This window comes from Cydia pomonella, chromosome 9 (genome assembly GCF_033807575.1).
Source record: "Cydia pomonella isolate Wapato2018A chromosome 9, ilCydPomo1, whole genome shotgun sequence".
In the NCBI taxonomy this organism is placed as follows: domain Eukaryota; kingdom Metazoa; phylum Arthropoda; class Insecta; order Lepidoptera; family Tortricidae; genus Cydia; species Cydia pomonella.
The window spans coordinates 21,124,608-21,412,965 of NC_084711.1; the positions used below are offsets into that span (position 1 = coordinate 21,124,608).

General features: G+C 38.0%; 6 protein-coding genes and 3 long non-coding RNA genes across 11 annotated transcripts; 3 read left to right on the forward strand and 6 right to left on the reverse strand.

Moving 5' to 3' along the window:
* Positions 1-1,217: 1,217 nt before the first annotated feature.
* On the reverse strand, positions 1,218-67,091 carry LOC133520944 (beta-1,3-glucosyltransferase). 3 transcript variants are annotated; one of them, XM_061855661.1, is made up of 11 exons: positions 66,922-67,091; positions 48,396-48,443; positions 15,459-15,568; positions 15,154-15,345; positions 14,327-14,475; positions 13,437-13,626; positions 11,101-11,236; positions 5,498-5,651; positions 3,339-3,448; positions 3,101-3,267; positions 1,218-2,131 (listed from the first exon to the last, which is right to left on the reverse strand). In XM_061855661.1, exons 1-11 carry the CDS (start codon positions 66,929-66,931, stop codon positions 1,976-1,978), a joined length of 1,422 nt encoding a protein of 473 aa, XP_061711645.1. In that variant the 5' UTR covers positions 66,932-67,091; the 3' UTR covers positions 1,218-1,975. The 3 variants fall into 3 exon arrangements, with proteins under 3 accessions (XP_061711645.1, XP_061711644.1, XP_061711646.1); XM_061855660.1 differs by lacking the exon at positions 66,922-67,091 and adding an exon at positions 48,563-50,158; XM_061855662.1 differs by lacking the exons at positions 1,218-2,131; positions 3,101-3,267; positions 3,339-3,448; ... (5 more) ...; positions 15,459-15,568; positions 48,396-48,443 and adding an exon at positions 62,538-63,912.
* A 564-nt stretch (positions 67,092-67,655) lies between these two features.
* Positions 67,656-71,644, forward strand: LOC133520950 (uncharacterized). The gene is made up of 2 exons (XR_009799842.1): positions 67,656-68,241; positions 68,907-71,644. It is a non-coding gene; the product is annotated as an uncharacterized LOC133520950 (long non-coding RNA).
* A 1,458-nt stretch (positions 71,645-73,102) lies between these two features.
* Positions 73,103-75,711, reverse strand: LOC133521657 (uncharacterized). Its single transcript, XM_061856744.1, has 3 exons — positions 75,466-75,711; positions 74,950-75,199; positions 73,103-74,269 (listed from the first exon to the last, which is right to left on the reverse strand). The coding sequence occupies exons 1-3, from the start codon at positions 75,506-75,508 to the stop codon at positions 73,237-73,239; spliced, it is 1,326 nt and encodes a 441-aa protein (XP_061712728.1). The 5' UTR covers positions 75,509-75,711; the 3' UTR covers positions 73,103-73,236.
* Positions 75,712-76,174: 463 nt separating this feature from the next.
* On the forward strand, positions 76,175-78,647 carry LOC133521658 (ubiquitin-conjugating enzyme E2 S). Its single transcript, XM_061856745.1, has 4 exons — positions 76,175-76,614; positions 77,233-77,381; positions 77,824-78,018; positions 78,367-78,647. The coding sequence occupies exons 1-4, from the start codon at positions 76,467-76,469 to the stop codon at positions 78,562-78,564; spliced, it is 690 nt and encodes a 229-aa protein (XP_061712729.1). The 5' UTR covers positions 76,175-76,466; the 3' UTR covers positions 78,565-78,647.
* Positions 78,648-80,369: 1,722 nt separating this feature from the next.
* Positions 80,370-122,212, reverse strand: LOC133520947 (aquaporin AQPAn.G-like). Its single transcript, XM_061855665.1, has 6 exons — positions 122,074-122,212; positions 88,854-89,050; positions 85,749-85,920; positions 85,380-85,561; positions 84,497-84,577; positions 80,370-81,875 (listed from the first exon to the last, which is right to left on the reverse strand). Exons 1-6 carry the CDS (start codon positions 122,084-122,086, stop codon positions 81,741-81,743), a joined length of 780 nt encoding a protein of 259 aa, XP_061711649.1. The 5' UTR covers positions 122,087-122,212; the 3' UTR covers positions 80,370-81,740.
* Positions 122,213-150,257: 28,045 nt separating this feature from the next.
* Positions 150,258-155,856, reverse strand: LOC133521659 (aquaporin-like). The gene is made up of 6 exons (XM_061856746.1): positions 155,161-155,856; positions 152,742-152,911; positions 152,199-152,414; positions 151,335-151,472; positions 150,892-150,972; positions 150,258-150,504 (listed from the first exon to the last, which is right to left on the reverse strand). Exons 1-6 carry the CDS (start codon positions 155,198-155,200, stop codon positions 150,313-150,315), a joined length of 837 nt encoding a protein of 278 aa, XP_061712730.1. The 5' UTR covers positions 155,201-155,856; the 3' UTR covers positions 150,258-150,312.
* A 6,919-nt stretch (positions 155,857-162,775) lies between these two features.
* LOC133520943 (brahma-associated protein of 60 kDa) lies at positions 162,776-195,944 on the reverse strand. Its single transcript, XM_061855659.1, has 11 exons — positions 195,521-195,944; positions 193,316-193,569; positions 192,490-192,722; positions 184,847-184,938; positions 180,738-180,866; positions 178,869-179,042; positions 172,193-172,273; positions 169,547-169,666; positions 167,082-167,177; positions 166,063-166,173; positions 162,776-163,004 (listed from the first exon to the last, which is right to left on the reverse strand). Exons 1-11 carry the CDS (start codon positions 195,716-195,718, stop codon positions 162,843-162,845), a joined length of 1,650 nt encoding a protein of 549 aa, XP_061711643.1. The 5' UTR covers positions 195,719-195,944; the 3' UTR covers positions 162,776-162,842.
* Positions 195,945-251,406: 55,462 nt separating this feature from the next.
* LOC133520949 (uncharacterized) lies at positions 251,407-252,808 on the reverse strand. The gene is made up of 2 exons (XR_009799841.1): positions 251,872-252,808; positions 251,407-251,800 (listed from the first exon to the last, which is right to left on the reverse strand). It is a non-coding gene; the product is annotated as an uncharacterized LOC133520949 (long non-coding RNA).
* On the forward strand, positions 252,623-253,201 carry LOC133520953 (uncharacterized). The gene is made up of 2 exons (XR_009799844.1): positions 252,623-252,736; positions 252,808-253,201. It is a non-coding gene; the product is annotated as an uncharacterized LOC133520953 (long non-coding RNA).
* Positions 253,202-288,358: the final 35,157 nt, after the last annotated feature.

Genomic DNA, 288,358 nt, shown 5'->3' on the forward strand with positions numbered 1-288,358 from the left:
TACGGTCTTACACATTTTGATCGTAAGTACTTAGAAACGTTAACTATTAACTTTAACATAAACTTACTACTTAATAAAATTTAAAATAATTCTGACTCAACTGGTGTATAAATGCAATAAAAAGCGAATACTTATCATTAATAATTATTGTATTACTTATACATAATAGCACATAATACACTTTGACATAGCAATTTGTGTTTGTTCTATACTTGGCCTTTTCTTTACAAACTGGGCATACGCAACCTTTCATGATGGGTCCAAAGGAGATTTTGCCTTGTAGTGTGATTCGGTCGAATTATGTTTTTTGAAAAACAAATTATATATAGAAAAATAAATTATGCATTATGATATAGTGTTGTTAAAAGACTAGTCTTGAAGACTTTGAAACCTTAAAGACTCGCAAGCCTTGAAGGTTCAAGCTTTGAAGACTTAAGCGTTGAAGGTTTGAGCTCAAAAACGGTTCAGAACCTTAACGACTCAAGCTTTTTACGAGCTCTTAAGAGTAAGTTTTTAAGACTCGGGCCTCATAGAGATCTCAAGCTTTAAAAACTCGGGCCTATTGAAAGCTCAAGCCCCCCGAACCTCGAAGGCCTGAGTCGAGCCTTAAGAGCTCAAACAATGAGCGTTCTAGCCAGTAAGTATTATTGTGTTTTTTTTTTTTAATTTATGAACCTAACTACGTTGCCACTTTGTAGTCATGTCTGGGTGTAGTGATTAACAGATCGCAAAAAATTGAAGTCACTCATAAAATTGATCTGCAGTCGAAATAAATCTTTAACTTTACGTTTAGAGGTATTGTTTATCCACTCTAATTGATATTTTACAAACAAATGCGATAAATATATTTTTTCTTTTTTTCCCTATTTCACAAAAATATAATTTTAATGCCCTCAGGATTACGCTCTTAAAATCGCTCGGGTTCCTCACGGGCTCCCTGTATAACTATCAAATATGGCATAGATTGATCTAATTTGTTAGAAGCTTTTAAGACTTAAATGCTCCAAACCTTATAGACTTAAACCTTGAAAGCTTAGGAGGCTTTAAAGCTTGAGGCCTAAACCTAAGCGGCACAGATATTGATGATTAATCTTATTTGAAAAAATCATTGCTTTACTAAAAATCCAGTAGTACAGTCATTATATCCAAAAAACCGACCCTACCCGTGAATAATCAGTTCTTGAATTTTTTTTATCGTAGGTCCCTCGGGGGGGGGGGGGGGGGGGGGTCACTGGGAGTGTAAATTCAAAAAGTAGACTGAATCAGGCTCCTGTGTATATTCAAAAAACGGTTTTTCTTGAATAACTCGGCCATTTTTGATTTTACAGTAAAACCGTGAGGACAAAAATTGTAACAAATTTGATTCTCTACAAGTTTGGTCACACAATTTTTCTTCTAGGATCGATATGTTGGAAATTAAACCTGAAAAACGCGACAAATTCAAAATATCAGCATTATCTCCTATGTTCCACGTTTTACGGCATGAACGAATAGAAACAAAGTTGTAGAGAATCAAATTCTGAACAATTTTGGTTCCCACCTTTTTTCCCCCAAAATTTATATTTTGGAAATTAAACCTGAAAAACGCGACAAGTTCAAAATATTATTAAATTGTCGCGTTTTTCAGGTTTAATTCCCAAAATATCGATCCTAGAAGAAAAATTGTGAAGACCAAACTTGTAGAGAATCAAATTTCCTAAAATTTTTGTCCTCACGGTTTTACTGTAAAATCAAAAATGGCCGAGTTATTCAAGAAAAACCGTTATTCGAATATACACAGGAGCCTGATTCGGTCTACTTTTTGAATTTACACTCCCAGGGACCCCCCCGAGGGACCTACGAAAAAAAATCCAAGAACTGATTATTCACGGGTAGGGTCCGTTGTTTGGATATAATGACTGTACTACAGGGAGGAAACAGTCGAGAGCGTTTGTATGGAAAAATCGCAACTAGGAATTCCTTTTAAGAGTTCACCTTATAGCTCATCTTTGGAGTACCGATGCTTCAGGGCTAGATCGTCGTGCTGGAACCAGGTCGCGTACACCTTGTAGGGTTCTGGCGAGGAGTGTCGGTGAAAGGACAATGGGCGATCTCGGCTTAACACTTCGCGGGGGTAGTCTTGTGGGCGTGCCTGTGAAAAGACGAGTCAGTCCAAGCTAACTTTTTAAAGTCACACACACAAGTACACATGAAATTACTATGAAAATATGACATTTCACAGGAGATTTCACACTTTGCCGTGGCAGAATAAAGCTTATGGACCCGAGTATGTCCTGAAAACTACGTCCAAAAGAGAGGTATGGGCATTGTGAATGTCATCTCGCCTTGTGTGGTAGGGCACAGCCAGTGGATGTCATTCCAGATCTAGAGCAGAGCCCAACTGGGGAAGTACCTCCACCTTACAGAAAACCGCAGCCAAATAACAATAGACCCTACTCATAGTGTTGTGTTCCTGCCGGAGAGTAAGGTTGCCAGAGCTCAACGGGGGGGGGGGGGGGGGGGGGATTTAGGGTCGGCAACGCGCATGTAACTCCTCTGGAGTTGCAGGCGTACATAGGCTACGGAGACTGCTTACCATCAGGCAGGCCGTATGCTTGTTTACCACCGACTTAGTATTAAAAAAAAAGCTTTAGTATTTTTCTAATACAGTGAGGGCTACCGCGTTTAATTTCGCGCGTAGTGTCGGAGGTCTTTCAAAATGTCAAATACATAGTATTTTTGGGGGTCACAAGCTTTTTTTATCATAAATTTTCACTCCTTATTCAAAATTGTGGTAATAGGTTATTTACAGTACATACAGTGCTACTTTATAGCACTAGTGCGAAAATTAGCATATTACGTTACTGTGTCGAACATTTAAAGGGCCATATGTACTGTAAAACGTTGTACGATACATGTGCGAATAGGCAATTCGCAACTCATGCCACGCAAAATTGCCTAAAAAGTCCATATCAGATCACTTTTCATAATATCCATCTAGGTACTTACATATTCTACGTCGACACACCGTTAGCGCGATTTAGGAATTTGCGCGCTCGATACAGCGCCATCTAACGGACAATTCGGCAAACTTTTCTCGTGCGAATGAGACTGCACTCACCTGATGAAACAGCGGATAGTGAGTGAGCGGGACGGCGCGCTCCTTCGCACAGGCACCGAGCGTCATGTCATCGGGTGACGTTAATGCTGTACACACACAGCGAGAGAGGAGCGAAGCGGCTGCGATGCTGAACGCCGTACCGCCGCCGCCGGTTATGTAGTCGTAGCCTAAATTAAGAAAACAGTTTTTGAATATTTTTTCAACAGAAATAGGGGATATCGGCAATATTACGACATACCTTTGGCAGCAGTTTCCTTGTTGACATAGCCGTAACCGTACCGCTCACCTATGACTGTGATATCTGTACCGCCCCGATAACAGCTCAATATCTCACACAGTCTCTGCACACTAAAAATAAATAGATCACATAAACATAATACAAGCAAAATTCAGTCTAATGTTAATGTCATAGAGTTGTAATACAAATACCAAGCACACCGTTTAAAAGTTTTTCCTACTCCTCTACTGTTATCTGTCATTTATGCATTCATTAACACGAATATAAGAACATACATAAAAGATTTCAAGAAAAGTCTATATTGTCTATTCCTCATAAAAGCTCTTGTGCTTTTATAAGCTATAACGTTACTGCGATTAATGGCTACCAACCTAACAAAACCAAAACGAATACAGTTTTAAACTAAGTGCATTGCTGCCAACTTACAAAATATTCATTTGGTTGCATAGTAAAAATAATTACTTCATAAGTCGGAAACACGCATGTGACACCCGTAATATAGCAACACCCATAGACTACGAAGACCGCTTAGCGTTGCTTGTTAGTCTCCGTAGGCTACGGTGGCCAAAATTGAGAAAAACCTGTCCAAAAAATTAATTTAGCAAGTAGCAAGTACCAGGGCCTCATGAGTTACGAGGTGTCGCCGACCGGCCGGCCGCGGCCCGGGGCGGGCCGGGCGCGGAACAAGGTATGCTCGCGCGTCTTGGCTATATACTTTTGCTTTGTTTACCTAAATTAAGATTTATTTTTGTTGACTCGTAGGAAAAATATTGTATGCAACGTTGTATAAGTAGGTAAAAAAATGCTCGTGGCGTATTCCTTTACAATGTAACTCACGCCACTCGCCTTTTTTGACCCTTCTTATACAACTGTTGCATAAAATACTATTAACACAAGGCATGCGAAATCCAGTTTTATCCAAATATCACAGCGTGCATAATGGACTTATATTATCCCAGAATAGTGTCATCGTCAGCGAGGTATTTCAATTTGACGTGCGGCATACTTACCCAACCTCGTATCTATATATTAGATACGTATATCAGATACGAGGTTGAGTAAGTATAGCGACGATATTGCATACGCGACTAACTGCTTGTTTCAAGATGGCGACGGTTTGTGCTCAAGACAAGCCAAATTCAAACGTATACGAATGGTGTAAAGTACGTAATGACACTAATGACATTTGCTCCAAAATATTCATTCATCCATTTAACGTGCGATATTTTTAACCGACTTCAAAAAAGGAGGAGGTTCTCAATTCGACAGTGTTTTTTTGTATGTATGTCACTCGATATCTCCGAGAATCGAGAACCGATTTTCAAATTTTTTTTTAATCGAACACCCGTTCGATATAATATATAATATATATAAACCCCGAGATGGTTCCGTTGGGACCAAGTCGGGGTGTGATGATGGGATCTTGGAGAAATCGAGGGAACTCTTCAAATGTTATAGGTACATGTATGGCGTTTTTGGTAATTTCTGAAGTCGGTTATATTTTTTGTTAAAAAGTTTTATATTTTTGCGTACTCAACTCACTGCCCCCTTCAAGACAAGCGAAATTCAACCTTATGATAATGACATAAAGTAGTTAATAATACGAACCCAAAAGTGCTATCACCGACAGTGAGGAATATCAATTTGACGTGCGGCATATTGCGCACTCAACTCATTGCCTACTTTGAGACAAGCGAAATTCAACCTTATGAAAATGACATAAAGTAGTAATAATACGAACCCAAAAATGCTATCACCGACAGCGAGGAATATCAATTTGACGTGAGGCATATTGCGCACTCGACTCACTGCCCCCTTCAAGACAAGCGAAATTCAACCGTATGAAAATGACATAAAGTAGTTAATAATGCGGACCCCAAAATGCTATCACCGATAGCGAGGAATATCAATTTGACGTGCGGCATATTGCGCACTCGACTCATTGCCTACTACAAGACACGCTAAATTCAACCTTATGTAAATGTTATAAGTTATAAAGTAACTAATAAATACGAACCCCAAAATAGTGTCATCGTCAGCCAGGAATATCCATTTGACGTGCGGCATATTGCGCACTCGACTCATTGCCTACTACAAGACACGCTAAATTCAACCTTATGTAAATGTTATAAGTTATAAAGTAACTAATAAATACGAACCCCAAAATAGTGTCATCGTCAGCCAGGAATATCCATTTGACGTGCGGCATATTGCGCACGCGGCTAACTGCTTCTTTCAAAATAGCGACCGTTTTTGCGCAGTGACCCGTTTTCGTGTTTGGAACGCCTGTGTCCACTGCTGGCAGTGATGGGTCTGGTAAAAAAGTAAATTTATAAAGGTATAGGTTTAGAAATGGAACTTCTCATAGTAAGCGCGTTTTTAAGTTGCCTGTTCCCAGGACAAACACTGCTTTTGCAATAAGATTTCAAAATTTCCTTTTGCCTCATATATATAATAAAGTAAATAAATACTGCGATATTAAGAACTATAATGCAGGTGAAGCTAAAACAACAGTTATGTCTTGGTTAAAACATCTTAGTTATAATGAAACAGAACAGCTAATGAAGGTTAATGATTGGTAAAATCAATTGGTTTTAATTCTCGGTAGGCTTTGTTAGCGGTAAAGTTTGCCTTCAATTTCGCTTAGTAATATCTTATCTTAATCCTAATTATTATATATAATTTTTTAATTTTTATTGTTTTAGACAAGTTTAATTTAGCAAAAAAAATTTGTCAAGATTATCACCTATACACCACCATATTACAATAAATAGTTTTAACCGAGCAAAGCTCGGTCGCCCAGGTACTTACACACTTAAACACACACACACCACACACACAATTGCTGTCTACAACGGTTAATAATATAAATTCGTGTAATAATTTTACTCTACCTAAATTGTCATCGTTCCTATTTAGTTTAAGCCTATTATTATTATCAAAAATGTTTTACTATTAGTAACCTATTATAAAACCAAAACTTCAGCGTAGGATGTAATTCAAATTAGTATTGTTTCCAATCTGACTCCACAACACAGGCGTAGCCTAGTGTGGCAGTCATAGGTCAAGGAAATCTTGTAAAATTTTTGGTAAATAAACAAATTTTTTTTTAATTATTTAAATAATATTTGGGATTTCATTTGTCCGCGAGGAAAAATCCTGTGAAACCGCACAATGGGCGACCATTCAGAATTTAAGTTATTTGGATGGACATCGTGCGGTCGAGGGATGTGATGGTGAATAAGGTTTTGGCAAAAAAAAAAAAACATTTTTGGTATAAGCTTTTACCGCTGACTGTACTATTCTTTTCACAGGCAACTAATCTCTAATCTGTTCAACAAACGCACGAGGCAATTGTTACACCACAGGATGCGTGTACCTCAAAATCGAAGCTTTACCTCGTGAGTAGTAATAATAGTAATCATGTGTTAAAACTGGCGGAATCCGTGTTCGAAACACATGAAATATGCCACTTTATTACCCCGCACGGCGGAGTTGAACAACTACTGCAAGGAATTGAAACAAAATTGCTACACTTCACTCACAACGATTACTGTTTTATCTTCATTGGGAGCGTGGACTTCAATACCACAAATGATTACAATAAAATAGTCGCCCTTATAAGAAACAAACTTCAAAATACACAGCATACCAATGTAATATTATGTACCCCAAACTTTAGATACTCAATTTATAATGACTTATATAATAGACGCATTGAATTATTCAACCATTTATTATATGAAGATATTTGTATGTATGAGTATGCCTACTTATTTGATACAAATAAGAACTTACAATATTCTTACAACATGTTCTGTAGTTTTACGGGTAAATTAAATGACAAGGGGTTTCTCAAAATCTTAAGGGATCTGTATGCTTCGGTAACTCATCTAAAACATGCCTTGACTTGTGATTCTAACCTTGAAATTGTGAAACATGAATTGCCGAAGACACACACGAGCACTCCATACTTGAACAATGAAATTTCTGACTCGTCAGATATAGAACTGGATTGTGTAATTTGTGATGAATTACCGCAGGCTCACACGAGCACTTCATGTTCGCAAATTGGAACCTCTAACGTCTTAGATTCAAACCATGAAATTGTATGTGATGTAGAATCGCCGAAGGAAGACACTGAAACCATATCTTCGGAAAATGTAATCCCTGACGTCGCTTTTTTAGACCAAACTCTCCAAGGTCATCCACCACCTCTCTAAACTCTAAGTTAAATATATTCTATCAAAATGTTTGTGGGATATCCAATAAAAAATATGAGTTGGAACTTTACCTACAAAATCTCTCTAATGTGCAACACTATATTTGTATAACTGAGCATTTTTTGAACGCTACATCTGCACCTCTTTTTAGCTTGGCGGAACATAAGATTGCCACATTTAACGTTAGGTCTAAAAAAATTAGGGGTGGCTCTCTGATTTTGAGCCTTGGGAATAGAAAATTTGAGGAACTTTCCGTTTGTAAAAAGTGGTACAAAGATGAATGCTTTGAAGTTTGCGGCATCACGGATAAGGAAACAAATGTAAACTTAATGTGTTTGTATCGTACTCCAAATACTGCAAATTTGGACATATTTTTCAAAAAACTCGAACTACTTTTTCAGCACTTCTTTAACAAGAAATGTGTAATATGTGGTGACTTTAATATTAACTTGTTAAAGGAGGATAATAGGACTGAGGAATTCTTGTCATTGCTCACATGTTACAATTTCAAATGTCTCGTAAAATCAGTAACCTTCAAAAGAAATAATTCAGAGTCCTGTTTGGATAATATTCTTACTAATGTCTCGGAAAATGACATAATTGTTCCTTTGGTTGATCATAACGGCCTAGCTGATGGCCATGCCGCCCTTCTTGTTTCTTTTGCTGTAAACGGAGACAAAAAAAATAAGGTGGCAAAGAAATATATTTGGAAGGAGGTAAGAAAATTCAGTCGCTCAGAGAATATGAAATTTAGACAAAAAATATTGACTGAAAATTGGGCACACTTTGGTGTGAATACATTTATTGCAAAGTTCAACTTAATATTTAGAGAATGTTTTAAAAAGAAAAAGATAAGAATAGACATATCAAAGGGGAACCATATTAAGTGGATCACCAATGGGATTAAGGTTTCAAGTTGCATGAAGCGCGTTTTGACGGCCGGTAAAAATTCTGGATCTGAATCAATAGCACGTTACGCAAAGAATTACCTAAATATTTACAGGCGTGTTATCAGGCATGCCAGGAAATTGGCGGTGCAGACTCAAATAAAAAAAGCAGAGAACTCATCAAAACAGATTTGGAAAGTAGTTAATAGACACCGCAATAAAAGTACCGGTAAATCGCCCGAAAATATGCTATTAAAAAATGAAGATCCAAATGGGCAATCCTCAATTGTAAACTGTCCCAGCGCTATTTGTACAATGTTCCTGGAGCAATTCTGTGAAGAAAGTGTTTCAGATACCACTGGTAATCTTGCTCTGTCAATACTTCGTACACACGTTGAAAGAGTAGAAAATGACATGGTGTTTGAGCAGGTGAACCCACAGGAAATTATCGTGATGGTCAAGAAACTAAAATCCAAGACATCGAGCGGGTATGATGGTATCCCAATCACGATTATCAAAGATAATATTGATATCCTAGCGGGTCCACTAGCAAATCTTTTTAATCAGTGCGTTGAAAATTCTGTCTTTCCAGACCAATTCAAGATAGCTAAAATTTTACCAGTGCACAAAAAGGGTTCGAAAACTGATCAGAAAAACTATAGGCCCATATCACTTTTACCTATACTATCTAAGCTGCTTGAAAGGGTCATGAAGGACAGGCTCACTAGGCATCTATATATGAATAAAATCATAAATGAGAGACAGTTCGGGTATCAGAAGAGTAGAGGCACAAATGACGCGATTAGCACTCTCATTGCTGATGTAGTTGGCCAACTTAACCACAAGAAAAAAGTGGCGGGAGTTCTGCTGGATCTTAGCTCCGCTTTTGATATGGTCAACCACAACATACTGCTATTGAAGCTGGAGCACTATGGAGTCAGAGGCAACTCGCTGGCCCTATTTCAGGCGTATTTAACAAACAGAAAGCTCTTTGTAGAAATACAGTGGAACCATGATCAACATGAAAAAGTCCACAGATCACGCATTGCTAACGCACACAGAGGGGTTCCACAGGGCTCCATATTAGGCCCTACTTTCTTCATTGTTTTTACAAATGATCTTATTAATTACATTGAAGATAATGTCCCCGACACCACCTTAGTTGTTTTTGCGGATGATACGAATGCCGTTATATCTGGAAGTAGCATACCAGAATTAAACATTAAGGTTAATTATGCTCTGGGAACATTCACGAGGTGGTTTCAGGCTAATAATTTGAAACTAAATGCCAAAAAGACCAATGTAATGTTATTTAGAACCACAGCCAAAAATAAAGATGCATTGCAGATTTCCCTTGAGGGCGATAAGATAGAGCAGGTGGAGGCTGCCAAATTTTTAGGGGTGTATATTGATTCCTATTTAAATTGGAAGCCTGAATTATCTGCTGTGATAAACGCAGTAAATTGCGCATGCTATGCACTCAGAAGTCTTAGGGATGAGTTGCAACAGACTCAACTGAGAATGGTTTACCATGCACTGGTCGAATCCAAATTGCGTTATAGTATCCAACTCTGGGGCAATAGTTACAAATATAATGTACATGCTGCTTTCATTGCGCAGAAAAGAGCTATTAGAGTAATGGCAAGGGTACCACAGGAGACTCCATGTAAACCTTACTTTTTAGACTTCAGAATCTTAACTGTTCCCAGCCTATATATACTGATTATACTCACGGACTTGGTTAAAAAATTGCACTTGATTGAAACTATAGAACAGAGGGATAGACGTTTAGCTTCAAGGCGAAGAGACTTACCTCAGATCGTGAGTACCAGACTCAAAGTAGTCAAGCACGCTGCAGGGTACCAGGCTACTGTACTATTTAATAGGTTACCTGTTGAGTTAAAGTCAGTCACAAATAGCCAAATTTTCAAAAATAAGTTGAAGTCTTTCTTGGTAGAGAAGTGCTACTATTCGGTAGAGGAATTTGTGAATTAACTAAATTTTTAACATATAAAATTATAATAGTGTTTTCATTTTCTAAATTTACAATTTGACATTCTACATTTATATTGTAATTAATTCCTAATTCCCATTTTGTTACTTTTCGTGTTTTTGTTTTAATTTTAATATTAGTTGCATGTTTGTTGTTTTCGTTCATGTAGTTTTAAGTAGTTTTATAATAATTATAATTCAAAATTCAAACACAATGTAAATATTGTTTATGAATAAATAAATAATAATAATAATAATAATCGAGACAATTCTAAAAACCCCAAACACAGGTTGCGTTGTAGCATCACACAGTTCCTATGGCCACTTCCTGTCTCCATCATCAGATCAGCTCGATGGTACCATAATATTGCATTGTCACCCGACTTACATATGTATGCAAATTTTCAGCTTCGTCGGAAACCGGCAAGTGGATCAAATTTAACTTGCAAGATTTGACCCGTAAATACATAGCTACGGTCATAAAACGAAACTGATTCGACTGACTAGGTACTCTATTCTAAACACAACCCATAATACATGTGTCGTAGAAAGAAAAAGGAGACAAAGACCCCATGAAAGACTTCCTTAAAAGAACTCTCGGCACTAAGTAAATCATAGGAACTGGACCTAAGTTCATAAGTTGACGTATTGATACATTACCAGCTTGGTCACTGAAGAACATCAGATTGGTGACGTGCCTCCCCCAGGTCCGCTTGACGACCTTCGCTCGTGACGAGTGAAAGCCGCTCCAGGTCTTGACTGCGAAGAAGATCGATTCCTCGGGTATGGGGCTGCCCTGCCAAGATGAAGAGCCTTAGTGGGTACATAGTTATAACATTGATAAAATAAAACCTAGTAAAAAAAACCGGCCAAGAGCATGTCGGGCCATGCTCAGAGTAGGGTTCCGTAGTTACTCTTCCGTCACAATAAGCTAAACTGGAGCTTAAAGTATGGTAGACTGTTAACCAAGGGATGAACTGTGGGTGTACGTCTTTTTACTATGAAGGGGAAACTTTTTGCGATAACTCAAAAACAGCTAAACTCATTACATTACATTCAGTATAATAACTTGACTGGAAGATATCCCTAATTCGCTGTGCACTACTGTCACGCCACCTAGCATCCGCAAATCTCGCGGAAAACGTCAAATCACTACATCCTATAAAACGTCCCCCAAACTCAAAAAGTACTTAACAGATGTTTACACGGTTTTTACCTATCGATAGAACGATTCTTGCGGAAGGTTTAAGTGTATAATTTATTAGGGTTTTTTGTCGCTTGATAAGGAAGCCTTAAAAGTTTATTCGTATAAAGATACAAGCAAATCTCGTCCATATGGCAAGCGACAAAGTGGGACGTTTTGCCGGTTTCGGTCACATTTTTGGATGTTTCATATTCTCTTGATATGTCGTTGTTTTCTAAATGACAGACAATTTTTGGTTGGTTTGATTGGTCTCATATTGAAAGTAATTCAGTAGTATCTCCATTAACCCTGTCTATTTTATGCCTATCGTATGCGGCTCTCATCGTGAACATTAACGAATGCACGAGGTTTGATATTCAAACTTCAACTTCAAAAATAATTTATTCAAGTAGTCTTAATAATAAGCACTTTTGACAAGTCATGCAAATATAATCATTAATTAAACAAAAAATAATAATAATAAATAAATAAAACAATGAAATTGGTAACAATTAACAATAATGTAAAAGACAATGTCAAACACAAAAATAGGAATAAGAATAACAGCAGAAATTATACAATAATATTAATATTTTGAGTGCATATGTCAACTCAGTCCCAGGCATTTTTGTCGCTAATATACCTAATCCTTGGTATTAAAATAAGCTTTACAAATTAATCTACTCCTAATATGTTTCTTGAATCTATTCAGTGGAAGTTCAATGACGCTACTTGGCAGTTTATTGTAGAACCGTACACAGTTGCCCTTAAAAGAGTTTTTGATCTTTTGCAGCCGTGTGGTCGGCACTGCTAGTTTGTCCTTGTTTCTGGTATTGATGTTATGTATGTCACAATATTCGGGGCTGTATTAGCCGCGCGCGTCAGTTGACGTCTTTGGCGGACCAAGGGATATGGGTTCTTCTGCCTCTTCTTCTTCCTTGCTCCATCCCAATTTATGTGGGCTCGGCTCTCCTAAATTATTTGTCGCCACGAGATTCTGTCGAGGGTTGTCAGGTCGGGTAGATCGTTTTTCTTAAGAAGTTGGGTTATGCTGGTCCACCATGTGGACGAATATGGGTTATGATTGAAAAAACATACACAGACAAGGGATTTTAAAACCCTAATTTAACATTCCACGTGTAAACTTCCGCCCGTCTCAAACTGCTTTCGTTAAGTGGCGCAGTTGTCTCCGGACGCTATACAGAAGCTAAGATCGGCTGTTAATAAGGTCCCAGGATTGTGTCTGTTCCCGTAGACTAGTTGGGCTAGCTCGAACCCGGAGCCGACAATATTAGAGTTACTTACCTGTTAAAACTAGAGTTTAGAGGTTGGTTAGAAGTTTTAGAACTAAACATGTCTCATCTCTACTTACACACGTCTCAAACTGCTTCGAGCAAGTAGCGCAGTTGTCTCCAGACACTATGCAAAAGCTGAGATCGGCCGTCAATAAACGGCCAGGGTTATGTTTATCCCCGTAGACAAGTTGTGCTAGCTCGAAGCCGGAGCCGAATATATCAGAGATACTTACCTGTTAAAACTAAAGTTTAGAGGTTGGTTGGAAGTTTTATAACTAAATAAGTCTCATCTATATACTTACACACGTCTCAAACTGCCTCGGGTAAGTGGCGCAGTTGTCTCCATACACTATGTAAAAGCTGAGGTCGGCTATTAATAAGGGCCCAGGATTGTGTCTGTCCGCGTAAACTAGTTGGGCTAGCTCGAACCGAGAATATTAGAGATATTTGCCTGTTAAAACTAGAGTTTAGAGGTTGGTTAGAAGTTTTAGAACTAAACATGTCTCATCTGTACTTACACACGTCTCAAACTGCCTCGGATAAGTAGCGCAGTTGTCTCCAGACACTATGCAGAAGCTGAGGTCGGCGGTCAATAAGGGCCCAGGAGTGTGTCTGTCGCCGTACACTAGTTGGGCTAGCTCGAAGCCAGGGTCGATGGAAAAGTCGGCTTCTAGCTTGTGCTGACCGCTTTCTATTTGGTTTAGGAGACTGGGGATAAAAAAAAAACTGTAAATAATCTCCGATCTACTAGGCGGAATTCAAGAAATTGGATATTCAAGTGGCATTTGCTCAATATGTATATCAGCAGATAAGATGTAGACTAAGTTTGCAATAGTATATAGTGGTGGTATTTCACATTGCCTTGTATAAAAATAAGAGTAAAAAAAGAACTCCTCTTGAACTTGCAGATATTTCATTAATTGGTGAGGTTAATAAAAGGCTTAATCTTAGACACCTACATGTCCTATATGAAGGTGATATACAAATAGAACCGGACCCGGATTGGACCCGGGGGTATGTCCTTAAACTACGTCCGGTATGGGCACTGTGAATGTCATCTCGCTTTGTGTGATGGTAGGGCACAGCACAGCGGATGTCATTCCAGATCTAGAGCAGAGCCCAACTGGGGAAGTACCTCCAACTTACAAAAACCGCAGCCAAATAACACCCTAGACCCTACTCATAATGTTGTGTTCCTGCCGGTGAGTAAGGTTGCCAGAGCTCAACGAGGGTCGGCAATGCGCATGTAACTCCTCTGGAGTTGCTGGCATACATAGGTTACGGAGACTACTTACCCTCAGGCTGGTCGTATGCTTGTTTGCCGCCGACATAGTAAAAAAAGAGTTCAAACAGCGCTGTTGAAATCTTTTTGAAGTCTGACAAATAGGAGAATGTCTGTTTTACTCACGTCTCAATCAATTCCATTCTCATAGCGAACCCACTCGCGAAGTTTGGATACACGAAACCCCCCTCCTCTTCCAACTCCTCGTACATGGCGAAGTGGTGGATAATGGTAGGCTCATCGTCACTGAGAGGATAGCCGATCCACTTAGTGTCCTGTGTGAGGGAATAGTGTTTGAATAAATAGAAATAATGAAAGCGGGAAACAACGTTCTCCAAAAACAAATTCCAGGTGAGGTTTTTGTAGAATCACTCTCATCTGATCACCAGTGATTATGCATCAGTTCAGTTCTATATGAGTTAAGTAGCCTATATAACTCGTCTCGTTTTCTATTAAACATTAAGCAGTGACAACATGTACCAGACTTTAGGGTGAAGACTTAACTCACATCAGACATCAGAGGCTGCCTGTTATGGTTAAACTTCGAGACATATTTTATACTCCATGGTACGGTTCATATTGGTCATAGTTCTGAACACTCTCCAGAAGACACGTTTGAGAGCATTGCTTTTAAAATTTAGAGCTACGATATTACTAAATTTTGTAACATTTAATGTTCCGATGGAGACGATTTTGGCTCATCTGTCTATGAATGAGCGGCTGCTGCAAAAGCATGGAGTATTTATAAGCTGCCTAAGCTTATAAATACTCCATGGCACAGTCAACCTTAACAAGTAAGAGAGGCTTAAATCAAAACAGTACTTATATTGAGAGCATTTGTTTAATAAAAGTATTGAGGGCTACAACTCTGATGAGTCTTTCTTCAAATATATCCAAGCCTAAGACTAAAGTCTTGAGCGTTTAAATTTTCCGTGGAGATACTTTAGACTCACCTTCTGTCTATCAGCAGCCGCCAAAGCTTCTAAAAGTTTCTCACATCGCACGGCGGTATGCTCCTCTAGAAACATGACCCATCTCACATCACCTCCTCGGTACTTGGTGACCAAGGGCTTGAGCAGAGGGATGATGCTCCAGGCTCCGGGGACGGGGAAATCCTCGTGGGTTAGGTGGACTATGGGGTTCCGCTGTGGAATTAAATGGGTGATAAAGTAAACGGTAAGCGTAGTTAGTATGTGCCAAGTGTATGATGGAGAAATATTCTCCAAGTCATTAAGTAGATATATGTTGACACACTTACCCTTTCGATTCGAAAGACTTGACCCTCTATCTCCTGCTTCAAGCGAAAGGCTACGCTCGCCAGGTAAGGCTCCTTTTGGCTTATAATGATGAACACCACATTTCTCGAATCTGTAACAATAGAAACACATAGTTTAATAACCAATAACGGCAATGCGTGCTTAATTAAAAAAGATGCCCAGGACCCGACTTCCAAAAAGGCAACTCCGCTTTGGACAAAAAAGGAATTCCGTAAGTACAAAGGTTGTTCTAATTTCTAATCGTTTTACGTACGTACAGGAACAAGAATATGGAATATCATAGTTATAGAAGAACATTCACCAACATCTAAAAAAGTTGATAATCCTGTATGGATAAATCAAACTTTATTGATTCTACGTCTCTCTTTAAACGATTCCTAAACTACCTAGTTAGTTACTACAGCTTTTCTCATACCTCCGAATGTCGTGCGACACCGCGTGGCCGACAAAGGAAAGTCCGCATTGTGTCGAGTTAATCTCGCGCCGTATTGTGGCCGCGAACTAGTTGCTAAAGCGGATAATAAATTGCAGTTACTACAATATACTTATATACTTAAGATTTTTGTAGAAATGTCCAAAGGAAGCAGATTATTTGGATGATTCACGGTTAGTTTCACTAGACTTAAATCGATCGGGATATAAACCGTGGTTACCTTTTATATTGTTATATTTAAATAAATAAATATTTATTTAAACTTTATTGCACAAAATATATACAGCAATGTACAAATGGCATTCTCTACCAGTCAACCATTAGGGCCAAACAGAGACACTTACAATTGGTGCAGAGAGAGAAAAAAAACAATGAATTAAAAAGAATATTGATGAATATTATTTGAACTCTTGTATTAGCAAATGCTTACGTAACATCCGATTGAAATAAAACTTACTTGGAGCTTGTCTGATGTTTATGTCTTTAGCTTACTTCTAAATAATGCTAAGTATCAAATTCCATTTAATGCTAATAACATTGACACCGCTGATAAAGTATCTGCAGGACGGGCCGTATGCCAATTTGTGTGACGTTAGATATTAGATACCTCAAATGGACTATCCGTGTCAGATTGTCAGATTACGCCGCGTCGGCTCTAACCGATTTATCATAATCTGACGCTAACCTAGGGTTCCAGTAAGCATAGACTTAGGGTTGTCACTAGTAGAGACCTCCATATCACAAACGAAATTACGTGCTTAATTTATTAGAGTTTACACAAACCAGTATAAAGTAAGAACTAGTAGAAAGTAAGTAACTATTTATGAAGAGCTTTGATGCACAAAATAAGGACCTCATTTGGTCATGAGCCTTAGTCATGAGGAAACTAGTTTCCTCAGAAGAAGATACAAACTAGAGCAGTACATTGCTTACACAATAAAATAACAATTACATACAGAAGTACCTTAACAACTTTGTTGATACATTACGGTAAAAACTGTTTACACACTACAAACTTCTGATGCAGTTAAGATATCCCATATGTAACTATTGAATCAACAGTGCGACTGGCCAATTTCCTATCCAATCAACAAGCTTTACTACCAATTTGTACAAATCATTCAAGCTGTTATTTTAGTACCTGAGATACAAGAACAAACTTTAGCAATAGCTATTTAGCACAGTGGTGAAGAGTCTTCACCAGGTATCTTCTACAGCTGAAGACCATGTCTGAAGCGCCCTGAGATTTTTGAAGTCGGTTGACCGTTATTTTCGCGAATTAAGACGGTGAGAATCCTAAAGGACCACTGTTAGGGTCCTACTGGACGTAGAAATAATAATGCGGACTGTATAAAAATAGGCTGGTTTATTCCGCCTTAATTATAAATAAATCCCGGCCAAACAATTATAAAGAACTAATACGGTATTCGTCCGTTGCCGGTGGAGTATGTGAAGCCGAGTGTGTGCCGCGCGGCGCTTGCGGCTTGCCGCGATGACGTCGCGCTCTGTCCGCCGCCCGCGCGTATGTCCAGTACTTAACAGGCACAGTTCTAAGCTTACTTTTCACTTATTTGAATAAAGCAGCAACCATACGCGTGAGATATATGCTGAACACCGCGCTAGCTCGATATTGACAAGTGATGTGACTTTGCGAGATTGCAATGACTCGTCGATAATCATTGTTGCAATACTAGTGACTTATCAGGGGGCCTAGCCAAGAATAAAATCGTTGATTTCAAAGAGTCTTGAAAATTTACTAGCTAGCTACTAAAGCATGATAAGCACAGAATAGACCTCAATATTTGACCCTTGACTTTTTATTTTTAGAATTTATAGCCTGGAGTACGCAAACATACCTACAACTATGTTACCGTCCCTGCCCTTTTACTTAAGACAACTTTATTATTTATAAAAAATATAATATTTTTTACCTTGTTTACAAGGTATCGTTAGTGAGGCATTAAAATGTGCTTTATATTGATATAAAATTTAAAAAAAGACATAATTTACAAATATAAAAATCAAATACTTGCTTATGGGGACAGAAAAACCTGCAGTAAAAAGTAGAATGATCCAGAAAACGCCGATCAAAACTTAAATAATGTATGGAAATAGTCACGTGGTTTTTCATAGCATCTGTCATCCCTATACATATTTACTTTTCGTTTGGCTTTCGTCGATGGACCTATTATCGTGATCTTGGCTACGCCTCCAGATGGAATGCCGGTGTCAAGAAATAAATATTATAGGACATTATTACACAAATTGACTAAGTCCCACGATAAGCTAAATAAGGCTTGTGTTGAGGGTACTTAGACAACGATATATATAATATATAAATATTTATAAATACTTAAATACATAGAAAACACCCATGACTCAGGAACAAATATCCATGCTCATCACACGAATACATGCCCTTACCAGGATTTGAACCCGGGACCATCAGCTTCGCAGGCAGGGTCACTATCCACTAGGCCAAACCGGTCGTCGAAGAAATAGCGTATCATCTCTGTTAGTTGGCAACCCTGGCTTGGCAGCTAACTCGATATTGACAAGTGATGTGGGTGACTATGCGAGGTTGCGATGACTCGACAATAATCATTGTTGTGCGCCCTTTGTTTGTACATGATTAGATACAAGTAAAGTGCACACAATACTTAATAAATGAATTAGATGAGGTACAGTCATGCTCCGGGACTGTTAAGCTATTTAAGCTGGCCATACACACTAGGGTTAGCCTGCGCAGTTTTGCCTGTACAGTTCAACTGCACAGGTAAAGCTGTATAGAAAACTGCACAGTCGAATGCCACACACGCTTCGTTTAACCTGTGCAGTTGATAAAACTACGCAGGCATACCCTAGTGTGTATGGCCAGCTTTAGGGTTCTAGGTAAATTGGAAATTACATAGCATAAGTATTGAACTACCAATTTAGCTAGGACCCTAAATGGCAACCGAGGAATGATGAGGAGGGGTGATGGTACAGTCAAGGTATTAAATATCGATACGGACAAAGTGCCAAAAATACGTATACACGACCTTGGACTGTACAAGTATAGTCTGTGTGGAAAGAGAAGAGTCGTGGAATGTTTTGGGCCCAATACATTCCACGACTCGTCTCTTTTCGAACAAACTCTAGTAGCTATTCTTTTTCCACTCTGTTACTCGTATCTGTCGTTTATACATTCATGAACTACTAATAATATAATATAATAAACTAATATATATAATAGGCCTTTTCATCTGCGTGAGATGTTTTAAGCAGCATCCTGGTAACGACACTTGCGTTCGTGGCTGTATAGCCCTATGCGAGAGAGGATCCCACGTCCACACACGCGGCAGGTGTATGCTTGCCCAGGTGGGCGAGGGTTGGAGGCCTGCTCGTGGCGCCTCATACGTTTCTCTCTTAAAGAGGTAAACCAAGCATCGTCGTGTGTGGCTTGACCATCGTGAATAGCACGACGCCATACGGGTCGGTCTTCGGCCAGTTTTTGCCATTGGTTACATGTGATATTAAAAGTAACCATATCACGCTTGACGCAATCTTTGAAGCGCAGCATTGGCCGCCCGACCAGTCTTTTTGCGTCTGCAACCTCCCCTAGCAGGATTTGACGTCGCAAACGAGTCCGTTCCATTCGATACACATGCCCAAGCCACCTCAGTCGTCTCTTCTTTAGTATGGCTGTGATACTATGGAGCTGTGCCTCGCTTAGAACAGACTCATTTGTCACGCGATCCTTCCATGTGAAGCCAAGTATGCTCCGCAGACAGCGCATATGAAAGGAGTTCAGCCGGCGTTCTTGTTTTGCGTAAGTTGTCCAGGATTCCGCTCCATACAGAAGAGTGCTTAGGACACACGCTTGGTAAATAAGCATTTTCGTTTTTACCGTAAGATGTTTGTTGTCCCAAGCCCTTGCACGGAGTCTTCCGAACGTAGTGGCCGCTTTGCCGATGCGGGAGTCGATCTCCACGTCGAGCGAGAGATTGCTCGACACAAGCGAACCAAGGTAGCAAAACTTGCTGACCACCTCGAGAGGTGCGCCGTTAAGTATAATCGTTGGCTGTTCTGAACATCCTTGCGCTAGTATCACGGTTTTTCTGGCGTTAATGGACATGGAAAAGAGGTCACATGCTCTTGCAAATTTGTCCAAGATGGTCTGCAGCTGAGTCTGACTGTGAGCGACGAGAGCAGCGTCGTCAGCAAAGAGAAGGCTGTCTACAAATAAGTCCTCCCTATGACGTTTGGACTTGAGTCTCGTAAGATTATACATCTGACCATCGGATCTTGTGTACAGGTGAACGCCCTGTAGATCGTCTCCAAAAGCAACCTTCAAGAGTACAGAAAAGAAAATTCCAAAGAGAGTAGGTGCCAATACACAACCTTGTCGAACGCCTCGGCGACTAAACTAATATACGAACATACATAATAGGTTAAGAAAAAAGTATATTGTCTATTCCTCAACACATTAATTGTGCTATAAAATCGCTAAACGATACGCGATTCTTCTTTTTCTTTTTCCTCGCGTTGTCCCGGCATTTTGCCACGGCTCATGGGAGCCTGGGGTCCGCTTGACAACTAATCCCAAGATTTGGCGTAGACATTAGTTTTTACGAAAGCGACTGCCATCTGACCTTCCAACCCAGAGGGTAAACTAGGCCTTGTTGGGATTAGTCCGGTTTCCTCACGATGTTTTCCTTCACCGAAAAGCGACTGGTAAATATCAAATGATATTTCGTACATAAGTTCCGAAAAACTCATTGGTACGAGCCGGGGTTTGAACCCGCGACCTCCGGATTGCAAGTCGCACGCTCTTACCGCTAGGCCACAAGCGCTTCCAAACGAAAACGATACGCGATTAATGGCTACTAACCTAACAAAATCAAAATCAATACAGTTTTCAAACTAAGTGCATAGCTGCCAACTTACCAAAACGATTTTTTTTAAATGTCATCACCGTCTAATAAAAAACAAAGTTCACCATAGACAATGTTTTTAATTTTGACGTATCCGGCGTATAACATTAATTTTGCATTTCATTTATTTATTTATTGCGCGGCAGCGCCAACATTCTCCTAGCCACAGTCAAGGACAGGGTAGATGGCGCTTTCTTGGCGGTACTGAGGGAACCACGTTCGACGAGCTGCCTCCCTGTCACACTTACGTACGAATTTACAAGTGCGACAGAGAAGCAACACGTCGAACGTGGTTCGCGGTATGCCCTCTGGAGTAGCCTACATGCATGCATGAATAGTCAATAAACTACATTATAAAATAGTTATTAACATAGGGTTAGTATATTAGGTAATAAGTTACTAATATAATATGGAAATTTAATTCTGCAAAAAATGTTTATTCAATTTAATTTTTAATTATTTTAATTTATAAAGTATGTAGTCGTAGAAAAAATATTGTATGCAACGTTGTAGGCCAAAAAATGCTCGTGGCGTATTCCACCCACTTAACCCACGCCACTCGCCTTTTTTACCCTTCTTATACAACGGTTGCATAAAGCACTATTTCAAGGCTGAGGTGATAAATAAACATTAAACGTGTACTACCTCGATAAAAAGATTTAACCCGTCCAACATATTATTTAACCTGCTAATCAAAAATAAACCTTCTTGTCTGACAGTAAAATCGCTTTTTAATATAAATTTGGAGTAAGTTCTCGGGATACGCTACTACTCCTTCAACTCAAGCATACAATAAGTAAATAGCCTCTTAGACAGATGCATCGAGTTTCTACAAACGTTTAACGACCCCATTAGGTTTAGAAATGTCTTTCACATAAGTAGTACCTATTGTATATTATTAATAATAGCATACCTATAAAATCAACTTAAGATCTTTGTTGCTACGGCGTTGGTAAACTAGACTCGATGCTTGTCATTTTCTATAACAAGGAAAGTTTTTTTCATCCCCAGTCACACAAATTGACTAAGTCCCACAGTAAGCTCAATAAGGCTTGTGTTGAGGGTACTTAGACAACGATATATATAATATATAAATATTTATAAATACTTAAATACATAGAAAACACCCATGACTCAGGAACAAATATCCATGCTCATCACACGAATAAATGCCCTTACCAGGATTTGAACCCGGGACCATCAGCTTCGTAGGCAGGGGCACTACCCACTAGGCCAAACCGGTCATCGGTAGTCATGAAAAGATTGAAACTAGCGACATCGGCAATATTTGTAAGCATCGCAAAAATAATGTCCTTGTCTGGATTCGAACCCAGAATTGTTAGATAAGTGCAGAATCACTGTCACTCACTCTTAGTGACTCTGTGTGTTAACTATACCATTATGACTATGACAATCGAGGGATAAAAAAGCGGCCAAGTGCGAGTCGGACTCGCCCATGAAGGGTTCCGTACCATTTATGACGTATTAAAAAAACTACTTACTAGATCTCGTTCATACCAATTTTCGGTGGAAGTTTGCATGGTAATGTATAATCATATATTTTTTTAGTTTTATCATTCTGTTATTTTAGAAGTAACAGGGGGGGGGGGACACATTTTACCACTTTGGAAGTGTCTCTCGCGCAAATTATTCAGTTGAGAAAAAAATGATATTAGAAACCTCAATATCATTTTTGAAGACCTATCCATAGATACCCCACACGTATGGGTTTGATAAAAAAAAATTGAGTTTCAGTTCTAAGTATGGGTAACCCCCAAAATGTATTGTTTTTTTTCTATTTTTGAGTGAAAATCTTAATGCGGTTCATATAATACATCTACTTACCAAATTTGAACAGTATAGTTCTTATAGTTTCGGAAAAAAGTGGCTGTGACATAATCGGACTGACAGACGGACATGACGAATCCATAAGGGTTCCGTTTTTTGCCATTTGGCTACGGAACCCTAAAAATAGTTACATAATACGCTTATAGCTAAGCCTATACAAAACGATAAAACGTGTTTAAACAAATACGCAAGTAACTGAACTATATTTACAATTGTTGCATAGCAAATTGAACCGCCGCCGAAACGATTTGCCGGCTGCCGTGACGTTTATTCGCAAAATAAATGTCTTGCCCAAAATATACGATCACGTGATGCCATATCGCAAAACACGGCCTAACGATTACTTAAAATGCACCGAATTATCAAGAAACATTCATCTTTCGGGCCATATATTCCGCCTCGAGACACCGTAAAGCAGCCGAAATGCGATTTTAATGTGTCGCACCTCGGGACCAACATTCACAATGTTTATCGCTACAGGTCTAGAGTAAATGTGACCACCGATTACGTACAAGTGTAACGAGTTCAGAGGTCACGTTATACTTGAGAAAAGTTAGATATTTAGCAGAAAATGTTTTGTGAATTGGTAGACAGGTGATCGCCAAACCTACATTATTCATGCATTTTCCTCGGGGCATTGGTTTGATTCGAGGAACCGTAGATAGCATATACTCGTACTATGTGTTACCGAATACAGAATCGAACGCTCAGGGGAACCACTATGAATAGAACAAATGGACCGATCTACATATACTGTAATCAAGAATTAATTTTGCATTAAGCAGAGACTTGCAGCCGCAATGGATGTTAAAACATTTTTACTAAAGAAAAAAAAAGGAAAACAAAATATATAGAAAGAAAATATTTGTTTTCCTCTGCCGAAAAAAAAATGTAACACAAAGGGAGAAATAGGACCTACATAAGTCCTGGCTCAGTGAGAGAAATTGTGTACTGAGGCATTGCGCTTATTTGACTGCTCTTATAGCTTTTCATTAAAATACAGTTTTTGTTGAACCTTCTGAAGCAAATCTTTGGTTTCATACGGATCCGCAGGCCGCTCCGATATGCGAGCGGGACATGTAGAACTGTCTCGCTCACACACTGCAGCGGCGAGCGGACCAGTATCAATGCGACAACCGCGTCATGGCTCCTGGCCTGGCCTCGCCGCTGACCAGCGAGATGGCCATGCGATGGTTGAGAGCACGCACTATGGAATGAGCCACGTACGCACCATCGCTGGCCCACTACGTTTGATATGCGGACGAAATACCGACACCGTGGCCATCTCATCGCCATCCCACCGCACCATAAGCCATCCGACAGCACTACTTTCTCTACACGCTGGCGTCGCTGGCCCATCGTGTAGAGGAGCCATTAGGCTGTCTTTCCTCTAAGGTGAAGATGAGAGGAGACATCATATGGCCATCGTGTAGAGGAGTCATGACATTTGTGTGGGATGAATTGATGGTATTTGTTGATTCCCCACACGTCTCCTCTTATCTACTTTCATCTTTGCCTCAACGGAAAGCCAGCCTAACGTTCATTGGTTCGTCTGAACGATCGACTCTGAGATCTTGGAATGAAAACCCATCTTGATAGCTCAGCTTTTATGAGTCGTTTTAATGGAATATCGCGATTTATGCGAGTTCGAGTGTGAGCTTTAGTGGGTGATCTGCATTTTTATAAGACGGTAAACGGATTCGAACGATCTGTTAATATTAAATTGAAATGGGTTTCTGAAAAATTTGGAATATAAAATGGATAGCAGCTTTATTTATTTCTTTGGGTTTTATTGGACAATTAAATGGAGGATTTATGCTATAAACTTTAAAAAGAATTATATATGGTAACCCGACAGTCTCCGTGGTAGTTTGATGTACGGAAGGTGGAGATAAGGAATGGAATCTCCATATACCAAAAAGTGTCATCAAAAAACCTTAAATAGGTAGCGCTACAATACCTAGAATACTTAAAAAGAAAATCAAATCATAGACAGCGCACTTCACTCCGTCAATAACGCCTAGGTTCTTAGCTACTCTAGCGCTACTCTGGAGAGATTTGGAACTATTATTTATAGCTGACCACTGGACACTTTTGCATAAGTTCTGCCTATGGAGATTGCGTTCCTTAACTCTACCTTCCATAGTATGATGGCGTGTCCGACCATGTCAGACGACGCTTAAAGATAATTGAAGTGTACAAAAGAGAAGCCATGATGTATATGAACATTTCATGAGTGCAAAAGAGGCAGACTATATACAAGTGAAAAAAAAAGTCTGCTCCAAAACGTTAGCGTTGGCAAATACTGCAAAAGCTGTATTCAGGAAATATGATGATTATATCTTAGGATAAAGGCAAATAATTTACGCAATCACAGATTAATTCTGGATTATAAGTATTGAACTTCCAATAAGACTTGACATCATTCCGATTTCGGTCGCGTTTTTGATTTCTAGATCTTTTGTCCGACCATATCAGATACATACATCAGACAATAAGTTAGGCCATACCTACAGCAAAATTATAGATCAAGATTATAGCCACAATATTTATTTATATACGCTTTTTCCATTTTACATATGTGTACATATGAATATGTAGCCCATATAACCCAATTAAAATACGTAAATATGACAAAAAAATGCAATCTACTTTTATAGAACATTAACATAATATCGACACTCTATAGTGTGTTAGGTTTTTAAGTGAATAAAGATTTAAGTGAATAAAAATACTACAAACAGAATAGGTGAAGTGGGATTAACAGCTAATTTAAACCTATCAAGGAGATCTATTGACTACCAACATAAAAAGCAAAGTAAAAGCCCCATAAACCGTAAATACGTATTTAAAAGGCAATATAAAACGGTTTATTAATGGACAACAATCCGCACTTCGCCTGGGTCGTGAATAATTTGTACGGAGTGGCGGTAAAAGAGTGCCATTTTATTTGCAAATTCGCGTCGGTGTTTTAGCAAAATGCACGGATAATATTCTAATTGATTGTCAAGTGGGTTGATAGTTCGTTTGGACTAGTATAAAAGCGCTCTCTGATAACTGCTGTTTTCTATGCGGTTGACTTTTTCTTCGAACGTGTGCTTCATCTTTGACACCCAGTTCCATATCCATGTTTAGATAACTAGACAATGGGTAAAATAATTCCGACGAATGAGTAAATTCACATTTTATCACGTCATTCGGTTATAGTCAGGGGGCCTACTGCGAAAACCGAAATTCGCAAATTACGGGGACAAATGCCCGCAATTGACGAACTTCGATTTTCGCGGTAACATACTCGTACCAGAGTCGTTAATTAATAGAATCAGGCGTTACTTTGCGGAAATCCATGCTAATTAAAGCAAGAAATATTACTTTGCTAATCCGCGAGAAAATAACGTGTTAGTCAATCAGTGCTAACCCGTTATACTTTCTTGCGTATTTTTACATGCAATTAATAATTAGTTGTCGGGTGTCAGACCGTCAACATCTCCAGAATCTCCTGAGGATGCCTCGTAGAGAGGCGAAACACGTGTCGAGTTTTGTACTTTTGGTGGTGGGTTGTTATATTTATTTGCGTATTTATTTTTGCGGTGGGAGGGTGGGAACATTAATTGCATGTAAAAATACGCAAGTAAGTATAACGGGTTAGCACTGATTGACTGACACGTTATTTTCTCGCGGATTAGCAAAGTTTGGCGTTTGGCAAGAGCTTTGGCGGTCCGTTGTAATATGCTGAGTCGTAGGTTCGCACGATGTAGTGACAGTGTAAAAGTTACCTTGTTTAAGGCATTCTGCCAATCCTTCTACTCGTGTGCACTGTGGATTAGCTATTCTCAGAGGGCCGTCAATGTATTGAAAGTTCAATACAACAATGCGTTCAGGATGCTGATGGGGCACCCTCGCTATTGCAGTGCGTCCGGCATGTTCGCGGCGGCGGGCGTGCCGGGGTTCCACGCAATTTTACGCACCAGAATATCATCTTTGATGCGAAGAGTTCTGGGTAGCACCAACAGCATTTTGAGCTCACTTGCTGAACGGGTAGATTGCCCGATAATGCGTTATTGGGATAAGATGCATGCCCCAGTGCGCGCCTCCCCCGGAGATATTAGGTTTAGGTTTAAGTAATGTATGTCACTAACACTAGTTGTAAAGTAAATTGTACAGTGTTGTAGTCGTAAGTGTATTGTGTGTATTATACTAACAAATTATGGAACCAGAGTCCGAAATAAATATTTTTAATTTAATTTAATAATTTAAAGTAATATTTCTTGCTTTAATCCCACAGTCGTTGCCTACTGCAGCACGAACTCTTAATTTCCAAGAGACAAATAGTGCTTTAATAATGACAATGAATAATAAAAAAAAATAAGCTTTCTATATTTTGATTTGAGTCTAAAATTTTACGCCAAGTAATTTCCCAGTATAACGACAGACAATAACCCCGACGTTCATATTAGGTACAGAGCTGTTCCGCAAGATACATAAAAGTGAAATAAAACAAAGGAAAGAAATAACTTTGCTAACAGCAAATCAAGAATAACTGTCGGTATTACCGTCGCTTGCATAGATATAATATTCCTAAAGATGGTGTCTATGCCAACTGGCACCGTAGGCGCACACACACATCCACAATTTATGTAGATGTAGAATTAAAAATGAGTAACCAAAAGTTGTGGCTATATCGATAAAGTTATATCGATAAACTATCGGCATTTTTTACAATTTTAATGTTACTTGAAAGGATTTTAACGACCTAAGGCCTAAAATGAACAGATAACCATTATAACACAACTTTATATAAATTATTATCTACCAGTATTATTTTGTGAGATCGATATTACAATAATCAACAGCGAATATCCATGGGACACCGGCCAACACCAACTGAAATATGTTTTCCGCAATAATTGAGTTATTCTATTATATCATAAAATATTCATTATCCATTAGCATTTCGATGATGTTCATTTTAAGGATATCGAAATTATCGAAGCTTCAATTAATCGCTATTCCGTTCCGCTGTGTAGAGATTATCGATATACAACATGATTAAAACTCGACAAGTCCACATCTCTAAAACGCACATATACACAGCTTGCCCACCACCTAAATGGTATCCGTACACCGTAGGGCTTGAGTATCAAATTTTGTCCTGAGAACAGACAACGAGGGGCCTCCTTGCGAACCTAATGGAACCACGGGGCCTAGATGACAATCGTTGGCAGAGAAACGAAACGAAACGCTATCTGTCTCTATCGCACTAATATTATGTCTGAAATAAATGATTGAATTGAATTGAATATGGAAGTGATACAAAGACAATTGCGTTTCGTCTCGTTTTCTGCAAACGATGTTCTGCATGTTCGAAGTTAATATTTGAGTTGACATTACTCGTAGTGCATCTCGCTCGTGCTATGCCGGGTGCGGGAGGAAACATTGGTGGTCCTGCTCCTGGATATTGGCCCTAGATGAATATTATTTTCATACGAGTTCAATATTACCATTACCTATACCTGTGTCTGTACGGTTTGCTTTTTTTGGTATTTTGGTTTTTATAAGAACTAGGTCACTAAAAACAGCGCAAATAACGGGCAAAAAAATGCATAACAATAAAGATAGAAATCAAAACTTCACACACAGATAATTTCTTTTTTTAATACTACGTCGGTGGCAAACAAGCATACGGCCTGCCTGATGGTAAGCAGTCCTCGTAGCCTATGTACGCCTGCAACTCCAGAGGAGTTACATGCGCGTTGCGAACCTTACACTCAGCACCCCCGTTGAGCTCTGGCAACCTTACTCATCGGCAGGAACACAACACTATGAGTAGGGTCTAGTGTTATTTGGCTGCGGTTTTCTGTAAGGTGGAGGTACTTCCCCAGTTGGGATCTGCTCTAGATCTGGATCTTTCTCATTCCACTCCCAAAATTTTGTTACGATTGGTTAAGTTTTGGAGGAGGAAAATATCGAGAACGGAACCTAGATTTCGGCTTTTTCGCTTAAGCTGCAGTTGTCCTTATCACACTAATTTTATGAAATAAATTGAATTTCCTTCCTTCAAGTACCGACTATAAAAAGTCAATCAATCAAGTTAATGTTTATAAAACATGAATCGGCCTCTAATATAATGAGTTTAGTAGGTGTGAATTAGAATTTCATGCGGTTAGGTTAGGCACATCATTAGTTCATTACCTACCCTACCAAGTGCCCTGCGCTGGACGTTCCATTCGTAAGTTGTCCCTTACGTTTTTAGCAGGATTTGTAAAACGCCCCATTCGTTCTTATAAGTACGTAACCGGAGAGTAAACTGAAAACTTATGCGAACTGCCAAGGAGTGGAATGCCCTGCCCGAATCTGTGTTTCCGTATGAGTACAATCTGGATCTAAAGCTAGAGTAAATAGGTATCTCATTCATAGGTAAGCGTGCGCCACCGTAGACAACATCATCACTTACCATCAGGTGAGATCGTGGTCAAACGCCTGCATATCCTCCGTAAATAAAAAAATAAGTTCAGTTGGAGCAAACGTGTCCTTGCGGGCAAATTTTATGGTCTTACCCGGCGAATGCAAAAAAAATTATGTCACGAGTCACGAAGGAACGGTACCTCAACACTTGACAGACCTTACGTTTGCTCTCCTAAACGTTAGACTCGCCTACGCTCGGCAAGCATTTTGAATAAAATTCTAGAACACTCTGTTATCTTCAAGTTGGGGACTAAACCAGTATTAAAACGACTTATGTTCATACAATCCAATACAAATTTAAGTTATCATTATTAGACCTTAACCCTTTGGAATAAGGTACATTACATGTTAGGTTGCGACAGTAAGAAATGCTGGCGCTTACGCTCTTTTGTTTATGGTAGATGAACTGCGCTCTGATAAAAGTCGAAAGTCGATGCATTTGAATCTTTATTTGAAACTAAAGAATTCGTACTTTAGAGGTTTGAGACCGTATTTTATTGAGAGCTTTGTTTTGTTACTAGACAACAACAGTTCTTGTGGCAGCCAGTCGATGTCAGAAGATTTTGAATCCTTACTATACCTACTAATATTATAAATGCGAATTTAACTCTGTCTGTCGAAGACGCAGGCAGAAGTTAATCTAACAATTAAAAACCCCGGTGGCCATTGAAACGATGTAAACTCAGCAAATTAATATCCCGAACCACCATGGACATTAGCATTAAATTCAAAATCAAAAAAGGAAGAGATTTCTTATTATAAGATTTGACATGGTTAATTTACACCCCCTTTTTTTGACATGGCTAAACTTTAACACTACACAGCCCTTATTTATTCGTATGGCATAATTGTTCAATCCTTATAAAGATATTTCAAGGTTATGTATCCATTGGATTACGTCACTGTCGAGGGTAAACAATCTGCAGGGTTTCCGTCGTATTTGCTAAGTGGATAGTACTGAATGATGTCCTCGATGTCTTGCACAGGAGCCCCGCAATCGCACTTTGGAGACTCTATCCATCCACATTTGTGCAGGAATGCTCGTAAGCGACCGCAGTCAGTTCTCAACCTCAGTTGGCACCATTATTTTCTAGGTAACGAGAAGCCAGATGGTTTTACTGTAGGGCTAATAGTAATCCTAATCCTTTGGGGGTTATCGTTCCATTCCTCTTTCCATTTGTCCGAGATATTCAAATTAATTTTCATGTGGTTTCTTGTAGTTCCATTTTAACCGGTGTGTTGGGGAGTTCTCAAATCCAGGGTGGGCAGCTAGTTCGGGGTGCACCAAGATCTTCAGTGCCTCACGTACTAGCACTTGCTGTCTCCTTAAGTGTTGTTCTTAAGGTTGGCAGCCACTGGATCGGAGTATTTTTTGATGGTTCCGGAAATGAACCTAATGGTTTGGTTTAGGTGAACGTCTACTCGCTTTACGTGTGCACCGTTTAGCCAGATAGGTGCGCAGTATTCCGCTGTTGAGTTGACTAAGCTAATAGCAGTGGTACGAAGTTGGTCGGCTTTTGCCCCCCATTTGGTACCAGCCAGTTTGTGCAGGAGGTTGTTGCGAGTTTGGAGCTTCTTCCCCAATTTATCTAAGTTACACAGCCCTAAACATGAGGTAAACCAGGATCTATAGAACTGTGCTGTATGGATAATTAAGAGACCGCGGTTTGATTTCTGATGCTTGTAGTGGTGTTCATAGGCTTCAAGACTCACGATGTTACCAAGTTGAAAAGTGGTGCATTTACCCCAAGGATCAAAAGTCAACAGGACTGAGTTGGAGGGATGCGGAGCGCGAGGCATAGGACAGGAGCGGATGGCTACGTCTCACGAAGACCCTCTGTACCGATGGGGTACCATAGGACTACAAACTACAGCATAGTTCTAGAGATCTTGGCCTATGGTGGATTGTAATCCACGGTGGATTACAACGTCTCGATACTGATAAGTATCAGCGAGTGATTATATTGAGCTTGACAGTGTGTCTGGTGAACTTTCACCAGACACACTGTCAAGCTCAATAGTGTAGCACACGTTCTAACCATGCGCGATACTAAAAGCATACAGGCTGGGAGATCCCGAGGGCTCAGAATTATTGATGTCGTTCGGCGACCTCCGAAATCCTTTTCGGGCTTAAAAGTTTTGACATAACCAGGCTCTCAGCACGACATACCTGTACGATCACTGGCAATTCCCTCAATTTTGACAAATCCGAAAACTATACCGGGAGTGATTTTGGATGATGTAAGTCAAAAGTGTCAAAACCCAAAATGAGACTCCCTTAGTTTCGGGTACACAAGAGATTTTCTGTTTTCTTTTTTGTCTATAGTCTATACCTACCTGACCCGTCTGTTAAATTATTTGATTTGTGATTATTCATATACATACTCGTACACACTTGCGTCTAGGACCAGCTAAAAATTGGCAAAGATCCCAACGAAGGCTAACTAAACATCCACCATTTGTCTTGTACACACAATTTAACGCCTATAAATTCTTAAACCCGAAAAGCCGCATTTAAGCGATGTCGCCGAGTGGCATCAATAATTCTGCGCCCTAGGGACGGGACCGGGCCCGCGCTTTTAGCACCGTCTGCTGCATACGTTATATGTCAAACTAAAGATTTTACTCTAACACACTAGTGAATTCTCGTAGTTTCTTAACATTCCATCGTCAGGTACTACTCACTGGGTCCCACATAATAAACTATTTATATTGAACAGGTGTATTTTATTATAAATTATTGTACTTATATTTGTAAGAGTGGTTCCAGTTTTTGCATATTTCTTTATCTGAACTATTTAGCCCTACGTTTTAGAGTGATATAATTATTTTCGAAACAAAACCCAGTATTGGATTTTTTCCGTGTCTGATTTGCTGGTGGACACGTTTTTATAAAGATTTGTGCAATACATATCAAACAAACACCTAATCGCTTTAAAAATATATTTAAATTTAGTTAAAAATCTTACATAAAAGCATTTAAGCGTTGTCGCCGAGTGGCATCAATAATTCCAGACCCTCGAGGAGACCGGCGCCCAGGCGGTTTTAACATCGTCTAATTCTGATAGGCTTGTACTTGTATATACATGTAAAATTTGTCAAACTAATGTTTTTGCACTGAAATTAAATTCTCAGCTCCGTTTTCGCTCAGCTGGCAACGACCCTTTTTTACGAAGCTTAGGGCATAGTGGGAGGAGGAGTACGAAGTACGAATAACATCTTTGTGCCCCGGCTTATCTCGCCTGCACGTGGTCCTCCTGCTGATTAACGGAAGAGAAAGCAACAGAGAAGGAAAACTTGAATCAAACCCGGCGTGGTGCCAGCCGTTATGCACCTGCAGCCGATCAAACTCCGCGCGTATTGACTTGTCTTTCCCGCGGATCTAGTTGGTGAGGTCGAGAGAGAGTCTCACCGCAACTCTGTGTCTCTTCGTTTGTGTCCCAGGCGATGCAGTGTCTGTGGAGAGCTCACTTCACCCACGATGTCTTTGCCGCGTGGAAAACAATACGGCGAGTGGCAGTGTGTCGTGTTTGCCGCTCCCGTATTGGCTTACACAGCCATGAAAAACGTCGTCGCCTTACCTGACACTGCTTGTGTAGTCTGTAAGAGGCTCGAAGGCAAATGATTGAGGGCATAGTATAATAACTAAATAAGATGAGAATAACACCATGTTATACGACATTGTTGTGTGTCTTCAATAATCAATAAGTTATTACTTATTACGCACAAATTGAGGTAAACGCAAAATTTACCGATATCAAATCGCATCGAACTTTGCGCATACCAAATAAGAGCCGCTGATGGCTTATCCTGATTTATCTTTGCGCCAACATTTTTTGCTACTTCGGTAAACATTCAAACGCACATGTGCCAGATTTTTGTAGGCACAACCGACTGCCGTAAATAACTTACTTTGATCAATTTATCGGACGAGTTTCGTGATCGAAGGCTAAAGCAAAAGTATTATATATATATTTTATTATAAAAACAAGTATTATACGCAAAAAAAAAATAGTCTGGACAATAAAAACGAACCTATTCAGGTTATTTATCAGAATCAGCTAATTACATTGAATGCTACAGTGTAAAACACGAAGGATACAATCATACATAAAGCTGCTAGCAGATCTCAATATCGTACATTATATAATGCTGCTGTAGATATACGACCGACATATCATGCGTGTACATGTATCAACCGAAATCGGAAGGACGGACAGTTTAATATTGTCTACGAAAGACCTGCTTCCAAATTAATCATTCAGGGATTTCTGGTCGAGTATGCTCATTGCTTACCGAGTGTAAGTCAGTCCATTATCAGGCGAACCAGTGAAGCAATTTGAGATATAGAGGAAAAAAATAGTATTTTATATAATCGTGATATAATAGAATTTTTCAGTCGAGTAGCGTGTTTAGGCAACGAAGCTTGCTGAGTTGCCTAAGTGAGGTACGAGATTGAAAAGCTTGATTATATCACTATTGTATACAATTGTTTTTCTACGAGTAATCAAAAATAATATTTTGTTACTATAAAACCTAAATAAGTAATGAAAGTTAGTACCTAAGTATCTAACTCGACAAAAATATAGTTCTTAAGCAAAAGACAACCACGCGAGCCCCCGCCCGCCCGTCCCCCGTTCTATGGGAGCGCGGCGGCACGTAATTGGCCAATTTTTTTTATAGTTGACTACAGCGTATCGATAGAAATTTTATAGTTGAGTTGGGAGCCCATACATGAAAAGTACGCAATTATAGTTTGGTATAGGAAATCTTAATTCAAACCATTGCAGTCGAGTAGAAAAATAAAATAACGAATCTAACATGGCTATTATATTAAATTTTCAAACGACAGATTCTTTTTATTTATTTACTGGTGCCGTACTTCTCCTGTTCACTTTATTTAATGTTACTTTGTCTCTCTTAGAACGTTGTCACTAAAACCCCCACTTTCATACGTATTTTTATTAGCCTTTTTTTGCTTTTAAGCCTGAGAGGCCCGCAGGCGATCCATTATTTTTTCAAAATTTCTGTAAGTATGGCATGATAATTCATTTTACTAGATCTTTAATAACAAAGTTTACAATATTTCATTTACATTTTAAAAAATCTCTTTCGTTCTTTTCCTATTTATTCTAAAAGATTGTCGTTACAAAAAAAGTGTTGTGCAACTTTTTCAGTAATACGAGTGATATTTTATTTTCAGCATTTGAGGCTGAAAAGCCCGCGGGCGGTCCATTAGCACTAAACACTTTGATTATGGCCATCGCATTTGTTATTTACTGTCTTCGTTCGATTTGTCTTCTAGTTATTTTATGTTCTTATATATTTTAGCTCAACCTTTTTTTCGTCATAAAATAAAATACAACAGTTAATGCAATATACGATCGTGATTACGATACCGTGGAATGGGGTTACTTTGATCAATTAATATGTATTTATCTCCCCGAATATGGACATTTAAAACATTTGAAAAGGAAAAAATTTAATAATGGTACCATTTGTTTCCTTACATTTTATTTAAGAAAATATTGTACAGCAACTATATACCTACATAATATTTCACCAACAAAATTCTATATTCTTGTTTTCCATAAATCAACGGTTTCTAAGCAATAGTGACGTCACGATTGCCTGCCATTTTGTTAGGAGCGTTTCGTCAGAAAAGTGCAATTGTCAGACGTTGACGTCGTTGACTATCATTTGTGACTTTTGTATTGCTTTAATGCAATGGGTCCCATATAGACAATTGAACCTCAAAACAAACCTGATCGACTAATACCATTAATAAAACAACCTAGCCAGCCTATTGTGGTTGGTGCAACTTGCCCTAAGTCCGCCATTTGTACTGTGCAATATTGCTATACTATCAATACAATATTTATTTATTTAGTCTTTATTGCACTATACTATAATGTAAGTAAGTAAATATTCTTTATTGCACCACAAAAAAAACTAATTAAAAAAGATTTACAATGTAAAGAAAGGTAGCAACAGTCTTATCGCTGTAAGCAATATCTTCCAGACAACCTTAGGATAAGTCTAAGGAGACTTTGCCTCCTTGTGTGTGTCCTACCGCTTGTACAATGGGCTGTACTCTGAAGAATTGTTTGACATGATGCCAACGGTCGCTTTCTATCACCTCACCGCTCGCCGTCAGCAGGGTGTTCATCCTCACACCCTAGAACCTAAATGGTCGCTTACTTTAAGCGGAATTTCCTCCCGCGGACGCTTCGGCTGTGGAATAAGCATCCTGACGAGGTTTTCCCGAGGGGCTACAGTATGGGGTTCTTCAAAAAAGGAGTGTACAGGTTTTCAGGTCGGCAAAGCGCATGTAATATCTCTGGTATTGCCGGCGTACATAGGCTACGGTGACTGCTTACCATGAGGCGGGCCGTATGCTTGATTGCCATCGACGTGGTATAAAAAAAAGGATATAAAAACAGTAAGTGCAAAGTGCAATAAAGACTAAATAAATAAATAAAGGGTATTCTAAATTATCACACTGGCGCAGTCGGTAGGATAGCACGGTTCCATAGAGAACAATTCATAAATATAATCAATACCAGCTCTTAATTCATATCACATACGCCTGAAAGTTAAAAATACACCTGCTATTATGCATTTACAGTTCTGCATTAAACAGATTTAAAATTAAAAACACTGCAGAACGGAATTTATTCCTTCATTACATTCGCTACTACTAAACCACGTAAGTCAGACCTCTAGAGATATATCTACCAAGTGTAAACGGAGTCCATATTTATAGTGGTTAAATTAGCGAACGGTCGATAAGTGATAAAAATATCGTGTGAGGAAATATGGCCGAAAGTTTAATCGCGTTGACATACTGGCTACGGGTAGATTATACAGTCCGGAATTGAGACATTAAGTTTTGTTTTTCGCAATTGCGAGTGTGTATTGTTTGTTTTATTGGAAGTTATAGTGGCCTTCTGTTTGCCAGTTCAAGTACTATTTCGGGTTAAAAGTCGGTAGTTTAATAAATTAACATTTAATTAATATGGATATACTCCTACTTTCCCAACGCAATCCATATTGGGCTACCAAGGAGAAAATTGAACAAACCCTCTGAATATTGTCAATTTTTTTTATCCTAACACAAATTGACTAAACCCCACAGTAAGCTCAAGAAGACTTGTGTTGTGGATACTCAGACAACGATATGTATAATATACAAATACTTAAATACATAGAAAACGCCCATGACTTAAGACCAAATATCAGTGCTCATCACACAAAATTCCTTTCTGTGATTTTATCCCAGGACCATTGGCTTCATAGGCAGAGTCAGTACCGACTACCGGCTAGGCCAAACCGGTCGTCTCATATACCCAATGTCTGAACTACAATCGTACATAACTTAGTCATTATACTAAAATATACTTAACTTAAAAAAATCAATTTGTACTTATAATATAATAATTGGTCGATACTTGAATATTAAACCCCAACATTACCGATACCAATCCAATAGTAATAGTAAACACAGAAAAGCAGGAAACTGTGATTATATGTTCAGAATGCTTGTTTGAACGTTCGGTAACGATCCCGTAATTATGGAGAACAGGCAACTATTACCCGAATAACCCTTCGTTCAATACGCGATTTGATATCAAATATTAACAGGCAGGGATGCCACAATTGCTAAGTCCATCTTCTTTTTAAGTACTCTGAAATAGAAAAAAACTATTCAAGTGGTCGTATTCCGAGTGTAATAAAAGGTTAAGAATTTGACCAGGATTTCTCATGGATATATATGTCAGTGGCAAAAGATATTTAATCAGACCTACAACCAGTAACGTCTGTTTTCCATAACCTGTTATTAGAATCAGAATACACCTCAAGGCTCTTTTTATCATTCAGGTTATCGAGAGACTCGAACATGGTGCTGATGCGAATCAGAGTACTAGCTGGACTGGAAGCAAAATGTAGTTTCATCATCATAATATGTAAGTATTTAAGAGTAAGACTGTTGTCGGTGGAATAATTTCCATGTTAGGCGGTCCTCTACCTTCTCTTTGACAGCCTGATAGGACACGACGTTGAGTTTTTCCTATATTTGCTTCATATACGCTCTCATTGGTATTCTCTTCCTCTTTGCTTCAACTCACCCTTCTATGATGTTTTTGAAATTCGTCGTGTCGTAACAGGTGCCCAAGCAACTTTTCTCTTCTATTATCTATGATTCTTAACAAACTCTTCCTCTCTCCTACTATACGTAAAACTCTTCGTTGATTTTCTTTTCAGTCCAACTGAGTTTTGCCATTCGGCGCCAGCAGTGGTGCTGGATAAAAATTAAATATAAAAGACATTTAATCGTGACAGTTACAAACATGTATTTCGAATGAGAATATGATTACTTCAACTCTCCCTTCTATGATGTTTTTGAAATTCGTCGTGTCGTAAAAGGTGCCCAAGCAACTTTCCTCTTCTATTATCTATGGCTCTTAACAAACTCTTCCTCTCTCCTACTATACGTAAAACTCTTCGTTGATTTTCTTTTCAGTCCAACTGAGTTTTGCCATTCGGCGCCAAAAGTGGTGCTGGATAAAAATTAAAGATAAAAGACATTTAATCGTGACAGTTACAAACATGTATTTCGAATGAGAATATGATTACTTCAACTCTCCCTTCTATGATGTTTTTGAAATTCGTCGTGTCGTAAAAGGTGCCCAAGCAACTTTCCTCTTCTATTATCTATGGTTCTTAACAAACTCTTCCTCTCTCCTACTATACGTAAAACTCTTCGTTGATTTTCTTTTCAGTCCAACTGAGTTTTGCTATTCGGCGCCAAAAGTGGTGCTGGATAAAAATTAAAGATAAAAGACATTTAATCGTGACAGTTACAAACATGTATTTCGAATGAGAATATGATTACTTCAACTCTCCCTTCTATGATGTTTTTGAAATTCGTCGTGTCGTAAAAGGTGCCCAAGCAACTTTCCTCTTCTATTATCTATGGTTCTTAACAAACTCTTCCTCTCTCCTACTATACGTAAAACTCTTCGTTGATTTTCTTTTCAGTCCAACTGATCTTTGCCATTCGGCGCCAGCAGTGGTGCTGGATAAAAATTATAGATAAAAGACATTTAATCGTGACAGTTACAAACATGTATTTCGAATGAGAATATGATAAACAGAAAACGTGATAAAACCCAGTAAACATTTTGTGGATACTAAGGCAACGTGATAGGAATAGGCTGGAGGGTTCTGAGATGTGGATCTCAATGTGAAATATTTATTCAACTTTTGTGTTCAAAATCTTAATACTAAACAGCATTTAAGCATTATAATTGGATAATGGGGTATTGGCAACTATTACCCGAATAACCCTTCATTCAATACGCGATTTGCTATCAAATATTCATACACAGGGTTGTCACTATTCTAAGGATTATAATCAATGAGTGTCCTAATTGGTCGCGCGATTGTTAATTAGGACACCTATTCGAGTTCAATATGTTTGATCGCGCGTTCGCGCGAATTTGCGATAAACGCGTAGTCTCGTTGTATTAAGACGACGCCTGAGACGTCTTTGTTATGCGTTTTACCAAATCAACCAAGTTCTTTTCTATTTATTTATTTACTTTTGTTAAGATTTACCCGTATATAGTTCGTGTCATCCACGATGACGCGCAGATTCGTCAAATTGAATCTTTAATAATATGGCAATACGAGTCAAGTCACGCGTCGTCGTGAATGACACGATCTATACGTAATTTTGGTATTTTTCAACATAAAATACCGAAATAAGTACATCAACCAGCGCAGAACAGTTTAACACAGTAGACATTTCAAATCTGAACCTGGTAGCAGTGTTAATGACAAAACTGAAAAAGCCGCGAGCTCCTGACGACACTCCTCGGTATATAGCGTTTTTCCACTTAAGATACGTGAGTGACCCGTTTTTAGTTATTTGTGTCCCAAGGGAGGAAAAGTAGGAAATTACGTGCCGCGTGTAAAACTGTTACCCGAGCCAAAGGCGAGGGTGGCAAACACGCGGGATGGAATGTCCTACGTTTCCTCCCGTGGTGCGCATACTATTTTTCTGCTCGACGGAGGCGGAAAGCGGCAACTTCGTTTAGCGCAGCGGGAGCAAAGTTGACGCTTTCCGCCCGGAGGGCAGAAAAATATATTTAAGTAGCAGTAGATAACAGAATCTGAAAATCAACGATTTCATTCCTATTACATCAGAATTCACGGGTAAGTAGTTTTCTTCTAAACGAATTCCTACCATGGTTGTATTTCACGCATATAACGCATATGGAAGCACTCAAAGCGACATTTTTTATTATACTACGTCGGTGGCAAACAATCATACGGCCCGACTGATGGTAAGCAGTCTCCGTAGCCTAACAACTCCAGAGGTGTTACATGCGCGTTGCCGATTCTAGTGTTATTTGGCTGTGGTTTTCTGTGAGGTGGAGGTCTCCAACTGGGGAAGTCCTCAGTTGGGCTCTGCTCTAGATCTGGAATGACATCCACTGTGCTGTGCCCTACCTCACAAAGCGAGATGACATTCACAGTGCCCATATCTCTCCATATATTGGCCGGTTTAAGAGAATTTATGTTTCAGCGATCTATTACGACTACGGTTGGTTAGTGTGGGTCAAAATAGTTTTATTTTAATTTTAATGTCACCACTACTATAGGTACTATGGAAACTAGGGGGCCTACCGCGAAAGTCGAAGTTCGTCAATTGCGGGCATTCGTCTCTGTCACTCTCATTACGTCTTACTGAGAGTAAAAGAAAAAGATCCACGCAATTAGCAAATTTCGGTTTTCGCGGTAGGCCCCTAGATCGCAGCAGCCCTACTGATCGCTAGTCCATATTGTATGAGCCGTGTAATAAACTTATTGTCTTAGACGTAGGTCGAACCCGACATGGATTAAACTTAGACCTCATATTAAGGATTCTGAAAACTTGGAAACACTGGGTCACGTAGGGCGCTTAATTCTATGCTATTAAAGGGGCTATTACCAAAGATACATTGATTAAGTAAGATGTCTAAAATCGGAGACAATTTTGTGCTTCGAATTTGACAGGTAAAGAGATGGCGCAGCTTCATACATTTTGCGGTAAGCCTGATTGTCAAAAGTTGATGTTTGACAATTAAGTGACTGCAAAACATATGGCGCACAGCGTCACCTGTTTTGATTTAAACTAAGAGCTCAACGAGGGGGGGCGGGTTTAGGGTCGGCAATGCTCATGTAACTCCTCTGGAGTTGCTGGCGTACATAGGCTACGGAGACTGCTTACCATCAGGCGGGCCGTATGCTTGATTGCCACTGTCGTAGTATAAAAAAAAAAAAAAATTCTTTGACTTTACCTCTCTATTACAATTCTCTTTGGTATTACTAAGTTTTCGGGGATTAATAAGTAATGATAACAGTTTTCGAATTTGGGAAACTACGAGGCTTTTATTATGAATATTTGAGGGTCATGATTAGAATCAATTTTATCCACTAAGCGCTTGTTTAAAAAATAATTAATATTTGTAATGATTATTGGGTTGCTTAGCAATGATAGTAATGAAAATGAAATATTTTAAAGAAAATATTTAAAATTTAAAAGATCTGACTACTTGTCTATACGGCTAGCATAACTTGCATAATAGCAGTACTGGGGACGTCTGAAGGCCTACCCTACCTATTACACTCAAGTTCCCAAATTGCGGGCATCGGGTAAGGGCATGTATTCGTGTGATGAGCATGGATATTTGTTCCTGAGTCATGGGTGTTTTCTATGTATTTAAGTATTTATAAATATTTATATATTATATATGTCGTTGTCTAAGTACTCTCAACACAAGCCTTATTGAGCTTACTGTGGGACTTAGTCAATTTGTGTAATAATGTCCTATAATATTTATTTATTTATTTATTTATCTTTCTCTGCCAACATAATTCCGTATTAATTGGAGTTACAGACAAAAGATGCCCGCAATTTACGAACTACGGAATTTGCGGTAGGCTCTCTGATGGTTTGAGAATATCGTCTTTCTTGTATTCGGTAAGTAACCAAGTCAAACAAATACCCTGGTTGATTAGTAATTACATAATTATTACAACATTTGTTACTCCCTAAGCCTTGGCTTAAAACACCAAATATCCATCAACCATTAGTACCTGTAATACTTCAACTGCCTTATCGTAGTTTTGTCATAAATGTTATCATATCATCATATCAGCCTTTTATCGCCCACTGCTGAGCATAGGTCTCTCTTCGAGTATGCCACTTGTCCCGGCCCTGTGAGCCAATCTCATCTAGAACCAGAAGTGACCCGCAATCTTCCGAATGCCGTCCACCCAACGAGCCAAACGCCATTCACACAATTCCGTTAACATTTTGGCCCACGTGCCTGCCTGCCTGGCAAAATGTAAGACATAATTACTCGTACAATTACTCCTGAACTTAGCCGAAGTATTTTTTTTAATCTTCAGCAAGTAAATTTTACGAAGCGATTTTTTTTTGTAATTTTCCTATCTTCCAGATACGATAACGAGAACTTTTCTTTATCAGTCTGGGTACGACACTTTTTCAATCCTGTCCTCTTAATAAACTATACTGTAACAAAACTTCTAAGTTCCCCGATCCTCACCATCCACCCAATTGTCTTTCCTTCGCCTTCAACTTAAATAACCAACTTCACTGTGTTCGCAATGTCCGTAATAGCTCAATATAATCGGAGTTCTTTTTACACTGGTTTTTGAAAACATGCTAACTTTGCACACACGCTAAATTATGCAAAGACTTAAAAGTTTTAGGGTTCGCTAGTCGAGAATTCTAATATCTGGCCGATATATTATGTCATGTTCTGCGGCAAAGTTGGGGATCGTGACTTTAAGTTATATAGTCCCGATAGATAATGATGTCGCTAAGAGAAATGACGGGACGATTTTGAAGATATCGATTTGGATATTATGTCATGTTTTATAGTAAGCAAAGTTGGAAGTTGTGACTTTAATTATAGGCGGCTGTGAATGTTGTCGCTGAGAATTGACGGAACAATTCGGAGTCATTGATTTGGATATTATATTATGTTCTTTAGTGAGCAAAGCTGGGGATCGTGACTTTAAATTGTATAGCCCCGGCTGTGAATGGTGCCGCTGAGAGAATTGACGGAATGATGTTGGAGTCATTAAACTAAACTTGGCAGTAAGCATATATATCCCTATAAGCTTCATACTTGACGTAGCACGTGGCATGAAAACTTAGCGTGATCCGACTCAAGCCCAAATACGTTCAAAATCACGATAAAGAAATATTGATACAGACACTAAGGGGACAAAAGAAGGATGAAGGATTGATCGTAAAAAGCGATGAAGCATGTGGAATGAAAGCAGTCAAATGAAAGATAAACACGTAATGAACATATAAAACAAAACATGAAAATACTGCAGAACCCTCTTCTCAACACAGGTTGCTTACTTGTATCGTACCATCTTGCACGTTAACTGACAATACTTAAACCTTAATACGAAGATAACAAGGCTCACTTACGATCAGTAAAGACTGCTGCTAGTTACCTTCAGAAATATCGCAACGGCCAAGGTGTTCACAAATATCCAACCAAAGCCTCTATTGTCAAGACGTTAAAGAGCATCTTCAGATATTTTTGAGCACCTTGGCTGCTCCGATATATTTGATGGCGATTATACCAACGTCTACACTTTAAGTGACAATTCATGACTCTTATTTCGTAGGGCATAAGACTCATCTAATATCAGTGTCTTTTTAAGTAGCTGTTTCAGATGAGAGGATCTTTTACAAACTCCTTAAGTTTACTTAAAGTTTGCGTGGGACGTGGGAGAAACTGCACGTGCGTTCACAATTACTTGTCTTTGTTGTATTTATATGATTAAATACAGTCAGTGGCAATAAAAACGGCTCTCTGTATGGTAATTTCTATGCGGTGTATGTTTTCTCGTTTCGACATTACTGAATAGTCTGGTTCCGTCAAAGGATTTTACTATGGAACATCTTTTCGCTACATAATAATTAAATAGAACGAACCCGCGCCTATAACTAATATTACTGTATACCTAACTCTATTGTGGCATCGACTGACTAGAATACATTTGCAAGTTTTGCAACTCCAAAATATAATTACTCGCAAACTGACAGACAGAAACATAAAATTTATAACCCAATTTAATACACATTACAATTCAGCCCACGAAATTGAGACGTCACTGACGTATAATTAAGTACATAAATAATGAACTGACACCTCGTCCAGCATTACTAATAAGCCCATTATTGTAGTGTTGAATTAATATGTCTGGCCATAAAAAATAATCATGGTCTGGTTAACAATTATTAGAAATATTAGTGTGACCTATTTAGTTGATTTAGGGCGGTTTAAGGATATTTTGTTAATTAGAGGGTTTAAACTTTTAAAGCTAGCGTGGTATTTTTTTTTGTTAAAAGTTGATGTTTATTGAATTCTCATTCTACTCTAGATTGTGAAATTTTTGAACGTTTTCTAATCATATGTTAGGACAAGTAGTGAAAATGTTATAGTATGTTATATATTTGTAATCTACTCATAAAGACCTTTCATTTGGTACTCCACATGGTATATTTAAAAGAAAAAAGTAAAAAAAACTTTGTTCTGCCGAATTTATGTCACAGTAACGACCCCCACCCTTTTTGCGCATGTCATCTCATATATTTGTGTTCAAGAGATCAAACTGAATGCATTCATACCATATTCACCCATATCCGAGATGAAATTCGATTTCTAGAAGACTTCTAGACAAAATACCGACTGACTAAAGTTGCGGGCAAGGGCCAACTATAATTTATATAGTATATAATGCATGCATGTATGTTACTATATTGCAAATACACAAACTTACATAAGACAGACATAGTAGTGTAAATACTAAAACCACGAAACAAACATATTTAATAAAATAGTTCAATTGTTCCCTAGTTGCACAAATATTCTAAAGATAAGTATAAGATATAAGGTTGCCTGGAAGATATCGAACTTTATCGATAAAACCGCCTGTTTTCTATCTTTAATCAATTGTATTTTATTTGCCTGTAACCTTTTACTAAGGTGCGCTAATAAAGAGTATCTATCTAGTGTTGGTTAAGACTGTTAAGAGGCTGTCAAAACCCAATGTCCTCGAAATTGATGTTACTTAAACAGTTTTTTTAAGAAAGACTATTTGTTTTAGTCAAGTAAGAAAAATATATGTTCGTATTAATTATATTTCAAAGACCGTGGTTGTACTCGATACATGATTGAACGAAATCGGCTCATAGAAAATAATTGCAAAGATCGGTCTTAAAATCACAATTAAACGGTTTTATGTCTTTATTGTTTTGACTAATGGGTCTGCAATTAAAATCACAATTTCAAAACATTTATATCTAAACCGCTATTGAGTAAAATATTACACTAATAATCCACTTTTTTTTATTTAAATATTTTTCTTATTATTCCCTTGCCCAGGCCCAGTAACATGCGACAGTGCTATCTCATTTACTCCGATACAAATAGACAGTGTGCGCGCTTTAGGTATTGACAGACTCAGTTTTTCAGACTCTAGTCATTAAGTCGAAACTTGAGTCTTCATCGAGACTTTTGTAAAGACTTGAGCCCTTTAAAGAGAACGCTCACAATATGTACAAAAGTTTATTAAAGGCATTTTCTACTTATTAAATTCATGGGTTATGCACAAATCATTAAAAAATGTCAATTCTCCTTAGTGTTATCCTTAGATAAAACCTATACAAAAATTAAAGTCTTTATTCGAAGACTCGAGTCCTTTTAAGTTGCACTTAAAAAGCTCAAAGGACTCGACTCGCGACTTGAAAGGCTCGGAATATTTTTCGCGTCGCGTAATAACGACTGGAGCTTTTCAAAGGTTCTAGCAGGCTAAGCGAACTAGAGGTGTCCCCAATGACGGATTTGGTCATTCTTTCAGGTGTTGTACTGGCAAGTCCTAAGAACACTCTATGCTTAATATCAGTCCTCGATCTTCTTTTGTTTTCGAGATTTTCGCTACATGCACATATAAAAATATTTGAGTAAATCTTCGTGCGTCATGTCAAAAAAAAAATCGAATAAGTAGTTAGGATCATATGTAAACAAAGTACTAGTGCAGGGTGTAGATAAGTTAGTATGATAATAGATAGATAATAGAAGTCTAATTATTATAATAACATAATCTCTGCACATAAGAACAAATCGAAGGCTCTGTGGAATATAGTAAACAAAGAGCGGGGTAAGCATAATAGCTTGACACTCGACGTTACCGACGCGATACTGAATAAGGACGGAACTAAATTTTTGTCAAAAAAAGACGCGGTGAACGCCATGAATGCAAGGTTTCTAGGTGCGGCAGCGGCGTGCGGCGCACCTTGCGCAGACGTCGTGTGCGCCGTGGGCAAGCTTTGCGCTGCGCGCCCCGCCGCGGACCGCTCTCTGCGACTTGGTACATTCAGCACAGACGAGGTCTACCAAATAATAACGTCACGAATCCCGCCTAAGCCATCCAAGGATGTGTATGGCGTCAACATGTTACTGTTGAGGATGGTCCCAGGGTCATTTGCAACGTGCTTGGCGAAACTGTTCAACATGTGTATTAAAGAGGGTCGATACCCCTCTCCACTTAAAATCAGCAAGGTTGCGCCACTTTTTAAAGGTAAAGGGAAAAGGGTAGACATGGATGCCTATAGACCTGTCTCTATAATCCCAGCAATAGCGAAAGTTCTAGAGAAGGGTCTCAGCAGTCGCCTCTCGACCTTTTTAGCTGCTACGGGTGCCCTGTCTGAGAAGCAGTTTGCATATAGAGAGGGCCAGTCAACGACATCTTTGACGCGTGAGTTGTTAAAATGTATCATGGTCGCAAAGGAGAGAAAGCAGCAGGTTGCAGTCTTGTGCTGCGACCTGTCAAAGGCCTTTGACGTAGCAGATCATGGCGTGATTACAGAAAAGCTGCGCCATTATGGGATAAACGGCGCGCCGCTGTCACTGTTTGAGAGTATGCTACGCAACAGGTTTCAGATAGTAGTAGGTGATGGAGGAAGGGTGAAGTCAGACCCTCTGGGGGCCTCAATGGGCGTAGCACAGGGGTCATCGGTCTCCAACCTGCTTTTTTCACTGCTCTTAAATGACCTGCCTGAGTCTATAGATACTGCCGAGGTTCTGATGTATGCTGACGACGTCGCCGCAATTGTCTCTGCACCGAGCATCGAAAGTATTGAGGAGAAACTGAACCAAACTACTGCACAGCTGGCCGAGTGGTTCGATGTGAACGGGCTATCCTTGAACCTGAAGAAAACTCATTACCTTGTTTTCAATCTCGCTGGCCGTCCGACAAGACCGCTCACTGTCAGGGTAGGCGATGAGGTGCTTGAACAAGCCAGCAACACAACCTTCTTAGGGTTTGAGATAGACACGTGCCTGGCATGGAATCAGCACGTAGACAGATTTTGTGGGAAATTGGGTAGCGCGTGCTTCGCACTGAGCCGGGTTGCGAGGTCGGTGTCTGCGGAGGCGGCGCGCACCTGCTACTTCGCCACGGTGCACTCACTGCTGCAGTATGGCGCTGAGCTCTGGGGTCGCTGTGCAGAGTGGGTGCGGGTGTTCCGCCTCCAAAAACGCGCAGTGAGGATTATCGCTCGAGTTCCCCACGATACCCATGCTAAGCCTCTTTTTATTAAGCTAGGCATATTAACACTGCCGGCAATAGTCATTCTGCAAGTGGCCGTATATGTGAGAGTGCATCTGGCGTCATTTAAAACATTTAGAATGTTAAGCTTGTACGAAACGCGGAACGCAGATAAAATTGTGGGTATAAGCCGGAAGTTGACCAAGTCATCTAAACTCACTCACGTCATGGGTCCCACTGTCTACAATAAGTTGCCAAAAAACATACTTGATGCTCCAAGCTTGGGCAGCTTTAAATTTCGCTTAAAACAGTGGCTTATCGAGCAATCCTTTTATAGCTACGACGAATTCATTGCGTATAAAGCGCAATAATTATACTGATTATTATGTTATTGTAATAACTATCATAAGTACCATGTATTTACTACTAGTAAATTATTACTAAAGGTACTGTTACTAAATTATTTATTAATGACGTATAAATTGGTTTTATGAATAAATTATTATGATTATTATGATTATGATTATGTAGGTGTGTAACCTTTTCTTATAACCCTATTTATAATGCATGTCATGACATGTCAACGTTGATAACATTTGACACATATTCTAGCTGCATATGTTTTATTTGAATTTTGTGTTAGAAAATGGATAACACTAAGTATAAGTCTTATGAAAAAACATTAAAAAATATTGATGGGATTGACTCTTATAGTCATGTTATTAAAGGTTATATTTGACAAATCTGCACGTCATCGTGGATGGCACGAACTATAGGTATCTATCTATTCGTACGTCACGGTTGACGACTCCGAGTTTCCACTCGATTACTTCGAGTCTTTGCTCCGCTGATCTCTTTGATGCTACATTTATTGCTACAAGCCAATTCTAATGGAAATCATGGATTTAAGTTAAATGTGAAGTTACTTTGAAGTGTAAGCATTGATTTGCTATAGACGTATATTCAGAGATGTAAAGTAAAATGAATACGTGAATAATAAAAGTAACGTAACATTCTTATTTCATATTGCAATAAAATAAGTATCGACAAACGGAAGTAGAATTGATGTACAATAATGTATTTGATTTTTATAGTGTATAGCATTTTTGGTTCTCTGCCTTTTCGCCGAAAATTATATTGCCGAATTTCACTTGCCAACCAACTTTTCGCCGAAATTTCATTTGGGCGAATTTCATAATCCAACCTAGTACGCAATTTTCATTTCCCAACTATGGGGTTGGGAAATGAAATGGTTGCGAAATAATCATTTGGGAAAAGTTATTATGCCAACTAAAACGTCTGCGAACAATTTGGTTGGCAAGTGAAATTCGGCATTACAATTTTCGGCGAAAAGGCAGGATACCAGCATTTTTTTCTAATCCGTAGCGAACTGTTATTTTATATGTAAATTATACTTTATACTTACCTGTGTACGCATGTAATTTTGAAAACTATTTTTTATAATAGATTCGTCTGTAATATAATATTTTACCATTGAAGATAGAAAAACAGATATAAAATAAAATTGAACTCTATTTTTAAAGTAACTTAATTCAATTTTCTAGTTTTTATTAAAACATATTTAAAAGTAAAAAAACACTTACCAAAACTCTGAACGCAGCTAACAAACACAAATACTAGCACCAATAACACTGAAACAAAAGAAAATCCGTTGAAAAACACAATCGTTTTATTTTCATTCATAAACAACAAAAAACTCGCGAAAAAAAACATAATCAAAAGAAATTTTTCAAATTTAGAACGCGGCTACCTCGCGCGAACATTTCGGCGGGAAAACTTCTGTGTAGCGAACGTGCGCCTCCCTCGCGAGTCTATCGGGTACTGACGGACGAATGACGAGCTGACGAGTTTCACGAGTCTCCCAACTTCCCAAGTAGCTTGACGAACGTGATTGGCTGAAAAGTTTTCATATGCGGAGAGCCGACGGCAAATCATATCTAAGCGTTTATTCTCGTATTGTACGGCGATATGCTTACGATTAGATTACGTTCATTTAACTTAGATAGTAAATCTATAAGAGACGGTTTCAGGCAAAAATAACTGTTTTGTTAGTTGTAGATAAGGACGATTTTTAACTGCAATATACTTAATGGTCAATAAATTACGATTGGACAAAAAAACTACTACGGAATTGCATGAGTAGGTTTAGGTATAATTTGGAAATAGTAGGTAGATCTAGTAAGGGTACGTATATTTTACCACAGATTCACACGAATAAGTATATTCGATACACTAAATAATGCAACTTGTTACAACATTTACCTTGTTAGAATGCCTCGTGGCATTAAGTCCGCCTTTTGTACTAAGTATAAGATTGTTTTTCTTTTATGCAATAAAGATTAAATAAATAAATAAACATTATCCAAAGATAATTAAATAATCATCTCCCATAAGTCTTCTAAAAATAATACCTAAAATTTGCCCGCACTCTTATGTTAGCATTTACATTTTCTGTACTCATTTCATTCTGTATTATTCCAGGTTTGACAATGTAGCCTTAATATCATTTCCAGTATTTGTTAATAAAATTGTATGATCAATACAGTGTACCAACATTAGGTTATATTAATATGACAGTTCGCGTAAGGCCGCCCAAAAGATCACTTTTGGCGCGTAAAACGGATATATGTCATCTGTGGCATTTTCTATTTTTGTCTGTCATTCATTTTATTCCGGTAAGAGAGAAGCTTTGTAAAAGTAACTGATTAAAAACCTATGAAGAAGATTTCCTTTGTTCATATTTAAACTATTTAAAGCATCACTGGAATCCCCTGGAAGAGGCTCACAAGGTGGGCTTTCATTTAGACAACTCCCAATCATCGGTTATGATATGACATTGCTCAAAGGGTAAACTAAAAAAAAAAAAAGCTACAGAATTCACAATTCAGCCAGAACCCCGAATAGATTTTACTCAAGCTTATTTGCATAAAAAAGTTGAATAACCCCACGTAGCTTTGAACGTCGAAATATGACAAAGCGAACGAATTGTCGAAGTAGGCTTTGATCGGGATTGTTCGTATTCGGGAACAGTGGCTTTAAAAATTCTTTGCGAGATAGCTAGGTAGGTATAGTGCACGTGTTTATTTTCTTTGCAACGGCATTGATTTTAGATGAGATAATTTTGATCACCTCACCCGCTTATATACTTAACTATTTTTTCTGCGTATATGTTAATTTCAGCGAGCATAGACAGATCTCTGGTTTTATATATTCAATTCTTACTATTTATTTCTACAAATGTTGAATAAAAAAAAATATAAGTATCATGGACAAAATAATCTGTCCAATATAAAGCAAAAAAGGCAGCATCACGCCATTTGATGAAATACACTAATTTAAAAACCTGTAGAAGCCATTAAAGTTAAGTTGGGTTTTTTAGAAATCACAAATCCAATTTGTGATTTCTAAAAAAAAAAACGCGTTCATTCACATATTTTTTTTTCAAAAATTGCAAATGAAACATTGTAAAAAAGTTTTTCGAGTTTGGAAACAATCGAGACGACTTATATCTATCTGTATGATTAATTCTATTGACCGGGGTACATTCCACTGGGTCCAAACTCCAAAGTAACAGTGATAATTAGTATACATTGTTCCCTCGCGCTAAAAGCACCGACCTTCACAAAGGCCTAATTTACTGCAACGAAAATCAATCACCAAGATTGGCGCTATTCAAGACTCTTGTTCTATTCAAAACGCCCCCTCGCCTTGCACTGTATTCTGGTTGCTTATCGAGTCGCACGATCCACTGTAGAAAAACCTGACCCGACCCCTTCAACACCAACACTCAAGAAACAAAAGAAGACATCACACTACATTCTCATCGGATGGTGCCCAAATGGGCACGCTGGACACGCCAGCCTCCACTACCGGTCGCCTTCACTGCGGCCCCGAAATCCGGCCCCGCTCAATCGGTATCACCGGGCTAGAGGTCGCGAACTGTCGGTCGCGAGAAAGCTGGCACTCGCCTGAGACACACACAGCCGTCCCGTCCTCAAAATGACGGCGAACGACCGCCCCGCACGGTGGGGCGAGATCAAACACCGCGGAAACGCAGACGCGACCACTCACACCGTCCTATACGGGGGGTGTCGAAAGAAACTCGCGAAAGAAATTTTCTGTTTTCCGATGACAACTTTTTATGGTGTTGAAATAGAATTGTTAAATTTAGGAGGGATATTCCTGGGCAGACTCCCGAGACGCGCTTGTGTCTTGACTTGTCTTGTCTCTGTCTCACATATTCGTGATGAGCTGATGAGTCACATATGTTACGCGCTTGTGTCTTGACTTGTCTTGTCTCTGTCTCACATATTCGTGATGAGCTGATGAGTCACATATGTTACGCGCTTGTGTCTTGACTTGTCTTGTCTCTGTCTCACATATTCGTGATGAGCTGATGAGTCACATATGTTACGCGCTTGTGTCTTGACTTGTCTTGTCTCTGTCTCACATATTCGTGATGATTCACATATGTTACGCGCTTGTGTCTCGACTTGTCTTGTCTCTGTCTCACATATTCGTGATGAGTCACATATGTTACGCGCTGGTGTCTCGACTTGTCTTGTCTCTGTCTCACATATTCGTGATGAGCTGATGAGTCACATATGTTACGCGCTTGTGTCTTGACTTGTCTTGTCTCTGTCTCACATATTCGTGATGAGCTGATGAGTCACATATGTTACGCGCTTGTGTCTTGACTTGTCTTGTCTCTGTCTCACATATTCGTGATGAGCTGATGAGTCACATATGTTACGCGCTTGTGTCTTGACTTGTCTTGTCTCTGTCTCACATATTCGTGATGATTCACATATGTTACGCGCTTGTGTCTCGACTTGTCTTGTCTCTGTCTCACATATTCGTGATGAGTCACATATGTTACGCGCTTGTGTCTCGACTTGTCTTGTCTCTGTCTCACATATTCGTGATGAGTCACATATGTTACGCGCTTGTGTCTCGACTTGTCTTGTCTCTGTCTCACATATTCGTGATGAGCTGATGAGTCACATATGTTACGCGCTTTTTTTTACGCCTTCGTTGAGTCGATCATTGGTCCTCTTTGCCGTTCGACTACGATTACGTAGGCGCTTGCAATAAGACCTCTGAAAGCATTTCGTGGGGTGCGTTCAAAAATATGGTTTCAGGGCTTTGATGAGATTAATTCCGAATATTTCTATGGTCGTCGGGTATTTGTTTCATGAAAGCCCTTTTCAGATTTATGAAATTACGAGGAATCGGATAAAAAATTGTATAGGAAAATTGGTAAATCGAGCTTCACTTTTTTATTCAATACTCAATGTATAGAGAAACAATATTAAAATATGAAACTGAAACTTTAAAAATGTAGTTTGAAAAATATAGAGGTGAACAGTACCCCTAGTGTAAATAAATTCGATTTCGAAACGTGACGTACGCGTTTGCGTTTAGTCTCATTTTGTATTGGATTTAGAAAGAGCGCGCCAAGCGGGACGTTTTGGAACCTCAAAATCCTATACAAAATGAGACTTAACGCAAACGCGTTCGTTACGTTATGATGTCGATCAAAGTTACACTAGGGGTACTGTACCCCTAGTGTAAATAAATTCGATTTCGAAACGTGACGTACGCGTTTGCGTTTAGTCTCATTTTGTATTGGATTTAGAAAGAGCGCGCCAAGCGGGACGTTTTGGAAACTCAAAATCCTATACAAAATGAGACTTAACGCAAACGCGTTCGTCACGTTATGATGTCGATCAAATTTACACTAGGGGTACAGATGTAATTGTATGCGAGCCTGGCACACTAAAAATAAAATAGATCAACAAAATACATAGGAGAAAGATTTTGAAAATATTTTTTAAAATTTTGAACTTGTACTTATAGAGCTAAATTCAATACGGCCGACTCATATATTTATAGGTACCATTCGTGGTAAGACTGGGGCCCATTTCTCGAACGGTATCGGTATTAGACTAATATTATTAGTCCACGAACTGTCAAATCGTATGGGTTACCATGGAAACACACTAATAATATATATTTTTATACCACGTCGGTGGCAAACAAGCATACGGTCCGCCTTATGGTAAGCAGTCACCGTAGCCTATGGACGCTTGCAACACCAGAGGTATTACATGCGCGTTGCCGACCCTTTAAAAACCTGTACACTCCTTTTTTGAAGAACCCCATACCGTAGCCCCTCGGGAAAACCTCGGCAGGAAGCTCATTCCACAGCCGAAGAGTTCCCGGAGGAAATACCTCTTAAATCGCACAGTACGCGACCATTTAGATTCTAGGGTGTGAGGATGAACACCCTGCCGACGACGAGCGGTGCGGTGATAGAAAGCGGCCGTTGGCATCATTTCAAACAATTCTTCAGAACACAGCCCATTGTACAATGTGCAATGTGTATATTAGTCTAATATCGACTTTTTACGATAGCTATATACGACTATATACGACTTTTCAAATTCAACGGTAGGCCCTAAACCCTCCTCATTTTTAGGGTTTCGTAGTCACCTAGAAACCCTTATAGTTTCACCATGTCCGTCTGTCCGTCCGTCCGTGGCTTTGCTCCGTGATCGTTAGTGCTCGAAAGCTGCAATTTGGCATAGATACATAAGTCATACATGGCGAATGAACGATAAAATAAAAATTAAAAAATATATATTTTTTAGGATGCCTCCCATACAAAATGTTTTTTTTCCTTTGAGCATAGTGTGGGCTATCGTTGGATAAACCATTTTTTGATAAAGTTAATATTTTCGGATATAATCGCTCCGAAAGAAAAAAAATATGTGTCAACCTCTAACCTCTGAACCACTGGTCCATAAAATATGAAAAAAAATCGTGAAATATAAGCTTAGTAAACACTTTTAGTGAAAACTATAGCGAACATGATCGGTTCAGCCGTTTTTGAGTTATTGCAAAAAATCTTCTCTTGCGCTGATCATTTTTTAGGGTTCCGTAGCCAAATGGCAAAAAACGGAACCCTTATAGATTCGTCATGTCCGTCTGTCTGTCCGATTCTGTCACAGCCACTTTTTTCCGAAACTATAAGAGCTGTACTGTTCAAACTTAGTAAGTGGATGTATTCTACGAACCGCATTAAGATTTTCACACAAAAATAGAAAAAAAAACAATAAATTTTGGGGGTTCCCCATACTTAGAATTGAAACTCAAAAAATCTTTTTTCATCAAACCCATACGTGTGGGGTATCTATGGATAGGTCTTCAAAAATGATATTGAGGTTTCTAATATCATTTTTTTCTAAAATGAATAGTTTACGCGAGAGACACTTCCAAAGTGGTAAAATGTGTGTCCCCCCCCCCCCCCCGTAACTTCTAAAATAACAGAATGAAAAATCTAAAAAAAATATATGATATACATTGCCATGTAAACTTCCACCGAAAATTGGTTTGAACGAGATCTAGTAAGTAGTTTTTTTTTAATACGTCATGAAATTAAAAAAAAAAATTTTTTTTCATCATACCCATACGTGTGGGGTATCTATGGATAGGTCTTCAAAAATGATATTAAGGTTTCTAATATCATTTTTTTCTAAACTAAATAGTTTGCGCGAGAGAACCTTCCAAAGTGAAAAAAAGTGTGTCCCCCCCCTGTAACTTCTAAAATAACAGAATGAAAAATCTAAAAAAAAATATATGATATACATTGCCATGCAAACTTCCACCGAAAATTGGTTTGAACGAGATCTAGTAAGTAGTTTTTTTTTAATACGTCATGAAATTAAAAAAAAAAAATTATTTCATCATACCCATACGTGTGGGGTATCTATGGATAGGTCTTCAAAAATGATATTAAGGTTTCTAATATCATTTTTTTTCTAAACTGAATAGTTTGCGCGAGAGAACCTTCCAAAGTGAAAAAAAGTGTGTCCCCCCCCCCTGTAACTTCTAAAATAACAGAATGAAAAATCTAAAAAAAATATATAATATACATTACCATGCAAACTTCCACCGAAAATTGGTTTGAACGAGATCTAGTAAGTAGTTTTTTTTTAATACGTCATAAAATTTAAAAAAAATTTTTTTCATTAAACATATACGTGTGGGGTATCTATGAATAGGTCTTCAAAAATGATATTTAGGTTCCTAATATCATTTTTTTCTAAACTGAATAGTTTGCGCGAGAGACACTTCCAAAGTGGTAAAATGTGTGTCCAAAGTGGGAAAATGTTGAACAAGATCTAATAAGAAGATTTTTTTTTAATACGTCTTAAATTGTACGGAACCCTTCATGCGCGAGTCCGACTCGCACTTGGCCGCTTTTTTTAATTTTTTGTAATGTACATGATACTTTGACGACCGGTTTGGCCTAGTGGGTAGTGACCCTGCCTACGAAGCTGATGGTCCCGGGTTCAAATCCTGGTAAGGGCATTTACTCGTGTGATGAGCATGGATATTTGTTCCTGAGTCATGGGTGTTTTCTATGTATTTAAGTATTTATAAATATTTATATATTATATATATCGTTGTCTAAGGGTCTCCCCAAACTAGTCGACGCCGTTTCGGCAAATCGCGTACGGAAAAAGCTTTATGTCAACGCAATAAGAGCGAATAAGTCGTAAATCGGCTCGGCCCACGCGAAACGACGTCTTTCGACGGGAAAACGGCGTTTTGCCGTAAAGCTGTTCGCATTCGTACGACGCTGTTTGCAGCCTACCGCACACGTTCGCATTCATAAATCTCCTTATACCGCCGTACGGTGCCGGAAAGAGTTGAACGGCTCCGATCACGGCCGAGTACCTACGATAAGGACCGGTCAGAGCTGGCGGAAGCCGATCAGCGTCTTCGACGGCCGAACATAGCTGACGACGGCCGAACAGAGCCGATGACGGCCATAATAATCGTACGAGGATATCGTAAATTAAATTCACCTTCACTTAATCTATATTGCCACAAAGAATCAACCCACGGTCGCCTCCGCTTTTGCTGCTGTTCTAGCTCTTCCAACAAGTAGGCTACGATAAAAATGCTGGTAAGCCTTTTTTTCCATGCCCGTCTACGTAAAATATCCATAATCACAGGTTATTATATAATATGTAACAATTACCAAGGAAAATAATCTTACAGGTCTGTTCAATTTCAAACTCAGGTTGTTACTAACAACCAGTCTCCAAAAATGAGATTTACGATTGCCGATCACCCGCTGTCCTACATCTGTTCGTCGGACTCAACTGCTGTTCGTGTGCTGTCTGACGTCTCGACGGCAGGACGGAGCACGGGAGAGCCGACCGTCGCTTTACAACTGTTGCGATAGCAAGTCGCAGGCGATCGGGCGTCTCTACGGCCGCAAGGAGGATGAGACTGCTAAACGCAGGTGTCCAACCGCGGAGACGGTCGATCGGCTAAATGCGAATAGTGTGGTGTAAAACACTCGGCGAAAGCCGACTCCACGTCGACTGGTTTGGGGAGACCCTAAGTACCCTCAACACAAGCCTTATTGAGCTTACTGTGGGACTTAGTCAATTTGTGTAATAATGTCCTATAATATTTACTTACTAATTAATAGCCCTCGTTTGGCCTGTTCTGACAGAATGGTAACTACGAAACCCAACACTGAGCATGGCCCATGCTCTTGGCCGATTTTTATTTCTAGGTGAGAGCATTTCGTCGTATTTGACAAAAGTAATATTCAGGAAAGTACGTAAAGTCAGCTCGAAAATGAAATACTTTTACGATCGCAGGCGAAGAATATATTTTTAAAGAGTTTTTTATACCGCTGCCTCATACACGCGGTTTTATAGTAAGAGTTTTCTTTACTGTTTCCTTGGATTTTAGCATTATGAAAACTAAATGCGAAATAAAAGCAAGGTGGGAAAAGTTTTGTGGTCCTCTAGACTAAGCTATATACATTTTAAAAATATGATCTTAACTTGATCTTTTTGACTTGATTACTCGTGATGAATCTAATTGGTGGTGTACACAGCGTCGAATAAGTAGAGAGTGAGGGTTAAACTTCAACTTTAACATTTATTCAGCAAATAGGCCACAAGGGCACTTTTACGTACATGTCAACGTGGAATTTACATCAAGCAAAAAAAACATATCAACAATTACAATACAATGAACTGAAAATATCAACCAATCAGATCAAAACATTTATTTGTAAACACAGGTATATAACAGGCAGGCCGGTAATGTAACGTGTAACTAGTTTTAAGCAATTATTCTAATTATTATCACATTCTATTGTTTCCCCTCTGAGTTGGAAGGACAGATGGCACGATGACAGTCGGTTTCGTGGAAACTAGTACCTACGCCAAATCTTGAGATTAGTTGCCAAGCAAGCTCCAGGCTCCCATGACAGGGATCGGAACCGGTTTTTTGGAAATATTTATTTATTTATTTATTTAATCTTTATTGCACAAAAGAAAACCTTATAGTACAAAAGGCGGACTTAATGCCATGAGGCATTCTCTACCAGTCAACCTTTAGGCAAAGCAGAGAGATTGTGGGCGGTGCTACTTTAACAACAACAACCAAATATAATACAATAACATACCATACATACATAATACATACATACATAAATATACATACTTATATTTCTTATAATATATACATAAATAACGACAAAACATATAGAGCTTACCCATACATTATTATTTTTTCATTCTGCTAGCAAAGAAAGCACGTAAGGATTTTTTAAATGCAAACTTATTTTGAGCATTTTTGATGCCGTAGGGAAGTCCGTTCCAAAGACGGGCCGCCTGCACGGAAAACGAATTCGACATGAACCCAGTGCGGTGAAGAGGGATAGATAGAGACATATTGCCGGAAGAGCGAAGTTGACGGTCCCGGGTAACGCCGTAGTATTGAAATAGAGACTTAAGGTATTCAGGAGAATGAGGATCATTTAACACAGAAAAAAGAGTACACAACATGCGAACATTGCGTCGTTGACGAATGGGGAGCCAGCCGAGCTGGGAACGAAAAGATGAGACATGATCATATTTACGAAGCCTAAAAATGAAGCGAATGCAGTTATTGAGTAGCCGATCCAATTTGTCGAGAAGTTCTTCATTTAAGTCCGGATAACACACATCACCATAATCAATAATGGGCAGGATAAGGGAATTAATTAATAAAACTTTGGTTTTGATAGGCAGGAAGTGCTTAAATTTAATAAGAGCGTGAAGGGAACCCATGACCTTTCGACTGATCTCGGTAACCTGCACTCTCCAACTCAGAGTACTATCTAAGAGAAATACTCTGAAATAAACATATATTTCGGTTTATTTTATACTCTAAATATAGGACTCGGTTGTGTTTTTAGATAACGACTTCGTATTATTAGATTGCCCAATTAGAAATGAAATAATTAAAAAAAAGAACGAAAAAATACCGTTTTCGTTCCCATACAAAAAATACCGGTTTCCGATCCCTGTCCCATGAGCCGTGGCAATAAGCCTGGGCAAACGCTAGGAAGAAGTGTCACAATCTAATTCAAACTGCAAAAACAGAGCTCCGTTTTTTCTATGGCCGCCGGTTTTGATTGCGTCTCATCAGCAGAGCCATAACGCGATTGAAGAACTGTCTTTTTTTTTCTCTCTTCCTAGCGTTGTCCCGGCATATTGCCACGGCTCTAGGGAGCCTGGGGCCCGCTTTGACAACTAATCCCAAGATTTGGCGTAGGCACTAGTTTTTACGAAAGCGACTGCCATCTGACCTTCCAACCCAGAGGGTAAAACTAAGCCTTGTTGGGATTAGTCCGGTTTCCTCACGATGTTTTCCTTCACCGAAAAGCGACTGGTAAATATCAAATGATACATAAGTTCCGAAAAACTCATAGGTACGAGCCGGGGTTTGAACCCGCGACCTCCGGATTGCAAGTCGCATGCTCTTACCGCTAGGCCACCAGCGCTTGAAGAACTGTATTGAAACTAAAACAGCATTGTATAGAAAAAAACAGCCTACATACGTGCAAATTACATGAACTTGTTCAGTCGCCAAATTCTTGAAACATATTTTTTACCTACGAATAAATTGAGATTTATTAGGGGGCCGACTGATTACCAGTACCCCTAGTGTAAATAAATTCGATTTTGAAACGTGACGTACGCGTTTGCGTTTAGTCTCATTTTGTATGTGATTTAGAAAGAGCGCGCCAAGCGGGACGTTTTGGAAACTCAAAATCCTATACAAAATGAGACTTAACGCAAACGCGTTCGTCACGTTATGATGTCGATTGAATTTACACTAGGGGTACTGTTCGCCGGACGAAATCGGCCTGTCAGTTATTCGCGATTGACAGCTTTTTCGAATAATAAAATATCATTAGATATTCACCAGTTTTTGTAAAGGAAAACATTGTGAGCAGAACTACTAACAGCTGCGGAGAAAGCGTGGGGTCAGCAGCCCAAATAAACTGTTCTTAAGAGATTATACGTATTTAGCCTCAAATTATTTCAAAGACTATTTGGAAGTAAATACAATACATATCACAGCATTAGGGACTCTGAGATGCCATCTTAAACAAGGCAAGGCCAAATAAACTGTTTCTTCCCATTCATCATCCTGCCCTTTTCCCATCTTCATTTGGGATCAGGCCTTGTGCGTCTGCGCCAGGACAATCCCGTATTGCCAATGGTGGGATGTTTTGCATTTTCAGGTCACTTTTGACAGTGGACCACCAAGAAGCCGGAGGTCTGCCCCCTGCTTTTTGGTTGGTGGTGATATTGAGCACGGTTTTCACGGAATAGTTGTCGTCTCGTCTCATCAAATGACCGTACCATCGGAGTCTGCCCTCTCTAAGTTACAGGTGCTACCTTGAAGGATCCTCGTACGTTCGTCCGCACTCTATCTAAGCGCGTTACGCCACCTGCCCAGCGAAGCATTTTCATCTCCGTTGTATGAAGTTGCTCATGTTTCTTCAAGGCGGCCCAGCGTTCAGAGCCATACAGCGTAGCTGGTCTAACGGCAGTCTTAAATACTTCTGTTTAATTCTTTCCATTACGTATTTTTAAATATATCTGCCACTACCTCTGGTATGTTTGTGAAAACAGAAACTCTATTCCAGCCAATTCCATAAAAAACCGAGACAAGTTAATTTCGCAGTGCCAATAAAGTGGAGTAAGGCTGCTGCCCCACTAGCGGCGAAACCGAAAAGCGAAGCGAGTAGCGATAAGCGAGATTTATACTCTCGCCGCCTAGACACCTATTAAAAAGTCCATTCCAATAGTCAAAATTGCATTTTTAAGTAAGTAAATATTCTTTATTGCACCACATACAAAACAAATTCAAACAAGATTTACAATATAAATAAAGGTAGCAACAGGCGGTCTTATCGCTGTAAGCGATCTCTTCCAGACAACCTTAGGGTAACAAAATGCTAAAAACACTTCGGCATGTTTAGACACCTTGGTATGCCTGAGAACGCTTACGGGGTGCCTCTGCATTCCCAAGCACACCTCAGTATGCCTGAGAACGCCTCGGCATGGTTAAGGACGCCTTGGCATGCCTGAGGATGCCTCGGTAATGATCCGAACGATCCCTTGCCTTGAAAGTAAGTACTTTCTACTATAACAACAGTAAGCATGATACAAATACAGTAGCACGCGATGCAATGGCGTTAGTGTTGCTTAAGTATGAAGTACTTCTGGTTTTATGGATATTTGTCATTTTTAAAATTATCCCGCAGTTTCCTCAATGCACCTTAGATCGCTACGCGCCTTCTCCGCTTACAGTCGGACAACTGCCTTAGCAATCGGACGCCATCGGCCGCTACGTGCATATTGCACTGATTGGCTAGTAAACTTTCCATTAACGTATTTACTTTTTTCAAGGGACTTTAACCTCGTCCTGACCGATGTCCTTAACAAAGAACACTTTGTTCCCTGCCTAAAGCTTCCGATACCAATGCTTTGAAACGTATATTCTTCAAATCTTGTGAAGTTCTACTAAGAAAGAATAATTTTACTATATTCTAATTCTTAAATTCAACCCCGAGATGGATGAAAAAGTACATTGTGCAATTAATTGCGGGGGGAAGTAAAATATGGTGGTTAGGCATCGAAGGCACAGATGGGTATCCGGCATTCAGCCGCGATTGAAAATGCTGTAAAAAAATATTATAAAAGGCTACTGCGTGCCGGGGCAACGCACGAAGTTGAATAGTATTGATTTTTCAAAAAGTATTTATATAATTGAAAAGTCGGCAGATGCAATTGAAGTGTACATCATTATTCACTATTTGTTACAGTTTTGTGTCTAAGCGTTGCATAATAAGGGAGTTTATACGAATTTTATCTCAAGAAAAGGGTTCACGGAGAAATTATTAACTAGTGAAACGATATTTTTTTTTGAAATGTCAGTAGACAAAATTAAAGATCATTACCACGCCAAAATATTGTGTACATAACTTTATTGTTTATAATACGTTCAAGCGTGCTATAACGGCATAAAAACAGCAAATTTCGCCTGGTAGCCACGCCTGGTAAACACGGCAAAGAACGGGCCAGTTTAATGGTGTACGTGCAAGTGACTTGAACGGTTCAATTCCTTGATTGGATCGTTAGATTTTAGGCCCTCAGCACACGGAGCGTAAGCGTATCGTAAAACATTACGAGTACGAGACGCGTAGAGTTCTGGGCACCAAGCGTCGCGCAAGCGTGGCGTAAGCGTAATCGTTTAATAAGTGAAATCTCATTAGTTGAAATCATGTAGGCGCTGGTGTCAGATGTCTTCGGCGGATGTATCTACGATCTTACTTTGTCGTCAGATGAAGTTTTTTTATGGTTTAATTATGTCAGAAGTTTTGTTTTTTACGCCTGTATTACGCTAAGCCTGTCGTAATGACGACAGAAATCTCATACGTTACGCTACGACGACGCTTTGTGTGCGGACTTGTTTGAAGTTGTTCGTGCTCGTAGAGCTCTCGTTCTACGCGCGTATTACGATACGCTTACGCGTCTTTTACGCTTACGCGCCGTGTGTTGAGGGACTTAGGGAGTTATCACACTAGCAACACTCCGGGAAAACGGATCAGTGCGATTTGATTACCGCCTCTAATGGCCACCATCTTGGGCTTATTGGGCTGATTATAAAAAAAATTGATGTACGATGTATAAGGAGCTACGCACTAACATAAATCCGTGATCGAAATCTATATAAAACTTCAGAATGTCATTTTTTTTACTAAATCTCGTCAAAAATTAAATAATGTCCATGAATCAATTCTATATCGTTTTTGACGAACCACGAGTTCTCAGTTCGCGGCGAACTACTAGTATTACATAGTTTTTTTTTTTATATAGCCTATATTGTGTCCCACTGCTGGGCAAAGGCCTCCCCTGTTTTCCGCCACTCGTCACGGCTTTGTGCATGCTCCCGCCAGCATCGCAGATGTGGGTGTGAAGGCCGCCAAGCTCAAATGGGATTGGGCGGGGCACATCTGTAGGATGCACCCGGACAGATGGGCCAAAATAGCGACCGAATGGGCACCACAGATCACCCGAGGCAGAGGCAGGCCAAAAACGAGATGGCGAGACGACCTGGACTCATTTCGTAGCGATTACATAGTTAATAGAAATATATTGATAATAAAAAACCTGAATGAAATAGAGCGTAATAACAGCCCGAAATTAGTTTAAAAGTGATTTTGTTAAAATGGATATTTACTTTGACTATTAAATAGACACATAAGTACTAGAGGTAGGTGTTGGAACTGTAATTGTTAAACTTGCAAAAATCGTTTAACATCGGTAAAGATCAAACAAAGTTACTGTAACACATTTTTTTTTTATTTGTCCACTTACATATTACAGACAGGGTAAAACAATATGAAGACTAATGTCGAATATCTCTTCTCTCAATCAGATTTATAAAGACATCGTATAATATTATCTTCAATTCATGCCGTGGATCTTGGGCGTCAACCGCATTGCAGCTCGACTTCAATACTAATGTAATATCGCCTAAAATGGCCCTTAGACATGCGGCCTTAAGGTGCTCCGTCGTCAGCGTCACGCAGCACAGCCTTTCCAGTTCCTGACACAAGGGCTTGTTTATGGTAAATTCATCAACCTGAATTCTATCAGGTGCGTTCCAGTAGCAGAACTGAAGCGTGGTGGCGGCCGAGGACGACCTACGGCACAACGCCGACAAGCCGCGCGGAGTCAATCCGCCTCTGTCCACGCAATCCAGTCTGAAACCTTCGATACCCAGGTACTCTAGCTTCCTGCATCCCTGAGCCAGCGCCTCCAAGAATGCGTCGTTCACGCCTCCATTTCGAATAGAAAGCCGTTTCAATTCGCTAAGTCGGCTAATAGATTCAATAAATTCGTTTGGTACAAAGTCTTCTTGATCGTAACATTCAAGTGTCAATTTCTCCAGTTTAGGCATACCCATGAACAACAAATGTAGTATGTCCTTAAGAAATTGTATTGGGTAATAATTGAGTTTTAAGCTGGTTATATTCCCGAGACTGTTTAAGTTACGCATGGCAGAAAGAAAAACATGACCATCCCATGAATCATCTAAATAAATTTCTAATGATGTTAAATTGTTTGATTGCATTAAATTTAAAAAATATTGAAAACCTTTCAAATTTAACGAAATTTCAACATGCCACATAGATACACATTTCGTAGCGATGGTCTTTAGTACCTGTTGAGGGTACTTGAAATAACAAAGCGATACTTTTTTAACACAGGATTGCAGTTTCTCGATTATTTTGATGGTATTAGGGTCATGTCTTGGTCTATAGACAAACCTGTATCCAGGAAATAATATGCAGCGGTGTTCGTAAATATTTATATCATCGGAAACACCACAGACTAATTCAATGGAGCAGTAGTTTTCGAGGTAGTAGTGCACGGCACGCTGCCATTCCTTGGAGACAGATTCCGAGCGCACCAGGTCCCTGATGGGCACATACTTCAGGATAGCTCGCGCACAGATATCGACTCTAAGCACTCCAAATATTGGGAGACGTGCATTTTTAACATCGTCGACATCAGGTGTCAACAATGAACTCCCAGAGTCTTGAATCATCTTCATTATGGATTGATGCCGATGATCTTATTTACACGATGATGAATGCAGCAGATCTGTATCTCGGGTTCTCAGCAAATAATCTTGTTGCGACGCTATTGCGATCTGCAGCAATAATAATAGGTATTTGTGTACAATTGATAGATTAAATAGGTAGTTTGCTACTATAGAGATATATCTCTAGGTAATCTATTAGGTCATATTATTAGGTATGTCGACACGAAGGTGATAGAATTGAACCTCTATGACGCAAACAGTCACGATGTGAAGTTCATTAAAAATATATAATGCTCTGTGCGACAGCGTGCACTTCTACGCCATTACTCAGCTAACAGAGTATACTCGAATATCAGCGTTATTACAGGTCACAGTTGTACCAAGTCTGACCTTTTATGAAGTTACACAGCAGCACACTGCTGTAAATCTATACACTCGTGCCCGTCAATTCAGCCCTGGGCTGTATAATCTGGGGGCACGGCAAAACCCCCGCCAAGTCGAGCAAAAAAGCGGCACGGCCGTACCATCCTTTTCTCGAAGCAGCTCAGGCCATTTTCGACCCCCTTTAAATTCGTTCTTTAAATTTCAGTAACCAAGCAGTCATTGTATAAAAAACAGTATATTTCAAATTTCATTCAATTTGAACTGGTAGTTTAAGTATTATAACTTTCTTTCCTTTTGTCACTCACTCACTGACTGACCGATCATCAAAACTCTAAGGCACTTCTAGCAGACGTAGAAGCTTCAAATTTAGAATACAATTAGTGTTTAGTGTATGAATGAAGGAAAAACTCAAATATTTTACAATTTTAGTCCAGTTTTCTAGATAAACCGACTGCATAAATAACCATGCAATCCCATATAAATGTATAGGATTACAAAGTTACATTAACAGTTAATGAATGAGCGCATGAAAACACAATGTATCTCACAAGTAATAAATATTAAATTAAATTAGATTGTTTAGTGCGATTGCCAAGTCAATTCATTTATTTAAAACATAAAAGATTTTTAATAATGATATGTGTGGGTTAGATTATTACGTAATCGAAGAATACCGGTTTTTTTCGGTTTTCTTCCAAACTTTTATAAGAACGCGAATGTTTTAAAAACTTTATTGTAACCTAAAAAAAACCCGGTTTATTTGGCAAGCGACAACAGGCTGGCCAGCTGGTGTGCCACGTAAACATAGACACTGACATAGGAAGAAACTGGTTTTCATTGCTCTAAACTGGTGAATTTGAAAAGAACTGTTCTCATAAAAACCAGTTTAAAAATAACATTTTCGAGGGAAACAGAAATTAAAAGGTTTTGTGCCATGTATATGATAATGGTTTGGAAATTAAACCGGTTTCCGAGCCCTAACAATAATTAATATAATTTGAATTTGGATCACATCTGCCAAGATTTAATTAATTTTTGTTTGTTAGTTAGTTTACTAACCCATCACTGTACGGTGCAAGCCTTTTTCAGTAGTTTGACTACAGGTACAGTCAACGTCAAATGTTTTCATTTTTCACCCCGCAAAAAAGCCAGGTGCAAAAGTGTAAACATGTCTTTAACATCAACTGTACAATTCAAGACTGAAATAATTACTAAACCTTGTATTTGCCATTCTCATGACTGTGAGAGTTACTCAAAGTCAAAGTCAAAATATTCTTTATTCAAATAGGCCTAGCAACAAGCACTTTTAAATCGTCAAATTTTACAAATATCATCTTAATCTAAATATCAGAGCAATTTATTGATGCAGTTATTATTGTTCTAAAAAAAAAAACATTGAACTATTATAGATATGGTAAACTTAATAATAAGAATTTCACAAAAGGATTGTCAATCATCAAAATTGTATAAAAATACTAGTCTAGAACCTTTCTAGAATAAAATCTAAATGTCAAAAAATATGGTATATATATATACATTGAATTATCAATTTCATCATTAATAACATAACAATAAATAATTAATTCTTTACAATCACACTTAATCCCACGATCTGTCATATACTATAAGATCTGTCAGTGTGATATAATATAGGTTTAGGTTTGGTTGTCTCAGAATGTGGTAGAAAATTCAAACAAAGATGTGATGGAAAAAAAAACAATGATGTTTGTTCAATATGTTTGCTGGGATATTGGGTTAAATTGGTACTATGAAAATACTCATGCTTAATTACTGCAGAAAAACTGTTAACTCGCTGACTATTACAAGTTCTGTCATGGACATATTAATAACAATTTTACATACATTATTCATTTTCCCATTAAGGTATCGGCTTCCCACACATTTAACATATTAGTATTATGATACAACAAGGAAATGCCGCCAGCATCCTTGGTACAATGCCTCAAGAGCCTATTTTAGATTTAAGCTAGTTATAGTTTTGACGACCTGTCTGGCCTAGTGGGTATAGTGACCTTGCCTATGAAGCCGATGGTCCCGGGTTCAAATCCTGGTAAGGGCATTTATTTGTGTGAGATTTCCTGAGTCATAGATGTTTTCTATGTATTTCAGTATTTATAAATATTTATATATTATATATATCATTGTCTAAGTACCCTCTACACAAGCCTTATTGAGCTTACTGTGGGACTTAATAATGTCCTATATTATATTATTTATTTATTGTTTATAGTAATCGTCTGTATATATCCATTATGTATATTGTTATTGTAATTAAGTTATTGGTACAGTTTTTCAAAACTCTCCTCTTCGTACAATTGTACATATTTAGGAAAAACCTTAACTAATATTTTATTTTATTCCAACATTCCTCAAACCACATATTAGATAAAAGTACTACATCCAGAGGGTCTAACGCGAAAATCGAAAATACTCGGAGCAGTCACGAGTCGCGAACCGAGCGTGTTATAACCCTGCTTAAACCAAATGCTCCTTTTGTAAATGAATTATTTATAAGAAATGCAGGTAAAATATAGCAATCTAAAAGTTTGTAGAACTGTAAGTACTATAAGCTAGCGGCAACCATTTTAAACATTTTTTTTTTTCCATGAGTCCATTGCTACAAATAACCTTTGCTATAAACTTAACATTAAAAAAGACTTGACACAATAAACATAAATACAATACAGAATAAGTAGAACTAGGAATTCTTACCAGTCTTCATTGTGTTTGTAATCAGCCTTTGAAGAACTATAAAGTAACTTTATCAACTTGCACACTAAAAGCAAGCAAACGCAAACTTTGTTTTGAAATAAAATTTTTGTAACAAATTAACAATCACACTGTTGACAGTGACAGTGATGTTTTGTGGAAGCTTGTATCAATAACATTTTTTTTTTGTAATATGGCTTACTGTTGATTGCCAGTGTCACCATCAATGACATCAATGTATCAATTAGACTAAATTTGAGAAAACGTCTTTGAGAAGTTGTCTACTGGGGGCCTACCGCAAAAACCGAAATTCGCAAATTGCGGGGATCTTTCTCTTTTACTCTCACTAAGACGTAATTAGAGTGACAGAGAAAAATGCCCGCAATTGACGAAGTTTGATTTTCGCGGTAGGCCCCCTGTTGTGTTGACTTAAAGGACTCGCAACCAGGCCATAATTGAAAAAAAAAAAGTTGTCTACGGTACGGTATGTTTCATGCCATGAAATTCATGGTGCTTTTACATTTGCGTGCGTGGCGAGGCGAGCCACGAGCGCGTACGTAAACGGTGGGCTCGAGGCTCGTCTTGTGGCTCGGTTCGCCGCTCGCCGGGCTCACGGCCGGAGCGGTTTTTTGGGCACGAGTGAAAGGGGCTTGCAGGGGACGTGAGCTTGCTGTTTACATTCGCGTTCGGCTTTTCATTCGGTTACAAATTACAAACCTTATACCGTGCCGCTCAGGGCCGGATTTAGGGGAGGGCAACCGGGGCTTCTGCCCCGGGCCTCTACAAAAGAGGGGCCCCCCACAATAGAGAATTCGGTAAATTTACCATTTTATTTGGAAAAAATTTGGGGCCAGGGGGCCTCCACTCCTTTATTGCCCGAGGCCTCCAGACCTCTAAATCCGGCATTGGTGCCGCTTGTGTTTAAAATCAATCACCTCGACGAGCTTAGGGGCTGTGGCGGAGACACGAGACGAGCCGCAAGCTGAACCATGAGGCGCGTGTGGAGCTCACGAGCTGTGGCCGAGCGAGACACGAGACGAGCCGCGAGCCGAGCCACGAATGTAAACGTGGTGAAAAATATCTGAGTGAAACAAAAGACTACCAACGTCCGTCACGTCCGTCAACGTCATTTTGACATCCAGGCAATACCGCAAAACACCAAGAAAAACCACTGAAACGAAGCCAACACGAATTCTACTTAAATACATTGTAATCGGGATCGGGTAATCGCTGCCTGCGATCAGCTGTACAAATTGGTTAACCGTTGGAACTACATTGGAAAATATATCTGGAAACTCATTTAATATTAATAAAATTTATAAGGTACGTTTACGTTTGATTACGTTATATTTTTACCTAAGCGTCAATGTTTTATTTTGTTGATATCACCTGTTCTTAACACCTAGCATCATTAATTTATCACACATAACTACCAAAATAGGTGCAGTTGGGATCTTAAAAATGATTAGTTGCATGGTTTTATATAACAACGCGTTTACTTTGACCCATTTTCATTGATTTTCTAAATTTGATGTACCTCTAAAGTTTAATCACCATAAACCCTATCAGGCTTTTTTGCTTATATTAAATAGAACTTATATTTGCGCCCTGAAAAATTCAGTATACATCAATAAACTTCACATAACAGACTTACACACAAATATAGCAAACCATAATACAAGTACAAATTTAATTCAGTTTTGAACTCTTAGAGCCACTCCACAATAGCGTCTCTCGCCACTCTCGCCAGCGTCGGTGTCTAGTCAACTCTATGGCTGCTGCTCAACGCGACGTCGGCGCAACTGCGCAGCAACGTCATTTTCCTTAGCGCCGACAAGTTGCAAATGCTCAAAAAGACACTAGTGTGCGGTGTATAAATGTAAAAAAAAGTTCCAAATACAAATACACATTGTTGCCCTGAGTCTTACATGGATATAAATTAGTTGCGATAATGATAACACTGATAAAACAAATATATTTTATTCCAGACTTCAGTTAATAAGTGACAACAAACTGCTAACAATATCAATGGAGCATTCTGATTGTGAATTGGAAGCTACGGAGGATCCCGACCTAGAAGGCACTACCACAATCTTTGATGTGCTCAGAATCGACATTTGCTGCCGAGCAATCCTAGAGAAAATACCGTTTCCAGACCTGGTACGCTCTGAAAGAGTAAGCAGAGAATGGCAGGCCATTGTGCATGACTATCTACGTAACAACAAGCGCAATATGAGATTCTTTGATCTTTACAGAGATATCCATCGTTATAACCAAAGAGACAAAATCTGCAAGAATAATCCGTTGATCATGGATCATACGGTTGTTATCCGTAGACACAATTCTTCAGAAATAATCAAGAAACCGATACATTTAATTATTAAAGAGGTTACGGATCGCTGGTTGACATAAACAACCTGAGCTTACATATGACCATTTATGCCAGTAGTAGCATAACTTAATATACAGCGTAAACTACATATGTCACTCGACATAACAATTCACTCTATATCATCGACATTTGTTGCCTATAGTTGGTTTACTTTAGTATTAATTTTTCTCTATATGACAAAAACTCAATGGTGTTATAAAATGTCCGGTCCCTTGAGTGTGGCTATATTATAGTTTACAACTTTACACTATGGAATATTTAAATTTTAGGCCTGATAAAATAGACTTTTTGTGCTTGCCATTACTAACAAATGCACTTTGTTTAAGAGCATTTAATTGACACATACAAAAGAAACGATTATTGTTGATCTATTCACATTAGGATCCAAATACACGTATTCTTATACAGGTGTTTATTTAGTCACCTGCAATAATTTACGGGGTGAATATATAGGTCATACTGAGCAACTTTTACGATGGGACCCGAAGTCGCGAAAAAAAAAATTAGCTGTTTCAAATTTTCTAAGGGAGAGTAAATTTTTTATACGATTTCGGGGTTGGTCCCATAGTAAAAGTTGCTCAGTATGACCTACATATTCAGCCCGTAAATTATTGCAGGTAAATAAATAAACAACGTGTATGTAGCATAAAAAAAAAAAGATAATTTATATTCATTCTCATTATTAGCAATACAAAGTGTGTAGCCTGATTTACATGCGTGCCGACACTTCGCATGCGTCAGGGACGCAGCTATGCGGTGGAATGAGATAGCAATATCGCTTGCTCTCTCTAACGCATAACTGCGTTCCTGACGCTTGGCAATTCTCGGCACGCATGTAAATCAGGCTTATCAGTAGACCATCTGTTATTTAACCACTGTTTATTAAAAAACTCACATAAAACTAAATTATTCTAGGCATCGTAATTTATTTATCCTTTCAGGTATAGCCTGAAAAATCTTCTCGGGACTGAATTTTAATTGAAAAAAGCTTTTTATCTTTACATTAGATCTCTTCGGTTATTTTTAGTCAATTAGAACATTATTTTAAAATTAGGTATTTGGTTGTTTTTTCTTAATGGAATGGATTTGTATATGATGAAATATAAACTTGGTAATATAATGAAAAGCATAATCCTTGTACCTGGTAGGTATTTGTTTATTTATATTTGTTCCTTTACATACCTACTTAAATTATACACATTTTAGTAATAGTTTGCTATCTCTTTTATTCATAAGTTTTTGTTGACGGTATTTTATTTAAAGCAACACAATTTAATCATTGGTAAAGTAAGGACACTGCACGAAGAATCTTGTACATTGACCCTCCATTAACTATCTGTGTCACACGCGCATTACGCGCATACTGCTGTCTCGCTCGCACAGTGGCACGACCGCCGGCACTATCGGCGTGAATGTGGGCTTACCGCGAACCACGTTCGACGTGTTGCCTCCCTATCACACTTACGTACGAATTTACAAGTGCGACAGAGAGGCAACACGTCGAACTTGGTTCGCGGTAGGCCCTAAGCAATATAATTATGCGCGGGCACGCGCGGGCAATAGACCTATCTCTATGCCATTTTCTAAAATAGCGGGTCAATGTAAGAAATTCTTCTAGCTTAGCGTTCTTACTTTAGACCGTATTTCGTTGGTCCGTGTGATGTGTCTGACACTGACAATCAATATGTATGTTGCTAGGGACTTCATACTATTGTAACTTTGACAATACCTTGTACCGAGATGGTACTGAAATTGAATTCCTTGACCTACCAGAGAACATGATAGGAAGGAAAATTTGAATTAGAGGTGAACTGTCAAATAAAATTTTGTAGCCATAGTAAATTGACTGCCATCTATCTCCACATGATTAAAACTTTTTAGGAAGACCATTTGACTTTGATCCTTATTCTTTCTCCGATATGTGTTAAATTTGTTGAAATCAAAAAGTGGCGCCATCTTACCCGGCATCGGCTAAAGGTTGTGGCGCCATCGCTCGAAACGATACCGCCATACCTTTGGCCTTTGTTCTATTAGATGGCGCCACTTTTTGATATTTAACAAATTTAACACATATCAGCGAAAGAATAAGGATCAGAGTCAAATGGCCTTCTAAAAGTTTTAATCATATGTCGAAAGATGACAATACATTTACTGTGGCTACATAGTTTTCTTTGTCTATCACCCTCTATTTCAAATTCTCTATGATGATGGTTTAAATTTTGTGCAATAAAAGTACCGTCAGCAAAGAAGGTTGTGTTTTTTACAATTACACTTATTTTTATTGTAACTCTACTGTGTGTAGTTCACCCATAATAAAATTAATGAATTAATAAATTATTTGTTTTACTTTAAAGGTACGGTCACGTCTGAAAATATCGATACGGACAAAGTGCCAAAAATGTGTATACACGGCTTTATTGCCTATATATTAAGGTAGTGTATACATATTTTTGGCACTTTTTTCGCATAGATATTTTCAGACGTGACCTTAGTCGCGGACTTTAATTGTTGAGCCTGGTCGTTGAGATGGTTTACTTTACATTGGACATTTCAAATCGTTAGTTATGACAACCAAATTCCATCTGACTCCTCCTTTCCGAAATGTATCCCTTCCGATAACCGACCATCTTGAGCTTCTCGGAATCTCGCTGACTTCGAAACTCAACTTCGGCCCGCACATCGAGTCGAAAGCACAGTTAGCAGCAAAAAAGCTGGGCATCCTCAACAAGGTGAGGCAGTATTTTACACCTAGGCAGCTGCTCGACCTTTACCAAGCACAAGTCCGATCGTGTGTGGAATACTGTTCACATCTGTGGGATGGTTCAGCCAAATACCAGCTTGAGGCGCTCGAGTCAGTCGAGAGGAGGGCCAAGAGAATTATTAATGACGACGATCTGACGAATGCTCGACTTCAAAGTCTGGAGCATCGACGCAAGGTTGCCAGCCTAACGATCTTTTATAGGATACATTTCGGAGAGTGTGCTGAGGAATTGCACAACCTTATTCCTCCGTCCCCATTTCACCATCGGACTACCAGACAATCGGCACTTCGGCATCGCTTCATGGTAGGTATTCCACAAATACGCACGAAGCGTTTCGCTTCAACATTCCTTATGCGAACTGCCAAGGAGTGGAATGCCCTGCCCGAGTCTGTGTTTCCGTATGAGTACAATCTGAATCTCTTCAAGGCTAGAGTAAATAGGTATCTCATAGGCAAGCGTGCTCCACCGTAGACCGCATCATCACTTACCATCAGGTGTGATCGTGGTCAAACGCCTGCCTATCCTCCATAAAAAAAAAAAAAAAAAATTAACTTGAACTCTAAATGAATCAACAATAGCAACAATCAACGTATGTGACCGTACATAGTTTGTTGTTGTTCAGGTTCGACAAACTACGAAATTTTCAAGAGTGCATGTGCAGTTTTTGAGCTCTGTTCAAGTTATATGCATTAAATTTAAATGATAAATTCTGTCTAGTATTTAAGGATCCCAACAAGGTAGGCCTTTGAGGGCTTTGCTAGAACGGCCGTTGCGGAAGTTCTTGCGAAGGTCTTTGACCAGACGTGGACGTCTTTTGTTTGATGTCATGAACATTTCAACTTTCACCTAGATGGTGTTGACAACTTGACCTTTGAACTAATGCTTGTAAAAGATTATACAATTGTATCGAAAAAAATAGGTTTGAAACTATCTCTGTTGATGAATGTTACACACAGAAGTCAATTTCGTTACAAAAAAATACACTTCAGAATTTGGGATTGGGAATCTTACAAAAAAATTAAAACAAACATTATGAAACTTATGAATTATTACTTTACTAAGCATAGACATATCTAATTAACAATTAAGGTCATTATCATTACTTAAAAATAACAAATCATATTTTAACACTTATTTGCCTTATGGCTACATCAATATTCAAATTCACGTTTCGGTGCCAAGGGCGCGTACTACCCGCGGCGGCCGTGGAGTGGCATCCCTGACCAGCACAGGAATTTGAGTCTCTGGTGGCATGTCTATAAAATTAACCGTCCATGTCGGAGAAGACTGGGCAGCGAACATAGTCGGAGTTGCCGAAGTCTTGGATGATTGAACAGAAGAAACTGACTGAGCTGTTAAGGCTGGTTTTTCAGGTCCGTTTATGCCAGAATCGTCAGATTCGCTATCCTGATTAGCCCTTGTTGTATCCTGATTATTGTCAGGGCTTATGGTAATGGATTTAATCAGAATAGCTTTTGCTTCTAAATCATCTTGTTGTTCTGTCAGATCCACATGATGATTTAGGTTAGATTGCTTGGAACCATTTTGTACATCCTGTTGTTTTGTCAGATTGAGATGATTAATGAAGTTAAGTTGTGATGCATTTTGTGTTCCTGATTCAGAGTCAAGTTCTTGAATAAAATCTTCCGGATTAGAAAGCTTAGCTGGTCGACGTCGACGCACCCGGCGTCGTTTCTTCTTAGGGGCGTCAACTACATCTGTATCTTTTTCGTCTGTCACTTGTTCTAGCAATGCTAGTGCTCTTCGCTTGACTCGGTTCAATTCATCATAGTCAACAGGCACAGACTCTTGGTCCATTGCTATGAACTTCTGTACAGCATATTCCAATTTTGAAGAATTTTCAATGAGCTTAGATAACCGTGAATGTGGAGTTTGTTCTGGTTCTGTGTCTGGTATTTCTTGTGTTCTGCTTTCTTCTGCTCTTTTTAACAAGAGCAATGTATCACCTACTGTAAACTTCCGTTTATGTGCAACTGGAGACTGTTGGTTACTGGTCGGTTCCCACATTTGTTTTGTAGATTTCTTGGGGCTGTTTTGCTTGGTGGCGATTTGGATTGTGGGGATGTTTTCTTCAACTGACAGGGGTTGGGTTGGAGAAGGGGTTGGCATTGGTGCATCTTCATCAGGGTCTTCGATGCTGAACGCGTGCTGCCATTCGTGTTCCACGCGTGCGACCCTGCAATGAAAATAAAATAGGTTATGTTATGATTAATTTTTGGATGAGAAATATTGACATCAGAGAAAAATCTAAATTAACAGATATTTTACAAAGAATAGACTAACTAAATTGGAAATGCATGGGACATTTCAATCAATCAATTGTTTATTTAAGACCATCAAGGATCATTGTGTTAGTTAAATAAATAATCTTATTTAAGTGTTAGCTATACATAACTATACTATATAACATATGATGCGCTCCAAAAAAGGAAAGTGGAGCTAAGGAATTACAAACTGGTACCCTAGAGGATATAGCCGAAATGAGTACCATACTATTTCCTATGGGCAGTACTTATTATTTAAAAAAATATACAATAGTTTCTTAAGGGCATAGGCAAAATGCTAATTAATCTCATGAAACAGGCTGAGTGTTTCTGAGGATAGGAAGGCGTGGCACAAGCTTATATGAAGGCCTCCTGCACCTCTGCGCCAATAACAAGAAACCAGAAAGTTGTTCTGAATGAATATTGAATTCTGGACAAAATGTGTTTCCGAAAAAATAATCAAGCTGCCTGGGATGTCTATGTGGCTCAAATTTAATTAGTTCAAGGGTAATAAGTTTACTCTGCATATAAATTTATTTGTAAGCACTAAGCATTGTTAGAAACATTACATCCAGAGTAATAACATACTAACCGCACTGTATCATCACGATGCAGCACCTTCATTGGCTCACTTGGTGGCAGCAAATGATCCCCCGCCAGCAATAACAATGGCCCTCTTAGCTTCGCTACACGCCGCACGCGGCTGGCAAGCCACCGCACTTTGCGGGCACGACGGCGCACCCACACGCGGCATCGCGCTTGGGCGCCCATATAGGTGCTTAGGTCCACGCTTAGTGCGAACCCGCCTGGTTCAGAGTCTGACTCATGTTCAGCATCATATTCTGTTAACAGTACAAGAGATAAAGGAGCTAGTAATGAAAATTCAGACGTATTTTATTTGTTTGCTTCGTTTTTTTTATTAAAGAAAGATAATAAGTAGGTTAGGTAAGCTAACATCGTTTGATACTTAACCAAGACTTTAATAAGTACTTGATATAAATTCAGCAGCTGCGTTTTCAGGAATTACGGACTCTAGTCCTGCCAGCTTGCTGGTAGTTGAATACCAGCAGCAGGCTTTTGTTTTTTATTATACAAATGTTTTACTAACCTGTATTAGCGCCGCCGGCTCGAATTAATCTTGTCTCCGACATTCTACTAGTCTTAAGACAGTTTTTACTCAAAGTTTTCAAAGAGCAATTAATGAACTAAAGCTTGAGATATCCGGTCTTACTTATTTCTCATTAAATTCCGTTCCGACAAAGTTTACCAAATCGGCAATATATTGGAGATTTGGTTTGGTCAGACATCATCAGACATGTCAGTGTCAATGTCGTACGTTTACGTTCCAAAACAGTCACAAATTAGTATTCTTGCGTTCGTACCAAGTCCGTCATAGGCATAGTCCGTAGAGTCTGTGCGGAACATGCGGAAAGAGTCGTGGAATGTATAGGACCAATATAGGACCCAATACATTCCACGGCTCATCTCTTTCCGAACAGACTCCTCCATTTCATTTATCGCTAATATCGGCCATAATCGGCGATCTAAATATGCACGACCTGATTTGATCAGACTTTAATCAGATTGGCGTAAAATTATTCGTCTGGATTGGCCTTTGTATGATATAAAAAAATAATCGATTAACGTAATTGAAAATGAAAATGAAAAATGAAAAATGAAATGAAAATGAAAATAATAATATAATAAATCCACAATTTTATTACAACCATAGATAACATGGCTGTAAAGTCTTGAATGTGTGAATAGATGAATCTGGAATTTTTCGACCGTTGGAAGAAAAATTTGTATTTCTGAAAAAACAACAACGTTGTTTATGGTCGATTTCGTCGTTCGATGTCGTTGTCAAACAGAGAAGTATAATTTAATCGTGTATTTATTGAAGAAACGACGAAATAAAGCAATTAAACCAGTATTTTAATTTACTATTGTGTTTCAACACGGCAACTAAAATTATCGATTAAGTGGTTCATTAGAGGGACAGTGTGCAACAGACAAAATTATCAATTGTGTTTGTATCGTTTCGATCGTGATGGCGGGCGGATTGTGAGATTTTTGAGAGTTTGATCGGTGTTGAAACTAGGCGACGGCATGTGGAACAGCGAAAACGTCTCGCCACAGCGATCGCGCACGGCGCTGCGTGAACTACGGAGGCTGGCAGCGCGACCCCCGCCAGGAATCAAGCTGCTATTGCGAGACGACGACCTATCCGACATCACAGCGCTTATTGATGGACCAGGTACCTTATGCTCAATACATATACAAGCCCCATGGCTTCCTACCTATTTCAACATGCTAGCTTGGTGTCTGATAATTGACACACATAAGCTTGCATAACAATTAGATGCTAATTAATTCAGTACTTGTAATTTTTATAAAAACAATGATGATCTCGATGCAACTGCTTTACTGTTCTTAGTGGCGGTTATACTGATGAAGTGATGAATAATAACGAATAATACTGGGTTGAGTAATAATGATTATTGTTCATATTAAATAGGTAACAATTTTCTTATTCTAAGTTTATTATTCAGGATTTATTCATGCTTACATATGTCGATGTAGTGCAACCATAAGCCTTATAGAGACGTAGATCTATTTTAATCATTGAAATGATAACTTTATCATTTACTTAATCCAGTCTCCAAACTTTTTGACTCAAGGGTGAGAATTTGACCATATTAGCAGGCTTGTGGTTACTCACACAATGCTGCCTGGGCGAGATAACTATCAAACCCTTCTTCTTCTTCCTCGTTTCGTCATGACTGAGGGTCTCCAAACATAATACACTTGTTTAAATGGTCTGATTCCCTATGGCCTCTGATTTGATTGTAAATTTACATATTGTATATTACAGCGGAGACACCATACTTCGGCGGCGTGTTCCGCGTACAAATAAAACTGGGCAAGGAGTTCCCGACGGCTCCACCCCGAGCCTACTTTCTGACGCGCATCTTCCACCCTAATGTGAGCCGAGAGGGGGAGGTCTGCGTAAACACACTCAAGGTAATAATTTACTTTATCATTTAAGCAACCAGTGTGAAAGCAAGCAAGTAGTAATAGATAGATAATGTGTCACTCAAAAGTAAGGAGGCTTTCACCCAGCAGATGGGATCTGCAGTCAGCCTCAAAATAAAGTTAAAGAAATAAAAATAAATAACAATAATCTGACTGTAGAACAAATAAAGCTTTAATAATAATGTGTCACTCAAGAAACGTACATGTTAAAGTATTAGGTAGTATTATAGATTATTGGGTAATGACAGTTCCGGTGATGCAAATAAAACTTAACATTTATATGAAGTAAAAAATCTTTTTGGTGTTTAAACTGGGTAAATTTATGTATAATGTTTTGTAATTATGAAAATATGGCCGTGATGCCATGCTTCAAACCCGAAAGTTTTGAAAATTGGTACTTTAATATTAATAATGCCTTTGAATGTTTCAGCGTGACTGGCGCCCGGAGCTAGGCCTCGAACACGCACTCTTAGCGCTCCGCTGTTTAATGATCGCTCCCAATGCGGATTCTGCCCTCAATGCAGATGCAGCAGAACTGCTCCGGGGACGCTATGAAGAATACTTCGCTCGCGCCAAGCTGCTTACTGAAATACACGCCAAACCTGCCAAGGGACATGAAACCCAGGTAAGTACTAACATTACATTTGTACATTGTGCTATTAATTCATGCGCTCTTACAACACCTAAGATTTGGCCGCCAACCTCAATTTCCTACAAATATGTAGGTGGTGTGGTGACATGCCCAAAAAGTGCTTAAGTGTCTATCAGAAAACTAGGGTATCGGAGCATCTAAGGGTGCAGCAGAGTGGATCAGCTACATAATAATGTGAACTAAAAATTGCCTACTCCAGAGCACAGTCGCTTTGGCCAAAATCGGTCAGGAGAGCATCATCATCAGCATTCTTGTATGTTCGGCAACAGGAGCAAACAAGAAAGCAGTTCGCAATATTTAACGCATATTGTTCCATTGCAGGATGAAAACATTAATCTCATCGGCGGCTTGGACGAGCCCGCGCCGGCCGGCAGCGGAGAAGCGGAGGCGGGGGCGGGAGCGGGAGCGGGAGCGGAGGCGGGCGCGGGCGCGGAGGGCCCGGCGGCCAAGCGCGAGCGGCGGCCGCGGGGCAAGCCGGCGCCGGCGCGTGACAAGCGCAAAGTGCTTAAGCGGTTATGAACGGCCCCCGGGAGACTAAATTACCAAATATTATGACATTGAATTCACATTATATTTAATAAACTAATTGATTGCGATTATTATATTGGAGTTTTTCTTACGATACATTTTTGTTCAAAAATGTTTGGAGCGCCGCGTATGCTCCAATGACCGGTGCTGCTGGCGCCCTCATGCTAAATCGTAGTAGCTTTGCTAGTCAGATTCCCGTCGTTAGGAGCGCATGCTACAGTAGTGGCCTCCGCTGACGCCCTTATGCTAAAAGTCGTGCGGAGTCCGACGTTCCAAGCTGGTTGTGCTGTGCGTGCTATGGTGAAGTCTACAAATAACTTCCGACGACGCGCACACGATACATGCGTCATGATGAGTATAACACCACCATGCTATTTAAATTATCTCATTCCGAGGTTGATACTCTTTGACCTTAATTAGGCACAAAAAAACCACAAACAATATAAAGTGACATCAAAAATTGAAACGCCCAAAATATTCTCTTTTCATACTTGTTTTACTCTTTGTTTTTCAGTCAGTCAGACATGTCAGTGTCAACTTCAGAGCCAATATGTAAACGTGAATCCGTAAAATTTAATATTATAAAATTTTCTTCCCGATTTTCATCTAGTGGAGTTCTAGTTTAATTATAATTTTGTCAAGAAAAATATCGCCAAGAAAGTTGTATAATGCTAGCGAAGAATACAGATTGTGTTGTGCAAACATGGACTATATTACGACTTCTCGAAGTTAAACAAGCTAGTATGAGCTCGGAGCGAGTTCTACCAGAGTAATATTAGAGTATAATTTGTATTTACCCGTACCGCTGCCATTTCATGTGGTTCACTTGAAGCTGAAAAACTGCCTATCAACAGGGCTTGCTGGCGATTAGATATTACTCCATACATCGGTTTTTTTACCAAAATCGAGTTATTTCGTAGTCGACATCTGACGTCAAGTAGTGGATTTATCAGTACCGCTACTCGACACCAGATGTCACAAGTGTGGCGACTGACGAAAATTGTATAGCCAAAACAATTTACAACTAATATTACTAGCAGATGGAGTTGAAAATTGTTGAGCATTATAGTTTTCGTTCGTCGCGACATCTATTTTCAACTAGCAGTACTGATAAATTCCGCTACTTGACGTTAGATGTCGACTACGAAATAACTCTCGTTTTGGTAAGGAAACTGATGTATAAAGCTACTGCTCTTTCTTTACTTATATTTCTCTATGATATGAATGAAGGAAAGTAAGTTGAATTCTGTCCTTCACCGTTGTCCGTGAGAGACTACAAGGGCGGGTGTGTGTGGGAGCGTGCATGAACTGTAAGGGGCGGCAGCACATGAGCCCCTTGTTTATTGACGCAAACAGTCAATGTCAAGTTTTCCGGTTTAGACCACAAGATTATTACCTACAACGTACAAGGAAGCGTGCGTGCACTACGGGGGCAGCACCTGCTTTGGCGTGAAGTAAGTTTAAGTTTCTGATTTAGGCCACGAGATGGCAGACCCTACAACGTACACGGTCCCTTAGGTGCCTTTTGGCACTCTTTCTACTTGACGTTAGATGTCGCTAGCCAATTCGTGTACAAGTTGTACAACAGACAAAAGTGGTGTATTCTCTTAATTTTTTTTTACTTAAAAACACGATTGTGCCATTTCGTGCCAGTGCTTTTTAATTACCCCACCATTAAAGCACTTATTGTCAACACTATTGCGACGCCTATTCGACACTAGATGTCGCCAAAAGACACATTTAAAATTTTATTTAAGTATTAGGTATTAGGTAGAGTGCCAAATTAAAATACGGAATATGTCAACAGTATTTTATTGTAAAACTTATAAAAATATAAACCACAACAATATTTACATCTTTTTGAGACAGCATCGAAAAAATCCGATTATAATTAATCATTCACGAAGGGTGAATTAAAAAAAACTTAGTTATTGATATACTTTATTCATATTTTTTATAATTCATTTGAATTAAGAATACTTAAGGTACTAAATTCTGTAGAAATTCACCCGAATGTAAATTTTTCGTTGGCATACCTACTTAAAAATATAAAAATCATCTTAGAATAGTCCGTATTCGAAATTCAATCTTAAATATAGAAGTATAACCGTTGAAAATAAAAATGGATGTATTTGATACAATAAGATGAATATTGCAACAGGTGCATTTTGTGATCTACGCGTTCGTGACAGATAGTTCAATGTGTCCAATTAATATGTACCTATATGTAGAGAACTAGAGAACGATTTCAAAACATTATTATTTATTAATTATTAAATGTATGTACCTACTCCTGACCCGTTATAGTATGCAGGTACAGTCAAGGTATTAAATATCGACACGAACAAATGGCCAAAAAGATGTACACACTACTTTAATGTATAGGCAATAAGGTCGTGTATACATATTTCTGGCACTTTGCCCGTGTCGATATTTAATAGCTTGACTGTAGGTTAGCATTCATAATGTACTTACAGGGGGTTATAAGAGACGTTACTCATGGAAAAGACTTGCGGTACAGTGTGACGTGACTTATAAGAATACATACAACGCACACACGCACTACAAGCCACAAGACAGCTAGCACGCAAGTTTTGTTTCTCTGCGAATAATTTTATTGTCATCTTAGCTAGGTCCTCTAGTGCCGAATTCAAGATGACAATCGTTTATCGACAAACAAGTCGTAAAGTAAACAGTCGGGATGCATCGAACAAATATTTAGGTACCTACGTGTTCATTCGTGGTCGTTATTACGTGGCAATCGAAATTTAAAAAACGCATGGGTAGGTATTTAAATTTCAATTGTCATTTTTTGTTCCTGTAATGCCGGGGCGATACTAACGGGAAACGCTGTTGATTATCGCGATAATGGACACTTCATAGTCTGACCAGCGATAAAATTACAATGAAATTAAATGACAGCTTGAAACTGACAGCTTATTTGATGGGGGAAAAAGTTCTCAAATGAAGAATTTTTATTACCGATTAAGCATAACCGATTGTCAACGGCTAGGATGTAACCTTAAACAGCGCGAATATCGATCTCCTATTTGAATTTCGCGGCTTTCTCTACTGACTTTATTCGCCACACTTTGAAAACACAGCTTATTCGAAAAACTTGAATGTTTCTTAGTTTGGTAACGATACAGTTCTCTTTTTAAACCGCGTTAGCAGTTATTCTTGTCGTTCAACGGTAGTTCTTCGCGCGTCGGCGGTGGCGGCTTGTACGCCTGTGGTACCAGCACGTATTTGTGCAGCAGCGCGAAGAGCGCCGCGCCGGCTAGCGGGCCTACCCAGTATACCTGCAAACGTCAAATATATAAATAACCTATTCACCGCCAAGTGTGTCAGGTCGAAATGTAATAAGGCCGGCGCCCCACTGCTACGCACGCTACATCCACGGCCCACGTTTTAATACAAACCGTGGGCAAGCCCACGAAATTTTGTATAGGAACGTGGGTCGTACATAGCGTGCGCTGCAGTGGGGCGCCGGCCTAAGACCTTAACTGTAACACCTGTGTTCCACAAATAAAATTTACTTTACTTTATACGACCAACTTGCTAAAACAAATGCAATTTTAATTCGACAACATTAAGATTCATATTAGATTGGAATGGGAGACCTTTTTCTATGTGTCTGAATGCATGAAACTGTAGATGGAAGCACAGTAACGTTTCATATTATGTTGACGCTTTAGTGTTAATGTCAAGTATAAGTTTCTGATTTTAGCTACAAGTTATCAGACCTTCCAACGCTCACAGCCATCCTTTGGTATGCTTAGGAGCAGATCTGCTCCATATAGGTATATTCAACCAAATTCAACTTAAATATGAAGATGACAGATGTCATGGTTGCTAAATAAATTGGTACGGAAGGTGGAGATAAGGAATGGAATCTCCATATACCAAAAAGTGTCATCAAAAAACCTTAAATAGGTGGCGCTACAATACCTAGATTACTTGAAAAAAAAAAATCAAATCATAGACAGCGCACTTCACTCCGTCAATTACGCCTAGGTTCTTAGCTCAGGGGCGGCGGCTCCATACAACTCGATTCCCACCGGCTTGCCTAAAATTTATTGCTACATAAACCAAGCTTATAAATCATCATTAAAATTAAAAATATTATATCCATAATGAAAACACTACGTAATAAAATAAATTACCTTGGAATTGTTAACACGATTTACTAAAGCTTCACTATTGATTAAATTTCAACTAATCATAGCGAGCGCGCGAAGAGAAGCTCAGCTTGACTATTCATTCATGCGCCACTACACAGATACGAAAACTCACGCACACGCTCATAAATTTTGCTATATGCGAATGAGCTTCAAAGCAACTCGGTCTTATATAGAGTTATTCATTTGAATAAAAACCTTAAACGTAAGGGTATAAGGTTTATATTGAAAAAATGCACGCATATATTCATAAAGTCTGCGAGTACTGGGGGGCCTACCGCGAACACCGCAGTACGCAAATTGCGGGCAACTTTCTCTTTTACTCCAATAGCGTAATTAGGGTGACAGAGAAAGATGCTCGCTATTTGCGAACTTCGTGGTACGTGGTAGGCCCTCTGTACACGGCCGCGATAACTTCAGTTATATTACCATGCTGCTTCATTTGAATTTAAACCTTAAATACAAACAGGTAAGATTTATATTGGAGTGTAATGTTTCACAATTTTGAATCGGGTGCGTTTGCCGCGCGTATGTTTAATATTGCCATACAAAAACATTGAATTGAATAAATGGGTAAAATTTTATTGTGTTTTACTATCATTAATAGCAATTTTTGTAAAAACCTTTTAAAAAAAGATAAATTTTAATACAAAATCCAAGTATCTTATGTAGTCTCATCTCAAGTTTAATTATTTGATAACGAACGTTTCTTCAAAGAAAGTACTGTTTGTAGGTTTGTACTAATAGGTTTTAGAATTCGTGGGTGAAAATGGAATTATGTTATGATAACACTCCCGTCGCGGTTGATACCAAGGCTTGTTGTTATTATTAGAGTTTTAAATGTTTTTATGTGATTTTATTTAGTTTTGTGCACAAATTTATATATAAAGTTACTAAGCCCGTGAAATTTTGTATTTTTTGTGTATAATAGTATGGCAAAGGTGGTTATTCACTAACTGCAAAAGGTTGCGCCCAAGGATACACCTAGCGCACGCTTCACTTTTATCATGAAAAAAAGTACATAATGATAAATTAGGTTTTTTTTTGTTCCGAGTTGCCTAGCCAGAATTTTTACGCGCCGCTTGTGTTAGCTACTCTAGCGCTACTCTGGAGAGATTTGGAACTATTATTTATAACTGACCACTGGACACTTTTGCATAAGTTCTGCCTATGGAGATTGCGTTCCTTAACTCTACCTTCCATATAAATTGGCAAATTTTTGACAGGCGCATACAAAAGGTTAAGCCCAACCGCGAAAAACTAATCGAAATATTATCTACTTCTCTATCGCTCGAATGGGCAAGAGTCATATAACCAAATAACGAAAATTGGCCCCCTGAACCGGAATTACGAAAATAGATTTGACAGATTCTCGAGTAAACAATTTGGCTTTGAACTCAAATCTTAATTGTTCGGAATAAATGATCGATCCAAACGAGCCGATATCGTGTCGGATCCAGATGTACCTACTTGTGTGTTAGAAAATAATATCAGGTAAATAATGAAAGAGTCAGACCAATTTTGCGATTTTGATAACCCAGCCTGTGCAAGTGTTAAGTAAACGTTATAATTACATTGCAGTTCGACGTTTAAAATAACACTTGCATTGTCTGTGGGCTGTCAAAATCGCTGCCCTTGGTCTGACTACGGCCCTGCATTATGGGACGTATTGATAAAAAACTACGTTCCAACGAGTCTTTCTTATTTCTGGTAGGTATACCACAGATTAAACCTATATTTACCCATAGGTATTCCCAATGCTGCGTGACCAGCGCAGGCCCGAAGCTACGAGCTGGGTTGATACTGGCTCCGGTCATTTCACCCTGGAACGAAAAAACCAATGTTAGGACATGTGGACATTCTAACTGGAACGTATTGCTCTGAAGCAGTGCCGTAGTGGGAACTCATCATCTCTCCTAGCCGTTTTCGACCACAGCGACTGCGTTCTACCGCTGAGAGCGTCGCTGGTGCGCTCTCAGGTGACTGATATAGCCAATTTTTGCAGCAAATGTACGACCACACTCGTTGCAAGTCAGCACCCCTCCGACATAATTGTAAAGTATGGCCGCAGGTGGTCTGGCCTTCAGCTCGTCGCGCTTAGCGTCGAGTTCTGTGAGCCGCCTGGCTTCAAACTGACGCACCTGAGTCTGCACAATATGCCTCCAACGTGGACGGTCACTGGCTAGACTCTCCCACTTCGTTGGCTCTATATAAGCTCTCTTCATATGCCGTTTCAACACATCTTTGAACCGCAAGAATTGGCCATTGGAATCTAATAGTGAACAAAGTCCACATTGCGCAGGCTTAATTGTGAGAAGACAAGAGTGCGCATATTAAGTCGTAAAAACACAATAAAATACTCTATTATTATTAGGAGCCCATACTGTCCCACTTCTGAGCAAAGGCCTCCCTCCCAGTACTCCACATATCCCTATTGAATCCCTGAAGTCGTACGCGAATAACTGACACAGCTGAAACTGCCGCCAAGCTTAAATAGGATTGGGCAGGACACGTCTGCCGTATGCTCTGTGTGCCAAAACAGCCACCCTGTGGGTCCCACAAATTGTAAGGCGTCACGGCAGATCTCGTCGGAGACGGCGGGAGGAGCTTGAATAAAATACTCACTGCAACATATACAAGTCCAGCGATGACAAGTCCAAACTTGATCGGCGCGGCGGGATCAGGCTCGCCCGTCCACAGTGAGCAGGCTAGAAGAGTCAGGAAACCAGTGATCAGGGCCTCAATTACCGTCGCGGCTAGGGGGCTGAATCCATTCGCCGGGAGCGTCACGCCTAACGCAGGTATTTCTACAACAAGGATTAAACACATTACAGAAAATGTTCTCTTGTGTGAAAAAATGAATGTGATATTTTTAATAATGGTCTATTTTGATACAAATGCCGATTTAATTTTAATACATATGGCGTCATTAGTTTCTGAGTGGAAATGGAACTGTTGAAGTCAGTTCTTTTTTGTCAGTTATTTCATACGAACCGTTAAGTATCCTCTGTGGCGTTATAGAGTATAACGCCGCATAACCAAGTGTAGCGCCTATCATTTGCGCGATCGTGTACGCCACTGCTAGCAAGATTGGCGTACGGCCGAGGAGCGTGGACGCTAGAGTGATGGCTGGGTTCAGGTGCGCGCCGGATACTCCGCTGAATGCCTGGGAATAAAAAAAATATTAACATAAATTAATTTTTAACAAGCAGAAACATCTGTGAACGATGCTATTAAGCTTAGAATAAATTTAAAAGTGCAAAAAATACTGTCTTGGGAGTTGGGAGTCTCACCCAAGACAGTAATTTTTCCACTTTTAAATTTATTCTAAATTATAAACATGTTTATTGAATTAGCATGAAAAAACAATTATGACTAGACTGGTGTATATTTTTAAACGTACATCAGGGATCGGAAACCGGTATTTTTTGTATGGGAACGAAAACGGTATTTTTTCGTTCTTTGTTAATTATTTCATTCCTAATCGGGCAATCTAATAATACGAAGTCGTTATCTAAAAACACAACTGAGTCCTACATTTTGAGTATAAAATAAACCGAAATATTTGGTTATTTCGATGTTTTTGCAAAAAACCGGTTCCGATCCCTGCCGTACATACTACATGACATGACACTTGTGTCAAGAGACCGCTTATCATTTGGTGTTAACAGACATTTTATTAAACAAATATTTTTTTCAAAAATAACTGAATATATGTAAATATAAGTTATTGGCATAATTTTTGGTACAAGCTTTATTTTTGACTGTACTTTTCTACCCATAGGAAACTATCATCGAGACAATTCTAACAACCCTAAACACAATTATTTTGCGTTGTTTTATCACTGCACATGATCAGCTTCATGTGATCATAATATTGCATTTTCATCCGATTTACATACATAGGCATGCAAATTTTCGGCTCAATCCGAAACTGGGAAATGGGTCAAATTTAGCTTCCAAGAAGTAGTTTGTTAGTGGGTCAAAACCAACACCATAACAGTCCTAACACTAACAAACTAAGATACTAACGGGGCAAGTTAAATAAAAGCTTGCAAAATCGACAGAAATTAAGTATATAAAACAAATTTTAACAAATACCGGTTGTATATTCTGTACTCTGGTCTCGAAGGGGAAAGCTCAAAATCAAACACCTCGTTTAATTATAAACGGAAGTATGTTTCTATGTTTATTTCGGCTGAACTATCAACCACACAAATCGTCTTAAAATACAAAAATAAGTTTTATATCTTATGTATACTACGATGACCTACCGTTCGCGTGATGTAGGATTTTTGATAGACGTAATAGTGACATCTACCGGGGAATTGAGTAAACATATCTACTTAGGCGTTTTATACACCGGTTGTATAATGGAGGAAGGGCAAATAAATAATTTATGGATTATTAACAAGCTGGTGGCATAAAAGTGTAACCGCGTTTAGTAATAGTCTGATTGCACTAACTAGAAATATTTTTTTAGGATCCTAGTTAGAATGCCAGTTAGGACGATTGATTAAGTAAGGTGTGTGAAGCGTTTGAGACGGACTTCTTGTCACGTTTTGTAGATGTAAAACATACCAGTCAAAATCATAACTGTATTTTTGCTAATCCGTAGTCTAAGTTTCGATCACATTACTTAGATAAATATTTTTTTTTTATACTACGTCGCTGGCAAACAATCATACGGCCCGCTTGATGGTAAGCAGTCTCCGTAGCCTATGTACGCCTGAAACTCCAGAGGAGATACTTGCGCATTGTCGACCCTAAAACCACTACTCGTTGAGCTCTGGCAAACGTACTCACCGGCAGGAACACAACACTATGAGTAGGGTCTAGTGTTATTTGGCTAAGGTGGGTGGACAAATACTTGAGAACTATAACTAAGTACCTACATATATGGAACACATCCAAGACACAGGAACAAATATTTGAACTAAACACGGTAGCAGTTAGTCCTGTCTAGATAAAATATTCAAACAGTTAATATTTGTTCTGTAAACATGAATAACTGTTTCACAAGTCTTGAAAAGTATATTATTTATCTTTTGTTCTGTATTTGTTTTCAGCTTGTTGACCGAACTTTATCAAGGTTTCGTCTTCAGCTTCATCAATTCAATTTCAGCTAGTGCAAAATGCTTTCGTAGTCGCAATTCTCAACCGATTCTCGTGAAATTTTGTGAGCAGGTTCGATGACTGAATTTTTTTTTGCCGATTCACTTTTCGGAACATTTTCTAAATGGCGGAGCCATTTTCAGTTTTTTAATTCTGCTCGTAAGGTCTACAGGTCACAGAGCTACTAGTTCTAAATGGACATAGCGGGGGTACGATCAAAGTAGTAATTTTTGTTTCTAATGGCGTTATTCCTAAACAACTAATAAGTCTTACAATCCCTTGATAATTTTGACATGTGTTACAAAGGGATACAATTTAACAAAGGTTTGCTAAGCTTTATTAATACGGGGGTTAATCATTTAAAGCGAGATAAGAAGGCGCCATTGGTTATGACGAAAGCCACTTCCATCATTTTTGAAAAAATTATGACTCTTTTTTTTATAAATAGCCTATGTTTGTCCGGTTGGGCAAAGGCTTCCCCTGTCTTCCGTCACTGATCACGATTATGTGCATCTTCGGCCAGTCGCTGCAATATGCGTCGAGGTCATCCCGCCATCTCATTTTTTACTGCCTCTGTTCCGGCTAGTCTGCGGTGTCCATTCGGTAGCCAATTCGACCCACCGATCCGGGTGCATTCGGCAGACGTGTCCCACCCAATCCTACTTGAGCTTGGCAGCCTTAACACCCACATCTACGATACCAGGTCTGGAGCGCAGTTCGGTGTTCCTAATCCGATCGATTCTCCGGACTCCTAGTATCCTGCGCTCCATTTCTCGCTAGCAATCATGAGTTGAGACTTCTGGGCTTTCGTTAATGACCAAGTTTGGGCGCCGTAGGTTAGGATAGACAGGATACATGTTATATGTCGACAAAAAATTTTAGATCTCAAAAAACTAATAGGTAAAGGCTCATCATAGTTTAATAGAGATCTGTAGAAATTTTGATGGTATACTAGTCCTAGGGTTAAATAGAATAAATGATTACCTGTGCTAGACAAAGCACTATGAAGCCAAAAGCCAGCGCTGGATGCGCCAATGGCGGGGCTATTAGTGTGTCTGTTTGTGAGATCTTAGGCACCAATGACGCGATACCCAGCAGCACCAGTAATGCTGTAGCTATCAGCTCTGTCAGTACTGCTCGCCAGTACACGCGGATGGCTCCGCTTACGCCCCGGGCTTCGTCTGAAATGTAATAAATAAAATATTAATTGTAGGCCCTTGAATCAGCGCAACTCGCGCGTTTTATCAGCTATACCCTGCCACATGCCGGTCGAAAGGCATGGAAAGTAGTGAGGAAAGTAGGCAGGCACGTAGTATGAAAACGTTATTTGTTATATTACGTTATATTACACATTATGGCACTGTCAAAAAGATTGAGCTCAGTATATATGTAGTAAAGAAAATTAAGGAGCTAACCGATGAAGATACTGCAAAGATGGTCTACTTTTGTTATTTTCATAGCATCATGTGTTACGGGCTATTACTTTGGGGCAGAGCTGCTGATGTTGAGACTAATTTTCTTCTTACAAAAACGAGCAATTTATGGCTTAAAAAGTCGTCAGTCTCTAAGAGAATTATTTAAAACAATAAATATTATGACATTGCTGAGTCAGATCAGTCAAGATCCTGATACACTATACAAGGAACTGTCGAATGTGATACATGACGTCCACAAGAATATTTTTAAAACAAAGACTCTAAAGCAAGGATCACTGAAAACAAGGTTTAGTGAATGGGCCACAGTGGGCATCCATAAGAGTAGGAATAGATTGTATGACCTGTATGAAATGAGGAGCATTAACCATGACGAGAATTTTGCAGAATATGTAAGAAAATATTCAAAAGTGTTTAAGAAAGTCTGCGCCGCGGCTAAGTCTGCCTTTATAGGTCAGAAAGTCAGGTCAGCTGACAATAAAGTAAAAGCTACTTGGACTGTAATAAACACTGAAACTGGAAAAAACGAAACCCCGTGATGGCCACTACAGACTGAAAGTTCAACACCGAATATTGTCTGCAGACCTGGATGTTGCTGGCGCCTTTCAACACTTTTTCACCAACATAGCCACAGATGCTTCACGGAACTTGAACTCCTCTGTAGCAAAGGCTGGTGTTTACTTGGATACAAACAATGTCAAGAAATGCAGCATGGAATTATACTTCCAATATACTGACCCCCATGAAATCATTAAAACGTTCAAGTCCTTGAAATTAAAGAATACTGAGGACCTTTGGGGGATCTCTGTGAAAGTCATGCAATCTGTAATCGACGTAGTGGCACCGTATTTGGCCGATATATTTAATGCTTGTGTTAGAGAATGTGTATTTCCCGATCTGATGAAGTACAGTAAGGTCATTCCTCTATTTAAAGCGGGCAGCAAAGATGACCTTGGAAATTTTAGACCTATTTCAATACTTCCTGTTCTCAGTAAAGTGTTTGAAAAAATTGTATTAAACCAATTGCTTCGACATTTCAACTCGAATGAACTACTTCAAGATCAGCAATTTGGTTTTACAAGAGGTCGTTCGACGACTGATGCCGCCTCTGTACTAATCAAGCACATATACGACGCCTGGGAACACTCGCTAGATGCTATAGGTGTCTTCTGCGATCTGTCCAAAGCATTTGATTGCGTGGAGCATGACACACTTCTACACAAGCTGAAGCACTACGGTCTGTCAACGGAAGCTCTAAGCCTTGTTAAGTCTTACTTAAACCAAAGAACCCAGAAAGTGGTTGTAAATGGAACGGAGTCTACTGGAATGACTGTAAAGCTCGGAGTTCCACAGGGTTCAATTTTGGGTCCTTGTATATATAAATGATCTGCCGAACCTTGTAAAACATAAATGTGAGATAGTCTTATTTGCTGATGACACCTCACTAATATTCAAAGTTGACAGGAAACTGAGCGATTATAGCCAAGTCAATGAAACTTTGGAAAAGGTACTAGAATGGTTCACAGCAAATAACTTACTTCTTAATGCGAAAAAGACGAAATGTGTCAAATTTTCGCTGCCGAATGTAAGAAAATCTGAAACTATCATCACATTAAATGGCGAAACGCTGGACCTTGTCGAGAATACGGTTTTTCTGGGCCTTACTTTAGATAGTAAACTGCAATGGGCCCCTCACATATCTGCCCTGGCGAAAAGGTTGAGCTCTGCCGCGTATGCAGTAAGAAGAATCAGGCAGTTTACTGACGTGGAGACAGCTCGCCTAGTTTACTTCAGTTACTTTCACAGTATTATGTCTTATGGCATACTGGCGTGGGGTAAAGCAGCTGACATAGAAACCATCTTCGTTCTTCAGAAGAGGGCAATCAGATCTATTTATAACATGGCTTCTCGTGACTCACTGAGAGAACGATTCAAGGAAATAGATATTCTCACAGCAGCTTCACAATACATACTAGATGTGATAATGTATACGCATAAGAATATAAAGTCCTTTAAGAAACTGTCCGATATCCATAGTTATAATACGCGAAATAAACATAAGTTAGTAGTCTCCAAGTTTCGTCTACAGAAAGTTAAAAAATCGTTCATGGGAAACTGTGTAACATTTTATAACAAAGTACCCTTAGAGGCATGGAACCTGCCCTATACTTCATTCAAGCAATACGTCAAAAATGCACTTCTCAAAAAGGGATACTATAAAATAGATGACTACTTGGGAGACACGGAATCATGGCCAAGTATCCAGTCTCAAAAACTGTAATAGTTTTGCGTGCAGTGTCCCGGAGAGGCATATGGCGCTGTTGTTTCTAGCTGTTCAACCTTATGTATTAATGTTTGTTATGTTTTAGTTATTTTGATGATGACATTGACATATTAAATACATAGTAGTTATGTATTCTGTAGAACTAGTTTTAAGATTGTTAGCTTAACAGTCTCTTGACGTGAAATATGTATTACATACAATTTTTTATTTTTTTTATTCTTTGACATTTGGAGAACCTTTACACCTCCAAATCTTATTATTGTGTATTATTATTTTTCTCAGACCGTGGGGACCTTATACATCTCCAAACTTAATGTATTAACCGTGGAGACTATACGTCTCTGTCATATTGTATAATATACTTGACTTGGTACATACTAGTTATGTACAGAATGTAGCATTAGTTTATGAGACTGCTAGTTTAACAGTCCAGACGCGGTTTATTTATTTAGTATAAATTTTATTTTGACACTTGGAGAGACTTTACACCTCCAAATTTTATTAGTAGGAGTACTCTGACATTGGGGACCTTTTACATCTCCAGATTTAATGTGTTTTTAACCATAGAGACTATACATCTCTATTGTATTGTATTAATTATTTATTTTAAGATTATTATAATGTAATGCTTACCCAGGTATTGGCTGTTGTATTTATAAATGTTGTTATGTATTTTTCATGTCACTATATGATGTTACTATAAATGTTGTATTGACTTGTAAAAGAGCCCTTGAGGCCTACTTGCAGAATAAATTTTTGAATTTTGAATTTTGAATTTTCAATTTATATATGATAATATAATGTATGTGAGGAAAAATCTTATATTGTTTCGGAAAAAAAGTGATGTACACAATTTCAATACTAGGAATAGGAATAATTTCGTACCCTTGGTGCAATAAAGCCACATGTGACTTTATACCAAAATCGATTTTATCTCGCGAAAGTTACACAAATGTTGTATACTATCAAAAACAAAAATCCTTTTTTCTGTATCTTTATTAGATTCTTAAATAAAGCAAGCGAACACCGACGCATGTGATCAGTTGAAAATGAAACAACGCCGCTACCACACGTGCGACGTTGTTTCCCGATGTTACCGCAAGCGCTTTAGCTGCGCACGCGACGATGTAAGTTCAGTTGCGTCTGTTTTTTACGGGTCTATGTGGTACTAACATATTTTTTGAAAGAAACGTGTTAATAATGTTTTATTGGTGTTATTTTCTGCTTGTATCATACTGTTATATAACTTAAAAATGGTAGTCACAAAGTCACATATGCCTTTGTTGCACAAAATATTCCCAGCCGCAAATAAACATGTAGCTTTATTAGCCACAAAATATTGATTCGATATATACACTTGCGCCCTTTTTACATGAAATGGATAAACATACATCTTTATTGAATAGTTTAAGCACAGAAAAATGGTATAATTATAGATCCAATCTGCTTAATTTTAATTTATATATCATTATAGATTACCCATAAATACTATAAAGTGATTAGCAGCGCAATTTTGTTTATTTTTATTTTCACTTCGCATGTAGTAATGATAGTGGGTGAAAGAAATTGTAGCTTTTTTAGGGATATTTATGTACGTATTTCCGAATTGAAAAAAAACGCACTATAGGATCTCTTGTGGGTATGTCTGTCTATCTGTCTGTCACAGCGAATTTACCCTTATTTTCTACGGCACGCACGTGACATATATGTATATTTCTAAGTTAAACATGGACGAGTACCAAACGCAAATAAAATAAAATAAAAGTATAGGCATCAATTAGGAAATAATATTGCGTGTAATTTTAATTATAGTAAAGTTTTAAATTATACTGAAATGTAGGTAATACCTATTATGATTTAGTGTGCAACCGGGTGTCTTTATATATCTTATATGTATTTATTTAAATAACAGCACTACTGGCATGTTACCATTATGCATAAGGTATTATGAATATTAAATATTCATTATCTCTATTTACGCCGCTAATAAATATAATGTCAATATATCGCATTCCTTTCTTGAGAAAGGACATACACAAAATGAAGGCGATAGTGTTCATTCAACTATTGAGAAAGCGTCGTCACTGAAGATAATTTATACGCCTGAAGAGTGGAGACTTCTAGTCCGATGGGTCAGATCACCTGATCATGAGCCTTATTTGGTCAAAAATATGACACAAAACAGTTTTTATGATTTTAAGAGCGAGTTAAATTACCGTGTTTGGAAAAACAACAGCCAAGATGAAAACATAAGTTGGAAGAGTGTAAGAGAGGTATCAATTAGTAAAGATGACCCGTTCAAGGTGAAGTATGTGATTGATAAGAGCAGAACAATACGACAAACAGCCCATGTGGATGTAAGAAGTAGGAGTAATATAAATGTTGAAGACACATAGGTACTTAGAATCATTTAATTGTATACTTTTGTGATATTGATTGCAACACTGATCTCAATTTATGTAAAAAAAAACTGAAGAATACCTCTTGGATGTACTTTCAGTAGAGTTCAAATTATATGTCAGCATTATGCCAGTCAACTTATAGGTAAGTCTGAGTTAATAAAACTTCATACCTAAGTAAATAATTAGTACTAGTTTGTGTACATGTTAAAATAATTTACTAACTTATTTCAAATAATAAAATATTTCTCCATCCAAATATATTACAGGCATTATAGCTGCAAGTAAGAGGAGTATTTCTTAAGTTTTATTACCATAATATAGTGGAATAAGATTTAATCAGATTTATAAAGAGTTAATTTAATCATGTGTGACAGAACCTTAGTTCTGTTTTAGAAGTTTGTACTTTATTTATGTACTGTTTGGTTAGTAATTTAAATCTCTTTTTTGTTCTTAAATTTATTTTATGTACAAAATCTAGTATGTAGTTAATTCAAATTATATATCAGTCAAATTATAAGTAAGACAATATTAATAACATTTCTTATCTAAGTACATTATTCAGACCAGTTTCGAAATTAAACGCTAACAGACTATTATTTTATTACTTATATTCGTATTTTAAATAGTTTAATATTTTTTACTGCTGGAGACAATTCTAATTTTTTTACCAATACTTGAAATTCGATTACATAATTATAAGGAAAGAGATAATTTTAATCATGAAAGCAGAGCTTGAACTATGTTTTACTAGTTTATTATTTTTATTTTGTGGTTTGGTTACCTAAATATCTGACTCTTTTTAAAATTACGTTTATGTATTTAACAATTTTATGACTTGATATAAAAATATAAAAATTAAACAGTTCCTATTATTGCACTTGCGTCCCTCCACTAAAATAACATTTCGGCAAATAAAGATGCATGTACACATACTTCATGCGGATATCCATGCAATAAAGACGCATGTCTACTTACGTTTGCTACAGTTTGGGACAATAAAGCCGTAAGTACACATGCAACCCACGATTTCCGAAAATAATTAAATAATTAGAATAACCTACATCGTATTAAATAGAGTATATTTATATAACAGTTATTGTAAAATTTTATAAACCTAACACTAAGCATAAAAGGGATATTTTCAAATTTTGATTGACAGTATCTTTAAACCTCTCTCCTGAAAAGTCATCATTATGCAGATGTGGCTTTATTGCACCAAGGGTGCGATTTATTAGATATAAGAACTAGGCTAAGCAAAGTACGGAAATCCGCGTAGACGAGAGCGCCAGTGTCGCAAAAAAGACCTTTTCTCTATTCCTCGCAGTCGGACTCGTTATGCTAGTAATGCATTTATTAAGCGTGTTTGTAAACTGTTTAATAATAATGAAAAACTCACAGATGTGGATATATTTAACTGTACAACTACTTTACTGAAAAAAGCATTCAAATGATATGTATTAAGAATACCTAAATAAGCATATTTTTTCTAATAATTGAGATATATGCATCTTTGGTTGTTATTTAGCTTAAATTTCACATGACTTTGATGTTCACTTTTATTTTTAGGTGTTAATCAACTTGTACTGTATATAGGCAAGCTGTAGATATTTGTTTAAAGTATTGTAAAAATTGTTTGCATTTATATACGATATTTTTGTATTCAAAAAGTGCATTAGCTTCGTATTTTGATATGTAAATTAAGGAAACTATAGGTCAATTTACTGCTGCTTAATCTACTGTTCAATGTTATTGAATGACTGTTTGTTTCTGAATAAAAGAAAAAAAAAAAAAAAAAACATTTTTGGGGCTCTGAACACGTTACTACAATAAGATACCAGTACCCCTAGTGTAAATTTTATCGACATCATAACGTGACGAACGCGTTTGCGTTAAGTCTCATTTTGTATAGGATTTTGAGTTTCCAAAACGTCCCGCTTGGCGCGCTCTTTCTAAATCCAATACAAAATGAGACTAAACGCAAACGCGTACGTCACGTTTCAAAATCAAATTTATTTACACTAGGGGTACTGACCGTATTGTGAATATGACACACAATAAGTTCAAAACTACAATAAAATATATTTTAATAAAGAAAGGCTATTATAGAGTAGACGATTATTTAACAGACAAACACGTAGGTGGTCGGATATCTTATCTTCACCTAAGCGTGGCATATAAGTTAAGGATTTAATGTACCTGTATATATTCAATGTAAAATATTTTTAATTATTCCCTACAATTCTTGTCTTTCAAAAAGTGTTCTGTAAGAATCTATTTTGATTAAAAAAAATATTATGATGATTCGTCATGCCCACCGCTCACCGCTCCCTATTAGCATGAGTCGATGGACGCGCGAGTTGAGCAGCGTGTGACCAGAGAGCGCAACGTCGCGACAGCGCGAAGAGCATAGCGAGAAGCAGGTGTGAGGACTATGAGGGGCATAGTGTGGTGGGGGCATAGCTGTGCCGTTCCCTAGAACGTTCTCCGTTTACTGTAGGGAATATTCTCGCACGCTACTTTTGACGACCTGTACCCCTAGTGTAAATTTGATCGACATCATAACGTGACGAACGCGTTTGCGTTGTCTCATTTTGTATAGGATTTTGAGTTTCCAAAACGTCCCGCTTGGCGCGCTCTTTCTAAATCCAATACAAAATGAGACTAAACGCAAACGTGTACGTCACGTTTCGAAATCGAATTTATTTACACTAGGGGTACTGTTTGGCCTAGTGGTTAGCGACCCTGCCTATGAAGCAGATGGTCCCAGGTTAAAATCTGAATAATCCGGGGTAATTAATGATGATGCACGGATATTTGTTTCTGAGTCACGGGTGTTTTCTATGTATGTTTCTATATTTTGTCTTAGTACTCGTAACGACAACGCAAGCCTTATTGAGCTTACTGTGGGACTTAGTCAATATGTGTAATTAGGGTTCAGAACCGGGAAATCCCGGTCTCGAAAGTACCGGGAATTCCCGGTTCTTTTGTCAGTAAAATGGAACCGGGAAACCAAATTTGATTCCCGGTTCTTTCGGTACTTTCGGGAATTTTATTTTTATTAAGCGATTCACACTACTATTTACTTATTTACTCTTACTTACGAGGAGATCGTGGGCGTTACTTGTCTCAGGCATATGACCATCTATTAACGATTCCGCCAACCAGTGTTGAGCCAGAAAGAGTTTTCTCTTCGGCAGGTTTGTTATGCAACAAAATAAGATCTCGTTTGAGTGACAAAAGTCTAGATGCACTGTTGTTTTTAAGGTCCTATTATAGAGAAGAGAGAGCTAAAAGCTCTTAAAAAGCTAAACTTTGGTTACGCCATATTTTATGAATAGGTAGGTACTCGGAAAGAGATATTATTTTTAAATATTTTTTGGTAAAAAAGTTTAATTTTGTTTTCTTTGAAAAATGTTTAAGATATTTATAAATATTTAAGGAATCTCAGGTGACTGGCTAATTTTTACCATTTTATTGACAGTTAACACTTACTTAAGAACCTAACAAAAACACTGTGATTGATTATAGTCTGATTTATATATAATAACTTACTACTAGGTATGAGAATAGAAAATAGTTTAATTTTGTTGCTTTTGAAAAATGTTTAAGATAATTCTAAATGTTTAAGGAATTTAAAATGACTACCTAATTTTGACCATTTTATTGACAGTAAATACTTAAGATCCTAAGAATAACACTGTGATTGACAATAGTCTGATTTATATATAATTACTTACTACTAGGTATGAGAATAGAAAATAGTTTAATTTTGTTTTCTTTAAAAATGTTTAAGATAATTCTAAATGTTAAGGAATCTAAGATGACTGCCTTATTTTTACCCTTTAATTGACAGTAAATACTTACTTTAGTACCTAACAATAACATAACACTATGATTAATTATAGTCTGATTTATATATAATTACCTACTACTAGTAAGTAAGTAAGTAAGTAAATATTCTTTATTGTGCACCATACATTTAAAAATAGACAGGAAATGAAAAAACACGTAAAAGTTAGGTAACAACAGGCGGTCTTATCGCTAAGAAGCGATCTCTTCCAGACAACCTTTGGGTAGCAGGAAACTATGAACTTACAACATTGAACGGGTACTAGGTATGAGAACAGAAAATAGAAGAAAAAATTTCGAATTAAAGTTACTTGAATACAGAATTTTAGTTTACTTTTGAAGCATAACCCTTGTTTTCTATGACAAAAACTAGCAAGAACCGAAAATACCGAAAAAACCGGGAAATCCCGGTTCCGTAATACAAAAGTACCGAAATTCCCGGTTCTCAAAAAGAATACCGGTTCCGAAAACACTATGTGTAATATGTCCTATTTATTTATTTATAGTCTCCTTTTGATGCTGGACATAGAGATCGATCAGTATACAAAATAAATAAAAATTGTTTAAACTCGACTTGCCTCATCGACGCTGGTTTGAATTTGAACGTCTGTGTGTTTATTTTGACTAGATAAATAAACCATACAGCGTGACCCAGTCACGCTGTCAATGTCATGTGGTTTATCCGTCATTTTAGACCGTGAGCCAGGGACAATTTCTATGACCAATCGCCTCCCGGCTGAAAACTCGTGTAGTGGTTAACGGCTAGGTATGATGAACCCTCGTGGACGTCAGCTGCCGCTCCGTTGGTGGGTTGAGGAATGGCAGCCAGTAAAATGAAAACATGCTAACTTAATTTAATAATTTTAAAAATAATCATAAAACGCCATGTCGTGCCACAGAAAAGGCGCACTCAACATGGTCATATTATATCATTTATATAGGTCGTGTATCCATATTTTTGGCACTTTGTCGTTACACAAAAATGTGCAACGGTTTTTAAAGACCTAAGTTGGTAGAGAAATAAAGAAAAACTACTGTGCAATTTGTGTGTTCCGTGTACATTATAAGTATTATATGAGTGTATACATGTGCGTGTGTGCGTGCTTTTTCTTTCTTATGGACTTTTGGTAAATATTAATTAAATGAAAATTAAATTCCGTTAACTTCGGGGTATGTGTAAGTACCTACGTTTAACCAAAACGATTTTATTTTTATAAAAAATAATTAAGTTGGAATGGAATTATTGTATGAGCAAAGTTTCATAACAGTCCAACTCGCAGTTTTAAAATGAGAATGAAACTCCGTTTGTATGGGAAGTTGAAATTCGGCCGAGCTCGCCGGGGACACTTAAAAGTTAGCACAATTTGCGAACGAGTTAAATATACAAATATTTAAGCAATAATTTTATATTTACATTCTAATATATGTACAATGTATTCTATTCAAATGTCTAGATCAGCTTGGCTGGTTGAAGGTTAACAGCGCTACCGGTTCGACATATTTACAATCCCTAATAGACAAAGGGGCAATTCAAAAAAGTTTCGTTTTTTATTAGGTTTTTATAACTTAAGAGGGAAGACAAAAGGTTTTACTAATAGTCGTAGTCTCCACTTTAATCTCTGGATATTGACATTATGAAAAATATTTTTATAAAATAATTGTTTAATTCGATAATCAATGCCGGATTTAGAGGTCTGGAGGCCTCGGGGCAACAAATGAGTGGAGGCCCTCTGGCCCCAAATTATTTTCCAAATATAATGGACAATTTTCCGAAGTCTCTATTGTGGGGGCCCCTTTTTTGTGGAGGCCCCGGGGCTGTAGCCCCGGTTGCCCTCCCCTAAATCCGGCCCTGTCGATAATACAGTTATTGTGAGAATTGGAGCAAAAAACAATTCCATACGAATTTTACTGACGGTGACATAACTAAAAGAAACTCGTAGGTAGTAACAATGCAAAAGGCGTTATCGTTCTCATCAAAACTGACATATTTTATCTTAAGACATGAGAGAATTAGATGTTAAGTCACAGATTATATAACTATTAGGCATACTATTATGTTTAGTACATTACATAAACAATTACTTTAGTAAGTTATTCAACTTACTAGTCAACTTAGAGTCAAAGTCAAGAAATTATTTATTTGCAATAAAAAAATTAAAGCGTTTGTTTTTCGGCAGATACAAATATTATCTTATGCTAATTATTAGCGCAAATTATATATACAATAATTATACTGAAAAAAAAATGCTATAGAGATGTCAAAATTAATAATAAATGAATATGTTGTTGTATCTGGTTACTTCTAATAAAGAAGATCTTATTACAATCGATTTCATTACGATGATTTTAATAAATTTTAAATATCAACCTTGCTTCTAAATAAACAAATTAATATGTTATAATCTTACTATTCTTGAATTCAAGAAAAAATATATATTTAAAAATAGAAGCTTTCATAGTCAAGAATTGTATTTAGCTTAATAATTATGTTACGATAAATGTTGTGTACAAATTATAATAGAAATGTAAGTAACGTAATGTTGCTTATTAGATATATAAAGAATATTTTACAATATTATTTGCCTACACTATGTTTGTGTGCCTATTAAAATAAAATAAAATAAATTACATTCCCGGAAAAAACTCAGAACCGCCCACCTAAACTGCGATGTTTACTGTTTGTCTTGGATATTTTTAGGACAAGATTCTGAAATCAGTATACAAAAAGAATTGTGATGCGAGACAACGTGTTTATTCTTGCACCTTACTCCTTTGAGATAAAGTTGGTAATTGTTAATATTTTGCCTTCAGTAATCAGGAGCAGCGCCCGCGGATAGAATTGAGAATTATTTTAATTTGGAGTCATTCCAGAATGTATAACGATGCGGGTCGCCACACCCCCGCTGTTATTATAGTGTGATGCTACGCCGTTGACAATTATATTTCTGAGCTATTTTAATTCAATTCAATTTTTTATTCGTTCATCACAGGTACATAAATAGGTGGTAACTCAGTATTCTAAGGAACAGCTATGATGTGCCTTTTGGCGTACGAAATAACTTCTTATTATCTAACTATATACATATTCAATAATTTCTTTACACGGGCAATGAGCTAATGAGATTGGCATATGCAAAGATATATTTCAATAAGTCAATTCATATAGATATATTAAAAAATAATAATAAGAATAAAAAAAAATACAATTAATTACATTTGGCATATGTCAATATCATTACAATAATCAGTTACACTATAATAACATTTAAATAGTAAAAATTTTAATAATAAGGACTTCAATTTTTGTATTCGACTTACTCAAAAATATATCCCATTCATAGATGGTAGGATCGTATAGATGTGCACGCGTGCGCCCGTAAGGGACAGAACATATGCGACAAAATTAAAAACACGTTTGAACATTCCTCACAACATATCAAAAAAAACCTACGTAATTTGGTCGGGTTCATTGTTACCCACCATAAAAAACGGTGGGCAACAAAAAACGTCTTACGTCACTTTTAGGACTTTTTAGAAGTAGGCAGAAAGGACAAGTGAGACTGACAAGGACAAACAATAGTGCTTTCTCGCTACTCCTACTGAAAGTTCCATAAGAGCATCTCGTTCGGTCATCTCCCCCCTCCCCCATTTATTCTCTGTATTATTTTACCTTGTGTACACCCATATTTTTAAACTTGACTGTACATTACATTTTTCTTGTCATTTTGAGACATTTTATGTTATTACTACTCTTATACCGCGCCATATCCGTCCTATTTTTTGACCCTTTCATTCTGTTACTGTCATACAAAGTCTATGAAAAATGGTAACAAAATGGAAATAAATATTTAGGGACTTTTTTTTCTCTTATCAGGATCGAAAAAGCTCGTGATTCTCAATAGAAATAACATAAAAAAAAAACAAAAAAAATTGTAGTGTACATAAATTTCAATAAAATTGCCCATCTTCATGATGGAAATAATTTTTTTTTCTCATATTAGGATCGAAAGAGCTCGTGATTCTCAGTAGAAATAACATTAAAAAAAAAAAGCAAAAAAAAATTGTAGTGTACATAAATTTCAATAAAATTGCCCCTCTTCAAGAATAATAAATATCTAAGTACGTACATTCACAATATATGTACATAAGTACTTATATACAGAGGTGTGGGTTACGGTAACAGTGTCGCAAGTTCAATGATTTATTCCCATCTCAAAAAATGCCCAACGAGCCTAAAGAAGTTTTCACTTCTAAATTAGTTTTTCTTTCCTTCGTTTGGTCTCAGAAATGCATGGTTATTCAAATTATTTAGCTTCATTTTATTATTTTTATTTCGTTCCTCATGAGCACGTTGTATAGTAACACACACGCACACAACACAGTGTGGCAAAGTAAAGGCCCAGATGGTACATAATTTGGCTCGTAATTCGTATAATTTCGGTTCGTATTTCGGCTGCTGATTTTATCTTACACTTAAACTCGCGCCACGAGTTTTTTTTCCATGTTTTTGCTACACATAACCTTGGGTACACGATATGTATGTTAGATATAGATCGTGTCATCCACGATGACGCGCAGATGTGTCAAATCTAACCTTTAATAAAATTACAATACGAGCCAAGGCACACGTCTTCATGAATGACACGATGTATAATCGTTTCAAAGGTGACTAAAGGGTATCATTATCATTGCGGACTCTTATCTAATTGGAAACAATTACATTTTATTTTTGATTCAACGTGTTTGTCTTTATTGTTTGACTTGGCGTGAAACTGCGTAAATACTGAAAGGAATAATCGTAAAATTGATAACATGTTCACTATTTTAGTGTATTTGATCTAAATTTATTAGCAATGACACAAATACGAGGGTAAAGTAGTAATATAAAATGGAAATATTTATTTACTGTCACATTAATTATCTTGCATAACTGTAACGCAATGCACAATGCAAGCACATGTGACAGCTGACATATAATTTCATACATTGCAACTTACAACTATGTTTTAGTTGTGATGTATGAAATTATAAAATATTATCTTATCTTATTAATATGTACGCGAATGGACGATTTACGCGGGGAGTTGGACAAGCATATGTGCCCGCTATTGACCTTTTGACCTGTGACTTGATTTGACCTGACCTGCGGTGACATCATGGTTCCATTTTTATCACTTGTCACTATGCCCGTCACTTTCACAGTTACATACTTGTTAGAACGTGACAGGCATGGTGACAAATGAAAAAGAGCTGACCATCTTAGCCCTACTGCAGGGCTAAGATGGCCGTTGTTTGATCATCTGTCACCATGACCGTCACGTTCTAACAAGTAGGTATGTAAGTGTGAAAGTGACGCATGACATGACAAGTGATAAAAATGCGGCAATGATACCGCCGTTGGCACTTAAACGAGCTTTTATCTCGTTTTACTTGCCGATGTAGGCAACATTAAATAAAAGAAAATGTTTCTTCAAACTTACTGAATGTCAAAATGAGATCTAACTGACTCCAGTTTGAATGTTCTTATTTCTTATTTCGTTTATTGCAGAACCATGGTTACATTAAGGACATTAAGGTGTTAACATGTATTGAGTGCATGCATGGTTACCCTGTCAGGGCATAGCAACATTATTGATATTCTAATCCTACTTAATTACTAAAATAAATACATATTCAAACACAAAATAGCATTTACGTAATACTAGGAAATTCTTACAATTAAAATAAAGCAATAATACTATAATTATTAAAATATTAGTTCTAGTCACAAATCCAGATTCAAGTAATAATGAGAAATAACAATGTTCAAATCGGTTTCCCTGTAACTTTTAGACTCGCTGTTTAGGGTTACGTGGTCAACTAGGATTGTATTGTGTGTTCGAATTGTACTAATTATATCTTTGTAATACTTAAGGTTTTACACTGTCATACAGTTTGGCGAAAAATATGCAAAATGAATATTGCTATGTATTTTTTATTGAGTAAATAAAATAAAATTACACATTTGTTAGGACACCGTGGACGATGGTAGATATGTGAACAGAAGTACAGTCGGCAATAAAAATGGCACAGAATTTTTATATATTTTACCTTCGCCCCCGACATCCTGTCTCCACCTACTAACAGGCCAATTCCAACAATATAATGTGATACCGATATACATTCATGGATATGACATTCGAATATGAGATGGTTCCGATCTCCTTTAGAGGACCTGCTGAATTGCGCATTATGTCAACCTTCAACCAAAAACGTCACTTTTGACACTGACAGATCAGTATCAGATCAATTGTCAATTGTCTGAAATAAATGAATTTTAATTTTTTATATCATATTGCAATGAGATCTATAATAACTAAAACTCGAATCCAAAAACGTTCCTTTTTAGGGTCTCGTACCCAAAGGATAAAAGACATACAGCCTAGTGACAGACGGACAGACAGACAGACAGACGGACAGCGGGGTCTAGGGCCCCGCTGTTACTAAGAGCATCTCTCCGTCTGTCTGTCTGTCAGTTTGTCACTAGGCTGTAACTCATAAACCGTGATAGCTAGACAGCTGAAATTTTCACAAATGTTTGTGAAAATTTCAGCTGTCTGTTGCCGCTATAACAACAAATACTAAAAAGTATGTACCTCGCTGAGTCCGACTCGCACTTGTCCGGTTTTTAAACAGATCAGTAGGGCTAAGACGGTCGGTTTTCTATCATCTGAGGGCCTACCGCGAACCACGTTCGACGTGTAGCCTCTCTGTCGCACTAGTAAATTCTTACGTAAGTGTGACAGGGAGACAACACGTCGAACGTGGTTCGCGGTAAGCCCTCTGTCATCATGCCTGTCACATTCTAACACGTATGTAAGTGCGAAAGTGACGCATGATATGACAAGTGATAAAAATGCGACCATAATGCCGCCGCAGTATTAAATTAATATCATATTGGAATGAGATTTAATAACTAAAATTCGAATTAGCCTGTAAGCCACAAATCAATATTATAATACGATATTACGTAAACGAAAATTAATATGCATGAGACGTCGGTTTGACGCCGCGTGGGAGACGGCCTCTGTATTTATATTTTACACCCATTTTGAAATAATGTTATTGCTTGACATCTTTACGGCATTTTGACGATAACATTACCCGTCCTATTCTATTAGTAATAGTGTAAACGAGACGGATGGACGGATTTGTTGTGAATTGTGATTAGTCCTTTATGTGAATTGGGGTAGGCCCATTGACATATGATGTATATCTAAAAACGGGCCTTACGGGAAATAAGATGGATGGATGGATGTCATTCGATACCTCCCTCACGGGAGGTATGAGTGGCCGCTTCCGCCTTTCGGCTGTTGGCCGTCGTGTGGGGGCCGGTGTGTGTTGCTGGTGTAGGCCAGCTCTTCGCTACCGATCGTTACCCAATCCCACGACCCCTAGCCTGGTACCGTTTGAGCGGGGCCAGGTTTCGGGGCCGCGGTGAAGGCGACCGGTAGCTTACAGCGGTGTCACGCACACGAATTTGAGCCAATCGTGCAGTCTAACGCCACAACGCGATTGGTTGATCGCATCACGCGCGCGATTGCTCGCAACGAGTTGCGTTTGACTACACGATTTGCTCGAATTCGTGAGTTACACTACTGAACTAGCAGCATTCTTAGTGTCTGTAAGGCCCGTCATTAGATATATGTCAATGGGTGGCCCGAATGCTGATATTATTTCGGTGAAGCTGAAAACACGAGTATTTATAAACGTGAGTGCATTTCACTTCACAAACATCTGGGTCAAAGTCCACAAACCAACTTGTTTTCTTGCTCCCAAAAGCTAAGGATATTTTTATTTTAAAGTCAAATTTTTTTACGTCATGGTTCCATTTTAATCACTTGTCACTATGCCCGTCACTTTCGCGCTCACATATTTGTACGACTGTACTTTACGTCCCCAAAGTATTGGGATCGAGCGAAAGGCGACTCCATTATGAATGCTCTATGATTTATGAATCCATAGTGAGATAAACCGTCATATGTCTTATGAAATTCCAAGTAGAATAGATGCAAAGAGTATTAATTGATTGTAAATAATAGAGAGGTAAAGTCTAAGAAAAAAACGTGCCCCTTAGTTTGACATCCAAAACAAAACAGATGGCGCTGTACTGCGCCATATATTTTGCGGTCACTGATGCAGCGCCATCTTGTTTACCTGTCAAATTCGAAGCACAAAATTGTCTTAGATTTTAATGTTTCTTCGATAGACGTATCCTGATGACATCCATCTATGTCACGCGCCTAGACAAATGAAGCTAATTTATTTAAAACGCCCATTGAATCATAAATAATGTATGGAAATAATCACGCAACTCTTCGTTCCCATTTCTCATTCCGATACATTAATCTCCTCCCACCCACCACCCACCCCATCCCCAAGCTCTTGCTCCACAGAACGGCGCCAGTTAAATTTAGGGCGACCATGTTTCCGTTTGCCCGGCATTTTCCAGGTCAAGGCCACTTTGGATAGGCGGGTTTCCGCAATCCAATGCCATTTCCGCGTCTGGATCGTTTTGTGTATGGGTGCTTGACTGCTTGTCCGGTTATTCTCCATAAGTAAGCGTTTTGTGATCGAGTTAGGCCGAAAGATACGACGGATTAGCTTTAAGCATTTTGTTCACCAACGGAGTTTTAATTGTCATTAGGTCTTTGCAAACAAACCAGGTTTCGCGTACAGTATTTTTTTTTAATACTACGTCGGTGGCAAACAAGCATACGGCCCACCTGATGGTCAGCAGTGTCCGTAGCCTATGTACGCCTGCAACTCCAGAGGAGTTACATGCGCGTTGCCGACCCTAAACCCGCCGACCCCCACTCGTTGAGCTTTACATTGGAATTGAAGTCCTCGCTTTAGTTCTTCTCAGGGTTGAGGAGTTCATATGCAAATGATGAGAATTCATATACATTAAATATGATTGCATACATGACAAAATGGTAATAAAAGCTACAACCAGCCATTGCCTCTGTGTTTTTCATATGGCTCATTTCATTTGCTGCCAACAATTTCGGATTAAATCAAAATTATTTAGGTATTTGTATTCGCATGAATGATAAAGAAAAAGATTATTTTTAAGTAGGCATATTACAGTGCGCTTATGAACGTCTAATAAAGCTATTATCCTAATATTATTTATTATAGATTAGCGAACTGGAAAATATGAAAAGCCGCCTTACCTTACCTTATATATATATAATAATAATAATAATTTTTTTATTGAGTTAACAATACTTATTAAAATACAAAAATTTCACAACATGAATAATAAACTAAATCTAACTACAATTAAAATAACTAAAGCTAAAAATTAAAAATACCTATCAAAATTTTGCGCCCTTGGTAGGGTGCCCATCACGCAGGCAGCGTTCCCGCGCTGGATTGCGATTGCAATTCTCTGCGCGAGAAAGCTGCCCGTGCGGGGGTCGCCCGTTGCCTCCCTCAGCCGCTTGCCCAGCGCCTTGTGGAGTATCTGTGCCCCTCTGCCCCACGAACCAAGTGTCTCTACGCCAAACGCAACGAATTCGTATTGAGCGCCATATACGTCCCACTGCTGGGCACAGGCCTCCTCTCATGTGCGAGAGGGCTCGGGCTATAGTCCCCACGCTAGCCCAATGCGGATTGGGGACTTCACATACACCTTTGAATTTCTTCGCAGATGTATGCAGGTTTCCTCATGATGTTTTCCTTCACCGAAAAGCTAGTGGTAAATATCAAATGATATTTCGTACATAAGTTCCGAAAAACTAATTGTTACGAGCCAGGATTTGAACCCGCGACCTCCGGATTGAAAGTCGGACGTCATATCCACTCGGCCACCACCGCTTCCGCACCGCTAACATATAAAGCTCAAAATTGGTTATGTTTTAGGGCTCCGTAGTAAACTAGGAACCCTTATAGTTTCGCAATATCCATCTGTTTGTCAGTCCCTCTGTCCGCAGCTTTGCTCTGTGATAGTGCTAGAAAGTTGAAATTTGGCGTGGATAGACTACGCCCTTGCTTCTGGTTAATGGTAGTGATAAACATCAGGAAATGTTGTTGTCCCCGCAGGTACCGTCCTTGTCAAAGAGTAGTTATCTAAGTAGTTATCTTAATAACCGTCAACAGTGCGTGAAAATTACAAAATAACTGGAAACCACAAAATAATTTATAGGTCATGTTATTAACTAGAGATGCCACGAATAGTGGTTTCGGCGGCCGAATATTCGGCCACACGCTCGGCGGAAGCGCCAAATATTCGGCCACACGCTCGGTGGAAGCGCCAAATATTTGGTAAAACATGTGTACGGTCACGTGTGAAAATATCGAAACGAAAAAGTGCCAAAAATATGTATAGGTACACGACTTTATTGCCCATATATTAAGGTGGTTTATAACTTTATACATATTTTTGGCACATTTTTCGTGTCGATATTTTCAGATGTGATATTTTGAGTGACATTTACTTATTATGAAAATTAAGTTTTTTGCTCATTAATTTACTACTAATATACGACATACTTGTCAGAGCCAACCAAATCTAGCCTCTGATGTAAATAAAATAAACTTCTCGGAAAAAAATCATCATTCGTAACTATCTAATAGGACATTTTTAATACTTATTAAATATAATGGTTAGTGATACACTTACTGAAGGTTAGCTGGAAGAGTTCCCTTATAGAGATAAGTTCGCCTTTGTACTTCCATTACTGTAATTTATTTTTGTAAACCTGTGTTGCGTGCAATAAAGCGATTACTACTACTACAGCTATTTTTTCTTCATAAGTAGGTGTAATAGGTATTCGGTATTCGGCCGAATAGTCGATGTGGGGGATGGATAAATACATATTGCCAGAAAAAAAAACTTAATTTTTTTGTTAGTGAAATTATTTTTGTTTTTGTCAAATAAATGATTTATCTGTCTATCTATATATCTATCTACTGAAATGTCTGAAATATTTTGGTTATAACTCCTATCACTATCAGAAATGCAATAAGGGGGTCAGTTAAAATCACGTCTCATGCTATGTATCATTACTTTTACTCAATCAGTAAAATATATCTTATCAGAATTGGGCATGTGAAGGGCTAAATTATCAATTATCAATCCGATGAATTCAGATAAAGATAACCGTTATCTTTAAATAAACATTGCGGTCACCGGGTATGAATAATTTCGTACATTGACCTCTAAGGCAGGGATACACTAGCGACGTTCGTTCGATTTTGTTTGATAAAGTCTTCTACAGAGAGCCTACTGCAAATACCGAAGTTGTCAAATTACGGGCATCTCTTTCTGTCACTCTAATTACGTTTTTTTTTTATAATTTATTTAGGTAAACAGTCACTACAAGAAAGGCTTAAAGTTATTTAAGCACTTAAAGTATTTTAAACACTGTTTACAGTATGTGTGACCAACACCGTTCACCACTTATTAATTAGGTACAATTAGTTAGATTATTCGGAGCATTTGTTTTACAAGTTTTACAACACTGGAGCTTAAGGCTCCGGGAGGCATTGACATTGATAAATTCATGAAGAAGATAAAATAATCTTTAACGCTTAACAGTTAACAGTGCATGCAGTGTTACGTTAATATTGAATAGTTACTATTTTTTTCGCTTCATATAAGTAGATGTTACATTTAGTTATGGTCTCTATTGTCTCTAAGTACATCTATTATAAGTTTTTTTATATAGGTACACCAGTACTGCAGCCAAAAATATCCACCTGGTTAAAATGTGTGTTGTAAGTATGAACGAGCCTGCGAACTAATTTTAACCGGAGTAAAAGAGAAAGATGGCCGCCATTTGCGAACTTCGTTGTTCACGGTAGGCCCCCAGACATAGCAACAAATGGCATGCGATCTTATATAATTGCCGGCTAAGTAGCAACGAATTAGTTCGTGTCATCCACGATGGCGCGCAGATTTGTCAAATCTAACCTTTAATAACATGGCAATACTAGTCAAGGCATGCGTCTTCGTGAATGACACGATCTATAGATAGATCGATCTCATTTTAGGCAAAGTCGGAGCTCAAGGTGAATCGAAACTTATTATAATAATTTGACCAAATTTTAAAATTCCTGGCAATTTCACGAACTAATATTGATTATACCCCGTTTTTTAAATTGTTAGAATTTTTCTAACCTCAAAAATTAGTGGCAATTATTTTTTGCTTCCGAAATGCTAGGGTTCCTATGATATCTAATATTGCGGTACAATATGTAAACGACACTATGATTTACAGATTTAATTTTGGAGAAACAAGTTACCACTTTTGAGGTTATACAATTACTACTTTGAAAAAAAACGTATCATACTCGTAAATATATGTACTCATGAACGAGATGCTCTACAGTAAAAACAAGGCAATATCAAATCAAATATATATTTTTAAGCTTTGGATGCGACTCCAATTTGTAAAAAAATATGCTACAAAAGTTTTTACTGCGGCGTATATTGATGATTTGCCGCCGCCGCAACGGTCGGCAACGCGCATGTAACACCTCTGGAGTTGCAGGCGTTCATAGGCTACGGAGACTGCTTAAAATCAGGCAGGCCGTATGCTTCTTTGCCACCAACGTAGTATAAAAAATATATAACAAAAGTTTGTTTTTTATGATAATATGATTGAGGTTTTAATTTTGAAAGACTTTTTGTAAAAGACTTGTAAGTTAAACAAAATATTCATAAAAATATATGTATCTATGTATTTTTGGCCTAGATTGTAGACACGGCACACTGAACTTGAACACTACACCACAAAAAATACATACCTAACCAAACCAGTTTGATATCAATACGCAAATGTGGCATTTAGCATTCCATAGTCGTGTACTGCCTACGCACTACGCAGTACCCATTATTATTATCAAATGAGTTTATAACACGATATTATTTATTATACACATTATTTTCTTAATAATCGTTTGGTGAACGAACGCGAACTGATCATTATTATAATTAATAAAAATGTAATTACCCTTGGAGGACTCATGTTTACATACTAACCACTCTAACCACTAGACTAGACCAGTCTGACCTAGTGGGTAGTGACCCTGCCTACGAAGCCGATGGTTCCGGGTTCAATCCTGGTAAGGGCATTTATTCGTGTGATGAGCATGGATATTTGTTCCTGAGTCGTGGGTGTTTTCTATGTATTTAAGTATTTATAAATATTTATATATTATATATATCATTGTGTAAGTACCCTCAACACAAGCCTTATTGAGCTTACTGTGGGACTTAGTCAATTTGTGTAATAATGTCCTATAATATTTATTTATTTATTATTTTATTTAACCACTTTACAAGGTGCAAAAAATTAATGGGCCCTGGAGAGAAAGTCCCTTAAAACGTTAAGTTAGCTCATTTAAATTAAAATATACATTACATTATTTCTAAAAAGAAGCATAACTATATTCTATTCCAAGAAACATTAGGTCTTACACTCGTCTGTCGTACAAAATATCCATAAAATCGAATATTTAGTACACAAAAATATTTTTAGACAAGCGAATTACAAAACATCTTTGAATGCCTTTTTGTTTCTTTTTTAAAATAATACAAAATTTCCTTTAAGTAAAATGAGCTAACTTAAGGTTTTAAGGCGCTTTTCCTCTAGACCCATTAATTTTTTTCACACTCTTTTATCTTGAAAGTTCAGAATGAAAATAAACACGATTCTGCGAAAAATATTTCTGTTTACTGTTGTACAGTCAGCATCAAAAGTAGCGGATCAAATAACGTTTCATAAGTATCTACCATTCTGTAACAGCTTAACAAAAAGTGCTGTCTTTAATATATAACAACTAAGACTGTAAAAGATATACTTTTGAGCGCGAATTTTAGAAACTTATCTATATTTGGAAAAGTTATCCGGAATATCAGATGCTGACTGTACCGTTTATGTCATTTTACGAGTAATAAAAAGAGACGAGTAATTTAATTTACGGTTATAATATGTGAATGTGTGAAATGTGAATAAATGTGCAATACATTGATTAAGTAAGATGCGTAACATCTAAGACAATTTCGTGCTTCTAATTTGACAGGCAAACGAGATGGCGCTGTACAGCTCCATACATTTAGCAGTAACTCTGTAGGGTTAAGATGGTCGGTTTTTCTATCATCTGTCATCAATGTCATCATGCCTGTCACGTTCTAACAAGTATATAAGTGCGAAAGTGACGCATGATATGACAAGTGATAAAAATGCGACCATGATACCGCCGCTGATTGTCAAAAGTTGACGTTTCACAATTCAGTGATCGCAAAATATATGGCGCAGTACAGCGCCATCTGTTTTGGATGTTAAAATAAAGGGTACGTTTTTTTCTTAGACTACTTCTCTATTACAATCAATTCTCTTTGATAAAATTAAATAGCAGTACTATTGGTGTGTGAAGCGCTTAATTTGTATTGGTCGCGAATTTAGTAAACATTCAGTTGTTTCATTAGAATATCAATTGTTATTTTGGACTTTGAATACCGTATTCGATGGTAATCCGTATGCGATAAGTTTAATACTGAGTACCGTTAGCACGTCGCAGAAACACTTATACAATACTAATTTATAACGTTTTGTGAATAAATACATTTTGAATATCTTTTTTTTCATTATCATTATAGTTATACACCGTGTTTTTGTAACTCCGTTAACTTTAGGGTTTTGGCTAAGTACATTTATGTAAACTAAATGGCGTACTTAAAAAAATTTATTTTTGTGATGTATTTATGTATGTTTGGTATGTAACACGGGTATTACTATAACCCTCTAAGAACAAAATAATTACTTTCTCATGAAAATAATTTTATTTGTGTTATTTCGTTACCGGGTCTTACCAAATAATTGAAAACTTTGAAAAATAATTACTTTCTCATGAAAATGGGTATTATTGACATTGTATTTAATTCAACAAAATAATTGAAAACTTTGACATATAATTTCGAACATCGATCGTCCGAGATAGTATCATAGTACTTTGCGTTTAGTAGCAAATAAATACTGATCAATATCAAAATAGGCCCTAAGTCACGTGTACACGCTGGTAGGGGCCTTATCAGATATAAATAAATTGTTGCTTATAATACCTTCTTCTTTGAGAAAGTTTTTTTTTATACTACGTCGGTGGCACACAAGCATACGGCCCGCCTGATGGTAAGCAGTCTCCGTAGCCGATGTACGCTTGTAACTCCCGCGGAAATACATGCGCGTTGCCGACCCTAAACCTCCCCTCCTCGTTGAGCTCTGGCAAAGTTACTTAATTTAAGCTCAGGAATGACCATTGAAATTAATCTGTCAAGATGTTAAAGGCCATATGATGATGACATATTGATGATCACTGTGACCATTATGTCAATGTAATTTTTTCTTGACATATGTCACACTTGTCATGTTGGTGAAACAGGGGCCACGCAGGCCGTATGCTTGTTTCCCGCAGACGTGGTATCAATAATATAACAAATTTTTGCATTTTTGTATTAGAGCTAATATTTAGTTTTGTTTTAAAGACCGACCAGAAATATATGATCATTGTCAAGAGGGCGCTGTATTTCTCATGTTCAGTTTAGTATGAAAAATGTAGTTCCAATGAAAATCTGCAATATGGCGGGTGAGCATATATTACTGGTCAGGCTTTAGTTAAATGATTGATTGTAGTTTTAATTTTTAACGACTTTTTATAAAAGTGGTGTAACTGTAAAGCCTGACCAGTAATATATATATGATCACGCGCCATATTGCGGAATTTCATTGGAACTAAATCTTTCATACTAAACTGAACTGTCACCCTATACATGAGAATAACAGCGCCCTCTTGACAATGATCATATATTTCTGGTCGTGCTTTACCTAAGTAAGAAAAAAAAAAACAAAAAAAATTGTCTATGTATTTTTGGACTAGCTTGTAGATACGGCACACTGAATATGGAAGGTAAAAGGCAAGGAACAGAAACTCCTTAGGCAGAATTGTTGCAAAAGTGTCCAGCAGTTAGCTATAAATAATAGTTCCAAATCTCTCCAGAGTAGCGCTAGAGTAGCTAAGAACCTAGGCGTTATTGACGGAGTGAAGTGCGCTGTCTATGATTCGATTTTTTTCTCAAGTATTATAGGTATTGTAGCGCCACCTATTTATGGTATTTTTCGGACACTTTTTGGTATATGGAGATTTTTTTCCTTGCCTCTATACCTTCCATAACACTGAACTTGAACACTACACCAGAAAAAACCTAACCAAACCAGTTTAAAATCAATATGCAAATCTATAGATTGTCCGCCAGTTTAAGGGTAAAGAGCCATAAAGATAAGTAAATGAATTATCTATTGTAAAAAGAGCTTAAGTGATTTCTTACATGTAAAAAAATCTAACGTAATAAATAGTGTGTTCAATGTGAAATGGAATCACTAAATTTGCAATGGTATTAAAAAATACTAGAGGGTAGGGTTGCAACAATCGAGAATTTCGCACTAGTTTTCAGTACGAAATGGATTCTTGATTAAGTGTATTAAGGTGTTTTGATAAAAAAAAATTTTTTCACCTCAGCAGCTCGAATAAGCCTACTTTCGTCACTCCAAGGAGTGTCGAAAGTGCGACTTTCCTCACTCCAGGGAGAAACGAAAGTACGACTTTCCTCACTTCAGGGAGTGAGACAAAGTAGCTTTTTAATTTAGTGAAGGCCATGTATACGGGAACAAAAACTTTAATTTTTTTAACCTTTAATATGTTCTTACTACTGAGGTGAAAAGTTGTATGTGTCACACGAGAGCAAAGTTATTTTACGTCTCGTGTTTTTGAGTCCCTCGCTACGCTCAAGATTCTAATTTAGAATCTTTCGCTTTACTCAGGACTCAAAATCAACACTCGCAAGAAAAACTAACTTTCCTCTCTTGTTGCACAAATAGCTATTTCACCACACTAATTGGTAAAGGCCCTCTTGATTGTTCAAAAACTAAGGAGAAAGTTGCATTTTATCCACATGGGAGGCAAAGTAATCAGATGCAAATTTTGAGTCGTTTCCTTATGTTAGCTGGTAGAATTGACTTTTAAATGATGATTTTCAATGTTAAAATTTTTTATTACGCTTTGATTTGATTTGATTTTTTTGGTATTTCATGGTGTGGTGAAAATTTTCATTCGAAGGCAAAATGTGTTTAACCTTCGTGCCTTGAAACTCTCGCAACCCTCAAGATTCCAATTCTCGTACCACTCGCTAAACTCGTGGTTCAATTTTGGAATCTTTCGCTTGCTCGGGTATCAATATTAACACGAGCGGTTAACACATTCACTGCCGGGAACCCACCTGGTGGGCGCTCGTGAACTTTGTTCAGATGCCGGACAACCCGCTGGGCGGATTGTTTTGTACGCAGCTGACCACCGGTTTCTAGGGTAGTGCGCCGTTTTTTGTCTGGCAGTGAATGTGTTAAACATCAACTTTGCCCCCTTGTAAAACAAATAACTATTTAAACTTTCCCACTTATTACACTTTTGATAACCCTATACAGGTGTGAAGATATCTCTTCTTCAACAACGTACAAATAACTTTAAGCTTTAATAAAACTATGTTTAGGTCGAAATTCGCTTCTCCGTGTGACAACTTATAATCTTTCGTAAATAAAAATGGAATTGTAACGATAGTTTTATTGCTGTTCACTATTATAAATATGGCGTAAAAACTATATCTCCAGACAGTGATTAGATTGGTTAGTGATTACTTTTATTGTGTTTATAAATAATCTAATCAAATTCCGAAATCCTTTTTCTAGACTTAATTAATTTTGATATGCATTGAACCAATTTATAAATCAGTATTTTATTTACGAATTGTTAAAATTTCTATTTGATCATAAATCGGAATACTTAAGTATTTATATTCTATGTTTGTTTTTGTTTAATTAAATTGTTTTATCGTGTCCAGAAATTCTCATTATTAACCCTTTTCCAGGCCGCACCAATCTACAAGGGTTTTCCCAAAAAATCCAAATATATTCCAATTAATACAGCATTGATGATTCATTTGAAGACAAGTAACATTTCCTGAAAGTGTAATCTAATTTGAAACTTAAATCGGAAAGCTAAAGTTGAAATTTTAATGGCGCGTATGTGGTCGATAAATCGTACTATGCGTGGAAAGGGGTTAAAAAATTAAGAGTCAAACGATCCCGCTACCAAAAGCCGCTTTCGTACAATAGAAGTTACGCTCTAATTTTAAAAGGATATGCATTACAAGAATCTTGGTAACTTGGTATGAACATTTTGGTACAGTCAGCGTCAAATACTTTGTAGCTACCAAAGTAGCCAAATAGTTCGGTACACCATATATTTAGTATGGTGTACCGAACTATTTGGCCACTTTGACTGCTACAAAGTATTTGACGCTGACTGTACGTAACATATAAATTAATCAGTATTTAGCAGTAATTTTCCTTATTTTACGTTATTCTTATTCACCTCTTACTCAAGTTCAGCAGCAAGCCGGGCTATAATCAAAGTAATTTTCGAAGGTATACATTTTAAATTTCAAGTATTATATTTAGTAATAAAAAAATAAGCATATTAAGAGGCTGTCAACACCCAATGTCCTTGAAATTGATGTTACTTAAACAGTTTTTTAAGAAAGACTATTTGTTTTAGTCAAGTAAGAAAAATATATGTTCATATTAATTATCACAATTAAACGGTTTTATGTCTGTATTGTTTTGACTTATGGGTCTGCAATTAAAATCACAATTTCAAAACATTTATATCTAAACCGTGGTTGAGTAAAATATTACACTAATAATCCACTTTTTTTATTTAAATATTTTTCTTATTATTCCCTTGCCCAGGCCCAGTAACATGCGACAGTGCTATCTCATTTACTCCTATAGAAATAGACAGTGTGCGCGCTTTAGGTATTGACAGCCTCTTAAACGCGGGAAAAAGGTAAGTCCAACTTTACAGCAATTTGTATTACTTTTATATAGGTAACCTAAATGACCAAACAGAACAGAATAACAATAAATTAAATGAAACTTGGCAGATTCGAGAGTATGTATGGCAGACTAGAGATGGGTTAAAAGTAAATGTCAATATCGTCACAAGATGTTGATTTAATTCAAAAATATACGTTAAATGTAACGATAAAAACACATGTGGATGTCCATTAAAGAAATAGCATTAGTGTACAGTATAGGATCTATTTACGATTTATATAATATAACTACTTATCTATTTTTGCAACATTAACTACTAACAGATTTAGGTATATTTCACGAATGTTTTTGACAAAAATCATGTTATTTCTGAATCATCATCTTCCTCGCGTTGTCCAGGCATTTTTGCCTCGGCTTATGCCGCCTGGGGTCCGCTTGGCATCTAATGCCTAGAACTGAACACTCGTTTTTACGAAAGCGACTGCCATCTGACTTTCCAACCCAGAGGGTAAACTACTTAGGCCTTATTGGGATTAGTCCGGTTTCCTCACGATGTTTTCATTCACCGAAATGCGACTGGTAAATATCAAATGATATTTCGTACATAAGTTTCGAAAAACTCATTGGTACGAGCCGGGGTTTGATCCCGCGATCTCCGAATTGCAAGTCGCATGCTCTTACCGCCAGGCCACCAGTGTTTCCTATTATTTCTAAATGTCGTTTTAAAATAATCGATTATCGATTACATGGCGCCGGCTACTAAGTTCGTGTGACTCAATAGATGGTAGGATCGTATACTCGTAGATGTGCTATACGCGTGCGCCCGTGAGGGTCAGAACATACGCAATGCGACAAAATTAAAGACGCCTTTTAGCGTTCCTGACAGCATGCCGGGAGCAACCTATGTGATTCGGTCGGGTTATTTGGTCATAAAAAACAGTGGGCAACAAAAAATGTCTACGTCACTTAGGACTTTTAGTAAGGAAAAGTGAGACTATGACAAGGGCAAACAATAATAGCGCTTTCTCTGCTACTCCTACTGAAAGATACATAAGATTATCCCGTTCTGTCAGTTCCCCACACCCCCACATGCCCAATCCATACTAAATATTATTCATGTGTGACTCAAACAACGGTTGAAGACTATATGGCATGGCTAGGCTTTGCACGATTGATCTGAAATGTATGGGAAGATCCGTGGATCCGGATCCAGATACGGATAATTTCATACATTTCGGATCCGGATTGCAAACCCTAGGCATAGCACACTGCGTATAGTACAACTCTCGCTTTCGGAACGGCATGAGATTCGGACGCAGTGTGCCCCTATATGTATGTAGGTCAGATATTGATTTTTGAAGTGAAAACTTCTTCAGCGGCGCTGTGCACTTTTTGTGATGGGGAAAAAATGTTAAACTCGCGACAGGTCACGTGACCGACAGATTCGGCAAATTGAAAATTCGTAAGACGGACACGTGACCTGATCTAAAAACTCCATGATGGTTCTAGTAATGATGATGGTGTAAGAGTCGTTGAGATTATGGATGGAAGTTGATTTTTCTGAGAGATAAACTTTTTAATGTTAAATAATCTTAATAGTTCTGAAGTGTCACATTTTTAATGTAATATAAATTGTCATGTTTGTGTACGATAGCGCAATAAATGAATATTGTATTTTACCACATATACAATATTTTTATACTGATAATTAAAGTAATTCGTGCCAAATTATTCCCTAACCATTCCAAAATATCAAAAATGCACAACGTTAATATTCAAGTTTTCACTTCTCCCGGCACTCCCGGAGTGCGACTCGTTGTTTTTTTTTTAACGACATTTTGTCTCCTTTTTTATTTAATTTTATTGTCAGTTCTTCAACTTAAAAGAAATCTGCACACCGTACCATACAAAACTATTATTACGAAAGTGTAATAAAATTTGTTTAATCCCCATTAATCACGGATTGATAACATTAATTTAGTGCCTATTGTAGTTTAAATAATTAATTAAATAATAATTATTTAATTTTACACTAAATACTAAAATAATATATTTAAATACACTGATAAAATAATTAAATAAATAAATATAATAGGACATTATTACACAAATTGACTAAGTCCCACAGTAAGCTCAATAAGGCTTGTGTTGAGGGTACTTAGACAACGATATATATAATATAATATAAATATTTATAAATACTTAAATACATAGAAAACACCCATGACTCAGGAACAAATATCCATGCTCATCACACGAATTTGAACCTTACCAGGATTTGAACCCGGGACCATCAGCTTCACCACCCACTAGGCCAAACCGGTCGTCAAAAAATAATTAGTCGACCTCATTGAGTAAGCAATTCAAATTGTAACTGATCTTGGGTAATAAAGAAATAAATTTTGCTCAAAATTCTTAATTTGAACCGATTTTGTAACACATAACACATAGTTCGCTAATTATATTTTAGGGCTCCGTACCAAAAAGGTACAAAAGGAACCCTACTCTGTCTGTCTGTCACATCGCTAAATATCTCGAGAACCACTTAAGTTATCGATTATCTTCGCAGTTTACCGAAGAAAAATTATGGAATCTTAACATTACTATACATTTTATTGGAAAAAATTAATCAGACCTCTATCTTGATATTTTTTTTTAAATTACCTACAAAAAAACATTTCCGAATTCAGTTTGCAATTTAACCAACTTTACGTGTGTTTATTACACTTGAATTTCTGAACTATAAAAAGTAGGTGACTTGACTGTGACGTCACAGTTTTCATATAAATTCCATAGTGGTTTTTCGTTTTGACAGTCCGAAAAAAGAAGCTGATTTGATTATCAGGAAATACTTATATATGTATTTATTTGTACGATTTTATTGTTAAAAATATGCCTGCCTGAAATAGTAGCAATTCATCAATTTGTATTTTATGCATTACTATTTTCAGAATCAATCAATCAAACCAAAATATGTACGATTAGGTTGCGTTGTTTTCTCACAGAGTTCCTACGGCTACCTCCTGTGTCCATCATCAGATCAGCTCGATGGTACCATAATTTTGCATTATTATTAATGTGAATTAAATATACCTAGGTATTTGAAGTTTCAGCTGAATAGAATAATAGGAAGTGGATGTAATGAAGCTTGCAAGATTTGACCAGAACAAACGTATTACAATTAAAGAAACATCTTGTTTTAAATAGGGGGTCGATTATTAACCTGTACCCCTAGTGTAAATTTATTCGATAGCGTGACGTGACGTATTTATACACTTTTGCGTTAAGTCTCATATTTTGAGTTTCCAAAACGCCCCTCTTGGCGCGTTGTTTCTAAATCCCATACAAAACGAGACTTAACGCAAACGCGTACGTCACGCTATCGAATATAACACCAGGGGTTAAGTACCCCTAGTGTAAATAAATTCGATATCGAAACGTGACGTACGCGTTTGCGTTTAGTCTCATTTTGTATTGGATTTAGAAAGAGCGCGCCAAGCGGGACGTTTTGGAAACTCAAAATCCTATACAAAATGAGACTTAACGCAAACGCGTTCGTCACGTTATGATGTCGATTAAATTTACACGAGGGGTACTGATCTAATCTACAGACTATACGTTACGTATGCACAAATAATTTGGCAGTCGGTTTTAAAGTCATAATTTTTGCAAAACAAATTCAAGATTCGATTCATCATTATACCTCTGACCTCTAACCTATTCAAATTGTCACTAAATCAGAAGCCATGTTATAGGTATAGTATACCTACTCAGTGGCATGGCATCCAAATACGTAAACAATTTTTCATCACAATTGCTTGGAAACAGTGTTTTTATTTATTTCGATCTAGAACTACTGTAACTTTTTTTCATCACACTTGCTAGGCGATGCGGTTTGTAAATACTAAATTTCGACCTAGGGCTGTAATATACAGAAGTTTTATTTATTTCCCTTTTTTCCTCACAAGTGTGACGAAGAACATTTTGTGTTCCACGAGCGGTACAAGAATTACGAACTCGTGTTAATTAAGCCGTCGCCTTCGGCTTCGGGCTTCAATTCACTCTCGTTCCTAAATTCTTGTTTACCGCCATTAATGACACAATGTACAGTCAAGTGCAAAAATATGTATCGAAAGAATCGTCTCATAAATATGGTAATACGCTCTTATTCTTATTACACTGGAATAAGATGTTATGGGACATATTTTTGAGTAAGATGTGTACACCCATATTTTTACACTTGACTGTACTATGCCACTTTTTAAGATAATTTACACGAAATAAAGCCAACGCGCTGTAAAGGTCCTTTCCGTATCACTGACCTCTGATTTTATTTGACTTATCAATTGACTAATTTTAATTAGACCCGTTCTCACAATCATTCAATATATATCAAAAAGAGAAAACGTTGTTCCGCTTCTAAATATTTTCCATTCTCCATGATTTTTTAGTATGTTATTGACACAATGAAAAACTAGGTTTATAGGTTTTTCTTTTTTCAAAATTTGCATTTTTTTTTTAAAAGCGAAACATAAACCTAGAATATATCATGCTGAAGCGATCGACATAAAAATCAAAGTGATTTGTTAACATTTAGTTAGTGGAAAACGTTTTCTCCCGAAATGGAATTTCATAGAAAAAGTGCCGTCATTTTTTAGGATCGCAAAGCTATTTTTCCATCTTAAATACGAAGGTTTCTTTTTTTTAATTTTCTCAAACCTCACCGGCCATATTTTAGTATTTTAGTAGATGTAAGAAACGTAAATTTATTTAGACGTAATTTTAGCCTTTTTTTCAATACACTATTTTCATAATATTTAGACATGAATGGAGGTAACGATCTTTATCTCTGGCTCCTGATTTCGAGTTGGCTGTCTTTTTTTTCATTCACAATTTTCACATAATAAATATATGAATGGCGGTGTTAATTTATTGTAAGGTGTACTCGGGTATTATCGTAAATTGGGTAATCCCAAAAACCATTACAAATCACTCATATAATATATTACGTGCAAATAAAGTTTTCTTAGAATTATCCGCCACGTTTTTATTGTTTTTTTTTCCTTTCGGAATTACCCGAATACACCTTACCCTATGAATAACAGTCATTCATTTACCGGCAATATTTTAGTAAGCCAATTCACAAATTCTGAAATAATTTTAACAGATCGAATTCACAATTATCACAATATATATACATGCATGGTTCTCCTCTACATCTGACCAATCATTTTCACTATCCAGGCCATAATTTTAATGGACCAGTTCACAAAATACGTAAATAATTCGAGCACCGGTACTGACCGTTTCGCGGCATGGCGGCGTGTGTCGCGTCTGTGAGTCGCACGCGGACTGTGATGTTACATGCGCGCTATGCGCGGGCGGCGCCCAGCCTCCCGCCTAATCTTAAGGGCCTACGCTAGCTGACGCGGACGTCCGCCGCGTGCGCTCGCACGCGGGTGCTATTTGTAGGTGAAATCCGCCGAACGCGTCCGCTTCAGTTAGCGTCGCTCATACTATTTTTCGTTAAGAGGCTGTCAATACCTAAAGCGCGCACACTGTCTATTTGTATAGGAGTAAATGAGATAGCACTGTCGCATGTTACTGGGCCTGGGCAAGGGAATAATAAGAAAAATATTTAAATAAAAAAAAGTGGATTATTAGTGTAATATTTTACTCAACAGCGGTTTAGATATAAATGTTTTGAAATTGTGATTTTAATTGCAGACCCATAAGTCAAAACAATAAAGACATAAAACCGTTTAATTGTGATTTTAAGACCAATCTTTGCAATTATTTTCTATCGAGCCGATTTCGTTCAATCATGTATGGAGTACAACCACGGTCTTTGAAATATAATTAATATGAATTATATATTTTTCTTACTTGACTAAAACAAATAGTCTTTCTTAAAAAACTGTTTAAGTAACATCAATTTCAAGGACATTGGGTGTTGACAGCCTCTTAACCCGCTCGTCCGCTCCGTGCACCCGCGCCAGCTAGCGTAGGCCCTTAGAGGACAAAAAGTTGTGAAAGGTGCTTACGCAGATTGTGCACGTGAAATTAGCTTTGTTTCACAATTTTTACTTTACAGACATTATTTGACGACCGGTCTGGCCTAGTTGGTAGTGACCCTGCCTGTGAAGCCGATGTCCTGGGTTCGAATCTCGGTATAATTGTTTGTGTGATGAGCACAGATTTGTTCCTGGGTCATGGGTGTTTTCTATGTATTTAAGTGTTTGTATATTATATGTATCGTTGTCTGGGTACCCACAACACAAGCCTTCTTGAGCTTACTGTGGGGCTTAATCAATTTGCATAAGAATATTTATTTATTTATATTTATTAATAACGAATACGGGACTTAATGGCGTATTCTTACATTTTAAAATTTCGAAAAGATGAAAGTTCCGTGATCGTAATTACATAATGAAATTAGTTGTCACCACACGATGAGGCTTATTCTGATTGAAACAACAGGTTATGAATTTGATCTGGATTTGTTATGGCTATGATCTGTCAGTGTCAGAAGTGACATTTCTTACCAGGTGGCATAGCCAAGTTGCCAATCGTTCGTTATGGCTCTCTATCACTTTTCAGAGAAATTACGACATTAGCGTTTCGTTCGCTACGGCGCAGACGATTGGCGTCTTGGCTATGCCCTCAGCTCGGAAAAACTCTCTTTATTCTTTGAAATCAATGTGCAAAGTTGTATTATATCTGCTGTATTATATATGCTGCTTAATTATGTTTGTTTATATTCACCGTTACACGCGTAAAAGTATTTGCTTACTGCCAAAATAATATAAAAGCAATCGTAAAACGAAACGACTTAATGTTCACAATGTTCACATTTACAGTTCATCGGCAGGCAGTGTAAACAAAGTATAATCGTAGTACACTCACTAGAAATGAAAACTGGTTACTTTATATGGATAATACGATAGAAAGTGAACTGTTTTATTGCTATTAAGTGTAGGAGTTAAAAGTGTGTTCAGGTGCGCAAGCAACTACGCACTTGTCAGCCCACATTACTATTAAGGCGCGTTCACGATGAATTCCACAGTCAACAAAAAGAAAGGTAGGTACACACTGTCAACTATTGTATAAAACAGTGTAAATACACCGGTAGGACATGTATTGTGGTTAAAGAGGCGGCGTTAGGCGTAGGTACTAGTATTATATGATCTGTGGCGTGGGCGACGTGGGCCTCCGCCTACGGCCTCGGCATCCGAGGGGTCTCGCGCCTCAATTAAGTGTGACTTAGACACAACTTAAAAATGTTCGTTATTTCGTGCACCACCAGAGGGCCTCTGTACCTTGCCCACATAAAGTTTTGATCTTGCCCCGCCACTGTGGTTACACGGGTCTTGAAGTCACTTACCATGGGTGGCCCCGAGATATCGGTTGGTTCACTCATTAATGACCAGTGATCGGAACTATGGGAGTAAAACTTATCAAGCGGACGTAAAAAGAGTGCTTATAGCCTTAAACATATTCGAATATCTATGAATGTAAATATTTTTATGGCTGTAAGTACTATACTATTCCTATCCCTATGGACATGGATATTTTTAGGGCTGTATGCACTATTTTATGTCCGCTTAACAAGTTTTGTTAAAGTTTTACTCCCATAGTTCCGATCACTGTTAATGAGATTAGTAATGTGCAAAACATATAAACAAACGGTCCGATTCGAAGAATGAGATACGATAACGATAAGTTCTGGTTTAGATAAGTCCCCATTTAGATATCGTTTGTATGTCGTATAATTGACAGAAGCAGCTCGATTCGGGCAACCAATGTCAGTTTGACGTTAGAAATATCGTAGATAGATCTTATTGGGATCACAGCGAAATCGAAATAAACATCAATTTTGACATATCGCTTAGTTATCGATCTTTTAAAGATCTTTCTAAGATCTTAAACGTGTCATTCTTCGAATCGGGCCGAAACTATTTTAAATATAGATGCCTACTTTATACCCATAATTTTTTTTAAACGACCGGTTTGGCCTAGTGGTTAGTGACCCTGCCTACGAAGCTGATGGTTCCGGGTTCAAATCCTGGTAAGGGCATTTATTCGTGTGATGAGCATGGATATTTGTTCCTGAGTCATGGGTGTTTTCTATGTATTTAAGTATTTATAAATATTTATACATTATATATATCGTTGTCTAAGAACCCTCAACACAAGCCTTATTGAGCTTACTGTGGGACTCAGTCAATTTGTGTAATAATGTCCTATAAAAAAAAGTATTTATACATATATTATATCTGGGGGCACGGCAGTGCCCCCACCAAGTCGAGCAAAAAAGCACGGCCGTACCATCCTTTTCTCGAAGCAATTCAGACCATTTTCGACCCCCTGTAACTTCGTTGTGGATAAAACTAGAAGACTGAATTTTCAGTAACCATGCAGGCATTGTAAAGACACGGTATATTTCAAATTTCATTCAATTTGAACCAATATTTTAAGAATTATAACGGGTCAAATTTCTTAATTTTGTCACTCACTGACTCACCGATCATCATAATTCTAAGGCACTTCTAGCAGACCTAGAAGCTTCAAATTTGGAATATAAGTATTGTTTGGTGTATGAATCAAGGAAAAACTAAAAAATCTAGAAAAGACCGCAAAGAAAATTAAGCCCATACAGCCAAGTCTTCAGTTAAATTTTTCAATATTGGCTTTATTCGTAACGATGTTTTATGTTTTATTTATACATATATACAATAAGTAGATGGTACCGAAAAGGAAAAAAGTAGAACTGTCTACAAAATAAAAAAAGAAATGAGATCCCATCAAAAACAATACTTGTCAAAAAAACCAAGTCTCGCAACTCAGTTGTTCTGCGGTAAAAAGTTGTGAGATCCATGTAATACCAAGTCGGTTATTAATTTATTCAGTCTCTACTTAAGCGACTTTCTGTTTGTTCTGTTTGTGATGTTTTATATAAATATATTGAGACTTGGCCATCGCACTAAATAATTGAATTTACATTTGTTTTCAGGCGATTGAATTTACACGTGTTTTCAGGCGATGGCCAAGTCTCAATATATTTATATAAAACATTAAAGAATTTTAATATTGATATGCGTCACTATAAGATGCTGTTAATTATTACGTAACAACTTAATGCTTCGAGTACGGAGATTCCAGACACAATTGATTTTCAATTGTTAATATGGACCAACGATCGTGGTCTTAGAGACTGGACGTATTAAGACAGAAAGTCGCTTAAGTAGAGACTGAATAAATTAATAACCGACTTGGTATTACATGGATCTCACAACTTTTTACCGCAGAACAACTGAGTTGCGAGACTTGGTTTTTTTGACAAGTATTGTTTTTGATGGGATACATCGTTGTTTGAGTCCCACAACACAAGCCTTCTTGAGCTTACTGTGGGGCTTAGTCAATTTGTGTAAATAATGTCCTATAATATTTATATATTTTTATTTATTTTATTTTTAATACTTACCTACATCAGAAACAAATTTCGATGGTTTTTATAGGCAATAAAAAGCCTAGAGACTCTCCAATAAGGAGGACGTGTTCTTTTAGCCACGATTCCATCTCGTGTAGGTACCTATTACATGTCCAAAGTGTAAACTCTAAGATACAGAACCACACATGCACTGGGAGCTTATCAGAGCCACCGGAACTGGCCGAAGTGGCCAAACTACATATCTACAGTCGCCATCAGATATATCGGAGCCGCCGAGGTGGTCACAAATATCGGAACACATCTCTATTGTGTAGGCGTTAGAGTGCGTAATCCGATATTTGTGACCACCTCGGCCGCTCCGATATATCTGATGGCGACTGTACATTGTGTAACTTTTGTAATCTTATCAAGAAACGGAAGGGTAAAAGCTTATGCAAACGAAAAGAGTTCTTGGAAGATACGGAATATCAATCAATGATACTTAGTGTTGGTAGAGATTTGAGTCTTTGGGTCTAAATTTCGGTTTAAAGAGTATTTATTGTCTGAAGAAATTACAAAATTTCACTTATAAGACAACAATTAACTATACATATAATATATTAGCAGTAAGCAAGCATGCAGACTTATTTGATAGATTAGTTAAATCTTTAATAATTAGTAAGCTTGTACATCAGTACCCCTAGTGTAAATAAATTCGATTTTGAAACGTGACGTACGCGTTTGCGTTTAGTCTCATTTTCTATTGGATTTAGAAAGAGCGCACCAAGCGGGACGTTTTGGAAACTCAAAATCCTATACAAAATGAGACTTAACGCAAACGCGTTCGTCACGTTATGATGTCGATAAAATTTACACTAGGGGTACTGTACCCCTAGTGTAAATTTAGTCGATAGCGAAACGTGACGTACGCGTTTGCGTTAAGTCTAATTTTGTATGGGTTTTTGAACAGCGCGCCAAGCGGGACGTTTTGGAAAGTCAAAAATCTCATACAAAATGACACAACGCGTACGTCACGTTTCGCTGTCGAAAATATTTACACTAGGGGTACTGAAAGGTATTCTGTATCAATTTAGAAGTTAGTTGTTTACATCTTTAGTTTGCACATGAATAATTAGGTTAAAGGAAGTACTATAGAGTGTGCGAGGTGATTTTAAATAAGGTACAGATAACTAAAGTGTTATTATTGAATATTGTCTTTTATGTATGTTTTTAATTTCGATTTGAATTTGTTGAAACTTTTTAGAAAATTTGAAGAACTTAACTGTTTTTTTTTTACGAGACTTCGCTCAAAAAGAGAAATCTCGTTTCTTCATACAAATGTCAAACTCTCATTTTATAACGAATAGCTAGATTGTTCTGAAACTTTGAACTTACAATAGGATAGGGTATAATATAAGTAGCCTAAGATACCATAGTTAAAAAAATACTGCGAATTTAAGATTTTCATACAATACTTGTTTTCCCTCTATTTCGTTTGTTTGATAAGGTGGAGAAATATAAACCAATGTCAGCCCTAGATATATCTCATGTCTCATGTCATTGTGTGTGCAAAGTTTCATTACAATCCAACTCGTAGTTTTAAAATGAGAACGAAACCCCGTTTGCATGGGAAGGTGGGACTAGACGCGGACTTGCGTTTCACCCTTGCGTCGTTACTTTACCACTGATTCGCACTAACGCATCCAGCTTTATCATGCGAACGGCTAAGGTGGGACTGTGCGAAGTGCATGGTGGGGGCAAGTAAAGCGATCCCAGCGCATAAGGTGGTAAAAATTTGAACTAACTGCGGATAGCTGATAGATGAAACTTTGATTTACGATTACTCCTGAAATATTCATTTAAATTGAATGGTGTAAGGGACCATTGTAATCTGTATGAAATGCTTAATATAACTAACGTATTTAATATGATAATTGTTAATAATGTATCCATGTAAATAGCTTTGCAAATGCTACATATTACGTAATCTTTTTCTAGAAATTAAGAATGGATATAGCAACTTATCCTTAAAAGATAGACATTTAACATCGCGGACTTTTTTGTAGACCTATGAATGAAAAACAACCCCACCATACATTGTGTTGTTATAGCTCAAACGGATTAGGCAGCGTTTTCGATGAAAGCTCCTAGCCAGCGTGATTTTTTCCGACAACATCGTTATATTTCAAACAATTTACACAAAACCTTAACAACTTATATACTTAAGGCGCTCTTATAGACAGATTTTAGGTTTTTGAGGGGGTGAAGCAGACGAAGTGGTAAAGCAGGCAGGCGGGCGCCCCGCGCGCCGCGCTCGCAGCAAGCCTACGTCCTTATTCTGACGCCATCCGTATTCTGGTTTGTTAGTTCTGGGATCTTTTCCGGAAATTTATATTGATTATGATTTAAACTTAATGAAATTAAAAATTTGATAATTCTATATAATACTAGAGTATACCGCGGCAAATTGAGAACCTAGTAAAATGATACCAAATCGTTTTGTGTCGAAATAATATTATACTGTGACATGGTGTTGCCACAGTGAATACAGAAAGTATATTATTAAGGCGTAACTGAACACTTACTAATTCAGACAAAAGTTACAACTGTCTGCTTTAAATCATATATAGATACCTATTCAAAACTTAGTTGACCTTAAAAATGCAATAGAAGTCAATTTCGGGCAAGTAGTGAAAAAGGAAGAATACTAGCAAAGCTAAGTAATTTGTGGAAGTGAACGTAAAAAGGTAGCATGTTTTTGCTGGTATTGAGATAACTGAAAACATAAGCATAAGGTATGCACAAGCATATGTGTAGCTCCAAAAAGTAGATAAATTATGCTATCTTCTCAAAAAAGAACCAAGACTCTAACTGTAACGACTATTTCTATATTATTTTTAGAATTGACGACAATGAAGACGATTATAAATTTTAAATGCAAAAGTCGAGAAAACTGCTATTATTATTTATTATTTAAAGTTTATAATGGCAAAAATGCACTTATACTACTACTACTACTTCGAAATTATATAGTAATGAGAGAGAATCAGTCTGTTGTCTGTCTACTCTGTCTGTAATCAAATATTACAAGTATATTTGACCCACTGAGGTTTCAGATGAAGTTGAAAATCTGCATACATATGTAAGTAGGGTGACAATGAAATATTATGGTACCATCGAGCTGATCTGATGCATGAGAGAGGAGGTGGCCATAGGAACTCTGTGTCAAAATATCGCAACCAAATTGCGTTTGAGGTTGTTAGAATTGTCTCAATGAGTATTATTTTCCTTTGGGAAGAAGTACAGTTAAGACCTGTTCCGTAAAGTTAATTAACATACAAAACTTTCCGATGAACAAAATTATTTTATCGTCAACTATGTTATTTATCCCTTTAAGTGGTGGCCCACCACTCACGGGTCGATGCGATAGCCAGAAAGCTGTCGACCAACAGAGGGTGGTTAGTGAGGTGTTGCCATATTTAGTGGCAAAATTAAAGGCTTTGAAGTACTTATATTTACGCTCTTCTAGCGCCCAAAAGTAGCTAGCAAGTTAGACAAGGAAAACATACATACACACGCTTGTTAACGCTTGGTTGCTAAGGACCGTTCATCCGGGATCGAACGCCTAGGTCGAGTTCTGTCTTGATTTTTAAAGAGGTTATTTTGTAAATACACGGTACCCTCGAGGAAACGGAAAGATTTTAACAGTATATTCCGGATCGTATTTAGAGGCAAAAATGTCATATAAACTTTTTTAATTCGCCTAGTTTCAGAGTTAAAAAAAAGTATTTTTCGTTGTGTTTTAGTGCATAACGCCTTTTTGATGGCTATGTCGCCAGTCGCCACTTTGGAACCTAGTCTAGACTACCTTCTTTACAGATATCAAAGTCACAAGGTACCATTTGAATAGACTAATATTTACGAAAAAAAATGTACCAATTTATATTAATCCATAAATTTTCCAAGAACATGAACTTAATATGTTTAAAAACATACAAAAAGTAAAAAAAAACATGTGGGGAAATGCATAAACATTACAATAATTTAACAACAACAAGGACAACTTCAACAGAAGGACATGATGTCACGATCCTCAGCATTGAGGGACCAAGAAGAAGAAGACAATAATTTAATTGTTCTATTCGAATAGCGTATTTAGTGCTTATTCTAACGATATATGCTTCAATATATACTTTTATACATAGATAAGCTTAAATAGTTGAATTTGTAATATTCTCTAAATCCGCGCTGAACACCCGACGGGGCCCCGCCACGTGACTACTTTTTACGTTTTGGCTTCTGCCACTTGAAGGGATATACTATAGGCCTTGACTAGTGATTCATTTCAAAATAAACTATTTTAATATATACATATTACACATAAGCACCCTAATGCAAAAATGAAGAAAATATATTTTGCGAAACTTTCGATCGATTTTTCCACTTATATTTTGTATTGGCAGGAAAAATAGTAAAAGCATATCACAAAGACATAACAAGGTCCAAGGTTTTAAAGAAGAAGGTAAAATTGGCTGAGACCTGAAATTGACGGCAGTGTCATCGAAAAAAAAAGAAATATAATGTCACCAGTTTTCATTTCATACAAAACAGAAATAGCATGGTATAAAAGTATTATACCAAACTTTTACAAAGGACTTTATGTTTAACATTATCAAAAATGGAATTTAGTGACATTCTTGAATTTACAGAATAATTAACCAGTGAAATAAAAATATTGGCGAGAGGTACAAATATATACGAACTTCCGAACCGAGTACTTGCAAAATTTTGAATGGAATTTGAAGGGTAAATATCACTCCTGCTCACCTTACAAAATAAAATAGTTGATAAATGTTGTAAATAAAGTCTTAAGTGTATACCATATGAAAGTTAATAAACCAGAAATACCAAACAAATTCAACACTTATAACATAAACTATTACAGCCATTTGAGCACTTCCACAAAAACGTGAAATGGTACCTTTCACTAAGCACTATTTAAATCCCACATATTTAAATCCAGTATATCTCCTGCATCCTGTATGTGTTAAAAATGAAGCTGTTCCAATATAATGACATATAAATTAAACAAGCGGATTAATTTTATTTGTTTACGTGTAAAAATAGGTATTCAATTTGATTATTACTGTAATAGCCATTTAAAATATTATTTTACCTAAATTGATAATTAAAAGTAGGTACCCCTCACGAAATAAGTACTACTGAATTTTATACTTAGCAGTGTTTTTTAAAATGTACATGTAGTTTACTTTCCTCGTATTAAAAATGAAAAGTAGAGTGTTTAACTCGGTGGAAGGCACCATTTCATCATTTGGTTAATCGTGGCTGTATGCCGGACAGGTGCGTGTGTATAACTTGTCAAAAAAGATAATATGACGGATAGATGTCTGAAATGCCACCGTATTTAAGAATCATCTAGCTTAAAAATTAGTTTTTTCTTCGTAAGAGTGATGAAAACATTGTGTGTATAACATATTTGTGTATTTATAGTGTGATTATCCATTTTATGTAACGTCCGCTAAACTAGCACAGGTCCGACGCTGACAGTGGTCACGGGCATACTGGCGTACTGACGGTATTGCCGCGCAGGGTAACGTTTAGTAGACAAAATGTTGAATTCATAATTATGAATGAAAAATTTAACGCATCGATAAACTGACAAGCAAAATGTTAGAGTTACTTAAAAGCTATTGAATGAAGTAAATTTCATATTGATATTCATCATAGTACTTCTAAAATATCGAAATAAATACAGTTTTAAGCATATTTTCAAAGCAAAAATCTATCGAGAAAAAGATGAGCCATCGTGTTTCTGACAAGCATACGGCTAGTTCAAAGACTGAAGTTATACATACTAGAAAATAATTGATAAAATCCTTGTACAAGCCTGTAAATATCGATTTAAAAATAGCGCATTTTACTATACACCGCGCCTTAAGCCTTCCTCAAGAATCACTCTATTGATAGATGAAAGTCGTATGAAAATCCGTTCAGAAGTTTTTAGTTTTGGAGTAGTTTTATAAGATGAAATGAAATGAAATGAAATATTTATTAATAACAATTGTTACATGTCGTCTTACAAATAAAATTCATGCTGATACAATTACTCTTTTATTATTTTATATTGTATGTAAATTATATCATATTCAAATATTTTATTGTCACAATATTATTTCGCAATATTATTTACCATTTAAATAACAAGCGGTAGACTAAAAAACTCGTCATATGAATAAAATGACTCTTGTGTTAACCACTTCTTGAGTCTAACCTTAAATGCCGCGGTGGAAGCTGCATCTCTTACCGAGTTCGGCAGGCGATTGTAAATAGAGGGGCCTAAATAGTACACAGATCGCTCTGACTTGGCGAGTTTGTGTGGTTCGGCGACCATGTAGTGAATTGACGTTTTCCCCTAGACTTGCGGACACTAGGTTGCGTGACAGTCGTGCACGCTCCCAATTTAAATCGAGAGTGAATAGACGTCTTTTAGGTAAGCATGTTCCATCCTAGACTGCGTCGGCACTTTCCATCTGCTGAGATTGTGGTCAAATGCTTACCTTTTCGTAATAAAAAAAAGGTGAAATTCGGGCCCTTCTGCTGGCCGGGTTTCAAGTGCTTTATTGAATCTTTTTAAGCGCAACTCAAAATGACTCGAGCCTTCGAATAAAGGCTCTGTTAATAGTTTTATAGATTTTATCTAAACAGTAAAGAATAAAAACGTTATTGTACGGCCCATGAAGACCAATATGAAAATCTCGCATTTGAGTATTGGAACTGTTTTTTACTAGACGGACTCTACGTTCTTAACAAACATTGTATATGTATAAAAAAAAAAAAAACTTAAAAAAAAGATACTCGGATCCAGATGTGACATCTGTAGACAAGATTAGTTCAAGGTCAACATGTTTTGATAAATACGTAATACAAGTTGTTACTAGTACTACTATGTCAATCCAGATGTGTGTATTATTTCGTAATAATATATAATGATAACCTCCAAATTGAAGTCGCTTAAAGATTGTGTGATTACAAGCAATCTGAATTATTACTCTTCCTTAGGAAATATGGCTGGTTTATGAATTTATAAAAAGACAAATACAATTCCAATTTACTTAATACTTACGTGGTGTGTGTGATTGTGGTGCGTCCATAGGCTACAGTGATCGCTTACCATCAGGCAGGCCGTATGATTGTTTGCCACCGACGTAGTATTTAAAAAAGTTAAAGTTTCGGTTTCATAAAGTCTCGGAATAAAAAACATCGTGCGCCCCAAACTTTTTGGTTTTTGCTTTAATTTCTGCCGGTTCGGTTTCGACAAATAAACAGGTTTCGGTCGACACCATATTTTGTATTTTTAGGTGCTTAAATAAAAGTAAACAAAATCTATCCTCAAAATGCCCTCAAATGGCTCCTTAAGCCAGTTGAGGGTAGATGAAAACATTATACGATCAAATAATTTAGGTTAAAGTCCGGTTACAGACGTTTAGTGTTATACTTACTACTTACTCCGTTAGCTCAGCGACCCAAAATGAGACTTGGCCTCCGACACAAGACAGCGCCACTTTTCTCGGTCCTGTGCGACCTCTCGCCAATTGTCGACTCGAAGCTCGCGCAGATCCGCCTCCACCATGTCGCTTCAGCGATACCTAGGGCGTCCGATAGGACGTCCTCCTGCTAGGCCACCCAGGTACTTTGGTACTTTGTGTGTCCTGAGTGGCGCAGGCTGGTGCAGGGCAATGTGCGCGATTTCGAGGAGCAACGTTAAGCTGACCTCGACGCTAAACGCGACGAGCTGAAAACGCGCCAGCCTGCGTCCATTAACTACCACTACCTAGCTGGTGTCCTCACGTGCCCTCAATGTGCGCGGGGGTTCACCTTAAAGATCGGCTATATCAGCCATCTTCAGGCGCATGAGCGCCGAGCTAACTAGGAGTCGAAGTGGTCGCCATGGTCGAAATCGGCCGGAAAGATCATCATCATCATCATCACCAGGTGCTCTTTTTACGTTCCGATCTTCGTCCATTCTCACAATTTAGTGTTATAACTACCCGAAAATGTACAAATCATTTGTTTACTTTTGTTTAAATACCTAAAGATACAGAGTATAGCTCTGAGCCTATTTAATCCCTTGACAACGAGATGTTTCACACGCTAGTACCTTATTTGCTGATTCTCATGGCAGGTCACTTAGGAGGCGTGACAAAAGCACCCAAGGTAATGACAAACTAATTTATCGCGTCGACATGCCCAATCGAGTTTACTTGGATTTTAGTTTATTTCTGCTGAATAACTTCCTTTCTGGGAGATTGGGCACGCAGCGAACCGTTACCCATCCTGTGATCTTGGTGTCGTTTCTAGCTAAAATACCGGGTCATGGTAGATGCCAGAAGCTTCCATAGGTACTGTCAAAATTCTACTTGCTCGCGATAAAATGACACCAATAAGCACAAAATAGGTTATGGAAGGTAGAGGCAAGGAACAGTTTCTCCATATACCAAAAAGTGTCCGACGAAAAACCATAAATAGGTGGTGCTACAATACCTAGAATACTTGAGAAAAAATCTAATCATAGACAGCGCACTTCACTCCGTCAATACCGCCTTAGTTCTTAGCTACTCTAGCGCTACTCTGGAGAGATTTGGAACTATTATTTATAGCTGACAGCTGGACACTTTTGCAAAGTTCAGCCTAAGATTCTGTTCCTAGACGCAAGGAATGCCTTGAATAGAATAAGTAAATAGTATACCAAAAGTTAAAAAAATATGACCAACAACCTCAATATACCACCGCGATTCCCGCGTGCCTCATAATTTTTGCATATTTAAAAAAAAATCTAAGAAAACAGATAGAAAATAATCAATCTATCGCAATAAATTAGACAAAAAATTATGGGGACGATAAAAAAATTCAAGATCCCAAATATTAATAATCTAAAATATTTTCAGAACGAAGTTTTTTATCGGACGGTAAGGACTTGGCGGATGGCGGCTAGGCGAAAAAAAAGATAAGATTTTTCCGTCACGAATATTCGTTACAACCCTTTCGTAATTTCGTTCCAACGATTGAGAATGAACATGAAGATGAGGATTAGGGCGAGGTACACGGAAACAGACACAGACACGAACATGAACATGATTTCCTCATAATCATAATTATGTAATGTGAGAAGCAACTTTTCTTAACTTTGTTCCAACCAAGTGTTCCACGACATCAACGCATTTTTTAAACTTCCAAACTGAAAAAAAATCAATAAAATGAAAAACTATATAAACGCAATATGTCACCGTCAAAATAGCAATTTTCGTGTTTTGCATACTTCAAGACAGCTTCGAATTGATCGTGACGTCACGACCAAACACCGTTATAGTAAGGGGCCTTACGCGCGTAAGAGTAGATACGTAAGTACGTCAGACTTTGACTATCATTTCTGACTTTTGTATGTCTTTAATGCAATGAATCGCATATACTTAATCATTTGATTCTCGAAACAAACCGATCGACTGGTATATACCATTAATAAAAACTTGAAGGAGCCGCTGCCCGCGTAGCCAACGTGCATATCGTTGCTCCGTGGCGAACGAAACGCAACTGTCACAGTCGCACTAATATGGAAGAGTGATAGAGAGAGATGACTACGCTACGCTACGGAGCGTTAACGTTTACAACGTTGGCTACGCGGCCTGCGGGCTCATCATGGTCTTAGTTATCACGCGATATGGTGACAATTTTGTTGTTTAAATGACAGTTTTCTTCGATTTTATCGTTCACATTACGGTTGCAGACGATAATCTGGACAGTCATACGAAAGCGGTTTTGCCCAAGCTAAAACAGAGACATTACAAACGAGATGATTATTTCAGCAAAGCGATATTGATGATCATCCAGTTGAAGCCAATAACTCCCTTCCGTTTGCCCTCATTACATCTCCTTAATTAGTCTTTAATAACTTGTTTCCAGAAATACTTCGATATAGTGAGTCCTTGTAAAAATTGAGGAAAAAACTTTGTATTATTATTGTAAATATGTATTAAATTCACACGGTGTTCCAGACATCAAAAGTGTGCTTAGTAATGCTTGTACAAACGCATTGAATTAATACCTACTCTGGTGATTTAGGCTCTTAGTCGTACGGTACTCGATAAGGATGTTTGAGTTAGGTACGTACGTAAAATTGTCAAATGTTTGAAAGTTTTGGGCCTTTCAAATGTAATCATAATGTGTGAAAGATTTTTAGGCAACTAAGGCACATAAACACATACATACCTTACAGACTAACATACATTAAGAAAAGAAAAATAAGTTGCAAAATTTACCAATTTTGATGATAATTTTTTATTGAGCTGTGAATCCAAATTATCCCAGACCAATTTGAAAAAAACAAGCTATCTACAGATGATTGGTACAGTACATTACAATAACAATCTTTTTAACTTCTCTTTCTCGAGAAGTACTTAGCCAAATTTCACCAAAATTGGTATATCCTATAGTAGCGTAGTTGGCAAACAACCGCTTATAGAAACAGATTCGACGATCCGGGTTCGATCCCCGGGCGTATATGCAGATTATTACTTTCTGTATTTTTTTGCACTTGAATTTCATATTTTGATTGACTAACCGAGTGTGAAGCTCGAGCTAAGCGTATCTTTCAGCTTCTACAAAAATATTATCTTATATTTAGCTGTTGTCCCTGTTTATTTAGTCGCATTTCTGAACTTTGTGAAATTTTGTGAACAGTTTATAGAAACTGTTTTACAAAACAACTCTTCTGCCAAACTGCAGGACAGTTTGTTGGCAGAGGTACTCCCTTAAAACATAGATGGGTAGACTTAGCTAAATGGCTAGTTACTTGTTAAGTACATCTTGTTGCCTAAGAATTGCGTATAATTTTTTTCAGACGCCTTTGTCTGATTCTCGTTTTTAGATAATATTTAATAAATATTTGGCTTTCTTAGACAGTGGAGGAAGGACACGTGAATAGTGTCATGTTTGCCGTTTTCAGGCGGATAGTGCTGACATTTTAAATGCAATGCTAACATTGTGTATGGAAATAACTAAACAATATACCAGTTTTGATAGTGAGTGGTTAAATCATGATTTACTGTCTAGATAATGTTTAAAGTAAATGTTGTCAGAGGATTGTGCGTGAGTTTCACACATTCGAAAAACTATATAACAAAAATAAAGACTCTTAAAATGTAGACTATTCAACTCGCGCCTTATAACGAGACTTAACCGATTTGAAAACCGAGGTCTTTTGTCTGATATGATGATTTGATGATATGACTTCTCTTTTTCTCATCTACGCGTTTATCCTAGTTGCTTCAGTGCTCAGGGTCTGCTTCAGAACTTTTTTATAGGAGGGTCATTCTTCGGATTTGTACCTGCGTCTAAACTCCGTCAAACCATACTCAATGTATGAAAAATTTAACGGGGTTGAGTCTGACAGCAGTCATATAATTTGGGAATGACCCAGGAGCTATATATAGAACAACTTTGTTTTCTGCCACCATTTATTGTTTTAATCAAATTATGTCGACTCGGTGACGTAGAAAAAGTACTGTATGCAACTGTACCCTCCCCATGAGTTTTACGTGGCCTTAACGGCGGCGCACATACGTAGATTTCAATTATTTAGGCGGCCAAAAATATTTTTTTCTGGAAAATAGCTATACGTACAATAGGAAATTAAAATAAACTCCTCTTGATCCGAAAAAAATATAATTATTGATTATGCAACATATTTACATCGATAAAATACAAAAAATAAAAATTATTTTTTAAATTACCAACAAAATAAAAACGTCGTATGAATTATCAGTTACAATCATAAATATGGTAAAATATCATATATATCTATATCTTAAATATATACTTATTACAAATAAAACTACTTAAACACATATTTTACTTTGAGAGAATTCAAAGATTATTGGCTATCTCTAGAAGTATTTGGTTTGGCAGCCATCAACATTTCTATAGTTTCAGGTAGGAATGCTTTGTGACAAGGTTTCTTGATTTGTCTGCTTGAGCTGATCAGGGGGTCTGATGTTAATAAAAGCCGAAGTATCTGTGACATTCATGGATTCTTCTGGTGGATAACATTCTTGTCTCGCCTTTAGCAACAAGTCGTAGCAAGGGAAATGTATTGGGTTTGTTGCTCTTATTATGTCATATTGCCGTCTTGAAAGATCAGCTTCCACGAACATCTGAAGTGCTTGCAGAGGCGTCAGTGGAGGTATCATGTCGTCGTCGTTATTCACTTTAGAATAGGCAGATCTATATTTGCTGGCTCGTGTCGGCGAATTAGTAATTTCTTTGAGAACTTTTGAAGCATTCCTTTGCCCAGTGTTTTGTAAAACAGATTGTGCGGCATGGATGATGACGTCATGCTTCAAAGTCGCGCGGACTTCTTCCGTTTTTCTTCTTTTGCTTTGCTCACTTAAATCTTCGAAAGATTTTGCTGGCCTACCTTGACGAGAGGCCGATTCTATCGGAATCTCGAAAGTTCCTTCTAACCAATCTCGGTTGTTTTTTAGGAAAACTTCTTCGTGTTTACTGGCTTTCATCCATCTTTTCATGAATTGGGTCTTGATATAAGAATACCTTTGCTTCAAATACTTTTTAGCATTTTCGGTGTCTCCATAACGTATCAAAAGAAAATCTTCATACGAATCGAGTTTTTCCCTTAAACTTGGTAAATTTTGTCTTTGTACCTGTTGAAACAGGTACTTCCGAGTCACTATTTTAGTACCCGAGGTACCAGACGGACCTAAAACAAAAAATAATTAGATTTAATACAATTTAGCACTAACGTGGTATTTTTCTCAATTTCGACCCCTAAGATTCAAATGCTCTTATTTGGGAAACGCTCGGGTTTCCGCGGCTAATTTTTTACTGGTATGATAGAAAAATAAGTAAAGTATAGAAAAATAAAGAAAACATTGCTCGGACGGACCCTTAAGTTAGTTAAAAGACATATTTAATTGTAAGAAACACAAAAAATCTGACTTATTGATAGAGCTATCTTTGAAAAATTAAAAGTTTATCAAAGGCAGTAGAAACTAAAAAAGTTACTATTAAAAAACATAGGTTCTTACCTGAATTACTGCAATCCATCACTGACACTCGAAAATAAGTAGTTAAAAAACAAATATGAATTTTACAAAAGTTGTAAGTTTAGGAGCGCCGAGAACAGACACGTACACGTTAAGCGACTATCGAATTCCGACTACCTGAGGGAAGCTCTTGCGCATCTACGAAGGGTGGGAGGGGGTGCCCATTGTATTCCCGGAACTGTTGACTACCTGAGTAAATGGTTATCTTATCATTAGTTTTTTTTTCGGATAGCGAGTTTTGGCCGCCTAATTAGTTGAAATCTACGTATGTGCGGCGTCAACTCAAACGCAGTGTTTTTCAGTCTAAAATGAAAATGGTTAATGTCTTAATAGTTACTATTATGTTTGGGAGAGGACACTGACTTCTGTAACACAGGTTTTTACCTAGCTCAGAAGTCAGGGACTTCAACACTAAAATGTACTTAAATAAAATAAAATAAATAAAATAAAATAAGCCTTTATTGCTGTTCTACAGTGATAACAATATTAGGTTTTTCTTTTCCGACGACTGAGTTTTGTAACAACAGCTTGTCTTTCGACAAAGGCCTCCTCTAAAGAGTTCCATTTCTCCCTATCTCTTGCGAGTCTCGTCCATCCTGGGCCGGCCACTTTCCTGAGGTCATCTTCCCAGCGTTTCCATTGGCCACCACAAAATGTACTTACCTTAAAGCCAATAAAAAAATTATTATTATTATATTATTATTATTTTCGCTTGTACCAATGTCAGTACGAGGGATATGCATTGTGAGTTGGTTTACGCAGTCGCTAGCCAATGTGAATGTAAGCAATATTCCATGTATTTGCAGTCAGATATTCTGTCGTTTAAAATTTGGTGTCCAGTCCTTGTTCCACTGACACGTGAGTCCCCTCATTATGTTACAGTACCCCTAGTGTAAATAAATTCGATTTTGAAACGTGACGTACCCGTTTGCGTTTAGTCTCATTTTGTATTGGATTTAGAAAGAGCGCCCCAAGCGGGACGTTTTGGAAACTTAAAATCCTATACATAATGAGACTTAACGCAAACGCGTTCGTCACGTTATGATGTCGATAAAATTTACGCTAGGGGTACTGATATACTACTCTCGGCCCGATTCGATGAATGAAATACGATAACGATAAGTTCTGGTTTAGATAAGTTCTCATTTAGATATCGTTTGTATGTCGTATAATTGACAGAAGCAGCTCGATTCGTGCAACTTTGACGTTAGAAATATCGTATATAGATCTTATTGGGATCGCAGCGGAATCGAAATAAACGTCAATTTTGACATGTCGTTTAGCTATCGATCTCTTAAAGATCTTTCCAAGATCATGAACGTGTCTTAATCATTCTTCGAATCGGGCCATATTTCACAGTTTAAAATTGCGGCATTTGATCGAAAAGACGTTTTCGGATTTTGACATGATCATACCAAAAATAAAGAAATTCAATACGGCGGCCATTCTTTGTAACTTTAACTACGAATTCATATTAATATACGTTTCGCATTTTTTCCGTTCGACGTACAGTTTTCGAGCTACAAACAAAACAGTGGAAAGTAACAAACATTTTTGCACACCTCCTCGGATTGCGCAATCTCGGATTACACGCATTTTGGGACCGTATTGAAGGTATCATAAACGAATTCCAGTGTGCTAGAAATTAATTTTCCGAAAACATCTAATTTGATGGCAATCATCCAAAATCGCATGCCATTTTTTGCAGGAGTCTCTATTGTTTCCCGTAAAGTTTTAAGTCCTATAGTAATGTATTGTTTGTTCGCATTTTCGTTAGTCATAATTTGGTTTTTCTCAGAAACGCGTAACTTTTCAGGATTGCCATAAAACAAACCTAAACTAACCTAACCTATCTATAGGATAACCTAAAAATCCTGAAAAGTTAACGGTTTCAGAGTTATGAGTTATGACTAATGATAATCTGAAAATCATACCATTATGACTTTCAATAATTATGCCAAACAAAGGGTTCCGTTGTTGCAGTCTTAACAATTATTTGTTTTCATAGTTTGGCCAATCCAATACATTATACATTAGATACGATCTACCATTACCAGATAAAATACAACTAAACTTGTTAGCACTAATAGGAACAGATAAAATTAACTAGTATTTGATAGCTTTGTTTGTACACAATTCGATAATTATCATTTGATGAGCAAGGCTAGACCTAGTGAACTGCAATTAGTTTTAGATAAGCCTTTGCGATGCTATTTAAATATACTTATGTAGATATAATAAATTGATTCATCTGCATCGGCATTATTGTGACAGATATAAGTATAAATGTATCCTATCTAGCCTATTGGCTTGTGATATTTCACAGAATAAATAATAGTACAAAACCAAAGTTTGACAGCGATTAACGGACGAATCATGCTATCCCTTTCTAATATCCCTTTCGGCTATTTAGGGTTGTCAAAATTCAAGTAATCTTATCTGTGGTCGTGCACGCATATGGAGATGGATGTCAATGTTGCGCCAACCCTAATAATTGTTAGGAGTAGGAGCTAATAGCGGACGGAGCCGAGAATGACCGAAAGGAGGAGTGTCGCCCCACTGCCGATATAATGATGATGGAAATTTGACATACAAATAGCCATATATTTGACGTGCCCCGCAAAATTCGGCAGACTGCTTTGTACAGAAAATTACAGACAAGGCGTCTCCAGTTGATTAAATGCTCTAAGTAATAAGCACAATGAAAATGAGCGCGACCTATTAGTAAGAGAGGGATAAAATACAATTTTACTCTCCGAGTTAACCGTTTATACAGTACAGTACCCCTAGTGTACATTTTTTCGATGGCGTAACGTGACGTACGCGTTTGCGTTAAATCTCATTTTGTATGGGATTTTAAGTTTCCAATCCCATACAAACTAAATGAGACTTAACGCAAACGCGTACGTCACGTTTCGCTATCGAATAAATTTAAACTAGGGGTACAGTACCCCTAGTGTAACTTTGATCGACATCATAACGTGACGAACGCGTTTGCGTTAAGTCTCATTTTGTATAGGATTTTGAGGTTCCAATCCAAAACGTCCCGCTTGGCGCGCTCTTTCGAAATCCAATACAAAATGAGACTAAACGCAAACGCGTACGTCACGTTTGGAAATCGAATTTATTTACACTAGGGGTACAGTTTAACGTACAAACGTTTGTACGTTAAACTCTGAGTTAGTAGGCAAACCCTTTTTTTTTTGACGAAGTGCGAATGCATTTACGCGCGGTATGTGGGACTCGCCGCTCCTTCCCCTCTGCAGGCGAGAGGGGAATTTGGCCCTACTCACTGAACCCACTCCGGCGTTTCACCCTCTTTCCTTCGTGAGGGCGCACTGGAATCGATGACATTCCACCACGGCGCCCTCCGAAGTTGGCTAACTCTGGAACGCACAAGTGGCCTTATGGTAAGGGTATCTATCTTAGATTTTTACAATACAATACAAATACTCTTTATTGTATACCTTAATACAGAAACAGTATACATAATACGGCACATTAAGAAGAGGTAAACAACAGGCGGTCTTATCGCTTATCTCTCCCAGACAACTTTTAGGTAGCGGAATTAAATAAATTTATGTCATGTCAGTAGGTGTTCCAGATGCAATAAAAGAAGTCTAGCACAGAATAAACACAAAACAAAACAATATATCATACAAATAAAAATAAAATATATATTAAAATACATATATAACATATACATGACCTTAGCCATTGGACAAACCCTGAAATCCCACGTAGGGTTACTTCTCAGGAATGCTCTGACGTTAATATTTTTTAATTAGAACTAAAGATAAAAAAAAAAATTCGAACATAAGTTATTTGCAATAATCGACAACAAAAAGAAACACACTGTTAATCTTTGGCAGTGTTTTTGACGATTTGTTCGAAATATTTGATAATGATGACATTTTTCAAAAGTCAGAAGCTATAAAGCTTATACACTAATAATAGTGTCACATTTATGACACTAATAATAGTGTCATAAATAAAAAAGATAATCAAAAAGGTCGAAGAAGGTTCCATACTATTCTTTTAGGATATTACCTTAGAGGCTACTAACACATACAGGCTGCTCCAAAGTAAAAAATGGTAATATGTTAATTTCTTCGAAACTGCTACACCGATTGTTATGATACTTTGTACACTGGTTCTAAATACCCCAATGCATATGTACATTTCGGCTTTGTCCAATGGCTAGGGACACACTGTATATAAATAAATGCCAGGGAGGGCCATAAAAGGGAGCAAATAAAAAATGAAGTTTAATGAGTCTCTTGAAAGAATTAGGAGATTGATCTAGTCTTAGATTTTTACTTTTATTTTATGGTCCTATGAAGCCATCGGGTCCTGGATTCGAATCCCGGTAAGGGTATTTATTTGTGTGATGAGCACAACCACACCACAAGCATTCTTGAGCTTACTGTGTAGTTTATCAATTTGTATACTTAAGAATGTCCAATATTTAGGGTTCCGTACCCAAAGGGTCAAACGGGACCCTATTACTGACACTCCGCTGTCCGTCCGTCTGTCACCAGGCTGTATCTCATGAACCGTGATAGTTAGCCAGTTGAAATTTCTACAGATTATGTATTTCTGCTGCTGCTATAACAACAAATATTAAAAACAGAATAAAATAAATATTTCTTTCCAATCTCGAGGTTCTCATCCAATCACCGAAGTTAAGCAACATCGGGCGGGGTCAGTATACTTGGATGGGTGACCGTTTTAATAGATAATGGTACGGAACCCTAATTCCTGTGCGAGTCCGACTCGCACTTGGCCGGTTTTTATTATTTATTTATTTGCTGCCTTATTATGACAACGTTACTGTGATGTTTAATATGTTGATTGAATAAATAAATAATAGTAATGAGGACTTCATTACTAATCATTATTAATGAGTTCTTCATTAGCAATAGGAAGTAATTGACTTGCAAATAGTATTGTAATGATGCGGGCTTGCGCGTGAGCAGCATGTCGTTGTCAACTCGACCAAACTCGACGTTCGACGTGTTGCCTGCCTGTCGCACTTACCTACGAATTTACAAGTGCGACAGAGAGGCAATATGTCGAACGTGGTTCACGGTAGGCCCTCGGTGATGGCATTCTCCACGTGATAAAGCACCCGTCACTTCTTAACACCGCGCGATTGAAAGAGACAGACGCTGTTGTAAACAACTATGACTATCGTCACTGTACAGTGTACAGACACCGATAAGTGATAAAAATGCGACCATGATATAATAATATAATGGAGTATAATCAGACAAAAAATAGGTTTAACCTTTTCAACGCTTTCTCCCTCGCATCAAAATGTGGCATACACGCCAATATGTCAACTATTGAGAAACGAATTAAAACCTTATCTGTCAACAGTAAAATTGCTTTGACAGCGTCTGCCATGACCTCTTTAGTGGTCGTTGGCGTGGTAGGCACGACAGCACACGACCACTTTAGTGGCTCTTGGCGTTCAAAAGGTTAAGTATTTAGGTCTCATATTTTACGCTTTTCTTACTTAGGATCTCAACTACAACAGGTAGTGCTTTCCTCATCCACCGAATCCATGCAATACTTGCCAGGTTAATCCAGATAGCTTTGGTTAGGTTTAATTTCTGCTTCTGTCAGATGTCGTAAATAGTTTATTCAAACAAGTTTTAGTCAACATTTACATAAACACTGCATACTTGCATAGTTTACTAGAGAGCTGTGTGTAGAATTATAATGGCAGTTTATGGGACTGCTACATAAAGAAAGGCATTAAAATACGAGTGTAGGTTGTGAGTGGGATCATACAAGTGTCTTAATGCCTATTATGTACAGTTACACACACTGGTTTATCTACACACACATATTATAAGTTATCTACATATGATGTATTCAAGACTAGCATGCTACAGCCGGCGTTCAGGCATCGTTGCTCCTTCGCGGAACTCGTGGATATGTGGCATATCCGAAATAGCTTTATGTCACTCATTTTACACTTTTTTGCTATAGGTAGTTTACTTATAAAAAACAAAAAATATATAGGACATTATTATCTACTCGTACACAAATTGACTAAGTCACACAGTAAGCTCAATAAGGCTTGTGTTGTAGGTACTTAGACAACGATATACATATATTATATAAATACTTAAATCTTAAATACATAGTAAACATCCACGACTCAGGAAAAAATATCCGTGATCATTACACAAATAAATGATCTTACCAGGATTTGAACCCGGGACCATCGGCTTCATAGGTAGACTCACTAGGTCAGATCGGTCGTCAAACAATATAATTTTATACTTACAAACTACTTAAAAGAAAAACTGAACAACAAATGGCGAGAATGAAAACTTTTCACGCATGTCACGATCCCTATTTTTTTTTTCAACGAAAACTAAGAGTTACTAGAATCATAAAATTCTTCCTCATCACCGTTCGGTATCTGGTATAATTTCTGTGAAGAAAGTGTCTGCGAGAAGTTAATTTGATACCGTTTTTAGATATCGTAAATCATTCCTATTACCCTTTGAACAGTTTAAAATGTCTAAAGGTTCAATAATAAAAGGTAACTAGTAAGAAAGGATGTTTTATTACTCGTATTTTAAACTTAATAAAGTGTTATTAGAGATATTGGAAACTCACGGGAAATTAATATAGTCCAAAAATCTCATGCATGTTTCCAATAGGGTCGCCGGTCGAAATATTTTCCAGATGGCGCCATCTTTGCCCTGTCAATCCCTAGAATTGTGTCAAATTGCTGGTTTTTTTTTAAATTTTATGGTTGGATGCCAGCCCTTTAAGCCAAATCTCCTATAAGGGCCAAAATACTTTTTAATGCCTGATTCCAATTCGATTATTAACCAACTGATTGTGAGACGTGTTGTGAGATTGTAGTAAGAAAATAAGATTGAAAGGCTTGGTAACCGGTTAAATTTCCAAACCGTTTCATGTACTTGGCGCAAAACTTTTATATTTCGGTTTCGCTCTAATGTTATTTTAAACAGGTTTTTATGAGAACAGTTCTTGTCAAATTAACCGGTTTCGAACAATAAAAACCGGTTTCTTCCTGTTTCGGTGTTTATGTTTACTTGGCACACCGCCGGGCCGACCGGCCGTTACGTCTATCGTCGAATAAACCAGTTTTTTTACGGGTACGTTCGCGTTCTCATAAAAGTTCGGAGGAAAACCGAGATAAACCGGTATTTAAATAACCGGTTCCGAGCCTTGATAGTAGTAATCTAGTAATGTTGGTATAAGTTATTTCAGACGGTGATATGTCCCGGGCTATCGCGGGTCACATTATCGCGTCCGCCAGCCGCTTCACAACGCGGCGATTTCTGTGTGGTCAATCGGTAATTATAATTGTTATTTGATCTGTGAGAGTCACATGTGATGAGATTAAAAAATCTAAAAGTGCTATCTAACAAAATGGCAATAAATCATGACGTCAATGTCATAGAAGCCGTTTCGATGTAGAGTGCATGAGCATACAGTGAGCTGCGAAATTGCATGGAGAAATAATGAATGAATAGGGAATATTATGCGAAACTCTGCGTAGGGGTCGCCACTACCACAATCCATCATAATCTGAGGGTCTACCGCGAAACAAAAAAATCGAAGTATCATTATCTAAGCTTTTATCACTTTTGCATACTCGAGGATGAAGAGGCAGATAACTAAATTTGGATTTTCGCGTTTCTCGAAAGGCCCTTTGTAAACAAACCGCCTTGATGCATCAATGTCATATTTTATTATCTGTAAAAATTTGTCAAAAAACAGTTTAAGGCACAGTATGTATACGTTACTCTATGGTTTATGAAAGGTGCTAGTGCTGCACTCCGGCGGCAGAACATTGTAGTAAATTAGTAATACTCCCTATTCATTGATAAAGTCGCCATGCACTTTTACGGCTGATGGTACACGTTTCGTACAAGGAAATTGCTAGATATTTTGTCGGTGAAACATCACGTTTATTTATATAGTTAAATAATAAAATCTAAGGAATCGAATGATACATTTTTTTGTTTTTGAATGTTGAAAAGAAACTTAAATTTTTACTTTGAGGTCTTGTATTTTTGATCAATATGCCTATATATTTATTAAGTTTCCAAATTATTGCGATCAATTGTTGATGTTGTACCTATTTGACTAAATTTAGTAAAATACATGTGTCAGGAACCCTATTACATTTTTAATCCGCGAAATAATAACATGCTAGTCAACCAGCAGTGGTTACCTGTTACACTGCTTGCACGCAATTTCCTTTGTCGAATGACCGTCATATCTCCAGCATCTCTTAATGATCTCGTAGAGATAGAGAGGCGAAACACTTGTTATATTTATTTGTGTATTTGGGTATTTTCGCGGTAGGAGGGTAACAGCGCGGCTTACCTACGTGGGCGATGACTCGCGATTGCGACGCGGCGCGGCGGCCCAACGTCATTCGGAGATCGTCCACGTAGAACACTTCCATAGGTATCAAAGGATTGAATTCACCCGCGCCGCGCTGCGCCGCGCCGCGCCACTTCGCGTTCGCGAGTTATTCGCTCAGTAGGGCTAAGATAGTCGGCTCTTTATCATTTGTCACCATACCTGTCCCGTTCTAACAAGTATGTAAGTGCGAAAGTGACGGGCATAGTGACAAGTGATAAAAATGGAACCATGATGCCGCCGCTGGTAAGACACTGCCTAATGCAATGTATTATGCTTATGCTATTCTTGGCTCTGTTATAGGATCATCCTATGAGGCAACAGCACCGATGCCTCTACCCTCGCGATCTGATAATCAGTGCCTTTGCTTTTACTTCTTAATTCTTGTGTCGCTATAACCCTTTGTGATTCTTGGCCTCATCTACAGTGCTTTTCCATTGCAAACGCCCACGGCGGTGGCTTCTCAACGTCAGGCGGGCCGCAGGCTTGTTTGTATAAATGAACATTCAGTACAAATAAAATGGTACTTTCTCGGTATGATTTTTTAATACTACGCCTGATGGTAAGCAGTCTCCGTAGCCTATGTACGCCTACAACTCCAGATCCATGTTATTTGCCAATTTAAAACAATAAAAGCGGAAAAATAGGAATATTAAAGTGAAGTATCTGTTTGAGGGGTTATCTCGGGTTATCGAACATTACGCGGTCACTCGCTTGTTATTGTTACGTAATTTGTTATACTTTATACTGAAGATACTAGAAAGATCTTGCTTTTACGAAGAATGCGTGAATGCTAGTAGAATTTTTGGCCACCGGGGTAGAAATGGGTAGAAAAGTCTTCTGATGCAGCGTGGAATAGGGTCCAAAAAGATCGACTGAAGACAGTTGTATGAGCCGAGCCGGAATAGAAGACCTGGACCCGGAATAGAGATGCTGATACCTACTTTTGAGTTTGATGATGCCCTACCCAAATCTACGTATACAGGATGTTTATTTAGTCACCAGCAATAATTTACGGGCTGAATATATACCTAGGTCATATTGAGCAACTTTTACTATGCGGCCAACCCCGAAATCGCGAAAACAGAAGTACTCCCATAGAAAATGTCAAGGTCAGGCAGGCATTTTTTATGAAACAGCCATTTTTTTTTCACGATTTCGGGGTTGGTCCCAAAGTTGCTCAGTATATATGACCTATTAATCCACCCTGCAAATTATTACAGATGACTAAACAACCTTGTATCCGCTTTATCCGAAGGTACTACATTTTATACGAGAGTTTTCCCTTATTGGAATAAAAATAAAATTAATAATTAGCGGTATAATCTAAACTGCCACTGGCGCCACCTAGTATAAAACTAAATACTCAACTTGTGATTCTACTCGTCGACAGATGGCGTTGTTAACGTCCATTCATCTCGAAATCTCGATTCTCGACTAAAGATACATTGAATAAGATCTGTAAAATCTCAGACAATTTCGTTCTTTGCGTAATTTCGCGCTGTACAGCTCCATTTATTTTGCGGTAACTCTTGACTGTCAAAAGTGTGAGTTGACAATAGACAATTCAGTGACCGTAAAACATAGGTATGGCGCAGTACAGCGCCATCTGGTTTGTCTATGTCAAACTAAGGGGCACGTTTTTTTAAAAAAAATTCTTAGACTTTACCTTTCGATTACAATCAATTTTCTTTGTCTCGACTGTCGGATTGAGGAAATACTTCATAAGATAAGACAAATCAATTATTTTAGAAGTACGAGTTTAGATCTAGCTAGGATGTGGAGGGACTGCCTGCCGATTGGTTCGGTGCTAGTAGCTTAGGACGTCGTGTCAAATATTCATTTAAAAGCACAACCGATGAATAAATAAATCAATAAATATAAATAAATATTATAGGACATTATTACACAAAATATAAATAATCTAATCTTTTATTATTATTATTTTTACATTTTGTAAGAATTCGATATGTTTTCTTAAAGAGCTACGTATTTGTATGATTTGATGTACAATAAGCCATCAAGAAAGTGGTTTACCACTTTTCGACTCTATTTGTCAGGTATCGAATCGTCAATAGAGTCGAAAAGTGGTAAACCACTTTCTTGGCTGACTGTACATATATATTTACTTTGCTGCCTATGGATGAGGTCTTGGTGGCTCAGATGGCAGAGCGCTGGAGTATCGATCCAGAGGCCGTGAGTTCATGTCTCACCCAAGACAGTAATTTTTCCACTTTTAAATTTATTCTAAGCTTTAACGCATGTTAATTATAAGATGTAATGTTTTGAAAATATGTCTCCCGCCGAGTTTCTTGCCGGTCCATATTGGGATACCCTCCTCCAATTGAGGAGGGATTTAAATCTTCTCGGGACGGAGGTGTAGGGTTACAGCCGGTGTAGCTTTATTTGACGTTCATAAGCGCATTGTATTATGGCTATTTAAATAAACTATCTTTATCTAATATACCTACAGGCATCAATAGAAATTTATGGCATTAAAAACAAAGTTATATTTTTATTATGATAGTAACAGTCAGCTATAAAAAGCATTTACACAGAATAATGCGTCTTCTTTGACTCCCGCTCCACCGCGGGATCGCGCGACACGCGCTCGCGCCGCAGCGGAAACGCTGCGGTGACGTCGGGCGCCGCGCGCGCCGGCGGCGTGCCGTCCACGGCCCATATACGGCGGTAGACCAGCGTGCACAGAAGTGAACCGCTTAAGGGACCTACCCAGTATATCTAGTGGATAATAAAATATAGACGTGTTAATAAAATGTGTGAAGGTACTTAACAAACACGCTCCCTGAGGGCGCAGGGATGGTAAGGGGGCGCGAAAAGCTTAATCATTATAGAAAATCCAAATATATTTTTGTTTTTACTACCAAAAATTGAAAAGCGAAAGGTTTCATTTTTGTCAGTCAAGTATGACGATCTGACAATTAAACATGGTGACAAAATTGTAGAAAAATCAGTAAAAATATAGGGCTATCAACTTCACGGAAAGTGGAGATGACATTTACATTTTCTCTATGAGGTATCGTTTAATTTTTCAATTCAGATATTTGCTGTCGAAATATTATTCTTTAAAGTGTAAGTTTTTGCTGGAATCAAGGGTCTGTGCCTCACCCAATGGTGGTCCCAGTTCCCAGTCCACAGTGCAGGCCCGAAGCTGCGCGCTGCGTTCATGCTGGCACCCGTCAGTGGACCCTGAAAACAAATACTTTATAGCAGTATAAACCTTAATATTTACCTAAAATGTCATTTTGGAAGGACATGTTATTACTGGCGGTGTGCGCAAAAATACATTATGTATTTCTTTTGCATCTTTTTGGTACGGATCCCTCAAAACACGAATCAAAATATTTGATGTAATAAGTTAGTAGCTACTCTAATGATGCACACGATTCTCAGCACGTTGGGCGGACGGAATAACATCAGAAACTTACTATTAGCTACATTACAGGGCCCAAGATAGAACGGCTTGGAGAGCACTACTGAAGCGTCCACACAGTCACCACGTCCGTCAATTATGAGGATACAACAAAGGAGAAGACTATGGTGATACGCACCGCGATAATAGATAGGCCAGCAACGCTGAGACCTATTCGTAGCGGCCAGGAGTCGGCTAGCAGTCGATTGCGAGGGTCCCATGACGCCATGTTGGCTAGCGCCAGTAGCCCTCCCAGTACAGCCTCAATGCACACCGCCTGCAAATAAAAAAATATGGAGGTTAATAAACTTGTTATTGGTTACTAGGTTTAATATTCTTAAAAATTGATATCCATGACATTTTGTTCATGTCATCTCACTTTGTGTGGCGCAGCACAGCGAATGTCATTCTTGATCTAGAGCAGAGCCCAACTGGGGAACCTCCCCGTTACAGAAAACCGCAGCCAAATAACACTAGACCCTACTCATAATACTCATAGTGTTGTGTTCCTGCCGGTGAGTAAAGTTGCTAGACCTCAACGAGGGTGCGGAGTTTTAGGATCGGCAACGCAGTCTACGGACATAGGCTACGGCCTATGTCCGTAGACTGCTTATCATCAGGCAGACCGTATGCTTGTGTGACACCGACGTAATATAAAATAACATTGGTTCGTGAATCCTAACCAATCTTTCTGAGCGACGTTGATCAGTTGATCAGTCCGTCGATTTTAGTTGGCGCAACTGACCCTTAGCTATGTCCTTCTATTCTGCAAGAAAAAAGAAGAATTAAGGAGAATAGTGTGGGAATGCCATCAGTAGGGCTAAGATGGTCGGCTCTTTATAATTTGTCACCATGCCTGTCATGTTCTAACAAGTATGATAAAAATGGAACCATGCGGCCACCGCAGGACCCCAATCCCAAGACTTCGGGCTGAATGAGCTCAACAGCGCACCTATTTATGGTCGGTAGGGATTACACAATATCATCACAGCTAAAGTTTTACCTTGTACACCGATAAGGTATCCATGGGTAATGTGAGACACAAATCAGCGGCGTCAGACCCAGGCGCCAGTAACCGTAGTAGGCCGGTGCCCGTCGCGGCGCCCAGCAGCTGCGCGCCGAACATGCCGGCACCCAGCCCGGGCGCCACGCGCCGCGTTAGCATTGCTGCGAGGAGGACAGTAGGGTTGAACATGGCGCCAGAGATGTGGTCGAAGCACTGGAATATAAACAGTTGTAATTATATTTAATGGTGTATTATGGCACCATTTATGTGTTTTTTTTTTAGTTCACGTTCACGTTTTTTTAGTTCCATATAAATTAAATTGTATTTTTATTTATTTAACGCATTTTTAGTTATAAGATGTAATGTTTTGAAAAAGATGTTTCTTGCCGGTCCCATATTGGGATACCCTCCTACAATTTACGAGGGATTTAAATCTTCTCGGGTCAGAGGTGTAGGGTTAGAGCCGGCGGAGCTTTATTTGATGTTCATAAGCGCATTGTAATATGCCTACTTGAATAATAAACTATCTTATCTTATTACCTGAACTAGGAGCGCAACAGCAAGACCCGCGGCGCCTGCGCGCGCATACTGCGGCGCGCCGGCGCATGCTGGCAGACAGCTCAACAAGACCAGCAGCGCTGTGCCCGCCCATTCTGCTAGCAGAACGCCGCGCGCTGTGTAGTCCAGTCCACAACTCCAGCGGCTTTTTGCTGTAGAAAATTAAGTGAGGTTTAAAATTACAACCTCAACAGCGTTGATAATATATCTATATCATTCGACTAAAAACAACATTTATATCTTCATCTTAGTGTTATTTCACGTAGGTTTAACGGGTAGGTGCGGACCCTCAGTTTATTTGCCATAAATGTGGGCGATTATGCCGTTCAAGAATCGGTTTGTATAGCCACGAGCGGCGCTGTCGCTAGATCATATATGCTGCTTAAATCATCTGTAAAGATGTACAAGGCCTGATGATGATGATGATGAACGGGAGTAGGTAGTAGGTGGCAAAAAATATAAAAAAAACTTGTGTGTAACAAGGGATTTATTACTATTAACTCGTGCATAGAGTGGTCACTCCATAAATCAGTTTTCTTACCAAAACGCATTATTTTTGCAGTCAACATCTAGCGTCAAGTAACGGATTATCAGTACTGCTACTAGACAATAGATGTCGCGACGAACGAAATGTCTAATGCTCAACAATGTTCAACAAATATTATATTATAACCGGACCTCTATTTTCAACTCCTTCTGCTTGTTAAATTAGTTGAAAATTTTTGAGCAATAGGCTTTTCGTTGGTCTCGACACTCGTGACATCTAGTTTCAAGTATAGCCTTTAGATTTGTAGCTGGCCCCCAACGGCTTATCATTTGTCTATTGTTAACAAAATCCGCGCGTGCCACTACCTGCAAAAAAAATCGCCGGGTCACTTTAACCGGTTGTTTAATTACAACTCCTATGGTAAGTGAAATACGATTAAAATGAACAAATGGAAAAATAATTTGCGTGGTCCCTATACTGTTAGCGAGGGCCAGCGAGTCGAACGCTACCGAACCAGTCTAAAATGTGTCCTCGATATGCGGAACAAAGGCGCGTTATCGGAGAGCGCACCTACACTGGTTTTTTGAGCGTTGGACTAGCCCGCGCTCAGGGGCCAATTAGAATTATACGACCCTTTTTTTCCAGGTAGTGGCACGCGCGGTTTCAGTTAACAATAGACTAAGGATAAGCCGTTGGGGGCCAGTTACAAATCTAACGACTATAGCAGTACTGATAAATCCGCTACTTGACGCTAGATGTCAACTACGAAAATAATAAGCATTTTGGTAAGGCAACTGATGTATAGAGTGACCACTCTCTATGACTCGAGTGATAAAAATCTCACAAACTCTGTGCTTCAAAGTTTACAATTTTGCCCATACTACAAAAATGTACTGCAGTTATTGGTGCATCTTCCTAGCACACTATTATTTCGATGTTTATTCAACGTAGTCATATAACAAAGCATTAAATTGTTTGTTAAGTACCTAAAGTATTTACATTAGACAAAGATGCTTTATGACAATGGCCTATTTAAGAATTCAGTTTAAGACACCAAGATTAACCTGACACAGAATAACGAGTAATATTTATCAAAAAACAAACAATAGGTATTCAAATTTATTAGGGAAAGGTGAAGAAACGACTTAGATTTCTATTAGGTAGCTAGTTGGTGGTGGGGGAAATACAAGCGACGCCAACCCACGACGTGGTGAAAATATGAACTTTCGTGGGATAAAGCTTGAACACAGTAAAACATGGGCTCATAAAGTAACAAAAATAAAAATGTAATAGAACATATTTTTAGGAAACTTTTATTGCATTTATTTACTAGACTAATAACCATTTTTACAAATATATACAATTATTAAAGGCTATTCAGTATGTTTGCGCAAAATAATTTCACGTTTCTTGTGTTCTGTACCCCTAGTGTAAATAAATTCGATTTCCAAACGTGACGTACGCGTTTGCGTTTAGTCTCATTTTGTATTGAATTTCGAAAGAGCGCGCCAAGCGGGACGTTTTGGAAACTCAAAATCCTATACAAAATGAGACTTAACGCAAACGCGTTCGTCACGTTATGATGTCGATCAAAGTTACACTAGGGGTACAGAGCTCGCCATCCTGAAAACAAATGATCAAAGTGGAACGCTGTCATAATAGTTTTTATTCATGATATCAAATAGTTTTTATTTATAATACTAAGAAGTTGCCATATTGTATAAATAAAAATATATAAGCATTTACTTGTGCCCACATTTTACTGTGTTTAAGCTTTCCCATCTTAATTCTATTTGCCAGCTGTCAAACCAGCAATACGAATATGTCCCACACCAACTAGGGCGGCGCTCAGTCACGCACGAAGCGAATACCTGCTGAGTTTGTGTAAAATAATATAAAATATAAAATACTTACGGCGCCGCTGTGCGGTGACCTCCTTTGATGACAGAGACATGATTTCCGTCTCTGTCTGTTCTGTTTCCACTGACACTTTGCAGCCTAAACCTAGCCAAACGTATTTCTACTCACTGCACATTTAGATACAATTACTGAGGGATTTAATAAGTTATAATAAATTCTTTAAAAAGTTACAAATCTTAAAAGAGCACGTGTATCAAATTGTTATGGAATTTCCGTTAAAATTCAAATACACATCAACTTGCATTCATACACATTTCTAATCAGTACTGTAGTTACTTCTAAAGCTTTTAACCTTAGGGCTTTATACTTTGGGGTAACCACGTTAAGTTTTAATTCTTTTCTCGCGGTATTTTTTTCTTTATTGAAAGTTATTTAGTGTTTTTAACCATAAAGACGGATCAACAACTCAGTAAACGCTCCACAAATGGCAGGTGTCTATCGGAACACGTTATCTCGAGTTATATTATACTGTTTACACGGCCTATATCGCGATTCACTTAAGATTTTCAGCTGACAATGTTTGTAGAAGCAACAGGGAGATACGCTAATTTTCGCATTCCATGTAAGGAGATTAGATTCCTAGTGACCTCATGTATTGTCTAAAAGTGATAAGAAAATATAGTAACTGGACTGTCTCTAGCTGAAGTGATTTCCGCATTGGCTAAATCACCACTTGTCCGCGCTCTTCATAGTATTTTATACAACGTTGCATACAATACTTTTCCTACGAGTCCAACAAAAATAAATCTTAATTTAGGTAAACAAAGCAAAAGTATATAGCCAAGACGCGCGAGCATACCTTGTTACGCGCCCGGCCCGCCCCGGGCCGCGGCCGGCCGGTCAGCGACACCTTCTCGTAATTCATGAGACCCTGGTACTTGCTACTTGCTAAATTAAATTTTTGGACAGTTTTTTCTCGTTTTTGGCCACCGTAGCCTACTGAGACTAACAAGCAACGCTAAGCGGTCTGCGTAGTCTATGGGTGTTGCTATATTACGGGTGTCACATGCGTGTTTCTGACGTATGAAGTAATTGTTTTTACTATTCAACCAAATGAATATTTTGTAAGTTGGCAGCAATGCACTTAGTTTAAAACTGTATTCGTTTAGATTTTGTTAGGTTGGTAGCCATTAATCGCAGTAACGTTATAGCGATTAAAAGCACAAGTGCTGTTATGAGGAATAGACAATATAGACTTTTCTTGAAACCTTTTATGTATGTTCTTATATTCGTGTTAATGAATGCATAAATGACAGATAACAGTAGAGGAGTAGGAAATAGTATTTTATGCAACAGTTGTATAAGAAGGGTCAAAAAAGGCGAGTGGCGTGAGTTACAATGTGAGCCGGAGCCGAAGGCGTAGGCGAACATTGTAAAGGAATACGCCACGAGCATTTTTTGACCTACTTATACAACGTTGCATACAATACTTTTCCTACGAGTCAACAAAAATAAATCTTAATTTAGGTAAACAAAGCAAAAGTATATAGCCAAGACGCGCGAGCATACCTTGTTACGCGCCCGGCCCGCACCGGGCCGCGGCCGGCCGGCGACACCTCCTCGTAACTCATGAGGCCCTGGTACTTGCTACTAGCTAAATTAAAATTTTGGACAGTTTTTTCTCGATTTTGGCCACCTAGCAACGCCAAGCGGTCTTCGTAGTCTATGGGTGTTGCTAAATTCCGGGTGTCACATGCGTCTTTCTGACTTATGAAGTGATTGTTTTTACTATGCAACCAAATGAATATTCTGTAAGTTGGCAGCAATGCACTTAGTTTAAAACTGTATTCGTTTTGATTTTGTTAGGTTGGTAGCCATTAAACGCAGTAACGTTATAGCGATTAAAAGCACAAGAGCTGTTATGAGGAATAGACAATATAGACTTTTCTTGAAACCTTTTATGTATGTTCTTATATTCGTGTTAATGAACGCGCATGTAACTCCTCTGGAGTTGCAGGCGTACATAGGCTACGGATACTGCTTACCATCAGGCGGGCCGTATGCTTGTTTGCCACCGACGTAGTATAAAAAAAAAAAAAAAAAAATGAATGCATAAATGACAGATAACAGTAGAGGAGTAGGAAAAAATATTAACGCGATCCTCGCATCAGCACTGGAATGTGATGTATTTGCAAGTAGTTGGATGGATCTGTGTAAAGAATGTGTGAAGTTCTGTGAGACGATGAATAAGCGAGAATCTTCTGTCTTGTATTAGTCTATCTTTCTTACATTTGTTCTGTTTGTCCTTTCTAGACTAAGTTTAGCATGTACCTAGCTCGTATAAATACTGTCTATTATAAATTTCACTGTGTATTAGTTCGCTGTAATGCTGTGCCATTTTTTTGAATAAATAAATAAATAAAATATGTTTGCGAAAAAAACTATTTATCTCTGAAGTCACAAAACGTACTTTTGGGGCTTCATTCTAAGAAACGTTAGAACTTTTGATCTGAAAATTGTCCTATATGAACTTTTGTTTAATTTTATATACATAATTTGCCACACTTATATTTTTTGCTCAGGTATTGGTTGATAAAATTATAAACAAAAAAGTGAAAATGAAATGAAAATCTATTTTAAAATATTGAAACCACCAAACGTTGGTTTAGCTATCATGGCTATCAATATACCAATAGCGCGCCCAGAATTCGTTTCCTACCGGCTTTCCTTACTTTCCTGGATAAAATAAATAAATAAAATCTGAAGCTGCAATAAATAATTATTATTGTTTAATTTCTTTATTTATTTTGTGTCTTAGATTAGGCATTTTATAATATGAATATAAAAGTAAAATACAACAAATCATACAAAAATAATATAAAATACATATAAACACATTATAAAAAACCTAACCTAGTGTGCCGCCAGCAGCGGGGCAGGGCCCAAGCTGCCGGTGGTCAGGGCCGCAGAGAGAGGAACCGGCGGACTATCCGCGCCGTGTCCAAGATCACCGCCTTCTGCATCTGACCCTTGATCCAACCACCTAGCGAGAGTCTCTCAAGGTGTTGGTCGAGACTTCGCTATGAGACCATTCGTTGAAACGACTATCGGGACAATGATCGTCGAATCAACATCCCACATGGCGGTTATCTCGTGAGCCAAGTCTAGGTACTTACTGGACTTGTCCTTCTCGGCTTATTGTTTAATTATTATTACTTACTGCTTACTGAGAAAAAAATCAAACACTTCTGAAAGCTGCATCAAAATCGGTTCAGCCAAACGCGAGATAATCGTGGACAAACATACATACATATATAGATACGTACATACGAACATACGGGTGAAATTGAGAACCTCCTTTTTTATTGAAGTCGGTTAAAATTAAACCGCATCAAACAAATGTTTTACAGCAAATTAAATTTGGTGATATACCGACAGCAGCGCCACCTACCGGGTCAAATGGTGATTTCAAGCCATCCAGAAATCCGTTGAAATATACACGCAACCACAATATTTCATTCAAATTGGTATCACCAAAAAATCAAATTGGGCGACGTACCGATAGCAGCGCCACCTACCGGGCCCAATGGTGTTTTCGAACAATCCATGTATGCCAAAACCTTCTCTAGAATTTAACAAACACTTTTCTGAAAACCGCAAAATCGGTTTCGCCAAACGCGAGATAATCGCGGACAAACATACATACATACAAACATACGGGTCAAACTGAGAACCTCCTTTTTTTGAAGTCGGTTAAAAACAGAATCGAATTTCCAAGAAAAAAAAACTTAAATCAATGTCTAGTCTATTAAATTAGGTCGTTCAAGATGTTTTCAGAAAGAAAAATATGCCGACAGCATGCAGCGCCACCGGGTCCAATAGTGTTTCCAAATCATCCAGGAACCCGTTGAAATATAAACACGAAATTTCATCTAAATCGGTTTCAGCAAATCAAGTTTGACGATATACCGATAGCAGCGCCACCTACCGGGTCTAATTGTTTTTCAAACCATCCATAAATACTAAAACCTTCTCTAGAATGTGACAAACACTTTTCTGAAAACCGCATCAAAATTGGTTCAGCCAATCGCGGACAAACATACATACATACATACATACATACATAGATACATACATACATACAAACATACGGGTCAATCTGAGAACCTTCTTTTTTTTGCAGGCGGTTAAAAATCAGAAGTAATAACAACGTGTTAAGCCTAAATCTGTAGAACTCAAATTCAAGTGACAGAGGCAGTAGTTTGTTATTTACCAGCAAACAATGTTTGAGATAGGAAAATCCTTTGCAAACTGTTGCCTGTTGGCGAGAAACGTTGACGGTAAGTCAACAATTCACTCACGGAGATGATTTCATTCGGATGTGTGTTTGGTAACAAAATTAATAAACAAGTAGGTACAAGTTGGTAATTAGAAATTATTTACAACAATAAAAGGCGCTGGTGGCCTACCGGTAGGAGCGTGCGACGTGTAATCCGGAGGTCGCGGGTTCAAAGTGTTCAAACCCTGGCTCGTACCAATTAGTTTTTCGGAACTAATATACGAAATATCATTTAATTTTTAACAATCGCTTTTCGGTGAAGGAAAACATCGCGAGGAAACCGGATTAATCCCAACAAAGCCTAGTTTACCCTCTGGGTTGGAAGGTCAGATTGCAGTCGCTTTCGGTATCTTGGGATTAGTTGTCAAGCGGACCCCAGGCTCCCATGAGCCGTGGCAAAACGCCGGGACAACGCGAGGAAGAAGAAGATTTACAACAATAACAGCAGCTTAAAAAACAATGCAATCAAAGGAGAGCAGAGAGCACCTGTTCTATTAATTTACTATACTACTTTAATGTTAGATGGCGCTGCTGCGTATGGTAAAAATCCTGAATCGCGCTATTAAGATTTTTCTAGGGATAATGACCCGTGTCTTTTAAAACTCATTTGTTACAAAGAACACTCTAGTTATTATTGTTAAATTTATAAATCCTAAATTGTGCTAAGTATTAATTTTTTTTTTATCACGCTTGCTCGAAAAAGATCTTATTTCATGCAGGTGTGCTGAAGGACAAAGGCCTATTTTGTTCCCGTGGGAGTTATGGATTGTGAAAAATAAAAGCTATAACTACCTAGGGAGTTATAACTATTTTTTAAATTATGTCCCTTATTCATACAAACCAAGTAGCATAACTGAGTTTTACTTTTAAAATACTGACGTTTATAATTTTAATATTTTTGATTGTTTAAAATTAAATAATTTGATTAATTTAACAGCCGTTTAAAATATTTTTACATAATATTCAATCGTGGCTGAATGCCGAATAGGTCTGTGCCTTCGATGCCTCACCTGCCAAGAAATTACAAAATGGCGGACGAATGTGTGATGAAAAACATTGTGTGTATAGTTTCTATTTTCCTGCGTGAGCTTCTACGGATTATCGTCTTATCTATTGTTTAAAAACCGCAAAGGCGCGTGCCACTATGAAAAAATGGTCAAGCCGCATAGGTAGCGTTTATTGAATTACTACTCTATTGAGCACGGAATAAGATTCATTATGAACTAATACAGAATTCTAACAGAATAGCTGCCTGATTTCTATTGGTGCGTCTAAGGTAGGCGACTAAACGCTCTCAAACCAGCTTAACTTGTGACACTGCGATCCGAAACAAAGATACGTATTCGAAGACCTCGCTTGCACTGGTAATGCGAGCGCACGGCTAGCTAGCGCCAAGGAAGCAATGTTATGTTTCTCGAGGAGCAGGTAAAAAACAGGGCCGGATTTTCACACAAATATATTTAGGTGGTTTTACGAAATAACGCTAACTCTTCAGACTTCTAACAAACTGACACTGTTTGTATGGTTTGCTTGAAAGAGTTAGCGTGATTTGACTCTAAACGATATGCATATTTTGTTTTATATTTATTTATTTTATGCATACACTATTATGTATATGTTACTTATTTTTTTGTTGACTCATAATATAAATTTGTATAAATGTTTTACTAAATGTGTACTCTATTGTAAATAATATCTTTATTTTAGTGTACATAATTATAACATATAGGTCTATTTCAACATTAGTAGTACGGGATTGTTAAATGGATATACATATTTATTACTATTTTACCATTGTTTTATTGTTTATTTAAAATAAGCCTGTTTAAAGTTTAAAATTAGCAAACAACTGTTTAAACACTTGATTATAAAAATGAGTATATCTCGTTATTATTGTAATTACACAAACCCATTCTGTTAGATGTGTACCTACTATTTAAATAGTGTTATGTTTTATCTCTTTAAATTAAACAACGTAAAACCACCCAAATATATTTGTGTGAAAATCCGGTTTTTTACCTGCTCCTCGAGAAACATAACATTGCTTCCTTGGCGCTAGCTAGCCGTGCGCTCGCATTACCAGTGCAAGCGAGGTCTTCGAATACGTATCTTTGTTTCGGATCGCAGTGTCACAAGTTAAGCTGGTTTGAGAGCGTTTAGTCGCCTACCTTAGACGCACCAATAGAGATCAGACAGCTATTCTGTTAGAATTCTGTATTAGTTCATAATGAATCTTATTCCGTGCTCAATAGAGTAGTAATTCAATAAACGCTACCTATGTGGCTTGACCATTTTTTCATAGTGGCACGCGCCTTTGCGGTTTCTAAACAATAGATAAGACGATAATCCGTAGAAGCTCACGGAGGAAAATAGAAACTATAACTCCGGGGGTAAGAATATTGCAAACTCGGGTCTTTAATTCCTTATCAATTCAATTATTACCACCCTCGTATCCAAAATTTCACTTACCCCCCTCGTTGCACATTGTACTATAACATTGTAACTTGAAATGTTTAGTATACGAAGCATTCTAGAATAGATGGCGCTGTTCCGTGTAGTGAAAATTCTGAATTTTGAAAATTAATTTCTTGGCCTTCTGAGCAAGGTGAAGGATCCAAAGGCAAGAAAAACACAATAGACATGATTACAAAACCGTTTATTCTTATATATAACATCTTAATACAGCCTTATGCTACTATAGAACTTTTATGGTAATTAGTTAAGATATGGCGTACGGGTCGCATCTAAGTTGTCAGAGCGCTGTCTGGCGGATTGGTTCAGTTATTAAAAAGCACGCTAGATGGCACTGTTACATGTACAGAAATTCCTGAATCGCGCTATTAAGATTTTTCTTGGGATAATGACCCCATCTCGTACATTACATACTTTCTGTCCGGCGGATTGGTTGAGTTATCGAAAATTACGCTAGTTGGCACTGATACATGTACAGAAATTCCTGAATCGTGCTATTAAGATTTTTCTACTGGACGACCGGTTTGGCCTAGTGGGTAGTGACCCTGCCTACGAAGCTGATGGTCCCGGGTTCAAATCCTGGTAAGGGCATTTATTCGTGTGATGAGCATGGATATTTGTTCCTGAGTCATGGGTGTTTTCCTATGTATTTAAGTATTTATATATTATATATATCGTTGTCTAAGTACCCTCAACACAAGCCTTATTGAGCTTACTGTGGGACTTAGTCAATTTGTGTAATAATGTCCTATAATATTTATTTATTCTTCAGATAACGACCGCATCTCGTACATCTACTGCATGGCGCTGTTATTTCTTGGCCACCTAAGGGATTCAAAGGTAAGAAAACACAATGGACATGATTACAAAATCGTTTATTCTTATTAGATCTAGTACAGTGGTCTTAATACAGCTATAGGCTAGTTTACAGTCTAGTGAGATGTGGCGTGAGCGCCGCGTCGAGTTGCTGGCGGCGCTGCGCGAGGCGCGCGGACAGGTAGCGCTCGACGGCCTCGCCGGCCCACGGCTGCGAGTAGAACTCCGAGCGCCGCTCCTCCTCGGGATTGCCGCCACCGCCGTTCATCGTCTGCAAAGTAAATGTCACATTGCATTATTATATAATGTAATTGGGTGAATCAACTTTTTTTGTTTTGTTATCCTGTCCCGTTGTCCAAGGGACAACAGTGGCACAGTTTGTTTGAAGAGACGTTGTATGCCGTTCTATTAACATGCTTAGTAGGGGGCCCATTATGGACATTGGTTATAACGACCACAAAAACGCAAGTTTAATACATTTAAGTACCATAAAATCAGTATTTCAATGAACTTTTGTCCCCTGGACAACTAATCGTAACCATGGCAACGAGTGACGCTAAAAAGTTGATTCTCCCAATTGATAATTTTAATTTAATTTATTTGATAATTTTAATTTAATTTATCCGTATTTTTTAATTTAATTTAATTCATATTTTAATTTTATTTTTTGTAATTTATATGTAAATATTTTGATTGTTTGCTGTTTTGTGTTTTTGTATTATGGATCTTGTCCGAAATAAATGCTTAATAGAATCAGGCGTTACTTTGCGGAAATCCATGCTAATTAAAACAAGAAATATTACTTTGCTAATCCGCGAGAAAATGACGTGTTAGTCAATCAGTGCTAACCCGTTATACTTACTTGCGTATTTTTACATGCAATTAATGTTCCCACCCTCCCACCGCAAAAATAAATACGCAAATAAATATAACAACCCACCACCAAAAGTACAAAACTCGACACGTGTTTCGCCTCTCTACGAGGCATCCTCAGGAGATGCTGGAGATGTTGACGGTCTGACACCCGACAACTGACTGAGCTGTCTAGAACGGTCGGCCATATTTATACCTTGACCAGTCCCCCTACTGTGCAAGTGTGAGTGAGATGGAAAAATTCGTAATAACGGCGATGACGCAACATTCAACTGTTCGTTAAGAATCATCCCCCTATTGTTGTACCTAATTATTTCCAACTGTTCCAGAACACTCAAACGCAATCCTTTCTCGCAAACATGTAAAATATCAAAAGAATGATTCTCAGGTAAAGCATGGCCACTGTCTATCAAGTGCTTCGCAAAATTTGACTTTTCTGGATGGTTGTGTCTGTATGACGCAACATGCTCCTTATACCTGGTAGTGAAATTACGGCCTGTTTGCCCCACATACACTTTATTACAAGCATTTTTTTTTTTTTTTTTTTTTATAAGCTTACTTGTGATAATTGTAATAAAGTGTATGTGGGGCAAACAGGCCGTAATTTCACTACCAGGTATAAGGAGCATGTTGCGTCATACAGACACAACCATCCAGAAAAGTCAAATTTTGCGAAGCACTTGATAGACAGTGGCCATGCTTTACCTGAGAATCATTCTTTTGATATTTTACATGTTTGCGAGAAAGGATTGCGTTTGAGTGTTCTGGAACAGTTGGAAATAATTAGGTACAACAATAGGGGGATGATTCTTAACGAACAGTTGAATGTTGCGTCATCGCCGTTATTACGAATTTTTCCATCTCACTCACACTTGCACAGTAGGGGGACTGGTCAAGGTATAAATATGGCCGACCGTTCTAGACAGCTCAGTCAGTTGTCGGGTGTCAGACCGTCAACATCTCCAGCATCTCCTGAGGATGCCTCGTAGAGAGGCGAAACACGTGTCGAGTTTTGTACTTTTGGTGGTGGGTTGTTATATTTATTTGCGTATTTATTTTTGCGGTGGGAGGGTGGGAACATTAATTGCATGTAAAAATACGCAAGTAAGTATAACGGGTTAGCACTGATTGACTAACACGTCATTTTCTCGCGGATTAGCAAAGTAATATTTCTTGTTTTAATTCGAAATAAATGCTTTTTATTTTTTTTATAATTGGGATTATTCCCATTTGTTACCAGTGGTAACGACCGGGAATTTATTCCCCACATTTTACCACTGGGAAAAGAATTCCCACCAACTCAGATTGGGAGATTTTTTACCCAGTAGTTACCATTAGTAAAAGGTAGGAATTATTTTCCCCTTCGAGCAACACAGGGAAGGGAAACTGCAATCATACTATTTCCCCTCAAAGCATAGATACAACTGTGCCTATTGCGGTGCATGTTGTTACTCGTCCGTACACGAAAAGAGATACGGTGTGCAAGATTTGTCTTTGACGTGTGTCATTTTCTATGTATTTGTGTCGTCATTACAGATTGGATTTTGTATGTAGGGAGTGAGAAGTGCGACTGTGTGCACGTGCCCGCAAAAAATGGAAGAAAGATTTGTACGGTAAGATATCGCTTAGGCTCCTCCCTTCTGACGTGTCGGAAGCCGGTGTTGCTCGAAGATTTTCCCAGTAATTACCACTGGTAACAACTTGGTGATTCCCACTGGAATAACCCCATTATTGTCGATTAAATGTGGCGGCACACTACACACACTATGCACTTCAAAATTCTATGAAAATAATGACGTTAATTGTGACACTTCCACACTATATTAAACTGAAAGTCGGTGCAGAATTCAAATAATAGAGTAGAGGTTTAGGACATTAGCCGACGATATTGTAACTACTCGTCAACAGATGGCGCTAGTAGTAGTTCTACTAGCATTCCAGAGCAACGCGGTCTTATTGGTGATAATTACACCCCTCGCCGACAGATGTCTCTGTCTGCATTTAGATCATAGATTAGTAATAGACATCTAGCGTCAAATAGCGAATTTATCAGTAAAATAAAATAAATAAAAATAAAAAGCCTTTTTATTCTATAACCACTTCGCAAACTATTTTTAAACTAAATACTATTCTATACTAATCTAATAAAGTGTTAGGACCCCTTTCGGGTATAGGCCTTAATTTATCAGTACCGCAGTAATATTACAAGCAGAACTTGAAAATAGAGTTCCAGTAAATCTGGTTATATTAGCTGAAAATTTATGAGCATTATTAAATGTTTCGTTCGTCGCGACATCTAGTGTCAAGTAGCGATACTGATAAACCCGAATTTAGGTAAGAAAACTGATGTATGAAGTGAGCACTCTATACATATTTATCTATGATCTAGATGGCGATATCATCTACCGTCCTATGTAGATGTTTACCGATTTACCCCCTTATTAAATTAAAGTTACCTTAAGATCCCGAGACTGCGAGACGAGCCACTTATGCACGAACTGCTGCGGGTCCTTGCTGAACGACAAGAAGAACTCGCGGTGCGTTTTCAACTGGTTGATTGTGTCCACCTGCGATTAACACAAGAAAAATCGTTAAAAAGTATTGTTTTTTTTTCATTGTTCTGTTTACTTGTTTTAGCTCAGTAAATTTCTAAATTATATTAATTTTTTTTAAATAAATAAATATTATAAGACATTTTATTACACAAATTGACTAAGTCCCACAGTAAGCTCAATAAGGCTTGTGTTGAGGGTACTTAGACAACGATATATATAATATATAAATATTTATAAATACTTAAATACATATAAAACACCCATGACTCAGGAACAAATATCCATGCTCATCACACAAATACATGCCCTTACCAGGATTTGAACCCGGGACCATTAGCTTCGTAGGTAGGGTCACTACCCACTAGGCCAAACCGGTCGTCAAATGTATTTTAATATAGAATAAAAAAAAAATCGTAGGTCTTTTCCACACAGCTAAAAACAAATTACGAATCTACTGCTATTTGATGATCGAATGCCAAGACATTGTGTCACAATTTCACCTTTTAAAAAAAAAGGTTGCTTTACAGGCCTAGATGTTAAGGCTGTATGAAATTCCTTTACATCTCTCATCGCACCGGATACCTAGTATTTCCGGACCTAACTTGAAGTAAGTCATGTCAACATTTCACAGCAAGTTTAAGAAAAATAATTTAATTTACCGGGCGAAACAGAGTTATATTGCTCCAAGACAAGCCACGTCTGAAAACATCGACACGATCGAAGTGCCAAAATTATGTAAAAACCACCTTATGGCTCATTTATTAAGGTAATCTATACATATTTTTGGCACTTTGTCCGTATCGATATTTTCAGACGTGACGATACCATCTCGTGTATCATAACATCAAAAGCCCTTAAATATCCTGCTGATGAAGTTGTTCTTTGTTTCTACGCCTAAAGACTAGTACAGAATTGCGTACCGTCTCATGTATCTTGGCGTCGAGGCCCTGGATCTCCTGCTGGTTGGCCGTGCTCAGCAGGAAGCTGTTCATCTGGGACTTCAGAGTGTCGTCCACCTGTAACATAAGCGATACCCAACATATACACCGTGTTTTTTTTTTTATTTCCGTTAATTTTAAGGGTGCATTCCTGAGCTTAAATTAAGTAACTTTCTCAAGACCCTACAGAGTGACTGTGTGAGTAGGTATGACACAACATTGCTAGCCTTATTTTGGAGCGCACTATTCGCCAACAAACTGTCCACAGTTTGGCGAAAAAATATGTATACCTACCACTTAAAGTTTTCTCTTGAAATAAAATATAAAAAAATTAAAAAAATATATTAACACACACTGTATGAGTATACATTATACTTACAAACTTATTTTAGTAGGTGAGTAGTTGAGTACTGAGTTAAAAGATTAATTTACAATGCTTACTTGTAAGTATCAAAACTTACACAACTATTTAGTTATCTATATATCTAAGAAATATAAGTATATATATATATACCAAATAACCGACCAGGCCCAACTACTCAAGCGCCGCAAATACTCATCTTTCCTGCAAGACAATGGGACCTTGGTCGGCGGACATGAAAACATTCATGGGGGCCCTGTCGGCACGGCTGATCGATGCCACTGGAGACCATATAGGGCTGGCGCTTACCTCTCCCAGCGTATATCCCTGGCAATACAGAGAGGTAACGCGGCCAGCGTTATGGGATCTTTGCCGCAGGCGGAGGCTTTAGAAGGGGTATTCTTTTTATAACTAATTTGTTTATTAGTATATCTTTTAATTTTAGTTATATTATATATATATATATATATATATATATATATATATATATATATATATGTAGTAATATCATTTGTGTAACATTGTAAATAATGTTATTAATGTCCAAAATTCTGAATTATTTTTGAGAATTTCTGTTTTGCCCTATGGTTGACTGGTAGAGAATGCCTTAAGGCATTAAGTCCGCCATTTGTATTTTTATTGTGCAATAAAGTTTAGAACAAATAAATAAAGGCCCCCCCCGTCTATCGTGACGGGATTTGGGGTGACTCGGGACGCAGGCCCTTATTTAAATTTTAGTTTAAAATAATATGTTATATCAATTTTATAATGTCATTGAATTGTATTTTATTTTATTATGTAATATATAAATACATAAATATTATAGGACATCATTACACAAATTGACTAAGTCCCACAGTAAGCTCAATAAGGCTTGTGTTGAGGGTACTTCGACAACGATATATATAATATATACATATTTATAAATACTTAGAAAACACCCATGACTCAGGAACAAATATCCATGCTCATCACACGAATAAATGCCCTTACCAGGATTTGAACCCGGAACCATCGGCTTCATAGGCAGGGTCACTACCCACGAGGCCAGACCGGTCGTCCTATATATCGTAATGTAATTGTATAATGTTTAAATGTAAATGTAAACAGTTTTCTGGATAAATAAATAGATAAATAAATATATAGAATAAGATAGCTGCTACTACTCGATTGAGGAGTTTTTAAATGACGAAAAGCTGGCGAAATAAAATATTTATTGTGACACTGAACCTTGAATTATTGTATGAAATGTTTTTTTTTAATTTTTTTTTTATCTACGTTTACAATAGCTCAAAATTTGTATATGGAATGTTATTTAATTTTTTTGTTTTATTTACTATTATAATGTTATTATTATTATTCGATTTTTATATACACGAGACATTATGATGAAATTTTTTAATAGGTATTAGATATTTAGTTGCCCTAACAGGGTGTCATGAATTGACTAAATTAATTGTAACACCTTATTATGTAACTATGTTCATGACTGCAATAAATAAATGAAATGAGAAATTTTTTTTTATACCACGACGGTGGCAAGCAAGCATACGGCCCGCCTGATGGTAAGCAGTCACCGTAGCCTATGGACGCCTGCAACTCCAGAGGTGTTACATGCGCGTTGCCGACCCTTTAAAAATCTGTACACTCCTTTTCTGAAGAACCTCATACTGTAGACCCTCGGGAAAACCTCGGCAGGTAGCTCATTCCACAACCGGAGCGTGCGCGGGAGGAAGTTCCTCTTAAACCGCACAGTGCGCACAGATATGTGTTAAATTGACGACCGGTTTGGCCTAGTGGGTAGTGACCCTGCCTACGAAGCTGATGGTCCCGGGTTCAAATCCTGGTAAGGGCATGTATTCGTGTGATGAGCATGGATATTTGTTCCCGAGTCATGGGTGTCTTCTATGTATTTAAGTATTTATAAATATTTATATATTATATATATCGTTGTCTAAGTACCCTCAATACAAGCCTTATTGAGCTTACTGTGGGGCTTAGTCAATTTGTGTAATAATGTCCTATAATATTTATTTATTTTATTTATTTAAATTGGTTAAGCGGTCGTTAGTGTCTGTACTCGTACCTCGACGTCGATGTCGTAGCAGGCGGTCTGCTTGGCGTCGTGCGGCGCCTCGACGCCGATGACGTGGTTGATGACGATGGGGTCCGGCGCGTGCAGCAGCGCGGCCAGGCGGCCCGGGACCTGCGGGGCCGGACCGGCGGGGGTGAGCTGTTTTCAGTTTTTGCAGTACCTGGGCGACCGAGCTTTGCTCGGTTATAACTATTTATTGTAATATGGTGGTCTATAGGTGATAATCTTAACTATATTTTTTTACTAAATTAAACTTGTCTAAAACAATAAAAATTAAAAAATTATATATAAACTTGAACATATAAAAAAAAACAAAAGTTAGTCACCGGGCGAGATTCGAACCCGTAACACTCGTTTAGCAGTCCGCGTCTTAACCCGCTGGACCAGACGGACAGTGGCCGGCAACACGAAATTAGCGACCATATTCTGCGTCGAAAGAAAAACGCATGAAAACTCGAAAACACGCGTTTTCCCAAACATAAGACTAATCTAGATAGATTGTATACCCCCAAAAACCCCCATATACCAAATTTCAGCGAAATCGTTAGAGGCGTTTCCGAGATCACAGAAATATATATATTTATATATATATACAAGAATTGCTCGTTTAAAGGTATAAGATAACATGGACATACCTTACTATTGGAGCACCAATCGAAATTTCATTGCAGAACTGAGTTTTTTTTTTAATACTACGTCGGTGGCAAACAAGCATACGGCCCGCCTGATGGTAAGCAGTCTCCGTAGCCTATGTACGCCTGCAACTCCAGAGGAGTTACATGCGCGTTGCCGACCCTAAACCCGCCCCTCGTTGAGCTCTGGCAACCTTACTCACCGGCAGGAACACAACACTATGAGTAGGGTCTAGTGTTATTTGGCTGCTGTTTTCTGTATTGGTATTTTAATCAAAATGTCGTTACCCTTATTGCCTAGGCAATAGAGACCACCCGCGCGCGAACATCTACTCCGCAGCAATTAATTACTACTTACTTGGACTCTATTGACCAGGTAATAAGAGTGAAGATTTTGCCAATATCTCAGTTCTGCGATGGAATTCCGCTTGGTGCCCATAGAACGAAATTAAGTTCATAGACCTATCTAACAGTGGTGGCGCGTCACAAATATTCATAGTGAACCCGGAGCTAATTTTGCTTTCCTTTTCTCCATAAATCGATCATGAAAGTCTGAAATTAGACAAGCCAGTGGGAATCGAGTTCTTTGAACGATCCGCCGCTGCTATCTAAGGTCCTAATTCTCAACTCTGTTGGTTTTTGGACCATTTTGACCTATAGCCCTTTTATGATTATCTCATAAACTAACTCTTTACTCTTTGATTACCCCTTTTCCAGGCCGCACCAATCTACAAGGTTTTCCCAAAAAAATCAAATATATTCCAATAAATCCAGCTTTGATGATTAATTAGAAGACAAGTCACATTTCCCGAAAGTGCAATCTAATTTGAACCTTAAATCGGATGGCTAAAGTTGAAATTCTATTCTAGTCGATAAATCGTACTATGCCTTGAAAAGGGTTAAGGCACTGTCTCTCACTAGTGAGATATCGCACATAGAAGATCATAGGAAGTGTATGAACAATCAAAAACGTCTTAAGTTGAAAGAAAAATGAAAAATTACTAACTGAACTTTCTTGAAATGATTCACTATAGTCTGTGTCTTTAGGTATTTAAAAAAAGGTAAACAAACAATTTGTACATTTTCGGGTAGTTTTAATATTTATCGGTTAACCAACCAAATACAAAACCGCCTGGATCTGTCACTGAACACTGACTTTAAACCTACATTATTTGATCATGTAATGTTTTCATCTACCCTCAACTGCCTTAAGGAGCCATTTGAGGGTAGATTTTGTTTACCTTTTTTTAAATACCTAAAGATACAGACTATAGAATAGTACCAATAATATAACTATAGTACATTAAGTTATAATTGATAATTATAAATAACCAAGTAAAACACGCGCGAAGTTAGCGAGCCTTCCTATTACAAGTACCCTTTTTCCAGGCCGCACAAGCTATAGATCGTGTCACTCACGAAGACGCCTGTCTTGACTACTATAGCCATGTAATTAAAGGTTAGATTTGACAAATTTGGCGCGTCATCGTGGATAACACGAACTATAGGTTTTCCCAAAAAAATGCCAATATATTCCAACTAATCTATTATCCGACTAATTCATTTGAAGGCAAGCCACGTTTCCCAAAAATCCAATCTAATTTACAGAGAGGTAATGCCGCCAGTATCATGGGGTCCATGCCGCAAACAGACCTGTTAGAAGGGGTATTCTCTTTATAATTGTTTTTTTTTTTTGTTGTAGGTAAGTATATTTTATAGTAGATGATTTTATTTTATTTCTAGGTTCAATTTTAGTTTTAATTTTGTAATATTATATTTTAGTTTAGTTAGTCAATATAACTATATAAATGATATACATTTGGGCAATAAAATGATATTACAATTATTAAAAAAAAAAAACTAATTTGAACTTTAAATCGGATTGCTAAGGTTGAAATTCTATTGGCGCATATGTGGTCGATAAATCGCACTATGCCTGGGAAAGGAGTATATCGCCTAACTAAATGTGGGGCCACCTTTAGAAATAAAATACACGTATACTTACCTCAGCAAGCTTCATACGTGCACAGCCGAAGATCTGCTCCAGGTATTTGTCGCAGACGACCCATTCACGTTCATGAGGATCCTGCATACAATATTAGATTTAGATTTTTTTAAACAAAATCATTTAATTTAATATTATAACCGGGGACGGTTAATAAGGGTCCTGTGTTTTACGCGAAAACAGCCGTAAGGGAAAAGAACACTCACTGGGAAAACTATGAGGTCGCGCGCACGTTGCATCTCAAACGCATGCCGGAAACGAACTATTGATATGGCGCACGCGAGGTGATTGAGTGATTGATTTAGAGTGAATGTGATGAATGGTGAGTGTATGAAGATTAAGGGGTTCACAGACGTGTGTATGGTGAAGGTGTGTCTACACGTCTGTGTGGAATTGTAGGTTAGGGCGGTGCTACAGGCTCCCCCTTCGGGCCATGGGGACGTCCTCGCCCATGGGCCGACTCGCAGGTTGCTTCTTGCGTGGTCTTCCTCTCTTCTTCTCACCAGCAGCAGGTGGAGTAGGAGTAACAGGTGTGCGCTTGGGCGGTCTACCTCTCTTCCTTTGTGGCATGACGGGTTCTGCAGGTTCATCACCACTCTTCTGATGGTATGTTGTCAAGTCTGATACATGATATTTACCAACAGTTTCACCATTGTTTGTTATTAAGTAGGTAGTCGGGCTGACTACCTTTGATATAATGTATGGTCCGTCACGTCGGGGTGCAAATTTGCTAGTTATGCCTTTTGTTTGGTTACTTAAAACGTGTGTTTTCAAGAGGACCTTGTCTCCAATGTTAAAATTTTCATGAGGTCTACGCCTTTGGTCTGCATAGATCTTTCTGCGATCCTGTTGTTGGAGATTGTGTTCTTGGGCTTCGGTGAGGTTGTCACTGAGTCTCAACAGGTAGGGCGTTATCTGGGGTATAAAATTCTCAGCTTGGATAACTGCCCGTAGATCATGCTTATTCTCTATGGGTGATCGCATCTCTCTCCCGAAGGCGAGGTAAGCAGGCGACTTTGCGGTGCTTTGGGTGACAGCACTATTCATGGCAAAGCGTACAGCAGGTAGGGCACTCGGCCACTTGGTGTGGTTCCCCTCAACTATGATGGCAAGTTGACTCTTGAGGTCTCTGTTCTTTCTCTCTACTGGGTTTGCTTCTGGATGGTAAAGAGGTATCAGATTCTGCTGAACTCCTAAGGTGTGCATAACTTTCTGCATGACCTGGGACACAAACTGCACGCCATTGTCAGATATCACTCTCCTGGGAAATCCATATCTGAGGAAGACTTCTTCAACCAGGGTTCTGGCGCAAGCTTCTGCTGTTGCTGTAGTCAATGGGAAGAGCTCAACCCACTTAGTCGCAGTATCCTCTATAATGAAAATCCATCGTTCTTCTTTTTCCCCAGTAGGTAAAGGCCCAAATAGGTCCATTGCGAGAACCTCAAATCTCTGAGCTGGTACAGGGGTCTGCAGTAACCCTGCAGGCTTCAAGTTGGATGGTTTGTAGCGCTGGCACTCATTACAATCTCGTACATATTCTGTGATATATCTCTTCATACCGGGGAAGTAATACCTTTTACTTACTCGCTGGTATGTTCTTTCAACTCCCATGTGTCCGGATGTAGGAGCATCATGTAGTTCCTTTAGGATCTCCTTTCTCATGGACTGTGGTATGACTAGCTGAGGGTCGTCACTCTCGACGTCAGGGTTAAAGTGGTATAGCACTCCCTGTGACATATAGTAGCCTCTCTCAGTCCAGCGTGTAGCAGCCTCTATGTTGTCGTTTTCAAAGTCCCTGGCAATCTTCCAGATTTCTGGGTCCTCTGCTTGTGCGCTCCGTAGGTCTGTAGGTGACATGTGTGGTATATCTACTATGACGGTGCATAGGTTACAGGCATCTTTAGTAATATCATCACACACAGGTCTGCTCAGGGTGTCAGCAACAACATTCTTGCTTCCGGGTTGGTACTCGATTTTCAAGTTGTAAGCCTGTATCTTCAGAGCCCATCGCGCGAGGCGCCCTGTAGGCGTCTTGAGGGTTAAAATCCATCGTAAAGGTTGGTGATCAGTGACGAGGACAACTTCTGAGCCTTCAATATACCCACGGAACTTGTCAAGGGCCCACACGGCTGCTAGAGCTTCACGTTCTGTGGTCGTGTAATTCCGTTCGGCGCTCGTAAGTAGTCTGCTCGCATATTCTACAGGTCGCTCGTCGTAGCCTTCTCCTTGAAGCAGGACCGCTCCTAAGGCGTATGCACTCGCATCAACTCTGAGAATAAAACGCAAAGTATAATCAACCTGCCGTAAGATTGGGGCAGATGCCAGACGTTTTTTCAACTCCTTGAACGCGTTGACTTGATCTTCTCCCCAGATCCAGTTCTGGTTCTTTTTTAGTAACATTGTTAGTGGTCTTGCTATCTTGGCGAAATCTGGTATGAATTTCCGAAACCAGGAGCAAGTCTGGATGAAGGTCTTCATCAAATGTTTGTCATTGTGTGGTTCCTTCATCTCGTTGACGGCCTTAGTTTTCTCACTATCAGGTTGTATTCCATCAGCTGACAGAATGTGTCAGAGGTATTTCACCGATTCACATGCAAATGTGCTCTTTTCTCTGTTCACACGCAGCTTGAACAGTTTGAGTCTCTGAAATACAGCCTCAATATCTTCGAGGTGTTTCTCAAAACTGTCTGAGAGGATCAGGACATCATCAAGGTAGGCCAGTATTGTCACTTTGGGGAGGTTGGAACGAAATCTGTCCACTAGTCTTTGGAATGTCGATCCAGAGTTTCGGAGACCCATTGGCATCCGCTTGAAGCGGTACATCCCGAGTGGAGTCACAAATGAAGTTTTATCACGATCTTCTACTGCCACTGGTACTTGCCAATATCCAGCACGAAGGTCCAAAGCGGATATGTATTTAAACTTGCCGGTTCCATGTAAAATGTCATCTACTCTTGGTAGTGGGTATCGATCGGGCTTGGTTACCGCATTCAGCTTTCTGTAGTCAATGCAAACTCTTATGCTGTTGTCTCTCTTTGGTACCAGTACTACAGGAGCAGACCATGGAGATTCGCACTCCTCAATGATATCATCTTCCAGCATCTTCTCCAGTTCCACTCGCAGAGCTTCTTTCTTAGGTTCTGGTAATCTGTAAGGTGGCACAGAGATTGGCTGTATATTTTTATTGATCAACTCAATATGATGGACGGCATAAGTAGTTGGTTCTCCCCCTAGATTGAAAGTATCCCGATAACGATCAAGGAGTGAAGACAACTTGTCCCGTTGTTCACTATTGAGTGTAGTGCCTTCATTATCACGAAGTGCCTGAGATGTCTCAATAGGTTTGCATGCAGCTATGGCTACTGTTTCATCTTCATACTGCAGTTCATACTGAATGTCCGGTTCACCTCTAAAGCTCCAGGTATGGTTATCAAAATCAGTCTTCAGTCCTGATCTGAATATGAAATCCATACCTAACAAAGTTTCATTATCAGTAGCGTCGGGGAAGATTATAAAACTCATAGGTATAGGTTTACTTTTTAAGACAACAATAGTGTCTATGGAGAGTATCTCTTCTACTACGGATCGACCTTTAGCATACTTAATATTTAAAGTGGAAGGGGTAAATGACTTACCAGTTCTTCATTAATTTGTATAGACTTTCACCTGCAACACTCCTCTTCGCGCCCGTGTCGACGACTGCACGACCTTCGCGTCCACAGACGGTAATGGGAAGAATAGGTCGTGGCCTGTCAGCTTGTTGTCTCAGTAGAAGGTAGTCGCTTGGTGTAAGTGTAAGTGTATCTGTGTGTGTGTATATCTCGCGCGCGCACATATCGACAGGCGTCGTAGCCTCCGTCGTAGCAGATGGATCTTCCGTAGAGAATGCGCAGAATGCAACACTCGTGCCGCTCCCCGCAGCGCCGGAGTCTTGCTTGCATCGCGGGCAGTTGGCGCGTATCACGCCGGGGGTTCCACATCCGTAACACGAGAACTTTTCACTTTTTGCAATGTCACTATTGTCGGTAGGAGTAACCGCCGTATCAGAACGTTTCGCGAGTAGCCATTTGCAATTATCTTTATTATGTCCGAATAACTTGCAATAATTACAAAAACGACTTGGTTTCGTACTAGAGTTCGTATCGTTCGGCACTTTATTTTCGCTTGCAGCACTTTGTCGCGTAAAGGTTTTTTGTTTTAATTGTTTACTATCGGAAAACGTGGTATTTGTTGACTTATTTTCGGGATTTCGGTCGTTAACGTTATTTCCTACATGACGAGTGACAGATCGGCCATTGACAGCGTTGACGTTGACGTTTGGCACATTCGCGGACGTCGTTCCATTCGTCTCGTTCATTTCGGCCAATGAATCTTCGACCGATCGAGTTTTCCGTAGTAGATCGTTGAACGATGTGACGCTTTCGCGAGGGACTCGTTTCCGGATCCGCCGGTTTAACAAGCCATAGACAATGTCGATTTGAATGGTTTCCTCTAACGAATATGGCAGCTGAGCTATCAATGCACGAGTTTTACATATAAAAATTTCTGTCTTTTCGTCACTTTGTTCTTCTCGAAATATCTCTCGAAATATGAGGAAAGGTGCTTTCCGTTTGCCAAATGCATGTTGTAGGTCGGCAATGGCCTCGTTCCACGTTTTGACGTTTTTACGAACACCATTCCACCACGTTGCCGCGAGACCGGTGAATAAAAATGAGAATCCGCGTAATGCATTTTCATCGGATATATTAGCACAATCTTTGTATGTCTGAATACCATCGATAAAAACCTCTAAGGCGTCTTCAACGGATTCTTCAGCTCCGCTAAAGCTGAGTTTGCAACCGGCAAAATGTCTGTCACGTTGATGCGTTGTAGCCTGAGTCGCCGTCACTAACTTCTCACACAATTCGTTGTGTGATTGTTGCATTTGTTGCAACAACATAGTTAGGTATTCTTGTGGCATCGTCAAATTAAAAGATGGCTCCGGTGTAGTTGACGTCGAAGATGTTTTAATCTTCGCACCGCTTTCGGTATTAAGATCAGCGGCAGCCATGTCTTTTTTGGGTGGCATCTCGCACGCGATTTCCACTCACTACACTATCTCACAACACAATCCGAACGCTGGGCGCCACGTATAACCGGGGACGGTTAATAAGGGTCCTGTGTTTTACGCGAAAACAGCCGTAAGGGAAAAGAACACTCACTGGGAAAACTATGAGGTCGCGCGCACGTTGCATCTCAAACGCATGCCGGAAACGAACTATTGATATGGCGCACGCGAGGTGATTGAGTGATTGATTTAGAGTGAATGTGATGAATGGTGAGTGTATGAAGATTAAGGGGTTCACAGACGTGTGTATGGTGAAGGTGTGTCTACACGTCTGTGTGGAATTGTAGGTTAGGGCGGTGCTACAATATATTTTAATAATTTTAAATACTTCTTTACACAGTAAAAAAAAATAATTATAGGACATTGTTACACAAATTGATTAAGTCCCACAGTAAGCTCAATAAGGCTTGAGTTGAGGGTACTTAGACAACGATATATATAATATATAAATATTTATAAATACATAGAAAACACCCATGACTCAGGAACAAATATCCATGCTCATCACACGAATAAATGCCCTTACCAGTATTTGAACCCGGGACCATCGGCTTCATAGGCAGGGTCACTACCCACTAGGCCAGACCGGTCGCCACACACACCGCCACACAGGGTTTTTATTGTTTTTTTTTAAGGAAACTAAATGGCATTGTTAATTTAAAAAAATGAATTAAAAAAAAGTATTTTAGGTAAAACGTAATGCAATCCTTTTGAGGCTGCTATTTAAAAACCTTTGCGACAGAACTTATGACCTACCGTAAACTATCGTTTATGCTAGTAACACCTTACTGTATTATGAACATGACTACAATGAGATAAAGAATAACCCCCTTATTCATAAACGTCTACTAAAGTTAACAAGCCGCTAATAATCGTTTCTCCCTTTCCATAATATCAATACGTCGGAAAGGGACAAACGATTATTAGCGGCTTGTTAACTTTAATAGACGTTTATGAATAAGAGGGTAAGTATACAGTGTGAAAATCCAATACGGGCGAATACGGTGATTAGCATAGGACCGCAGACGATGCGTCTTGACGTACCTGCAGACGATGCGTCTTGACGTACCAGCAGACGATGCGTCTTGACGTACCTGCAGAATATGCGTCTTGACGTACCTGCAGACGATGCGTCTTGACGTACCTGCAGACGATGCGTCTTGACGTACCTGCAGACGATGCGTCTTGACGTACCTGCAGACGATGCGTCCTGACGTACCTGCAGGCGATGCGTCTTGACGTACCTGCAGACGATGCGTCTTGACGTACCTGCAGAGGATGCGTCTTGACGTACCTGCAGACGATGCGTCTTGACGTACCTGCAGACGATGCGTCTTGACGTACCTGCAGACGATGCGTCTTGACGTACCTGCAGACGATGCGTCTTGACGTACCTGCAGAGGATGCGTCTTGACGTACCTGCAGACCATGCGTCTTGACGTACCAGCAGACGATGCGTCTTGACGTACCTACAGAATATGCGTCTTGACGTACCTGCAGACGAAGCGTCTTGACGTACCTGCAGACGATGCGTCTTGACGTACCTGCAGAGGATGCGTCTTGACGTACCTGCAGACGATGCGTCTTGACGTACTGCCACAGCGCGTTGACGATGACGGGCCTGGTCTGCGTGTGCACGCCGAGCAGGCGCGCCAGGCGCCCGTCCAGCTTGAACTGCAGCGGCTGGTAGTCCAGCAGCAGCAGGATGGTGCAGCGCACGTTCTTGTAGCCGGGCCGCTTCACCTGCCATTGAATATGCGGTGAGCTAAAATAATACTTACAAGTAAAAGTCAGTTCTTGATTGCAGGGACTTAATATATATATATTTTTTAGAAAACAAACAGCCTTTTATAAATGAACTTAAAATTGGCCTAAAGCTTCCTATGTTATTAAGAAAACTATTACATATAAATGTAAATTACTCTCTTAATAATAATGAAGACGTTTATTCAAAAAGTTTAAACTTAGGTACAGTCAGCATCAATAGTAGCGGATGGAACAACGTGCCAAAATCATCTGATATCCCGGATAACTTTTCCAAATATAGATAAATCTCTAAAATTCACCTTCAAAAGTATATCTTTTACAGTCTGTTGTTCTACTTTACAGAACCGTCAACTTTTGGCTGTTACAGAATGGTAGATAATTTTGAAACCTTGTTTGATTAGCTACTTTTGATGCTGACTGTACATAATAAAGGTACACAAGAATGCTTACAAACTAACTGAAAGGGAAAGTGGCTCAGCTAATGTCTGGCCAAAGAAAATGTAGGTAATGTCTGGGCCACAGCGGCCGTAAAGACTTCTAGCAATGGACGCTGTTATTCTGCTACCGCAAAATCTTCTAATAAATCTTTAGTAATATTTTTTTCTCAAACTTGTAATGAAATGTTGACATGACTTACTTCAAATTAGGTCCGGAAATACTACATATCAGGTGCGATGAGTGATGATGATATGTAAAGGAATTTCATACAGCCTTACACACCTAGGCCTGTAAGGCAACCTTCTTTTGTTTTTAAACGTCAAATTATGCACGTCTTGGCATTCAACCATAAAAACCTATAAGCAAAATTGTGACATTATGTTTTTTTTCTTTTTTTGTCCTTTTTGTGTTTTTTTTCTTCTTTTTTGTGTTAGTTAAATATTAATTCGGGGACTCAAAGGGGAACAAAAATTTCATTATTTTTGCGCTACGACGCACGGATTAGGAGATACAGCCCCATAAAGTTTTTTTTTTCAGTAATGCAGAAATCTTTGCTGTATCTCCTAAACCGTGCGTCGTGGCGTAAAAATAATCTAATTTTCGTTCCCCTTTTAATAACCCGAAAGTAATAATAACAATCATCATCATCATCATCCTATTTTTTTTAAATTAGTTCATTGCAAGTTTGAGAAAAGCACTATACAAATCTCGGCGAGAAACGGGGTTGCCGGCCGCGTATCCCTAGCCGACCTCGCTACGCTCGGCCGTCTATATCTACTTGGCCTGCAACCCTTCGTTTCCCGTCCTCTATAGTAATGTACTATTGTCGTTACAAAATAAAGCATTTATTGCTATCATATAACATAATATGTACCCTGCAAGGGCGCAACGATCTTTATCATCATCTTCCCGCAGTCCCGCAATTTTGCCACGGCTCATCGGGGTCCGCTTGGCAACTAATCCTAAGAATTGGCGTAAGCCTAGTTTTTACGAAAGCGACTGCCATCTCCTTTCAACCTAGAGGGTAAAGACCTTATTGGGACTAGTCCGGTTTCCTCAGGATCTTTTCCATTAGTACGAGCCGGGGTTTGAGCCCGCGAACTCCGGATTGCAAGTCGTACGCTCTTACCGACAAGCCACCAATGCCAGAAAACTTGGTAAGCTAAAATAATACATTACTTTAAATTAGTAAAAGTAAAGAGTTCTCGACTCATGACTGACGTCATGACGTACCTGGAATCCGTCAGTTTCCTGCGTGGTGAGGGTGCGGTGCCACTCCACCAAGTGGTTGTCGGGGCCGTACAGCTCCTTGTCCAGTTCAATCACCAATGACTTGAAGAATGATGAGAATTTGCGTTTCACCTGGCAACCCAGAAATGGAAGTTAGAGTCTGTGCGGAAAGAGAAGATACTCATAGCAGATGCAGCAGGATGCTGAGTATGTCGGATGCAAAATTGATATAGACATTATAAAAAAAATTAACAAGAGGGACACAGTTATGCATAGGAATATTACATTATATACATATCACGACTGAGTGTTGTAGAAAGAATAAGTAGTTGACAAAATTTCATTTTTGGTACAAGCTTTTATCAATGACTGTACATTTCTTACCACAGGCAACTAATACTCATCGAGACAATTCTACAAACCCCAAACACAATTAGGTTGCGTTGTTTTATCACAGAGTTCCTATAGCTACCTCCTGTCTCCATTATCAGATCATACGAGTATGTATGCAAATTTTTAGAACAATCGGAAATCGGAAAGTGGGTGAAATTTTTCTTCCATGATTTGATCCACACTAACAGGGCAAGTTAAGAGGAATTCCTAGTTGTGATTTTTCCATACAAACGCTCTCGACTGTTTCCTCCCTGGATTTTTAACCTAGAGCAATGATTTTTTCAAATAAGATCAATATCATCAATATCTGTGCCGCTATGTTTTGCTTTTTTGGATTATTTTATTTTGAAGAAAATTACAGCGCCTAGAAAATCGCAAAAACGGCTTAATTGAATTGGCTGTAAAAAAAGGCACAGTATACAAATATGACAACAAATATCCAAAAAATCAAAACATAGCGGCATAGATTATTTCTTCCTCTTGCAATTTCCAAAATTTCATAATGATTGGTTGTGAATTGGAGGAGGAAACAGTCGAGAGCGAAACCTCGATTTTTGAGTTTTTTGCGTGTGAATTTCGGTCCGAGCTGCAGTTGTCCTTATCGCACGAATTGGAGGCGGAGACAGTTTCTAAATATACGTACACAGAAGGAATAGTGATGGGCATAACATCCTTATTAGGGATTGCAGAACCGGTACTGTTTTAAAGAACCGGGATATCCCGGTACTTTCGGAACTGGTCTAATTATTTCATTATTTTAAATAAAACGACAGCATTTTGCGATTTGACCACCTTTCGTATTATAATTTAATAATCACATTTTCTTTTACTACGTATAATCACAATAAACAAGTTAATTTTTTTTAGAAATATGGTATTTTACATTGCTCATACTTGTGCGTCACAAGTAAAAGATAACTACATTGATGTTTGCCACTAGATAGCAAATTAAATGAAATTACATTGACAAGGGGATTTATATACATATAAGTATCGCAGTCGTATTGTATAATCCGCCGTATTACATTACGGCTAGCCGATATCAAAATAAGGGCCATTTTGAAATGCGGCGGTTCAACGATTAAGGTATGTTGGGTAAATACCGGATGCGGGTGAAGAACGTAGGACATTCATTTCTCCCTAATTTGGCTTTATTTTTTAATATTGGCAACATTGTGTAAGACGCCATTTCATTGCGCCTCGACTGCCAGTGTTCCCGCGTCGCTCAGGGAGTCGGGCTTGTGCTATGCGCAATCACAGAGAGCAAGGTAAATTTCGCGAATTCTTTCTTCTATCCGATCTTCGACCTGTAATTTATTTTGCGTATTGTGATGAAACTGTGTTTGTTTTTGTAATTGTGTTAACAGACTTAGCACTGCTGTAGACCGCTATCTGATCTTGACCCTTCCAGGTAAAGATCGGAAAGAAACAATCCGATCTTTACCTATTTCAAAAACAGCAGTGATTGTCAAACTTTAAATTTTCTTCAATTTACCTACTGACCTACTTAATTATCACAATTATTGTTTTCTTAATCACACTTTCGTACCATTATTTTTATCCAGTACCACTACCAGCGCGACGGTAAATCAAAAGGAAGAGATTCTGGCAGTCTTTTTTGTATGTTTGTATATTGTATGTGTATGTACACCTACTTACTGACAATGTAATTTTTTTAATTTCCGCAACCCAAAGGTTGCCTGGAAGAGATCGCTTTTTAGCGATAAGACCGCATGTTGTTTACCTGTCCTTATGTTTCTGTTTTCTTTTATTGAGGTGTGAAATAAAGAGTATTTATATTGTATAAGGAAGATGATACATGTTGAATTGTATAACAAAATCGAGTAAAATAGATAGCAAATGAGCAATTTTTCGCAATAAAGTACCTACACATACGGATGCATATGTAGATGTGCACGCATACATACATAGCTAGTTTAGGATACAAAATAGAGATAGGGCTTCGAAATTAGTTTCCTTAAAATGCTTCAAGAGGGCTCTCTTTTCCTATATATTTACTTTACTCTTTACATACGATCCTTACATTTTATAAAAAAAAAAGATTGTATATCAACTATATATATATACATAATTGCAAAATTATACCAACAAAATCGCAATTTTAGTTATTTTCTATACTTCTTTCTTAAGATGGGCTCTCAGTGAGCTCAACGAGGGGAGGGAGGGGGTTAGGGTCGGCAACGCGCATGTAGCTCCTCTGGAGTTGCAGGCGTACATAGGCTACGGATACTGCTTACCATCAGGCAGGCCGTATGCTTGTTTGCCACCGACGTAGTATAAAAAAAAACCTTGACCTTTTTAAAGAACTACTTAATCTTTTTGATTTCTAAGTTTGATTCTTATTTTTTTGGCGACCTTAATTAAAAATGAATGGGCACGATTACTTTTTATTTTGATTTTTGTCCCTCCTACTTAAGTACTTAATATCTTCCAGTACATTCCTTTCAATAAACAATACATTTACACTTTCACTAAACCTGTACAGTTCACGAGATCTTAAATTGTCAAAACTTCGAAACCTATCTATTATTTTAGTGGTTTTTCTTACTTTATTACTTCGGGTAAATCTTACAATAAGAGGTTTCTTAGCACATTGTTTACTTATCAAATTGCCTTATGACATAGGTATCAAAGTTTGAGAGCCACAATTTTACCAATTTTTGTATCAGGGTTAAGATCGGATACAATAATACGAAAAAAAAACTTTCGTTGACCACTTTTAAGTTTGTAATTATTGGTGGCTGTAATGTAATTTATATACATTGGAGAAGGGTAGACACCGGACCTACGAATACGAATGAATCTACGGTTATTATTTAACGATTCGCTCCGTACTTCAAGAATCTGTCACGTGCTGAGATCTCGAAAAAACATTTTCTCACGAGTTCTCTCAATTGGTCCCAAAATTGTCCGGCATTACCCCAACATACTTTACCCAGATTGTCATTGCGATACGTTCTAAGTTTAGCCCCATCGTACTACAAGTTAAATAGATTGTAGTTTAGCCATATATTTATACCTACTTACAAAAACGGATAGGTACAGTCAAGTGTAAAAATATGGGTGTACACATCTTACTCAAAAATATGTCCCATAGCATCTTATTCCAGTGTAGTAAGAGCGTAGTACCATATTTATGAGACGATTCTTTCGATAGATATTTTTGCACTTGACTGTACGACGACGACCGAAGCAGGGACATCATTCTTTTTTGCAGTTTTTACCTAAGTATATGGTAATTAATAGATACAGTATAATATAAAAATGAAAAACAATATTATGTGATAACAACAAAAACAACTTGCATCGGGCAGCGCAGGATAAATTCCGTCCGGCGCGCGGGCGATGTCGACGGAACGGCGCGCAATGAGCGAGCGGTCGCGTCTCGCATCTGTGTGCGCGCACTCACACTTAGATAGCTCCCGCTCCCGCCCACCGCAGCGCGACAGAAACATAGCTTCAAAAATTCGAGATTTGAAAAGTTGCTCAGCTAGGAATTGCTCTTAAATAAATTAACTAAAAGCTTGTAAAAATGAAAGGGATTCGGTTAAGGGGAAGAACTTCAATAATTGGACAAACATCGACGATGCGAGGCTTCGAAGGTTGGCCATAACAAGGAGAGATTTTGCAAAGTAGTGGCCACCGAAGAAGTTTGTAGTCTAGTCGTCTCTCAACAGATATGTGGAAGCTGTGTGTACCTGCGGCGCCTTGCCGGGGTCCCCCTTGGCGTCGTCCAGCAGGCGGCCCTCCACGCGCAGCTCCCACGACGCCACCGCGTTGTCGCCCTGACCTGCGCCACCAAACAGCATCGGACCATTGTAGTGTAGACGATTTATCGTGTAATAATGGGGAGATACCTATCTGAGCACGCACTCTAGGACAATAGGGGGATGTTCAGATATTTGCGAGCACTTCGGCCGCTCCGATATATTTAGAATAGAATAGAAGAATAGAATAGAATTTGTTTTATTCATAAACTCACAAACAGTAATATATTATATTATATTATATTAAAGCTTTATTTGTTCTACAGTCAGATTATTATTTTTATTTTTTTAATTCTTTAAATTTGTTTTGGGGCTGACTGCAGATCCCATCTGCTGGGTGAAAGCCTCCTCACTTTTTCTCCACTCATCCCTGTCTTTGGCTTTTTGGAGCCAGTCTTTTCCTGCGACGGAGTAGATGTCGTCTATCCACTTCTTTTTGGGCCTTCTTCGGAGCCTCCGTCCGGCCGGTCCGGTCCATTTTGTTGTTACTAATGTCCATCTTTTGTCCTTATATCTGGCTACATGACCTGCCCATTGCCATTTTAGATGAAGAGCTTGTTGAAGAGCGTCTGTAAGTTTGGTCTTTTGACGTATTATTTCGCTTCTAATTTTCTGTATTTTCCTTATATTCAATATACTTCTCTCCATAGATCGTTGACAGGTCGTTATAGCTTTACGTACTTTCTTTGTGTATGTCCAAGTTTGGCTTCCGTAAGTTAGACTAGGCAGGATACAGGTGTCCATTACGATTTTCTTATGGGCTATGCTGTATTCACCTTTCAAGATTTCCTTCTGGGACCAAAACTTTTTCCAGGCTGTGTTTATGCGTCTGTCCACTTCTTCCTCGTTGTTAGATGGGCTAAAAGATATGTGTTTTCCCAAGTATATGTATTCATTAACATAATCAATTTCAGTCCCTGCCACATTAATTAGTCTTCTTCGACTGTTGGTCATAGCTTTTGTTTTAGATGTGTTCATGTGCAGTCCTACTTTCTTGCTCTCCTTGTCAAGGGTATTCATCATGTCTTCTAGTTGGGTCGCAGATTCTGCAAAGATTATAATATCATCTGCAAAGCGTAGATGGGTTAGACGTTTATTAAGTATACTGATTCCTTTATTCTTCCACTGTATGTTCTTAAAAACTTGTTCTAGTACTGCTATAAACAGTTTCGGTGAGATTGGATCTCCCTGTCGGACACCTTTGCCTATAGCTATCTCCTCTCCTTTCCTTTCCATTTTCACTCTGCTTACACTTTGGCTATAGATGTTTATTAGGATGTTTATGTACGTTTGATTGATTTCACATGTTTTCAGAGCTCGCCAGATAGAGCTATGTGTAATGCTATCGAAGGCCTTCGAATAGTCTATAAACGCTATATAAAGAGGGTAATTATATTCTATGTATTTTCCCATTACTTGATCTAAGGTATGAATATGGTCTATAGTTGAATATCCCGACCTAAATCCAGCTTGTTCAATTGGTTGGTGTGCATCTATACTTGGCGTTAGTCGAGTCTGTAGTATGGATGTGAAGAGTTTATAGACACTTGACAGCAAACTGATTGGGCGATAGTTGCTAACATCTAGTGGATTGCCCTTTTTGTACAGTAGGATGATATCAGAGCTGCACCACTGTTTGGGGACAGTTTCTTGTTCTAAGACCATGTTATATAATTGAGCAAGGTAAGGTACTAGCAGTGGGGCTCCAATTTTTAGTGCTTCGTTACTGATATTGTCAGGTCCAGGGCTCTTTTCAGGTTTTAAATGAGAAATATGTTTTGATATTTCTAGTTCGGATATTGGTTCTACTATGTCCTGATTGTTTTGCTTTGATTCTAGGAAGGTTGTATTGTCAGGTTCTTTATCTGGTTTCTTATATAGATCTTGATAGAAATTGGTAGCATGTGTAATAACATCTTTTCTGTTCTTTGTTTCTCGTTCCTGATTTTGTAATTTTTGTATCCAATCTTTGTGACTTTTGAGTTCTTTATAAGCTCGTTTGGAGCTTCTGTAGGTAACTAAGTTTCTCTTAATTGTTTCTTGTCTATGACTTCTGTAATCTTTTTTTATAGCTTTATTTGTTTTCTTAAATATTTTTTTTATTTCTGATTTTATTTCTTTTGACTTGTTTTCTATTGCTAACAGTTCTGTGCGTTTGTTAACTAGTTCTATTGTTTCTTGCCTTAGTATTTTCTTCTTCTTTTGTTCATCCTTATTAATTTTTAGGCTACTTGTTATTGCAGTTTCTAGGTTATCATAATAAGTTTGTGTGTTTGTATGTTTTTTATTAAGGAGATATGTTATTAGATTATCATTTAAATGTTGTAGGTATTTGGTTTTTTCTTGTTCTGTTGTTGGTGGTTTTGGTAATGATCTATAGGCCTTTCTGCTTTTTTTAGGTGCTTCAAGTAGGAAGGATGACCTTAGAAGTCTGTGGTCTGATGGGAAGGACAATTTGTTTAGAACTTCGACATTTGTAATTTGTTTTGGTTTGTTGCATAGGATGTAGTCAATCTCATTCTTTGTTTTATTGTCAGGTGATACCCATGTCCATCTTCGTTGCTGTTTTTTCTTGAAATATGTGTTCATGATAGATAAGTGTTGTTCACGAGCATATTGTAGTAGCCATTCTCCTCTTTCATTCCGTTTGCCGTATCCATATTTTCCCATTATTAGATTTTCAAATTTCCGTGGTTGACCTATTTTGGCGTTGAAATCCCCTATGACTAGTACATTTGTGTCCTGTGTGTCTTGAGCATTCTTGAGGTCATCATAGAATTTCTGCATTTCATCCTCCTTCGCTCTTTCGGTAGGTGCATAGGCTTGTATTATAGTTATGGGTTGATTTTTGAATTTTAATTTCAACAATGCTACTCTTTCCGATATTCCAATGAAATCAATGATATTCTGTTTTAATGTTTTCTTTATTAAGAAGCCGACTCCATGAAGTCCTTTTGTTTCTCCTTTATAACACAATATAAAGTCTTGATGTTCTTCTATTTTACATCCTGTTCGTCTTACTTCAGCAAGTCCAATTATATCATATTCAATTTTTTCAAGGGCTTGTGTTAGATCCAGCAATCTTTCCGGAGATGACAGTGATCTCACATTGTATGTGCATATTTTGAGTGTTTGTTTTTGCTGTGCGCGTTCATTTCTTTGGGAGGTGTGAGGGTGGTGGTCTAATTCCCCACGAGGACCAGTCGGCTTGGGGAATGTTATGTTTTTTTGTTTAATTGTTGTTGTTGTACTTGTGTTATTTGTTTTTGTTTTTGTTTTCCGGTTGGTGGGGGTTTCTAGTTTTTTGATTGAGCTTCAATGGGTGAGTTGCTTCTATTCGTTAAATGGTTGAATTTTGATTGCTTTGCAGGTTGATCAATTTTTTCCTGATTGTCTGCTCTCCCGAAGTTGTTCGGTGGTGTGGAAGGGGGTGAGGATGGTACCCTTTTCCTTTTATCATTTTTCGGCTCGATTTTATCTTTTATTATTAGCTTATTGTGTTTTAAGATAGCGTACTTTCCTGCCTCTCTTGCTTCGATCATTTTTGGAATGAGTGATTTTCTTTCTTCGAGAACCTCTTTTGTGTAGTCCTCCGTTATTTTTATATTTTTTGGGAATGATTTCTTATTTCTAAGTAACTCCATTTTTCTCCATTCTAATGTTAGAGTTAGTTTTATTGGTCTGACCTTCTTTTCAATCTTTCTCCCTAATCTTTCCAATCTACTGATTTCCCACTTGTCCCACTCCGCCCCATTTTGGTTCTTACAGGAGTTGTTCAAAGTTTTCAATATAATCTCCATCAGCTCGGTGTTATTTACTTCCTTTTCTTCAACGCCGTGAATAATCACATTGTTTCTTCTTGATTCTGCTTCTAGAATTTTTATTCTTGATTTTAATATACCATTCTCAGCTTTTAATTTGTCAGTTTCCTGTAAGATTGGTAGTAATTGTGCCTCTATTGTTGTCGAAATCGTTGTGTGGACAGTTTCATTTACAGCGTCTATTGAAGCTTTTTGCTTGTCAAATTCCGCCTTCATTTTGTCCCATAGAGCGTTCATTTGATCTTCCATGATGCAATAACAAAACGTTAGTGTGTTTACTTGGAATGGAACGTATTTTCTTGTTGTTTGTCTGTATTTGTGATGGCAGCACTAATTTCTTGCCGTAATGTTGGTAGCGGAGTTCTGTTGAGAATGTGACACTTGGGTTTTGAGGTTATGTTTAAATTTGATTTCTTCTAGGATTTTGTCGTAATCCTGGCGTAAAACACTGATATTTTCACTACACTTTCTTTGCAAATGTCTTCTTTTAAGAATTTTTCATAGTCCGATAAATTTTAACTCGTTTTCACTGGGATAGGAATTATTTATTACGGAGCGCACTGACAGTCAGCTAAACTGTTCGAGCACCGGAACCGGAAAACCACAAACAGTAATAGACAGACATAAAAGAGAACATAGTGAGAGTAAAGTGTCACGAAATGGCCTCATCTCAGCATGTTGCTGGCGACTTCCAGCGCTGATCTTCCGATGAGACCATCGAGTGCGAAATAATCACGGAAGGTAACAGACAAAAGGAAAGAAACATAAAATAAACATGACGAACATACTTAACACTAAGTTTAAATAAAATTGCACGGACGAAACGAACGTACCGGTCTGTACCGGTCCGGTCGGATCGTATCGTGGCGCGGCATTAAGCGTGCATAACTAGCGCCAGGTCAGTGGTAGCTACATGAATTAAATCCAATGACAGATTTGACAAACATAATCTCATAATCTCAATCCGTTTTCGATCATGAATTTGATGGCGACGTACATTCGTTCTCTATTAGCTAGGTCATGGGACTCATAGGTAGGTGGGTTTTTTAGGCCCCTTCCCAACTTGGCGGTGTGATGTGACTGATGTCGACCAGATCTCCTCACTTAGCGGTACACCTGTCAGTATACTCTCGGTATACAACTGTAGAATCTTGCAGAAGCTCTTTCGCCGTCGCGAGATAATGTCGTCGTCCGAGGGAGATACTTTAGCCGTTAGCGTGTAAAATGTATTTGCGATTGCGCAAAAAAAGAAGAAAATATTGGGTATCCCTACATTAGAAAAAATCTTAATTGCATACTTTTTTTTGCGGCACAACTCTCACAAGGTGATGCAAAATTTCAGGTGAAAACAAAGATTCAAAACGAACATATCGTGAGGTACTGTGCCTTATTGCACCCATGATCACTAAACAAAATAATAGATTAAGGAATTGTGATATGCACATGACTCTTTCGGCCGGCATTTTTCTTAAAATCGCATGAAGTGACCGTTTGGCATCCAAGCTTTTACTGGCTGTCCGCGCCGCCCGCGCCAAATAGGAAGCGCCTATTCGAATATAGGCACTCGGTAACGAATCGGTAAAAAAAATACCGAGCGTACTTCACTGCACCGATACCGCACCGCCAAGTGAAGAAGGCGCCTTATTCGTAAGCTACTGTGCCTTATTACACCCATGATCACTAAACAAAATACTAGATTAAGGAATTGTGATATGCACATGACTCTTTCGGCCGCCATTTTTCTTAAAATCGCATGCAGTGACCGTTTGGCATCCAAGCTTTTACTGGCTGTCCGCGCCGCCCGCGCCAAATAGGAAGCGCCTATTCAAATATAGGCACTCGGTGACGAATCGGTAAAAAAAATACCGAGCGTACTTTACTGCACCGATACCGCACCGCCAAGTGAAGAAGGCGCCTTATTCGTAAGCTACTGTGCCTTATAACACCCATGATCACTAAACAAAATACTAGATTAAGGAATTGTGATATGCACATGACTCTTTCGGCCGCCATTTTTCTTAAAATCGCATGCAGTGACCGTTTGGCATCCAAGCTTTTACTGGCTGTCCGCGCCGCCCGCGCCAAATAGGAAGCGCCTATTCAAATATAGGCACTCGGTGACGAATCGGTAAAAAAAATACCGAGCGTACTTTACTGCACCGATACCGCACCGCCAAGTGAAGAAGGCGCCTTATTCGTAAGCTACTGTGCCTTATTACACCCATGATCACTAAACAAAATACTAGATTAAGGAATTGTGATATGCACATGACTCTTTCGGCCGCCATTTTTCTTAAAATTGCATGCAGTGACCGTTTGGCATCCAAGCTTTTAATGGCTGTCCGCGCCGCCCGCGCCAAATAGGAAGGGCCTATTCAAATATAGGCACTTGGTAACGAATCGGTAAAAAAAATACCGAGCGTACTTTACTGCACCGATACCGCACCGCCAAGTGAAGAAGGCGCCTTATTCGTAAGCCACTGTGCCTTATTACACCCATGATCACTAAATAAAATACTAGATTAAGGAATTGTGATATGCACATGACTCTTTTGGCCGCCATTTTTCTTAAAATCGCATGCAGTGACCGTTCGGCATCCAAGCTTTTACTGGCTGTCCGCGCCGCCCGCGCCAAATAGGAAGCGCCTATTCATATATGCACTCGGTAACGAATCGGTAAAAAAAATACCGAGCGTACTTTACTGCACCGATACCGCACCGCCAAGTAAGGAAGGTGCCTTATACTACGTCGGTGGCAAACAAGCATTTGGCCCGCCTGATGGTAAGCAGTCTCCGTAGCCTACGCCTGTAACTCCAGAGGTGTTACATGCGCGTTACCGACCCTCACTCCGCACCCTCGTTGAGCTCTGGACGCTCACTAAGGAGACTGTGCATAAAATTCGAGTGGCACAGAGAGCCATGGAGCGCGCCATGCTCGGCATCAAACTTCAAGACCGAGTGAGGAATGTCAAGATCCGACGTCGCACCAAGGTGCAAGACGTCGGACACGTCATTACCAAATTAAAATGGAGCTGGGCGGGACATGTTGCCAGGCAGAGTGATGGCAGGTGGGCCAAAATGCTAACGGAATGGTAATGGTGGCCGCTTACAGACGAAAGGAGTGCCTGGCGTCCGTTGGCTCGTTGGGTGGACGACATTCGGAAGACTGCGGGTCACTTCTGGATGAGATTGGCTCGGGACCGGGATAAGTGGCGTACTAGAAGAGAGGCCTATGCTCAGCAGTGGGCGATAAAAGGCTGATGATGATGTACCCTACCGCACAAAGCGAGATGACATTCACAGTGCCCATACCTCTCTTTTGGACGTAGTAAGGACATACCCGGGTCCAATGGGTGAGTCTGATAGTAGACATTTTTTATGACTATTATTTTATGCATGTGTACGTGAAAAGGCCATGATATCAAAGTGTCTGTAGTAAGTAACTAACGTTGACATTAGAGTCCATCAATAGCTTGTAGTGTGTTTTTTGACCAGAGTAACATACCTGGGTAAGGGTTAAAAGTCAGCTTGCGTTTATCCCTTGGAATGGCAGGGCGTCGACTCCCGACCGATTATGTCATTTAAATTTCAAATTTGATTAATTGAAATAAAATCGAAATTCCACTCAAAAACGACATATTCCACTTGAAGAGTTATGCTTCTGCGCCTCGTGTATATCAAACTAAATAATGCAAAGGACTATAAACCTTACTGTAAAGAGATTAAGCCCAAATTACAACCAAGAGAACATACCTGGATAGAAAGTGTTGGATATAAAAATCCTCAGCTTCCGTTTCTGCTTCATAGGCCGCTTGAGCGCCTCCTGAATGTCCAACCTCTTTCTCAATATGGTGGCGTCCAGTTTCCTCTCAAATGCCAGCAGGTCCATGTAGGCTTGGGACTCGGGGACCAGGTCGCGGACCTTCTGCGGAAGGATCTTGTCCGCCAGACGCTTCTTGCGCTTGCCACCGCCAGCTGCGTACTCGCTGTAATAAATAGACAAGGTTAAAGTTTTATACAAACTTTGATAGTATATTTTTTATGGACCATGATTCGGAGAGGGGAAACGAATAATGCAAATCGCTGGACGGAAGCTGTGGCTGGGCAGGTAACTTTAGGCAGCGGCCCGTTGTCGAGACTCTAGAGTGAGCTACGAGCAGTCGCGATGAACTAGAGCGAGGCCAGAAGGGTTGCGGTCGCTGAAGATAGGACGGCGTGTGACAGCTTATGAAGGCACCTCTGGGGTGCTTTACGACAACAAAATGATACATTGAACTAGAGAGAGATTATTTTGTACAGACAGGTATTTTAACCTTTTCGCCGCCACGTCAATGAAGTAATAAAGCGTGTTCAACGCCACGTCAAAAATTGCACGTATACAAACCTGATCAAAACCACGACTTGATATGAAGTCGTGGCGTGTGGGGCACAAAATGTACTGACTTTATATCAAGTCAATGGCGGTGAAAAGGTTAAAGGATACGTCACACTGCAGCGCTGCTTTCTTGGCTTACTGCAGTTTGCCGAAGACTTCACTCATAGAATGAAAATGTCCACTGTACCATGTGAATACACTTACTTATTGTACATATTGGGCGGCTTATGTTGCGGCGGCAGTGGGCTTCTGTTGTCCGGCGGGCGCTTGCCGCCGGGCGGCGCGGGGCCGGGCGCCGGGCGCAGCGCGCCGGGCGCCTGCGGGGCGCCGCCGTGCGGCGGGGCGTGCGGTGCGGCGTGCGGCGCGGCGTGCGGCGCCGCGTGCGGGGCCCCGCCGTACGGCGCGGGCCGCGGCGTGCCGCCGGCCGACACGGGCGGCGGGGTGAAACCACTGCGTTGCTGTAATATTACACGATATATTAAAACAAGTTGCTCACATTTTTAAAGTTGGTATTGCTCAACATGTTTTGCTCCATAGTGAGGACTGCGAGGAGCCACAACCCATTTTAATATATTTTATCTACACAAATATCATAAACCCTCTATGATGCCTTCAAAATATATATATGTATATAATATATAAACTGTGATAAACTGTTTTGTTACAATAGATTTCTTATCTGTGATGATTTGGTTATGACTTCAAATTTGGAACATCTCTGAAAAATAAAAAGCAATTCCATTTGGCCTCTATTCTAATATCAGTCGAGATGCCTTTTTTTCGAAATGAAATGTCAATTGCATACAATTTTGACATATCTCGCATGTTAGTTTGTATCGAATGATACGGAACTAGGCCCCCGACTCTAGTTTGTCTCTGAATTAAAAAAAAAACTACGAATGCGTGACATGCGTGAAAAAAGTTTTCATTTGCCGCCATTTGATGTACAGTTTATCTTTTAATTAGTTTTAAGTATAAAATGAATGTTTTGTTATTTTTAAAGTACCTATAGCAAAAGTTTCGTGTAAAATGAGCGATAAAAATATTTCGGTGACGCCACCACATATCTGCGAGTTCCGCCAAGAGAGTAACGATGTCCTGTAATTTGGGTTAGTGAATATATCATAGCAAGTTTATAATATGTGTGTACATAAAATAGTGATTGTAAAACTGTACATAATTTGGCATTAAAGGAGCGACAAGGGGACAACATTGTGTGAGCGGCTCAGGGTGTGTAAAGGTGTGCGCCGCTTTCTACCCAGTGGCTGTAAGCAGCCACTGTGCCAACTCTCGTCTTATGCAAATTTCACTTCCACCCTGCGAGCATATAGCTCTGCAACCCCACTCTGGACGGCCGGTATTATTATTATTAGGCGGGTTCACACAGAGCGAGCACACTCACAAACCGGCCAGCTTCTTTAAGAATGCTTGTTGCAAATGCAAGTACTGTACAAAACTATAATGCAGTAGCTAAACACAGCCACCGCTTGGCTAGTAGTAGTAAAACACTTTTATTGTACAAAACAGGAAATAAAACACTCTTCATTAGTACAAAGGTGAACTTATCCCTTTAAGGGATCTCTACCAGTTAACATTTGAGCAATTGAAGGAGAATTGGAGTCAGACATCCATACTGTACAAAGTGGTGCAAAAACATGAAAATAATAGAAAAGGTGTTTAGTTTACTTATATCCTACAATATAGATGTAATGGTATATGACATACAACAAATATATACATATATATACAACTAAGTTCATATGTATTCTATAGTATTCAGGTGCTTTCAATAAAGCACCAATGGCAGTGGTCGACATACACTTTATCACTGCCAATTAGAAGTACCTAAGTTCAAAAAGACTAAAACATTAGCACAGTATACTTAAAGTCTTGCAAATCACTCTTTCTTCAACCTACATTCTATAAACCACAGTCTGCATTTGATCATTTTGGCAATTAACGCTTATAAATCAGCATCTTTTTGGAAGATTAATATCAGTTCACTACAAATTAAAGTTTTATTATCTAGAGTCATTGAGATCATGACTTGCAATTCGGCTACAATGTTATACCTTTCACTGTTCTATTGAAGCCATTGCTATACATATTTATAACTAGTGGCTTATCAATGTAAAAACAAAAAATAACAAAAGATATATGAAAGCAGTTTGCCAGAGTCAAAACGGAGACCTACACTAACACTTTGGTCAATAAACCTTGGTCATGTTCATCAAATGCAGTCTAAATAAACCACATACTTCCTGATAATGGCTAACAACATATTTGTTTCATGTCACATATTTATAAACAACAAAATTTCTAGGCCTAGTATAGTTAACATAGCAATGTCATAATACGTTTCCAATCAACATAAACTTACCAATCACAAATAGTACTATAACGGCTTACCGGAAAATTGGGTCCAGGATAGGGTCGTGGCGGCATGGCGTTAGGAGGCGGCGCAGCCCCTGCGTACCGCGGCTGCGGTGGCAGCGCCGCGCCGGCCGGCCCACCCGGTCCCGGTCCGGGACCCGGCCCCGGCCCACCCGGCCCGCCGGGTCCGCTTGGACCAACAGGAGGCCCACCGGGAGGAAATCTTTGAGCCATAATACACGTACGCTGTGATCACACGAACTTCACTCTACTCCATTACACGGTTACTGGTAATCACTACACTTGTCTTAAGTTACTATAAGTTTAAGATGAAGGAATTATCCTAAAACACTCGATTTTAAGTGATTCTTATTCCTAGAACAATTATAGTTACGAATTTTTAATAAACAAGTAAATTTGACGTTTTGCCTTTCGATTTTGTGCTTTTGACTTTAGAGCGACAGCGACGCTATGGAAGACAATGTTGCCAACACACCTGTACTCCTGTACAATAATCGCTATTGATGAAATAAAATCCATGATCTATCCCTTTTCTCAATATAATATAACAAACGAAAATGACACGGCCATACAATGCGAAAACAAACAAGTTTTTGTAATAATCGGTATCGATTACGGTCTCATACGCTAGGAAGCCGAATCATGGTTCGTTACTGTCAGTCTCTGGCGCTGTCTACTACTCTACTCTTCTTACTTGTCATTGTCATTACGTTGTTTGTTTATTTCTCGTTTATTTACTAGTTATTATATAAGTGTTTCGTTTTTATACTTAACTCTGTGTACACGGTATTCATTCATGGCCAAGTAATAAGTAACAAAAACTTGCCTTCATCCTGCTTGTGTCCGTGTTATAGTCCGGTTGTTAATGGAAAATATTAATTTAACGTGATTTGCATAAATAGTAGTGGAGTAATACAAAACATAAGAATAAATGGTTGACTAAGTCTCCATACCTACTTTACTTGCTGTAAATTAAAGTATATATGTTAATGCTTAAATTAACATTAACATTGTTTCTATAAAATTTTGGTTGTTATTTTATTTTGCAATCGTTAAATCTGGGCTTGGGCTTAGATTCGAGTCTATTCCTATATCAGAGGGCCTTCCGCGAACCACGATCGACGTGTTGCCTCTCTGTCACACTTGTAAATTCGTACGCAAGTGTGACAGGGAGGCAGCATGTCGAACATGGTTAGCGGTAGGCCCTCTGTAGCTGTCAAAGTATTGTTCCTACTTGGATCTGATTGTCCAATTACTTTTTAACAATTAATGCTTGTGCGCAATACACCAACAGTGGGTTTAATACGTCTTGGGACTGCTAAATGCGACAAAAATGTTTTAAATTTCTTATTTATTTTTCATTTCAGTCCTTTTATGAGCTGCTGTCTCCGGCAGAATGATGCTGACATAATCTCTAACTTTGTGGAAGATAATACATATGAAGATGTAAACTATGGGGTCCCAGTACTGAGGGTACTTAGTATAGATGTTTGTGCCCAAGCAATCCTGCACCATGTGCCCCTTAAAGAGCTGGTGCGCTCTGAACGGGTCTGCCGAAGGTGGCAAATTGCAATCCATGAATATATGCAGAGTATTTACACAGTGAGCTTTTATGATCTTTTCGATAGAGATGCGTCTCAACTTGCCAAATATGGTAATAGTGATAAAATTGAGAGCAACAGCTGCCACAGAAGAATACAAATCAATGCTGAAGCGCCCGTTTCATTTGCTTACACAATAATCGAGAAATGGGGCCATTCTATAGTGAATGTTTTCACATCAAGGCAGGACGAGGAATATTTTAACCTTATATCTCTGAAATGTAAATACTTGCATTGTATCAAGTTTGTGGGTCAAAGAAAAAGAAAACAAGGTTTCTTAAATCAGATTTTTCAAGGTAAGCGTAGTGGAAAACAGATAGTTATCCCATTAAATCAAATCAATAAATACAAGCATTTGAAGAAGATAGCATTCAATCATATATTTGATTTGAGAGATGATGACTTGGCTATAATACTTAAAAATATTGATATTGAAGAACTAGAGATCTATAATATTCGTCTCTATGGAGATAGTTTGCTAAAAATTAAACCAAATAGCTTGAAATCTTTAAACATTAGTTGTATGTGGATGTATTTCTTATTTAATTGTTTAGTGTGTGCTACTAAAAACATGCAGAATTTAAAAAGTTTGACACTGGACAACAACTACTTAAGCATATTCACACATGTGCATATCATTTTGAATGAAATGCCCGAATTAGAACATTTATCTCTATGCGACTATTATTATGATTGGTTAGAGTTGCGATGGGATAATGATTACCAGACTAGTGGATTTATTGAATCTGTGTGTCGACTTGGTAAGTTAAAGCGGCTGTATCTTAAGGGTAATGAAACAGTGGATGACGAGATGTTGGAAGCGTTGGCGAAATGTAGGAGTTTAGAGTATTTGGATATAAGTAATGACACTGGACGTTATACATTTTGGAGCGCACGGGGTGTAGCGGTATTGTGCCAGAGGCCTTGGCCTGCAGTTACTACTCTCTGCTTGGGCTACATACAAAACATGACAGCTTCAGATCTTCTGTGTTGCATTAGAAATATAAAAATGCCTATGGTTGAGCAGTTAGAAACTATAGGCTGCGTGGAGTTCACGCGGCAATGGGTGGAGGAAGCCTCTATAGCCTCTATGAAGGGAAGACATCCACTTGAGTTAGAAGCTATAACACTACCAGCGATGAAAGAGGAATTTCACCCTGATCTAAAAATCGTGTTAAGTGGAGCTGAACACAATCAATAACCGAATAACATAAACAATAATAGTAGACCCTACTCAGTGTTGTGTTCTTGCCGGTGAGTAAGGTTGCCAGAGATCAATGTGAGTGCGGAGTGTTAGGGTCAGCAACGCGCATGTAACACCTGTGGAGTTGCAGGCGTCCATAAGTTATGGAGACTGCTTACCATCAGGGGGGCCCTATGCTTGTTTGTCACCAACATCTTAGAGGATTTAGTCAACTGGAGACGCCTTGTCTGTAATTTTCTGTACAAACAGTCTGCCGATTTTTTTCGGGGGAGAGGGGCATGTTAAATGTATGACTATTTATTGTCCGTAACGTAAGTTAATCGTCAGTCATTGACATATATCTAAGGACGGCCAAAACGGGCACTATGAACGGTGCTAGTTTAGTGGTGTCACTCACGAATTCGAGCCAAAGTGTAACGCAATCGCTAATATTTACGCAATTGTTACGCAGTAAATAATTATACTTAACTATTTTTAAAGATCTTTACTATAGTTGACAAATTGTAGTATCCGCAATTCGGACCGGATCTTACGAAGTTTTTTTTTTTACAAAAAAAAAGTTGTCGATTGAAGTGTCAATTGATGTTCGTTAATTCATTATTTTCGTATTATTTTATTGAAATTTCTTTCGTTTTGTTTTATTGCGGTAATTAAAGTTAATTGTTAGAATACCTTCAGAAAATATGAGTGAAATAGTGATCCGTCCGTCTGGATTACATTTTTTCAGGTTGTATTTTTTAATGGCTGACTGACGTGAAAAATTTTGTGTACTACACGAGATCAAAGTTATTTACATCTCGTGCGCTTTGGAGTCCCTTACTACGCTCAAGATTCTAAATTAGATTATAGAATCTTTCGCTTGCACGGGACTCAAAACAAGCACTCGAAGAAATATCAAACTTTGCTCTCTTGTTGTACAAATAACTATTGAATATAAAGGTCACTTGAATGCCATTTTGTCTCACTCGGTGAGCAAAATGCGATTTTGCTCACTGTTTTTAAACAGCAAATTACCCTTGTGCGAGCTGCTGAGGTGAAAAGGTACTGATAAAAAAGTTATAGGTACGGTCACGTCTGATAATATCCAGGATACGGAAAAAGTGCCAAAAATATGTACACACGACTTTATTGACCATATATTAAGGTAGTATATACATATTTTTGGCACTTTTTTCGTTTCGATATTTTCAGACGGACTGTACATTTTCCTTATCATTAATATATATTCAATTCAATTCAATCAATTTATTTCAGATATAAATATCCATACTGTTGTTAGTAATTACATATTTCATAAACTTATCAACTATGGTTAGTAACGTAGTCTTCCTCCTGCCCTTATCCCACGTTATGTGGGGTCGGCACAACATGTTCTTCTCTTCCATTCTCCTCTATCTTTCGTCACCGCAGCACTCACTCCTTTCTTTCTCATATCCTCTTCCAATGGTGTGTCACATTATTAATTAAAGTATTATAACTTTAAGATTATCTACATGTACCTTCTCTTAGTATTGTATTCTATTGTGATAAATGTATCTATTGATTGTGATGTTCCAATGATGCGTCACATTATTAATTAAAGTATTGTAACTTTAAGATTGTCTACATGTACCTTCCACTTAGTATTGTATCCTAGTGAAATAAATGTCTCTATTGATTGTGGTGTTCCAATGATGTGTTACATTATGAATTAAAGTATTATAACTTTAAGGTTGTCTACATGTACCTTCTCTTAGTATTGTATTGATTGTGATGTTCTAATGATGTGTTATATTATTAATTAAAGTATTATAATTTTAAGATTGTCTACATCTTGTATATATCTTGTACATAGTTAATTTAGTTAGTAAGTAAAAAACAATATTTGTACGCCAATCATGGCAAAACAAGGATCGGTCAAAACCAAAAATGTAACACCCAACGATATACGCTTGTTTGTCTCAAATAAACATTCATTCATTCATAAACATTCATTCATTCATTCATTCATTCATTCATTCATTCATACATGTACCCTCCACTTAGTATTGTATTCTATTATGATAAATGTCTCTATTGATTGTGATGTTCCAATGATGTGTTACATTATGAATTAATGTATTATAACTTTAAGATTGTCTACATGTACCTTCCACTTAGTATTGTATTCTATTGTGATAAATGTCTCTATTGATTGTGATGTTCCAATGATGTGTTACATTATGAATTAAAGTATTATAACTTTAAGGTTGTCTACATGTACCTTCTCTTAGTATTGTATTGATTGTGATGTTCTAATGATGTGTTATATTATTAATTAAAGTATTATAATTTTAAGATTGTCTACATGTACCCTCCACTTAGTATTGTATTCTATTATGATAAATGTCTCTATTGATTGTGATGTTCCAATGATGTGTTACATTATGAATTAATGTATTATAACTTTAAGATTGTCTACATGTACCTTCCACTTAGTATTGTATTCTATTGTGATAAATGTCTCTATTGATTGTGATGTTCCAATGATGTGTTACATTATGAATTAATGTATTATAACTTTAAGATTGTCTACATGTACCTTCCACTTAGTATTGTATTCTATTGTGATAAATGTCTCTATTGATTGTGATGTTCCAATGATGTGTTACATTATTAATTAAAGTATTATAACTTTAAGATTGTCTACATGTACCTTCTCTTAGTATTGTATTCTATTGTAATAAATGTCTCTATTGATTGTGATGTTCCAATGGTGTGTAACATTATTAATTAAAGTATTATAGCTTAAAAACTCTTTAAATGTACCTTTCACGTAGATTATACACGTAAATTACGTAGACGTGATTGTGATGTTCCAATGATGTGTCTCATTATTAATTGAATATTATAACTTTAAGATTGTCTACATGTACCTTCCAGTCCTTCCACTTAGTATTGTATTCTATTGATATAAATGTCTCTATTGATGGTAATGTTCCAATGATGTCTACAAATAACTCAAGATTGTCTACATGTTCCTAGTATAGCGGTGTGACTCTGATATTATTGTTAATGTGTTAAATGAATGTGATATTTATTTATCAATAGTAGTTAATGTGTTAAATGAATATGATTATTACCTTTGATTAATAGTCTAATATATTCTAAGGAAATTAAAATAAATTTAGTTTTATTTATTTCATAATACGAAATTACAATATGAATTATATTACACGAATCTACTTATACGAATTTATATTATGATCGTCAAGTAGGAAAATAATAATTGTTTACAATTTATACAAACGTCATGCAATACACAATTTAAAAAGCATTATAAGCAATCGATTAACTAACTAAATGATTAATAATGTCAAATAATATAAAATGTCATTATGTCTAAGGTGTCTAAACATATCTCATAATTATCGTCAAATTAAAATAAAATACAGATCATTAAAGATAAAACTCACGCACGAAGGGTTCCGTACTATTATCTAAAAATAACTTTTTGTATTGGAGCCCCCCTAAATATTTATTTTATTCTGTTTTAGTTTTTGTTGTTATAGAGGTAACAGAAATACAAAATCTGTAGAAATTTCAACTGGCTGACTATCACGGTTCATTGAATACAGCCTGGTGACAGACGGACGGACGGACAGCGGAGTCTCAGTAATAGGGTCCCGTTTGACCCTTTGGGTACGGAACCCTAAAAATGGATTACATTCAATTATTAATATTACGTGTCATTTTCATATATCTATTCATTTACAGAATATAATGTATTATCCAAAAAAAAGAGTCTCAATAGGGTTGTTTCCAATTTTTTAAACGCTTGTTTTACGTTCTATATTAACTCAAAGTGGCCCTAAAATTCAACTTTAATACTAAAAACGGCTTTAAATATGTTAAATTAACAAAATATATTTTGACAGCTGCTTTCGCGCCCAAAACGCTCTTTGAAAATTGTGTGACGTCACAGTTTACGGTTTGACACATAACTACATACACACGTAGAAGATACGAACTGTCAACTGACATTTGTCATTCGTTGTTTATCGCCTACCTGTTAACAGTGTCAATCCGAGAGTTGTGACGGCATCAGAATTTTCAATGACGTTTCGAGTTTGGTCACGTGACGTGTGCCAAAAGATATTTTAAATTCAATATTTATAAAAATATGGTCATTACAGGTCCCCTAAAAGTAGTTTAACATGTTCTTATAATCCAAAAGAATTTATTGGGATACAATTCTGCCCTAAGATTTGTAGATGGAAACAACCCTACTGGCGTTAAAATATTTCGTCAGGACAGATGGTTCGTTTCACGAGCGCAACACACGGGCGGCCATTTATATATACTTTTGACGTCACAAGTTGGAACTCCTTCGGTTGCGTTTTTATTGGTAAACATTCTACCAAAACCAAAGTAAAGTAAGCATCCGACCATACTCTTTGCATCCCTTTACTTTAGACTTTTTGACTTTCGTATTTATGGTTAATACCGGTGACGCCATCTGTTGAACATTAGGAGTTTCGATCTAATGTTACTGCTAACTACTAGATGTCGCTAGCGACTGCTTTATATTTTTAAAACAATTTACTGTCCAAATTTTTGCCACACTTTTATGGCTAACTGAACTTATTCTCATTTGCATATCCATCAAGTACTCGAGACCTCTCTAATGAGCCTAAACTAGATGTGTTTGTGTTTTTCCATAGAGGCTGGCTACCAAACAAACAAACAAACATTTATTCAGAAAATAGGCCACAGGGGCACTTGTACATGTCAAATTTTAACAATCATAAAAATAACAATACAATTACAAATATGAAATCAGCTAAGTGCGAGTCGGACTCGCACAGGAAGGGTTCCGTACCGTTATCTATAAAAACGGTCACCCGTCCAAATACTAACCTCGCCCGACGTTGCTTAACTTCGGTGATTGGGTGAGAACCTCGAGATTGGAAAGAAATATTTATATTATTCTGTTTTTAGTATTTGTTGTTATAGCGGCAACAGAAATACATAATCTGTACAAATTTCAACTGGCTAACTATCACGGTTCATGTCATGAGATACAGCCTGGTGACAGACGGACGGACGGACAGCGGAGTCTCAGTAATAGGGTCCCGTGTGACCCTTTGGGTACGGAACCCTAAAAAAAATAATAAAACGGTCATTAAAATATCCTTAGAGATGTAATGGGTCTCCAAGACTTGAATTGTTATATAAATGATTAAAAGATATGAAATTATCAAACAGACAAGAACCGAAAGTGTCTCACGTTAATGCCACTTATACCTTCCGACTGTATCATCCTATGGATCATGATCCACTCCTTTGATCCGCTCCATGTTAGCCCGATGGTTGCTGAGTTGCCTAAGTGAGGTACGAGATTGAAAAGCTTGATTATATCATTATGGTATATCATTCTTTTTCTACGAGTCAACAAAAATTATACTTGGTTAAAGAATACAATTTTATAGGTAAACAAATGAAAAGTATACAGCAATATAAGATACGCGAGCAGCCGCGATACCTTCATACTCGTACGCGCCCCGACCGCAAGGATCCGGCGGGGGGCTCAACGACAACTTCTCGTAACTGATGAGGCCCTGGTACTTGCTCCTTGCTAAATTCAATTTTTAGACAGTTTTTTTATAAATTTTGACCACCGTAGCCTATGGAGACTAACAAGCTACGGTAAGCGGTTTTAGTAGCCTATGGATGTTGCTATATTAAGGGTGTCACATGCGTTTATGACTTATGAGGCAATTGTTTCTACTATACAACCTAAAAACCTACAAACCTACCTGTTTCGTCCTCTTGACCGCGGCGAGCTGTGATTGGTCAATTTCATTATAGTTCACTAAACCGTTTCGAAATGAATATTATAGTTAAGTTGGGAGACCGTACATGAAAAGTACCCAATTCAACCATTACAGTCAACGAGTAGAAAAATCATTTACATTTTTATAATTTTTACTAATTATTATATTATTCTTTATTCATGTTTGTATTGTTATGATTTGATGTTAGTATGTGCTCCTCTGTAATGTTTGCATATCTGCATGCAGACTGAATACACTGGACTTTTTTTGTACCTATACGAACTGCATATATATACGAGTATTCTGTGCAAATAAATTCTTTGAATCTTTGAGATCCCGCGTATAAACTTCTATTTAGGTTAGAAATTAATATATTTGTAACTCCTGATCATCGATTAAATTTCAGCGTGTATAACCTTCCGTCACCGTTTTTAGGATTTTGTATTTTGGATATTAAATTTGGATTTATAAAATTGACTGTTTCTTTTTAAATTTTAGCAGTTTTAAGAAATTAAAAATATTCAAATTTGAAAGCCGGTTAAACTAGTCCCTTAAAATCTTAAAATCGAGCCCAACTTCATTGTAAGTGTTGCTCAAAACTACAAACACATGCCCGATGTCAACTCTGGTGCAAAGGTCAGGCCTGCCATGCATATATATCTACAAACAAATATCAACTTTGTCCTCTTAAATTAAAGTTCAAAATAGAATAACATGTACGAGCATTTTTGGTAAAAATCTTAAATTCAAAGTACCTAGTCAAGAATCCATAAAATTCATTAGTTGATTCCTTGCGTTGTCGTTGCGGTAAAGTCAAGGTCAAATATAAGTAAACGGGCAAGGTGGCAAAAATATGGGAACACGGCACTATAGTACCTACATAATCCATATAATTACGTACCTAAAAATACGAAGTAGTGCAAATTACAGTAGTAGAGGCAAGGAACAAAATCTCCATATACCAAAAAGTGTCCGACAAAAAACCATAAATAGGTGGCGCTACAATACCTAGAATACTTGAGAAAAAAAATCTAAGCATAGACTTCACTCCGTCAATAACGCCTAGGTTCTTAGTAGTTACACTAGCGCTACTCTGGAGAGATTTGGAACTATTATTTATAGCTGACACCTGGACACTTCTGCAACAATTCTACCTAAGGAGTTTCTGTTCCTTGCGTCTACCTTCCATACCCTAAACGTGGGATGTATTTAATGGATGACCCCTCATATATTATGTCAAATCCAAAGAAACAATATCCACATAGACTTTTGAAACCATTTACAATCTGTGGGTAAAAAAATAACGTATCTAGAGGCCAGCTCTAAGTTTACAGTTTATGGTTTTGATATGACCTTGACAATTGTCTTAGTGGTCAGTTCACGCACGACTTTCATTTAATATTAGACCGCGAGCCAGGAAAAGATTTCCATGACCAACCTCCTGGGTGAAAAATCGTATAGTGGTTAACCCGCGTGGACGTCAGCTGCCGCTCCGTTGGTGGATTGAGGAATGGCAGCCACCCAATGGCAGTGTTTAAAAAAAAACTTACATCGCCTCTCGTTTCATACTTTGTCAGTGATTGATAGTTGATTAAAAAATCGTTAGCCGGTTGTAACGCGGTGGTAAGAAAGTCAGCTGGTCGCATGAACATGTAAAAAATAAGCGCTTTATGATAGTAATAAAAAATATGAAACTTTGCATGTAGCATTCCATCAGGCGTTCCAAATAAACCGTTATGCAATTTACACATTACGCATACTTTGCGGACGTAAAGTGGTAAGGCGCGTATTTTTTCATAATCATGTCATCAACTGACGGTCTTTCCACCACCATACAATCTGCTGACTGTTTTTTTAATTCATGATAGCATCTATACTATCATCTGACAAAGTATCAGTCAGGCGTCGACTGACGATATATGTTCCTGGGATTTGTTAGACCTGTACCCCAAAAGCATAAAATTGTTGTAGTAATTCACCGAATCGCATTTCACCTCGATCTCATATTTAATTTTCGCATTGTGTCTCAATAGTTTTTTTTCTAGTGGCTGTAAGTTTTAGTCGCATTTCACCTTGATCGTGCATTTAAATATCGCGTTGTGACTCAATCGTTTATTATTTTAGTCGTTATTAGTTTTAGTCGCATTTCACCTCGATCGTGCATTTAACTTTCGCGTTATGACTCAATCGTTAATTACTTTAGTCGCATTTCACCTCGATCGTGTATTGTATTGGCGACGTGATTCAACGCAACAGTATGAAGATTGAGTAGATTGATGATTCTGTAGACTAGGGTGTAATTCTTAATTTCGGATACTTGGCGTTAAAGAAAGCAAAACAAATGATCTAAGACACAAAGCATCAAATTAACGTATCAATTTAATTAGAGTCCCAAACAAACATCGATCGCGGCGAAATGCGTCTACGGTAACATACTACACAATAAATTTAATTCTACAATTTAATTATACTAATGTCAAAAGCTACGCGAAAAAGTCGATCACGGCGAAATGCGTCTACGGTAACATACTATACAAAAAATGTAATACTACAATTTAATTCTACTAATGTCAAAAGCTACACGAAAAAGTGCGTCAAGTAAAAAAATCTAGTGATATCTTTTTCATTCAAGGTGAAATGCGATTCGGTGAATTACTACAACAATTTTATGCTTTTGGGGTACAGGTCTAACAAATCGTTCCTGGCCCGCGGTCTATATCATTTATTAATTTAAACTTTATTGCACAAAAGAAAACTTATCGTACAAAAGGCGGACTTAATGCCAGAAAGCATTGTCTACCACATTACATTTCATTACATTACATTACATTAAATTAAATTACATTACATTTCATTACATTACATTATATTAAATTACATTATATTCTATATCACATGCATCAATCAGCGTGAGCTACCTCCATGTTCGTATCAAAACGAGATCAAAACTGTTACAAATTGTAAAATCAGAATTGGCCTCCTAGTTGCAGTTACATTGGCTTTGAGCATTATAACGGAAACAAGAGAGCAATAGAAATAATGCATCTAAAAATAGACCACGGAAAAAGTGCAACGCACGCGATGCATGCGGTGTCTACTCGAGCGGTCGGCTGATAATCCGTTATTATTGGTTAAGCAATCGAAAATTAATTTATTTTGCAAGTATTTTTAACACTGCGAGATGTGGAAAGACCCCATGCAATTTACTTTATTTGAACTAGCAGGGAACATTCTTCTGTTAATATGATCAATAGCGAAACGTTAAGAATCAAAATGATCGGTTTTGGCTGACTAGCCGACTATTCGGCGAACGCATAGTCGGTACATCACTAGTTCCTACTATTACTAGTTCACTAGGAAACTTATTTTAAACGTTATTATAACGTTATTTTAAACGTCAAACTTCTATTAAATTATGACGTTTAAATAACACTTGCACAGTCCGGGTTATAAAAATCGCTGCCAACTTAGCTTGGTCGGATCGACCAGAATTAAATGATTATTGGCAAGAGGGCGCTGTTATTCTCATGTATAGGGTGACAGTTCAGTTTAGTAAAAAAAAATTAGTTCCAATGAAATTCCGCAATATGGCGCGTGATCATATATTACTAGTCAGGCTTTATTTAGGTACTCATTTTAATCATGGTTTTTGGTAGGTACCACTTATGGACAGAAGGGTAAGCCTTATCTGCTAGGACAAGCACACAGTGGACATTAAAATTAAAATTAACTGTATTATGTAATCCACGTGGGAGTAATCTCATGACCGATAATAGAGGGCAAAAAGGTGATGTGGTAGGGGTTCATTTTATAACTAACAATATTCAAATTCATACAATTTCAGGTTTAAGGGCTGAATTTTGTGGCCACAGTAAATTTACAGCCATCTTTCGACACATGATTAAGAGGCTGTCAACACCCAATGTCCTTGAAATTGATGTTACTTAAACAGTTTTTTAAGAAAGACTATTTGTTTTAGTCAAGTAAGAAAAATATAATGTTCATATTAATTATATTTCAAAGACCGTGGTTGTACTCGATACACGATTGAACGAAATCGGCTGGATAGAAAATAATTGCAAAGATTGGTCTTAAAATCACAATTAAACGGTTTTATGTCTTTATTGTTTTGACTTATGGGTCTGCAATTAAAATCACAATTTCAAAACATTTATATCTAAACCGTGGTTGAGTAAAATATTACACTAAGAATCCACTTTTTTTATTTGAATATTTTTCTTATTATTCCCTTGCCCAGGCCCAGTAACATGCGACAGTGCTATCTCATTTACTCCGATACAAATAGACAGTGTGCGCGCTTTAGGTATTGACAGCCTCTTAAAACTTTTAGAACGCGATTTGACTTTGATCCTTATTCTTTCACAGATATGTGTTTAATTTGTTAAATATCAAAAAGTTGCGTCATCTAATAGATCAAAGGCCAAAGGTATGGCGGCATCGTTTTGTTAAGGCAAAGAGTGTGTGTTCATATATTTATAAGCACCTCGGCCGCTCCTATATATCTGGCGACGATGATGGTATGACAAAGTACCCCACGGGTAGTGGAATGACTTGTATAAAAATGTAAGATTTTTAACAATTTTTTTTATATACTACGTCGGTGGCAAACAAGCATACGGCCCGGCTGATGGTAAGCAGTATCCGTAGCCTATGTACGCCTGCAACTCCAGAGGAGTTACATGCGCGTTGCCGACCCTAACCCCCTCCCACCCTCGTTGAGCTCTGGCAACCTTACTCACCGGCAGGAACACAACACTATGAGTAGGGTCTAGTGTTATTTGGCTGCGATTTCCTGTAAGACAATATCTGTTAAATAAAAATATTATTATCATAACAAGTCTAATAAATGTATTCACTGAATAAAAATACAAACAAATATGTGGATCATTAGATTGTTCCAACTCCAGTTACCCTTGCGACTCACTAGGGCATACGGGCAAAGTGCAATGGTTTCATCGCAATATACCTACTTCTTTTCACCACAGACAAATAAATAATACGGACATATTTGGCGTATAAAATAAAGTTCCATAATAAGCTGCCGTTAGGCTCAGAGAGCGGAGTTTTTCAAAAATCGTACCGCTCTTTAAAGCTAACAATACGGTTGCCAAAAATTTGGATTTGTTCTGGTTACTTCATCGATTTGTACCGAGATTTTTTGAGTTTCGCTCTATAGAAAAAAAATCACGTCATCATCCTCCATACTATCAATAGTATCTAACTTTCTACATTTAACCGTTTTGGCAAGAACCCTTGTAAACCAGTACCTTTTGGAAGATTATACCTAACACTTTTCTATAAAACCGGCCAAGAGCATGTCGGGCCACGCTCAGTGTAGGGTTCCGTAGTTACTCTTCCTTCACATTAAGCTAAACTGGAGCTTAAAGTATAGTAAATTGTTAACCAAGGGATGAAACGGTACCTTTCACCCGAGTTAAACAAATAGGCAAATTTGCATAATCAGTACCTAATTAAAGTAAGTCTTTTTACTATGAAGGGAAAACTTTTTGCGATAACTCAAAAACAGCTAAACTGATCATGTCCGTTATAGTTTTCATTTAATGTCTTTCTCAAGCTCTACTTCCACGATTTTTTTTATATTTTTTGGACCTATGGTTCAAAAGTTAGAGGGGGGGGACACATTTTTTTATTCTTTCGGAGCGATTATCTCCGAATATATTCACTTTATCAAAAAATGTTTCTTGAAAACCCCTATTAGTTTTGAAAGACCTTTCCAACGATACCCCACACTCTAGGGTTGAAGCGAAAAAAATAATTCACCCCCACTTTACGTGTAGGGGAGGTACCCTAAAAAAAATTAAATTTTTAGATTTTATTGTACGACTTTGTCGGCTTTATTGATTTATATATCCATGCCAAATTTCAGCTTTCTAGCACTAACGACCACGGAGCAAAGCCTCGGACAGACAGACAGACAGACAGACAGACAGACAGACAGACAGACAGACGGACATGGCGAAACTATAAGGGTTCCGTTTTATGCCATTTGGCTACGGAACCCTAAAAATGAAGTTTTATTTGAGTCATCGAGATCCTGACCTGCACGGCGGCTACACACGTTTGCCGGCAGTTCTCACGGTGATAGACATAATACTAATTATTAAAGTTTAAATTTAATTGGCAAGTAGGCTAGTACGGCTTTAGCCGTTACCGCCAAGGATTATGTTAAGTAAAAATAAAGGTTAACACATTTTTTTTATAAATCCAACGCCTGAAGTCCAAGTTCAGGTCACTCGTATTATGAACGGTAAAGGAGTCAAATCTCTAAAATAGGAGATGTCAAAAACGGGCGCTCCCTACATACCTACTCGTAATCTCTTGCATTCCCTAGCTAACAGCTAACACCAGTAATTATATTTACTAGTCTCTATAGTGACCAATGTGTGATATCACCCGATGTGGGACATTGGAACTGGGTCGAGTGTGTCAAATTGAGTGATGTCATATTGTTGTCATATTGGTCAGCGTTGAGTTGACCGTCGTTATTTGGGGGAAGAGTAAGGATTGATAAGTTGACTGTTAGAGTCTGACCAAAGTAAATTGGCAGCGATTTTGATAGCCCAGCCTGTGTAAGTGTTAAGTAAACGTCATAATTTTATAGAAATTTGACGTTTAATATAACACCTGCACTGTCTGGTTGTCAACTTATCTTGGTCTGACTCTAGCTTAGTTGGTATTGGGGGCTTTTTTACTGAAGTATGAACTTAAACAATTATTGTTAGGGTTGAATAGGTAGGAATAAATAAATATAACAAAAACATATATTATGTTATACATTTTACAATGTGAAAACTCTCTTAGTATTGCCAAAGTATGAAGTGCTTTTAGTAAAAGTAAAATTACCCGTTGTCGAAGTTTTTTTATTATTATAACTGATCGACGATCGGCCCTAGTCACACCTGATGGAATCTGAAGGGCCTAAGATGGAGTTAATCGGTTCAGTAGTAGCCTATTCACTCTTGCTTTAAAGAGAGGTCGTATGTACCAGGGAATACAGATGGCGGGAGCGCATTCCATTCTTTAGCCGTCCGTACCAATAATTTTTAAGAAAAAAGAAACCGACTTCAATGAGGGAGACCGGTGAATTATTGTTAATTTTAGATTTCATAAAATGACACATTCATCCACCTTGACACATTTCAAATTTGCCCTATGGTTGACTGGTAAGATACCCGCAATAGGGTATTCGACTGTATTTAAGATAAATTATTTCACACCATGCATGAAATAAAGCACCAGATAATTATTAAAAAAACTAATACACTATATGTATGCCTTTCACATTTGAAGAGTTCCCTCGATTCCTCATGGATCCCATCATCAGAACTGAGTTTTGTCAAAAACGGGACCAATCTGTATAAATATAAATTCAAACAAAAAAATAATTTTCAAAATCGGTTCAGAAATGACGGAGCTACGGAGTAACAAACATTAAAAATCCTCTTTTGAAATCTTGAAGTCGGTTAAAAAAGTGGAGACAAATCGTTTCGTGCGAACAAATGGGACGTTTTACCACGAACGGGTGCTGTCGCTCCCCGCGTCTGGATATCCGATGATGGAAAGGAAATTATCGTAATCAAAAATGTTAAAGCAAACATACGTTACGTTGGCTCATTTGATGGCAGTCAATACATAATTCAATGTTAATTAACAATTCGAATTCGATTGTATTCAAATCAATGTCAACAATCTTTCCGGATTTTGGTTAACTAGTTTTAGTTACAGGATATAACGAATTTCTGACATGGATTTTTCGAAAAAAAAAAAAAACGCGTCTAAAATCGGAATGGAACGGAAGTAATGAATTCAGGAATGTGGCTAACCATAAAATTCAAAGATTCAAAATTCAAAAAATTATTCTGCAAGTAGGCCTCAAGGGCTCTTTTACATGTCAATACAACATTTATAGTAACATCATATAGTGACATGAAAAATACATAACGACATTTATAAATACAACAGCCAATACCCCAGGTATTATAATAATCTTAAAATATAAACATTACATTATAATAATCTTAAAATAAATAATTACTACAATACACTAGAGATAGAGTATAGTCTCTATGGTTAAAAACACATTAAATCTGGAGATGTACCTAATATCTTACCAACCGACTCAAAGACGGTAAACCCATATCCATAGTATCATTAATTAACATAGTTTATGGGCTTCACTCCGCATCCATTGCGTTTTATCCATGATGGTAAAGGTACCATTCGGTTTTAGACTACACCGGTTAGCTTTAATGCTGCAGTATTGTAGTGCGACATTACTGCCGACTGCATTGCTACCGGAAAGTCAAAAATTCGGGTTATTCGCGGACGGTCTAGAACGCAAAATGACTAGTGTAATATTTTACCTACATCGGTTATAGTCTACCGCTCTAACGGACTAGAACGCAAAATGCCCACATAATTTTTTCGTTTTATCTTAACTTTATAGCGATGTCGACGGAGCCCCGCGGAAGCGGGGCTTCTATTCTGTACTGTTTGGCCTTCGGCCATTTGAAGATACCTAACGAACCTAACCTATCTATATAAAATGTTGTAGTCATTTTGCGTTCTAGACAGTTTGCGATGTAGACTAATAGCGATATAGACAAAATATTACAGTAGTCATTTTCCGTTCTAGACCATCCGCGAATGACCGAAAAATTCGGGTAGCAGGATTTTACAGTCATGTCGCGCTACAGTAATGCTGCCGTCTTAAGCCCGACCAGAAATATATGATCATTGTCAAGAGGACGTTTTTAGGGTTCCGTACCAAACAGGTACAAAAGGAACCCTTATGGTTCGACGCTGTCCGTCCGTCTGTCTGTCACAACGCTAAATATCTCGAGAACCACTTAAGCTATCGATTTGAAATTTGGAATGGTTTTGAACAACGCTAACCCAGACACATTGAAAGTATTTTTTTTTTCATTTAGCTATGGAAAATGCCCAATATGAAGAGGGGGCAAAATTTCAAAGTCTAGTGACTAGGTCAAGTAGAATATCGTTTGAAAGAGCTCAAAGTGTACATTCCAAAACTCAAATGAAAAAACTATGAAGGAAAATGTGAAAATGAAAAACCAATTATCTCCGAAGTTTACTGAAGAAGAATTTTTTTTGCATAAATTTAACATTACTATAAACTTCACAGGGAAAATATAACCTCAAACCTCTATCCTGATAACTTTGTTTTAATTAAGTAAGTAACAATAAAATTCCGAATTCAGTTTGCAATTTAACCAACTTTACGTGTGTTTATTACACTTGAAATTCCTATGAGATTACATTAAAGGCACCCTTTTTCAAATTAAAGGACAGTTTTTGAAATCGGTTCACATGATAGAGAATTATTCTCGAAAAACCAACATACATACGTGCATTACATAGCGCAAATTAGTTAATTTGCTGTACACAATTATACTTAGTGTAGTTACTTCTGATCAAAAGTCTTTCGCCTTTCTAGTTACATAAGATAATTCATAGTTTGTACGGAACCCTCGGTACTATGTATATGGTGACAGTCTGACAGTTCAGTTTATTATGAAAAATTTAGCTCTAGCAAAATTTTCAAACTAATAATATGTTCGATTGAGCATTTAATGAGTTAAAAAAAATGTTCTTATTAACGACGCCACGTGCCACGAAGTAAGTTTACTGCTTGTATGGCTTTTTAGGGTTCCGTACCCAAAAGGTAAAACGGAACCCTATTACTAAGACTCCGCTGTCCGTCCGTCTGTCACCAGGCTGTATCTCATGAACCGTGATAGCTAGACGGTTGAAATTTTCACAGATGATGTATTTCTGTTGCCCCTATAACAACAAATACTAAAAAGTACGGAACCCTCGGTGGGCGAGTCCGACTCGCGCTTGTCCGGTTTTTCTGTTGTATGAAGGTACGGAACCTTCTATTATGCGTGGTCCGACATGCACTTGGCCGGCCATTCTGGCTATCTTCTTCTTCTCATCCTGTTACCCCCTGCTGGGGTGTAGGGCTCTAACCATTTTTTTCCATTGACTCCGGTCCTGGGCTGCTTGGGTAACCTCCTCCCACCCCATCTCCAATACACCCAGCCATTTAGCCATGTCATTTTTAACCGTTCTGGCTATGGAACCCTAAAAAGCTTGAGTCACCTTAAGGGCGACCTAGACTTCAGATTGAATAATAATAAATATTAATAAATAAATAAATATTATAGGACTTTATTACACAACTTGACTAAGTCCCACGGTAAGCTCAATAAGGCTTGTGTTGAGGGTACCTAGACAACGATATATATAATATATAAATATTTATAAATACTTAAATAGATAGAAAACACCCATGACTCAGGAACAAATATTCATGCTCATCACACGAATAAATGCCCTTACCAGGATTTGAACCCGGGACCATCAGCTTCGTAGGCAGGGTCACTACCCACTAGGCCAAACCGGTCGTCGATATAATAGAATTATTTTATTCGTAAACATAAACAAGACAAATTACATAATGTAACAAAGAAAGTATAAAGTGCCACGAAATACAGCAAATCTCACAATCTCAGCATGTTGCTTGTGGCTGCCAGCGCTGGTCTTCCGATGAGACCATCAAGTGAGAAGAATCACGGAAGGTAACAGACAAGAAGAAGAAAGACATAAAATAACATAGTGAACAAATGGTTAAATAGGAAAAAGTTACACAGCAACATTTCATTTAATAAGCAGTTAAAACAAAGTTGACCTCATCTAGGCCAAAGCGATGCATTAGTATGCACATTTGCATTGCGACTGCACCGCTTCAATGTTCTCACGAGGGCTACCGGATTGCTATACTTGCTGGTTGCTATACATAAATACTAAAGTTAATCATAAACGTCTACTAAAGTTAAAAGTTCTACTAAAGGCTTGTTAACTTTAGTAGCCGTTTATGAATAAGGGGGTCAACCTATAACATCTAGCAGTGCGCAAGGCAGCGACGGAAATAAATAAAAGCTATATAGCTTTGAGTAGGTACATTTTTGACTTTACTAAAAACGGTCCACCTGTCGAAGGTATTAATTTCTTTCCCCCTTCTAAAAAAGTTGATACTAAAAGTCGCTCGCGGCTCAATACACGTGGGGTCATATTTAACGTTGTTAAGCTGCGCGCAGTACAGTTGAGTCGCTCGCAGCACAATGCACGTGGGGTCATTTTGAGCTCTACTCAGACTTCTATAGTTATTCTAGTTAGTTGGTGTCAAGTTATACTAGACACTGAACTCGAACATGTGTCTTGTGAAGAGCTGAACAGTGAAAGTAGTTAATTGGCGATTTTGCCGACCGGCACACGGTAACCTGTTGAGCCGGAGGCACCTTACGCAGTGCGGCTTGTAAAACTAGCAAAAGTTCGTTTGTCAAGTCAAATCGTTTAATACTAGCGACGGAATACAGATGAAACTCTGTTTTTTGATTTCGAAAAACGGTCCATATGACTGAATCTTATCTGACACATGTCATTGAACATTTTCCTTCTCCATAAATAAAACCCGGCCGTTCAATAAAAGTTTTGATTGTCTAAAATAAAATTATATACGAGTAACCTCTTTCGGGGAAACCGGAGAAAAGTAGGGAAAGTACAGCGCACAGTACAGTTGGATTGTTTACGGCATAATCCCGTGGATAATTTTTTAACTCTAGCCAGAATTTTGTCTCCGCAAAAACGTCGAGATTGAAGATCTTGTGGCTGCCTCAATATTATCGATGAGACAAAAGCCCACCGTCTCCTCTGGCTCGGCCACATTTTGGGAATGAAGGAGGATCGCGGCGCTAAAAGGGTATATATAAGCGGAGGCCTATCGGGCATCCCAGATATCGCTGAGGCGATGCTGTTGAAGCGGGCTTGTGCGATCTCCAAGCCGATAACTGGTGGGAGATGGTACAGGGTCGAGACAACTGGCGTGTACTCGAGTCAGAGGCCAAGATTCATTTTGGGTCGCTGCGCCATTAAGTAAGTAGTAGTAGTAGTAGCTAGAATAATATAAATATTTTAGTTCGTTGTTCTGAAGCCCGATGAAGCTTTGGATGGTGACTTACCGAGAAAATTATTGACAGTGCCGTCTCCCGTAACAAATCTGCAGCACGCAGCAACAGTAACGTACACAGCAACACTGATGAATCGAAGTAAGTTCACGTTTAACAGACATCTAAATTTTTCAAGGAAAAATAAAATGACAGATAACCGAATTAATTAATACAGGAATGTACTCCCAATATACCTATAACGATATTTAGCTTACATCTATTACACTACATACAGGCCACACCCTGTAATAACCATGTAATTTGTTAGCCATCCACGATTCTACATAAGTATGCGATTATACAATTGTTACCTACTGGTTTGGTTCAAGTTCATTACACAATACAACAGAGAATTCCTACTCAAAACGTCAAAACTAAGTCGGCGCTGTGGAAAATAATTTCGCTGCGTAGTTGCGCCAAACGTTGCGTCGAGCAGCAGCCATAGAGTTGACTAGATGCCGACGCTCGGGAGACGCCTAGTGTGTGGTGGATCTTATAAGTGCCGTTCGAATTCAGAAGCATTATTGCAGTATCGAAATCAGTATTCTGATGCATCCCATACATCTAGAGGCCAATTCAAACTTTGTTTTTAATACTACGTTGGTGGAAAATAATCATACGGTCCGCGTTATGGTAAGCAGTCTTCGTAGCTTATGGACGCCTGCAACTCCAGAGGAGACTTATATTGTGACAAATGATATTTAAATGATGCCATTCGCGCTTGCATTTAGCTCCTACTTGTCCGTACATGCGATATCACCGCGATCTGCAGTAGGGCTAAGATGGTCGGCTCTTTATCATTTGTCACCATAACTGTCCCGTTCTAATAAGTATGTAAGTGCGAAAGTGACGGGCATAGTGACAAGTGATAAAAATGGAACCATGATGCCGCCGCAGTTCTAGTTAGCCTGAGACCTCGCGCTTGCTGCGGGCTAAATATAAAATAATGCCTACCTACCCACATAAATATTTCTATGTCTATTTTAAATAACTGGCCAAGAGCATGTCGGGCCACGCTCAGTGTAGGGTTCCGTAGTTACTCTTCCGTCACAATAAGCTAAACTGGAGCTTAAAGTATAGTAAGTTGTTAACCAAGGGATGAAACGGTACCTTTTACCCGAGTTAAACAAATAGGCAAATTTGCATAATCAGTACCTAATTAAAATAAGTCTTTTTACTATGAAGGGAAAACTTTTTGCGATAACTCAAAAACAGCTAAACTGATCATGTCCGCTATAGTTTTCATTTAATGTCTTTCTTAAGCTCTACTTCCACGATTTTTTTCATATTTTTTGGACCTATGGTTCAAAAGTTAGAGGGGGGGGGGACACATTTTTTTTTTCTTTCGGAGCGATTATCTCCGAATATATTCACTTTATCAAAAAAAATTTCGTGAAAACCCCAATTAGTTTTGAAAGATCTTTCCAACGATACCCCACACTCTAGGGTTGAAGCGAAACAAAAATTTCACCCCCACTTTACGTGTAGGGGAGGTACCCTAAAAAAAAAAATTTTTTAGATTTTATTGTACGACTTTGTCGGCTTTATTGATTTATATATCCATGCCGAATTTCAGCTTTCTAGCACTAACGACCACGGAGCAAAGCCTCGGACAGACAGACAGGCAGACAGACAGACAGACGGACATGGCGAAACTATAAGGGTTCCGTTTTATGCCATTTGGCTACGGAACCCTAAAAAAGAACCTAAAAAGATTGCATATGTTTAATGTTATAAATGTACTAGTCAATTTTATCAATTCTTAGTATAAGTGTGTTTACTCATGTAAGTGAATTGTAATATTGTTATGAGTAAGATTCTTTAAACCTGTATCATTTTGATGTTACGAGGTAAGTTTGAATTGGCCTCTAAATTAAAATTGTATCAATCATTCTTCAACATAACGTACGGTCACAGACTTTAATTGATGATCCATTTAGGGTTCAACCAATTTTTTTTTTATGGAGGATAGGCAGGCGTTTGACCACGATCACACCTGATGGTAAGTGATGATGCGATCTACGGTGGAGCACGCTTACCTATGAGATACCTATTTACTTTAGCCTAATACTACTAATGGTATGAAATGTCCAATGTAAAGTAAGCCCTAAATGGCTCATCAATTAAAGTCCGTGACTGTACATTCTTAAGTACATGTACTTCATTGACAATCGCCAGTTAGTATCGTAATCGCCAGTAACTGTGAAATAACTGCGAACACCATTGTCGCCTATGTACGGCCCGATGCGAAGAATGATTAAATGAAATGAAAATCTTTATTCAAGGCAACTAGTGGCCCATAAATAAATACACACACTAAGACACGTTCGTATCGTAATTAAGACACGTTTAAGATCTTGGATCGATAACTAAACGACATGCCAAAATTGACGTTTATTACGATTCCGCTGTGATCCCGATCAATCATCATTTCACATTTTTTATTGTTGGTCATGACAGGGGTTCCCAAAGTGTGCGCCGCGGCGCCCTGGTGCGCCGTAGAAAGTAAAGAGGGGCGCCGTGAGTTCTATCATTATCCGAAACCACAAATATTCGCGGGTACCTATTTGAGCGCTCGCATCGGTAACTAATATAGCGTCGTGTCACTCTTTTTCGACCGTGATTTTAAATTTACAAGGGCGCCGTTGCAAAATACTAAACTTGTAACTGCGCCGCATGTTGAAAAAGATTGGGAACCCCTGGGTCATGAGTTACAGAGATGTTATTCTAATTTACAATGGACACAATGGTCTTCATGCCCTGCTTCAGAGAGGCGTACAATATGGGATCTTAATTCTAAATGAGATCATTTATGTGGGTACCTATATAAACCTTTTATATTAACTTATACTACACATTTAGTTAATATATTATATTTAATTCTGTTAAGAAATCAGAAATGCTGTAAAAACATTTCTCCACAAGCCAGTAAAGTTTTCTTTTAATTTCAAAAAGATCTATCTATGATATTTCTAACGTTAAAGGTGGTTAAAGTGACATTGGTTGCCCGAATCGAACTGTCTGTTATACGACATACAAACGATATCTAAATGAGAACTTATCGTTATTGTATCTCATTCTTTGAATCGCGCCGATAGTCAATACAAGCACAAGGATCTGACATCTGACCAGAGGGCCTACCGCCAACATTATTTCTTTATCTGCCTCTCTATCGCTCTTGCGTATTCGAGCGATAGAGAGGCAAATAGACGAACGAAGTGGTTGGCGGTAGGCCATCAGATCCATAGACATGCGCACGCGTCCCCGCGGCGCCGGCGCCGCCACGCCACCTGCTGCTGCGTTCCTACCGCTCGCCGAGCGCCCGCCCCAAATAACCAGGGATATTCATCAAAATATTAAAATGAAAAAAAAAGAAAATGAAAAAAATCCAGAACAAATTTATAACCTATTATTTCAATCATGTACCTATTAAAAATAAATAACTATTAAAAAAATTGGCTAAAATAAAATTCTATAGGTACCTATGCCAAATCAAACATCTTGCGCGGCATTACAATAGGAATTTGATGGCTCTTCTACACGATAGGCCATTATACTGGCCTACCAAGATGAGCCAACGTGTAGAAGTATCTAATAGTGATGGTAGTGGTAATATGGCGCGGCGGGATGGCGTTGGGATGGCCACGGTGTTGGTTTTTTGTCTGTGGTGCGTACGTATCTACATAGTTATCTAGAAGTGGCCCATGGTCCATGCCTGGTAGAGGAGAGGAGAGGAGGCCGTTGTCATGTTGCGCGTATGGCTGAGTCGCTCGAGCCACAATACACGTGGGATCATTTTTGAGCTCTAGACAGACTTCTTAGTTATTCTAGTTCGTTGATAGTCAAGGTCATTGATGTCACCTTAGGCAATAACTACATAATATATGTCCGTAGTAAGTGGCAATGGGCAGAGCTATAGCCGCGAAAATCAAAGTTCGTCAATTGCGGGCATTTTTCTCTGTCACTCTAGTTACGTCTTAGTGAGAGTAAAAGAGAAAAATCCCCGCAATTTGCGAATTTATAGAAATCATTGACACTCGAGGAAAAGATGGAGGGATATATTTAACGAAAAGTTGGCGACAACTGCATGCAAAAGGCCTGCGAAAGAGAAATGCGAGGCGACTACTATTATAAATATAATTGTAAATATTATAATTGTTATAATTATATACATACATACATATAATCACGCCTATTTCCCGAAGGGGTAGGCAGAGACCACGGATTTCCACTTGCTACGATCCTGACATACCTCTTTCGCTTCCTTCACTTTCACTGAATGTTGGAGGAGGAATGGAAGAGAAATTAAATGAGGTTTTTCAGATGATGGATGAGAGAAAAATTGATATTTTGTGTGTAAATGAGACGAAACGGAAAGGATGCGATACTACCCTGCATGGAACCTACAAGGCGTATTGGTCTGGGGTGCCTAGTTATAATTATATGTCTAATTACAACTGTTTAAAGGATACAGTAACTATATATAACATTTTAAGGTAGTAATAGTAGGTAGGCTATTTTTATTTTATTTATACGTCCGTAAATTAGAGATCAACTAAAAAGAGGCGATAGCTCGTTTGGCCGCAAAGTGAGTACAACACACCTTACACCCAGCCGGTTCCGATGTCAACCTGGCACCAACCTTAACACCAAAACATCTTATATCACTATGAAACTCCTTTCGAAATACTACATTTTCATTTTAAGCGTTTAAGATCGAATCACAGAAGGTCGTAGGTAACTATGGAACTAGTTTGGAGATACGACGTTTTGAGTTAAACGTGTTACCGAACCTGTCGGTGTGGTTCGAAAGGAGTTTGAACCCAGTAAAGGTACACGCATGTATAGTTAAGAGGAATGAAAATGGGTCTGTACGTATTTAAGCTTCGAGGATTAACATTGATTAGCTCCTCTTTTCCGAAAAGAAACGTTAAAATTATCATGTTAGACCTATAAAAATTAGGGTTTCCACTCAAGGTTGGATTTCTTCGCAGATTCGTACGCGTATATAATATAACATGCGGGTTTCTCCGCGATATTTTTTTTTCACCGAAAAGCAACTGGTAAAATATCTAATGGAACTCATTGGATTTAAAAATGCAATACTGCGCTCCAATACTCGAATAGCTGACGCAGGGACCCGTCGACGCCTTACCAGAAAAAAAACCTTTAAATGGCTTAGTCGTTTGCGATTTGCTTTTCTTTTGAATTATTTACCCCTTCATTTTGCTTAGCTCTAGGAAGGGGTTTCCCTTTGCCGCTACAATGAAATGTATCCCCGTCCTACTTCAGAAATGTATGACACTTGTGCTGTCAACGTGTTAAACACCCAGTCCTTCACTTTAAACATAAATTTGCAATATTGATCCTATTTTTATGAATAGATAGTAGTGGAGCGTAAGCGTTATAACTGATACCCCTTCAAGAGGTAAGCGCTTAGTAATGGGAATCGTCTACGCATACGAAATACGCTTAAAATTAATCATTGATGCGGCGGTTGCGCGGTAGCTCCAACAGTTTGCTACGTGTGCTGGCCGAGAGGTTAGACATCGAATTATTATGTTTGAAATAAATAATTGAATGGAATTGAATTTCAAAAGCCAAATGAAAGGGTTTTAGAGAATGAAGGGCTTTGGTAAGCAAAGCCTTTCAAAATGCTTGTTCCAAAACCCTCCAAGGGGATACCGGATCGGTCCCTGGCGTAGCTGAGGCTTCCACCAAAGTCAAATGGGACTGGGCAGGCCACGTCTGCTGTATGCCTGTGAGCCAAAACAGCTATCCCTTGGATCCCACAAATTGTAAGGCGTCACGGTAGAACTCGTCGGAGATGGGGCGGGATGAACTCGACATCTTTGGCAGAGACTGGTGGGAAACCTCCGATGATAGGGATACCTACGTGGAAGAATAGGTGGGAGCCCTTTGCCCAGCAGTGGGCCAATATGGATTCATAAAAAATAAATAATAATAATAATACTCATACGCGTTTAAACTTTGAACACACTGCCTCTACGTTGGTAACTGCAAGTTTATAAATCCACAAAACACAACTGCAGCTATAAGTTGCCTGCGCATGAATATATAATAATACTAAATAAAAAAGTGGTTGGATCAAGGGTCAAATGCAGAAGGCGGTGATCTTGGACACGGTGCGAATAGTCCGGCGATTCCACTCTCTGCGACCCTGACCACCGGCACGGCAGCTTGGACCCTGCCCCGCTGTTGACGGCACCCTATGTTACTCGTAGGTTTTTTTATGTGTTTATATCTTTTGTAAGTATTTTTATTTTTTTCTTTCATATACATATTATTATTGTACATAACCTAAACTGAGATATAAAATAAATAAAAGAATAATAAATTACATAAGCCAAAGCCCAAGTCAGCCTTTCACCCAATAGCCCAGTTTCTCATAAATACTTCTTATAACTTCTTATCAACCGCATCAGTTAAGAGTAGTAAACCTCTTCATAAGCTATAGGAAGGTATAGGAAACCACCCTATGATGGTACTGGCACCAGTAATGGGATGGTATAGACAAATCATGTAAAAAGTATTTACCATGAGTTTTTAAACCATACCATAAACAAGAGCAATAGAGCTGCTTATGTTTAATTTTTCATTGATAAATAACTAATAAAATTATTAGTTTGAAAATTAATGGCCCCATACATCCCATGAGTGGAGCAAAAAAATAGTTTTAATTTGTTAATAATATTAAAACCAATTGCAGCAGCTTGGATTAAATAAATAGAAAACATAAAGGACGAACCATTCATATTTTAACGCATAAATAAAACAAAATAAAAAAGCCTTTTATTTCTTGCAAACTAAGACATTTTCACATAACTAAAACACTTGTTCTAAATTATGATTATCACTTAACATTTGCCCTCCGCAGGTGAAGGCCTCCGCCTAATTTTTTTTTATGATACAGAAGGCAAACGAGTAGACGGATCACCTGATGGTAAGCGATTACCGCCGCCCATGGACACCTGCAACACCAGAGGGTTTGCAAGTGCGTTGCCGGCCTTTAAGATGGGAGTACGCTCTTTTCTTGAAGGTCGTATCGGTCCGGAAATACCGCAGGCGACAGTTCATTCCACAGTTTAGCTGTGCGAGGCAGGAAGTTTCTGGAGAAACGCACAGTTGACTGCCAACCATCTAAGTGGTGAGGATGGAAATGTTGTCGCGTAGGGCGATGGCGAAAAGAAGCGGCAGGGATTAATCCGAACAATTCCTCGGAGCACTCCCCGTTATACATGCAATAGAAAATGCAGAGTGAGGCCACATCTCTACGCAGCGCCAAGGAGTCAAGCCGATCCGAAATACGCTGGCAGTCGACAATTCGAGTCGCTCTTCGTTGGATGCGGTCCAGAGGGAGAAGCTGGTACTGGGCCCATGCCCATAGATGAGAACAGTATTCCATGTGCGGGCGCACCTGCGCCTTATAAACAGGGGCGGATTAAGAAGGCGCGGGGCCCTTAGCACAATAGCTCGCGGGGCCCCCCTGGTTTGAAAAAAAAAAAGATTAAGTGCGAGTCGGATTCGCACCCCGAGGATTCAGTACCATCACAACATTTTTACGATGTCTTAATTTTTGTCCACTCGTTCTCTATTAGTTTTTAACATGTTATGCAGTGTATTTTTTAGGGTTTCGTAGTCACCTAGAAACTCTTATATAAGCAGTTTCACCATGTCCGTCTGTCCGAGGGTTTGCTCCGTGATCTTTAGTGCTAGATAGCTGTAATTTGGCATGGATACATAAATCATGCATTGCGACAGAACGGGTAAAATAAAAACTATAAAAAAAATTAGGATACCTCTCGTACAAAATGTTTTTACTTTGATATTTTTTTGCTTTGACCCTGTAGTGTGGCGTATGGTTGGATAAGCTCTTTCGAAACGAATAATGGTCTCCAAAAACCTTTTTTTAAATAAAGTTATTATTTTCGGAAATAATCGCTCCGAAAGAAAAAAAAATGTAGGGAGGAATTTCGATCTTTTTATTTTTTTACTAATACATTTTAAAAGAGCCTAATCTTAATGAAGTTGTGTTATTTTATCACATTTCCTTTCTTTTATATAGGTTTCCTCCTTACCTTCGGTTTTCATCATCAAATTAGGTCGATTTTGCCAAATTTTGACAAATGGTCAAAAAAATAGTTTGCAGATGGTTTGCAGGTTTTGAAAACAACTTACGAGTATTACAAGTTAATGCATGTAGGGATACTGTTTAACAACATCAAGATTATTAAGTTTAATAAAAGCTTGTAAAAATAGGTGAAAAGTGAGTCAGATCTAAGAAGTGGGAACTAATGGCTAAGTGAGCCAAAAAACAAAACGTTCCCGTGCGAAACCGAAGGCCAAGCTGCAGGAAAGCAGAGTCTAGAATGAAATCAATGCCAGAGTGTGAACGAGGCCGTAGGCCGAGCTCCGTATAAGGGTGGAGGCCCGGAGCGTTCAATCACGGCGCGCCACCATGCAAAGACTGAATTGTAGGAGAACAGAGTTTGGAATTGATCTCGGCTCGCCTGCTGCTCGGCCTTAGTTCTTGCTCGAAAGTGCGACTTGCTGGGATGCTTTGGGTATCGGGCCCTATGTAGGGCTTTACATCCGGCTTATGCGAATGCAAAGCCCTGCATAGGGGCCCCGCTGTTTTCTTTTTATAACATTTTGACAATAAGATCATATGTATCACGGCTTTGCAGCAACTCGGCATATTTTGGGCCCGGCCAGCCATAGAGGAGCGCGTCCTTTGGCCTACTACGGGCTCAAAGCTGATCACCATTAGGCATTAGCTGTAAGGTGCAATTTGTTATTTGAAATAATAATTAGTAAATAAATCATCCTTCCTTGCTTTTCACTAATATGTTTTTAAACACAGTATCTTCTTTTGTTCGTTTCCGAGCTCTGCTGTTTCCTGCAGCTTAGCCATGCACAAAAGTTTGCACCTTCCCTAACACTCTGCACCTTCGGTATTATGCTAAACTATGCTCTAGGTCTTTGCGTAAGCCTAAAAAAATCTTTAAATTTGGTATCGTTGTAAAGAAAAATAGACAGGATAATAACAAATAATAATAATTGATCAATATTGTTACTGAGTTACGAAAAAAAATACATTGTAAATAAAATGTGGTGGTACAGGATCCGCGGAGTGCGAGTTCTACTTGGCCGGTTCCGCGTGCCGAAATCGCATGGTCAGGGTCGGAGCGCGGGGCCCCCCTTAGGCGCGGGGCCCCTAGCATATGCTTTTTCTGCTGTTCGGTTAATCCGCCACTGCTTATAAAGCTGTAGGCGGTGGGCCGGTGTGAAATACTGTCTCGATCTGTTGAGCACACCGAGCTTTTTTGAGGCATAAAAAATGCCCAATTTGCTCTGTCCTGGGCTATTTGCATCCAGTTAGGACCAGCTATTTTATTTATCTCGTCCAACTTGTTCGCGGGCTTCCGTTATCGCGTTTCCCACTTGGGCCTGTCCATAATGTTACTGGTCCATCGGTCGTCTGTCAGTCGTGCTACATGCCTGGCCCATTTCCATTTTAGCTTTTGGGCATATTTTAGAGCATCAATAGCTTTTGACATGCTTCTTATTTCTTGTGCCGTATTTTTTGGATTTTTTAAATATTTAATAACAGGTGTCGGTGAAATATCAGAAAAACTCCAAATTTTCTCTTACGTGTCCCATGATTGGTGCCGTTCACATATGTGTTTGTATGTATCTTACCCTGAATTGTAAAATTATGGAAGTGCAAATAGGTGCGGAATACCGTTGGTAATAACTAAAGTTACTGCATTCAGTTCAAGGTTAGAAATATGATATTGGCAGTCATAAGCATATTATTAATGGAGTTGCATCACACAACTTGTTGTTATAATAGGTACAGCTGTATGTTTAGCGAGGTTTTCTTTTATTTTACCGACTATTATTTTTATATATATCAGTGGCGGATCGTTCAAAGAACTCGATTCCCACCGGCTTGTCTAATTTCGGCCCGTTGAGTACTTTCACGATCGGTTCATGGAGAAAAGGAAAGCAAAATTAGCTCCGGGTTCCCTATGAATATTTGTGACGCGCCGCCACTGATATATATAGATACATATACATAATAGGTTATCTTTATTTTATGATATTGGAGACAAACTGGCAGACGAATCATCTGATGGTAAGCAATGAGGACATTGAGGTATAGTATAGAGTCAGCATCTCCAACAAAATGATTCCACACCTCATAGAAGTGCCGGCACTTCATTGCGTTTAGTACGTCTCCGACTACTGGCGAGATGCCACACGTGAAACGAAAAAAAAAAAAAAAAATTAATGTCTTTATGCGTTATGAAAATGTATTCTAATAATATCTAGAACCATAATAAAAGCAATATAATAACAATCCACTGCGTAAAATGTTTTGTTTTAAGCTTATTTAGATTATTTTGAAATGTCACTTTAAACACTCGCTGTGGTACGCCATTTTCTTTGGCGGATAGATTACATTTCGCAGATCTAACATGGAGATACTAATGATAATCTACTTTATTGTTTGTAGAATATATACACAAAAATTATAATTTAATAGGGTTGTTTCCATCTACAAATCTTAGGGCAGAATTGTATCCCAATAAATTCTTTTGGATTATAAGAACATGTTAAACTACTTTTAGGGGACCTGTAATGACCATATTTTTGTAAATATTTAATTTAAAATATCTTTTGGCACACGTCACGTGACCAAACTCGAAACGACATTGAAGATTCTGATGACGTCACAACTCTCGGATTGACACTGTTGACAGTTACGCGATAAACAACAAATGACAAATGTCAGTTGACAGTTCGTATCTTCTACGTGTGTATGTAGTTATGTGTCAAACGGTAAACTGTGACGTCACACAATTTTCAAAGAGTGTTTTGGGCGCGAGAGCATCTGTCAAAATATATTTTGTTAATTTAACATATTGAAAGCCGTTTTTAGTATAAAAGTTGAATTTTAGGGCACCTTTTAGTTAATATAGAACGTAAAACAAGCGTTTCAAAAAATTGGAAACAACCCTATTGTTATCTTGTAATTTTATGAAGTGTTTTTATTATATTTAAAGAATATATTATAAGCGCGATTTTATCAAAATTGCTACGAGTACGAGAGTCAATAAACACAAAAGGTTTTATAACTTTTTTTTAAAATTTTAACATCGGCAGTGTCACAAAAGAAAAAAAAACAGTACACTTTAATGGAAATAAATACATTTTATCTAGATTCCTTACAGTACGTATTTAGGCAGAAAATGAACAGTTGTCATAACAGTTTCGCTTCTGACTAGCTATTATTCTTAAGCTTAGTGACAGACGTCAAACGCCGAAAATGGCGGACACAAGTTGTTCTCGATAGCGTGTCTAGTACAGTCAGCATCAAAAGTAGCGGATGAAACAACGCGCCAAAAGTATCTGATATTCGGGATAACTTTTCCAAATATAGATAAATTTCTAGAATTTGCGTTCCAAAGTATATCCTTTACAGTCTTTGTTGTTCTATATTAAAGACATCACTTTTTGTTAAGCTGTTACAGAATGGCAGATACTTATGAAGCGTTATTTGATCCGCTACTTTTGATGCTGACTGTACGTAGTACATTTATGTCAATGAATGAGGACTCCCGTTTTTGTGCTCACCAGTTGGCACTATTGGAGATGTAGGTCCAGAAAAAACAGATGTCAGAGTCTGCTCTGCTTTGATGTATTTTAACCATAGCAAGGCAGGGGACCTTTGACTTTTTTCGATTGTTTGATTAATGGAAAAAAAATCGGAGAAGTGCGAGTCGGACTCGCCCACCGAGGGCTCCGTACTTTTTAATATTTGTTGTTATAGCGGCAACAGAAATACATCATCTGTGAAAATTTCAAGTGTCTAGCTATCACGGTTCATGAGATACAGCCTGGTGACAGACGGACGGACGGACAGCGGAGTCTTAGTAATAGGGTCCCGTTTTACCCTTTGGGTACGGAACCCTAAAAATTAGGAGCGAAAAACAGATTTCATACAAATTTTGAAATGCCCCTAACTCTTATAATAATGAAAACTTCGAAAAAAATCAAACGTAGGAGCATAGCTGTGGTTGATATACAAAAAATTGTGTAGAATTTTTTTCAATAATGTTAATAGACTACGTTTGTATGAAAAGGCGATTTCGCGCGGGTCCACCTTTCGTCTTAATAACGCTTCATAACGCGGTGTCTGAGAGGATAGGACCGATATTGTGAACAGGCCATATTATGAACATGTCTAACAGGTTTGGCGGATTGTCAACCTGTTACGCCTACGGCAAGATTATACGCATATTTAGTGCATTGCATACACATGTACGCTCAGCAAAAAGGGCAATGGATCCATGTCTGTGATGTGATGAGTGGGATCGAACCCACTAGAATAGCGGGAATTGGTGACCTGACCCATGTTGAATATTATAACAAAATTTAGCTAAATGGATAGAAAATGAGCAATCCATTATGAAAAATCGGAATTTAAAAAGACATATTGAGTTTATAAAAAAAAATACAAGGCTCCAAAGTATTATTATTTTTTACTTTCAAAAAGAAAATGGTACCATTTGATTCCTTACATTTTATTGAAACATAAATTGTATGGCAACTATATTTCAGGGTCAAAGTAGCAATTTTTCTTGATCCTTCATACATTTAGGATAGACTAATGTAATGTGACGTCCTCTGGCGCAGCGACCCAAAGTGTGTCTTGGCCTCCAACACGACTGCTCGCCACTGATCCCGGTCCTGTGCAGTTTCTCGCCAGTCTTCAACCTGGAGCTCGCGCAGATCCGTGTCCACCACATCCGCCCATCGATACCTAGGTCGACCGGCCGGGCGGCGTGCTGTCGGTTTTCCCTCAAACGCTCTTTTACAATCCTAACACAACCTACTCCTCCTCCTACAACCTACACAACGACGTCCTATTACAATATCATTTTGTTAGAGGCGTTTCAATCGTCGAGTGCGAGCGTCAGACTTTAACTAGTTTCTGACCTTTGTGTTGCATAAATGCTATGAGTCATATGTAGATATTTGATCCTCAGGAAAATCAAGATCGATTGAAATTATTTACAAAAAACTGTTAAGTAGGTAGCCAATTGTGTTGCGAATCGCGAACGACTCAACTGCACAGCGGGCACGTTGGCAACGTGAAATATTGTAATGCCGCGCAAGAAGTTAATAAGTTTTTGTCAAAAATTTCATTTTTGGTACAAGCTTTTATCGCTGACTGTACTTTTCTTTCCACAAGTAACTAATACTCATCGAGACAATTCTAAAAACCCCAAACACAATTAGGTTACGTTGTTTTATCACAGAGTTCCTATGACCACCTCCTGTCTCCATCATCAGATCATCTCGATGGTACCATAATATTGCATTGTCACCCAACTTACATATGTATGCAAATTTTCAGCTTCATTGGAAACCGGGAAGTGGGTCAAATTTAACTTGCAAGATTTGATTACAAACAGACAACGGTCAGGTGAAAGTAAATAAAAGCTTGTAATAAAATAATAGGTTTTTCATTTCAGACTTTTAACCAACTAATCTTGCTTTGTGAAACTTTTTTTGTGATAGCGGGAATTTGTGTATTGGGTAATATTGAAAGCTGCGGGCGGGATATGCATGGAGAAGGAATAACCGACCGGTCTGGGTTTGACGACCGGTCTGGCCTAGTGGGTAGTGACCCTGCCTATGAAGCCGATGGTCCTGGGTTCGAATCTCGGTAAGGGCTTTTATTTGTGTGATGACCGATATTTGTTCCTGAGTCATGGATGTTTTCTATATATTTAAGTACTTGTGTATTATATATCGTTGTCTGAGTACCCACAACACAAGCCGTTACAAGCCTTCTTGGCTTACCGTGCGACTTAAGACGAACGTCCCTATAATATTTATTATTTATTTATTTACTATAGCTCTCCTCTGGAATCGCAGGCGTACATAGGCTACGGAGACTGCTTAACATCAGGCGGGCCGTATGCTTGTTTGCCACCGACGTGTCAGATAAGTTACAAGTTATATGGAGTGATTTTTGAAGCCAAAAATGTATTGAGAGCTTTGTCTACATATATTCCGTCGCTGGGTTTGTTTCAGACGATATTTCCCACCATAGAAATATATCTAGAAATATATATTTCTGTGCTTCCTTATTTCACATATTTTTCCTTAAAATATTTCAAGCAAACGAGAAGTCTAGTTGCTAGAGTGGAAAGCAAATATGTCCATAAGGTAAAACAGTGTACAATTTCGAAGGGGAAACAAAAAACAATCATCGAGTTCAGTACCCCTAGTGTACAGCGAAACGTGACGTACGTGTTTGCGTTAAGTCTCATTTTCAGTGATCGGAACTATGGGAGTAAAACTTTAACAAAACTTATAAAGCGGACGTAAAAAGAGTGCTTATAGCCTTAAAAATATTCGAATATATATGAATGTAAATATTTTTATGGCTGTAAGTACTATACTATTCCTATCCCTATGGACATGAATATTTTTAGGGCTGTATGCACTATTTTATGTCCGCTTAACAAGTTTTGTTAAAATTTTACTCCCATAGTTCCGATCACTGCTCATTTTGTATGGGATTTTGAGGGTACAGTTATAAATAGACGTATGTTTATTCAGAGCCCCCGAGTCTCTTCTCAGATTTGAGAATTTTAAGTGAATAATCCGTCGCGTTAAGGGGCGGGTCATATAATTAGTGCGATAGGGAATACTGCAGCTTAGTCGAAAAATCCTGCGTAATAATCTCGTACGAAAAATAATTCAAGGTTTCGTACTAAACTGTTTCCTCCTCCAAAACTTACCCAATCGAAACGTAATTTAGAAATTTAATTGTAATGAAATTATCTCTGTCAGACTGTTTGGCTTTTCGGGCTAATTGATATCAGTTTTGAATACCATGCTCTTCTTCGTGGCCCCGTCATTATTGCCGTTTCTGCGAATATTTGAAGTGCTCTAGCCCTTTTGAAAACAAAATATCTAAAAAACCGGCCAAGTGCGAGTCGGACTCGCACAGGAAGGGTTCCGTACCATTGTCTATAAAAACGGTCACTCATCCAAGTACTGACCTCGCACGACGTTGCTTAAGTTCAGTGATTGGATGAGAACCTCGAGATTGGAAATAAATATTTATTTTATTCTGCTTTTAGTATTTGTCGTTATAGCGGCAACAGAAATACATAATCTGTAGAAATTTCAACTGGCTGACTATCACGGTTCATGAGATACAGCCTGGTGACAGACGGACGGACGGACGGACGGACAGCGAAGTCTCAGTAATAGGGACCCGTTTGACCCTTTGGGTACGGAACCCTAAAAACAGTCCGACACAGATATTCATAATATTAATATGTTGAAAAAAATATGTATTGCTCTAAGATCAAAAACCTTTATAGGAAATTGATTTATTGGAAAGAGTCGAGTACGTTTGTATGAAGAATGTACAAATTATGATTTTAAATAAATGTATTTTCTTTCTTTATTTCTAAATAATCACTCCCATATCCTCTTAATATCTTATGGATTCTACGACGAACATGCCTGCGAAGTAGGATATTCGCCGGTCGTAAGTTCCTAACAGCGTCTATCTACCAGCATATTAGGTAAACACTTCCAATTAAGCGTTATATACAAACCGTTTTTGTCATTTTCACGCTACAGCTCAAAAGCTTCACCACTAAATTCGGCAACCAACAATTAATTAGATTATCGCACTCCGGCGCAGCCTGTCCGGGAACCTGCTTTAACGGGACCATCAAACCAATACCATTGAATTCTCAACCTTATCCCACACACATACATCACAATCTCTGTAGACATTCTTAAACCATACGTGCCACTTTCCATAACACCCTATTTTGAATCTTACTCTGTATAAAATACGGTTGATAATAGACAGATGGGAGTGTCCGTATAAATTTTATTAGCGGTCAGTGAACTGACTGGTCAGCGCTAAATGCGCCCGCGCCCTTGATCCTGCAGTGCCCTAGTTATTATTAAGATACATGATCTGTTATAACCGCGAACTACTCTTCTGTCTCCCTTTCTATTGTGCAAATATGCAAGGGCGATAAAGATAGCATGTTTCGAAATTTAATTTTCGCGGTAGGCCCTCTCACAGATCACCGAAACTGCAACAAAAAGATAACATAGTCACCACAAAATTTACAATATTTAAGCGCTCCCGTACACTGCCAATTAATACATCACTCATTTTGTCAAGCAAATTGACAGTGACATTCTCCATTTCCCGCTGCTGCAATACTGCTCCAACGTTTCTGCAGTTATAATCAGAATGTAACATTAAATCTTTCAGGTTAAATTAATTATTACAATAAACTATTTAAACAACCTTGTCATCGGCCATTCGGCATTGTGCGAAGCTTGGACACTAACACAATAGCTACTAGTAGCTGAGAGGAAGATCTACCGAAAAATCCTGGGACCCACACGTGTAGAGGATGGAAGACTCCGCAGGAACTAGGAGATTGAAAATCTGGTGTCCGACCCGAACATCATTGGAGAAACGAAAGCCGCCAGACTCCAATGGCTCGGGCACGTGGTCCGGATGGGTGAGGATCGTGCAGTCTGGAGGGCGTACGTTGGAGTTCCAAACGGCCGAAGACCGTCTGAAGCCGTCCGAGGGCGTCCGCCCAAGATACCGCTGGAGGGACGAAGTGCAAAAAGACCTTATCGAACTCGGCGCCGTCGTCTTGACAGAAACAGCTTTGGAAAGTGAAGCATGGTGGTCTTTGGTGTCGGAGGCCAGTGTTGCTGCGCCACAGCAGTAAGTAAGTAAGTCCTCGGCCATTTAATCTCTAGCTCTGACAGTATAAACCTACATAACCCTGCTTGAAAATTTAATCCGCTTGAAATAATCTTTATCAATATCACCGATAAGTGTAATCGGAATATAATTGATTTGGGTGATAACTAATATCCGATATAAAAGAAGGCGGTAAACAATATCTTGAACATATTTAAGGTTTCCTCAATAAATATCCGTTACTTGTATCTTGAAGTAAAGCGTCTACTGCACGATCGGGAAAGAGGCTTCCGACCGATGTGACCTTGTAGTAGTGATTTGCCAGTTCAATTGAACTCATGCATGTCATGATGGTATCACAAATATAACCTATTTTCTACTAAATAGTGTTAGCAAACAGAGACGCTTGCAGTGGCTGGGGCATGTGCACCGGATGGAATCATTTAGAATACCTTGACGTGTCTTGCTTGGTGCAGTTGCGTATGCTAAAAGGAACGTCGGAAGACCGATGCTGCGCTTTAAAGACTGTGTTAAGCGAGACATATCAGCATTTGAAATCGACCACCATGCCTGGGAAACTTTAGCTGAAGACCGTGATGGATGGCGCAAGCGTGTAGTGGAGGGGAGAAAGCTATGCGACCAAGCCTGGTTTACTACGTTAGATAGCAGAAGGTGTCGCAGAAAGCAAATCGGGACTGGAACCTCAGGTGGCTTTCTCTGCCAAAAATATGGGAGGTCGTGCCGCTCCCGTTGTCTAAACAGCAATGCTTAAATCGTCTGTGAGTGTTAGCATACCTATCTCTTATACATTTGGCTACATAAAACAAACCCCAAACAATACAATAGGACAAGTCTCAAGCAAGTTTTCACCACCTTCCACCAGTTGATAAAGGCTCTCTTGATACTTCAAAAACTGGCGAGAAAGTTTCAGTTTATCCACAAGAGTGGCAAACGAATCAGATGAAATTTTTGATTTTTTTCCTGATTTTGTATGGTGGAGTTGACTTATTTTGAATGATAAATATATAATAGCATTCATATGGAATTGATTTCTAAAGTTTTATATCAATACTAACTAGTATTTGCCTCGCTTTGGTGTGGTGAACATCTTTGTTCTCATTCAAAGATACCCCTGAAGGCAAAGTTGGCGAGATTTACTTGCATAAAACTTATTAATACTTGCGTAGACTATTGTACTTACGCAGGGAAATGTGAAAAGGGTTGTCACCTAAGTGTGTTATGAGCAGCAAGTGTGCGCATGACCTTTCTCCGGCACACGTGGCTCCGATGTGATTAGAGCCGACACCTCCTACTTTTTCGTCAAGATTTGCTTTTTGCGTGGAACATCTGCGGTTTATTCCACTACTTAGAGGAGTGGTTCCCAAAGTGGACTGGGCTCTGACCCACCTAAAAAACTGCCACGAGACCCACCTCTTGGCCGTCTTAAATAGGGAGCACGAATTATTATTAGTCTGTGCGGAAAGAGAAGAGTCGTGGAATGTATGAGGCCCAATACATTTTCACTACTCTTCTCTTTCCGAACAGACTCTAGTAACACTGTTAATCAGATCAATCGGCATGTCGTCTTATGTTTCAGGGCCCATTCAAATTTCGCTCGCTACCCACCAATGGGAAATGCTGACTTAGAGCACAATATGACTGGAAACTATAGACTATACTTGCATCGTATCCTTGCGCAGGGAAACGTGAAAGGACTGTCAACTTCAGCTGAGTACTCGTAACTATGTGCAGCAGGTGTGCGCATGACCTTTCTCCGACACGTGGCTCCGAGGCGATTAACGCCGACACCCGCCACTTAGCACCAGTAGCTCACCAGAGTCACGAGCGACGTTAAATGGTCCTTTGTACATCTTATCTCTTTGGAATAAGGGTTATAAATGGTAGGTAAGGTAATTTTATCGCATACGCTGACAGCAGCCACGAATATAAACAGGGACTTTAGACTCACTTTCGTACGAATGGCACAAAGAAATGAAATTTCGCATTCTTTTATTATCTAAACTGAACCTTTTACTATGGCGTCTCCGGTCTGCGGTTTCTAATACAATCACTGGCTCAGTTTGTGTCAAAATATTTTCAAAAATCTTAATATCCACAGAGGAAACGGGGACTATGTTTGTATGGAAAGGCGATTTTGGGGCGGCCGCCTACTTCCGTCTTTTGACTTAAACTACTCGTAGAAGAAGAATGCGTATGCGACTTGTCTGTACGCAAGAGGTTACGTTGACCACTTACTTATGTTTAAACGTTAATCTATTTGCGTTTGTCCTCCATAACATCGCGCGTCGTGAATGACAATGTGTTTATGGGCGTTTTGTGTTGCTATCGCTGGCGCTTATCGGCGTTCTGCGTGTGCGCATATTCCAATCACTCGTTAATCAATGGTCTAAAGAACCAGTATAAGCGTGTACTTTGACAAAGCATAATTGAGGATCTAGAAGTCAACTCGTGACCTCGTGAGGAGGGGTATTGTGTCATCAGGACCAAATAAACTTAGGCCAACGCTTGCAAAAGCATGCAAGGAATCCTTAAAAGTTTGCAGATGATACATGTACAATCCCCCACTTTAGTTTCCGTCAAAGCTGTCCCACGATGTACATATAACAGCCGTATCAACAGCCTTGGGAATTTAAATAAATTGTTTACTTACCACCAAGTATTGTCGCGTAACAAATTTGAAGGCAATTAGGCTACAATGACATACTTTTTCCCTCGCGTACAATGAACAGTCAGCTGCAGAGACAGTCGACTCGCCCTTCGAACGCATGCAACGGGATGGAGATGGTGAGAATTCAATGCTTACGTTGGACGCCAGAGACGACAGTCTTGGTCAGAAATGGAAATAGCAGCTCTGATTTAACGAGGAATTTAACAAATGTTTTAGGTTACAACTTCAACTTGATTTAGGTTGAAGTATTCAAACATGAAGTAGGTATACAACCAATTGCATTACTTACCGTTGCTAGATTCCGTCTGAGCCAAGAGAATCATGTTGGTAGCTTATCATTTACCGGCCGCAAGCGCCTTGTGTATTCAAGTGTGGAACTAGTTTTTACGATTATTAACCATAACGACCTATCCCCACACCATTGTTATAGTAACTTACGTCTATTAAACTCTGTAGAGGACAGGTGTGATGGCGGAATGCGAGTATAACAAGCATAATGAGTTGTTTGATTAAATAATCGAGACTGGAGGGATGACTTTATTGTGTTTTATAAGATTCATAAGTAATATATAATTTGCCTTAAATTGATATAACAAGCGTAATAAGTTCACATTTATGGGGCTGTCAACACCCAATGTCCTTGAAATTGATGTTACTTAAACAGTTTTTTAAGAAAGACTATTTGTTTTAGTCAAGTAAGAAAAATATATGTTCATATTAATTATATTTCAAAGACCGTGGTTGTACTCGATACATGATTGAACGAAATCGGCTCGATAGAAAATAATTGCAAATATTGGTCTTAAAATCACAATTAAACGGTTCTATGTCTTTATTGTTTTGACTTATGGGTCTGCAATTAAAATCACAATTTCAAAACATTTATATCTAAACCGCTGACGTGTAAAATATTACAGTAATAATCCACTTTTTTTTATTTAAATAATTTTCTTATTATTCCCTTGCCCAGGCCCAGTAACATGCGACAGTGCTATCTCATTTACTCCGATACAAATATAGACAGTGTGCGCGCTTTAGGTATTGACAGCCTCTTAAGACAAACAGAAACAAATATAGTGTACCTTCTAAATCTCGAACAGAAAGCTATGGCAAACGAACGCTGACGCATGGAGGAGTGAACCTGTATAATAAACTGCCAATAGATATTAGAACCATAAATTCCATGAATATGTTCAAGAAACAGCTTAAAAAATATATATGAGACATAATAGTTTAACATTTTGCTCCTATTTTACGCAATATCTGATGATAATAGTCTGTATTTATATATCTATATTTGCATTTGTATACCATAAACTTTTAATATAGCTACTGCATGTTACTTGTTTACTTATAACTAGCTTGTAAGTTCTCGTTTAAGTGAACATGTATTTACTTTGTTGTTATGAGAATAAATTCTTTAAACCGAACGAATAAGTAAGTGATACAACGAATGCCACTGTTGTTAAATTAATTGTTGCATAAGTGTACAGTGTTGATAAATCATCTGCCGCTTTTTCGCTCGCCTATACTACTTTAAGAAAAAACATATTTCAGAATTCAAAAATGTATTCTGCAAGTAGGCTTCAAGGGCTCTATTAAAAGTCAAACACAACATTTACAGTAACACCACATAGTGACTAGTGACATGAAACATACCTACATAGCAACATTTATAAATACAACAGCCAGTACCTGGGTAAACATTTCATTACAATAATCTTAAAATACATGATTACTATAGTATAACTTAGATGTATAGCCTATATGGGTTATAAGACAATTTGGAGGTGTAAGGTATCTCAGTGTCAAAATGGAATTTATATTGAATTAATCGCGTCAAGCCTATTAAGCTAAGATTCTTATAAACGAATGATACAGAATACATAGCTAGTATGTATCCAATAAGTCAAATATATTATATAATATTACAGAGACGTATATTTAGTCTCAACGGTTAATACATTATGTTTGGTAAAGTTTGATAGGCAAAACTGGTATCTATGTGAACTAGGCTCATTTAGGCTCTAGGCTTGTGTTGTACAATATGGTGTAAAAGTTCAATACGTAATTAATTACTAGGTAGGTACGAATTTTAAATGAAAGTCCCATCTGAACGAAGATGTTTGAGTTAATTTTGGACCATAGTTTAGGGCCTTTGGAATAGTCCAACCATAGTGACTATATACATCATTTACTTATTTTACCGTACCTACTTATAGAAAAAAGACTCGGCTAAGTGTTCTTACACAAGAAAGAATAGCGTATCTGCTGAAGCGCGTACGTGGCAGTAGCAACAGCCTCCTGAGGACATTGTCCGACCGTGCAGATTGCGTTGATAGGCAGGACCAAATAAACCATCTTGCCCTGTGGTCCTCTCTACACGCAGGTATGTCATATAAGTGTTATTATGTAAGTCCTAATATAGGATGTAAGTTGTTTTGATTTACTATCAAAGTATGGATAGGATGGTCGGTGTATTTTTTTTTTTTTTTTTTTCCAAACAGTAGGCCGGATTCAATCAAGAATGAAAACTCTAATACTTAACAATTTTCAACCAACATCATAACCGCATTAACCGTAACTCTATTATCAACTCCTTCTGCTTGTAATATTAGTTGTAAATTGTTTTGGCAATACATTTTTCGTCAATCGCGACACTTGTGACATCTGGTGTCAAGTAGTGGTACTGATAAATCAACTACTTGACGTCAGATGTCGACTACGAAATAACTCGCGTTTTGGTAAGAAAACTGATGTATGAAACTGACTCTTTCTTTACTATTATTATAAGCCTATACGCTGTCCCACTGCTGGGCAATAGCCTCCCCTCTCGATTTCCACTCGGTTTTGAGCAATTTCCGGCCAGTCGTTCAGATATGCGTCCAGCCGGGCTAGCACATGATTGGCGTAGTATCTCGCGGCGATATAGACTACCCGTCCCTCTTTAATTAACATAGAAAAAGACGGGTAGCCTATCTCGCCGCGAGATACTCTCGCACCAATCATGTGCTAGGCCTTCAGGTCGTCCCGCCATCTCCGTCTGGGCCTACCCGATCCTCACCCGCCTTGCGGCACCCATACCGTGGTTATTTTGACCCAGCTCTGTGGGTGCATGCGGTTGACTTGGCCGGACCAGTCCCATTAAGCTTGGCGGTCTTAGCTCCAAAATCAGTGCGTGTTTTTGAGCGCAGCGTATAGTTACGGATTCGGTCAATCCGTTTTACTCCTAGCTGTGCTCCATAGCTCTTTGGCAAACCTTTAATTTGGTATTTTGCGCTTCGGAAAGTGACCACGTTTGAGCACCGTAGGTTAGGATAGGCAGAATGCACATGTCGATGACTCTTTCTTTACTTATATTTTGTTTCTCTATGGTTCCTGATTGCATACTTCAATTAGTTTTAAGCGTAACCGTCATTCTAGATCTGTGTTTTAGACACCTTACCTGTACAAGCGAACGCTTTTGCATGAACAAGTCAGTTGCTAAGGAAACTTGTAACTTTTAAGAAACGAAGACCACAAGCTGCCTTTTAATTTCCCAAGACACCAGAGAGGAGTGACACAGCATTACCCAATTCCTTGAGCTTTAACTCAAGGGTTTAAGGTTTAAAATTGTGTAGAAATTAATGAGTACAGGTTAAGGCAGGCTCATAAATAAGCCGTTTAATTGCGTGCGCGGACGCCAAGAACCGGCCAGCGGGAACCAGCTGCCATTGCGCAGTTACAAGCTAAAATATACCTTATTTGAAGACGATAGAGTTTAAAATTATGACGTATGTGAGTTGCTAGTCTACTTCATAACACTACTGGGCTTATCCGAGCTAGCAAGTGTTTCGTTGAGATCTGTTAACCATAACTATAACATAAGCTACCTATATTCGAATATCATACTTATACTAGACATAGGTATATTCGTCGTTGACCAAAGTGAAAATCTGGATTATAAAACTTTTTTGGCTATATACCCTCACACTTCTTTTGTAGAAATCGTTTTTATATGATATACGGCCCCATTCGAAAATTGATTAAGACATGTTTAAGATCTTGAAAAGATCGATACCTAAACGAAATGTCAAAATTGATGTTTTTTCGATTCCGCTGTGATCCCAATAAGATCTATCTACGATATTTCTACCGTCAAAGTGACATTGGTTGCCCGAATCGAGCTGCTTGTGTCAATTATACTTCGTATCCAAATCCAAGACAACAAATATAATTTACTAGCAGCAGTACACGTTATCGTGCAGTCCAAGTCACACATTTTAGAGATTATAGTATTTAAAAAACAAGTTCGCGCTGTCCCTCTCACTCGCTACGCTGCGTTCCTGCTTCGACATCGCTCCTCCAGTACTCATTACATGTTTTTGTGTTAGTCCGAGTCACACGTATTTTCGCCAAAATAGTGTTCCTCTAAATATGTGTACCTAATTGTGTTTCGATTAATGTTTATTGTGCGCTGAATAAGAAGTATAGAATCAAAACATTATTTGAACTGCCGACCGCCGTACCCTCGAACGAAAAATTGATGTTTATTCAGCTCGGCAAGTCTAGTCTCGTTTGCCATACTTACATGGCAGTTAAACTTTCAATTTGAAATTGTAGGTATATTCGTTTAGCGTAATAAACTTATTACCTAAGAAATCAAGTAAGTAATTTTTACGTTCATACGAAATCACTTACTACAACTACCTTCTTTTTTCAATAAATAAATTACGGAAAAAATAAGTATGGGGCTACAAATAGATTACAATTTGAACTTTAAATAATTGTAATACGTACTATTATAGTATTATTTACTAATATAATATTATTTAGATTTCATTTTATGATTGCATAAAATGCAATGTTCACTAACAATTTTTTTTTTACGAGATGCTTTCGCGTACAGATTTAAATATACAAACCATATCTGAATAAAGTTAATATATACTAGGTAATCGTTTCACGAAAGCGGCTTTTACCATGTCCGATCTACCCTACCATATAATAAAACAGATAACAATGGTAATCCTTGCCGATTGGTAATAAGTGCCTATGAATGATAACAAAACGCGTCTTTATGCAAATGTACATACACAGTACCAACAAGTTTAATGAGCGTCTTATGAGGATACCTATAGGTATAAATATACAGGAGTAATGTCAATCAATACACAATCTATAAGACATTGGAAGACTATTTAGTCTGACTGACAGTTTAAAGTGTTTAATGCCATTAATCGACGTATACAAACGGGACGTGCTATGCGTGCTCCGATACCGTGCGCCCCATGCCCCATATGAGGGCCATAGTGAATCTATCGTATGGATCATGACGGATTAGGTAGTAGGCTTTAATCGGACGTCGCGGTATCGTCGAGTCTTGGGTCCAATCGATGTGGTCGCCTCCTAAATTTGATCATCAGTTAGTTACCCGCTTTGTTATTATTAGACAGCTTTGATTAACATAATATAATATAATTTTAAAATGAAATATATTATGGAAAGATATACTTGATTTGTGTAATATTGTGGACTCCGTCTAATAATAATTCTCCTTTCCGTGAGTACTTAGAAGCTTAGGTTTACTGTGCAACAAGATATTCATCAAACAGAAAATCGGTATTAACTGTGTTGATTAAAGTTTTAATGTAATTTTATAATGCACATTAATTAATAGTTCAAAATTAAAACACATATTAAATAAATATTTTCTTATAAATGAGATGTCGACATGGTACTATATTTGCCCCACTTTAATAGTGAAGAGGCTATCATTACTCCACAATCATTGTGTCGAGGGCTCCGCTTTCACAGCGTCGAGGTTATATTTGCCCCACTTTAATAGTGAAGAGGCTATCATTACTCCACAACCATTGTGTCGAGGGCTCCGCTTTCACAGCGTCGAAGCTATATTTGCCCCACTTTAATAGTGATGAGGCTATCATTACTCCACAATCATTGTGTCGAGGGCTCCGCTTTAACAGCGTTGAAGCTATATTTGCCCCACTTTAATAGTGATGAGGCTATCATTACTCCACAATCATTGTGTCGAGGGCTCCGCTTTAACAGCGTCGAAGCTATATTTGCCCCACTTTAATAGTGATGAGGCTATCATTACTCCACAACCATTGTGTCGAGGGCTCCGCTTTAACAGCGTCGAAGCTATATTTGCCCCGCTTTAATAGTGATGAGGCTATCATTACTCCACAATCATTGTGTCGAGGGCTCCGCTTTAACAGCGTCGAAGCTATATTTGCCCCACTTTAATAGTGATGAGGCTATCATTACTCCACAACCATTGTGTCGAGGGCTCCGCTTTAACAGCGTCGAAGCTATATTTGCCCCACTTTAATAGTGATGAGGCTATCATTACTCCACAATCACTGTGTCGAGGGCTCCGCTTTAACAGCGTCGAAGCTATATTTGCCCCACTTTAATAGTGATGAGGCTATCATTACTCCACAACCATTGTGTCGAGTGCTCCGCTTTCACAGCGTCGAAGCTATATTTGCCCCACTTTAATAGTGAAGAGGCTATCATTACTCCACAGTCATTGTGTCGAGGGCTCCGCTTTCACAGCGTTGAAGCTATATTTGCCCCACTTTAATAGTGAAGAGGCTATCATCACTCCACAATATTGTGTCGAGGGCTCCGCTTTCACAGCGTCGAGGCTATATGTACCCCACTTTAATAGTGAGGAGGCTATCATTACTCCACAATCATTGTGTCGAGGGCTCTGCTGTCGTAGTGTTGAGGCTAAGTTTGCCCCACGTCATAGTGAGGATGCTATCATTACTCCACAATAATTGTGTCAAGGGGTCCGCTGTCGCAGCTGTCGCAGTGACGAAGATATATGCCGCACTTTAAGTTATATGTACTCTACAATTCCACAATAATCGTATCGAGGCCTCCATTTCCGCAGCGTCGAGGCTATATGTGCTTCATTTTAAGTGTCGAGGTTATAATGCTTCGGTCATTTGGTTCTTCGGTTGCTTTGCTCCTTTTGGTCGCTTCGCTCTTCGGTCGCTTCGCACTTCGGTCGCTACGCTCTTCGGTCACTTCGCTCTTCGGTCTACAGTCGGTCATTATACATATCTCAAAATGATATCGTCAAAGATATATAACGTTGCTCTACTATAACAGTGTTGATGCCAATGTAATGATTGAAGACTTTAATAGTATTGGAAGTAGCTTTACGCATGTAAATATAAGGGACTAAAGAGCAAAAATATTTAAGGTTGAGCTAAAGTTTACAGGACTTGTAAAAATAATGAAATATAAAGGAGGTTCTTGTTACGCTGAGGTAATTTAATAGGTGTTAATGCGGCCTAAAATACCTTAAACAAAATGTACGCAATGTCATTGCCCTTACAGACAAAGAAATGCTGTATGTAAACAACATATAGGAAAAAATATATCTGTAAACCCTTTAACCCAAATTTATGATTCGTACTCATATCACGCTGTTATATACTCCTAATAACTTCAAACGTCAGCTTTGATATGCTGTCAAGAATATACCATATCAACGAGCCTAATGTAATAAATCCGGTACAATTTACTTACGGATTCTCAGCTCCAAACTTCAGGGGAACATCGCCGCATCAAACAAGAGCTGAACCGCCGTTGATGCACTATCCCGCGATGCGAAATAAGTGCTGTAAATTGTGCAACCATGCAACTAGAGTTATGCTGCCACGTGTTGCAGTCGCTTGCGCTAAGTAGCTAGATTAATAATCGCAATAAAGGGATGAAATCCTTTAACAATAACATTATTATTGTCTGAAATGTAAATGCTCGGGTTGTCATATTGTCTTGCTGTAAAAGAAAGCTTAAATAGTTTTCATTTTTCGTCGCAATGCACACTGTACAGTTTTATTGTAGGTAACGTTAAAAAATGTTACTCCTTAAAATGAAGTACAAGTTACAAGTCATGCCAGATATTTTGTTCACAAATATATCATAACTCAACACATAATCTACCTAAGTTCCTTGCCACTTGTTAGCGTAGTAGCCATCATCGTTCAGATACGCATAAGCAGATGAGATTAGCTATTTAGTTATAAATAATATCATATTACTATTTCTTGATCTGTGGTAATAACTAAAATTAGTCCATCTATATTTTCAAAGTGATAAGTTTCAAATACTTAATACCTACAGGATACTCTACTAGTAATTGTCCAGACTTAGTTTTAAAGTACTTACATATAGCCTTGATATTTATGGTAGCTTTACAATGAAGAAAATTCTCCTTTATCTACCTCACTCAAAGGCTATTTACCGAGGAAAGTATTGATTGCTGTATTCAAAATTAACTTTAAAGTGTCGTAACATAAAATTAGATTATATTTTAGGGTCAGTAACGCGCATGTAATATACCTCTGCAGTAGCGGGCATTCATAGGCTACGGTGATTGTTTACCATCAGGCGGGCCGTATGCTTGTTTGTCTCCGTTGTAATTACATCCAGAGAATGGTTGGTAAATTCTAAATTATACAAAATGGTTTGTTTATATGGTTACAGACAGAAAATGCCCATCTAAAACTTATTTAGAGCCAACTAAAGCTTGAAAACACATTTACACTTAATGGCGTCCTGGCTTGTAAATGACATAAAAATAGTTGTACCTTGTGAATATTTAGATATATACAACTTTATCAATATACTACAGTGAAATCAAAGAAAGTTTTATACTTTTTTAATATTAACGAAATGAAATACCAAGAGCAATTTCACTCCTTAATGCATGACGCTTATCATTATAATATTTTATTATGCTATACATACATTTTACATTTATACTATGTAGATACATAAATAATTATTTAAATTGGATATAAATTAATAACTTCTAGGTGGTACGTTGTTCTCTTTAGTCAAAATCAATAATATCAGTATGTTCGTAACATATACTGATTTGATATCGATATTTTATTTTATTTTCGCATTCAGGATTTGAATTTAAATACAAAGCTTTGAACATCTGCTAGTAAATTATATTTGTTGTCTTGGATTTGGATACGAAGTATAATTAATAATCAAACGAACTTACCTGTGAAGTTTGATTACAATTATGCGAGTATCCAAATCCAAGACAACAAAGACCCGCCCCCCATCCCCAAAAATGAAAATAAAATAGTCTCTGTTAATAACACAAAAATAACTCTGAAATAATGAGTACTGGAGGAGCGATGTCGAAGCAGGAACGCAGCGTAGCGAGTGAGAGGGACAGCGCGAACTTGTTTTTTAAATACTATAATCTCTAAAATGTGTGACTTGGACTGCACGATAACGTGTACTGCTGCTAGTAAATTATATTTGTTGTCTTGGATTTGGATACTCGCATAATTGTAATCAAACTTCACAGGTAAGTTCGTTTGATTATTAATTATACGACATACAAACGATATGTAAACGAGAACTTATCTAAACCAGAACATATCGTTATTGAAGGTGTAAACTTTAAATTAACAATTTATGTAAAAATATCGTGATTTATGGAATGGGGAGTTAATTATCAGAATGAAAATTATATAACAAATTTAATATCAACATTTTTATTACTTATCGTTTAAAAAAAACGTTCTTAGAAAGTACAACGCTCTCGAGCAGAAATGTATCATTTTCTACATACCTGTTAGAACAACAACGACCCAATTTCATGGCAACTTCTTGTAATAAGTTTTCTTAAAAAAATTGTAGTAAGACTTTTTGTAAGGTTGAATTCAAGGAACTTAGGAATATAAATACAACGACCCTTACTCACCGACAGGAACACGACACTATGAGTAGGGTCTAGTGTTATTTGGCTGCGGTTTTCTGTAAGGTGCAGGTACTTCCCCAGTTGAGCTCTAGATCTGGAATGACATCCGCTGTACTGTACCCTACCACTACCACACAAAGCGAGATGAGATTTACAATGCGCATACCTTTCTTTTGGACGTAGTTTAAGGACGTACCCGGGTCCCGGGCTCAATTTGTTTGCCTCCGATATCTTTAAAAAAAAACAAAACGTCTAATTTGCACCCGGACTGTCCATATTGAATTGGTACGAGTAAACAAATGAAAGAATACATTACATTACAAAAAAGTTGACGGTCATGGAAATTACGATCATGCTCAACAACATTGTTGTGGTTGCGGTAAAGACGTCATTGTTAAATGAGACTGCGTGGCGCTGTGAAAAGAGGGTGATGGGACGATTGTCATATTCATCTTGTCTTGCAGTAAGAGCGTTTACACACTGACTGATCATGGATACGATCACAATGAAAAGTAAAAACCCGCGCGAAATCACCTTTTCATTTAAACGTAGTCCTCATTCCCCCCTCTGGATATTCACATAATTGAAAATATTTTGACACAATTTGTTATATATCAACCACAGCTCTATGCCCCTACGTTTTCGATGACCGGTTTGGCCTAGTGGGTAGTGACCCTGCCTACGAAGCTGATGGTCCCGGGTTCAAATCCTGGTAAGGGCATTTATTCGTGTGATGAGCATGGGTATTTGTTCCTGAGTCATGGGTGTTTTCTATGTATTTAAATATTTATAAATATTTATATATTATATGTATATATCGTTGTTTAAGTACCCTCAACACAAGCCTTATTGAGCTTACTGGGGGACTTAGTCAATTTGCGTAATAATGTCCTATAATATTTATTTATTTATTTACGTTTGATTTTTAATTATTATAAGAGTTAGGAGCATTTATAAATTTGTATGATATGGCCGTTGGCCGTATGGCCTTAGCTCAAAAAAATCCTCGTGTGATAGTACATATTATGAACAACTTCCAGCCGATATAAGAAGAGAACTGTGTGATGAGACATTCAAACGCCGATTGAGAGATTTTTTGTTGGATAGACCGTTGTATTTTGTTAATGAATTTATGAACAATGTTATAGATTTTGATGATCCTCTACACGACTATCTTGACATTATTTTAAAATACTAGTATCCTGTAATTTTTTTTTAATATTATAGGACATTATTACACAAATTGACTAAGTCCCACAATAAACTCAATAAGGCTTGTGTTGAGGGTAGTTAGACAACGATATATAAAATATATAAATATTTATAAATACTTAAATACATAGAAAACACCCATGACTCAGGAACAAATATCCATGCTCATCACACGAATAAATACCCTTACCAGGATTTGAACCCGGGACCATCAGCTTCGTAGGAAATTAAAAAAATCTAATAAATTAACTCATGTAATGGGACCTACTGTTTATAATAATCTGCCACAAAACGGTCATGCCAAAAGAAGTTAGATACTCTATGGTCATTTGATCGATACTGGCCAGTTATACACCATTGTAAAGGTAGGTTATTTGCTAATAAATTCAAATATGGAACACTCGGAAAATGTTAGGATTCCTTTTTTAATTATTTTTTTTCTGGGTAATTTTGGAGGGAAATTTTCGCAACAATGGAGCTCACTCGACGTGATTTTCGTGTTATGATTTATTATGATTTTAAAAAAGGTTTAAAACCTCAAGAGTGTTTTGAACTTTTAGTTTCAACTTTTGGCGAGTCTGCTTGTTCACGTGCAACTGTTTTTAATTGGTTTGCTGAATTTAAAAGGGGACGAGAGACCTTTGAAGATGAGGCGAAGACCGGACGGCCGCCAACCGCAGTCACTCAAGAAAACGTACAGGCTGTGGAAAAAAATGTTCGTGCGAACCGACGAATTACATATGCAGAGCTCGAGCGTGAGCTGGGTATTGGATCAGCAGCATTGCAAACTATAATTCATTATCATCTGGCCCTTCATAAGCGTTGTTCAAGATGGGTGCCGCACAAACTCACCGATTTGCAAAAAGACCGCCGCGTAGATTGGTGCAAATTTATGATAGATAAATTCGACGCTGGCGAGAAAAAAAATGTATATGATATACTTACAGGTGACGAAACATGGCTATATAACTACGACCCCGAAACAAAGCGGCAGTCCACAGTATGGTGTTTTGAAGATGAGCCGACGCCAACAAAATGTCGCCGAACCCGAAGTACACAAAAACAAATGATTGCCTCATTTTTCTGCAAGACGGGACATATTGCTACGATAGTGCTAGAAGATCAAAGGACAGTCAACTCTGAATGGTATGTGACAGTTTGTGCCCCCAGAGTACTGTCAGCTTGGTGTGACAAGCGGCCGAAATCGGGAACTCAGCACCTGCTCTGGCACCATGACAACGCTGCCCCTCACACTTCTGCTAGAACACTTGACTATTTCAGCTCAAAAAACGTGACTATCTTGCCCCACCCGCCATATTCCCCCGACCTAGCCCCTTGCGATTTTTACTTATTTCCCAAAATTAAAGAAAAATTAAAAGGAAGGCGATTTGAGAACAAAGAAGATGCCCTGGCTGCGTATAATTATGAAATTTCTGAGGTATCTAAAGAAGAGTGGTCATCGGTATTTTCTAAGTGGTTTAGACGGATGGAAAAGTGTATACGTGTTCACGGTGACTACTTCGAAAAAATAGATAGCTGTAATAAAGAATAAAGTCGGTAACTTTTGAGTATCTAATTTCTTTTGGCATGACCCTCGTATTGACGCATCAAGTGTGTGCAACTTTAAGCATAGACTAAAAAACTGGCTCGTTGAACACCCGTTCTACACCTACGAGGAGTTCATAATGCATACAGGGTCAGTACCTATCCGAACAGACTTTTAAATAAGAAACTTAATGTATAATGTATGTTTCACCTATTTTTTAAATTAAATTTTATTTATATTTTTTATTTTTATTTTTATTTTTGATTCTAATGTTATTTGAATTTCTTATCCCAATTTTAATTTATTATAATTGTAATTCTAATTTTATATTACTTTATTTATTTTTTTGACATATAAATTGGCTTTGTTTTTAATTTTACTTATTGATTATCCTGTTACTAATTGATTTTAATGTATATTTTGATACTGAGTCTAATTTCTGATCTTAATTTTAAATGTAAATAGGCTTTGTTTTAATTTTTATTGTAATTTTATTTTTAATTTAGTTTTAACTTTAATCTAGTTTTATTTTGACATGTAAACTAACTTTATGAATAAATGAGTATGAGTATGAGTATGAGTAGGCAGGGTCACTACCCATTAGGCCAAACCGGTCGATTTTTGAATTGATATTTTATTGATTATGTTCGTCACATTATGATCGTCAAAACAGATATTGTATATCTGTTTTGACGATCATAATGTGAATTCTTGTAGATTGACATGCCTGCAATTTATAATGTAATCTGTATTATGAAATAAATAAATCTAAATCTAAAGCATGTGATTTTTGCTCCTAATTTTTACAATAATAAAAAAATCAAAAAAAGTCAAACGTAGGGGAACGTAGTTCCAATTTTACTCTCTGGATATTCAGATTTTTGAAAATTTGTTTGCATATTTTGATGTATAATATAACCATAGCTATGACTTTTTAAGTTTTTTCTCATTACTGTAAAAATTGGTCCGAGCTGGGGTTTGAACCCGCGACTCCCGCTCCGGATTGCAAGTCGCACGCTCTTATCTTACCGCTAGACCACCAGCGGCGGCATCATGGTTCCATTTTTATCACTTGTCACTATTCCCGTCACTTTCGCGCTTACATACTTGTTAGAACGTGACAGGTATTAGGCCCTACAGCTCTTACAACGTAAGGACATAGCTGTGGTTCATATTATGTGTATGTATACAAGGTGCCCGTGAGCATTGCGAGAGATTTTAACGGTGCATTCCTGATGGCAACAGAAGCAAAAAATGTTATATGAGTTTTTGTGAAATTCGACAAAAGAAATTTGTTTTTGTTTTTTTTTCCCTTTTTTTGAACACTCCTGAACATAAAACGTCATTTTTATTGATAAACACATAACCAAAAATTAACAAAATTTTTATTTTATTTGGGGGTAGCCTCTCAAATATTTTTTTTTAATTTTTTGATGTCAATAAATCAATAATCAATAGGTATGTCCACACCTCAAAGTGGCAATACCGCAGTCAAAAATGTGTTTTGTACCGACTTATGGCGAAAGAATGATTTCGAAAAACATTTAATTATCTCTGAAACTAGGCCTAATCCAGAAAATTTTATATGACATTTTAGTTTCTAAATATTACCAGCAGGGCTAAGATGGACGGTTGTCTATCATTTGTCACCATACCTGTCACGCTCTAACAAATACGTAAGTGCGAAAGTGACGTATGATATGACAAGTGACAAAAACACGACCATGATACCGCTGCAGGAATGCTTAGTTAAAATGTCTCGCAATGCTCACGGGCACCTTGTATGTCAACATATTTTCAATCAAATTCCAGAGTTCCAGACAGGAAAATGAGGAATACGTTTATATGAAAAGGGGATTTCGCGCGATCGACTTTCATTTAATTTAGATTTCGGCGGAGCACAAAGCTAACCAAAGTGAGCTGAGATGTTAGAACGAAACAGATATATTAAAAGAGTGCATCTCTACTAGTCTATCTAGGGAGCTTATTAATGCCTGATTGGTACGAAATGACAGTCAACATGACGTAGACTGCCACTGGCAGGAATGTGGCTGAACCGGCAGCTACGCTATTCCAAAGCCGACCGAGTTTTGTCATTTATAGACCATGCTAAACTCGCACTCGCAAAAATAGTGAGAAGGTTGGCAACTGGCAGGTATGGTACCAGCGTAGGATCGATATGTCTTTATAGTGGGGTCGTTATAGGACAATACCAATATTTTTTTCATTAAAGCATGAGACTTGGCACACTTGTTACTAAGGTGGACCAGAGTCGAAAACGCCCGGGAGGCAGCGGGAGACACCCCTCTAGGGGGGAGGGGGAGGGGGTGAAGTTTTCCTACGCCGCGCGCACTGTTGGTCGTTATAACTACTAAACTATAGCTACTAGGGCAAGTGTGGTATCATTTTCGGATAAATAAAAGATGGTCAATCATTTTCTAAAACAAAAAAAAACACCTTTACATAGAAAAAAATTGAAATACGGCCCAAAATCTAAAATCTTTTGAGTACAAAAAATCTTTCAAGGTCAATAAATTTTTAATGATTACCGATATCGGATTAAAAAAAATATATTTAAAAAGGCGCATTAATACAGATTCCAAAAATATAAGTAACATTGCAAATATTTAAGAAAAAAATTGTTTAAAAAAATATAGAACACCGCGCGGCAGAGTCGTAAAAAATTCTTAGCCAATTATGAACATCAAAAACGAGTTTTATAGGTTGCTAGTGTCCTGTAAGCTGTAACTAATAAGGATGGAGTTTTCATTAGATATAGTATATCATCATATCAGCTCATATATGTCCCCACCGAGGGGCTCGAGCCTACCCTGCATTAGGGTGATCGGGCCTTAGTCGATCACGCGAGCCCAGTGCGGGTTGGTCGACTTCACACACAAGCTTCGAGTTTCCTCGCAGCCGTGTGCAGGTTTCCTCACGATGTTTTCCTTCACCGTAAGAGCGTCGAATAAACGTACATATGAAATCGAGATTCGAAAACACATTGGTATGCGGCCAGGATTCGAACCACGACCTCCCGCACAGGAGGTAGCGGTCTTAAGCATTACGCCACCGACGCTCTCTATATATAGTATATAGCTCAATTTTAATAATTATTTGATAGAAGACATTTTTTATCGTGTGTATAAGCATATTTAAACTTATGGCTCAGCTGGGCACGATTTCAAGTGACCCATAATCTATAAAGAAATTAAACAAACAGTATAGAATTTTACTTAAAAATGTTTATTATTTACATTGTCCCCCACAATCGCAAAGCTCCGTGCACTTAAGTTGCCGCTGAAAGCACCGGCACCTCGAGCCGCCGCACCTCTTTTTGCATCTGCACCGGATCATTTCCAGGCATGCATCTGCAGCTACGGGCAAGTCTGTCCATGTAGGTTGCCAGCTTTCACTGACTTTTCTCCATCCCCAGTTAGATGGACAGGGAAGATTTTGATTCGGTGACATCTGACCCCATACATGGACTGCTTGGAACACTGCCCGCAGGAAATGCTGGTATAGAGCAGCTTTCGTCGGAGGTATATTCTCCAATTGGCGGTCTTTTTTCGAGAATAGGTGCTTTCGGGCTTCGTTTACGGTTGTAAATGAACTGGCTCTAAAACAAAACAAAAAAATTAGTTACTAGACTATTTTATTGTATTGCTAGTTTTAAAAAGTGCTTATTACCTGTCATATAAAATGACGACAAACTTTTCGATTACTGTAAACGCCTCGCTAGTACTCCCCTCATATGCTGCCAGAAACCCTTCTGTGGCATTGGGAAATGCGTTCCATGCATCTATTGCACTTTTTTTTCCTTTCCCGTTAAAATAGGACACAGTATCACAACCTGTGAAGGCATGGAACAGGGGGAGGACTTTCGCTTTTTGTGGCCCTGTAAAAGAAAATAATATGTTTTATATAGCCCGCCTAGCGTTATAGTCTCAGTGCATTCTATTCTATTCTAAAAAGCACTCGCGACACGCAAAGATTAGCTCCATGTAACCATGAAGAGGCTGATACAAGAATCATAGTGCACATGGCTGACGCAGTAAGTCAAGGTTATACGCGGGTAATGATACGCACTGTTGATACCGACGTCGTGGTGCTGGCAGTCGCAAGTGTGCTACAAGTACCTGAGCTAGAAGAGCTGTGGGTACACGTAGGTACTGGTAAACACCACCAGTACCTTCCTTGTCACGAAATAGCAAAAACTCTAGGTAAAAAATAATTATAAATTGTATTTATCTACGTTACGCCCTAGCCACTAGCTAGAATAGAATAGAATGCACTGAGACTATAACGCTAGGCGGGCTATATAAAACATATTATTTTCTTTTACAGGGCCACAAAAAGCGAAAGTCCTCCCCCTGTTCCATGCCTTCACAGGTTGTGATACTGTGTCCTATTTTAACGGGAAAGGAAAAAAAAGTGTAATAGATGCATGGAACGCATTTCCCAATGCCACAGAAGGGTTTCTGGCAGCATATGAGGGAAGTACTAGCGAGGCGTTTACAGTAATCGAAAAGTTTGTCGTCATTTTATATGACAGGTAATAAGCACTTTTTAAAACTAGCAATACAATAAAATAGTCTAGTAACTAATTTTTTTGTTTTGTTTTAGAGCCAGTTCATTTACAACCGTAAACGAAGCCCGAAAGCACCTATTCTCGAAAAAAGACCGCCAATTGGAGAATATACCTCCGACGAAAGCTGCTCTATACCAGCATTTCCTGCGGGCAGTGTTCCAAGCAGTCCATGTATGGGGTCAGATGTCACCGAATCAAAATCTTCCCTGTCCATCTAACTGGGGATGGAGAAAAGTCAGTGAAAGCTGGCAACCTACATGGACAGACTTGCCCGTAGCTGCAGATGCATGCCTGGAAATGATCCGGTGCAGATGCAAAAAGAGGTGCGGCGGCTCGAGGTGCCGGTGCTTTCAGCGGCAACTTAAGTGCACGGAGCTTTGCGATTGTGGGGGACAATGTAAATAATAAACATTTTTAAGTAAAATTCTATACTGTTTGTTTAATTTCTTTATAGATTATGGGTCACTTGAAATCGTGCCCAGCTGAGCCATAAGTTTAAATATGCTTATACACACGATAAAAAATGTCTTCTATCAAATAATTATTAAAATTGAGCTATATACTATATATAGAGAGCGTCGGTGGCGTAATGCTTAAGACCGCTACCTCCTGTGCGGGAGGTCGTGGTTCGAATCCTGGCCGCATACCAATGTGTTTTCGAATCTCGATTTCATATGTACGTTTATTCGACGCTCTTACGGTGAAGGAAAACATCGTGAGGAAACCTGCACACGGCTGCGAGGAAACTCGAAGCTTGTGTGTGAAGTCGACCAACCCGCACTGGGCTCGCGTGATCGACTAAGGCCCGATCACCCTAATGCAGGGTAGGCTCGAGCCCCTCGGTGGGGACATATATGAGCTGATATGATGATATACTATATCTAATGAAAACTCCATCCTTATTAGTTACAGCTTACAGGACACTAGCAACCTATAAAACTCGTTTTTGATGTTCATAATTGGCTAAGAATTTTTTACGACTCTGCCGCGCGGTGTTCTATATTTTTTTTAAACAATTTTTTTCTTAAATATTTGCAATGTTACTTATATTTTTGGAATCTGTATTAACGCGCCTTTTTAAATATATATTTTTTAATCCGATATCGGTAATCATTAAAAATTTATTGACCATGAAAGATTTTTTTTTACTCAAAAGATTTTAGATTTTGGGCCGTATTTTAATTTTTTTCTATGTAAAGGTATTTTTTTTGTTTTAGAAAATGATTGGCCATCTTTTATTTATCCGAAAATGATACCACACTTGCCCTAGTAGCTGTAGTTTAGTAGTTATGACGACCAACAGTGCGCGCGGTGTAGGAAAACTTCACCCCCTCCCCCTCCCCCCTAGAGGGGTGTCTCCCGCTGCCTCCCGGGCGTTTTCGACTCTGGTCCACCTTAGTAACAAGTGTGCCAAGTCTCATGCTTTAATGAGAAAAATATTGGTTCCCATACATTGAGTGCACCTAAAAACCCCACTATTAGTTTTGTTCTACGAAAGAACAATGCTCTATAAACCAACAGGATTACACAAAGCCTTTGCACAAATGATCTGTATTCTTTCCTGTTTTATGTTTCTTTTTGTACACTAAAGTGTTTTACTACTACTACTAGAATTAAGAGTTAGGTCATTAGATAGGTATTCCTATGAACTTCTCCTGAGTGAGAGTTTATGAGTCTTGGCCTCCGACACGAGTACACGCCAGTTGTCTCGATCCTGTGCCATCTTCCACCAGTTATCGGCTTGGAAATCGCGCAAGTCCGCTTCAACAGCATCACCCCTGCGATACCTGGGATGTCCGATAGGCGTCCCATGTATGCCCCTTTAGCTTCACGATCCTCCATTCTCAAAACGTGGCCGAGCCAGCGGAGACGGTGAGCTTTTGTCTCGCCGACAATATTGGGTGTAGCCACAAGATCTTCAATCTCGACGTTTTTGCGGAGTCTGAAACTGCCATCTTCTCTTCTCACAGGGCCCTGGATCTTTCGAAGTAAAACATACATACATTTTATAAAATTAAAAATATAAAATAGTGTTATTTAGTTATTTAGGCGACAAAACGGCGTGGCTCCGTTGAATCGGCTGCTCTTCTGTCGGATTAGGCAGTTTATGTATCGAACATCAGAGATTACCCCGGCTAGTACCCGATTAGAACACCACACGCCGCGACAGTATTTATAGTGCGCGCACACATGCGCACACGCACAATGACAATGTAACGCTAAAAATACTGCTAATCTTCCGAGTTACAATCGACGCCAGGTGTCTTGACGTTGAATTCAGACGTAATGCTAACCCTCACCCAGGGACTGCATAACCGAAAAACAACGATACCTACCTTTAAATAACGGTATGACGTCATACCGGTTTAATTCAAACTATTTAGGTAGCTGAATAAATTTATTTCGCTACCAAAAAATAACGGTACCGTGTACCTTAACCACTTTCATAAAGGTACCCTATCAGCTTAGGCGTCGTTGCCAAGCCACCCGCGCCTTGTGCTAACTTGGTATTGGAATATAGGAATTGGATGAAGCTGTTTATGAAGTGTAAGCCCGTAAGCCCTTTGATTTTATCAATACTATCAGTTTGGCTATAATAACGGTTAAGGTATATACCGGAAAAAATACCGGTACCGTTATTTTAAAACGGTAGCGATACCTTTATATCGGAGCGGCCTACCGGTATAATGTATCGGTATCGTAATTTTATACTGCTACCGTACCGTTATACCGTAACCGAAATCAGTCCCTGCCCTCACCTGATTCCCTATTGTTTTCACCGTGTTAAATTCCTGGCTCTTGAAGATCTTGGGTCCCGAGGATCCTGGTCCACCGACGATCTGGTCAAGATCGCAAGGAACGAATGAGGGTAGCATTCATTGCGCCCTCAATGATCAGCTGTCGATATGTTTCAGCTGATATGATAACGACGAGTCTCTGGAGTCGCACTTGAGGAATTCATACATAATTACAAAGAATAGCGTTTCGATACCAGTATACACCTCGCTAAACGAATACTGAACATTCCTCCCACCAAAATAGACTTTAATACTACAAAATATAGTTGCTAATAGCCTGACCAATGCAGCAGGTGCAAAGGACTCCACGAACTATTACTATTACAGTAAAACGCAAACCAAAAAAATGGGCAAGTGCGAGTCGGACTCGCTCACCGAGGATTCCGTACAAATTTCACTTTTTTTTTTCAAATTTATAGATTCAAATTTTTCCGTCTTTGTAGTATAAGACGATAATAAATAATAAATAAAAAAGCCTTTTATTTCTCGCAGGTACTTAATTAACAAACATAATTAGCGAAAGCAATACACTTGAATTAACGCTAGGTTTAGTATTTAGTTACAATGTTATAATATCAAGCAATTAAAATTTCGTTTAATTTTTTTTTTCTTTTTTCTATTTATTTGTTTTTTATTCTGCAAGAACCCCTCCTGTGAAGGTGAAGGCCTCCTCCAGTGATGACCAGTGATCTCTGTCTTTGGCAACATCCATCCATTTTTTACCTCCTGTTTGGGTGATGTCGTATGCCCACCTTGTGATAGGTCTGCCATGTTTCCTGGTTCCTGTTAGTCCTAGCCATGAGGTTATTCGTAATGTCCAGCGGTCATCAGTCAATCTGGCTATGTGGCCTGCCCATCGCCATTTTAGTTTTTGCGCGTAGGAGAGCGCATCGGTAACTTTTGTTTTTTGGCGTATGATGGTATTGCGTATTTTGTATATTTTTCTTATTTTTAGTATGCTTCTCTCCATACTCCGCTGACATGTATTTAATTTCTTTTTTGTCCGTCCAGTAAATTTCCAGGTTTGGCACGCATATATATATAAGACGATATTACTTGCCAAATTTCTTACTTCTAGGACAACGGGAAGTACCCTATAAATTTTGATTCCCTTGAGTGTCGAAACTACGTTTTTTGCGGCATAAACGGTTTCTTTTTTTTTCGTTAACTAAAGTATGTTTTTTTCACAGCTCCAAGGGACTGTAGACTTGAGTAGGTTTTTAATTTCAACTCGATACCTCCACGCGTTCCCGAGATAAAGTGTTTTGACAGACAGATAGACAACAAAGTGATCCTTATGGGTTCCGTTTTCATTTTAGGTACGGAACCCTAAAAAGCCACGAAGTGTTGCAAGGGAAAAGGAGCCTTAAGCGTATACTAAAACGAAGAACTTAGGACGTTTTTGTTTAACGTGTGTCGCGTCGCGTCGACTCGCTGGCTGGAATTAATGTGAACATAACACTATTTTTATATTAGTCGGTTATTATAAAATGTTAATGCGCCGGAGCCGGTTTCGTTGTCTATCCACACTGTAGACTACCTCCCATAGAGACTGCGCATAAACAAGACGTGCGCATGTATGCATCAGGAACTGTCACGTCTAAAAATATCGATATAGATAAAGTACCCAAAAATATGTATCCACTCCCGTTATATATGGGCAATAAGGTCGTGTATATATATTTTAAGCAGTTTGCCCGTATCGATATTTCCAGACGTGACTGTACCTACGCGAAGGGTTATCGCCTCCGTTGCTTACAATGTAGATTAAGTATTCAGAATGTACGAGTGGCTTCTTTTATGTCCACTGTGGCAACTGTAGGTATCATGTCACGATACGATGTAATAACTGTAAGACGCCTTTTCCGCCATAATTTTAGGGACGGCAAAAATTAACAAATATCTCTTTCCTTGGAAAATAAAAGTGAAGTGAACCGTAATTAGTCTACAACTTATTTTGATACTTACTTTAATACCAATGACGCGAATAGATATAAGACATCATCAGGTTAATTTATTATTTATTTATCATTTTATTTCAATAAAATACAATGGATACTGACTTAATATTAAATACAACGTCCCACAAAACAGTTTGTACAGTTTGACTGTGGGATCCGAGGGGCTATACTAGATTAGGTACATGATAATTATAAAGTCTTAAATCTAATTATTTGTAGAGGCAAAAATTGGATAGGTATGTGTTAAATGCTATCAAGGTAATGTTGGAACAAAGCTCTTTTAAATTTATTTCCTTAAATTAAATTTATCCTGTCTGATAGTTGCTAGTTGCAGGCAATAATGGCTGGCGTCAGACTTGTATTGGGCTGTCAAAATTTTCACATAATTATAACCCAAGTTGCGACGACTTTTTGTGAATCTACTTACCTGTAAATAATAATGAACTTTATTTCGGACACAGATCCATAATTGTTAATTATAATTAAATTTAATAAATAAATAAACAAATATATTATAGGCATTATTACACAAATTGACTATGACTAAGTCCCACAGTAAGCGCAATAAGGCTTGTGCTGTAGGTACCTAGACAACGATATATATATAATATATAATTATAAATACTTAAATACTTACATAGAAAACACCCATGACTCATAAACAAATATCCGTGTTCATCACACAAATACATGCTCTTACCAGGATTTGAACCCGGGACCATCAGCTCATAGGCAGGGTCACTACCCATTAGGCCAGATCGGTCGTCAATAATACTTATAAAATAGTGTTAGTGGAATTATAAACTTTTTATTAATAAGTAAAATTTTATTTTGAGCCATTCGATGGCATGGTTGCACTAAGTTAAAGGGGTCCACAAATTACCAGTTCACCGGATGATATAAGTCTGTGAGGTAATGCAACAGGTTACACGCTAACATCCTTCCATTTCAGGTTTCGGCCTAACGACTAATACGAACCAAGAGTGTGTGATCGCTTGACGATTTCGGCCAGCGCCGACAAATACCGGCCGGACAGTCCGTCGGTCCTTGGGCGAAAACTGACTCTCAATTGCTAGTGTGTAGACGTTATTGGCCTGGTCATTGATAGGACCAGAGACTGCAGGCGGACTGGTAATGTGTGGGGGATTAAATGAACGATTGTGCTCAACTTTATTATGGAAGTGTCAATGATATTGATGACGCGTTATTCCACAATTATGCTCCATTTAAAGGCAGGTCATCTATGATACACATGTCTACACCCATACATAAACTAGCATATGTATTTGTGTGCAAACGACCGTTTGAAAAATAAAATGAATGAATCGTTCTGACGCTTGACTTTGGCATTGGATCGGTAAAAAAACAACGAATTGCATAATTCTAACTCAAACACTCTTAAATTACTAGTTTGGTATATACTATAGATTACACTATATACAAATATAGGTACATAATACAGTCAAAACCGTTTAAAACGACGTTAAACGGGAACGATGGATTATAATAATATAATTATTCTCCAATATGCTTGGAAACTCCGCTTTGCATCGTCCGACAAAATCGAAACTGATCCACGAATTGCTCTTTCTCGGCCTCTGCAATAATGTACTATATAAAAAAACAGTTATTCCATGGTTACATTAATATAAAACAAAGACTTAAAAATAGTGATGGTTACATGTGCCTGAGGAGTCCTTGTGTTTCAGACGAGATATATGGCACACATTGTTCATGAAAAGTGAATTTCACTTACAAAATATATAATATAATTTAGCAACTTAATATTATAATATATTAATCAAATCATTATCCTATTTATTCTTTTGTAAATCCGGTAATATATAAAAAAAAATACAACAAAAATTTTCAAAGAAAACTTATTACAAGGAATGCACTTGTCTTCACTGATTTATTAATTTACGCACAAACTTATTCTTTTTGTTTCGTTAAATTAAAATTAAAAGTTAAATTTCTAAATAAATAAGATTTTGGTAAAAATTTGATTTTTGGTACAAGCTTTTATCGCTGAATGTACTTTTCTTTCCACAAGTGACTAATACTCATCGAGGCAATTTTAAAAACCCCAAACACAATTAGGTTACGTTGTTTTATCACAGAGTTCCTATGGCCACCTCCTGTCTCCATCATTAAATCATCTCTATGATACCATAATATTGCATTGTCACCCGACTTACATATGTGTGCAAATTTTCAGCCTCATCGGAAACCGGGAAGTAGGTCAAATTTAACTTGCAAGATTTGATTACAAACAGACAACGGTCAGGTGAAAGTAAATTAAAGCTTGTAATAAAACATGTCACATTAAAATTAAACATAAACAAAATAACATTTAAATAATCCCCCCTGGATTGTACCCGGCTCAAGGTCTCCATTATTCCCGCTGCGTTTCCTCGCTGAACCGCAATGGAGTCCTGCTGAACAAGATACGAACCAGAGTGAGGATTGCAGCCCCTCTCTTGCAAATTAAATACACCAAATATTATACATTAATTGATTAAATACACTAAATATTATATATGAATTGGTTAAATACACCAAATATTATACATTAATTGGTTAAATACACCAAATATTATACATTAATTGGTTACATTACATTACACATTGAGACAACACACCAACATTAACAAAATTAAATTTATTTATACTATATATACCATTTTACAATAATTAACAATAACAATATACATAGGTAATGAGTGTATTATATACAGAGGTATTACTATAACTAGCTTAAATCCAAAATAGGCCCTTGAGGCATTGTATCAAGGCTGCTGATCAAGGCTGCTGGCGGCATTTCCTCGTTGTATCGCAATTCGCAATGCTGATATGTTGTGCGAGGAAGCCGTTAGCTCTTCAGTCACCAATTACGTCAACCAGACGCTTCACGATTTCGTCAAAAAACTTGTACGCGCTGGGACTTAGAGTTTCAAACCCAAATGATACAAAATGGTACTGTCTACAGAGGAACTTATATTTATTTTTACAACAATTGAGTTACATACAAGTAGAAACTAGTATTATTTTTTTAAACGAACATCAAAATTAATATCTATCGATACCTTATTAATATGTTATCTTATCTATTAGTGAACCTTGGCTAAAATCAGTCATTCACTCGTACATGATATAAATTCATTTTTGTCGCTTGTAATCTTGAATTTTAAAACTGTTGTGCAAAATTTGTTTAATATAATTTGATGAATACTTACTTAATAAATAAATAAATATTATAGGACATTATTACACAAATTGACTAAGTCCCACAGTAAGCTCAATAAGGCTTGTGTTGAGGGTACTTAGACAACGATATATATATCTGTATAATATCCATTATATATATTGTTATTGTCAATAAAAAAAAAATATATATAAATATTTATAAATACTTAAATAGATAGAAAACACCCATGACTCAGGAACAAATATCCATGCTCATCATACGAATACATGCCCTTACCAGGATTTGAACCCGGGACCATCAGCTTCGTAGGCAGGGTCACTACCCACTAGGCCAAACCGGTCGTCAAACTTACTTACTTCACTGGCTCAGTGACCCAAACAGGATCTTGGCCTCTGTCTCAGAGCGCCCTTCGCGCCAGTTGGGTATTCCGAGGGCGGACAGGTCTTTTGGGGCTTCGTTACTCCAGCGGTATCTAGGACGCCCAGACGGACGTTTTTAACCCGGGTGCCCCACCCCACATACGCTCTTCTCATAGCACGATCACATCCCATCCTCTCTAGGTGACCGAGACAGCGGAGTCGTGTGGTATGTGTAATTTGACGAATATTTTTTTATACTTTGAAATGGATATATGTGACCGGTAAAACGTCCCACTTTGCCGCTTGCCATAAGGACGCCTTGACAGATATTTCGTATACAGATATAAGCAAATCTCGTCCTTACGGCAAGCTACATATTGCTTACACACCGGCCAGCCGCTGTCACATATATTTATCCAAACGAATATTATGAATACTTCCATCCTCTCCAGGTGACCGAGCCAGAGTCGTGTGGTTTTGATCTTGCCATTTATATTGAGCACTGCAACCAGTTCCTCTAGCTCCCTATTCTTCCTATGCCTCCAAGTTCCATCTTCATCGCGTATGTGGGGCACCCGGGTGGAAAACATCCGCCTGGGCGTCCCAGATACCGCTGTAGTACGAAACCCTAAATGACCCGTCCGCACTCGGAATACCCAACTGGCCTAAAGTGGCACAGAAAAGAGCAGAGTGGCGCTCTCTTGTGTCAGAGAACACGATCCTGTTTGGGTCACTGAGCCAGTGAAGTAAGTAAGTAATATTAGAAAGGCAAAGGTAACTCTCCCTGTCTGTCATCAACCGATTAAGATGATATTTGGTATTTTTATCCTGGAAATCAACCCTTGGATGGGCTTGGACTAACGCTGATCGGAAGAACAGCCTTATTTTTTTTTTACAAGAGTGCCTCGCGGCTGGGCAAATGCCTCCCCTCTTTACTGGCATTTGGTCCTATAAAATACAGTATGTATTTACAAACCAACCTGATTCTTTTTCATCAACCTGACAGTGGCATTGCTCTGTACCGACATACCTGCCAACTGCACATTCCAATTTAAAGCTAGTATAAGTATGAAGACACTGCAGGACACTTACGTTATGATTTATGGGGTGCCCTTGCCGATACACTTCGACCTATAGGAATATTTTGTGTAATTGGGTGAATCAACTTTTTTTGTTTTGTTATCCTGTCCCGTTGTCCAAGGGACAACAGTGGCACAGTTTGTTTGAAGAGACGTTGTATGCCGTCTTATTAACATGCTTAGTAGGGGGCCCATTATGGACATTGGTTATAACGACCACAAAAACGCAAGTTTAATTCATTTAAGTACCATAAAATCAGTATTTCAATGAACTTTTGTCCCCTGGACAACTAATCGTAACCATGGCAACGAGTGACGCTAAAAAGTTGATTCTCCCAATTACCTCCTTAGGAAAGATCTATCAACTAATCAAGAGGACACTTAAGACGACGCATTGTAAATGTTGGTTTCCGGTAGCTTGATTTATCTCAGCAATTAAAAAAACTCATTAAAGTATTGTTTGGTGAACTGGTTATTCATGGTATCGACTTCATTTCTCTAGTTACCGTTACACGATTGGTTAACTTATACAGCAGAGAAAATCGTATCAAAGATGCCTCTTTTTAAACATTTTCATTGTACAGGCAAATAAAACCGATTCAAGCCTTTATATTTTCCATGTAGATTAGTCCAAGCACACACTTCAATACTAAAAATTGTGGTTTTTTGACTGATTCTGTTTTTTTTTTACTTTTAACGGTAAAACCCGTTTTGCCGCATATTTTATAGAATAAGCTAGCGCAAAAGCAATTAACTACGCGCGAAGCATCGGGATGAGCTCGAATTTCGGGAAGCAAGCAAGCAAGCAAGGGCCGCATTTTTGTATTTTATTGTTTAAAGATGCGTCACCTTAATCGTCGATCTGAGCGACAGTCACGATAACGCGTCTACTGATAGTTCAAGGATGCGACGACGTTTATAGACGTCGGCGCCGCCGGCGGTTGGCAACCTGCGCGGGCGCGGGGCTTGTCGCGCAATGACTTGTTAGCGGGTGAGATTAGAACCAACTAATCCACTCAGAAGCAGTATTACATTTTTTTTTGTGATTAGTAAGTAGTAATGATGCTTTTTCAATTTTTCAAATGATATAGGAGGCTATCGAGGAGACGCCTGTAAGGGATTACCGTCGCCCATAGACACCCGCAACACCAGCGGGGTTGGAAGTGCGTTGCCGGTTTTTAAGATGGAAGTAGTAGTTATATTACACAGTTAACTTAATTTATTTATTTATTTTTATTAGAAATAGGTAAGCATGTGGCTTATAAATCAAACGAAATGGAGCAAAAACAAGTTTTTTATGAAAAAATTAAATTCGCTATTTTTTTTAAACTACAGTATCTTAAGCTATAAACTAACTATAGGCATAAATATACCTTATCCCATTGCAAGTACAAAGTTTCAGAGCTATCTAGTCGTTTTCACATGAGAGCATAACTGTATCCTGTGAATCCAATACACTGTATTGTATCTGCAGTTATATGTCAACTACAACTACGTTTGTATGGAGAACCGGGCTTGCTGCGGACTCTTAAAACTATTAAACTATATAATTATACGACCTCCTTGTCGAGTTCTTGACAACATGCTGGCCGGTCGTAAAATAAAGAAACTGATAATGACATCGTAACTTTATATACGATGAAAATAAAAAAAGCTTGTTTTTTTTTACATTACTGTAAAGAAAAATACCTGAAGAAGCCAAAAATTATTAGTATGTTTTTTTAGAATACTACTCTATACATTTTCTATGCATAACAAATATAGATACAGTCAAAAGATTTAATTTAAAAATAAAAATATTATGGGACATTATTACACAAATTGACTAAGTCCCACAGTAAGCTCAATAAGGCTTGTGTTGAGGGTACTTAGACAACGATATATATAATATATAAATATTTATAAATACTTAAATTAAATACATAGAAAACACCCACAGGAACAAATATCCGCGCTCATCACACGAAATAAATGCCCTTACCAGGATTTGAACCCGGCTTCATAGGCAGGGCCACTACTAGGCCAAACTGGTCGTCAGAAGATACAGTCAAAAGATTTAACTTGTGCCTCATTTCGTACCTTGCCACAGTGACAAACAACATGAAAGTCCCTAGAGACCTCATACTATTGTACCTGTGACAAGGTACGAAATGGGTCACAAATTGAATCTTTTGACTGTACGTTTCATTCTATTTCCATTGGACACTACTTCATAGTTAAAAAAACAGGTTAGAAAGTTATGTTTCTAGCAACCGAAGTTAACCACGCACAGAGTGTAAATTCAAGCATAAATACATATCTATTTTATCCTCGACTTACATGTCGCTCGGATGCCTTGAATGATATATGAAATTAATGTAAATTATAATTTATAATTTTAAGTCCTAAATTGTACACCCTAGCAGGGTATCATGTACCTACTTGACTATATTTAAGACCAAAATGTACAAATGAACATGATTCAATGGAATAAATGATATGATATGATATAGGTGGTTTTATGCTTTTACTCCATACGAGTCTTCTTCTGCTGCCATGCCCTAGCGGGCGTCGGTGGCCACCTTTGCAGTCTTTTCTATTCTTGGCCAGTCTTGTTAGCGTGGCCGCGTCCTTGATGTTTGTCCTTTTTTGATGTTGTCGAGCCAGTTCATCCTCTTTCCTTCCCTTTCCTGTTTTCCCTCTATTTTTCCTTCTATTATAACTTTGAAGAGCTAGTAGTTATTAAGCCTCAAATAGGTCTCGCTACACACCGTTTGATCTCTAATTCATAACCCCCTCCCGTCCCCCAGGGTACGGGAGGGGGTAAAATACGGGAATATTCTCGGAAAAATTAGAAAAGTTACAATTTGAAGCAAGTTTCTATTCTGAAAAAATCTTGTAGAATTTAGAAAAGTATTATTAATAATATTATAGTTATAGTTATGTATATCACATATTAATTAGACAAGCAGAAATAATACTTAACCTGTGTTTATTAAGGGGGAATAATAGCTTTGCGATCCTAGCGAAATAACGGTACTTTTGATGTCTATGAAATCCCATTTCGGAAGAAAACATTTTCCACTTACTAAATATTAACAAATCACTTTGAGTTTGATGTCGATCGCTTCTTCGCTTTAAAAAAAAAATGCATATCAAATTTTGAAAAAAAAAAGGTAAACCTATAAACCTAGTGTCAATAACATACTAAAAAATCATGGAGAATGGAAAATATTTCGAAGTGGAAAAATGTTTTCTTCTTTTGGATGGACGACCAAAGGAAGAAAACATTCCCCCTTAAGGCCTTGACAGGTTTTCATTGTTGACTAAATTTAAATTTCTGAGAACTTTTAAAATAATAATAATAATTCAGCCTATATACGACGTCCTACTGCTGGGCACAGGCCTCCTCTCATGTGCGAGAGGGCTCGGGCTATAGTCCCCACGCTAGCCCAATGCGGATTGGGGACTTCACATACACCTTTGAATTTCTTCGCAGATGTATGCAGGTTTCCTCACGATGTTTTCCTTCACCGAAAAGCTAGTGGTAAATATCAAATGATATTTCGTATATAAGTTCCGAAATACTCATTGGTAGGAGCCAGGATTTGAACCCGCGACCTCCGGATTGAAAGTAGGACGTCATATCCACTCGGCCACCACCGCTTTTTTTTTTAATAACCAAAGATTAATTTTTATGGCAGTTATAATACCTTTTCATAATGGGTCATCTACTTAGCATATAAGTATAACGTAATTTAACATTTCCATGCACTTACTGTCGCTGATAGGACAGAAAAACAACAAATAAAATTATACACCCAATTATATGATCATTACTTAAAATATCTCTACTAATTATGGAACTTGTAAACATGTTTGCTCAATTGAACACACTAGAAACTTTCCTCTAGACCCAATTATTAAATTCCCAATTCTAAAAATGCGGAGACTCTCAATATATTTAGAAACTTGGGAATTTTCTCATCGATTGTTAGTTTTGAAGATTACGTTTTTAGGGCGGCTTCGTGTAACTGTTTAAACAACAATGGTTATATCGCAATCGTCACTACATCTTCAGCTGTGCATACAAACCGACATGCGAGTGTCTAGAGGTATAGCAAGCTGAATACTTGCTCTCTTAGAACTAAAACTACAAGAATGAGGGCTACCGTTCTCGTGGTCACCAGTTGGTGCCACTTTAGATGGAGGTCCAGAAACACAGCGCTCAAAATTCTGATATGCATATTAAAAAAAAACAATATGTTCTCTATGGTATTGTACCGTCTAAATTTGCCATTTTTTAAACCTGTTTAATTTTCGCGATTTTTTAATACCACTAACTTTGTTTGAACTATATAAACAAATAAATAAATATTATAGGACATTATTACTATATCTAATGTTTACTATGAGTAATCGAAAATGGAATAAAAATACTTACCACAATTATGAATAAGGAGTAAAAACTCGCGATAAAAAAGCTTGCGACCCACAAAATTTCTATGCATTTAAAATTTTGAAAGACCTCCCTCTACACTAGCGCTCCTAGCGACGAATTTAAACGCATTGCGTCCTCATTGGGATAAGTAGCAGACTATCGGCATGATACGTCAAACATTTGCTAAAGATACGATATGGATTAGATATTTCAGTGTCAAAAATGACGTTTCTTCAAACGAAAATGTCACTTTTGATACTGACATATCCAATCCATATAAGTATTAGGGCTCGCGGTCGTGTCCGTGATTCGTGAACCCGTAGCCGTGCGCCCGGTTTCGTGTTTCACGGCAACGGTTTTATGGTCCGTTCCGCACGTGACATTCGGCTACGTGAAATTAGGGTACGTGAATCCGTGTAAATCCGTGTAGGCGTGATCACGGCTTCACGTATCTTAAGAACACGCCGGTTCGGTCCGCCCGCGACGTTGAGTGAAGATACGATGCGGTCTCTAAGAGCTACGAATAAAAATGTATAGTGAGTTTTTTATTCATAGCTCTAATTCCGTTTCATTACTTTTGAATTAAAATTTCCAAATTTCCAATAGTAAGGCCTTATAAATAGTAATGAGTAATAAATGAAAAGAACCAAAAATTGATTACAATGAATAGCTACTTTAATAAACAGGTTGCTAAAATACGACAAATAATACGACAGGAAAACTCATTATTTGTGCGATCATTGCACAAGGTACATAAAGCTGTATCTCCGACTCTGGTGGCATATCTCCACACCCAACTTCTCTTCATTGTTAATAGTTTAAACACACCATTAGAGTAACACTAATCATACACTAACAATACCAAAAAAAAAAAATTACGAAACAACAAAAAAAATTACTTTAAATTCACGGCTAAATTAAAACTTGAAGACCAACTGTGACGTCAGGAGTAACTAATGACAATGAATGTGCGTTCAAAATTCTAAACTGCCCCCTCCAGATTAAATAACAAATACCACGAATTTGTAAAACAAAACATCGCGGTCACTTCTTTCAACTTCACGAACAAAAGGTAAAGCCCACAGCTACTTATGTATGAATGTTTGTTTCATTTTAATAAGTCGCTCGCAAATCTTATTATCTTTGTCTGCACGTGCAACTGCACTTATTATCTACAAAAAAAACCCGGTATGTTGGCTTAGCTTGTTAGTCATACAATAAAACACTCTAACAATAATATGTCATTATTACCTTCAATCTAGAAACAAAACAGTACTCTTTAATGTGCCGAAAGTCCGAAACTGATAAGTACTGCAGCTGCGTACTTTTTTTTCCGTGGCCCCGTACATGTGTTTTTGTAGAATTTGTTTACCTGTATTATCTTTATCATACCTACCAAAGATTTGCAGAAATTTACCCTTTTGTTTCTTTGGATTAGGATTGCCTTGTTTATATTTAGGCTACGTTATATTCTTTGATAGTAGCCTTGATTTAATAATGACAACCAGTAGCACAGCGTTGCTTAAGTTCATAATTTTATAATGATACTTACACCGGAGTTTTACACCTTATATTTATATTAGTGCAATGCAACGAGCAGGTCACTAGTTTTGACTAAAATCAATAGCTGGTTATACAAAAAACAGAATAACCCCATAAATTATTTAGATATAAGTAACCATTATAATATTCAAATCGATGCAAAAATACAATTTAAGTTTAATTCACACGTAAATGTTTGTCCGATGAACGTCCCGTATTCAATATACTAAGTGGTAACTCAATTCAATAATACCTAGTCCTCATTGTTTCATTTATTTTTCTCCCGGGCGTGTCGAACCTACGAGACGTGCGATAAGTACCTATCCAACGGAACCGAGCCCGAAGCTCCGCACACGAACGCAGGTACGGGCTACGTATCATGGCGTGTCACGGTCACGGCGTGTCACGTGAATCCGGACGCGAACGCAGGTACGAGGTACGTACCTTGCCGTGTTCGTGAAATTCGTGATCTTAGTACCGCCGGGCTTAAGAACCCGTAGCTACGGATCGGCGTGTATCACGGATATCAGGAGCCCTAATAAGTATGTAAATTAACAGTTTTGAATGAGGGTAGACCGAGCGTGGTCTACACAACTTTGACACCCACCCACTATCTCCAGTTACCGGTGAACAAGATGCACGTAACTGCGTCGAAATATCGGGAGCTCAAAAATAATATAAAAGGTAATTACGGTTTATATCCTGTACCCCTTGTGTAAATTTATTCGATGGCGTAACGTGACGTACGCGTTTGCGTTAAGTCTGATTTTGTATGGGATTTTGAGTTTGCAGAACGTTCCGCTTGGCGCGCCGTTTCTAAATCCCATACTGAATGAGACTTAACGCAAACGCGTACGTCACGTCACGAAATCGAAGAAATTTACAATAGCGGCTCTGGTCGATTTAAGTCAAGTATGTAACTTTACTTTTGAGTGGCATTAACGTGAGACACTTCATTCGGTCTTGTTTGTCTGGTTTAATTTCTTGTCTTTTAATTATTTATATAAGAATTTAAGTCTTGGAGACCCTTTACATCTCTAAGGATATTTTAATGATCCTTTTTTTATTATATTTTATCTCTGACACTTAGATACTTTCACTTTTTAAATAATTCTAGTATTTGTTGTTTGTATTTTTTTACCATACTTTTTTTGTGTAATTTGACATTTAGAGATTGTATACATCTCTAATATTTTATTGATTCCATATATGTAATAGTATTTTGTTATTTTTATTGACTGTAAAAATTTGATTGATCGTATCTTTAGGAAATTTTAGACGTATCTAACAGTTCGAATCGGGTCGATTGAAAGTACAACTATTTGGGAACAAATCAATTAATTTGTGTTCTAAAAGTAGTCGTCAAAGACTTCGATATACTTTTTTTTAGTATATGACATCTATCCCAGTTTATAAGATAATGGAAGTGTTGAAAAATACTAACTGCAAGTATTTCGGATGATGAGAAACTTGATTTAGTAGGTATTTTTTGGGTTTCTATTATTAATAATCGTATCGAATCTAATTAATAGTGACTTGGACTATAAAAAAAGAAGAAAAAGTCAAAAAGAAGAAGAAGAAGTCAGTTTTTGGTGAAGAGTCAAAAATATTATAAAGATTTGCCAGTAATTTATGGCCATATTGCGGAATTTCATTGGAACTCAATTTTTCATACTAAACCGAACTGTCACTCTTTTAAACAGCGCCCTCTTGACAATAACCCTATATTTCTGGTTGGGCTTTATCAATATGTATTTCAGACAATCTTTCAAGAGTTATTAATTAATATATTCGTTTTGATACAGAAAAAGAATCGAATTTTGACGACAAAACTATTTTTTTAATTGTTTACCTTATTCTTGCGCAACGAATTCCAAAATCAAACTGGTTAGGTGTGGTGGGACTGAATATTATTAACAACATCAAAGCGGTTTGGATTTATACACCGTATTTTTCGAGTTCCGTACAAAAAAGGTACAAAAGGAACCCTTATGCCGACTCTGTCCGTCCGTCCGTCCGTCTGCCTGTCTGTCACATTGCTAAATATCTCGAGAACTACTTAAGCTATCGATTTGAAACTTGGAATAGTTATGAAAGAACCGAACCCAGACACATTAAAAGTATTTTATACTTAGTATAGGTACTTCTGATCAAAAGTCTTTCGTCTTTATAGTTACAGCAGCGAGGGTTCCGTACCCTTTGAATTATCTGGATTCAAAGTGTACGGAACCCTCGCTGCGCGAGTAAAACGAACTCGTACTTGACCGGTTTTTTTAACTCCTTTAATGTCAAGGGTGCATTCCTGAATTTAAATGATATCAATTTCTCAAAGACACCGGTATTCTAATGAATTCCATTTTGAAGATAAACAATCATTTATTTTTATTTGATAAGGCCCTTACGAGCATGTACACTTGCCTTAGGACCTGTTTACATATTGATTAGTGTATAGTACGAGTTCGTACATTTGCTGCTAAACACAAGTAGGTACCTACCGGTCGACTGATGTTCAAAATGACTTTGATATGTCATAGTTTTCAATTGTTCAGTTGAGTTAAACATAATGCCCGTATTCAACAACGTTATGCAGCATTTAGTTATTTTTTTAAGAAAGAAATATGCAAATTTACTACACGAAGTTACCGAAAATTTATAAAATTTATAACTTACCGGCGCACACATTGTTATATACACCTCAAACCAAATACACAAAATTCAAAAATGTATCCTGCAATTAGGCTTCAAGGGCTATTTTTCAAGTCAATACATATAGGGCCTGTTTCACAATGTCCAAGTAAAGTCCTGAATAAGCTACTTGCCATTTATCTGACGAATAAAGTCATCGTTGGCGTATCACAATCCTCAAATAAGCTTAACTGGTAGATAAGTGCTAAGTTTTGTAGGAAGTTTTATCTGGCAGTTAATTTGTTAATTAGGTATCTAATACTTTACTTGGACATTGTGAAAAAGGCCCTTAAAGTTATACTTATATCATATAGTGACATGAAAAATACATAGCAACATTTATGAATACAACAGTCAATACCTGGATTATAAATAAATAAATACTACAATTAAAAAATTTAATTAAAAAGATTTTATTTCAGGCAAGCACCCATATAAAGTAAAGTGATACACAGAGAATTTACAATGTAAAATGACACAAAAGTGTAAAAAATAAAATAACTGTAAAACAATAATATTTTTTTAAATTACAATTTAAAATATACATACAATAATATTTTTTTAAATTACAATTTAAAATAACATAAAATAAAATAACTGCTTTCGGTTCGCATCTTGATGCAGAGACAGCCAAAACCTACAGATTGGACTGTGCAAATCCTCACTAATCGTGATACATAATACATAATTTTTATACTACGTCGGTCGCAAACAAGCATACGGCCAGCCTGATGGTAAGCATTCTCCGTAGCCTATGGAGATCCAGAGGAGTTACATGCGCGTTGCCGACCCTAACAACCCTCCCTCCCCTCGTTGAGCTCTGGCAACCTTACTCACCGGCAGGAACACAACACTATGAGTAGGGTCTAGTGTTATTTGGCTGCGGTTTCTGTAAGGTGGAGGTACTTCCCCAGTTGGGCTCTGCTCTAGATCTGTATGACATCCGCTGTGCAGTGCCCTACCACACTAAGCTAGACGACATATTCCCTATATTCTCTATGGTTAATAATAATTAAATTTGGAGATGTAAAAGGTCTCCAATGTCGGAGTACTAATACTAATATAATTTGGAGGTGTAAAACATCTCCAAATGTCAAAATGAAATCTGTTAAGCTAACAGTCTTATAAACAGACATAGAAATTTTTGTGGCAAAAACGAGTGCTTGAGAAAATGAAACATCGACAAATAATAACATTGATAAGTCAGTCATGGATTAATAATTAAAAGATGTAAATTCTACCTGCTGTAATTTACCGGGAAATTTCAAGCATGCAAATCAATTACAAATCCGACCATAATTTCTTTATTAACATATATTAAGTATTTAAAAATAAAAACGTTAACTGTAGAATACCAATGGGTGTATCAATGAAGATATCTAACGTGTTGTGTATTTCGCGGTAGCTATCTTTTTATACAATGTTAAAAAATCTCTATAACGCTAAGGTAAAATCGATAATAGACATGTCGATATTTGATTTTACAATCACTTTATTTTGCCACAAAAACTTCTGTCTGCTTATAAACTAATGCTACTTGTAATCAACTATGTCATAAAATATCAACTCAGCAATACACGCATATATGTAGGTATAATGTACAAAGCTAGGCATCATATTGAAGGTTACGCGGATCTCCGTTGATGTCTTTTGCAGGCAAGTGCGCGCGGGGGGAGGGGGCGGGGCCTGAGGCGAGTCGCTTGCGCAGCGGGCTAAGCACGTTCGCATTTCTGTCGCTTGTCATGTTCTAACAAACTAAGTGCGAAAGTGACAGGTATAGAGATAGTAATAAAAATGCAACCATGCTGCCACCGCAGGTTGCAACCGTATGCTGGCTCGGAGACGTTTAATTTAGGAAGCGGCGGGCTTACAGCTAACATTGGAAAATCTAAAATCGTTATCTGCATCTCTATAGCTCTTGCATATTCGAGTGACAGGGAGGCAGATAAAGAAATGTCGGTTTTTGGATGTTGGTAGGCCTTCAGGTTTGCAACCGTTTACTATCTTGGTGGCGAATTCTAATTGTAATAACCGGTTGTGTCAAAAGTGACGTTTTTTGTTGTAAAAAGGTCACTTTTGACAGTGACAGATACATAAATCATTTATTTGTCAGCTGCAAAAACACACAATATTAAGATTAATCACCATAACCAAAACCCAAATTAATACACTAAGAAAAAAAACTTCAATAAACATGGCACAAAAAATTGAGACGGAATAATAGAAAGTTTCTGATAACTGCGGTTTCCAGAATGCCGGCCAGCGGCCAGCAGATCCCTTCCGTAATAAAAGTCAATTCTACCAGGCAATTAAGGAAACAACTCAAAATTAGCATCTAATTACTTTACCTCTCTTGTGGATAAAACGCAACTCTCTCATTAGTTTTTGAACAATAAATTAATAAAATAAATAAATATTACAGGGACATTCTTACACAAATTGACCAAGTGTCACGGTATGCTCTAGAAGGCTCGTGTTGTGGGTACTCAGACAACGATATATATACTTAGATAATATACAAATACTTAAATACATAGAAAACACCCATGACTCAGGAACAAATACCTGTACTCATCACACAAATACATTCCCCTAACCGGGATTCAAACCCAGGACCATCGCCTTCATACCCACTAGGCCAGACCGGTGGTCGGTGGTAAAGAGGGCCTTTACCAGCTGGTGTGGTGAAATATACATTTTCATCACACTTGCTCGAAAAATATCGTATTTCATGAAGGTGTACTGAAGAACAAAGGCCTATTTTGTTCCCCCGGGAGTTATGGATTGAAAAAAAATAAGCTATAACTCCCTAGGGAATTATAGATTTTTTTAATAATGTCACTTATTCACACATAGTAGCCTAACCTGTCAAGAAATTACAAAATGTTTGATATGTCACCGTATTTAAGAATTATTTCGCTTAAAATTTAGTTTTTTCTTCGCAAGTGTGATGAAAAACATTGTGTGTAACTCCGGGGGTAAGAATATTGCAAACTCGGGTCTTTAATTCCCTCCAGCCTGCGGCTCTCGTGAATTACCACCTCGTATCAAAAATTTCACCTACCCCCGTTGTTGCACAACGTACTATTATTTTTATTTTATTGTATCTGAAGTCCCGATGTCATTATGCGCCCTACCCGGGTGTCATGTACTGACTACATCCAGCTAACATCTTCTGTAATGCACATGACTTTTAATGTTGAATAAATGAAATGAAATGAAATTATTTCCAGTGGCTTTTGCGGCTGTTTTGCGTGACGGGCAGCGATACCATTATCGCAACATTGAACACATTTAACACATACGTTCAGACGAGTGTATAATTTTATAACAATGACACAAATAACTTCATTTTTACGACGGTTCTTCATTTGGGACAGTATGTTATGCAGTTTATTTGCAACTGTAAAATGATAATAATAAAATGATAATGAAAAAATGATAATGATAAAATGATAATAATAAAATGATAATGATAAAATGATAATGATAAAATGATAATAATAAAATGATAATGATAAAATGATAATGATAATGCCGAGATCGAGGAGTTGGTGGCTGAGCCCAATATCATCGGCGTAACTAAATCCCTCAGACTTCGCTGGCTCGGTCACCTACTCAGAATGGGGGAGGCGTAGTCAAGGAAGCGTACTTGGGGCGACCAACCGGCCGTCGACCGATCGGGCGCCCCAGGTACCGCTGGTGTGATGTCGTGGAGGCGGACCTGCGTCGACTGAATGCCAATTAATGGCAGGAAACCGCGCTGGATCGGGACAGGTGGCGTTCTCTCCTTTCGGAGGCCAAGATTCTTTTTGGATCGCTGAGCCAAAGCAGTTAGTTAGTTAGTTAAAATGATAAACACATACACAGTCCATGACAGAGATAATGTAGGTATAAAGAACTAATTGACAGTTCAACCATGTTATGCAACAGGGGTTGTTGACACATGTCAAATTTTATAACTAAATATAGTAAAATAGATAGAAAATGGGCAATATCACAATAAATTGGAAACATTATTTTTTCTTTCTTATACTACGTCGGTGGCAACGGTCCGCCTGATGGTAAGCAGTCTTCGTAGCCGATGTACGCTTGCAACACCAGAGGAGTTACATGCGCGTTGCCGAATGATAATTATTATTATTATTATTATTTAAACTTTATTGCACAAGTACAAGTATGACGTACAATAGGCGGACTTAATGCCTTAAGGCATAATGTGATGTGACGTCACATATAAGTCTGTCCTAAATGCATGGAAGATCAAGGAAATTGCCATTTTGACTCTGAAATATTGCGTTTATGTGTATAGTTGTTATACAATTTATTTTTCAATAAAATGTATGGAATCGTATGGTACCATTTTTTTATCTATTTTTGAAAGACAAAAAAAAATTTTTTTTAGACTTTGGAGCCTTGTTTTTTTTTTATAACCTCAATATAATTTTTTGAATTCCACTCTTTTATAATGATGGCTCATTTTCTATCCATTTAACTAAATTTTGTTATAATATTCAACATGTGTCAAGTACCCAATTAAATATTTTTCATAATCTATCTTCGAAGAAAATCGCATGAGCCTGCCATAGCTATTTGTAACATTAATTCGAACGTATACTGAAATCACAATGGCGTCTAATTTTAAGTAATTCAGATATCGTGCATTTCACTCGTACTTGTCTGTACATGTATTGGTGCGAGCGAGACGCATGATAACTAAATAACATGATTTAAGACGAAAGTGGAGGACCCGCGCGAAATCACCTTTTCATACAAACGTAGTCCTCATTTTCCTCTCTGGATATTAACATTATTAATTGAATTTTATTGGTATTTATTTAATTTTATCTAAAATAAAACTAAATCTAAAAATGGCCCCTGCGGCATAGTACCGAAGACGCTGGCAGCATTTCCTCGCTGGATCGTTAGACTGATGCGTTGAGCGAGGCAGCTGCCAGCTCTTTGATCTCCTGTGGCGTCTCTGAGTCTCTTAGACAGATCTTTGAGACATAACATTATTGAAAATATTTTGACACAGTTTGCTGTATATCAAGCAACTTGTTTTTTTTTTCGAATTTTTAATTATTATGGGAGTTAGAAGCATTTAAAATTTTGTATGAAATCTGTTTTTGCTAAAAATCTAAAAAAATCAAAAGTGGGGGCATAGCTATGGATAAGATAATATACATAAAATTATGTCAAAATATTCTCCAAAACATCAATATCCAGAGAGAGGAAAATGGGAACTATGTTTGTATGGATAATCGGCCGTCCTCATTCCTCTTAAGTATTAAATATTCTGATATCAGTGTATATTCTAATTGGTCTGTTAGTTTCTATTCCTTAAGCTGTTATTTACTATCTAGATAGTGAAAATTTTGACCCAAAATAACAATTTGACAGATTTTGACCCAAAATGATATTTTGACAAACTTTGACCCAAAATGACTATTTGACAGATTTTGACCCAGGGTTAGGTTAGATTAGATAAGGTTAGATTTTGACCCAAACTGTCATTTTGTCACATTTTGACCCAGCGTTAGATTTCTTTAAGCTGTACTGAGGTGTGCCAATAAAGAGTATTATATCTATCTATATATCTCATCTATATATTATAAAATATAAGTAGTGAAAATGTAAAATATTTCGAATAATATTGCATGCCATATTGCATGCTATATTGCATGCCATATTGCATGCTATATTGCATGCCATATTGCATGCTATATTGCATGCCATATTGCATGCTATATTGCATGCCATATTGCATGCTATATTGCATGCCATATTGCATGCTATATTGCAACCATAATTATTGTATGTCGCAAGATATGTCACAGAGAACAAAAATTGTTTATATCATCTGTATTAATTACCTGTAATGCACAATATAAATAAATAAATAAATATTAAATAAATATTATAGGACATTATTACACAAATTGACTAAGTCCCACAGTAAGCTCAATAAGGCTTGTGTTGAGGGTACTTAGACAACGATATATATAATATATAAATGTTTATAAATACTTAAATACATAGAAAACACCCATGACTCAGGAACAAATATCCATGCTCATCACACGAATAAATGCCCTTACCAGGATTTGAACCCGGGACCATCGGCTTCATAGGCAGGGTCACTACCCACGAGGCCAGACCGGTCGTCAATATATGTAAATAAATGATTCTAAATGATTGGATTGCAATTTAGACCGACGGAGAGCAAAATTCCATTCATAAAATGGTATGCACTTTTGCAGCTGTGTGTATTTTAGTTAACATAATGTAAAAATAGACCATGCCGAAGGTAAATTAAGTTTCTGAACTGTAATCGCCGTGCATTCGTGGGGTCACCTTGGTGTAAAAGAATAGGTACTTAATCATAGTTTATATTGCCTTGCCCCGACTATTTTCAACTAAGCTGTATCTACAGGGTGGGCAAATAAGAAGTTAAAATTTAAAAACGAATTGTATATATTTTGACGACCGGTTTGGCCTAGTGGGTAGTGAACCTGCCTGCCGGGTTCAAATCCTGGTAAGGGCATTTATTTGTGAGATGAGCATGGATATTTGTTCCTGAGTCATGGGTGTTTTCTATGTATTTAAATATTTATATATTATATATATCGTTGTCTAAGTACCCTCAACACAAGCCTTGCTGAGCTTACTGTGGGACTTAGTCAATTTGTGTAATAATGTCGTATAATATTTATTTATTTATTTATTTATTTATATACCTCTTATTTGCTCGTCCTGATTTTTCATGTTTTTACAAAAAATATTACATAACGCTTGTTTCTCTTGCTATTTAATCAAATTATATTATTTAAATTATTTTTTGCTATTTATTATGAGTTAGTATAGTAGTTATCTAACATAGGATTAAGGGAATGTACACTAACACTATGGACATGGTCCGAAATAAATAAATTGAATTGAATTGAAATATATTAACGAAAGCCCCCGTTTATTTAACAATAAATATCTTAAATGTACAAGTATCGTCGTAAACATGGTCTGACCGAGTGTTATCTATGCTGTGGGGTCACTTGTCTAAATTAAGATCAACATTTAAAATATGTAGGTACTTTACGCTATAAACCGAAACAATATTCATAATGGACGACCAGTCTGGCCTTATGGGTAGTGACCCTGCCTATGAAGCCGATGGTCCCGGGTTCAAATCCTGGTAAGGGCATTTATTCGTGTGATGAGCACGGATATTTGTTCTTGAGTCATGTATACAGAGCTGCAATTGAACTAGCGTCCTCTGTTTACGCGATAGATGCCTAGACCGCTCGGCACAACGTAACCAGAAGCCCTCAGGAAATTGTCATATACTTGGAAATTTCGACCCACGACACCGTAACCGGATGGCCACAGAGGACGTAGGTTCGATTCCAGCTCGAGACACTGGAGGCCTTGGTCATTTTTTCCTTGGTATATTTATATATTTCGGTTTACTACTACTATTTATAGTATGTTTACTTGAAATAACACAAATTAAAAATATCCTTTGTACTATGCCTCAAGGGCCTATTTTAGATATAACCTAGTTATAGTAATCATCTGTATATATCCATTATGTATATTGTTATTGTAAATCAATACTTTTTACATCAGTATATTTGTACATAAAGCACTTTATAATGCCGTTTCCGACTGGTTTTTAAACCGAGCTGTGCTCTAACCGTCTATGCAGTTTTTTTAAAGTTTTCTTTTCTCTTCATATTTAATACAATACAAATACTCTTTATTGCATACCACAATACAGAAACAGTACAAATAATACAACACATAAAGAAGAGGTAAACAACAGGCGGTCTTATCGCTAAAAAGCGATCTCTTCCAGACAACCTTAAGGTAGCGGAATTAAAAAAAAAAATTATGTTATGTCAGTAGGTGTCCCAGATGCAATAAAAAATTTAATATTAGTTATATATATCCAAGTATCCGCGTTATGAAAATATGGGGTCATCTTGGGGCTCATTTCTCGAACGGTATTAGACTAATATTATTAGTCCACGAACTGTCAAGTCGTATGGGTTACCATGGCAACACACTTATAATATTAGACTAATACCGTTCGCGAAATGGGCCTTTGGTCTACACTTAAGAATAACATACATAAATAGATATTTTCTAGTTTTACCTACTACCGTGCCTCACAATTGCTTTTCGTACTTCAACTGCACATTGAATCTACTTTGACATTTGTCTATCTGCGCCGATTTTTGAACGATTTCTACAGCACTTTTATATCAAACCTATTTATTTTGTAATATTATTATGGAATTGTATTTATTGACAATAACAATATACATAATGGATATATACAGATGATTACTATAACTAGCTTATATCTAAAATAGGCCCTTGAGGCATTGTACCAAGGATGCTGGCGGCATTTCCTCGTTGTATCGCAATACTAATACGTTGTGCGAGGAAGCCGCCAGCTCTTCGGTCACCAGTTACGTCAACCAGACGTTTCGCGATTTCTCCAAAAAACTTGTGCGCGCTGGGACCCCATGGACCTAGAGTTTCAACGCCGTTTATTTTGTTATATGTAAGGTAAGGAATTAAATCTCCATGTACCAAAAAATTACATCAAAAAACCTTAAATAAATGGCGCTACAATACCTAGAATACTTGGAAAAAATATCAAATCATAGACAGCGCACATCACTTCGTCAATAACGCCTAGGTTCTTAGCTACTCTAGCGCTACTCTGGAGAGAATTGGAACTATTATTTATAGCTGACAGCTGGGCACTTTTGCAACAGTTCTACCATAAGAGATTTAACTCCTTTTAATTCCATACTCCATAATTTTGTTATCTAACTAGTGACATTGCGAGCTGTAGACCTAACTGCGAGCATAAATTAAAACTGAATAAGTGTATGGTTCCGCCATTTTGAAAAAAATCCTAAAAACGAATAGGCAATTTTTTTTTAATTAACTTGCTCACAAAATTTTATGAGAGTCAGTTGAGAATTGCGACCTGTAGAGTACAACACATACGAAAGCATTTTGCCCGAGTTTAAATGGAGACCTTCGCTAAAGTTTCGGACAATAAAATCTTTCCAGTTCATACCTCGTGCATCGAATGCTTTTCAAAACAACATTGAATCTACTGATTGATGACGACCAGTTTGGTCTAGTGGGTAGTGACCCTGCCTACGAAGCCGATGGTCCCGGGTTCAAATCCTGGTAAGGGCATTTATTCGTGTGATGAGCATGGATATTTGGTATTTATATATTATACTTATATATATCGTTGTCTAAGTACCCTCAACACAAGCCTTATTGAGCTTACTGTGGGACTTCAATTTGTGTAATAATATCCTATAATATTTATTTATTTATCTACTTCGACATTAGTCCAACTGCGCACAGTTTTTATCGTTTTTCTACATTAATTTCTCACACTCTGACTATTAAATAAGAATCGAAGTGTCCAAGTAAATAATAATAAATATCTGAATTATACTATCGTCATGCAAACATGGCCTGACTTTATCTCTCCGGGAGCGTTATCGCGCGACCCGCGACCCGGAGCTGCGATACCACTTCGACCTTCGCAGCTCCAGCACTGACCATAATTAAGTCTTATTTCTTTGTAATAAGGTTTAGATTGGGGAGGTCAGGAAGTCTATCGATAGAGGTCGTTAAAAATTTTCAACATAAAGTATGTCATTGGTTAGTATTGTTTCGTTGCAGTAAGTCTTATTCAAATCGAGTAACATTTATTTTCAGGCAAGTAAGGACCATAGACACATGTTTAGAATAACATACATGGAAAAATAATACACTAAATAAAATACATTTTCTGCAACATCACCTGCTCTTGAAATTTCTGTTTAAATAGGTACCTACATAATAATGTTTAAAAATTGTGTAAGTTTAAATCACTGTTTCCCATGGTCTGCGGTCACTATAGTATAAAAACGGTCAGGAAGTTCGAAAACTGGTTAAATTTTTGCTCCGAGAAATGATGGGCGTCTATAATTCAGATAACTACTATTTCTAGTCTCATCTATGTCCATCTGAAAGCCACAAACTGTTATTGATAGGTACAAGTAGGCAACTAATTTTATCGTCAGCGAATTGTGCATTCAAAATTTGAAGTTGTGAAGTGAATATTTTCGTCTATTGTCTACCATTGCCTGCTACTCAAATTACCCAAAATTTAAGCAGAATAGAACTACATGTTATACAGATAAAGCACTTTTGTACACTTCGTTCAATAAAGTGTGAACTCTCCGAAGAAATAGAAAAAGGTCATATCTGTGGACAATAATCTAATATGATAAAGGTCATATCGTTTTCTTTAGTTGAGTATATCGTTTTTTTAGCTTTAGATACCCTTAATTTTTGTGATATTTACAGGAAAGTCGCGAAATAGTTAAACATACTACAAAATATGTATGACCTAAGAGAAGAATCATTCATTTTATTGAAGAAGAGTAAGCTCTTTTTTCCATAAAATGTGAACTGTCCGGAAGAAATAACAAAAAGTAAAGACAAAGATAGTTCGTCAGGAAAAGCAACAGGTAGAAATAACGGAGTCGGTATATCTGCCATCCTTCAGGAAGATGTAAACTGAAATAAATGCCATAAAAACGAAAGAAAGATAGACCAAGGCTTCCAATAACCAGGACAAGAATCAGGGGCTTTGTGAATGTCTGAGTGGATCTGATGGATATGATAGTCGTAGGTCTTACTTGTTTACGTGACTATGACAATGCGTCTTTACAATCGCACAGTTTTTTTAAATTCCGTTTATTTTCTTATGTAGATAACGATAATCATTATTAGCCAGCTTATATACAGTTCCTAATGAACATATTTTGGCATGACCATGGCGATGACGTACAATAAAAAGTGGTTAGAATCTGTCTAAGCTAACTTTCAAACTAGGGAACAAATCAAATTATTTTATGAAATATTTAGTTTGATTAACCGGGTGGTCTAGTGGTCAGGACGTTATCCGCGTAAGGTGAAGCCGCGGGTTCGTTTCCCGCCTCAGCCACCGGTGAACTTGGTCACTTTTTCTTTGGTGTATCATCTATTTTCAGTTTATAAGCTAACTTTGTATCGACTATAACAGAACAAGTGAGGGAGTGTCATTATAAATGCATATTTTCATAGAAATTTGACAGTAATGATGACACACTTTGCTACTGCAAATTCCATGCAAAGCTAAAGTGGTCCGATTCTATTTGCTGAAATTGAAAAGCCCATACTTGGCACAATACACCGGCATTTTGGACTTCGTGTTGCTAATCGAACTCAGATTCTTTTTTTTATACCACGACGGTGGCAAACAAGCTTACAAGCAGTCACTGTAGCCTATGGACGCCTGCAACACCAAATATATTACACGCGCGTTGCCGATCTTTTAAAACCCTGTACAATCTTTTTTTTAAGAGACCCCATAGCCCCTTGGGAAAACCTATCAAACTAAAGCCTGACCAGTGATATATGATCACGCGCCATATTGCGGAATTTCATTGGAACTAAATTGTTCATACTAAACTGAACTGTCACCCCATACATGAGAGTAACAACGCCCTCTTGACAATGAACATAATTATATTTCTGGTCGGGTTTTACAATCATTCGATAATTTCAAAATTTCAATCAATTTGGGTTCGGGGCGGGATGATGCAGCCATTTTGCGTGAAATACTAACTTCTGCGTTGTTACTGTTATGCTTCGAAGACACGATGACCAATAGGGTTCGCGTGTTGCATGCCCGCGATGGCCCATAAACTTACTTTATGGAGGGTGCGTCCCCCGCTTATTAATAACATTATGGCTGATTAGCAAGCCCTGCCCCGTCCCCTGGTGACGTCACAGGCAGGAGCGCCGGTCAACGACACCCGAATACACGCGCCGAGGAACCGGTCGCCAATAAAAATTCATTTCGAAAGCGGAATCCACCTGAACGATTAACGCTTTCACCGGACCTTCGAATGTGAGCGGCGCCGGCCGCAAATATTTGTATGTCACCCTGATAGCACCCCTCGGTAAGATATCGATTTATCTGACGCCTATCGGCTTTTTTATGCTTGACAAACAATTAAGGTCCGTCTGAGTTAACTTTCAAGCGACGTGGATAGAACAAAGTGAAAAAGTGTCAATATAAACGTCTTTTTAAATTTTTAAAGGATTTGACTAACCCCACAATAAGATCAAGAAGGCATGTGTTATGGGTACTCAGACAATGATAATAATATATATAATATACAAATAATTAAATACACAGAAAACACCCATGGCCCAGGAACAAATTTCTGTGCTCATCACATAACGAGATTCCATCTTAGGACCATCGGCTTCATAGGCAGTGTCACTACCGACTAGACCAGTCTGGTCGTCATGACTGATGGCTTGAGATTAATGATGATACTGCCACACTTTATCGTTGCAATGCTATGCAGTTAGCTTAGTCAGTCTCTAAACGAAGATAATCTTTAGAGGTTATGCGCGTCACCAGATTATAGTTGTGCCGTTTTCGAGAACGTTCTCAATTTACTATGGGGTATTGTCGAGCAAGAACATTCCCTATACAAGAGGGAGAACGTTCTTAAGAACGGCACAATTCTACGCCAGATCAACTAAGGGGCCAAATTAAAAGGCAACACCGTAAATGAATCGGGATTCAGGCAATCTCGATGGATCTACTTTCGCTCAAGTTTAAAACTTGTACTTCCTCAATTCAAATGAGATTTCTAACATTATACAGTGTTTCACCAGAACCGGACGTCGTAATACTAATAAGTAATTAAAAAACGGAGAATCGAGGTTGCATCTGTGGCCTGTGCCTTGACACACATCTTAATATTCGGAGAAACTCTGCCTGCATAATTTGAAGCCAGTTCCTCGTGTATTTCAGCATGTTTGCAACACCTAAATTCCGTATTACCACCCAACTTTAATGTAGATACTATAACTCTCAGGACAATCCGAACATACTCTGACATCAGATTGATATTTGAATCATGTTATTTAGTTATCATGCGTCTCGCCCGCGCCAATGTACAGTACAATGTACAGTCGGTTCCCTAACATAAGTATCCACTTTTCTATACAACTTAGTATGGCGACTTGATTCCTTAAGTTTGAGCGAAATATACGATAACTAACTAACATGATTACAATCTCATTCTGATGTCAGTGTACATTCGAATTTGCCTCTGGTCCACAAGTTCAATACGTAAATAACTATAAATATTAATGCTCTTTTTATATGTTTGTTTTCTGAGTTTTTTCTTCCAGTTTTCTATAGAATACGACATGAAGTAACAGTCACACTCGAACGAAGATTTTGAAACGAGAGTTAATTTTGGACCCTGATTGGAAGATTTTGGAATATACCTAGTTGGGTAGTTTCACGGTAACTACGTTTGCTCTGAGACCCAGAATATTCCTGAGGTTAGGTACCTAAATATTGCTGGTTTTAAAGAACGACACGCGCGGTTTTCGGCGTTTGAACTTTGACTTTTAAATTTTGTCATAACAGATTCAAGGATGAGACGTCTACTGACACGAAAATCACCCTGGATTTTCTATCTATATCTATCTATTCAAAAATAGAAGACAACAATGCTTAAAACACTGAAAATACCACATTGTCCAATCAGAGGCGGCGGCCGCGACACCACTGCAACGACACTTGGCAACTCTTCAAATCAAACAGGCAACGTTTACAAGTTTGTCGACCCCAGCTCAATCCCTGATTAAATTAGCACGTTTACAAATGTCATAACAATGTTAAGTTCATAATCACCCGAACTAAGGAAGCGAAAGGAATGTTAATTAATAGACTTGCGTGGACGCACCCGAGCGACGCGGGCGCATGAAATTACACGAAATATAAAGAATTTACCAACTATCCAGTTTTCGTATTCCGTATGGTCCACACCACGTGACGCTCCGATGACGTAACGTCCAATCTTGAAGCGTCGAACGTGGAGCGCGGACGACATCTTTACCTGACAGTATTAGAAAATAACGAAACGACTCTAATGCTGCCCGGTAAGATGCGAACCGCCACTCCGTTTCTCTGGATCCACTTTTGAAACGCGTGTTGCGCTCAGCGCGGCGCGATGGCGACTGGCTAGAGGCGGGACGCGACGCCCCACGCCCCCGCGCCGGGCCACGTGGCCGGCTGCAGTCCAGCGTTGATAACGACAGCCTGTAGGACCTTTGACACAGTTTGAGGAGATAACACGACTTTGATTTAAGTCAAGGAGGACGATTAGCAACGAGGATCGTTCTAGATTTGTCCCCAAGTCAGAAAGGTTATTCATTATTTGCTGTTGCGTCGACGTCCTGCTTAAATCATCGGTTTCTGACAGAAATGAAAATTTATTTCGACTGACAATATCACTACTTTACAATACAGGTAATTTACCAGCTATATGTCTCTCTTATCAGCTCCTTTTCGGAAATGTGTCAGATAACTAAACCACATTTTACATATTAATTGTAGGTACTTATACCTATTCTGTAACCAACACAGAACAAAAGTAAAAGTTATCAATAATTGGACAGATAATTAACTGTCCAACATTAATTCGTTTAATTAATTACATTACTAAAATAATTAGGTAGGAAAAAACTAACACGGTTTGTACCTATCTAATAAAGAAATAAATCAAAACTGATATATCTAAATTGGTATGTAGAATGAAATAACTATGTGTGGTGAACTATATCACTAAAATATGATGAAATATGATTAAAAATTCGGCCAGGATTCTTATCATTAGTAGACAAAGGTTAATTAATTAAAAACAGCTTGCTAGGTACATACATAGATGTCGCCACTTTTTGATATTTAACAAATTTAACACAAATTAGTGAAATAATGAGTATCAAAGTCAAATGGCGTTCTAAAAGTTTTAATCATGTGTCTAAAGATGGCAGTAAATTTACTGTAGCTACAAATTTTTCTGTGATAGTCTACCTCTATTTCAAATTATTCTTGATACCACTATTACATCTCTAATTTTATATGTTCTGAAATTTTTTTAATTTTTTGTATGAAGTTTTGAAAAATACCAAATAGGTACTTACGTTATTTTAGAATCGTTCCAGGGCCAATTAATATTTTTTTGGATTTTTTTGGAGAGATATTCTAGGCGGGATAAGTACGAAATCTCAATTTGGGACAAAAAAATGTATTTCGTCAATTTACGAAAATTCCATACGTTTTCGAAACTCAGAAGGACACGTAACTTTTAAAGACATACGGTGAAATTGCGATTATATTATACAGATCAGAAAACGATTGATTCAGCAAATTATATTGAAATCTGACGAAAACAGATACTAATAAAAATGGCCCACCTAGCATTCCTAACCTGATATAAGTAGAAATCAGCAATTATCATTTTAGCCCCTATCATTGTATCATCCAAATATTTGTTACTAGATAAGTAAATAGAACATTACGCAATACTCAATAGGGTAAATTTGCCTTGCGCCGCGCGCTCATTATCAATTTGTTGATACCTCGTTAGTTAATGACTAAGTAATGTATAGCGCCATTAAATTGTAAACACCGTTTATAGTGGGCTTGGTTTCCGAGAATTAACATTACCCAGAAGATTCAATCATTAGTAAATATTCGTCAATAATAAAATAAGGAAATTAAAAGAAAAATCATGTGGAAAACTCCCGTGGGACTTAGTCATATCCCTACTAATATTGAATACGAAAGTAACTCTGTTTGACTGTTTGTCTGTTAGATGAAATTTGGTATGGTTGAGAAAGGACATAAAAAAAAAAAAACTACTTACTTACTCCGCTGGCTCAGCGACCCAAAATGAGACTTGGCCTCCGACACAAGACAGCGCCACTTTTCTCGGTCTCATTCGACCTCGAATTGTCGACTCGAAGCTCGCGCAGATCCGCCTCCACCATGTCGCTCCAGCGATACCTAGGGCGTCCTATAGGACGTCCTCCTGTTAGGCGACCCAGGTACCTACGCTCTTTTTACGTTCCGATCTTCGTCCATTCTCTCAAGGTGGCCCAACCAACGGAGTCTTTAGTCGGCTTTACTTTCTCCCATGGTGTTAGGTTCAGCCAAAAAAAAAATAAAAAAAATAAAATTTCTTTATTAAAGACAACATATGGTCCATAAATATGTTAGTTATAGCTTATCAGTTATATCAGTAGCAACTGTAACCTACATAATATACAATTTAATAATTTATAAACAATAGCGACTTTGTCCGCTGACCCATTGCCCACAACAGAAGACAATCTAGCTTATTAGCTATCATGTTTAGAATTTAGAATAAATAAATAATAATGAATAATAAAAATATTAATTTATCCGCTCACAAATGATTTGTAACAATTTCACAATAAGATTATAAATAAATAAATAAAAATGCTATTTATTAAGGTTACCCATTACATGCCAAATTAAAAATTAAAGTTACAATTACAGTTATTATAAATTAATATATATTACACTAAACTAAGCTAAGATTAATAACCGGCCAAGAGCATGTCGGGCCACGCTCAGTGTAGGGTTCCGTAGTTACTCTTCCGTCACAATAAGCTAAACTGGAGCTTAAAGTATAGTAAATTGTTAACCAAGGGATGAAACGGTACCTTTCACCCGAGTTAAACAAATAGGCAAATTTGCATAATCAGTACCTAATTAAAGTAAGTCTTTTTACTATGAAGGGAAAACTTTTTGCGATAACTCAAAAACAGCTAAACTGATCATGTCCGCTATAGTTTTCATTTAATGTCTTTCTTAAGCTCTACTTCCACGATTTTTTTCATATTTTTTGGACCTATGGTTCAAAAGTTAGAGGGGGGGGGGGGACACATTTTTTTTTTCTTTCGGAGCGATTATCTCCGAATATATTCACTTTATCAAAAAATGTTTCTTGAAAACCTCTATTAGTTTTGAAAGACCTTTCCAACGATATTCCACACTCTAGGGTTGAAGCCAAAAAAAAATTCACCCCCACTTTACGTGTAGGGGAGGTACCCTCAAAAAAATTAAATTTTTAGATTTTATTGTACGACTTTGTCGGCTTTATTGATTTATATGCCAAATTTCAGCTTTCTAGCACTAACGACCACGGAGCAAAGCCTCGGACAGACAGACAGACAGACAGACAGACGGACATGGCGAAACTATAAGGGTTCCGTTTTATGCCATTTGGCTACGGAACCCTAAAAAGGTGTAAGTGAAACCTTACTCCTTAAAAACAGTAAAAATAAATAAATAAGAGATGACGTTGTGGACCTTTGTGAGAGACTGGAGTCTGAACTAGATACTAGATACCTCCCAACAAGCAAAAAAGTCTCAGATTGCGCACTTTATAAGAGTGGTGAGCTTATAGCGCTCTTATTATTGTTTTGGAATAACAATCGCTCTTATATGAGTCTTAGACAAGCTAGGACAGACTTTAGTAAGGTCAGTCTTATTACCTCGTCTTATATATGTTTATAAGAGCATTTCATAATACTATTATAAGCCTCTTGCTCCTACA

Excerpts from the sequence above, each read along its gene's own strand:
- LOC133521659 (XM_061856746.1), bottom strand. The coding sequence starts at position 155,200 with ATGTCTCTGTCATCAAAGGAGGTCACCGCACAGCGGCGCC. Across the intron at positions 152,415-152,741 it reads CTGTTGCGCTCCTAGTTCAG|TGCTTCGACCACATCTCTGG; the intron begins GTAATAAGATAA and ends TTTATATTCCAG. Across the intron at positions 150,505-150,891 it reads GGAACTGGGACCACCATTGG|ATATACTGGGTAGGTCCCTT; the intron begins GTGAGGCACAGA and ends ATTATCCACTAG.
- LOC133520944 (XM_061855660.1), bottom strand. Across the intron at positions 15,569-48,395 it reads TAGCTGCGTTCAGAGTTTTG|ATTCGAGAAATGTGGTGTTC; the intron begins GTAAGTGTTTTT and ends CTATTGTTACAG. Across the intron at positions 13,627-14,326 it reads AGAATGGAATTGATTGAGAC|TCTCCTAAACCAAATAGAAA; the intron begins GTGAGTAAAACA and ends TTTTATCCCCAG.
- LOC133520943 (XM_061855659.1), bottom strand. The coding sequence starts at position 195,718 with ATGGCTCAAAGATTTCCTCCCGGTGGGCCTCCTGTTGGTCCAAGCGGA. Across the intron at positions 179,043-180,737 it reads AGGAAACTGACGGATTCCAG|GTGAAGCGGCCCGGCTACAA; the intron begins GTACGTCATGAC and ends ATTCAATGGCAG. Across the intron at positions 163,005-166,062 it reads CGCAGTCTCGGGATCTTAAG|ACGATGAACGGCGGTGGCGG; the intron begins GTAACTTTAATT and ends TTTACTTTGCAG.
- LOC133521658 (XM_061856745.1), top strand. The coding sequence starts at position 76,467 with ATGTGGAACAGCGAAAACGTCTCGCCACAGCGATCGCGCACGGCGCTG. Across the intron at positions 76,615-77,232 it reads AGCGCTTATTGATGGACCAG|CGGAGACACCATACTTCGGC; the intron begins GTACCTTATGCT and ends TGTATATTACAG. Across the intron at positions 77,382-77,823 it reads TCTGCGTAAACACACTCAAG|CGTGACTGGCGCCCGGAGCT; the intron begins GTAATAATTTAC and ends TGAATGTTTCAG.
- LOC133521657 (XM_061856744.1), bottom strand. The coding sequence starts at position 75,508 with ATGTCGGAGACAAGATTAATTCGAGCCGGCGGCGCTAATACAG. Across the intron at positions 75,200-75,465 it reads AGCCGGCGGCGCTAATACAG|AATATGATGCTGAACATGAG; the intron begins GTTAGTAAAACA and ends TACTGTTAACAG. Across the intron at positions 74,270-74,949 it reads CATCGTGATGATACAGTGCG|GGTCGCACGCGTGGAACACG; the intron begins GTTAGTATGTTA and ends TTTTCATTGCAG.
- LOC133520947 (XM_061855665.1), bottom strand. Across the intron at positions 85,921-88,853 it reads TAGTGCTTTGTCTAGCACAG|GCATTCAGCGGAGTATCCGG; the intron begins GTAATCATTTAT and ends TTTTATTCCCAG. Across the intron at positions 84,578-85,379 it reads CTGGACTTGTATATGTTGCA|GGTGAAATGACCGGAGCCAG; the intron begins GTGAGTATTTTA and ends TTTTCGTTCCAG.